Source organism: Daldinia childiae (assembly GCF_008694065.1).
Source record: "Daldinia childiae strain JS-1345 chromosome Unknown Scaffold2, whole genome shotgun sequence".
Lineage (NCBI taxonomy): Eukaryota > Fungi > Ascomycota > Sordariomycetes > Xylariales > Hypoxylaceae > Daldinia > Daldinia childiae.
In genome coordinates, this window is record NW_022984643.1 from 4993626 (window position 1) to 5269775 (window position 276150).

General features: G+C 43.5%; 68 protein-coding genes across 73 annotated transcripts; 31 read left to right on the forward strand and 37 right to left on the reverse strand.

Moving 5' to 3' along the window:
• Window positions 1-4386: 4386 nt before the first annotated feature.
• Window positions 4387-5412, reverse strand: GL218_02252 (uncharacterized protein; the record flags this gene model as incomplete). The annotated part of the gene is made up of 1 exon (XM_033578754.1): window positions 4387-5412. The coding sequence occupies one exon, from the start codon at window positions 5410-5412 to the stop codon at window positions 4387-4389; it is 1026 nt and encodes a 341-aa protein (XP_033439420.1).
• Window positions 5413-6344: 932 nt separating this feature from the next.
• On the forward strand, window positions 6345-7835 carry GL218_02253 (putative zinc transporter zrg17; the record flags this gene model as incomplete). The annotated part of the gene is made up of 1 exon (XM_033578755.1): window positions 6345-7835. One exon carries the CDS (start codon window positions 6345-6347, stop codon window positions 7833-7835), a length of 1491 nt encoding a protein of 496 aa, XP_033439419.1.
• A 1211-nt stretch (window positions 7836-9046) lies between these two features.
• On the reverse strand, window positions 9047-9922 carry GL218_02254 (uncharacterized protein; the record flags this gene model as incomplete). The annotated part of the gene is made up of 1 exon (XM_033578756.1): window positions 9047-9922. One exon carries the CDS (start codon window positions 9920-9922, stop codon window positions 9047-9049), a length of 876 nt encoding a protein of 291 aa, XP_033439418.1.
• A 2178-nt stretch (window positions 9923-12100) lies between these two features.
• On the forward strand, window positions 12101-13622 carry GL218_02255 (Ketohexokinase; the record flags this gene model as incomplete). The annotated part of the gene is made up of 6 exons (XM_033578757.1): window positions 12101-12156; window positions 12238-12640; window positions 12763-12921; window positions 13026-13087; window positions 13173-13286; window positions 13409-13622. 6 exons carry the CDS (start codon window positions 12101-12103, stop codon window positions 13620-13622), a joined length of 1008 nt encoding a protein of 335 aa, XP_033439417.1.
• Window positions 13623-22491: 8869 nt separating this feature from the next.
• On the forward strand, window positions 22492-23568 carry GL218_02256 (uncharacterized protein; the record flags this gene model as incomplete). The annotated part of the gene is made up of 1 exon (XM_033578758.1): window positions 22492-23568. One exon carries the CDS (start codon window positions 22492-22494, stop codon window positions 23566-23568), a length of 1077 nt encoding a protein of 358 aa, XP_033438403.1.
• A 1922-nt stretch (window positions 23569-25490) lies between these two features.
• GL218_02257 (Saccharopine dehydrogenase [NADP(+), L-glutamate-forming]) lies at window positions 25491-27057 on the forward strand (the record flags this gene model as incomplete). Its single annotated transcript, XM_033578759.1, has 5 exons — window positions 25491-25501; window positions 25556-25638; window positions 25695-25976; window positions 26039-26059; window positions 26111-27057. The coding sequence occupies 5 exons, from the start codon at window positions 25491-25493 to the stop codon at window positions 27055-27057; spliced, it is 1344 nt and encodes a 447-aa protein (XP_033438402.1).
• Window positions 27058-27830: 773 nt separating this feature from the next.
• Window positions 27831-31125, forward strand: GL218_02258 (putative hydroxyacylglutathione hydrolase C13B11.03c; the record flags this gene model as incomplete). Of its 2 annotated transcripts, XM_033578760.1 has the most annotated exons (13): window positions 27831-28144; window positions 28387-29049; window positions 29638-29653; window positions 29711-29753; window positions 29826-29913; window positions 29977-30048; window positions 30103-30136; window positions 30237-30450; window positions 30516-30607; window positions 30675-30809; window positions 30868-30894; window positions 30950-31032; window positions 31101-31125. In XM_033578760.1, the coding sequence occupies 13 exons, from the start codon at window positions 27831-27833 to the stop codon at window positions 31123-31125; spliced, it is 1806 nt and encodes a 601-aa protein (XP_033438400.1). The 2 variants fall into 2 exon arrangements, with proteins under 2 accessions (XP_033438400.1, XP_033438401.1); XM_033578761.1 differs by lacking the exon at window positions 29638-29653 and having other exon boundaries at window positions 28387-28993.
• Window positions 31126-32227: 1102 nt separating this feature from the next.
• GL218_02259 (Bypass of stop codon protein 6) lies at window positions 32228-34057 on the reverse strand (the record flags this gene model as incomplete). Its single annotated transcript, XM_033578762.1, has 5 exons — window positions 32228-32397; window positions 32469-32523; window positions 32653-33244; window positions 33429-33692; window positions 33786-34057. 5 exons carry the CDS (start codon window positions 34055-34057, stop codon window positions 32228-32230), a joined length of 1353 nt encoding a protein of 450 aa, XP_033439157.1.
• Window positions 34058-34758: 701 nt separating this feature from the next.
• GL218_02260 (Protein HID1) lies at window positions 34759-37627 on the reverse strand (the record flags this gene model as incomplete). Its single annotated transcript, XM_033578763.1, has 5 exons — window positions 34759-35747; window positions 35799-36042; window positions 36093-36689; window positions 36740-37447; window positions 37532-37627. 5 exons carry the CDS (start codon window positions 37625-37627, stop codon window positions 34759-34761), a joined length of 2634 nt encoding a protein of 877 aa, XP_033438394.1.
• A 749-nt stretch (window positions 37628-38376) lies between these two features.
• On the reverse strand, window positions 38377-40282 carry GL218_02261 (putative epoxide hydrolase; the record flags this gene model as incomplete). Its single annotated transcript, XM_033578764.1, has 3 exons — window positions 38377-39868; window positions 39990-40120; window positions 40211-40282. 3 exons carry the CDS (start codon window positions 40280-40282, stop codon window positions 38377-38379), a joined length of 1695 nt encoding a protein of 564 aa, XP_033438395.1.
• Window positions 40283-42770: 2488 nt separating this feature from the next.
• On the forward strand, window positions 42771-43855 carry GL218_02262 (Golgi to ER traffic protein 4; the record flags this gene model as incomplete). Its single annotated transcript, XM_033578765.1, has 2 exons — window positions 42771-43117; window positions 43189-43855. 2 exons carry the CDS (start codon window positions 42771-42773, stop codon window positions 43853-43855), a joined length of 1014 nt encoding a protein of 337 aa, XP_033438392.1.
• A 63-nt stretch (window positions 43856-43918) lies between these two features.
• Window positions 43919-44550, reverse strand: GL218_02263 (uncharacterized protein; the record flags this gene model as incomplete). Its single annotated transcript, XM_033578766.1, has 3 exons — window positions 43919-44019; window positions 44086-44160; window positions 44244-44550. The coding sequence occupies 3 exons, from the start codon at window positions 44548-44550 to the stop codon at window positions 43919-43921; spliced, it is 483 nt and encodes a 160-aa protein (XP_033438393.1).
• Window positions 44551-45028: 478 nt separating this feature from the next.
• GL218_02264 (Decapping nuclease rai1) lies at window positions 45029-46630 on the forward strand (the record flags this gene model as incomplete). The annotated part of the gene is made up of 9 exons (XM_033578767.1): window positions 45029-45100; window positions 45183-45425; window positions 45485-45516; window positions 45573-45600; window positions 45656-45663; window positions 45719-45828; window positions 45881-46051; window positions 46105-46404; window positions 46458-46630. 9 exons carry the CDS (start codon window positions 45029-45031, stop codon window positions 46628-46630), a joined length of 1137 nt encoding a protein of 378 aa, XP_033438398.1.
• A 152-nt stretch (window positions 46631-46782) lies between these two features.
• Window positions 46783-48324, reverse strand: GL218_02265 (uncharacterized protein; the record flags this gene model as incomplete). The annotated part of the gene is made up of 5 exons (XM_033578768.1): window positions 46783-46932; window positions 46984-47342; window positions 47418-47553; window positions 47618-47701; window positions 47767-48324. 5 exons carry the CDS (start codon window positions 48322-48324, stop codon window positions 46783-46785), a joined length of 1287 nt encoding a protein of 428 aa, XP_033438399.1.
• A 2019-nt stretch (window positions 48325-50343) lies between these two features.
• On the forward strand, window positions 50344-52401 carry GL218_02266 (uncharacterized protein; the record flags this gene model as incomplete). Its single annotated transcript, XM_033578769.1, has 5 exons — window positions 50344-50559; window positions 50619-50737; window positions 50785-51345; window positions 51404-51501; window positions 51554-52401. The coding sequence occupies 5 exons, from the start codon at window positions 50344-50346 to the stop codon at window positions 52399-52401; spliced, it is 1842 nt and encodes a 613-aa protein (XP_033438396.1).
• Window positions 52402-57863: 5462 nt separating this feature from the next.
• On the reverse strand, window positions 57864-59374 carry GL218_02267 (uncharacterized protein; the record flags this gene model as incomplete). Its single annotated transcript, XM_033578770.1, has 2 exons — window positions 57864-58245; window positions 58296-59374. 2 exons carry the CDS (start codon window positions 59372-59374, stop codon window positions 57864-57866), a joined length of 1461 nt encoding a protein of 486 aa, XP_033438397.1.
• An 11914-nt stretch (window positions 59375-71288) lies between these two features.
• Window positions 71289-76139, reverse strand: GL218_02268 (Phosphoribosylformylglycinamidine synthase; the record flags this gene model as incomplete). Its single annotated transcript, XM_033578771.1, has 8 exons — window positions 71289-72948; window positions 73050-73728; window positions 73781-73855; window positions 73996-74131; window positions 74241-74803; window positions 74924-74962; window positions 75034-75284; window positions 75460-76139. 8 exons carry the CDS (start codon window positions 76137-76139, stop codon window positions 71289-71291), a joined length of 4083 nt encoding a protein of 1360 aa, XP_033438390.1.
• Window positions 76140-76831: 692 nt separating this feature from the next.
• GL218_02269 (PQ-loop repeat-containing protein 1) lies at window positions 76832-77798 on the forward strand (the record flags this gene model as incomplete). Its single annotated transcript, XM_033578772.1, has 3 exons — window positions 76832-76995; window positions 77058-77276; window positions 77333-77798. 3 exons carry the CDS (start codon window positions 76832-76834, stop codon window positions 77796-77798), a joined length of 849 nt encoding a protein of 282 aa, XP_033438391.1.
• Window positions 77799-80020: 2222 nt separating this feature from the next.
• Window positions 80021-81338, forward strand: GL218_02270 (uncharacterized protein; the record flags this gene model as incomplete). The annotated part of the gene is made up of 3 exons (XM_033578773.1): window positions 80021-80126; window positions 80383-80511; window positions 80632-81338. 3 exons carry the CDS (start codon window positions 80021-80023, stop codon window positions 81336-81338), a joined length of 942 nt encoding a protein of 313 aa, XP_033439352.1.
• Window positions 81339-82067: 729 nt separating this feature from the next.
• Window positions 82068-84095, reverse strand: GL218_02271 (Methylenetetrahydrofolate reductase 2; the record flags this gene model as incomplete). Its single annotated transcript, XM_033578774.1, has 1 exon — window positions 82068-84095. The coding sequence occupies one exon, from the start codon at window positions 84093-84095 to the stop codon at window positions 82068-82070; it is 2028 nt and encodes a 675-aa protein (XP_033439351.1).
• A 949-nt stretch (window positions 84096-85044) lies between these two features.
• GL218_02272 (Aromatic amino acid aminotransferase C56E4.03) lies at window positions 85045-87096 on the forward strand (the record flags this gene model as incomplete). Its single annotated transcript, XM_033578775.1, has 3 exons — window positions 85045-85201; window positions 85279-85891; window positions 86007-87096. The coding sequence occupies 3 exons, from the start codon at window positions 85045-85047 to the stop codon at window positions 87094-87096; spliced, it is 1860 nt and encodes a 619-aa protein (XP_033439354.1).
• A 626-nt stretch (window positions 87097-87722) lies between these two features.
• On the reverse strand, window positions 87723-89022 carry GL218_02273 (60S ribosomal protein L4-A; the record flags this gene model as incomplete). The annotated part of the gene is made up of 3 exons (XM_033578776.1): window positions 87723-88482; window positions 88537-88687; window positions 88818-89022. The coding sequence occupies 3 exons, from the start codon at window positions 89020-89022 to the stop codon at window positions 87723-87725; spliced, it is 1116 nt and encodes a 371-aa protein (XP_033439353.1).
• A 3575-nt stretch (window positions 89023-92597) lies between these two features.
• Window positions 92598-99906, forward strand: GL218_02274 (Ubiquitin-like-specific protease 2; the record flags this gene model as incomplete). Its single annotated transcript, XM_033578777.1, has 7 exons — window positions 92598-93710; window positions 93768-93956; window positions 94011-94465; window positions 96278-96423; window positions 96487-97374; window positions 97441-97687; window positions 97737-99906. The coding sequence occupies 7 exons, from the start codon at window positions 92598-92600 to the stop codon at window positions 99904-99906; spliced, it is 5208 nt and encodes a 1735-aa protein (XP_033439356.1).
• A 704-nt stretch (window positions 99907-100610) lies between these two features.
• Window positions 100611-101468, reverse strand: GL218_02275 (Signal peptidase complex subunit SPC3; the record flags this gene model as incomplete). Its single annotated transcript, XM_033578778.1, has 3 exons — window positions 100611-100848; window positions 100944-101231; window positions 101326-101468. The coding sequence occupies 3 exons, from the start codon at window positions 101466-101468 to the stop codon at window positions 100611-100613; spliced, it is 669 nt and encodes a 222-aa protein (XP_033439355.1).
• A 5354-nt stretch (window positions 101469-106822) lies between these two features.
• On the reverse strand, window positions 106823-108018 carry GL218_02276 (Mitochondrial import receptor subunit tom40; the record flags this gene model as incomplete). The annotated part of the gene is made up of 3 exons (XM_033578779.1): window positions 106823-106930; window positions 106988-107626; window positions 107692-108018. 3 exons carry the CDS (start codon window positions 108016-108018, stop codon window positions 106823-106825), a joined length of 1074 nt encoding a protein of 357 aa, XP_033439359.1.
• Window positions 108019-110186: 2168 nt separating this feature from the next.
• On the forward strand, window positions 110187-112381 carry GL218_02277 (uncharacterized protein; the record flags this gene model as incomplete). 2 transcript variants are annotated; one of them, XM_033578780.1, is made up of 6 exons in its annotated part: window positions 110187-110200; window positions 110563-110751; window positions 110804-110839; window positions 110892-111159; window positions 111219-111299; window positions 111350-112381. In XM_033578780.1, the coding sequence occupies 6 exons, from the start codon at window positions 110187-110189 to the stop codon at window positions 112379-112381; spliced, it is 1620 nt and encodes a 539-aa protein (XP_033439358.1). The 2 variants fall into 2 exon arrangements, with proteins under 2 accessions (XP_033439358.1, XP_033439357.1); XM_033578781.1 differs by lacking the exon at window positions 110187-110200 and having other exon boundaries at window positions 110516-110751.
• Window positions 112382-114210: 1829 nt separating this feature from the next.
• On the reverse strand, window positions 114211-116959 carry GL218_02278 (uncharacterized protein; the record flags this gene model as incomplete). The annotated part of the gene is made up of 5 exons (XM_033578782.1): window positions 114211-115448; window positions 115500-116199; window positions 116261-116635; window positions 116701-116802; window positions 116873-116959. 5 exons carry the CDS (start codon window positions 116957-116959, stop codon window positions 114211-114213), a joined length of 2502 nt encoding a protein of 833 aa, XP_033439350.1.
• Window positions 116960-119332: 2373 nt separating this feature from the next.
• Window positions 119333-120558, forward strand: GL218_02279 (putative 54S ribosomal protein L7, mitochondrial; the record flags this gene model as incomplete). The annotated part of the gene is made up of 4 exons (XM_033578783.1): window positions 119333-119568; window positions 119638-120233; window positions 120284-120372; window positions 120433-120558. 4 exons carry the CDS (start codon window positions 119333-119335, stop codon window positions 120556-120558), a joined length of 1047 nt encoding a protein of 348 aa, XP_033439349.1.
• A 274-nt stretch (window positions 120559-120832) lies between these two features.
• On the reverse strand, window positions 120833-121564 carry GL218_02280 (Hsp70 nucleotide exchange factor FES1; the record flags this gene model as incomplete). Its single annotated transcript, XM_033578784.1, has 1 exon — window positions 120833-121564. One exon carries the CDS (start codon window positions 121562-121564, stop codon window positions 120833-120835), a length of 732 nt encoding a protein of 243 aa, XP_033438888.1.
• Window positions 121565-123911: 2347 nt separating this feature from the next.
• Window positions 123912-125489, forward strand: GL218_02281 (actin; the record flags this gene model as incomplete). The annotated part of the gene is made up of 6 exons (XM_033578785.1): window positions 123912-123918; window positions 124016-124046; window positions 124187-124242; window positions 124333-124363; window positions 124431-125202; window positions 125259-125489. The coding sequence occupies 6 exons, from the start codon at window positions 123912-123914 to the stop codon at window positions 125487-125489; spliced, it is 1128 nt and encodes a 375-aa protein (XP_033438889.1).
• Window positions 125490-126033: 544 nt separating this feature from the next.
• Window positions 126034-126770, reverse strand: GL218_02282 (uncharacterized protein; the record flags this gene model as incomplete). Its single annotated transcript, XM_033578786.1, has 2 exons — window positions 126034-126414; window positions 126531-126770. 2 exons carry the CDS (start codon window positions 126768-126770, stop codon window positions 126034-126036), a joined length of 621 nt encoding a protein of 206 aa, XP_033438890.1.
• An 885-nt stretch (window positions 126771-127655) lies between these two features.
• GL218_02283 (uncharacterized protein) lies at window positions 127656-128177 on the forward strand (the record flags this gene model as incomplete). The annotated part of the gene is made up of 2 exons (XM_033578787.1): window positions 127656-127791; window positions 127939-128177. The coding sequence occupies 2 exons, from the start codon at window positions 127656-127658 to the stop codon at window positions 128175-128177; spliced, it is 375 nt and encodes a 124-aa protein (XP_033438891.1).
• A 295-nt stretch (window positions 128178-128472) lies between these two features.
• On the reverse strand, window positions 128473-131072 carry GL218_02284 (Elongator complex protein 2; the record flags this gene model as incomplete). The annotated part of the gene is made up of 3 exons (XM_033578788.1): window positions 128473-128596; window positions 128652-130867; window positions 130941-131072. 3 exons carry the CDS (start codon window positions 131070-131072, stop codon window positions 128473-128475), a joined length of 2472 nt encoding a protein of 823 aa, XP_033438884.1.
• Window positions 131073-143246: 12174 nt separating this feature from the next.
• On the forward strand, window positions 143247-144742 carry GL218_02285 (Protein kinase gsk3; the record flags this gene model as incomplete). Its single annotated transcript, XM_033578789.1, has 6 exons — window positions 143247-143295; window positions 143359-143531; window positions 143602-143685; window positions 143745-144093; window positions 144153-144551; window positions 144609-144742. 6 exons carry the CDS (start codon window positions 143247-143249, stop codon window positions 144740-144742), a joined length of 1188 nt encoding a protein of 395 aa, XP_033438885.1.
• Window positions 144743-146244: 1502 nt separating this feature from the next.
• GL218_02286 (Nuclear cap-binding protein subunit 1) lies at window positions 146245-148821 on the forward strand (the record flags this gene model as incomplete). The annotated part of the gene is made up of 4 exons (XM_033578790.1): window positions 146245-146308; window positions 146429-146898; window positions 146958-148038; window positions 148091-148821. The coding sequence occupies 4 exons, from the start codon at window positions 146245-146247 to the stop codon at window positions 148819-148821; spliced, it is 2346 nt and encodes a 781-aa protein (XP_033438886.1).
• Window positions 148822-149100: 279 nt separating this feature from the next.
• On the reverse strand, window positions 149101-150093 carry GL218_02287 (Mitochondrial FAD carrier protein FLX1; the record flags this gene model as incomplete). Its single annotated transcript, XM_033578791.1, has 2 exons — window positions 149101-149915; window positions 149973-150093. The coding sequence occupies 2 exons, from the start codon at window positions 150091-150093 to the stop codon at window positions 149101-149103; spliced, it is 936 nt and encodes a 311-aa protein (XP_033438887.1).
• Window positions 150094-150643: 550 nt separating this feature from the next.
• Window positions 150644-151247, forward strand: GL218_02288 (Ubiquitin-related modifier 1; the record flags this gene model as incomplete). The annotated part of the gene is made up of 3 exons (XM_033578792.1): window positions 150644-150714; window positions 150840-151004; window positions 151130-151247. The coding sequence occupies 3 exons, from the start codon at window positions 150644-150646 to the stop codon at window positions 151245-151247; spliced, it is 354 nt and encodes a 117-aa protein (XP_033438892.1).
• A 2494-nt stretch (window positions 151248-153741) lies between these two features.
• Window positions 153742-155374, reverse strand: GL218_02289 (Asparagine-rich zinc finger protein AZF1; the record flags this gene model as incomplete). Its single annotated transcript, XM_033578793.1, has 4 exons — window positions 153742-154260; window positions 154315-154488; window positions 154542-154595; window positions 154655-155374. The coding sequence occupies 4 exons, from the start codon at window positions 155372-155374 to the stop codon at window positions 153742-153744; spliced, it is 1467 nt and encodes a 488-aa protein (XP_033438893.1).
• Window positions 155375-167840: 12466 nt separating this feature from the next.
• Window positions 167841-168969, reverse strand: GL218_02290 (Splicing factor 3B subunit 4; the record flags this gene model as incomplete). The annotated part of the gene is made up of 2 exons (XM_033578794.1): window positions 167841-168882; window positions 168950-168969. The coding sequence occupies 2 exons, from the start codon at window positions 168967-168969 to the stop codon at window positions 167841-167843; spliced, it is 1062 nt and encodes a 353-aa protein (XP_033437914.1).
• A 1614-nt stretch (window positions 168970-170583) lies between these two features.
• On the reverse strand, window positions 170584-171207 carry GL218_02291 (Vacuolar protein sorting-associated protein 68; the record flags this gene model as incomplete). The annotated part of the gene is made up of 2 exons (XM_033578795.1): window positions 170584-171006; window positions 171115-171207. The coding sequence occupies 2 exons, from the start codon at window positions 171205-171207 to the stop codon at window positions 170584-170586; spliced, it is 516 nt and encodes a 171-aa protein (XP_033437913.1).
• A 1190-nt stretch (window positions 171208-172397) lies between these two features.
• Window positions 172398-174100, reverse strand: GL218_02292 (Glucan synthesis regulatory protein; the record flags this gene model as incomplete). Its single annotated transcript, XM_033578796.1, has 3 exons — window positions 172398-173938; window positions 173992-174044; window positions 174096-174100. 3 exons carry the CDS (start codon window positions 174098-174100, stop codon window positions 172398-172400), a joined length of 1599 nt encoding a protein of 532 aa, XP_033437912.1.
• Window positions 174101-177445: 3345 nt separating this feature from the next.
• On the reverse strand, window positions 177446-180722 carry GL218_02293 (putative exocyst complex component sec8; the record flags this gene model as incomplete). The annotated part of the gene is made up of 2 exons (XM_033578797.1): window positions 177446-178106; window positions 178168-180722. 2 exons carry the CDS (start codon window positions 180720-180722, stop codon window positions 177446-177448), a joined length of 3216 nt encoding a protein of 1071 aa, XP_033437911.1.
• Window positions 180723-181502: 780 nt separating this feature from the next.
• Window positions 181503-183154, reverse strand: GL218_02294 (Repressible acid phosphatase; the record flags this gene model as incomplete). Its single annotated transcript, XM_033578798.1, has 4 exons — window positions 181503-182544; window positions 182599-182747; window positions 182806-182939; window positions 182998-183154. 4 exons carry the CDS (start codon window positions 183152-183154, stop codon window positions 181503-181505), a joined length of 1482 nt encoding a protein of 493 aa, XP_033437917.1.
• Window positions 183155-183937: 783 nt separating this feature from the next.
• GL218_02295 (putative hydrolase C9G1.08c) lies at window positions 183938-184735 on the forward strand (the record flags this gene model as incomplete). The annotated part of the gene is made up of 1 exon (XM_033578799.1): window positions 183938-184735. One exon carries the CDS (start codon window positions 183938-183940, stop codon window positions 184733-184735), a length of 798 nt encoding a protein of 265 aa, XP_033437916.1.
• A 537-nt stretch (window positions 184736-185272) lies between these two features.
• On the reverse strand, window positions 185273-187507 carry GL218_02296 (Ubiquitin carboxyl-terminal hydrolase 1; the record flags this gene model as incomplete). The annotated part of the gene is made up of 1 exon (XM_033578800.1): window positions 185273-187507. One exon carries the CDS (start codon window positions 187505-187507, stop codon window positions 185273-185275), a length of 2235 nt encoding a protein of 744 aa, XP_033438942.1.
• A 723-nt stretch (window positions 187508-188230) lies between these two features.
• GL218_02297 (uncharacterized protein) lies at window positions 188231-188827 on the forward strand (the record flags this gene model as incomplete). Its single annotated transcript, XM_033578801.1, has 2 exons — window positions 188231-188264; window positions 188334-188827. 2 exons carry the CDS (start codon window positions 188231-188233, stop codon window positions 188825-188827), a joined length of 528 nt encoding a protein of 175 aa, XP_033437915.1.
• Window positions 188828-189204: 377 nt separating this feature from the next.
• GL218_02298 (Microfibrillar-associated protein 1) lies at window positions 189205-190683 on the forward strand (the record flags this gene model as incomplete). The annotated part of the gene is made up of 1 exon (XM_033578802.1): window positions 189205-190683. One exon carries the CDS (start codon window positions 189205-189207, stop codon window positions 190681-190683), a length of 1479 nt encoding a protein of 492 aa, XP_033438943.1.
• A 193-nt stretch (window positions 190684-190876) lies between these two features.
• GL218_02299 (CRAL-TRIO domain-containing protein C23B6.04c) lies at window positions 190877-191979 on the reverse strand (the record flags this gene model as incomplete). The annotated part of the gene is made up of 2 exons (XM_033578803.1): window positions 190877-191223; window positions 191289-191979. The coding sequence occupies 2 exons, from the start codon at window positions 191977-191979 to the stop codon at window positions 190877-190879; spliced, it is 1038 nt and encodes a 345-aa protein (XP_033437918.1).
• Window positions 191980-192420: 441 nt separating this feature from the next.
• On the forward strand, window positions 192421-195776 carry GL218_02300 (DNA polymerase alpha subunit B; the record flags this gene model as incomplete). Its single annotated transcript, XM_033578804.1, has 6 exons — window positions 192421-192884; window positions 192938-194264; window positions 194319-194483; window positions 194839-194897; window positions 195019-195234; window positions 195326-195776. 6 exons carry the CDS (start codon window positions 192421-192423, stop codon window positions 195774-195776), a joined length of 2682 nt encoding a protein of 893 aa, XP_033438159.1.
• A 342-nt stretch (window positions 195777-196118) lies between these two features.
• On the reverse strand, window positions 196119-198128 carry GL218_02301 (uncharacterized protein; the record flags this gene model as incomplete). Its single annotated transcript, XM_033578805.1, has 3 exons — window positions 196119-196452; window positions 197598-197830; window positions 197907-198128. The coding sequence occupies 3 exons, from the start codon at window positions 198126-198128 to the stop codon at window positions 196119-196121; spliced, it is 789 nt and encodes a 262-aa protein (XP_033438158.1).
• Window positions 198129-199142: 1014 nt separating this feature from the next.
• Window positions 199143-199658, reverse strand: GL218_02302 (uncharacterized protein; the record flags this gene model as incomplete). Its single annotated transcript, XM_033578806.1, has 2 exons — window positions 199143-199442; window positions 199509-199658. The coding sequence occupies 2 exons, from the start codon at window positions 199656-199658 to the stop codon at window positions 199143-199145; spliced, it is 450 nt and encodes a 149-aa protein (XP_033438161.1).
• Window positions 199659-203324: 3666 nt separating this feature from the next.
• GL218_02303 (uncharacterized protein) lies at window positions 203325-203789 on the forward strand (the record flags this gene model as incomplete). Its single annotated transcript, XM_033578807.1, has 1 exon — window positions 203325-203789. The coding sequence occupies one exon, from the start codon at window positions 203325-203327 to the stop codon at window positions 203787-203789; it is 465 nt and encodes a 154-aa protein (XP_033438160.1).
• An 820-nt stretch (window positions 203790-204609) lies between these two features.
• Window positions 204610-205101, reverse strand: GL218_02304 (uncharacterized protein; the record flags this gene model as incomplete). Its single annotated transcript, XM_033578808.1, has 1 exon — window positions 204610-205101. The coding sequence occupies one exon, from the start codon at window positions 205099-205101 to the stop codon at window positions 204610-204612; it is 492 nt and encodes a 163-aa protein (XP_033438154.1).
• Window positions 205102-206711: 1610 nt separating this feature from the next.
• On the reverse strand, window positions 206712-209111 carry GL218_02305 (uncharacterized protein; the record flags this gene model as incomplete). Its single annotated transcript, XM_033578809.1, has 6 exons — window positions 206712-207226; window positions 207279-207987; window positions 208045-208515; window positions 208627-208878; window positions 208943-209005; window positions 209067-209111. 6 exons carry the CDS (start codon window positions 209109-209111, stop codon window positions 206712-206714), a joined length of 2055 nt encoding a protein of 684 aa, XP_033438153.1.
• Window positions 209112-211666: 2555 nt separating this feature from the next.
• GL218_02306 (Dolichol kinase sec59) lies at window positions 211667-213124 on the reverse strand (the record flags this gene model as incomplete). The annotated part of the gene is made up of 1 exon (XM_033578810.1): window positions 211667-213124. The coding sequence occupies one exon, from the start codon at window positions 213122-213124 to the stop codon at window positions 211667-211669; it is 1458 nt and encodes a 485-aa protein (XP_033438157.1).
• Window positions 213125-219341: 6217 nt separating this feature from the next.
• Window positions 219342-220259, forward strand: GL218_02307 (uncharacterized protein; the record flags this gene model as incomplete). Of its 2 annotated transcripts, XM_033578812.1 has the most annotated exons (2): window positions 219342-220056; window positions 220120-220259. In XM_033578812.1, the coding sequence occupies 2 exons, from the start codon at window positions 219342-219344 to the stop codon at window positions 220257-220259; spliced, it is 855 nt and encodes a 284-aa protein (XP_033438155.1). The 2 variants fall into 2 exon arrangements, with proteins under 2 accessions (XP_033438155.1, XP_033438156.1); XM_033578811.1 differs by lacking the exon at window positions 220120-220259 and having other exon boundaries at window positions 219342-220094.
• An 840-nt stretch (window positions 220260-221099) lies between these two features.
• Window positions 221100-221585, reverse strand: GL218_02308 (uncharacterized protein; the record flags this gene model as incomplete). The annotated part of the gene is made up of 2 exons (XM_033578813.1): window positions 221100-221234; window positions 221304-221585. 2 exons carry the CDS (start codon window positions 221583-221585, stop codon window positions 221100-221102), a joined length of 417 nt encoding a protein of 138 aa, XP_033438163.1.
• Window positions 221586-222625: 1040 nt separating this feature from the next.
• GL218_02309 (uncharacterized protein) lies at window positions 222626-223577 on the forward strand (the record flags this gene model as incomplete). Its single annotated transcript, XM_033578814.1, has 2 exons — window positions 222626-223054; window positions 223155-223577. The coding sequence occupies 2 exons, from the start codon at window positions 222626-222628 to the stop codon at window positions 223575-223577; spliced, it is 852 nt and encodes a 283-aa protein (XP_033438162.1).
• Window positions 223578-225129: 1552 nt separating this feature from the next.
• GL218_02310 (uncharacterized protein) lies at window positions 225130-227697 on the forward strand (the record flags this gene model as incomplete). Its single annotated transcript, XM_033578815.1, has 10 exons — window positions 225130-225303; window positions 225374-225400; window positions 225463-225486; window positions 225543-225657; window positions 225711-226019; window positions 226084-226290; window positions 226341-226403; window positions 226452-226738; window positions 226883-227469; window positions 227544-227697. 10 exons carry the CDS (start codon window positions 225130-225132, stop codon window positions 227695-227697), a joined length of 1947 nt encoding a protein of 648 aa, XP_033439153.1.
• Window positions 227698-228213: 516 nt separating this feature from the next.
• On the forward strand, window positions 228214-229335 carry GL218_02311 (putative GTP-binding protein YjiA; the record flags this gene model as incomplete). The annotated part of the gene is made up of 1 exon (XM_033578816.1): window positions 228214-229335. The coding sequence occupies one exon, from the start codon at window positions 228214-228216 to the stop codon at window positions 229333-229335; it is 1122 nt and encodes a 373-aa protein (XP_033439154.1).
• Window positions 229336-229779: 444 nt separating this feature from the next.
• Window positions 229780-231929, reverse strand: GL218_02312 (uncharacterized protein; the record flags this gene model as incomplete). The annotated part of the gene is made up of 3 exons (XM_033578817.1): window positions 229780-230084; window positions 230226-231481; window positions 231574-231929. 3 exons carry the CDS (start codon window positions 231927-231929, stop codon window positions 229780-229782), a joined length of 1917 nt encoding a protein of 638 aa, XP_033439151.1.
• Window positions 231930-232886: 957 nt separating this feature from the next.
• Window positions 232887-235258, reverse strand: GL218_02313 (Glycogen [starch] synthase; the record flags this gene model as incomplete). Its single annotated transcript, XM_033578818.1, has 5 exons — window positions 232887-232992; window positions 233050-234605; window positions 234672-234947; window positions 235020-235117; window positions 235177-235258. 5 exons carry the CDS (start codon window positions 235256-235258, stop codon window positions 232887-232889), a joined length of 2118 nt encoding a protein of 705 aa, XP_033439152.1.
• A 2181-nt stretch (window positions 235259-237439) lies between these two features.
• On the reverse strand, window positions 237440-241504 carry GL218_02314 (putative phospholipid-transporting ATPase NEO1; the record flags this gene model as incomplete). The annotated part of the gene is made up of 3 exons (XM_033578819.1): window positions 237440-237557; window positions 237617-238026; window positions 238082-241504. The coding sequence occupies 3 exons, from the start codon at window positions 241502-241504 to the stop codon at window positions 237440-237442; spliced, it is 3951 nt and encodes a 1316-aa protein (XP_033439149.1).
• A 1007-nt stretch (window positions 241505-242511) lies between these two features.
• GL218_02315 (Histone acetyltransferase type B subunit 2) lies at window positions 242512-244240 on the reverse strand (the record flags this gene model as incomplete). The annotated part of the gene is made up of 7 exons (XM_033578820.1): window positions 242512-242579; window positions 242636-242802; window positions 242851-243336; window positions 243401-243919; window positions 243972-244023; window positions 244076-244135; window positions 244207-244240. The coding sequence occupies 7 exons, from the start codon at window positions 244238-244240 to the stop codon at window positions 242512-242514; spliced, it is 1386 nt and encodes a 461-aa protein (XP_033439150.1).
• Window positions 244241-245170: 930 nt separating this feature from the next.
• On the forward strand, window positions 245171-249582 carry GL218_02316 (the record flags this gene model as incomplete). 2 transcript variants are annotated; one of them, XM_033578821.1, is made up of 4 exons in its annotated part: window positions 245171-245175; window positions 245235-245328; window positions 245383-246970; window positions 247031-249582. In XM_033578821.1, 4 exons carry the CDS (start codon window positions 245171-245173, stop codon window positions 249580-249582), a joined length of 4239 nt encoding a protein of 1412 aa, XP_033439145.1. The 2 variants fall into 2 exon arrangements, with proteins under 2 accessions (XP_033439145.1, XP_033439146.1); XM_033578822.1 differs by lacking the exons at window positions 245171-245175; window positions 245235-245328; window positions 245383-246970 and having other exon boundaries at window positions 249046-249582.
• A 1452-nt stretch (window positions 249583-251034) lies between these two features.
• On the reverse strand, window positions 251035-253173 carry GL218_02317 (putative RNA-binding protein C17H9.04c; the record flags this gene model as incomplete). 2 transcript variants are annotated; one of them, XM_033578824.1, is made up of 4 exons in its annotated part: window positions 251035-251967; window positions 252037-252743; window positions 252875-252932; window positions 253018-253173. In XM_033578824.1, the coding sequence occupies 4 exons, from the start codon at window positions 253171-253173 to the stop codon at window positions 251035-251037; spliced, it is 1854 nt and encodes a 617-aa protein (XP_033439148.1). The 2 variants fall into 2 exon arrangements, with proteins under 2 accessions (XP_033439148.1, XP_033439147.1); XM_033578823.1 differs by lacking the exons at window positions 252037-252743; window positions 252875-252932; window positions 253018-253173 and having other exon boundaries at window positions 251035-251694.
• Window positions 253174-254933: 1760 nt separating this feature from the next.
• GL218_02318 (Plasma membrane proteolipid 3) lies at window positions 254934-255364 on the forward strand (the record flags this gene model as incomplete). Its single annotated transcript, XM_033578825.1, has 3 exons — window positions 254934-254979; window positions 255046-255121; window positions 255193-255364. The coding sequence occupies 3 exons, from the start codon at window positions 254934-254936 to the stop codon at window positions 255362-255364; spliced, it is 294 nt and encodes a 97-aa protein (XP_033439155.1).
• Window positions 255365-256272: 908 nt separating this feature from the next.
• On the forward strand, window positions 256273-257772 carry GL218_02319 (uncharacterized protein; the record flags this gene model as incomplete). The annotated part of the gene is made up of 1 exon (XM_033578826.1): window positions 256273-257772. The coding sequence occupies one exon, from the start codon at window positions 256273-256275 to the stop codon at window positions 257770-257772; it is 1500 nt and encodes a 499-aa protein (XP_033439156.1).
• Window positions 257773-276150: the final 18378 nt, after the last annotated feature.

The following is a 276150-nucleotide window of genomic DNA, read 5'->3' on the forward strand; positions in this document are numbered from 1 at the left end:
TTAAATATTTTTATATAATATAATATAAACCTTTTTTAAAATAAATTTCTTTAATATAATTAATTAATAAACCTTTATAAATATATTATATTTATATAATTAATATTTTAAAATATTTAAGTAATATTTTTTTAAAATTATTTTATATAATATTTTTAATTATTATATCTTTCCATTTAAATATATATATTTAAAAATTCTTATTTATATAAAAAAAACCTTTTATTTTATTAATTATTATATTAAAATTAAAGTTTTTTTATATAAAATATTTATAAAAAAATTTCAATATTATCTTTTTTAATATAATATTATAAATATTAATATATAAATCTAATTTAATTTTAAATTTATAATAATAAAATAAAAAGATTTAGATTTATTTATTTAATATTTTATATTTTTTGTTTTTAAATTTAAAATTATTATTATTATATAATTTAATTAATATAATAAAAAATTAAAATTTATGTATTATTATTTATTTATTTTATTTATAAATAAATGATTTTTTAATAAATCTTTATATTATTTTTGGGAAAATTTTTATATTTCTTATAAATTAATTTTATTATATAAAGCTATTTATTATTATTAAAAACGTTTAAATTAGTTATAATTAAAAAACTATTTATTTTTATTAAAATATTTAAATTTATTAAAATATTTAAAAAATTAGTTAAAAATTTATAAATTATACTAAATTAAGTTATATTTATTTTATTTACAATTATGTAAATATAAACGTAAAATTTTATATAATTATAGTTTAAATATTTACAATTTAAATTACTAGGAATAATTATAATAATAATATTGTTATTATTAGATTTTATTTAATCGTAACATTTTTTATTATAATTTTTAATAAGTATATATATATTAGGTTAATTATAAACTTAAATTTAAAAAAATAAATTTTTAATAAATTAAACGTTTTTTTTTCAAAATATATTAAAAATGATTTTACATTAGTAATATTTACTAATATTTAATAATTATTAATTATTTCTTTTATATAAACGCCATGAAATATAATATATTCTTTTATTTTAATATAAAATAAATGTTTAATTTTATTAAAATAAATTTTAATTTAATTATTAAAATTAATTTTAAAAATATACCACAAAATTTTATTAATTATATTTTCATTATAACCTTATATATTTTCGGTTATATATATTTTAATTTAAACTATTAAAACTTTTATTACATTACTAGCTATAAACTCGGCGTTAAACTTTTTATTATTAATATACTTTTATTAAAGGTTTTACGTTTATTTAATCATATTAAATATATATTAATTTAAAAAAAATAAATAAGGTAAAGTTAATAATAATATTAATTATTATAATAAAAAAGGTAAATAAAAAAAGTAATAAAAAAAATATTATTATTAAAATATATTATTATAAAAAGAAAATTTACCTAATTTTATTTTTATAAATTATTTTAAAAAAAAAAAGCAATGTTACCATATATTTTTATAATTTTTAAATATTATTATTTCCTTAAATATTAAACTTTTAAATAATATTAATAAATAAAACTTTTTAGGTAAAATCGAAATTTTTTTTTAAATAAAATATAAATTTATTAATAAAATAAAATTATAACGTAATTTATAATATTATTACTTTTTTTTAATATTTTATATATTATAAATAAAAATGTATAATAAACGTATAAATTAATTGGTATAAATTTCTTTAAAATTATTTATTTAATAAAATAAAGTTTTAATATTACTTATTTATATGTAATAAATATAAACTTAAGATTTAAAATTTAACGCATAAACTATTTTTTTTATTTAAAAATCTTAAATTAATATAAAATTTCCTAAAATTATATATAAAATCATAAAATCTTAGGTTTAAAACCATATATAAAAATATAAAATCTTAAGGTTATTTACCTTTTTTTATTAAAATTTAACGTATAAACTATTTTTTTTTTTAAATATTTAATTGGTTTATAATTAACTTATCGTTAATTATTAATTAATATTAAATAAATAAAGATATTACATATAACACAAAAAAATATCATATATATAATAAGTAAAGTTATTATTAATAATATTTAATATATATTTTAATTGTAAATTAAAATACGTAAAAATATATATAAAATGAATAAGTTTGTCCCACCCAAGTCACATAACCAACATTCCCACATATTATTTTTTTAATTTTTCATTTTAAATATAATATATTTTTAATAAATATTTTATTAATATTTTGTAATTTTATAATAATAAATAAATAAAATAAATAAAATAAAACATTACGTAATATAATTAATAAAATTTGTTTATTTTTATTTATTTTTATTTATTTTTATTTATTTTTATTTTTTATTATTTTTTATAAATATAAATAAAATTAATAAACTATTTTAAATTTTATTAATTTATACGTTTATTAATTATTTACGTAATATTTTTAATTATTTTATTAATTATTTTTTAAAAATTTACAATAATTTTTTAATTTATTTAATAACGGTTTTTATTTTAAATAAATATATTAAATTTATATAATTTTATATATTTTATATATTATTTTTTATTATTTTATTTATATTTTATTTCATTTATATTTATATTTTTATAAATATTTTTAAAAAAAAAACAATATTTAAAAATTATAGAAATTTCATTTAGTTACAATGCAAGTGGGGTATATGCATGGGGTTGGGTACAGTTTTAAATGGCCGTGCATGGTGGCTTGTGGTGGCTTGTAGTGGCTTTCATCACGTGCAAAGTGGATGTGCTGTTTCTTTAGTCGATCTGTACTGTGTCTTTAGAGTTACTGTTCTATATTTATGATTTTAGTTGGCGTACAGTATGAGTTACAATATGATGACCTAGGTGATCCATTTAGTACTGGCGGTAAGGCAAGCTGGATTCTAGTATTTATTTAGACTTGGAGAGGATTTCTCGTTTAGATAACTGCATTTGATAAACTTGATATTCAGCCAACTCAGCAGTTTAATTACCTATTTATGAACATCTCAAGTAATTACACCAAGATATCGTAATTTGTGCTCCTTAGCACGGCCTTCAACGGTTCTTCTAACTTCTCGCAAGCCGAGAAAAACTGATATTTTAATAGTTCGTTGACAAGGTTATGTTGGAGGTATGCAATCGCATTTTCAATGTCAGAGGAGCCCGGTGCTCGTCTCATCTCCGATACCTCTCTAATAAAAACCTCACTGAACCCTTCTATACTCAACTCTCTTTGTGACTTCCGTGCCGGTTTACGACTACCCTTGAAACCACGGAGATCAGGCAGATCGTCCAATTCCCCAGCCTCACGTATATATTCACCTGTAGACGTATCATGGAGGAAGGCCTGGCTGTACAAGCCCTCATTACTAAAAGGCCTTGTACGCGATGAGTTTCCCCTGGAATTCTCCCTCAAAGAAGACTCCCATTGCTGATCATACGCAACAGCGAAATCGCTGCTTTTATAATCGTTGATTAGGCCGAGGTATGAGAGATAATGTTCCCGCTCGGTCTTGCATTTCGACTTCATCATATCAAGCGTCCACGGCTTGTTAGGAGACGCCTTATTCATGGCTTTTAACAGAGGTGGCCACGCATATTTCCACGTCTATAGATCGTTGATCTCGAAAATGTCTTTGTTTGTAAGAGCCGCTAAGTGCTCCATATAGCTCGTGGTTTATCGGCCGGCCCAGGGGCTGTACGGCTTTTGTTTGGCCTATTTGAAGTAGTAGGCGATTGGGGGGATGAGCCAACCTCGAGAAATGCTTCATAGTCTTGTCGCTGACGTGTAGACCCCGTATTTCTAGAAATAGAGGCGTTGTCAACTCCAGTAGGTCTACATATGGCGGTTGAATTGGGAGTAGAGCCTCCAATTCTACTGTTAGGGGATTGATGAGAGCCCCATCTAGATAAGTCAAGAGACATGTAGATACTGACCTCTAGCAATTATAAGATAAAAACGTATATGATGTCACGTTAGAACATCTAGTCTTATAAGCTCTAAAGATTATATATGTCACCCCTAAGTAAAGGTTGCAGCCTCCTTTCTCATAACTACTGAAGTTTGCCTCTTTGATGAAATTGCTATATATTAGCTATGAGAGTAAATAGGGATATATTTTCTTACTACTTTAGAAGGTCGAATTCTAACACTTCACCGAGTTAAGTATTAGCTGAATTGCTTCTCGGTCTGTATCACATATATGCCGTTTCTAAGTCAATGTCTCGCCCGTCCCCGGTATCCTTTCTATCCTCTAGCGTCATTCATGTCCCAATTCACTAATATCACTTCACATACACCAACATGACTCAATTAATATTAGTATATTATCAGCAAAGCACTTAAACAAAATATGACGCTCAAAGGGTCAATCGCCACTTATTTTGGCATGTCTAAAGTATTTCATGCCTATCCACGCCACGACGACCCATACCCAAGCCATGATACAAGTCAATATAATCAGCGCCGGGTAATACCCGACTATAGGTAACGTTGGGTCATCCTCGAGCTCCGGTGGCGCATACGGGGTTGTTCCTACATCCCAGGCCCAGCTCCAGACGTTTAAGCAGGAACCCATGCCTATCACAAACACGAACCAGGTCACGATCAGCACGACCCATCCCCACCATTCCGTTTCGCTGTAATCGTGGTTTTCGTGCACCGTGGGAAGTGGGCTGGCTGTTAGGCCTTGGAGCGACAATGGCGATTTGGCATGTTTGATCGAACGGCGCCGTTGAAGAGAGGGCGCGCGGTTTTGGAAGTAGGAGTCAGAGCCGGACGATACTGGAGAGAGTTCCGGACGGAGAGGCGAGGGGACGCGGATAGGGATTGAAAGGATATCCTCTTCGTCTGTGGTAGAAGTATAGGATATGGTAGGGCTCGTAAGGTGCGACTCGTTATCAGGAGATTGTGGTGAAGACATCAAAAGGCTATCTCTTGTAGCATAGCCGTCCATAGATGGTCGCGGTGTTAGATCGGAGATGCCTAAGCCGAGACTCTCGTCTGCCGCCATGATTTGCGGCTTGGGAGTGGTACTTAGGTCGGGGGTTGACTGTGTGGTTTGTGATGTATCGATGGCAAGAGGCTTGAGCTCCCGTTTTTCTCGCGCCGCGCCGCGACCTAACAGGGCAACTTTGCGAAGCGATCCTCTGCGCCTACGAGTCTTTTGTTGTTGGAAAGTAGCAGCGAGGGCGCGGGGTGGTTTACTAGAAGGGTCTTGGGAATTCTCGGCATGGCGCGATTCGTTGAGACCGGCTTTGCTATCCGATGTGCGCAAAAAGGGGAACTTAGAGAGGATGCTCCCCCCAGAACCACTCCTTTTGCGTCCTCCTGTTGCTATATCGGGCGATGACGCATTCTGGCTTTGCATGTGAGCTGGAGGTGTGTTCTCCATTGTATATCGTATTCCGGGCTTTGCTGTCCTTCAAAATAAGGAAACGTCGTGCCGATTCCCATCGTGCCTTGTCAAGAGAAGAAATATATCAGAGCTAAGCGAACGTATATTGATATGGTACTTCGTACATAAGAATCGAAAGCTCCAGGGTCAAGGACAAGTCAATGCGAGGGGACGTTCCCCCTTGCAAAGCATCCAAGTATCCGCTATATCGTGAAGCGCGGCGACGATCAAAGCGACCAGAAGGGTTGTCGTATTTTAAGTGGTGGTTTCTAGATGCTGGCGTAAATAGTGTGAATAGTGTGAACTTTCATTGTTCATAGCGGCTCTTTTGGGGCCGTCGTCCGTTATCCAGCAGCCCCACGGTACGTTCCGTATGGCTCTTGTACCTACAGGTAACAGGTATGCAGCCATAACTTTAAAACGCGCTAGTTGGAAGATGAGTTGGCGCGTGTACTTCTTATTGTAGGTACATACCACCGCGAAGTATCTTCAGTGCATTTACCAGCACAGGGAAGTATAAAATGTTATTAGTACACATATAGCGAAGCAACTAGCCTAAACTTTAGACCGGTTTACATCTAACACTAAGCCAAAAGTCAATTCATGCAACGCAATCGAATCAAATTCCCTCCGCATTCCAATTTGAATTAAGCAACCAGCCAAGGCAACTCACACCTCTTTTGCTGCATGCACCTCTTGAATTGGGCGACCGCGCCTCCGGTCTAAGACAACCTGTCAGAAGAAAAGAAAAGAAGAAAAAAAAATAGGAGAGAGCCGACCCGAATATGGAAACGAGATGAGGTCGGCCATTCGATCGCATCGCATCCACGCACACGGGAAACACACCATTACTACCGTGGGTAACAAAGTAATTCCCCATTATTTACCTATACATTTCTGAATCGGGATAAGCGTCAAATCGATCGGGGATGGCTCCCAGCAGCCTTGCACCACCGCCCATATCTATCACTCCCGTTATCAAGACTCCAGACGACGACGGCGGCAGCGACGACGACGATAGCCCTCAGGTGGATTTGGATTACGCCTTGTACGAGCGTAGGAGCTTACTACTTACACCAGACCGCGATACTTTCTACGATCCCAATCGCTTATCGCCTGTAGCTCCCACTTTCCAGATCAACGACTTCTCCAGTCCTCCCAACATGACGTCCAACTCGGGCGGTCCCAACGAAAATGCTTCGCCAATCGATATCCCCAGCTCCTCCAATGGCGTCCCGAATCCTTTCAACTTCCAGACCCAAGTAATCTCCACCTCCCCCGTCAAGCCAAACGTTGGCCAGCGTCGTGGCCACAAGTACAAGCACTCGAGTATCAGCGCCCAACACCAGATCTTTCAAGAACCGCCGCCACGTCCACCACTTGCTCTGCCGCGAGATCTGCCTATACCCACTGTAAAAGAGGCTTGGAAGTCCATGTCCAAGGACCAGCGCCACCGGCTGTATTGGTGCATATGTCATGGCGTCATCGCCATATCCGTCTTCCTCTCCGCCCACGGCTCCCTCGCCATGACGGCCCTCTCCCACCTAGTCTTATTCGACGTCGGGTCTGCGCTCATCTGCGTAGCCGTCGAAGTCCTAGGCAACTTCGAGGTGTGGAAACGGAGCAGCATCCGGCACCCTTTCGGGTTGGAGCGCGCCGAAGTGCTAGCCGGCTTCGCCCTGAGCATCTTCCTTATCTTCGGCGGGTTTGACCTAGTTAGCCATAATTTGAAGCACGTCCTCGAGGGTAAAGGTGGGCACTCGTCGCACCACCCCGATCCCCACGAGGGACTAGCCCCTAGAGTCCCACTCGGAGACGTTGATATGGCAAGTCTAGCCGCCATCATCGCAACCCTTGTGAGCGCGTATGGTCTGAGAAACCACGCTCGCATTAGCAAGGTCATGCGTGTGAGCTACCTCGCCAGCTTACCCAGCGTCCTCTCGAATCCCTTCCACTTTTTAACGCTCTCTACGTCTGCCCTTATGGTGGTGCTCCCCCTTCTATATATTCCCATAGGCGTCCTTCTCGATAGCACTATCTGCGCTCTAGTCGCGATAGCCATGTTCGCGCTCGGCCTTCGTCTCGCCATAGCCCAGGGCCTGATGCTTCTGATGAGCTACGGCGGACGCTCCGGGTCCGGACGGAACAAAGACGTTGGTGTCGCGGACGTAGTGCGTGAGATCGAGGCCGAGCCGAGTGTTGAACGGGTCGAGGAGGCACAGTTTTGGCAGGTGCATTATGGTCTCTGCATGGCGAACCTCAAACTCTCGGTTAGCAGGGGCGCCGACGACGCGGCCATAAGCCGCCTTCGCGCTCGGATATCGAGCCTGATCCAGAATCGTCTGGGTGAGGGGTACGGCAAGGGCGGCAGCTTGAGATGGGAAGTCAGTCTGCAGATGGGCACAGCGGGGACGTACTAGTCAGGCAGTAAGTTGTAGATGTTGCTTTTCACGCGTACATGGTTTTGAGTTCGGAAAAGAGAAAAGAAATCACCCACTTAGTAATCGGAGTGTATACATACATACAATGCATAATGAGGGCGGTGGTGTTGGCATTGGCGTTGTCGTTGCTAGACCTAGATAGGTACACAAAAACCAGACCAGACTAGAGTGTATGAGGCGAGGGGGGTGGAAGGGTGTAAGAGTGGATAGCGCATACGTCTTGATACTTTTCGCTGTATATATATCTTTTGGCGGCGAAGCTTTGTACATACATACACACCTATTTTTGTAGCCTATAAGCTTAAAAAGGGGCGTAGAAAATCAAACAAAATAATAGTTAAAGAAACAGGCCGGGTTTTACTTGTGCTTTAAGAGTACGAGAGCTTATGATGTGTAGTGATGGTGAGAATAGTTGTTGAGAGATACCATGGTGTGCTATTCGAGGATATGAAATGCTATCCCTCTCGGTCTGGTATAGAGGGAGGCATATAAAGCGCAGAATGTGCTGAGTTAGATAAAAGTATCTATCAGATATACCGAAAACTACGAGGGACAAGTCAAGTATAAGATAGTATAAAGCTGGCCAGCCAGCATACGGGAGTTCTTGTGTAAATAATAACAAAATAAAATGTTAGTTGTGCATATATATAGCACGTAACTACCTGTTATCCCACATGCTGTATACTCCAAGGCCATGCTTACACTATCTCCCCTCCTCCCCCGTATCACATTGTTCGACACATCTACTAAATTACTATACCAAGCAGTAGTTACATCGTGAGCTACTAAGACGGACATGACCATATATACGCAGTACCCTCTCCATTGCCGTCGGAGGGCGTACAGGGGAGGGGGAGGGGGAACGAGGTCGATAGATCCCGTCCTCCAACCTTGATGGTCAAATCACTCGGTAGATAGATTAGGATGAGGGAACTTGGCTTAGCTTCATGCTGTATTCCATTGTGCTTACTACCTGAGATACTAGATAACGAAAGAGGATTCGCTTCACTAAGAGTAGCTATAAATATCCACGCTACAATAAGACAAGAGCGACTCCTCTTGAGTCGTAATAGGGCAATATACTTTCCAACACAATAAACATCGCTGTGTGTGCCTAATTCAAGCATATCCCATAAACGAACGTAAGAAATTAATTCCGAGCCAGTGTTTGCTGCTCCAGCTAGACCAAATCATGTCTCATCCGGGTGGGAACCAACGATCTCTAGTCCCTGAGAAGTTACGCGCGAATATCCCTCACTAACCTCTCTACGAATCCACTGGTATCTCTCCCAGAAGTCATCCAGCCTAACCTGCAACTCGTGCTCGGCTGCGTCCCGGTATCTTAACGCCACAGGGCCCAGTTCGATGAACCCCTCGTGCTGACGCTTGAACACGAGATATTTGATCCTCAGCTTTGCGAATGCCTCCGTGAGCATTTCGAAGGCGGAATAGCTTACAGGCATGATTTCGTTGGGCCAGCGTTGACGGAAAGTTTCGAAATTTCTTTTCACCTCGTCGATCTGCACGTTGACTATCGATGCCCACTCGTGTTCCAGGGCCATGACGACGAGCTCTTTGCAGAAGACAAAAGTTTCCCCCTCGGAGAAATTATCTTCGGGGGATAATTTGAAGTGGAAATCGTGATGCTTAGGGCGCTTAACCCACAAATCGCTTCGCCCTTCGTGGATACTTGGGGTGTTGTTCATGTGAAGTTCTCCTTCGGTCGGGATGACGTTCGGGGGCGCGTATGGATCTTCGTCGTCGTGGCGGTAGAATAACTCGGCCCCTGGATGGGCTTGATTCCAGGGAAGGTATCGACGACGTAGTGCATCCTGGGGTGAGAATTCTTGCAGCTGGTTGTAAATTGTTTCCCAGTTTTCTATTATATACGGGAATAGAGGTCGGCCGACCTCGGGGACGAAGTGCGAGTCTGTAGCTAGCGAATATAAGGGGCAACATGTCCTGAGCTCTTCTGGGAGGATCTTGACGCCGGGTCGGAGGAAGTATTTGGATATGACGTCGCCGCACGCATAGAGGAGCGAGGAGCGGCACATGGGGCATCGCATCTGGCCATCTCGAAACTCGGTTGGATCCTAAACTTGCGTCCACTTAACGAGACATTCAGCGTGGAAGCTGTGGGAGCATGGGAGCGTAATAAACTCTTGCTCGTCAACATTGGCCAGACAGATGATACATTTCGACTCCCCCGATGATATTAATGCCGGCCTCGAGGGTTGCTGAGTCCCGCTCGGCCCTGCTTCCGATTCCTCCATTTGATATACTTTATTTCCGCCTGTATTTAGGACGATATATGTTTATAGTATCATCTAACTAAAGCCTAAAGAAGGATAATTAACGATTGTATGAATGTAGATGCCTAGGAGAGTGACGAGATAAGTAGGATATCAAAATATTAGTATTGCATGAAAAGGTTCAAAGGAATACTACCAAGCATCGAATTGTTGAGGATGAATAGTTTAGTACATATAGTTATACTAGGCTATGTACCTGTTTAGTTGGTAGCACATGACACTCTTTAATACTGGAAGGTGCGGTTGTTCATGTCTAAGAACAAGGAGTAAGATAAAGTTAAACAAATGACAGGCAGCTAGCTACAAGTCCACTTATAAATTTACTTACTAGGTAAGGTGCATTGTCATTTACTTACTTCCTGTCTTAAACTTGAGTCTTGAGAACTTGAAATCAAAGTTACCTCATCTTTCCATCTACATCCATTTACCTATTGGTATTGCCTACTATTGATATATCTTAAGTACCTATATATCAGAAGGCTATCGTGGTTGAGCTATGTTGTTTATTACTTACCCGGGTATGAAACTAGCTGGTGAACGCAACATCTATTAAAATAGATTAGGTGATATTTCTATATGAACGTTCGAACAACCTAGCTAAGTCTTGAGCAGACTGTAGGTATACTCCATCTTTAAATGAACCGACTACAAGAAAAAAGCAAGCATAGCTATTTCCACGAAATATCTCGAATAAACGCATCTACTCTCATAATAATTTTCACTTACAGATTACTAAAGCACTACTACAACCGTCGAGTCTGCTTTGACTTGGCAATCGTATGCACGCAATTATTACCAGAGTGGAAAATTCCCAGAAGTTACCAACCACTCATATGGATATATGAATGAATGCAACAAGACATGGACTTGCACCAAAAAAAGCCACTGGAGCGCTACACGGCATGCAAATCCACGAGCGATTGGGACCTAGGGAAACCGGCGTATTTGACGGCTGCCGCTTTAAATACTGCAATCCCATCAACTCTAACCAAATCCCATCATCTCCAATCTGTATGCAGATCAGATCAGATCGGATCGAAAAGCGAACGGCTGCAATAATCTAGTCAAGGCCTCGGCTATGGAGGCATGTCGGTCATAAACCGCGTTCTGCAGTCGAGCCTTAATTTCCGTCTGAGCCTTCGCTCGCAACAGTCGTCTTGCCTGCGCGTCCCCGTCCTGGGAGCAGAATCCTTTTGGTGTTTCACATGGTGGGTAGGTTGGGGACAAAGCCCCGAAAGCAATATCTCGACCCGTCTCGTTTTCGCGTACGCTCGCTGACGATGATGTGACGGGGCTTTCTCTGTGATATGCGACAGCAGCAGATAGACGGTACTCGGCACCTGGAGCTGAGCTACAGGTCTGGCAGGTCGTAAGTTATGTATGTATGCACGTATATACGACCGCCGGCTTTTGGGTCACAGCTCGCAGGTTCGAGTGCGCCGGGAGACGGGAGACGGGTTGCATTCGATATTTGTCCTGTAAGCGACGAGGAGAATATTGGTGACACTTTGGGGGTGCGATGGAAAGGATCGATCCAAGTTGTACGATAGGTAGGTGAGGTGAGTGGTTAAGTAGCGGCCAAACGATACCCCGAGGGATTAATTACATCCATCTATTGTATGATCTGACTTAGACTTAGCGAATAAAGGGTGGTTTCGTCATTGGTTTCACCGAAGTAGTGTACCTATGAGATGGTGGTGGAGATGAGAAAAAGGAAAAGGAAAAGGGAAAAGGGAAAAGGTGGCGCTGATATTCCCCCTTTGTGGCTCATAAACTATTATCCACCTGCAGAATAGTAAACGGGAAATTCCCCAAGTACTGGTGGCGTTATTAATGTAAACCGATAGAGTCCATTTTAGATTGATACCTCTTAATCGAAACCTGAATGTGTCGACTTGCGTTCCGGATCAACGTGGCACAACATCGACAAATATGAAGAAGCAGAAGCTCGTTTGCGTTGGGGCATGTTATGTCGATACTATCCTCGAGTGAGTTTTACCCCCCTCTTCCCCCCCTGTTGCATAATAATAAGCATGGCCTGACTCAGATCAATCTCACTTACGTCGTAGCGTACCTCAATACCCGGGCGAGGATTCTAAATTACGTGCCACCAATTTACAAGTCCGTCGTGGTGGCAATTGTCCAAATACGCTTGAAGTGCTTCAGCAACTCCTAAGGGAATGGGATGATGGCGGTCGAGACATCAAACCTTACCTGATATCATGCTTGCCTAGTGCCGACACACCTGCGACGGCAACCATAGTGGACTCCTTTGGTCCGAAAAGCCTCGTCGATTTCACAAGGTGCATATTCCGCGAGGATCAACAGCAACCGGCTAGTAGCTACATCATACGTAGCGAAGCCACCGGGAGCCGCACCCTCGTCAATTACAACGACTTACCTGAGATGACGATCGGCGAGTTCGTCGCCGCTGCCGAAGAGCTCGGCGACGATACCTGGTTCCACTTCGAGGTACGCCCAACCACATGGATAGGCAGGTTTGCAGGTTTGCAGGTTTACAAGCTTTGCAAAAACCGGGGGAAATGCTTCTGCTTCTGCTTCTGATCTGGAACTCACTCCAAAGGCATGCATAGGGACGGATACCTGAAACTACGTTGCAGTGCATTCGGCATCTAAGGCGGTCGTTCCCCAATACAAGAGTAAGCGTCGAAGTCGAAAAACCGGGCCGAGAGGGATTAGAAGACCTGGCGGCTGAAGCGGACGTTGTGTTCTATTCGCGGACCTGGGCTGAAGTGAGTCACCCCTTCTCCTCGTGCGAAGACGGTGGGTATAAAATGCTTGTAGGGTTGAATTTAAGTCTAGTTGAGTCGAGTTAACCATCAACCCGATCTCATAGAGTAAGCGGTACGGTAGTGCTCAGCAATGCCTAAGTGCCCAATCGGGCGTGGCCCGTAAAGCGTGAGTTGCATTGGTCCTAGTCGCTAAAACAAAACAAAAAAAGCGACGCAAGCACAACGGTGCGCTGAGATAATAATGATTGCAGGAGTCTCCTCTGCTGTACGTGGGGATCGGACGGTGCATCGTGTCTATCACTTCCCAGTGAGAAGGCCGTGTCTTGCCCGGCTATCTTGCCTGGGCAAACCATTTCCGTAGTGGAGTATGTCAGACCGCCGAAGACAAAGCCCATAGCCGGGGCTTCGAGGCGTCATCCTAAAGAGAACAACCTTTGGAAGAGAGGAATAGAATAAGATTGTAGACTAACGAATATCCCTGCGTTAGCACCGTAGGAGCAGGTGACACCTTCATTGCCGGTATGTTGTTCGGGCTGCTGTGCCACCACGAGGACTGGGACACCGAGAAGAAAGTCCAGTTTGCTGTGCAGCTGGCTACGCGCAAGGTGCAACGAGACGGGTTCGGCGGCCTTGGATCCTTGGGGTTGGGGTTGGGATTGGGGTTGGAGTTGGAGCGCCAGGAAGTGGCGTCGTCACAATGAAACTGGACGATCGATTATGAGATGTGACTAGCGAGTAGCCCCGTGGTCGTGTGACGGAATAAAATAATAATAATAATAATAATTAACTATAGTACTCATCATCATCAATTAAAAACTCGGGGGCGCCTATTCTGGCTGGGAGCTGTGACTGGGACAGGACAGGATAGGACAGGGACCGGGACAGGAACTGGCTGCCAAACACACGATAGTGTTATTTAGAAACATTCAGGTTGTTTAGTTCGCATAAGTTCGGACGTAAAGCAAGAAACCCATTCGTTAAAGGACTTGCATGGATCGGTGACTTCGTAACGAACGTACATATCCCGGGGGAGAGGGGACAGAGGGAATCCCATCCCTTGGATTGGGTAGAGCGGTGGTATTATGGTATTTAGTATGATTGGTATGAGATTGTACAATGGCTGTATGGCTGTATGGCTGGTATGGTATGGATAATTGTACATATGTAGAAACGGCCGATGTGTGTATGTGTCTCTGTTGCCGGGCGTGGAGAAGGGAAGGTGAAAAAAAAGGACCGGCCGAGACTGGATGATCGTTCTGCAAAGGGGTCCTCGAATTAAATGCTAGTAAGTAATAGGGTAAGAAATAGGGTAACTATGCAACTATGGTACATAATAAGGGTACAAGGAGCGGTGAAACTGTGGATCAATAGTTGGTGTGTGAGATGGATTTGCCCGGAATGGGTAATTCGTAGTAGATATTTAGGGTATTCAGGGTATTGAGGGTATTCAGGTATCTTAGTACTATGTATGTATGTTACTGTGTAGGTGGTGTAAGTGGTGTAAGTGGTATGTAAATAAGGGGAGACCTGGCACGGGTAATAGTCCGTAAGTAACACATAGTAACGTTATTGGTCGTACATAAGGGAAGCTTTTTGCTACATACCTACCTACCTATGTATAACCTACCTATGTATGTAGGTAGTTATATATTATGTCTAGTATGTAGTATGTAGTATCTAGTAAATATGTCTAGTACTTTGTACATATGCAACTATTTCCGCATTTTATCGATACGATATCCACATACGTGTTTGTGTCTAGTGTAAGTCCAAGGTTGCTTGTCTGTCTAAGTGCTATATCTGTCGCATCGCATCCCACCTTCGGCTCCCATGCGAGTTCTTGTGGATACCGGAGCCGCTCTCCTGTGCTCCGTAAGTCTGGACCGCCGGAACTTGCCCACTAAATCACCAAAATGGGAGGGGAAATATGATGGCACGACAAGTCGTATCGAGAAACTTCTGAACGTAGGATTGTACGTCTCAGAGTTGGCACCGAACAAAACTAACACCTAGGTATTCGGCCCACGGGCCACTAGTCCACGACAAGCTCCCCTTTTTTAACTTATTGTTTCTTTATTTTATAAACCCCTAAATCGCTTAGAATATCCATGTCCGGCAGTGCGTGGCTTTTATGGAATCCCATATTACGTACCTATCGCCACGGATGTTGAAAAGCCGCATCAATACTGTGCAACATTTTTGTGCTTGGTATCGAAAATCCCCCTTTATCGAAATCTGCCTGACTTAAAACCGACGCCCCCCAAATCGAGCTTCTTGATGGTGGATGGGTTGGGTTACCTACCCCTCCAGCTCGGACCCTCATTATGTGTGTGGTCAAGAAAGCAGCTGTACGGTAGGCTATAAGCAACGTTAAACATTAAGAGGTATGTATTGTTCCGGAGGATATGCGGCCGCTACGAAGATTGGGTTATTGGCTGGCTTTTGCGGGAGACAATAGTCATGACGCAACCATGTCTTTATTTGCTTTGTACGAGCGTTGGGGGTCATAGATCATTCGCCAACTTCCGTGTAATCATGTAACTACAAATTTATATATGAATAGTTATGTAGTATGTCGAATATTGAATAGTAAGTGATGCTACGTGCTGGATGATGTACCGCTGAAATCATGTTCGATCGTCCTGAAGGAACACTTCCGACAACAAGGTGCGCAGAAAGCTCGGGCAATTCGGTTACCATCGACAGATTTCCCCGCGATACATTTTTTTTTTCCTTTCGTTTTTGTTGCGGTCAGGCGATTGGAAAATTCTTAGCGCTTTTGCCATCGCTTTGAGCACAATACCGTGGACGTGCATGATGGACCTTTCCGAAACAGCATTGGCTTTTCTCGAGACCTAGTTTGCCTATCTATTTTGAGAGGTGTGATAGAGGTCATAGTCATGGTCATGTATCCGGATATATACGGTAAGGAGTAATCCATACGATACGATGATACTCCTCTCCCATCCACGTATACTTCGATATTGGTTTGCGCGAAGATTACCTACCTTAGATTACCCCCTACATCGTCCATGCTGACGGCGCCGAGTCTACATATTAGAAACTCAGACTTTGTATGTTATTATTGATTGCTAGTCTTGGAAACAAGTCCGTCCCCCATAGTAAACTACCAACCGGAGTTTGACCCTGATTCTTTCCGGAACGACAGTCTCCTAATAGGTGAGCGTAAGACAATATGAGCTTAACAGATGAAGATGTCCAGTTGTCCCTGTGATTACGGCCAATCGTGTCTTATTCGGGTCTAATACACAGAGTGCTCAACGCCATGCATGAGTATGTCACTGAACGGTGGCTCAGTTATTGTCCAGCGGAATATGCCCTCAAATAGGTTTGCTTGGCGGTACTAATAAGTTCTTATTCCGAGGCTCAGTCGTGGCTCGGAGAAACAGGGAACGTTAGTAGTAGTAGTAGTAGTGTACCATAGTATGTAAGGTAGGTATGGTAGTTGGGTGTAATGCGAAACTGAAGTCTGACGCTACCGATATTACTATGTATTGGTGTTGACGATTACGACTGAGCTATCGACTGACTTCACCTACGAGGGATCATCAGCCTCCTTTTTGGCGAGTATCAGGTCGGTCTGGGTTGGTCAAATGCGAAAATTTGTCTTTAACTAACGGCCTACCAAGTGGCATGGATGGACCCATTTACGGTGGACAGCAAAGGCGATATCCTTGAATCCACTCGCCGGATGCACGCCGAAGCAGTATTTGGTGGAGGTACACTCTCTGCACATCTGGAATCCAAGACTTTCGTTGATACGCCTAATTAACAGATTCCTGAACGCGCGCTGAAATTGGAACAGGAAAGGAAGTTAAACTAGACCGAGCGCCTAGGATCGGGACCTTGGCTGAGCCCTCAAGTTCCTTGCATACGCTGTAATCAGTAAGGATCCTTCTAAATAATATACTTACAGGCGCTCTCGTAAAGGATGTGACCCCTTATGAAGGTCTGTACGTATAGGTATGGGTCGTTAGCAATTATGGTCGATCTCTGCGGCACCTTGACCGTCCAACCCCCACAGCGAGACGGACAAGTTACAACAGGGATCGATTGATAACCTTGTGAGATCTAAATCAAGAAGTGGTCAGCCAAGTTCTAGGTCTATCTAGGCTGGCAGGGTTCGGATACGGCTTTACTGTAAAAAGAAATGGAAATCTTCCAGAGAATTCCCTGGCGCCGTTTCTACAACATCCTTATTACCCAAAATCCCCATCTTATCCCTTCTACAAGATCTAACCTAAGTAGGCACCATATGCATACATATATGTATTCGTGGCTGATTGTTTGTACATATTTACACTTCGCGCATAAGCTTCTCGTACGCAATGGCGTCTCCGACAGGACCCCGCTAGAGCTGTTATGCATTCATTGCTACGCAAAGGAGCCGTGGCTAATAAGATTGAATCATTTGACCTACATGGCGGGCGTGGCACGGGATCTGTGAGTACATACATATCTGGTATGTATGTGTATGTATGTGGTGGGACGGGTAGGATGGGCGCTTTAAGCACTTCGCGCCGGCCGTCTAATTGAATCGTGATGATGACGATGGTGGAGTTAAGACCTTCAGATGGACATGCATACTGCGCAATCTTGAATCGTGAGCGCCTCTTTGGCCCCCTTTGACTGCAGCGCCACACTTTTTTAAACAAATATTTATGAGGACTGGGTTATGTAGTGCTGCCCCCTGGTCAAACCCACAGCTGACGAGTACCTACAGTTAGGTAGGTTAGGTAGATAATTAATGTTGTAGTCACCAAGTCACCAGGCGGCACGAAGAAACGAGTCCGCATTTTGAGCGCACAGATCGCCTCCGGGCTTACTTCAAGGTAGTTGGACCGCTCAGTTGGCAACGTAACCACGCTCAAATAAGAGGCATGTACATATCCCTACCGAAACCCTGACTATTTGATGGGCGCGCCATGATCGTCAAGTGGGAAAGAGTTGGCCGCACCAAGGTGTTGTGGAGACGGATGTCCAACTGGCAACTGGCTTTTACACGATCCTGCTACTCATTGCCCATTTCATAAAGTGACAAAGGTAGGCTAAGATCGGTTCGGAGTTCCCAAGGAATCGTAGCGCATTTGTTTGGCCTGGCCTTCCTCAAGAAGGATCCCATGTTATTAGGCGTTGCAAGGTACTTTGTTCCAGATGAATACGATATATCTACCGCGATCAGCCATTGCGAGGTTTTACAGTAACCCACGGGATGCAGGTATGGATCTTGTTTCACCGAGCCTCTTTTTTTTAAACCTTATGAGCTTACAGTCGAGAGAATGTGACCCGCGACTCGCGATCCAAAGTGCAAAGCCTTTTTCAATCCTGTTTTGCTTGCGGGCTGGCGGGTAAGCTGAAGGTGGTTCGTCGCAATAGACGACGACTAATTAAATAGAGGGAGACTTGTAAAACTTTATTGGTGTGAAACTGCAAGAATAGTAAATTCGAACCAACTCTGACTCGTAGAGTTGCTTGCAAGCCTCGCATCAGTTGTGACCGGTGCTATCCATGTCGGCGACTGGATTGTCGGACGGTGGTCCTACACATTCGACGGGAATAGCGTAGCTGACCGAATAACATGCGAGATAAATTACCATAGTCCCACCCCGTCTTAATATCCATATCCAGGTGTCTAGCAGGGCTAAGGGAAACTGCTTCGACAAAAGCCGCTTGTGCGACGCTTGAATACTACCTGCGTTAGGTGATGCTTCAACGATCCCGGATGAGCGTTGACATTGGTTGACTTGAAATCATAAATCGCAGGTAAGAGCAATCCCGGACTGAATCCTTGAAAGGAATTTGGTTGGTCGAGACATGTGTTGCGTTGTAACTCATAGCAAGCCGGTAGACGGCTCCGTTGATGAAGGAAATTGGGCAACTTGTTTCTTCGAGACCGGGATCTTTCCACCTGTCTGGGGCCTTGGAACTAACGGATCCGGGCATGGAGGGTTTCATTCTGCGCGCTACTCACGCAGATACACTTTTTGGACAAGAGGCTAATAAGAACCACGAAATATGATGATCGGTGGCTGAGTGCACATATGTGTGTAGTGTATGAGGATTAAAGTTGCGTGTATGTGGTATGAATAGGTATGTACCTTGTATCGAAACGACAACTACATACATAGAGTGGATGTCGTACTCTATATACCGTGGTATGTACTATGTATGTGTTGCAACCCTGATCATACATACCGGCGGCAAGAAGGCCAGTCCTCTACCGACGTATGTAGAGAACATCATCATAACGAAACAAATGCAGCTAGCCACGGTTGATTACTCGGTTCTGGCGGTACTAATACGGCTGTCGTATACGTATTTGCGTATTAGATGTAAGTAAGTAAGTAAGTATACATTACTTAGATATTGTCTACCTGGTCAACCGAGTGGAATGCCTAAGAGCTAACCTAATTACTGCGTATGTGAGGAGGATCTGCGTCTGGATTTTGTTTTCTATACCTAAAGTAACCCGAAAGCCCGTAGGCCGAGTGAGCGGATTATGTGCATTGAATTGTCGTTGTTTGAGATTGAAAAAAATGGCATCCATTAGTTTAATATCCACAATGTCAAGTAATGGGTAAACAACTTTAGATCCATGAAGCTTGATGCACCTGATAGTGTACATAGTACATACATGTGCATATTAATGGCTACATATTTCTAAGTACCTAAACTAGTTTGTCTCATTAGGTTCATCGCTGAACCCCTTCCTAACATGGTAGCCACTAAATCATATCGATTATGTATACTAAGGTACGTAGGTACCTATTCTTTCCCCGACAGGTTTAATAATCTTCCTCTCACAGGGGGTTTTTAGGGGGAGCTGGTTAAGGAAGGCAAGGAGCGGGCGCATGGAGAGGTCGCCGGAAAAGTACCCTACTGAGCACGGCAGGCGGGTCTAACATCTGATATTACCTTACCGTACCTACAAAGCTAATACCTTGGTACATAGCCCAAGGCGCAACGCAACTTCTTTGCTGTCATGGGATAAAACCCCAACAATGATAGATGTATGTATATATGTACCATCCATGATCCATGTTCATACGTAAGGCACATGCATTATGTATGTATGCATGTAACTATGTATTATGTATGTTCTAGTTTAGGTATATTATTGGACCCTGTCGGTCTTGTCCACACGAGACAACTTTAACTCAGATCCAATCATGACTCCGAAAATAGTTCCATTTTAAGATGGGATCACAATTCAACCACCACAGGTACGATCTTGACCAAGTCAATATCAGGCTTCGCCTAATAAGAGTAGTACGTAACTTCATACATGTTCCATACATACACTAATTACTTCGACCTACTACTATAGTAACTACCTAAGTATTTTATAGTGTGTATAACTAGAGCACACTACTGAACCGCATGGATCACTTTTCTTTTATTCCCTGTACGCATGCTTCTGTCGAAACCCGAAAAGAGTCCTTGCTCAAGCCTAAGTGAATATACCAAGACTTTGTTAATAAGAAAAAAAAAAAAAAAAAGGCCGGATGGCATTCCTCTTACGTATGTAGTACGCAGTAAAGCAATACACTACTACACTCAGCTACCCTTGGTGTTAAACAAGGTTACCTTTAAATATGTACGGCAATATGTACGGCTGCCATGGCCGTGCACCAACGGGCCGCAAGGTACGTATGTATCGTATCGTATCGTATCGCACATACCTACATCGAGACGATTAGGGTAAAGTGTCGGGTTCGGATTTTATCTTCTGATTGACAAGACGATTATTCTATCAAGTCGATGCCATCAAAGCCTTAAGTTTCTACCTGCGTACCACGCGACATAAGGACAAAAAGAAAAGGCCTTAGCTTGCTTGAAATATAAGGATACATTACATATATAAAGAATACATTATACATTCAATATGCTAAGGAATGGAACATAGCTACCAACGTACAGGCATGAGTTCGCCTCCGCGCACTCCCCACACATTCCGCCAAATCTTACCCCCCTTTCCTTCTTGATTCCGTCCTAAGAAAAGCGTTTTACGTCTTGGCGCGGTGGCCAATTTCGAGGCCTGGAGACAAGCAGACAAGCAGACAAGCCAGGGCTGCTCCCTGGCCCATGCCCATGGTCCGCTTGCAAGGTCCACTGGGACAGGCTAATGGTACTAATGGTAATACGTGCCATAGTAAAGCAGCTATGGAGTTGCGTAGCGGTAATAGTCACCTACCCCCTCGGGTTCGGCTAGTATCATATTCCTAGTATACCTAGCATAAGCTGGACCTCGTCACCCTTCTGTCGGCAGCAACCCTTCTCTGGCAGGGGTATATTTATGTGGTACAGTACAGTACGTGTATTTAATGTTATTATCGAACCAATCACATCTGTGCTGTCCGGGGTTACCTTACCGATGGAACCGCCCTGGATTCGAAGAAGCATCTGCTGGATCTCACCGGAGCAGCTAACTCGCTCTTATGTAAGTTATACAATATACTAGTTATGTATTATATCCAATCCCCTAATACAATTTAATATACAAGTATACATTATACTATGTACATTGCGTATGTACGTGAGGCCTTTGGATCCTTGTAAGGCCATAGTCAAAAACGCCAAAAGCTATCAATTAACTAGCACGCCCCCTTTTTGCCGTCTGACACCCCACACCCCCCCCCTTGAACACGATGTAATGAGCCTATTAACAACGATCATCAAGCAAGGCTCGCTCTCTCGCGCTAGGATAAGCACACATCCTTTCCCCCTTCCAACGCACCCTCCCGCTGAATTTCGGCTCACGTTCTACAAGTTTACACACCCCCTTTCTACGTTGCACGCCCTTTACACCATCCACTTTCGTTTACGCCGCAGGAGTACGGTACGGAAAAGGTAAGGCAAGGCAAATGGGGGCCAAGGGTAGTCCTGCGACAGGCGTCTAGTACCTTTGTCCTTTTTAGACGTCGTTCAAACCGTTCCTTTGACCGCCCACCTATTTAGAAATATACCTTGCAACAACCGACCACAGGAAGAAAAAAAAAATCAAAGACTGTAACCTAGGCTAGCCTACAACGCCAACGCTGCCATCATCACCCGTCCGTCCCCGGTTATCAATACAATGAAGGATCCCTTTTTAGACCGACTAGACCCCTGCCGGAACCATATGACGCAGGAAGGAAAATAATACAGCTAAGTACAGCTAAGCGGGAACCGTCATACAGGTTGAAGCAGACACGCGCAGACACGCACTTACATGCATACATACTACTACATACATACACATGCCAAACCAGACCATGTCTCTAGGTAGGTATTGTTTCTCGGCCCTATCGCCCCAATATAACCATCCGTATGCCATCTCACATAGCAACTGTCCCCACGCTTTTAGTTTGATTTATCCTTTTTAATGAGGCCCTTTGCTTTCTCATGTTACTACATTCTTGAACTTAGTAGCCTAAGTTAGCCTTTGAATAGACCTCATATTTACCTGCCCGTCCTCCCTCTATTCCGAGGTTTCTCTCACTCACCTACGAAATCTTCAACGGAATACTCATAACCTCTTTACACATCTCTATACAACGTCTTATCACCATGATGCCCTCACTCTTAGGGGCTAGTATGCCTCATATGCCACCTCAGAGTTATTCTTCAGATCCAACCTTTGATGAATTATCCCGGCAGTTCACCTTTTCCGATTCTATACGAAGGATATCTCGTGGTTCGACCGGGCAGCGGACGCCGGGAGCTATGCGTATTGTCAAGCCGAGTAGTGCCAGCAATAGTCCACAAGCCATGATGGCACGACGGAGGACTATGATGAACGACGGCAACATTGCTCAGCGACGTCAGCAGGCCCTGAACCAAGCTGTCATGCAGCAGATGCAGCAAGACTGCACATCCTATTCGGCACCAGAGGATCCCATCAAAAGGAATAACCGGCCAGTTAGTTGGCATCCGACTTCACATCTCCAGCAGCCGCAAATGCATATACCTATGCCACAGCCGGATTTCTCCCAATATGTCATCCCAACACCAATGTCATATCAGCAGACAGACATATATTCCGGATACCAAAATTTGCCACCAACTCCGGCAGTATACTCCGGCCAAACCTCACCTATATCTAGCATGTCACCGCTATGTTTACCATACACGGAATCTTCTCATACTCATCCTACACCAACTTACATATCACACGATGTATGGAACCCTACGCCACAGTTCATGCCTAACTATACAGTGAACTCGAGCCCCGGCGAGTTGGAACCATTTCCGTCTTTTGACGGTCAAACTTCATTCAATTGGGATAATGCCCTTAGCGCTCATGATTTCAATTCTTGCACGGCCCCTCCAACGCCGGACGAGTTCCAGCCCGTACAACAACCACAACCAATGGTTGCTCCTGAGGAATCCATACCTTATCAATCGCTTGAGGAGCCGGAGGAGGAAGGAGAAATATTAGTGGGCATGGGACTGTACGATCCACCATGCAAGACGGATGAAGATCCGAGCTTAGACAACTACCGAACAACAACATCACAGTTACTGGACACGACGTACAGAGGACGAGGTCACGGATGGAAGCTAGAAGAGGCCTGGGAACCTCCAGCATCAGAAGATGAAGAGGAAGATGACGAGGATAACGAAGAAGATGAAGAGAAAGAATAGGCTGCAGAGTGAACCTCAACCTAGCAAAACTGGATATAATAAATCCAGCGTTAATTTCCCGACAATTATCTACAACTCTATCCGGAAATGAGTGAGGGAATGATAAAGGGATCTATTGAGACCTTGGAAATTTTGAGCCTAGGAAAAAGACATGCATATCATGCATAGAAGATTCGTAAAAGATATCAATAGCTGGAACAAGACTAGTGTAGTTATGAAGCACTTAGCTTTGACCATTCAAAAAAAAATCAAGAAAATACTTGAGAATCTCGATTTACTGCAAGCATAATAAGAGCCCCGTGACATGTCATTTGTGACGACTCGTTAGCCGCGGCAAGTGGTACTTTTAATGATAATCGCTAAGTGTTGGACCTGAAATAGAATTCATCACGACTCTGAAGCGTTGCGTGTAAGTCGTTGTACCTAGGTATCCTTAAAGATCTAGGTTAGGCATATGAAGACCAGCTCTGATAGGTCCATACTAATTTACGTTTGTCGATATGCAGGGGACTAAGCTCGGGCCCAGCAGGCTAAGCAAGGATCTCCAACGTTCTATTTGGGGCTCTGCGTCCAAACCGACGCTGCTGCGCGCATGCAGGAAGAAGGAGGAGGGAGAGAGGTACGTAGCTACGTACCTCTGTTCTCCACTCTCCCCTCCCACGCCCTGGCCCGAGACGGTCCCATGTGGGTTGTTCCCCACCCTACCCACAAAGATCCTCAAGTTAGGAGATCCATGTGGGGCGCTAACGAAGCTGTGGATATGGCTGCCATGCAGTTATGCTTGCGTCACATGTTGCTCTAGGAGGTTTCCATGCACGGTTGGGTTTTTAGTGGGCTTTTTTTTTCTCTTTTTTTTCTTTTTTTTTTTCCCTTCCCTTTTCCTTTCCCAACTATTAATCTGACTGGCTGGCTAGATCGTAACGGGGTGAAGAAAACTAATGCAGTGGAACTAGCCGTTTAAGGACCATCCGGCCATGGAAGTAATCATTAATGTAAGGTAATGTCCACCATAATAATATTTCCCTGCCCCTCCCCCCTCCAACAAGCAAAGCACAAAACCTCCTCCATCCGTCACGAGAAAAACTATCGTGGACGATCCCGGCTAAGAATTTAGTAGCGGCAGCCCTCTTTTTTTTTTTTTTTTTTTCCTTTCTCTCTCTTATCTGCATTTATTACTCGGTGCTACATACACGAATATTGTTCCCGACTAAGCTTCCCTTAGCGTATGTGTGCTGATTAATTACTTTTCGTGTCGCTACTTGGACGCGGCAGATCTATAATACGATAGGTAATACGCTAAGTGAAGCCTCTTTATTTCAGTGAAGCCGTTTGCTTACTTCAAAAACTTGAGTCGGTAAGATTTGGCGAACATATGATGTCTAGTCCGTGCATGTCTCAAGTCTCTTGCCTATGACACAAGAGTTTATCGGATATTGAAGGCAGGCTAGATATCCCAGCTAATAAAATCCAAACGCTTCCGAGTTGAGGGGCTAAATACGTTAGGAGGTAGTTTTACGGAACGAAGGGAAGAGTGAAACAATGATAAAAAGTGAAGATCTCTCGCCTCTATCACGTATACAGTTAGAAAGCCAATATGATCATACTCTATTATTTTGACGAGCTCAAACTCTAGCTTCACCTTCACTTATATACCTATGTAGGTAGGTATCACTTACCTATCACCTACCTACCTAAGTTTAGGTAATATACTATAATATATACAGTGAGTCATGTCGGCGTAGATGTGTCTTATCAGATAGTTATCGATAAAGTAGTGTGTATTCCGTAATCGGAACCCCGCGTACCCCTCCATCGCAATGATAAATCTTTAAGCTTGAACCAACATTGAAGCTCTCCGTGTTGAATACTGGGTTTAATCATATACCAAAAATTTAAGCCATTGATCAGTAAATACTTACAAGATGTCGGCCCAGTAAGAAAATCAAACACTCCATTGCGTAGTTCTATCTTCTCATGAATTCTATAGGAAGGTATTGATGCTCGGAGCGGGTTTCGTAACCCTCCCTACGCTCCACATTCTGAGCGATGCTGGCATTGCAGTCACCGTTGGTATGGCAAATATATCGCTCCCGAAAGCTCAATACAGCTAATTGACCTATTCGAAGCTTGCAGAACCCTCGCATCGGCCCAATCCCTTTCTAAGGGAGTCAAACATGCCACTCCCATCTCCCTAGACGTGAACGACGATAATGCTCTCGACACCGAAGTTGGCAAGCATGACCTAGTCATCAGCTTGATCCCTTATACCTTCCATGCTACCGTCATCAAATCGGCCATTCGCCAGAAGAAGCATGTTGTCACCACAAGCTACGTCTCGCCAGCGATGTTGGAGTTGGACCAGCAAGCCAAGGACGCCGGTATCACCGTCATGAACGAGATTGGCTTAGGTAAGTCCCTTCTTCAATGCTTGCTTCCCATGTCTACTAAAAACTAACTAACTGTCCTATAGATCCCGGCATTGACCACTTATGTAGGAATATCCGCAAAACGTGAACCGAGTACATAATGCTAACCCTTTCAGACGCCGTCAAGACAATCGAGGAAGTACACAAGGCTGGGGGCAAGATTTTAAGCTTCTTATCCTACTGTGGCGGCTTACCAGCTCCTGAAGACTCAGACAACCCTCTAGGTTATAAATTCAGCTGGTCCTCTCGTGGAGTTCTCTTGGCCTTGAGAAATGCGGCCAAGTACTGGAAAGACGGCAAGGTCGTAGACGTTGCATCAAAGGACCTGATGGGTACTGCGAAGCCGTACTTCATCTACCCCGGTTACGCTTTCGTTGCCTACCCGAACCGAGACTCGACCCCCTACAAGGAGCGGTACAATATTCCAGAGGCACAGACCATCGTCCGTGGTACTCTCAGATACCAGGGCTTCCCTGAATTCATCCGAGTGCTAGTCGACATCGGATTCTTAGATGACACCGAGCAAGACTTCCTAAAGCAATCCGTTACCTGGAAAGAGGCCACACAAAAGATCCTAGGCGCTTCCGCAAGCAGCCAAGGCGACCTCGAGTCTACAATTGCGTCCAAGACCACGTTCGCTTCACCGGAGGAGAAGACACGAATCGTTAGTGGCTTGCGATGGATTGGTATCTTCTCGGACGAGAAGATTACACCCCGGGGTAACCCATTAGACACTCTGTGCGCGACCCTAGAGAAGAAGATGCAATACGAGGAGGGGGAACGAGACTTCGTAATGCTGCAGCACAAGTTCGAAATCGAGAACAAGGACGGCAGCCGAGAAGTTAAGACGTCAACCCTGTGCGAGTATGGCGATCCCAAGGGCTACAGCGCCATGGCTAAGCTAGTGGGTGTGCCATGCGGTGTAGCAGTCAAGCAGGTGCTCGATGGTACTATCTCCGAGAGGGGCATTCTTGCTCCGATGAGCTCGAAGATCAATGACCCCTTAATGAAGGAGCTAAAGGAGAAGTACGGCATCTTCCTGAAAGAGAAGACCATACTATGAGATGTCGGCTATGTCGGCTGATTTAGCTACAGCAATGTAGTGGTAGTGGTAGTGGTAGTGGTAGTGCGGTACAACAAAAAAAAAGGGGGCTTGACTAAACCTTGAAGTGGCCGTGAACTTTAGTGCTTTCAAAAAGGTAGAGAAAAAAAAGGGTGGGCTTGTATGTAGCTTGTATGTATGTCAGGAACTTAGCTAAGATATCCATAAATCGATGGAAAGGATACTAGTTGCCTTTTAAGAATTGTTTTCAGCTATGTACCATCCCCTGCCGAATACTCAAAGTATTAACTACGCTAGTAACAGGAAGAAGGATAACATAATTCGACTAGTTACCCTTGAATAAATGGAAGATTATGTACTAAGATATGCGCGTATTCTTAGTCCGTTAACTGGTCAAATACTTTTAAGTTAGGTACATAAAAGAAACCCAAAAAGCGGTGTTTTCCGGGTAGCGAGGTGGGGCAATTCGCATAGCGAAAAAGCTATAATTTTATTTCTATTCTACATAGTATGTATCTATCCAATGACTCGAGACTTTAAGGTCTAGGTAGGTAACTAGTTAATACTTACTTTCATGTACTTTTATCTCTACAGTCAAACTCTCAAAACTGGTTATTCGAAAAGATCGCCCTGGTTTAAATTACAACACCCCCCTGCTGCTGCTGCTGCTGCCGCCGCAACGGCAAGTCTTGTCGGTTAGAGCCTAAACGATTTGACTGATTCGTCACCTACTTGTGGCTGTTGTTCTGTCGGATCATATATATATATATATCATGGTGCAGTATATCCATACGCCTTGGCGGGACCGCAGCGAGCTACTGCGTGTTCGTCAGCAGTTTTACCCAGCTGGAACTGGCAGCACAGCCGATTCCCGTGACGAGGAGCGTAGTGGTGAGAAGGGAAGAGCCGAAGAGGCGGCGAAGCAGCACGCCGTGTCGCGCGTCTCCATGTGGATGCAGCGCGGCGGCTGTCCCCACTTGGTCGAGTCTACCGCTCTGCTCGTCGCCGCCCTCCTAAGCGACGTCCGCGAGACCAGGGCTACTTCATCGTACGCTATTCGTGCCGCGTACGCCGCAGCTTTTAGTCGGTACGTATAGCGTCCCTCGTTTCCTGCATATATGCTTCCAGGTTGTTAGTGGATTTATTCGGAGTATCCGGAGAGGGAGGGCAATCTAGACTCGTGGCGGTCCACGTGGGTAGGGCCGGTAGCTTAGCTGCCGTGTTCTCGTTCGGCGAAGGATGCGGCTAGTCAGGCTACGCCATCGTACTTGGTAATTGGGTTTGGGGTATCGAATTATATCCGGCTAACGGTGTCCTATCTAATTATAGCTTTGTAACTGGTCTCTTAGACAGCCAGCAGGACAAGCAGCGCAAGATGAGCATGTACTCGATCGCCAAAACGATCGGGCTGCCGGCGACTTTTGTCGAGCTACGGCACCAAGCTACGCATGAACAACTGCCTTCCCTAACAAAACTCAGGACTGCGGCGAAGAAGGCGCTGGTCTGGATATGGGACTACTACTGGAAGAATCTGCCGGGCGAGGACGTCGGTGCTGGTGAAGACAAGCCGAATGCTTGCCGGAGTTTATTATTAAGGTATCTAGGTGAGGACGAGACGGCACAGACGAAGATGCTGCAGAAGCAGTTGAAGCAGTGGGACGAGACGGTCTTGCTGCAGAACCTGGCGGAGATCGAGGATTCGTCCGAGGACCCGAAGATCATCTCCCGGTGTCTACGGTTGTCGCAAGCTATACTTGACGGAGACTTTACGTCTTCGTCGATTGTGAAGAAAGACGCGGAAAATGTGGCTCCTGCGAGGACGTTGGATGATGTCAAGGCCGATATACAGGCATTAGACGAGGAACTTGAGGCGGTAGAGAATGTTGGCAGCATATCTGAAGCTGTTGAAATACCTACGCAGATGCCATCGAGTCAGGTAAGGGGGTGGTCGAGATATGAAGGCCCGTGGAAACCGAAGCCGATCGGGGTTGTGTAGGTAGGGTATATTTACATTATTTGGGATGTTGTCTCTGCGTAGTAATCGAGATGATATTCCTTAAGTAATACACCTATGCTATTGACAATCCATGTGTGTATGTGATATTGTTCCATTTACTAGGCTTTAAACCCGTGTATATCTAATTCGAGTTAAGATTGATGGTTCTAACCTAGCATCTATTAATTTAAAATAAGCCTTATTCATATTCTTATGGAGATAGTCTCAACTATATTATTTATAATAGTTACAATAAAATATATACTACGTGACCTACAAAGTAGTGGTTGAGTTGAACTTCATAAGCCGAATGCTCTATACTTGTGACAAATCCAAGTAATCTGATAGGTTATCAAGAATCTTGACACTACTTGCCAGCTGGTTTACTTTAATTCATAGCTTATTGACGGGCCGTCCAGTAGCGAATCGACGTCATGGATATCGTCGGGTTTATAGCTACGAATCCCCAAATACGTTTGTAAGCATCGGAGTATTAGTCGGATCACGAATCATAGCCACCCATTTGCCCGCCTCATGAATTACCTTGTAAGAACAAGACCTCTACTAGCTACCCGGAGAATAAGCACCTCGACCGCGGCTGTAAGTTATCAGACGCATTTGTTGCCATCAAGGGACTCGCTGTTAACTCCGCTATAGCTTGCCTTCACCCGCAAAATGCAGATCCAATCAATTCCTATGTGTAAGTCAAACCTACTATCTGTACCTAACCTAGTCTGCTCGTACCCGGTGCTCAGGACTAATACATTTATAGGGACGGGGACGAGCGACAATTACGCCTATCTCCTCGTCGATGACAAGTCCAAAGATGCTGTCATTATCGACCCCGCGCATCCCGAAGAGTGAGTTAGAGCTCATGATATGCACACCTCCTATAGTAAGTGTAGTCTAACCCGGATATTCAGGGTTACGCCAGTCTTAAAGAAGGCTATTCAGGATGGCAAGATTAATCTCACAGCTATCGTAAATACACACCAGTAAGTATCTTTCTATACTACTTCTAGTTCTTTTGACGCTAACAACGCTTATAGCCATTGGGACCATGCAGGTGGAAACGACCAACTTGTTAGTTGATACTATATCCTTTCGTATAATTATATGCATTATATACAATATTTTCATACGACATACGACATACGGTATTCTAATCTGAGCGTCTATATAGAAAAGTGATCTAGGCATTCCAAATCTCCCTATCATCGGGGGTAAGGACTGCCAGAGTGTCACACAGACCCCTGAAAACGGCAAGGTATTCAAGCTCGGGAGCATTGATGTGAAGGGCCTTTACACGCCGTGTCATACGCAGGACAGCATCTGCTGGTATGTAAAGGACGGTGACGACAAGGCCGTCTTCACCGGAGATACCCTGTTCCACGCAGGTGAGCATACACATTACTTTGCGGTCTACAGCAGGCCTGGAAGACTCGAGACTAACAAAGCCTAGGCTGCGGAAGATTCTTTGAAGGCAATGCAGAGGAAATGCATACAGCCCTGAATAAGACGCTGGCTTCCCTCCCGGATGATACCAAAGTCTATGTAAGTATTCATCTGTTCGGCGACAGGGGAACCTGTTGAATATTTCACCCATATTAACACTAGATAGCCCGGTCACGAGTACACCAAATCGAACGTCAAGTTTGTCGTCTCGGTCCTGCAAAACGAGGCTATCAAGAAACTACAAGCGTTCGCGGACAGTAACAAGGAAACGCAAGGGAAATTTACAATTGGCGACGAGAAGGTAAAGCATTTTTATCTCAATTGTAATCGAATGGTTGGAGCTAACGGATTTGGCATAGCTGCACAACGTGTTCATGCGAGTAGAGGTAAGTGATGAAGACCCGAGAATGATGGGATGATAAAACGCTAACGATCGTGAAGGATCCCGAGGTCCAGAAGGCTACCGGTAAGACAGATCCCGTGGAGGTTATGGATCAGCTGCGGACTATGAAGAACAACTTCAAGTGAGTAAGTAATAAACGTTGTTAGTTTAGGTAGTAACTCGGATATTTATCGATGCTGACGAACCTAGACCACCACCCGATAGTAAGATTTAAACAAGGAATACGTGCTTGTCATTGAGGGATAGGTTCGTATTTAGAATCTGAATAAGCGATATGGTTACGGAATCATATGCACCTTACATCCATTGGGTAATCAGAGCAGTCATCACTTATATAGTACATCTGATGATTAAACATAACCTCAATGATATATTACTATTATTCCTAGATTGGTATCTACCTAAACCCAGCAAAAATATATAAAGGGAAACGGGAATTTCTCCAGCAAGCACTAAGCCTCAGCCCATCTTCAACGTGCTAAACGCTAATTAAGCAACTTGCGGAACGCCGACCTATAAGAATAGGACGACGCGTATTATTCAATCTTGCTTCACTGTCCACACTTGCTCGCTGTTTGTATATCGAGACGGCAAGCTCTAGCATAATTAGAAGCTGGTATATATAGACCTACCTACCCACCTGCGTAATGGGCAATTTGTATCTTGTCTTGATATCCCGTGTTTCTTTGCACGATCCCTCAACCCAGACTTCCCGGTGTCTTGCGATACACTGCGCTTGCCTACTTACCGCAATTACTCGTCGAAACTTGGTTTATTCTTCCTATATTTAAACAAGCAATTGGTAGCTATAATGTGATATGATATAGCAGTGTAATGCTGTTTCGACGTGATGAATAATACTGGCTGATAAGCGCTGTTCCGCACCGGGGGGGGGGGGGGGGGTCTTTTGCTAGTCGTGACGGGAGGAAAGAGGTTGGAAGGAAGAAGAAAAAAAAAGTATAGAAATTTTCGTTGGTTTAAGTAGGAACAAGTGGGCTGCTTGTCAGCTGCTTGCGGCTGCCAAGTATGTACAGTGTTTCTTTTTTTTTTACTGTGCGTAGCCTTTTGATAACTCTCACATTCAAAGCAATTAACTAACTATACACTTGTTTTAGTATTGAATTCTATACTGATCTTTTATTATAGCCCATTCTATTAATTATCTAGGAGGCAGTCTATATTTATCTTAATATAAAGAGTCGTATATATACGGCTTAAAAGGTATTATCAGCTAAATCCCCCTTATCCTCTTATACTCCTCAACTACATCCTACGTTCTTCAGTATCAACATCCGTAGAAGTCTATCAATTTGATCCTATTCGTTTCGTTGCTGTACCTTCGGCACGAGCCACCAGCTGATTCCGCCGACAACGAACAGCGCTAATACGATGGGCTGCAATACAGCTACGCCTGCGTTCGTCGCTATTAGACCCGTGATGGAAGGGAACAAAGCGCCCCCGGCTTGCGCGAGTACGAAGATAAAACCTGAGAGTGGGTTGTCAATCTCTAAACCGTCAAAAACATAAATTGCTACGTATAAAACGGGTCTGTCTTACCTAGAGCGGCAGGTTGTGATTCCCGAGGGAAGAGTTTCGAAGCGACTGACATGCCCTAGACAGAGAGAAAGTATACATATTAGTAAACCAGGTAATAGTACATAAGGTAAGAATACCTAATATATAATACTTTCACAACCAATCGTTCAAGGGGAAAAAATAAGTCCTCAGAAGCAACACTCACAGTAGCAAAAAAAGGCCCAGTAAAGAACCCGATAAAACTCAGCGCCACAGCGCTTCCAACAATATTCGGCTGCAGCCAGAACACAAGCTGCAGCGCAATGCACAGCACACTATACACCAACAACATGCGCTGCTCGCCGTACCGAAACGTCGGCTCGGCCAACAACAACCTACCCGCCAACATGCCGCCGTAAAACCCAGTCGGTACGTATCCGATAGCCGAGAGGCTACCGCCGCGCACGGTAGTCAAGAACTCGACGACCCAGCCGCCGGCCGTGAAGTTGGCCCCGAGCTCGAAGAAGTAGAACATGCTGATCAGCCAGAGAGTCTTGGACTTGAGCAGGCGGGCCATATCCGTCATAGCGGCGCGGTTGCGTTTCTGTCGCAGGACTGTGTCTGTGGTGGTGGGAGCAGCGTTTAACCGGCTCCAGAGCGAGTCTCGAAAAGCGACGACCACGCCGGCTACGTTTACTACCGAGATCCCGATTAGCACCAAGTACACGCGCTTCCAGCCGTCGATGGCCATGGTGTTGGTGCTCGTGGCGATGGCAGTAGCGATGAGCGGGCCGATGAAGCAGCCTAGGGCGTAGCATCTGGAAGGTAGAAAGTTAGTAGGTTAGACACCCATCTCTTAGAAGTAGTAGGAGTTATTTATAACTAGACTGGATGTTTAAGTAATGATGTAGAAACTCCGCAAATAATGTAATATAATGTAACCAAGTGAAGTGAAGTCAAGGGCCAAGCTAGAGGTAAGAGGTAAGTTTTGACATTACATACGCGTGTATAAAGCTAAGCCAGCGATGCGGCACGTTCTTGAGCCCGCTGACGAACGTGTTCGAGTGCGAGTCCTGGTACGCCATGCCGAGCGCCTGCAGGAAGAACGTGATGCAGAAAAGGGGCAGTGGGCTCCACGGCCGCAGACAATGTGCTAGTAGCTGTAACACGGCACCGACGCCGAGGAGTTGCCCGAGAGTCATGTGTGCCGTCATGATGGGGTTGGTAACAGCGGCGAGGAGCCAGCCCGCGAAGGTCGTTCCGTAGCTGGATGTTGGTTAGTACTTGACCTAGCTTTCTAAACGGTTTACAATATTTTACTTATACGTGGTTATAGAATAACTAGGTTGGGTTACTTACATGATAGCGATCTCGCCCGTACCGATCCCGAAGCTGGAAATAATATACGGGATCAAAGGCCCAAGCGTGCCGTCGTTCACCCCGGCGCAGAAGAACGAGTACCCCGCAACAATCAACTTGAGAAACGGCGTCGCGGGCTCGCTTCTAGCGATATCCACGTCGGTCGGGGCGTCTTCTACGGGCGAAGCTTCCGCGTCTTTGGGCCGAGGACGGCGGAGCTCCGTCATGGGATAGGCCTCGGCTTCGGCGAGCGAGGTCTGTGTAGTTGACATCGTGGCGAAAGGCTGTGAGCTGTGTTTGACAAAGAAAGTTAACTAATAGGTAATAGGTAGTTATAACTATAAAGAAGATAGACGGGATGGTCTGTCTTTATAGGACCTGTCCATCTATCGCCGCATTACATTCACGCCCTTATATAAACCCCTGATCTACAGTTCCTTCCAACCTCTTCTACGTCCCTGAGCTTCTGTCGGTTGAAGGTCGGAAGAGCTTGAAAACGACGAATTGGAGGCGCTTCCGCTTTAAAGCTCCGCGGACCGCCATGCCGGGAGAAGCGGTGCTCGGCTCCCTGATTGGACAATTAGTATATTCCCCACGGGGTACAGCAGCTGTGACTTGTAGTAAGTCAGAAGCTACGTCCTTGTAGGTATACCTATCTTTAAAGTAGAGTTATCAAGAGTATTGATTATGATTACTACGCTACCTAGGTCACAACTAGGACTTACAACCAGGACTTGGGTATAAATAACTTGCGGCTCGTGATAAAATAGTAGGCTCTATCATCAACAGCTAAGCAACTCGGGGTTAAATAAGCCATACATTAAATTCCTTCCCAGAGAACTGATATGAATTAAACACTAAACCAATCCCCCAGGTAACATATGTAGTTGTTGTAGAGTATGGTAAATATTCGCTCTACGGTACGTACATAGTCAAGCTAGACTACTCTCTATCATTATAATCATGGCCAAGTCTACGCATTGCGCTGCGGCTGAAGTCCAGGAGATGATGGGGACACCTGCGCACCTCGCAGATTGATAGACCCGATCCTCGACACGATGTTGTTCCCGACGGCATCTACCGCTCCTCGGGGAGATGTTAAGGTCGGGCCTTGGGCGGCAGTTTCCTGCACCTTAAACAACTTGATCGCCGTTCCGTTCCACACGCCAACGGTGCCCCTCGAGACCTGCATTTCGCTTGCGAAAACGAAGCTCCAAACTAGCGATTCGTACCAACCTAGAGCTAGGGGCGACCACTCGAATGAATGCACTCTAATCGAGGAAGGCTCTATGCCGACTAAGTCTGCCTCTTGGATGGCCTTCAAGGTTGCGGATGATGGTACTTCTGCCGTCAGTCCTTGCCGGTTAATTAACACGGTCAATTGCTGGATGACGGTGAGGATCGTATGGAGAGGAAGCTCGGGAAGCCAACTCTCGATCCATTCCGCCGAAGGCTCGAAAATACCAGGTGCGGATTGACCGGCTGCCGAATAGCTACTGAGACTTGTCACGCTATTCTGCCGAGAGAATGTCGGTACGCCCGCAGGCATTTTCCCCCTAGCTTTCTCCGACATTCCCCTTAGTTGCGTTGGTACTGCATCTTCTACATCGACAACAGAAGAGGCCCGAGAAGGATTCTCGCTCGGACTCGATTGCGCCGGTGTCGGTCGGTCATCGTCCTCCTCATCGCTATCATCCTCAGCATCGCCGATAGCAAACGTCGTATCCTCCTCTGGTACATTGCTTAACGTTGGTGTTCTTGGTTGTGTTGTAACGGGGCTGCGTAGACTCTCGACGGAACTACGCCTAGAGCTTGCATCCAATGGGTCTAGTGACTGTCCAGTTTCCTTCCTTCGACGACTTCTTCGCTCGAGTTCCTCTTGCCCGCTCTCAAGCGTAAAATTTCGTAACGCCTCAAAACGTTTTCTACTCTTCAATATTAGGTAGATAAAGTGAGGATTCTCTGCATATCCTGTTAGAAAGCTCTAATAGTATGTATTGGTAAGCTACCTACTCTTGTATTGATGCTCAATCAGAGCGTTCATCGACTCTAGGAGAGATGCGAGGAGATCGTGGTTACTATCATTAGCAAGAAGAAATGAAGGGGAGGACATCGAATTGAACAACTGTAGTAGTTTTGAACCCGTCGTGCCGTTGATGCCCTCTAGATAAGCAGCTATGTTGTTAATCACGGCGAGTAGCGCAGGGTATATGGCAGAAAGCTTGCCCTGGCTTCTTGTGATGAGGTTGTATATGGACTTCATGAGAGTTAGTTAAAATCACTCTTAGGAGTATATGATTTGTTTACCTGTATCAAGAAATCGGCATATGTGCCTTTGAACCCAGGGATTCGAATAACAACTGGCAATGTTTCCTGTCCTTCGAAGTGCTTATTGAGATTGACGCCAAAGTTCTTCTCGACACTCAACGTCTGTAGCAAGAATGCGCACATTCGTACGACGCCTTGTTTTGAGGCATCTGTCTTATGCTCAGTGGCGTAGAAAAGGAGGAGGATAACAAAGTCGTGTGCTCTCTGCGTATCGATCATAAAAGATCTAAATCGTTTGTTGCATTGGGTGATCTCCCAGAACAGCATTATTATCTCGGGAGAGAATCTAGTCGTAGTTTGGGTCCCGGGAATATACGAGATGTTGGCCTGCATAGGTTGATTGAGTATCCGCGTCATACCATCAACAATGAATTGGAAATCTTGAGGACGATGTAGTCTTCCGAGGAAATGGCGATAATAATTCTTGGGCGCAGAGCCAGTAGCGGGCTCGGGTATTGGGTAAATAAGGGTGACTAGTAGGAACTGTAAGGTATAGGCGATGAGGATCTCTTTTGGGTCCTTGAACATAAGAGTGTTATAAGGCACACGCCAGCTTGCTGGATTATATTTGAGGGTCTAGGAAAATTAGTATTTGGAGAACATGTTTTATCGAGAGCGGATCTTACAGTATTCAATAGGGAACACAAGACGGATAAGACGACTTGCTTATCCGGACATGTGCAAATATATGTTAGAGACCTGGCCCCCCTAGTTGGTAGTATGCTGGGGGACATATACATGCTCTGACCCGCTAGAGTCAAGAGAAGGCGCAGGATCTCGCCTCGGTTACTCTCGTACTCCTTTGTCGTAGGTACAGCTGTGTTGCAGCCCACGCCGCTCTGCCAAATGGCATAGGTGACTTTTGGCTTGCCATGAGGCTGCTTCGGAACTGTTAGGTCAGAGAAGAAAAGGAGGTCGATGAGAGTATCGATAAGCTCTTCTGCTAAGGGTTTTGCCTCCTCGAACTCGTCAGCAGGGAGCGGCTTCGCTTCTTCCTCCGCTTCATCGAAAAGCACCTCGTTCGCGATAGTAGCTCGCCTCGTCCGCTTTCGCCTAGTACCCCAAAAGAACTTATCTTCCCAGCCTTGCAGGTGGTCTACTTCGTACAGGTAGGGCAGAACGCGGGTAAGGATACGGATACAATTTAGGGCATCGCGCTCGGGTGCGAACTCGGGGTCGGGGAATGAGGGATGGTGTCGCAATATGAAAAGGCGAGACGTCACAGCAAGTATAAGAGTTTCTAGATTCTCAATTGCTCTATCACGAGTTCGACGAATATCTGCAGGCGCAAAGAGACTAAATATGTCCTCGGAGGACTCCGGGAGCTCCCAGAACTGCGAAGGATTAGAGAACAAAGAAAGTCAAGTAAGGATATAGGATAGTTATAGGATATGGGATATAGGACCACTACTACTAACAGATGTCCAATATGGGTCATCGGCAGGTATATGTCGCTCTTCTGACAACCTGAAGATCCCCTTTTTGAATACTAGCTTAGAGTCGCTGGCACCCATCGCGATGAAGTCATAGCATGCCTACATCGAGCGACGTTGGTTAAATCGGAAAATGGATTTATGTAACCCAGTTCTGCTCTTGAGGAAAAGCCGAGGCCGAGTATTTGCTGTTATGATATTAGATATGATATTAGTTATGATATTACAACTTTAGCGACTCTGGTTCAAGTCTAGAATCTTGTCATGGATTAGAGTTGCGGCTTGCGATTTGCTGCGTTGCATTCTGTTAACTTCAAACGCGCTACGTACCGTGAGATGTACATCTCATATCCATTATGGGGTAGATATACATAGGTACCTAGGTACCTAATGTACTTATTCACGGACCCAGATATGAAACCTGATTAAGATACCAGTCTTAGGTTAGGTACCAGTTTAGTTGTTATCAATGATAAAGCCCCTTATCGACATTAGCTTATAGGCTGATTACTTACAGTTATCAATGATATGAACCGAGAACATCTAATATATTTGCAGTTAGTTATATTTATTTAGTATGTTATCTTTGGTTTGAGATGCTTTCCTTTAGCCATATACACTTATAGGCCATCAATCCTACAAACATTAGAACGTATAGCTAAAATGCCTTTCTAATATACATCATATTAACAAGGTATCATCGACAATTCAGGAAAAAAACAGACAGGTATATACGGGTCATTAATTACCCTCTCACTTCCCCCCAACCCCTTTAAATGATAGCCGTAACAAAGTAAACATGAAGTCGTGTTTTACAATAGTTATTGTCTTTAGTTATTAGACTGTTCTACAGCCGTGTCATCACTCGCCTCTCGGCGCGGGTGTTCTCGCTCATCGGCCGGTGGTGCAAGATGCGTTGGACTTGGTACCTTTGGAGCCGGGGAAAGAGTTTTCCCAGGGATATCCTCATTGCTTCCTACAGCCGTCTCATCGCTGACTTCTCTATGTGGCTGGTTGCGCTCTTCGCCCCTTGGCGGTACTAGAAGTGTTGGAGTTGTTTGCGCCGGCGGAGATGATGGTTGCTCAACGGTAGTGTCGTCGTGGACTACCACTCGCTCTAAATCGGCCACCGCTGGCGCTGGCGTCGGTGACGCCGCAGGCCGTAATCGAGAATCTGACCGCAAAATCGAAGCGGCTACCCCTCTTACACCTGTAGCAATGATTTCGGGTCGATCCCAAGCTAGGAGTCCCGATCTTCCTATCGCACGGTTGACATGGACTACATTGTATTTCGTCTTGGCCCAACTAGGGCACATATAGCAGTCCTTTGCCTCGTCCTGTATCAGCTCGATAGCCTCTGCTTCCGTGTCCTCATTCGTACTAGGCTCATCGCCTAGAAATACTGTGATTCCGATTTTAGGTCGTGAGCGAACTTTCTTATCCACTTCTGGATACCGTGCGCAATGTGCCCAGAATCTCATGGCTGACTCTGGACCGGGGAGCCAAGAAAGCTGAGTGAAGTTAATCACTTCTGTAGGTGCAAATTCTTTCTTGGGGTCAAGCAAGCGGAGACTCTTCAGCACGAAGACCAACAGACCTGTTGGCGAGTCACACAGCGCATATGCTAAGGTGTTTGGCTCCCGAAGACCCAATTGATTTAATCCGAACCGAGCGGGAGTTGGCGTTTTCTTTGACGAACGAGAGAGGCTGTTTCGTTTGAGAGCAGAGAAATCCTCTTTACGGTACCCAAGAATAGGGGCACGAAATAAACTTGCAACGGACCATTTTGCCCACTCGACCGGTGCTTCTCGGAGCTTCGGTCGTGCCAAAGGGGGTGATATCAAGTGAGCACCCAGGCAGGAATCGGAATGATGAGTTACTAGATAATTGGCAATTTTAAAGTCGATTTCCGCAGGTGAATTGATTCCAGAACTTGCATTCGTTATCAAGTAATGAGGGTATGAAAGTCGGCTCATTAACGAATTCAAGATTTCTCCTGTGGATGAGATCATCGGTGTATTATTCGGAAGCGCGTCGCTAAAACCCAACCCCGGTAGAGCGGGTATAACTAGGTGGAAGGGCTGATTATTCGCGACATCTTCCGGTTCTGTGAAAAGCTTGACGAGATGTCCAAAAGAGAGGTTTGAAAAAGGGAATGGGGGTATCAAAAGAAGGGGTATTGCATTTGAATGAGAAGAACGAGCATGAATGAAGTTAATTCTAACGATTGCTTCAGATGAAGGTATAGAAAATTCGGTGCGAAATTGAGGCAACTCCGTATTCAAGAGATCTTCTTGGACTCTCCACGAATATTGCTCTAACCTATTTATTTATTAGCTTTACTGGAATTGTTAATATACCTAAGGTATAGACATTTGGGGATACACAAGGTCTGTATAAGTGCATTTCATTCCAATTTCAGCTGAAGGGTTTGAAGACTAACCAGAAGTCAATCAGTGGTTCTATTTGAGACTTAGGCTCCCACCAATCTTTCGATTTCGGTTCCGGGAACTCATGAGGCAATCGGGTAACTTCAAGTTTCTGTTTTGTGAGTTCTAGATATTTTGATGATACCTATAAACAGCGTTGTCAGCCACACTTTCCGATTTGATTGAGATAGGTATAAAATTGGATTCGATAAAATTGGATTGTAAAGTGGCTCACATGTATTCTGTAGGGCTTAATTTCATCAGCACCGCCAGCGGGTACAGCCTCTTCAACTTCAGCAGCAGCCATTTTCAAGTATAAAATACTATCCCAATATACACGAGTATCACGTCAAAAGGCAACACAACATCGATTGAGGTAACGAGTGAATTAAAAGACAAATAACGAGAGACGCATGAACAAGTCACTGACGAGAAATCAAAATTAGCACTTCATATTATCTTCATGCCGCCCCATCGCTTCCGAGAGATCTTGTTTAAATTATACTTCGTTTTAAGGGATCTAAGTGGCTTGACTTTATGTGGCTAAAATTTTTCGTAGTACATCCGAAAACAAGGCAAAAACAACAGGGATAATACTAGTTACGGACCAATTGAGATTGAAGTCGACCCCGAATTTAGACGGATTTAGACTGACAAGGGTATAAGAAGGTCTCGACTCTTAAGAGTGAAGTGGCGGTGCATACGTATACCCCCTAGAGAGAAGTTGGAAGTTGGAATGATCGCCCTATTTTAGTTGCATTGATGAACACCCTTCCTGTCACGTTCTCTATGATAACTTGAATGCTCTATCATATTAGACGACATATGAAATACATGACTAGGTAAGATATTTGAACGCGTCGAGGTGGTATAGGTGTAGGTACTTACTTCTCCCCTTATTATCGCGTAGTACCTAACCCTCACCACCACGCATAACGCTAGCATCTAAGGCTTCCCCATAGCTAATTTCGTAGAGCCTATTAAGGCTTAATAGAGCTCTAGATGGCGCAAGCAGTGGTGCAACGGCTGAACGCTACAACACCCGACAAGCCGAGTCAAACTCGAACGAACGTCCGATGGAGATCTCCCGAGGTGTGTAAAAAATTATTGAGCCCTCTAAGTTCGCTTAAAAACCCATCATCATCCCGGATAGTAGTGCAAGAGCTGAGATCGTTTGAATTGAGCGGCGAATAGATCTCCTCCGAGACATTAGTATAATAATAATAATACAAGGTCCTCTGCGTGACAAAAAAAAAAAGTCTCTCGGCTTATTGCAGAGATGAGGCTGCATCATCAACCGCGTAGCCAAACGAGACAGCAAAGTTGGGCTCAAGCCTTGCTTTCAGGTACTGTCTCATCATCTTCGGTACCTGAGTACCAACCCCAAAACCATCTAATATAGAAAATAGTCTCCATCGTAGCGAATATGCTTATGATAATAATGACAGCGATCTTAGTCCTTCGGGTCATACCCAATCCTTCAAAGCTGAAGCCCGTGGGTGGGATTTCATCGGGCTGCTGCTTCGAAGGGTTGTTGGCAGGTTTTTTAGTTGAAAGACCGGAACTCGAAGTCGAGAACTTGGTGGAAGCGACAATTTGAGTTGATTGGTTTGATAGATGCGAGTTAAATGTGGGTCTGTAAGAATACGCAATGCGTCCTCTTACAGCGCTCGCGCTACTGTGGGCTGTTGTAATAAAGCGACCAGTAAACATTATGAGATAAAAAAAGAATTTTGATGATATATGGCAAGTGAATGAATGATAGTTTTCATTCTGATGAACATAAACTACGATTTCGAGACAGGAATGAATGAATACTTATACCTTAGTTGCGAGGAGTCATAGACGGGTTGATACACATGAATCCGTACTTGGCAACCCTGAATACGGCGTATAGGTTAGGTATGTACATATGCAGTCACATTATCACGTAAATATGTATACTCATATGCTCAGATATATATCCTTAGAAGCGCAAGCGAAGTTCACATTATCGAAATTAGGTATAAACAGCAATATATGCTGTTCTTATAGGCTTACTTCCTGTTTTCCTATTACATGACCAAATCCTGACTACCTATACTTGAGAGGAGGGTGAGACAAGGGAGGAAAAAAGAATGTGGATTATGGAGCATGTTACTTAAGATGATAAAGCATATCGTTCGTCATAGGCACTAATGGGGTAGTGGTAACCTCGGAGTTTCCCATCTTTGAAGATACTTACTCTGGCCCCGTGTTCGATTCACGGTTAGTGCAATCTAACGATTGACGCCCATTGGAGACCAACTCTATTTTTTTAGTCTTTTTCCCTCTCTTTTTTTACCCTAGATTTTGGGATTATTTTTGGGATTATTTTTGTTGGTTTCTGGTTTGTGGTTTTTATATATAATGTAACTACCTAATATAAGATCTAATCGTTTCATTTTGATTCTATACATATGAAAATAGAGAAATCATACTCATAGCTTAACTCATACTTAACTCATATAAGTTGGAACAGGATATTTAAAAAGACCTCAATAAGCTCTATGTACTAACAATGGTGGCTCAACTTACACCAGCCACTTAGATCTATCCGCGGGGCAAAGCTACCTAAAGAGCTTAGGCCACAAGTCGGGCGTCCCAGGTCTTTCAAGGGTTAATCTTAGCACTCAAGTTCCACCATGAGGTACCTAACTTAAACGTCACGATGTATTCTACCAGCTTCTCTTTTCCTTAACCTCACTCCCCCACATACTTCTCTACCACGTATTTCGACTTCCTGCATTCTCTACGATACATATCGTACTTAAATCATGAACGCCAAAGGCGACAAGATCGAGAAGATCATTGCTCGCCTGCAGCAGCGGATCAGTGAGGGGCAGTTCTACGAAGCCCAGCAGCAGACTCGCGTCGTAGCAGCTCGATACACCAAAGCCGCAAACTGGGATGCCGCTATAAATATACTCTACAATGTTGCACAGTCGCTTCTGAAGGCGGGCCAGGGCGGCAGCGGTGGCGATCTCTGCGTGCTGCTGGTCGATATATACAAACAAGCGGAACTGAAGCCCGATGCTGTTACCAAGGGCCGATTGCTCACGTGTTTGCGTTTGTTCGACAGCGAAGAACCCACGCGCAAGAAGTATATTGGGGAGATCATAACGTGCGTTGTGCTTGTTTGACTACCTAAGTATTGCGTTAAGCTGTCTACTATACTAACTAATGTCTGTCTAGATGGTCTTCCAAATTCGGCGAGTACCCCGCGGGCGACCCCGAGCTGCATCATGTTGCGGGCTCGCTATATGCGGAAGAGCACGAACCGTACGATGCAGAGAGACATCTACTTCTTGGAACGAAGGACTCGGCCGAAGTGTTGGCTCGCTTAGAATACGAATGGTTTAAGGAGGACGACGCACATACAGCCGCTTTATATGCCGCGCGGGGAGTGCTGCCGTATCTTCTCACGGGAAACGTCCGATCAGCGAATGCATGCTACCGACTATTCACTAGTGCCCTCAGCCAGGACAAGCAAGGCCAACTTAACGTCCAGGATGTCAGTAGCAATAGCGCCGACATTCGGGTGTACCCCAGCATACCCCTCCTTAATTTCCTAGGGCTCCTACTACTCGCGGTCCAGCGAGCGAATCCGGACTTATACAAACAACTGCACAGCAAATATTCTACTCTCTTAGCCGAAGTCGAGTCATGGCACGAATCCTTGGAGATAATCGCCGAGATGTACTTCGGTATCCAGAAGCCGCGACAGAGCAACCCGCTGATGGACATGATGAGCGGCTTCTTTGGCGGCAGTGGTGGGGGTGGTGCTGCGGCGGGTGGAGGCGCGAAGAGGCCGGCTTTGAAGGGTCCTACGTCGATGCCGGCTGCTGAGGGATTAGATTAAATTAGATAACTGCTTGGACCCGATAGCCGTATAATTGTCGTAGCTAGGTATTCACGATGAATGTCATTGCGGCCGATGCTGCTCTTCTGGCTCGTACATCCAGTTGTCTTCGGCTAGGGCTGCTACTTTGGCTCTCATGCTGGCTCGGAGTGTCTCTAGGACCTCTATTTCTTGTTAGCATTACGTAAACTTGGAGGATGTTCGCTTAGAGGCTATTCGCATAGTCTTACCTTCGGGTTGCGCTGGAGCGCGGTTGTGGTTTATTTGGTAGTGCTTGACTGCTTCTGCCAATCTTTGCCTCTCGCCTGTAGATACGATGCGTCAGTAGCCGCACATCACAAGAAACTACCCTACCAACCTGATAGGGCCAATATAGTATTCTACGTACGCTCGCTCTCCTGCGCATCATCCAATGCGCCGCCTTCCTCCGAGTCGTCTAGAGGGGGTGTAGGCGGATCACCAACGTCGAATTCGCCGTTCTTGTCGCGGACAACGATGTCAGAGGTATCGGATAGCACCTCGACGTCCGCAAGACGTAATGTCTCAGCGGAGTTATTAGAAGACTGGGAGGAAGTCGTGGGTGTTGGGCGGCGAGTGAGTTGGCTTTGGAATAGGTTGCGCCGTATGCCCGCTGTATTCGTGCGCGCGGTTCTGTTAGTGCCCGGGCGAGCGTGAGGGGGTGGACGGTCAACCATGTCTAATTGCCTAATTAAGGATGAAGTGTCTTGTTTATTTGATCGTAATTAGAAGAGTAGAAGAGAAAAGCAATATTAATTATGCTGATGGCACTTAAAGTACTTTGTATGGTTTATGGTTATTATATTGCTGAAGAAACAATGGCTAAAATGGTAGTTATCTTATCATATGTTGACATTCGACAAGAAACAATGTTAAAGCAGGGACCAGGTTCCATTATTAGCTACCCCTGTCTAACCTTAGGTACCTAGCTTGGGCATTGTGGGGTAACCTTGTTATAAGTGGCATGGGCGTTTGTTACCTTCTCGATTTAAAGCTCCTACCTTTGATATTCTACCTTTGATATTATATTCTCTAATGAAGGCCTTGGCTTTCCATTCCTATAAACTACCTTCTATTATTATCAATATTAAAATACAGTTCTCCATTAGACCCTCAAGGATTGGCATAGCACATTATACCGTGGTACTCCCTACCATGGCAAACGCTTTCAATATTCATCCCACCGGCCGTTTCAACGGTGAAAGCGAAGCTGTAAAGAGACCTAAGGTATGTATACTTCCACTAGTTATGCGACTATAACACTTATATGCTTGGGAGTCATCACCAACAACTAAACTTCTTATTATAGGAAATAGCATGCTTCTCCTACGATGACAAGCACGAGTTTCATCTAGATGATCGATCAATGCAGTGGTACTATCCTCCCACTCTCGGGGCCGATCTATCTAAAGGCTTCGATCAATTTGATAAGCATGACAACTCCAAGGATGAGCATATCGATAGTCTTCTCAAGACGATCATGGCTCATGAAGAAGAGGAAGGAAAGAAGATTGATGCGCAAGTCGTTACTTGGCGCGGTATGATGACCAAGGTACGCTTTAGGCACGACTGGCTATATACTCACTAGGAAATTTCAGCTAACTCTCATAGATCATGTCGGCACCCTTCGATGATCGGGATGGGTACGTAAACTTATAAGTGATGTTACCCTTCGAATTCTAACGTAGTATCTATCTAGCTTCGAGATGAATGCTACCCTTTACCAAGTGAGCGATCCGAATATCCTCCTGTGATATAATATAAGCTAATTATTTGCTGAAGGATTGCATGTATGCTTGAAAGAATATCACCGGCGGTATTTCCGCTAATCTACTAGCACAACAGCTTCATCGAAGAGAATTTTGCTTATGGTCAAGCTAAGCAACAAGAGCAGCATCAGCAACAACAGTCGCGGCGGGGGCAGCAGTTCTCGCCAGATGTCATGACATACTGGGGTAATGGAAGCAATCTCTATTTAAGGTCTCACGTTAGCTTACTCTGTTATAGGTTACAAATTCGAGACACTGTCTTGTCTTCCGCGTCCCTGGGGGGAGGTCAATAGAGAAACCATTGAGAATAGAGACGAGAAAATCGTCAATAATAAAGCTCAGTATTGCTCTGTAGTTCGCACCGGGATTGGCAAGACGATCTTGTGTCTAGGAGGGGAGGTCGATGCCAGTAAGTCTTTACCTTCGCATCAGGTTTAAAACATACTCACGAGGGGCATTTAGTCTGGGACTCCAAGCCAAAAGAGAAAGGTGCACCAATCAACTGGATCGAGTTGAAGACTAGTGTCGAAATTCGTGATAACAGAAGCATGCAGAACTTCGAGCGAAAGCTCATGAAGTTCTGGATTCAATCCTTCCTACTTGGCGTACCGAAGATAATCGTGGGGTTCCGTTCTCAGCAAGGGATTCTCACGAAGCTTGAAGAGATTCAGACGGCTAAGATCCCTGAGACGGCTGCGAAGCGAGGGGTTAGAAGCTGGAACGCAAATGCGTGTATCAATTTCGCCAGCGCCTTCCTGGAGTGTAAGACCGACTAGACATACACACGGTCATCATATATGCTAATGTGATTATAGGGCTGAGAAACACTATCAACGATGAGGGTGTCTGGAGAATAAGGAGACAACCCCGTTCCGGGGCTATTGAGGTATTCAAAGTCGAGGAAGTTGGGCACGGAATGATTCTTACAGACGAGTTCATAAATTGGCGCATAAAACTAAGTCTCAACAGCGGCAGCGGTAGTTCCTAAACGGATTTCTATCTAACAAGCTCTGCTAGAGCTCGGTGGGATATGGATCTATGTCATCTATAACGCCAGCTCCTCTCTAGATACCCAATCATAAATCTATGCAATCTTAACCCTCTATCATATACCCTATATCACATACATCTAGAACTCGCTTATCGGTTGAGTTTTACGTGCATCTTACGTCGTGTGGGATCATAACTAGTTCCATGTTTAGGATTTCCGTAAGTTCGTTCTCCGTAGGCGTAGTCGTTTATGCTGTTTAAGTCTACCTCAAATGCCATATGATTGAGGAAATTACAAACCTATAGGCGTTAGTAAAACCTGACGCGAGGGTGAGGACTGAAATAACTCACGGGCTTTCCATGCCATCGCCCTCCGCCAATTTCGAACCACCCCAAGTGCCCACCAAGCGAAGTCGTACACAGCACCGTGTACGGATTCGTCGACGCCTCGGCGTACGGAAGTGCTAGTCGCGAGGCAATCGGGTCGTCTTCGGCGTTGAGTGCGAGAAGCGGGATTCGTACGGCTAGCAACGAGTCTGAGCTCGACGCGTCTCTATAGTACGCCTCTTCTGTAGGGTACCCCCACGTAGGGCACTGATAAGCTCTGTCGAATTCATAGAGGTACTTGAGGCTGAGTAGGTGGTCTGTGTCGATATTGGTGTACTTGTCAAGCTCTTCCTTATGCCGCGATGAGAGGGCTCTCATTGAGTCTGGGGTGGGGTTTAGTTTTGGTTTGGTTTTGGTATTTAGGGAAGAGGAAGAGAAAAGGGGGAGTAGGTACTTACCGCCGAGAACGCGTTGGTATATGTGGTGTCCGATAAATGAGCTTTGAAGCATCTTGGATGATATGTGTAGAGCCCAGGGGTTAGCTACTACGACGGCAGCTTTGAGAGGGGTTGCGGAGCCTTCTTCGCCGAGATACTGAAAATGGGTCAATATGACTTTCTTTGAAGTGGTTCTTTCTCGTTTGTGGTCGGTGGCTTACGTTTGTGAGAATGCAGGCCCCGAGTGAGAAGCCTAGGCCGAATAGGGGCCGGTTAGGATATGTTTTTGTGAGCCATTTGATAGTCTATATATACGTCAATATGAGTAGATAGCCAATAGGTATATGTGGTGATTGGGGGAGTGGCTTACTTGTCTAACATCCCAGGTAGCACGCGCGTTGTAGAGCAATCCCGTAGTAATCTTACTGTTAGCACAACCCCTCGAAGTGACGACACAGGCCTCCCACTTCCCACTGTCAATCAACGGTGCAATAGCATATCTGAGGTACACCTCATGCGAGCCACCTGACAAGCCGTGGAGAATGACAAGCATAGGCCTATCATCGTCCGACCCTAGAGTCGAGAGCTCGTCCTCGGTGAAATACGCCGTCCGCGGGGGCAGAGTCTCATCAGCCTCCTCCTTAAGCGAGGGATCCGTCACAGCGAAATCCACGACAAAACTGCCGTTGAACTCAGCGTGGTCTGCCTCGAAGATCTTCCGCTTGTAGTGTAGCGGCGGGCCGTGGGCTTTGGCGGCCGTCCACATCGTCTGGGCGTGCCCGTTGAAGAGTAACGGGTTTAGCTGGCATGACGGGACTGTGGACTTGCATACTTTGAGCAAGTCCGTCTCTTTGCCGTCTTTCTCCTTCAGACCGAGAGATTTTGGCGACGTTGTGAAGTTGATACTGGCCCGTCCGAACCAATCCATTTTGACCGCTAGTACACTCCGTCTTAGTCCGGGAAGGGATTGGTTTTTGTTTAGGGCTCAATGGGGATTATAACTAGATTATATATATATTATGATCTCGTCTTAGCCGAATTGGAAAGATATATCTGTGAGAATTGATCTAAAGATATGGAATGGGTTGGTATATAACGTGAAGATGGCAAAATGGATGAGAAGGCCCCGTTATTAGAATAATATCGTCCAGGGGCAATTCGGTGTTACTGTCGCCCTCCACTTACCTCGGTTCATACCGCATTGGGCAACAGTGGTCCTACTCGAGTATGTCGTCGCCCGAGACCTAGGCACAGTGAAGGGGAAATCAACCAGGTATGCAGTTAAAGCGTTGTATGGACTGGGTAAGTCCATATTGGTATATCAAGAAAACTTATAATACATTTAGTAAGTACCTAAATATCTTTTAGTGTTCTGAAAATAGCATCCAAGTCCCTTTTTTTTTTTTGTTGAATTGACTTTTTGAGCCGCAACTAAATCTTATCGGAGATTCCTGGCAGCGGACGATGATACCTTAAGAGGTACCTATACTAATAGACTGGTGGAACTGTACATATGTGGTCAATAAGTTGTGCATGTGCAAGGCCCGAGGACCACCGATCCCACACAGCATCTAATCTCTTCACGGAAGCTTATGATAATCCCTTACGTCAAGTTTAATGAGAGGGAAACTTATGAACGTTTACAAAGAGTTGACTAGGTACTACATATGTACCTAGTTACAGTAACTACCTAGGTAGGTAGGTACCTAACTAAATTGTATGTATTCAGATAGTTACCTTAACTATAGGCACTTAGATAAGATGACGATAAGATAAAGTACCTAATCTACGTCAGTCAAGTTTAACTCTTTGACAATCACGTGACGTTACTCTAGGACTTACAACGTCGCGGCGCGCGCTTGGAGCTGATCTTCTACTATTAACCATCTCGAACAATATCTACCGGTGTAAGATATCAACCCTACAAACCAACAATTACCGATTTCAACGTAATATAATTGTGTCCCTATATAACATAGGGATGGGTTTGTATAGCGCGTAGTGCAATGAAATTATGACATATCGCGGCTCGATGCCCCATGGTCAAGGCTCGGGGTTCAATGGCCAGCAAACTCAATATCCCCAGGCCATGAACAATGGCTATGACGCCTGGAGTAACCCGCAGTTTCAGCAGCCTTATCAAAATCCCGTTTTCGCTTCGACACCTTATCCGCCTCAACCGCATCCACAACAACCACAGCAACCACAGCAACATCCTCACCAGTACAATGCGCACCCGCACCCGCAACAGCAACAGCAATCGCAAAATGCGAACTACCAGTTCCATTCGTACGACCCCTCCCTCGATCAGCGGCCTATCCAACCTTCACCGCAGAACGGCGTAAATTTGCATAACATGCCACACCCCGCCCAACATACTACTCCCCAACGCCAATATGTCCAACAGCCAGATTGGCAGCACATGCCGCCGCCGATGCCGATGCATTCGCCGTCCTATCAGACCCCACCGCCGCCGCAGATGACGCCGATGACACCGGTACCGCCTCAGGGTATGCCTCATCCTCAACACCAACCCCAGCATCAATCACAACCACAACAACAGTACCAGTTTCAGCACCAACACCCTCATCAACATCAACAGCATCAGCAGCACCAACAGCAGCAGTACCAACGGCAATACCAATCACCCATACCCCGACACGTCGGTTCTCCTGTTACCGCCCAGTCTCCTCAGTTACCGCCACAGTTTGTGCCACATCCTGGTAATAGACATATGAGTACAGGCACCCGAATAGATCAACGTGCCAGTCCTATATCCGCAAGTCCTCGGCTTAGTAGTCACGGCATTGCGAGGAGTCCTAGTGTTGGATCGACAAGGTCGCCTGCTCTGACGCCAGGGCTCTTACCACACCATGCCGATACCAATTCCCTCTTAATATGTATCGCAGAAGAATACTTCAGCAAAGCACGGGCATCTACCGTGTCTATGGTAGATAATATCGATACTCAGAGCCTGAACGAGTATCAGAAGCTTGTCGCGACAGGATTAGGCTGTCTCGAAGCTGTTTTAGAGAGTCCAAAATTGGCACCGCGGTTGGAAGCTAGAATACGATTCCGATATGCCAGTATATTGTCCGAGGAAACAAACAATGTGATGGAGGCTGAGACTGCCCTGACTAAGGGTATCACGCTTTGTGAAAGAGTAAAATGACACTTAGTAACCCTCGATAAGCCTCGGTCATCCGCTGACTACCTATATAGAATCGATTTGTCGACCTAAAGTATGCCATGCACTTTCTTCAGATCAAATTACTCTTCTCGCAGCAGAAAGTAAAGGCAGCTATGATTGCTGTAGACGGCCGGATAAGGGATGCTGAAGTGTACGTGCTCCCTCACCGCTGCAAGCATGTCTTCTAACTCGCAGCAGGGTGAAACATTACCATTGGATTTACGCTTTTCGCTTCCTTAAAACTTCCATGTACCTCCAGTCTGCTAACCCTGCCGAGACGCACGCACTCGATAACCTAAAAGCCATTGCCAATCTAGCTAGCCAGAGGAACGAACATGCTATCTTTGTGGTGGCCTCATTACTTGAGGGCCTCAGTCTTCTCAAGACTATGAAGGACGACGCCATAGTTCGTGTACAAGCCTGTATTGCTCAAGCCCTAAAGTATCAGTTCGAGGATTCGGTTCGCATACCGCAACTCGATGCTTTAGCCCTCATGCTAGATCTCGCCTGTAGTTTACACCAAAAGTCGGTCCAGGTAATCATGCAGAAATTGAAAAATCTACAGGATCACATGGACACTTACATGAACGACAACTCTTGGCATCCCATAGAATCGCAACTCCTTCTGCCCATTCGGAATAGCAATATAATGACAATCAGCCATGATACGGCGGCTATATTGAGGCCTGGACCAGATAATGGTTTCTACGACTATCTAGTCATGTCGTTCTGGAGCAAATTAGAAGCTTACAATGTCACGTAAGAAAAACCCCGCCCTTTTCATCATCATATTATTATCTACTAATAGTAGCTTTAGATATACGTATAGCGGCCTTGCGCTCTTGTACCAATCTCCTCGCAATGACAAGAGAATATTTAGACTTTGGGAAGAGGCCATAACCCAACTGCAAAAGAGTAAGTCGTTCTGGTAGAATGTTTCACTACGGTTTCTAACTTTTTACTGTAGATGGCGTTAGACTACAGGGGCTACCAAATTCGTTAGCGGACGCTGTTACAAAAGCGGATTGGCAAAGAGAATGGATGTGTTATCTCTACATCCTCCAAGGTCTGCACTTTGCAACCCACACTCGATGGCCAGAGGTTAAGAAATGCGTGGCAAAATTAGAGGATATGGTTAAGCCACCTCTTGGGGCTATTGTCGTGCTATACTCGACATATCTTGCAGGAGTGTACCATCAAGGGACTGGCGATTTAAAAACCGCCAACTCAATTTTCGGCAACCCCATCTTTAGCCTGGACAACGACAGCGGAAGAAGCGGAAATCGAAAAGCAGCCGAAGTTGACGTGTCGCTACTGGCGACCTTCAACCGGATCTGGATCATGCAGCACCCCGATTACAGAAACGACCGATTAACAATTGAGCTCCTGGAGCAACTCCGTCCGCTCTGTAGCGATCACCCTAACGTGGAGATCCGCACATCGTACAATCTTGTGCTAGCGGCGGTCCAGACGAACCCGCCCATCCCGATGACAGCAGTCAAGATGCATATATCTACGGCATTGAATAGCGCCCAGTCCTTAGGTAACGTACATACGTTGTCGATAGCGCTCAACGTCATGCGTGCCAAGCTCTTCCAGAACATCGTGGGTGACCAGGCCCTAAAGAGCGCGAAGGCGGCTTCGAATCAGGCGAAGAGGAGCGGTAATACGCTGTGGATGAGTGTGGCAGACGGCATGCTTGCCCAGAGCTTTGATGTTCAGGGACAGGCCCTCGACGCGCAGAAGGCGTGGGGTGATGCGACGCAATATGCACGGCAGGCCTTTAATATGATGGGCCAGGAGGGCTCGGCCTGAAGTTGGGGGTAGCAGCGGGCACAGTAAATCCGGGTCCGTTGGAGGAGGTTAAGGCAAAGGCAAAGGCGTTTATGTATAATACTATAGCATTGCATCGTGGGATCGTACGGGTAGGCGGGCGATATCGATGCTGGGCGTTTCGCTGGTCAGGTTAGGCCAGGCCAGGTCACAAGGGGAGCGATTGTTACTTTTCTCGTTGGCCAGTTCAGACGGCTGATGACAATATACCCTCTCGTGTTTGATAGGTTGTCTGTGATAAGCCACTTTTGTATTTTTTTTTTCTTTATTTCTTTCTCTTTTACAAGTTCCGACGCGAGTGGGATCTCCATACAGTGCAGTGCAGTGCATACGTGCAAGACACCCCCATCATGTATAGTGAAGTTGTGTTATGTTATGTACATAGTGTGGAGGCCGGTAGTGGAGGATAAGGTATATACGTAGGTATGACGGGATCAACGTTACTCAGCATACAAGAGCCGCTCCGTTTCGAGTCTATTCCGACGGATCGATGCCTCGAGGGCTCCGGCGTGGGTAAGAGAGCCAAGATATCTTATGCAGCTCACCTGCGCTCACCAGCGTAATAGTACCGAGATCTCGTATTGGTGGATTGGGGTTGTCATACGAAGCCGGAGATGGGGCTTGAGGCGTTTACGATATGCCGTATTTGATATTACGTTGGTATACTTGGTTTGCAATCTGATTTGATATCTATCTATCCACTACCTCTTTACTTGCTCTTTCTCTCTCTCTCCTTCACGTTGGTGGACACTTTTGAGCAAGTATTGACAAAGCAGAGAAAAAAGAAAGAGATCGGAACCTTCCTCATTGGGCTGACTGGATATATAGAAGATGGGGTCTGGCCTTGTCTGCCGAGCTTTAACTGTATGTATGGGCGTGTTTATGTAGAGGTATGTAAGCACTTAGACAAGCAGCAAGCAGCAAGCGGCGAGAGAGCTAGAGCTGGCTCTTGGCTAGCCAACCAGGCAGGCGGCGTTGTCAATGTCACGCAGGTCAGGTGGGTGAGGTGTGAAAAGTAAGACACGGCGATGGGGTTCGGAACGCCAGCCGAAAAGCAGAAGGGGAAAAGCAAAGAGAATAGATATATGAATTTCTTCTTCCGGGCGGCGCCGGCCACGTGAATACTCTTTTTACGATTTTATTAATACCTGCTTATTTGTGTATTATATTATATTATATTACGAAGAAGCTATTCCCGGTCGGGAGCTATGAGTTTAGCTAAGTATATAGATGGTACATAGTAGTCGAGCCGAGGCGAGAAAAGGTAATAGAACAAGCGAGTTAGCGAGCAAGTTAGCGAGCAAGGTACCTACGGTCCACGGACAGGGCAAAATGCAACAATTTCCTCGTAACGAGCAGATAAAGATATGGGGACGATGATGACGATGATGATAACGACGGGCCGGCGCAGAGTATACCACAAAGAGATGGACATTGTGGGCCTTGGAGGGCTGGTCTACGTTGATTATTGACTTATTTGACTTATACATACACACATGTCTATATCTAACCTACCTATCTGTAGAAATGCAGTCTAAAGTGTAATGTAGTGTAGTATAGATACGAGGCTGTTTTAGCTACGGGGACCCTTTGTGCTTTTTGGCGTGGACCCTTTTCCCTTCCGTAGCGTAGCGTAGCGTATGTAAATAATAGTATGTACATGATAATAGTATGTAAATACATTAGGTACATATGGACATGCACACCACCAAAACCCGCACCGCCGGCTCGAAGTCCCGCTTGGGATTGCCAAGTACCGAGGTACATACATATATACTAGGTAGGTTAGGTACCTAGTTAGTTAGTTAGTTAGTTAGTTAGTATGTTACATACCTAACCTATATACCGATACACACATGTAGTAAGTCAATATCGAACACTACCTCACTAGTATAATACTACTACCTACCTCCATATATACAACCACGCTACATATATGGTATATACATGGTATATACCTAGGTAGATATCCATCTACACTAGTAGTAGTACGTACCCACGGGCGACCAGTCCCCTGGGTCTCCACGGTGCAACCCTACCTCCTAACATAGGCTGGTTGGTTTCGCGATATTTTATTTTTATTTCGATTTGGGCTGGCTGTACGGATCCGTACATAGGTATGTATGTAATATAATATACCTGCTCGGTTGCTTTTATGTATGTATACATACATTAGCTACCTCTCATATACTCATATACCCATATACCCACATACTTATATAGTACTTACTATGCGATGGTTTTTTTTTATTTTTTATTTTATTCATCTTTATTTCTGGGGCGCGCGGTAGTGCATGGTGGGGTTGTGGTGTTGGTGGTGGTGACGTACTATCTATCTACCGTATGTATAAGAGATAATTTATACATAAGATAGGTAGTTAGTCTATTATTATAGTGGTTATTATGTATGTGTTATACTTATATTAGATAGTTATGTAACTATATAAAAGGTAACTAAGTAACTAAGGAAATAGATAGATAGGAGACGTAGGGCAAGGGCATCTGTCTCTACCTAAGATAGGATTATTATTGATAATGTACAAAATAATGTACAAACTACCTAACCTAACTTATGTAGTCTCTCCCCGCCCCCGGCGAGATACGCCCTGTTGTTGTTTTTTGTTTTTTTTTCCCACCAACCAATACTTCTACCTAACATACGTAAGCTCAGGAGGGGGGGTAAGAGGTTGTGTTGTCGTGGGATAGGTATCAATCAACCCACACACACGCAATCTGAATCCCTGCGATTGGGAAGGGGTCAGAAACCAAGATCCAGCAGGGCACGGAGTTAAGGCGCCTCTCCCATGTGTGTGTGTGTGTACAATACAATACAATGTTACCTATCCATAACCTTTCGTTTTGTCGTCATCAATTGCGCGGGAGTTCTTCGGCGCATACCCAACCCAACCTATCTCGTCCCGTCGTCTAGGACTTACACTACACGTACGGGAATATGTTGTGTGTCCGTCTCAACATATGTCAGACAGACAATCAGTCAGTCAGTCAGTCATTCATTCAATCAATTCTATGCCCTCACGGGGCGCGGCGGGGGGGGAGGCGGCGTAGCGTATATAATATAGTCTATATTCAACGTGCGGCAACGAATAGGAGACGGGGGGATGGCGCAACAACAATCTACCTTCTTCTCATCTACCGTGAGATGTGTCGTGTGGCGCACGCATGGCTTCGAGATACAGGTTCCCCCCGTAGCAGCGTAATAGCTGACAGCATCGTGCAACGTGGTTTTGAAGCTGCAGTCAGCCTACATGTCATGTACGTGAGTCCCGTCCTATACATCCATCCATTATATACAGACATACATACATACATACATACCTCATACATATACCTTACCTACTCCCTATGTACTTCTACGCGTGTAAGGCAACTATATCTTCCAAGTTCTAATACGTACATACATACATACATACATACCTATACCCCATGGCCCGACATGACCCCATACAGCATCTCGCAGCGCAGCTTTCCTGATTCCAGCAGCGCTACCGGCCGTAACGAGTTCTGGTAGCCCGGTTTCGTATCTCCGAGTGGGACTATGAGTTTTCCCATTCCGTCTATTTCGTACGGGGAGGGGAGGGAGGGGGGAGGGGGAAGGGGGCTTACAGCAGCGGGCCAGGTCCCCGTTTTGGCTTTCTTCCCGCCCGATAAGTCAAGTCCCAATATTAACCACCAACTCACGGAGGAAAACAAGCACGGGCGTACCCTAAAAAAAAATCCTGCTAGGAATAAATAAGCAAAAGGGTGTGCTCCCTGCAGGAAACGTGACTAGCCCTCTTCGAAGAGGAGGGTGGATGGGTAGAAGGGAGGGAAGGGGGAAAAAGAAAGAACCGCTGTGGCGTCAACTTTTCGCGTGGCATCGAAAAATGAATTATGATCTGATGGCTATCTGATGGCTATCTAACCGCTGCCTGAACAACGACATGCCTCGCTTTCGGCATGCGATTGGATCACGCGGCGATTGCAGGATTCTTAGCCTCGGCCAACAATGCTCTTCTCGTGCTGTCTACCTACGAGTGACACAATCCATCCTTTATTAGTCCCTTTATTAGTCTTAAAACGCTCGAATGATCCTTCAAAATCGAGTAAGGTGCGTTATACACACGTTACACAATGGGCTTCTTATGAGCTATGTATTAAGCTATGTATTGTTTTGTTGGCTCAAGTGTCACAATTCTAAGTGTTGAGTAGAGGGTAACACATGACTGTTATATCAAAGTGAACTTTTATTCATCCCTCCTTATTGACTGACTACCTACTCTTCCGCCTTGAGCCTCCTTGCTTTATTCCATCCTTTTCCGTACGTAGTCCTACGGCGTATATGTGCTTTCAAATGTCATAAATAGGGGTATAGTACAGGGTATTCTTTATAAACAATAGACATGAAACTGGTAACCAACTGTGTAAGGCCTAAACAAAATAAAAATAAAAATAAAAAAGGAGGCGCAACATGCAGTTAATCCAAATAGCCAGATGAATCATTCAATGCAAAAACCAGGATATCCAAATCTCATCCTCGTGCCCACCTTCCAAATGCTTTGAGGCCGTTCAAGACATGCATATCAAAATCAAAACGCCCGCCAGGATGCTGCCTAACCCCAACCAATAATGGGCTATCTAGTAAACTGTGTGTAAATATTCGGTTGAAGGGCCGAAATATTGTAAAAGTCGCCATAGTACCAATAAAGTAGCGGTACGGCTCGCTATTGTAAATGAACTCGGCTATTGTCGAAGGAAGTTGTGGTGTAGAATAGGACCATCCCGAAAGCATGTTATCAAAGCCTTGAAGATGCTCGGATAGGGAACTCCTGGATTAAGAGGCTTTGAGACCGCCTAATCAAGAAGGCTTGAAGGGGGATCGTCGCCTTCCCCACCAACCGATTAACATCTCGGTAACGGTTTTGAGTACCCTTTCCATGTCCTCCACGCCGTTGAGGGGTATCGTAATAGAACCGGAAAATCAATGCAAGCCGATCAGGAATAAGCATAAACCTCTTGATGTCAACTCCCCAAATTAGCATCAAAACTAGACATTTATCGCTTAAATCTCTTGAAGTATCCTGTTATCTCTTTCCAAGGCCGACAAGCCTGGCCGTGAACGCTACCAGCCCCTAGACAACTCCGCTTTTGACGTATCCATTAATATTAGGTACTATTTCCTTTTCATGTTTGCCAAACAGAACGGACGTATCCTCAGATTAGCCAGAATAAGTTCGTAGCCGTGTAGTTACTTCGTCGGTAAAGTTATTCGGCTCGAAAGAATTTAAAAGTTCTATACACGTGTATGGGGTCTCCTATGTATTAGATATATGAGCATTACGGTCATTATATTTTGGGTGTGATTTTAAAGCAGCGCTAATCGAATAGATAGCACAATGCTCTTGATAGTCATGTGAAAGAGAAAAGACAGGTGGTTGAGTGATTATTTAGAGGGCATATACATACGAGTCTGTTTGCCATGGTCGACAAAGGATATCGCGAGGTAAATCGTGATGCTGCCAGGATGGCATACTGCCATTAGGCGCCCGTTTGATCTCGGAGATAGGGATCATTGGGGGAGGACGACTTGTTGGGGGCGGTGGTTGTCGCGGATAGTCGTCATACGAAAACCTCATCCTCTTAGAGGATAAGCCAGGGTATAGTTCGGGAGACGGATGGCTCATTTTCGTGGTACGCGGCGAGACTGACGTACTTGAGGCGCTCCTAGGTCTTCCGAAATCTATTGCGCCTGAGTGCGATCCAAGCGACCTAGATAGTTCGTGCTCAGCCGATGAAGCCACCGGAGACGTATTGTGACCACCACGAGGACTATGTTAAAGGTTAGTATATGGAATTTAGCACCAACTCTCTAGACTTACGCGTTCTTAAACTTGCAAACCCTGCCGAATTTTTCACATTGAACACATCGAGGATAATCAGGGTCACACTTGATCTTCTTCTCCCGACACGTGAGACAAGCTATCGCAAGTCGTTTCCTCGGTTTCCCAGCCTTCGTAACTCCCCAGTGGGCATTAACCGGCTCTCCGTCAATGACCGTCTTGCAGTGAGTTCCATCATCATAGAAATAGCACAGTCCCTCTCCTGGGACCTCAGCCTGCTTCACAAATCGAGGCAAAAAGTGTGTTCCCGTCCATATCTTAGGTCCTAGCCCGTCCTTTACCGGCGCACCTTCAGGTGCAACTACGCTCGCTAGAGTCGGCGAGCGACTTGCCGGATCTAGACGCATTTGACTTTCCCTCTTGAATATTGGACTTGATTCATAGCCAAATCGCTGAGTTAGAGGAGGGAGTGGCATACGCTCGCTTACCGGCCTGTAAGGGGGACTTGGTGGCCGGGACTCGAACACATACTCCCGCCTTGAATCCGCCCACCTTCCAGACGGAACAGGCTCGGCTTGCGTTGCACGATGCAAATGTCCATACTCGTGCGTAGGAGACCTTAGCGGTCCAGGAAACTGAGAAGCAACTGAGGGGAGTGTTGGCCGCTCCGTTTCCGGCCTCGGCTCATAGACGCTGCGAGGCTGGCTCAAGGAAGGAGATACGTTTGGAAAATAAGAGGAACTCCTTGAGTGTGGCCTATCCAAAGGAGAGTGTGCACTGTGAAGCGGGCTTGGTCGATCCGGGAGAGGAGAGAGTGTTGGGCGGACATGGTGGTTAGGAGGGCCGAATAAGCTAATTAAAGGTGGGAGTTGCTGTCGAGGTGCACCATTAAGATCTCTTCGCATCTGGTTTTCCTCAAAATCTCTGGTAGCCGGCATATCTGGTCGGGTGCTCGGATCATAGTTAGACATGGGAGGAGAAATAGGCGCAGGAGGAGTCCAAGATGGTTCTTCAAGAATCTTAGGTGTGAGAGTCGATGAGCTTGGGCTGACCAGGCCAGGAGGTGTATTAGGAATGGCGGATGGACGATGAAGTTCTAATCTGACTGGTATCCCCATTGAGATGGAATGCGATGTTGGATAATTCCTTACAACATATCAAGCTAAAATTTAGCAGCTGTTTGTATGTTCGCAAGTAAAACTATCAAAATCAAGAAAGAACGGCGTAGGTAGAGATCAAAGATACACGCCGAATTAGTTGACTGTTTTGGGTATCTGCCGGGTAAAGGTCGTCCAGCGGCGTAGTTGGTAAGTACACACGCCCACCCTCTGAGCTGTAAGTCGTCGAGCCGAGTCGCTGAGAGTGGCCAGAATTCCGGATAATTGGCCGCTCAGATTCAGCGTGCTGCTATCCAATCCGGAGTGCTTTCTAATCGTCTAATTAGGTCCGTGAGGAATGTTGAAAGCGGTCTACGTGCTTGATAGCTAGATCAGATGGTGAACAGTGTCAGATTCTATATAAGCTGACACAGGCCAAGGGACGATAGGTTTCCGACTCGCGTGATAGTCAAATTTAGCCAATGTACGATATTGTAAGTGAGCCTGTAAGTGAGCCTGTAAGTGAGGTTGAATGTACAGATAAATGTACAGATACAGTAAAAATAAAGTTAATATGGACGTATCGATGAAGAAATATAATTCGAGAGGGCAAGACAATTATTGAAGAGAGGAGGGATTGGGAGGATGAGGTATTGTATGTATGTATGTATCTGGTAACTACATGGACTTTGTTACACAGATGATGGCTTTGAATCTTGTTACCTCTCAGTCTGGGGTCACCTTGCTGAAAGAATACATAGGAAATATTAGGTAGGAATAATAATGATAATAATAATGATAATGATAATAAAGGTAATAATAATAATATGTTACCTAGGTAGGTACATCCTAAGATCCCAAGTCCCAAGCGACTACCAAGCGAACTACATACCTACCTATGTAGTATGTACTATAATATGTACTAAAACCTAGACCTCCATGGCCACTGCCCCATGGCAAGTACAACGAACGACTTGGTAACCGTTACCCCCCCTTGTCACAAAAATCCGTGAGGTGCTCTTTCCACTTATGACGGCTAGGTATCGGCTCCGACGGCATGGTGTTGGTTTTAGTCACTTACATACTTACATGAGACTGGATGTATGTAATTATAATGAGCGAATTGGCCGAGTATGCCTAACCTAGCCGGGCATAATCTAGCCTTTCCAAGTCTTAGCTAGCTAATCGTATAGAAAAAGTGTAGAATATGGGGCAGCGGCTCGGGTAGAGTAGATACGTACCGCTAACTATGTATTAGTAGCATGTAGTTATGTATATAGGTAAGTATGTATGAATACACATTCGGTAAAAGGAATAAGTGAGATCAGGGTCAGGGTCAAGGTCAGGGCTAGGAGGAGGCTAGTCATTACGGGGTTACGCCGATATAAAGCTAAAGGGATGCCTGAAGATCATAGATCATAAGGCGAGAACACCCCCGTGCACTACCGTAAGTAGATTGATTGATTGATTGATTGATTGATTGATTGATTGATTGATTGACTGATTAATTGTGTATGTAAAGTGTACGTATGCAGTCTAGGGGTTGTATTGTGGTTGTTACATACCCAACTTACCTCTTACTTATTATGATTGCAGATTATGGATTATGGATTATGGATTGTGGGAAGAGAGACATGATGTTAACTTTGATGTGGGCCGGTACATTTTAGTCGGACGGAGCTGATCGACAAATACAGCCAAAGTACTTCGTATCTTTTTATGTATCCCCGTAGTTGTTGGCCCGTTGCCCGTTGCCCGTGCCTGCCCCCGTGTAAGCAGCTCGCGAAGTACGGTCGAGGTACGTACTCTTGCTCCCGTGGCTCTCTCTTAGCTCTTCTGGCTCTTCTGGCTCTTCTGGGTAGTTAGCTCGATTTACCGAAGTGCGCGTTTGTCAACCTATCATCAGAGTTACATGCTTGTGAAACGTGCTATATGTATATGGGGTAATTAGGAAGCATAAGCGAGGGGTACCGTCGTAACGAACAGGAATCCCAAGAGAACCGTCATTCATATACCCATGGTTCATTCCTCAAGCTTCCCTACATACTATTTACGCATTCTAGAAACAATTCAAGGAGATGGCAGATCCAACAAGGAAAATAGAGGTCGCCGACCTGCTACCCGCAAACTTACAGGTCATAGCGAATATAATCCTAGAGGAATCTTTTTCTCTCTCTTCTCGTACCGGGCTTTAGCGCTTAGTCGGTTATTAGTAGCGAAGAAAGGGAACAAAAGCCAAGATCTGTATAGTAAGTCCCGGGTTCCAGACCACGTATATGCACATACGGCTGATACATAATCTACATAAAGTAGGCGGTAGGTAATTTCGAGAGTTGCCCAACTTCTTAAGATAGTATACTCCTAATACTCCAATGACGGCTAATTGGTAACGAAAGGAGCTCGTGCGCCGGCACGTAGCACTCTAGTGTGATTCCAGTGGTCTGGGTGCACTAGTTGGTAGTACTTCTCCCTTCCCTTGATTTTAGTCTCATATTAGTGTAGTCTCTTATTAGTGTAGGCTCTCTCCCCGTACTGCTGCTCGCTTGGTACCGGCTTCATCTACCGCGTATGGAATAAGCTATATTTTCTACATAGTACAGATCTAGCACACCTATAACATCTATAGCACGAGCTATGTCACAACTATCTACTACATAGAAAGGGTTAGTTGGGGTTAGTTACCTAGGTAGATTTCGCGACTGCATGGTCCTTTTGCAGACGGGACGCTTGCAGCCGCGCACTAACACACCAAGAAAGAGCCTAATGTATAGGTTATTAATGACTGGAGTTCGAGACTCCTCCTTATTAACGCTAGTCGTCCCAAGAATCCTAACTTCCGGAGACTAACTACTAGCTTGAATCTATCAAGTTTGCAACTTCGCAAGGGCTTATACGATCAGCACCCGAGAAAAATCTTGGATAGCTTGAAGTACTAGGCCGTCTTGGGAAACTCATTGGCGATATACAATGCACAGTTCCCCACCAGTTTCCACATTATCAACCCTCCTCCGGCCCTTTCGTTGTCGGCCGAGTGGGAGGAGCCGCTCGATGTACTGCGGTATAATACACAGTAGTATGCGTTGCATGGGAAGTAGGTAAATTCATCATCACTCGAGCTAGCCAGACGGGATCTTTGGACCTAAGCTACTCACGGGACCAGACCTCTGGGCAAAATTATGTATCCCACTTCGTCCTTTTTGGAGCCCCCCGAAACTTGCATTCGCTAATATTCTCCTTCTAGGGAATGGGCTGATGGGGCTACGTAGGAAAAGAGGAAGCCGGGCTTTTGCTCCATGCCCCCGCCACACATGTAATGATCGCTGCAGAAAGGCGGATGGCGTTTTTATTTTATTTTATAAGCCTTGCTGAACTGTCGCGCGTCACTTTGTGTTACTGCTTCAGATTATAAACAAGCTTGTCGCAGACCTGCCGACTCTATCGAAACGGGAAGAAAGCATCTGTCATCTGGCAGTTACAGTATTAGTTCGGCGGTATTCGTAGATGGTTGGACGTGCCGGCATCGAGTCCGGCCGAAAAGTCCGGAGAACCAAGCAGCCAGGGAAGAAAACAAAAGCCGATGACATGTGGAGATACAATACCCCTCCAATAATAAGACGATGGTATGGGCTTGGCTAGGTATCTTAGAATTTAGAGGCTGCCCAACTGCGACCGGCAATTGTTTTCTATCACCGGCAGCTAAGTCGCAAACTAAAATTATCATGCAAGGGTATCTATCCATCGACTCGTCAATATTTGAATTTATGGTAATTGAGCACATGTTGTGTCGCCTATGGTACGGCACATTTTGTTTGTACTACTTGGTATAACGAGTTGGGAGCCTCATAAATCAGCTCTATTGACAGCTCAGGACCCCTTTCATTGGTTTATCCACAAGTCTGCGATGGGGCCTAGGTGGAAAACTTGGCAGAGGTGTCAACAGAACATGCTCGCCACCAAATCGCGCTCTCGGCGGAAGCACGGATGGGGCACAAGCTGAATTGGTTTACCCCAGCTCGCTACAACTTTTTTTGTTTTTTGAGACTGAAAGCGGTCTCTTACTCCACGGCATACATATGGCATACATGTCATTGCTCCTCGCATGTAATGTATGTAAGTGGTTTATTTTCATGCTCCCTAGATATCAACGAGACCATAGAACTGGTGATCCTATTGACTCGATCCAGCTGATTGGGTTAAAGCAATCAACATTTCGGCGTTTCTTCTAGTGGCCACAATGTCCATGTGATCAACCCGACCGCCGGAGGAAATTTTTCATTATGACCTATCGCAATGCCAGCAAACCTGGTGGCACTCGGTCAGACTAGGGGATGCAACGCGATAGCCCTCAGAAGGTTTTCTCATACGACAAACCCAAGAATGGACACTTGCAGGTCATCATCTCCTAAATGCGCAGTCAAATCAAAGTTAGCGTGGCAATTCAGAAACCGAGCAAGCCACGAGCCTACCTAGCATCAAATTTCAAACCATCGGATTTAATCGATGGCGGCCTAGGCTAGCTTCTTTGCTAAGAGCTAGGAGTTAGCACCTGGGCAGGCTACACTAATTAGGAGGTCATCTTAGTGATCTATCTAGTCTCGAAGATCGAGCCACGTCTCATCATCCCGTCCAGCCCATGCAACTTCCTCCGCCGCGTCATGCCCATGTCGAGCAGAACACGTACAGATTAGCGAAATGACCCTCGTGGCTAAGTAATCCGCAGTGCCGAATTTCAATGAGCTTGGCTAGCCTGATACATACCGTACACTATGATCGACGCCCCCCGGACGTAAGGGCCAACGCTTCCTGCCCGCAAGAGCAAGGTTCTGTCGCGGAATTATCAAGGGTGATTGCCCCCTGAGCAAGCTCGAGCTAGTAACTCCTTTGACCTGTCATTATATATTAAGGATTTCATTTGGACAAAGCTGAAGCCGAGGTTGGGTTGCTTGTGATACACAGAATCAAGAATAATTGCGGCTCAAGTTTTTTTTGACCCTTTTTAGAAAGCAAACATGGATCTTCACCATCGTCATATCACCATCCCATGTCGGACACGAGTTGAGAACACTACCGAACAAAAACTAACTTCTTACTCATCTCTTAATAGATCCTATCATCCAAGGAGGGGTTTCAAGGGTCAATAAGCAGTATTATCCTGGCGAGAAGTGGTAAGGCGCTTGGGCAATCCTTCCGTAGGGTCTCATAGCACGTAAGCGAGAGGCGACACGCACGACTGGGCTGAAAATGATGCGCGATGGCGTTGTATGTTGACTTTTAGACTAATCCAAAAGTGAGGAAAATGGTCTAATGTCTAAATTCTAAATCGTCTGAAGTATCGTCGGCATTTGCACAACTGTCCCTCTTATGATCCGTGCCCCGACGCCCTGGGATCTTAGACGGACGCTAGTTAAGCGATGAAGTACATTAGCTGATTAGATAGTTTAGTTAAGTTGACTACCTAGGTTAGGTTAGGTAGTTTAGTGTAATTCTGTAGTGGTAACTATGTAAAAAAAGAGTTGGTGCCTGGAGAAGGAAGTGCCCGGACCCGGACTCATCTTCCCTTGACGTTCGCAATAAAACCCACTTGTTAAGAACTGAGGATCGGCTGTTAGACAGGGCCATGTGGCTGGGTCGCACTCAGCTCCAGCTTCCTTCGCGGCTGCAGATGCTTGCCGAGCGGCGCCATGTGCCCCGTGCGTAAAAGTATCTTAGAAGTATCTAATATTATTCCTCTAGCTTATCATATGTACTCGTACTTCGTACGTCCCCTAGCTTAATAGTAGCTCGCCATGGGGTTCCATATACTTAATGCCGGAGTGACATGATTTTCGCATTGGAATTGGATCCTTTACTCGGTAGTCGCCAATACTGCTAAATTGCTAATGGGGACTATTGAGTAAGGGACTTACCGTGCATCTGGTTGATTATGGAGCTCAAATGGGCCGAGTAGGTGAGCAGATGGTGACCGAGAATAAATTTTTTTTTTCCTTCTTATTTCCTTTCGAGTACAACGTAGTACGTACTATAGGTAGTATAAATCAGATAAGGAGTGGGTGAGATCGGTAAATCAGCAGAGCTTGGACCAATAGAAGCTTGATTTATCGGCTTCTAGAAGTTTAGAACCGTTCGACGGACCGGAGCAGCCCCGGGAAGCGAACCCGAGGAAGCAGGGGTCTCAATTTTCTCACTTTCCTTTTCAGGGCCAAACCCCGACGTTCTACCAATAGCCTTCCCAATAAACCGGATCAACACGCCCCAGACAAAAATTCCTCCCTCACCTTTTTTACCTTTAGGTTAGTCTATGTACAAACCATGTCGACCACGCCAACCGTCGCAAAACCCTTGCCCACATACCCAGACAGATCCAGCTATTGACCCCGAATTGTCTCTTATTTTTCTGCTTAGCTGCTTATTAGCTACTATGTATGCGCTGACATATTATTACATACATACATCATCATGTTAGGAGCCGCTGCAACGTATCAGTCGGGGTTGTTGGCACACTCCGGTTCCCGTTAGAAGCCGAATCGCTTCTGATCCCGTACGCATATACGTAATCTTATGATTGTCAAATTTCTAGTATTGCGCCGGGTCCGATCTACCTCGGCAGTCACCTGCGAGGAGAGTCTTGCCCAGTTTGCTAGTTTAACTGCTGACAGCCAGATCCAGCACATAACCATTCAATCTTGACTCGGCTTCGTCTGCCCAGACATTTTATGATTCATAGCGCGTATCCATACGGGGAACAGTTGACAGGACAGTCGAGTTAGCTGCGCTGCGCCGTCTTAATACATGCACGAGGGAAATCCTTCATGCCGACCACGTTTTGTGGCGCTCTACGGCGTATCGTATTGGACTCGTCTCATTCATCCAAATAGCGACGGATTTTGCGATATTAGAACGGGATTGTTTCCGCTTCGCATATACTAGCATACTATATACCTACCTAATGTATATATGTCTGGGTATGTATGTGTATACACATAACGCCATCTTATGTATAAGACAGGCTCAGCAACCAGCAATAACCAGCAACCAAGCAACCAAGCATTTAAGCAACAGGAGACGAGAAGGCGGGCGCCCGCGGGGTTAACTCGTCGGTGTCTATTTTTAGCTTCTGCGAAGTATGGAACATAATATATTATAAGACGGGTATTATGGTGAATGGTAACGGTTTTTGGCTCTAATCTACCCACAGCGCAACCGCAACCGGGTAGATACAGCAAATCCTACCGAATGACAAGGTAGGGTTTTTTTAAAATAAAGTGTCCGATAGGAGTCTAGAGTAATCCACAAGTCGACAAGTAATCCAATCTTTGCGGTGGGCTCCGGATCTTTATTTTCTTACGACATCCAGATCCGCAAGGTCAGCAATACATACCGAACGCTACATACATACATACATACCTTATACATACCTACCTACCTACATACCCTATCTAGGTACTCACACGACCAAGCCTCACGAGATCTCGTTGTGTCGCGCAGCCGCATAGGATCATGTGTTGAGATCAGGGCTGATCCAACGAAAAGATGCAACGAAAAGAGTCAACATGCGATGTAGGAGATCCAACACCGCCTTTCTTTTTCTTTTTTTTCTTTACTACCCTGTAGGATTTAGGAGGATTGTGCGATTGTGCGGCACAAGAGCCATTGTCTGCATCTTCGGGCCGGCCCCATTGATCTACAGGCTAGACTAACCTCGGATGTTGTGCATACGCAGCTTATGAAGAACGACTGCTCCGTGTTTTATGCTCCCGTGTTATCATATTAGTATTCCTTATGATGGTTGCATAACCTGTCTGGACCCTTCTTAATTTTAATAACATATCCGAACTCGACAACGCTAAAAACCCATATACCGGATACACTTCTGGGCTTTAATTTAACAAAGTTGCCTTTACCTAGACGAATGCCGGCTGCCCTGAAGCATGCAATCAATATCGAGGTAACTATCCAAAGCCTCCACCGCGCATGAAAGGCCTCACCTATGTGGGTACATACATATCGGTACTTTACGCTCCCATTTTATCACAATTCGGTTCGTTGCCCCTCGACGCCGGTAATATATTGTGGGAAATAGGCTGTTATCCTAAGCTGCTTATGGCATAAACCATAGCGGAGGTAACCTGGTCAATACAGAAGCTGAATGTTCTTTTCTTGCTCTTATTAGCGTCCGTATCAACTTGAACGCCCATTATGTACAATTCAGTATAATTCAACATGGCATGATACTTATCTTCATCATCTACACTAGAAGAATAAGATGGAATAGATTTAGGTATCTCAAGAAGTTGCCGAGATCTTGAGTAAAGGGGTACGCTTCATGAAGCAATCCCCGGAGTAGGGGAGTACCTAGGGGGGAGCTGCAGGAGCAATACCGATGCAATTTCATCTTGCAGCCGAGTCCAGAACAAGCGGCCGAGGCTTGGGGGTTCAAGGGGCGCCCCACGATTTTAAAAAAGTAACTCGCATGACGAGCAGAGACGTCCCTGCAGATATGAGGGTCTAAAGAGGGACAAGTCTCCCGCAACTAATTAGTCAACCAGCTCGGCATTCGTTAAATAATATCGTGTCGATATCGTATTCGTACAGTACAGGCGATTAAGAGCGATTAATGCCGTGTGGCTCTCGGAGAGGGGGAGTAGTGCCGGCCGGGTTTCGGGACTCAACCATGCAAGAGATTATTACCTATTATTATTATTTGAGACAACGAGGACCCCGGCATAATAAACTAGTAATAAGACCCGGGTTGGGGCGATCAGCACGTGCGAAGATCTCGTCAACGGTTCTTACTCCCATAGGGTAAGCCATTAAGCCATAGGGTAAGCCACAAGGAAGATGGATCGAGACACCATTCGTCGGTCGTCGTATGCGTCTTTTCAGCTTCTCTGCAATGAATGAGACTAACCTGCCAATGACGCCCGCCTCACTCCTCGGCGTTGCACCTGTGGCGTCATTAAGCAGTAGTGATCAACACTCTCAATGCACTCGCTAGGAAGGTCGAAATTTCGCGCCCCTGATGGACCGGCACTCGGTCTGGGGCATCATCGTGGACGTTTATTAATCCGTCTTATTTATCTCCCGGTGGTTGTCACGTTCCCCTGATGCCGCAATACTACCACATACATAAGTGTATGTGCGTATGTATGTATGTGTGTATGTGTGTATTCATCATGTACATGACAGAATCGAGACGAGGTTCCAAAAGTGACGTGTCGTGCCCGCACATAATGAAACCCGTTAAGCGATCTAGTTAGTGAGATCTTAGCGACCGAGCGAAAGGACGAAATCGTTTCCTGGTTCGGTAGGTATGATGAGAGAAGGATAAAATGAAATAAAATATAAAATAATAGGGGCCTTTTGCCGGTCTAGACTAGTATGTAGTCGACTGGGCGTTATAGCTCCGCCTATTATATGCATACGAACCCTAGGTTATATGTATACGCGTATGTATTTGTAGTGCAGACACGGTAGTAGACATATATGTAGGTACCTATATAATATGTATAATATGTATACGAATCCCGTAGCCGGCATGGCATGTAGGATATACAAAGCGGAAATATCTTAGAAAGCTTCGCGAAGCCAAAGCCAAAAGCCAAAAGCATGGCATGGCAAGGTAAGGCATGGCATGGCATGGTATGGCAGGTTGCCAAAAGCGTCGCTAGGCCGAAAATAATGAAATCTGAACCGAATCGTGGGTATCTTTGGTCGTGCCATTCGGCGAAACGAGGCGAGATACCCGGCTGCAAGGTCATAGCATTGGGTGGATGGGGTTGTGTGTGGATGGATGGGTGGGAAGGGTAGGTTGACCCTTGGGCCCCATGTTATGTGCCGCAAACCAGGATGACAAAAGTCCCATTCGTACATAGAGTAGCATTGCCGAAGACGAACCTCCGTGCCATTGCGGAAGAAGAACAGACATGTCACATTTCTATATACTGTATCGTATATGTATAGTACATATATACATACATATATTCATACATACATTCATACGCACTACGACAAACTAGACTGACTACCTATCTATATACATAGACGACGCGATTACCTCATGGAGATTGTAATTATATTAGTATAGTCCGTAGATGGTGGAACATACATACATGGTGTATATGTATGTAATGTAGCACTACACTATGTATTATACATTAGGTATGTATGTATGTATGTACGTTACCCTCAGCCTTCTTTTCGCCCTCTTACACAACGACGTACAAACCTGTCAGTCAGTAAGTCAGTCAGCTTATGTATCAATATTATTATGCACAATAAGCTGCCATACAATACAATAGCCATACAATATCTCCGTAAAGTGGATATCTACCTACGTATTATCTACATATCTGATGACCTTCCCCCCAAAAAAATCAACGACAGGTTCACAAGTGAGGTGAGGCTTGAGGTTTTACATAGGTCTACATAAGGAGGGAGTCCCCTTTCAGCTAAGCCAGGCGACGGCGCCCCGTGATAGGAAGGATGAGAAAGGAATGGATTACGCGCTGTACGTTTCCGTCACGTTTCTTCTCCCCTCCCCTCCCCCCTCGTGGCGCGCATGGAGACCGGGAATATCGGCAATTGATCAGCATCCCCCCGTCCCGCCTGTGCTTCGAGTCGCTACATACATAGGTGATAGCCGTAGGCGATACGCCGTATGTCAGGCATATACGTAATGCTATCCCGCCAGGCGAGAATCTTGCCTACATGTGTATACCTAGTGTTCTAGAAACTAGTACGGAATAGTATTTCGCTTCACCGTATACGAATACCTATTAGGTATTATATATTTGAGGCACGCTACGACAATCTCATATTAAGTGTATGTTTCTCAAAACTCCGGGGTCAAGGTGAGCAATAAAGTATGTATGACCATAATTTGACTTACCTTCACACTGCGGCGGCGGCAAGTAAACAAGTTTGTCCACCTATGTATATAACCTAACGCAGTGTTACATGCTAGGTATGCTGTAGTAGTAGTATATATATACCTTGTATGTATGTATGTATGTAGTAGTATACTATTCTTAGAAAAAAAAAACCTACGCCCAAAAGAGATATTCTCAAAAGTACACTACCTAGCCTAGCATAGGGGTATGTAGGTAGTTACCTCATTCTAATAATAAATACCACATTGCACATCTACCGCCGTACGTAAGAACCTAGCGGGATCGTAGATGGATTTTACTCTGGCACGCTGATTTCCCGCATCAGGGAAGAAAGCCATAACAAGCAAGCAATCTGGATGGAAGGATTGAAATTGTTCCGGAACATGGAACATGCAAGCAAAATACCTACCTGCCTACATACTTACATACATACGTGCGTGACGCGAACCAACTTAAACCATGGTCCCGTCACCTTCGGTACTCTACTTACTCTAATTGTGCACGACTCAACTTCCTACCTAAGCCAAGCCAAGACTGCCTACTTACTTGCGGCTGCTGGCAGAGTCGATATTACCCCCTGTCTGCTATGTATAAATCGACGATGGAGTATAGTATGTATGTATATATGTATGTAGAGGATAGGGGCATAGCACCGGCACATAGTTATGATCCACATAGACGACGATCCGTCAGCCACCCGGATTGTTTTGCTATGTAATTGCTTGTTTCGTTTCGCTACCTCGATCCATATTGCGATCCCTAGCGTCCAACATTTCCTCGTGTTCGACGCCGTCGCCTCATGGCCAGTTCTAAGCGAGCCGATGCCAAGTTTCTGATGCGATACCCGCTGAGATGGGACCCATGGCGAAGCCCACAGGAGCAAAGTAGATACCATTGCTCTGCGTCTCGAGTCTAATAGCAAGTTTCATTTTGATGCCATCATGCATTGCTAAATCATCGTGTTGAGCTAACATGTATCCGGGCAGCGAGCGTCCTGAACAAGATTTATGCTAGATAGGTAAACAAACACTTTTTCTGTGACTCGTCTATCCCACCCATCTCCGAGCGCTCCTAAATAACCTTACCCATGGTCCAAATTCTCCCCACTGCTCGAGAAGGTTTAGTGGCGCGTACGATGCGGTATCCGCTACCAGCGTCCGCTCGGGATGAGGCATCATGGCTAAGACTCGACCGTTCTCGCTTGTTACACCGGCAATACCGCCAGGGCTACCGTTAGGATTGAGAGGGTACTTTTCTGTGGCATTCAGGTGATTGTCGACGTATCGAATCGGAATCATTCCTCCCGCATTAAGAGCATGTAATGAGCTAGGTGAAGAAAAGGAAGCCCTTCCTTCACCGTGTGAGACGACGATTGGCAATGCCGAACCATTCATGCCATGGAGGAACACCGAAGGGCTCTTCTGGTTATCTTCGATTTTAACCATACCGAAACGCCCTTCGAACTGTTGGCTCGTGTTCTCTTCGAATATCGGCCAATGTTCCGTGCCGGGAATGAGCTCTTTTATTCGCGACAGCATCTGACAGCCGTTACAGACTCCAAGAGCAAACGTGTCTGGTCTTTTGAAGAACTCTTCAAACTCCCTTCGGGAGTTGTCGTGCATCAGTATGGATTTAGCCCAGCCTTGTCCAGCACCAAGTACATCGCCATAGGAGAAGCCTCCACAGGCAGCCAATCCAACGAAATCAGCCAACGAGCGACCGGAAATGATATCCGTCATCATGACATCGATCGGGTCAAATCCTGCTGCCTTAAATGCGAATGCCATTTCGGCATGTCCGTTGACGCCTTGTTCCCTCAGAATAGCTACTCGAGGATTCTTGCCGAAGAACCCTGTTATAGAGGCTGTGAGTGGTAAGATCGTATCAGTGGGATCAAACGTGAGTTTGTAGGAGATACCCGGGTCGGTCTGGTCTTGAATAATAGAATATTCGGACTCGGCGCAGGCAGGGTTGTCTCGAAGCTTCTGCATCTCGTATGAAGTTTTCGCCCACCACTGCTGTATCTCCTTTCTATCAAGGCTGACGAAAGGTGTTGATCCGTACCGAATTGTCAACGCTTGCTTTGACTTGGGCTGTACGCTACCAAACTTCCTAATCAAGCCCGGAGGTGGTCCACAAGTTGCGAAGCATCTCTTGAAGTTTGTCTCATCCGATGCTCGCACTTGGAACACGGCGCCTAATTCTTCATTGAATAGTGCGTCGACCATGTCCTCGATCGAGCCAGAATTAGAAATTCCGTCCATCATAAGGTCAGCTCCACATCGTCCAGCGAACATCATTTCAGCTACCGTAGTAATTAAACCGCCATCGGATCTGTCGTGATATGCAAGAACAACTCCACTCTGGTGCAATTGAGATATCGCATCGAAGTAATCCGTGATTAAATCCACGTCTCGTACGTCTGGCGCCTCATGTCCCACGTAACCGAATGATTGAGCAAGGGCGGATCCTCCCATAGCTTTCCTTCCATTCGCAAGGTCGACGAACATCAGGACTGTCTCCCCTACTTCTTCAACCCGTCGAAGTTGCGGAGTCCAGGTCCTTCTAATATCTTCGACGATCGTAAATGCCGAGATGACGACTGACACAGGAGCAGTTACGCTCTTAGTCTTTTCGGATTCGCGGTCCTTCCAAGTAGCCTTCATGGAAGTCGAATCTTTGCCTACAGGTATACTGATTCCTAATCTATTAATCGTTAATAAATTTTCCTAATAAGGAAGAACTTCGACATCGCGAAGACTATGGGGAAAAGGGGTGGAATATGTAGAACGCAATTTGACACATACCGAGGACACATATCAAGCCCAATAGCTTCAACTGCTTCGTAAAGAGCTGCTCCTTCTCCCGGGTGGTTTACGGCTGCCATCCAATTGGCAGAGAGCTTGACTCGTCGCAGGTCGCCCATGATATCGGCAGCGGCCAGGTTCATCAAGCTCTCGGCCACCGCCATGCGAGCAGACGCAGCAGGAGATATCAATGCAAGGGTTGGCTTCTCACCCATAGCCATTGCTTCGCCATGCCTTGTCTTCATTCCTAAGTTAAATGATGTGGCCGTGACTGCGACGTCGGCTACAGGCGTCTGCCATGGTCCTACCATTTGATCCCGTGCAGTAAGGCCTCCAACAGTCCGATCTCCAATTGTGATCAGGAAAGACTTCGATCCTACGGCTGGCATCCAAAAGACTCTCTGTAGAGCATTTCTCAGCAGTTCAGCATCGGTCGATCTGGCTCCAAACGCAGCCTTTAAGCTAGCGATTGGTTCGAATTTCGGTAGAGTTGGTTTCTGGGAATTGACTATGCGCTGTAATCGGCGACCTGGGGGGAATAGGGTTGACATCGGAAGATTGATAGGTCGTGACGCTACGTTATCTTTCGCATTTCTGTCCGTTAGGATAAGCTTAGGCACGCCGTCTTCATCTTCAGACACTACGGTGCCGACGTCCGAAAAGCCGCAACGTTCACGCCCTGGGTTACTAGTTAATATCAATTGTATATATTAGGAATTGCCGAGACTTACTGCAGATGCTTACGAATCGACTCATCCCTTCATTGTTGACTAACATAACGTAACGTTCTTGGGCTTCATTGCACCCTATAATCATAATGGTTAGCAATCCATCCAGTTCAGCAACCCTAAATCCAAAATAATCAAGTGGCAACCTCGTTGAGTTCGGCTAGAAAGCATAGTGATAGGCGGGACGGGGGGAAACGAAAAAGTCCGTAAAATCTTACATATTTGAAGGGGACTCAAGCTACGGTCTGCGCTTTCGACTTGACGGAGTTCGAACTTGCCCCCGAAACCGGCGTCTTTAACTAACTCCGGAAGAGCGTTGGATAATCCTCCAGCGCCAACATCGTGTATCATTGCCTAGAAGCCTGTTAGTAGGTGATAAAATAGTATATATCGAGCTATGAACATGACGCCGATCATAATAATCCGTGATCTAATCAGATTAAAAGTTCAGGAAAAAACTTACAATGGGATTCGTATCTCCTAGGCTGACACATGCATCGATAACCATCTGAGCTCGACGTTGCATCTCAGGGTTACCCCTCTGTACGCTATTGAAATCGAGGTCCGCAGTCCCTTCCCCAGAAGCGTTACTAGACGCAGCACCGCCTCCGAGTCCGATTAACATGGCGGGACCACCAAGCACGATAACATGAGCTCCCTCGTGCACATCAGTCGGGTTCTTGAGTGCGTGCCCAGGCCTGACCCGGCCAAGTCCACCAGCAATCATAATAGGCTTATGATAACCTCGCCACTCTGTCGCCTCTGAGGCGTCCGAATCACTCTTATTGGTACCGTCTGTTAAGAGTGTACGGAAGCAACCGGCAAGAGCAGGGCGGCCGAACTCGTTGTTGAAACGAGCTGCGCCAATGGGCGCCTCAAGCATGATATCCAGACTACTAGCATAATGTGCTGGACGGCCAATGTCAGTCTCCCAGGCATGATGACCTGGAATGAAAAGGTCAGAGACCCAGAATCCACTAAGACCAGCTTTGGTGGATGAGCCTCTGCCAACAGCAGCCTCATCGCCTGAAGGGGGATAAGTTAGTAATATATCTTAATATCCTTTTACAGCAAATTGATAGCATATTGCGAAGTTTGGGTTTGAAATTGGGAGATGGCAATTGGGTAAACTATAGATTGACTTACGGATCTCTCCACCCGATCCGGTGGCGGCTCCTGGGAAAGCTGATGGTGACCAGAAGTTAGCACTTACTACGTTTACTTAAATGCAAACCATGATACAGCTAGATACTTACGAGAAATGGCGGTAGGATGATTATGGGTTTCGACTTTGGCTAGCACATGTACGACTTCTCTATTGAGTTTCCATGACCCGGTTGCATAATCAGGTGCCCAATAGCTTCCCATCTCGCCCTGCATGACGGCAGCATTGTCACTGTAGGCTGAGACAGTGTAGTCGGGTGTCTTCTTGTGCGTATTTCGGATCATGTCGAACAGACTCGAATCCTTAGTTATACCATCTATAGTCCAGTTCGCATTAAACTGCCTACGGTTCATTATTAGTTGTATTCGCTAATGCGAATTTCTAGCTAAGGGTAGGCTAATAGCAAAGGAAGACTATCGTGAAGGTAGGCATGGAATGAAAGCAACATTCTTATGTTGAGGAAGAGAAGATAGGTAGGTAATAGTACTATGCATGCTTTAAGCTTATGGTTACTTACTTATGGCGACAATGTTCGGAGTTTACTTGAGCAAACATGAAGAGCTCAATATCATTCGGGGGTCGTCCAAGCTGAGTGAACTCTTGGACTAGGTATTCCATTTCGGATTGATCGAGGGCCAGGCCATGTTCGGCATTGTAAGCCTTCAACATATCAAGAGGACTTTGACTCCCGGAAAATATATCAACAACTTCCAGGGGCAAGGGCTCCCGCTCTATGAACATTGAGTCAAGATCTGGCTCGCTTGTGGATATGGTTTCCGTCATTCGGTCGAACAGTAAATCCTTGAATGGAATTTCATCGCTATTCAAGGGCTGCTCGAATTCTAGAGTGACGGATCGCGCCCGTTCAACTCGATGAACCTGGTCTGCGAGACCGCAGACTTCGCAAACCTTGGTAGCCTTGGAGCTCCATGGAGAAATGTTCCTGGGTGCTATATAATAAGTGTGCGTGTAGCCGATATGTGTTAGAGGCGGCTGACTAGCATCGCTAGGCAATGGGAGTAACTGTTGGAGTTTGGGTCCAACAACGTTCTTATCACCTTTGATATGCGCGTAATAAATCCAGGAGCCTAGGATGTTGGTGATGTTGATAGATGCAGTCTGGTTGATGCGATCTTTTAACTTGTTGGCTTCGGAGGACGTGAAGCAAGACTCTCCAGTAAGGATGATATATTCCATCTTGCTCGATAGCGACCAGAAGGTCCGAGTATATTTGAGATTAGAGGCTCTAATGCAACCAGAAGCACCTCTCAATTACTTTTGAAGACTCATTGAATAGCTTGAAAGAAAATGTTCACAGCTATGTGGGGTTCATAATTAGTTTTCTTTGGAGGGGTAGATGAAGACCCTGCATGTACGGTTAATGCTAAGTGCTAAGCTGGCTAAGCTGTCCAATCATCAATGAAGTACAAACCTAATTCTGTCTCGAATCAAGCTTGCGATAAGATGATAAGCATCAGCGGATGTGACATTCAACCGCCCCGATCTTAAAAATGGTAAAGACTGGAAGTACCCAGATATGTGCTACGTCAATCTTAGGTAAAATTCAGGGGTTATTTAGACTTACCCTTCAGAGTATGTTTATTAGACGTTATTCAAAAATTATGACCAGCTGTTTGAAAAGCTCCACAACATAAGTCGCGATTTACTCTAGGTATTATCGTGTACATTAGCTTCATTCCACCGAAGATAACTAATATTCTTCAGATGAAAAGTCGAATTCTGACCCACGCCGAATATTCCTCGACTCAATCCCTCCTTGCCATGCAATTTTAGTATTCGCCAATGTATTGCACGAAGAGTTCTATATAGGATTAGGACAACCGCGCGATCTCCCGCTCTGTCCGGTGCTACTCGATAAAGCATCAAAAATGTACTTCCTCACGACGTTGGCTGCTTATGCCGCCCCAGCGTTCCTGATATTGTCACCTATTTTGTCATATTCCGATCAGGCGATCTCTATGCATAGGAATAGATCAAGTGCGGGCTTCTCACTGGATATTCCTTTGATCATGCTTGTCGCATCAATATTCAGGTTTGCTTAGCCTCTCCGATCTTATATATAGAATTTTGTCATACTAACAACATTATCATTAGGGTCTTCTACTATCCGGGTGCGAGATTCGATGTAGCGTTGCTGATCCAGTCGTTCTGCAACATCTTCATCCAAGTTATACTGCTAAAGATTGCTCTCGATCACCGTCCGCCGCCATCGTCAAAAGGAGGTGACGCCGCCCTTCCTTTTGCAGGCGCACAGGATGGATTCGGGGGATTTCAGCGACCTTACAATTTTTGGCAATGGCGGTCACCAAAACCGTAGGTTTTACCCCTCGAGATCTGGTCTTGGCGCTTCTGCTAATCCTAGACGCTAGCTATTGGCAATTTCTACTGTCGTTGTTTATCAGCTTGACTGTACTCGAGCTGTTATTAGCACCATTCAATTCGATATATTCTGGATATTCGGATTTAATAGGGTATATTGGCTTGTCAGTTGAGGCGACGCTGCCAATCCCGCAGCTCGTTGCCAACGCACGTTCGCGATCTTGCAAAGGCTTTCGGGTTTCGGTATTAGCAAGTTGGTTGGTTGGAGATGCTATGAAGATGTTTTGGTTCTTTACGTCTACTACTTCAATTCCAGTGGCATTTAAGCTCTGTGGAATCTTCCAGGCTGTCTGCGACTCCCTCATCGGCGTACAGTACTTGATGTATGGTGACCAGCAACCTACGATAAAACCGCAGCAGGGGTGGACATATTCCGGTGTAAAGCCGCATCTACATGTAACTGGGAGAGAAACACCAACAGGGAGGAGGACACCCCTTGGGGAGAAGACTATATGAATAATGACTGTAATACCTACTATTAAAACCGGTGCGGCCTAGCACTGTGACTATATATATGGCATATGACTGTAGTTATAGTAATAAGTGTGGGTAGTACGATCGGGTCTTCAAGTTAAAAACATGGAACTTCACTATAAGGCTGCTAGATTTTCCTTTTTAAAAAAGGTGATGAAGTTTGCATATACGAATTGGGGTATATGAATGTATTTCTATAATTGTAGGTAACTTGTAGTGTACATTTACCCTGTAGGTATGTAATAAAAAGCAAAACGACATCCTGCTACATAGTAAAAACCTGTCGCTATGCTTGCTTATCTAATATCATAATACGCGCTATGATACGCGAGTGGCTGATATGATACATCAACTAATTATTCTTCAGACAAGGGTGAGGAAGTCGTGAATTAGTGCTAAATGAGTACATTCAACACCTGACTTTCCCCGCGAATAATCAGCCACAAAATCATTAATCTATAGCTAAAATAGTACCTGTCAGATCGGGGGGGATTCTAAATTTTATCTGTACTAATCTTGCCAACTCCAAAGTGATATGTTATCTCATTTGGACGTGGGGGATTCTAAGGAAGTAGTTACGGCTTAACTAATACGAACGTTAGGTGCATTCAACTTTCTCGAGTAGAACGCGCTTAACAAATCTTCTCATTTTAATTTAGTACTTAACCACCATCTCATTCATACATTAAGAAACTCCTCTCTATACATATATTAGCGCCTATCTCTCCTACTTTGCGACTTCATATCATATTCCAAATATCTTCTAGCCATAGTCGATTTATCACCATCTTCGGCCCCTTTAACCTAAGGTAACGCCAAGTACTACGACGTGGTAAGTCCATAACCCCCTGACATCTATACCTACTCTAGGTCCATCTTCAAGCCTCAGATTGAATTATTATCATGCTTTAAAGTGAGATCTCAATTATTTGGAAATCTCGAGTCGTTCTGGGTTAGTTATCGGGCTAAAAACCTAACCTAGTGTTGTAAGTTGGATTTATTTATTTCAGTTCCTTATCCAATTATCAATATTAAGAACTATATGGCATTTATGGCATTGCCTTCAAACCCCATTCTTCGAATCATATTGAAACTAGATGTCGCAAGAATAGTCAAAAATCTCCTGTCATAATGCCCTTTTCGATAAATACGTTAAGTCCCTTGCAACATTTTCCCTCAAGTAGCAGCATCTCATTCCCTTCCATAAATTTCCCAAGTAAGAGGCTATAGAACTCAGACCAATCGATCTGCATAAATATCAAGTTTCAAGTTCATATCTCAAAATCTCTATTAGTCACTTACTTACAGTAGAAGCAGTCAGCAAGCCGTGCTAGAATTTGAAAGTTGGCGTTCAATCATCGTTTACCTAAGGTGATTGGTATATTGCCATTGCCTCTAATTGATCCTGTGATTGTACTATACGTACGATCTGATTCCTCAAGACGCTCTTGGGCAACAACATAAATCGAAACAGCATTGAAGGAGCGCTGTCTATTTGACGATTGCCTGCAACTGCATAGCAAACTGGTAGGCAGCCTCCTCCCCTTAGCACACATTCCGGTCTTTACAACACTTGATTCAATATTTGACAAACTATTTCACCTCGTACACCACTCTGGTCTATCATCATAGCCATTCTTACCATCTGCTATATCTAGCCCTAGTATATCAACAGAACCGTACATCCTAGGATCCAACTTCTCAGACCTTGCATTAGGTTACCCCGATAATCTCAACACCTACAGGTAGTATTCACCAAGGTCTTAATCTTGTAAGTCATTTCTATTCTTAGGTCTAAAGCTACATATCCTATTCCCACCGTTTCTTTACCGTACGTACGTACCTACTGGAGTACCTAGGCAATCTACCTCCACTGCTAGGATCACCAATGCCTCTTTCCGTAACATATAACATCCTTCTATCCTCCACATCTTCTTTGACTCAACTTCGTTCACCTAGCAGCTTCCCTTTTACTATCTATCCTGCATCACCCAAACATCGCAACACCCCTTCCCTCTCCTTCTAAACATTTGTCCGTTTCTTCACAGATTCCCTAGGTGTCTTGTTGACTCACCCCGATACAATATCTAAACATTGTTACCTTCCCTTAGTTCGCGCCGATACGCAATTCTTTAACCTCGCGATTGTCTCGTCGTCAGTCATCTCTAATATCACTGTACAGTGACGCCTTTACAACGCCCACGATGGCTCCTCGAAACCGAGTGAATTTTAAGAACTATGAGAGTAGCACTCGTCTGCTAGCTGCTGTGGTCGCATCCCTTGAGGGCAAGGCCAAACTCGACTACGATGGTACGTATATCCTATTTTTATAATCCTCTGCTTGGATTATTCTATATTATTTTCTTTGAATGCTCTCTTGATGTGTATGTCCTATGTCCTATTAGAGGGCCAGCAGGGTCAGTGTAATCAGAATGTATACAAGTCGGATCGCACTGCCTTGGAAGAGAAGCGTTGAGACAGTCATACTTCCATAGTGTCTGCCTGTATTAGATAGACCTACTGTTTCCACCACGAGCTGATGTGACAGCAGTGATTGCGATACTAGTGGGCGGAGGCTCCACGGAATCCGCTGTGGAACACCGCATGCGTCCGATTAAGCAGCTGGGCAAGTTGCAAGTCGACTGGTTTATGAATAAAAGAAAGGACCCGGGCGAGTTGCCTGCCGAGGGTGGAGGTATACTCTATACCCCTCTCGCATCACCGAATCTCTTATTCTTATTTCCCTTATCCCCTTTTCCATGGCTATTTCCTATGACTTATTACAATGGAAGAAGCAGCTAATACTCTCTTACAGAAATCCAGAAGCTCTTCGGCGAGTCTACTGTCGCTGGCATACAGTGGCAGATGCGTGATGTGAAAGCTCTGGGTCGCGCACAGCGACAAGCCGTCGAGGAAGGTCAAAATCCCTGGGATGTCAAGCTCGACGCTCCTACACGCGCCAAGGCTTCCGTCGCGTCAACACCTACGAGCAGGGGCGGCCGCACCCCTTCCACCGCGGCCTCTTCGAAGCGCAAACGCGGCCCTAAGAAAGTGACCATGTCCGAGGATGATGCTAGCCTTGACAGCACTGGGACCGACTACGAGGCAAAGGATGTCCGCTCAGATGACGACGATATCGTTCAGATCACGCCTACACCTAAACGCCGCAACACCCAAGGTCCCAATAGCACTAACGCGAACAACACTGCCACACCTGTGCCCACTAAGAACAACAACAGCGGTGGCAGCGGTGGCAAAGATGTCACACGTTCCCTCTTCGGTAACGGTGCCAAGTCAGCGCGCGCCAACAACAACGATGACCAGGTCCAGTTCGTCGATCTGAGCGAGGACACACCCCCGCCCCCACCCAGAACGGATACGCGTGCAACTCAAGTGAAGGCTGACCCAGATTCACACCTGGTATCAGAGGAGAATAGTCCTATTAGACAGGGCCACGACGACCCTTTTATTGGTAGCAGCGGCATATTTGACGATGACGAGCTTGCGGATGGAGAGGTCTAATATTACCGATCTCGTAATCCAGGCTACGACAAGTGCGAACGTAGATATCGCACGTGTTTCCATCATCCTCTCTTCTTTCGGTATCCTCTATGATGAGCAACAGGCTCTATGGCGTTCGGTTTATTCTCCATTTTCTTCTATTAATTCGACGTCCTTGCGAACGGGTGATTAACGCATGGTTTCACGTCGACAAATAATCTCCTTTCAGTACAGTTCGTACAATATCGTCGTCTCTTCATTTCTACTGCGTTTCGTTATCAGTACTAGGATCGGCAAAAGGGGGGGAAACAAAGAGAAAGAAAAGCAATAGATGGATAGTTTGTGGTTTTACCGACAGGGGTCGAAATATCTATCATACGTTCTCTCATCTGATGGGAGAGATATGAGTTGGTAACAACTTAACCTAGGGGTTTATGGGCATGAGGACATCTGGACAGATCAGGGGGGCAAAACCAAGACAACTATGCCGTCACTCCTTTATCTTTACCGACATTTCGACATATCTACTGGTATGCATTTGCGATAGTTTTCATTTCATCTCGCTCTTTAGCTCTGATTTACAGGCTAGCTCTCATACAACATGAGAAGCTGCTTTTCTCGCTTTGCGATGAATTTTAAGAATTGATCTGCGAATGAATTAGATAGAAATCAGCAACTTCATATACCTATCTAGGTAGGTAGACTAGCTGCTTTTATGAATGACATCTCGCATGCTTTCTTTTATTTAACTTAGTCAAGAAGTAACCTCCATAACGCGTCCTTGTCCACGAAATCATGATGAATGATATTGACCAGCCACGAGTCTGCCTTGGCTTTCTCGAGCAACTTTTCGGTTTCCGACCCTTTTCCGTAGATCTGCGCCCACTCGCCAAATATGCCAAACGCCTCCTCACTCCATGCCCTGAAGCTGACTTCCTCTATAATAGTCGGTGTGATGATCTCCTTACCCGGAAACACGCCCCATGTCACCGCGTTCGTGCTTGATTCTTTAACTTCGCCCGCCAGACCTCCTGTCAAGTCGGACGATACGAAGTCTCCCGCGGCGTTTGCCCCGTAGAAACATATCGTATCCTGCACCTCGGAGCTCTGGAGTTTTTCAAGTAGGACCTTCCAGTCGGAGGACGGGATGAAGAATTCGACGAAGGCTTTCTGGAACACGAAGCCTTGCTGCGGACCCCAGCCGAAGACGGGATCGGACGAGCGTAGGCCGTTGACGGCGGGTTGCGAAGCAACAGTCCACCAGCCTTTCCTGTTAAGTTGGATAAGCTGCTGGGTAATCATCCCAGTCTCTTCGTTGAACTCCTCCTCGCTCCACGGAATAGCCGAAAGCTCCTTTTTCAGATGCCGGACCATTATGTCGTTGATATCCTCCCGCTTGGTCGGGTACCCCCAGAGACTAACGGCTTGTGCGTGGGAGACGTGCAGACTAGGCCCATATCCGTCTATTTCGCCGTATGCGGGAGACCGAGCGTCACCCCATCGGCCGTTAGGGAAGTCATCCCACGTTGCTTCTCGGCCGAGGACACCTTCGCCTTCAGAAATCGCCAAGGTGTTAGCTCGGCTGTTGATGGGATCAGCCGGTATACTAGCTTCTGCTGAGGTAGCTTCGTATTCGGGGTGCGAGACTGGTCGCCCGGAGATGATGACCCGGTTACGAGTTTCCGAACTAACGTTCGATTGCCTTCGACTTCGGGAGTTCTCTCGTGCTTGAGGGATGATTTCGTGGTCTAGAGATCCGTTGACTTGCAGCGCCGGGATCTTAGACGTGATATCTTCGATTGCCTCTTCATCGGTAAGAGTGCTGAAAGGTATAAGATCTGATCTTTCGATGATGAAAGATACGGCCTTTTCGAGATTTAAGGTATAAAAGTGAAACCCTCTAGGCCCGGGTGTTCTTCTTGTGATCTCCTTGACCTTTTCGACGATCTCGCATAAGATATCTACACCAACGCTCTTGACTTTCTCATCGTCCATCTTCACAGCATCTAGTCGAGACATTATTGTGTCCGGTATCTGAGCATGACTGAGCTTCGTTGTTCGCTTGATCATCTGGTAGCTCTGAATGGGCATCAGTCCGGGAATAATGGGAATCGTCTTGAATGCGCCGCTGGGGTGGTTCCTGAGGGTCTGCTCAAAATTGTCATAAGCTTCTGTATCGAAGAATAATTGCGTCATGAGGAAGTCAGCTCCCGCGAGGGTTTTGTCGACTAGATAAGGAAGGTCATGTTCTAAGTTCTGGCCCATGGGATGGCTCTCATCGGCATGGCCTTCGGGGTATGCAGCGACGCCGATACAGAAATAATCTCCATGAGTCTTTCTTATATACCGCACCAAATCAATGGCCCATTCAAAGGTCTCATCTATAGCATCCTCGGGAGACTCGTTCGGATCTTGATATTCCGCGGCTCTTGGAGGGTCGCCCCTCAAGGCAAGGATGTTCCTAATACCCAATACCTTCGCATCTTCTAACGCCCCATCAATAAGTTTCCGACTCATGTTCGTACATGTCAAGTGTAGACATGTCGTCAGGTTCAGCTCCCTCTGACATATCTCGGCCAACTCGAGTGACTTCGTAGCAGTGGATCCCCCGGCACCCCATGTTACATTTACAAAGAGAGGTCGCAGCGCTCGTGCCATTCGATCAAGACGGTCGCGTAAGTTGGAGAATCCCATAGCAGTTTTGGGAGGGAAGAACTCGAGCGAGAAGTAATTGGAATCGGCCGGTAAAGCGGCTATCTTGTCTGTGATTTTCTCCATATCGAATAGCTTTGCTCAGCACGGATTGTTGCAAACAACGAGGAGTTTCTAAATCTAGGATATAACTAGAAGTATATCTAAGTTAGACTATCGCTCAACGCTGAGGGCAAGTCGAGAGAATATGTAGAGTAATTGGCCTAGTAGAGGCCGGATCGGCACGAAGGAAGTCCAGTCGATATGTAGCTACGGACGGTAACACTATAGGTAGTAAGAACTGCGCCAATAAAATATTAGGACATGTAATTAGTATCTTAGTCCAAAGTATTGCAATAGACGTGTAAATGGGTCGTACTACAGTGTCTGACTTCTCATCAACAGTAGATACCTTAGAGGTAGGTATGTTCGCTTTTGCAGCTTGTCTCTCTTGTCTTTTGTCTTTTGTCTTTTGTGGAAATTTTACTATGTAAAAGGTTCCGGTCGGCGAGGTCTGACATCGGTGTGGGGTACCTGCATGGAACCCCGCATTACGGGACATGGAACTCACGTACCCAAGGCATGGGAATGGTCGTACCAAGACTTTCGTTTCTTACATAATAAAATACAGGTACCTAGGTACCTAAGGTATCCAAAGATAGGAAGGTACGAATACTTGAGATGGTAAACGGAGCGTCGGGTTGCACTTCCATGTTCAGATTGTCTGGACCCCTGAATCATTTCTCGGAATTATTCCCAAAACTTACTAGGCTATCTGCATCCTTATTGAATTTCTAATCCAAATTCTAATTCACCAAATCGTAAGGCGCCTGCAATGCTCATGCAATCCCAACGCACAATGACACCTACTTGAGATAAGAACCATATCTCTAATCCTTACATTTACGCCCTACATTATCTACATGTATGTATGTAGGCATCCGTATTAATATTCTTCTTGTCTTACTCCATCTTCGGAATTATACATATTTCATCTTAAATAGCATAACTACACAATCATAATATTAGCTTCACAATGGAGGCGTCCAATCATACCATTGTCGGCACGGAACCGCCGTTACCGAAAGACATGTCTCACCACTATTCGGATGTAACGAAGGCTCGAGCCCCAAGTAGGATGAAGGAATTCTACAAGTACTTCCAAATACCAAACATCGGCCAACTCGCAGGTGGTACGAAACGCCTATCGTCGTCCTACCTTATCAATATTCGTGCCCGTCTTTGAGGCTAACATTAAACTTAAAAATAGGTCTCCCTAATGCCCAACTCTTTCCCTTCGACACTTTAGAAGCCCAGACCGCAAAACCGGATCGATGGACCCCGACGCCTAACTATCCGGATCCCGATGGCACGCTATCTTCCCAACTAGCCGCGACATCTATCTCAAAACGGACCGTAGCCTCACATGTCGTCGTACCTCACGATGCCCCAGCCGCGGACCCGAGGAAAAAGATAGATCTTGCTTCTGCCTTACAATATGGCCAGGCTGATGGATACCCGCCGCTACTTTCCTTCGTTCGTGAATTCACGCGGGATTACCTACATCCAAATGTGCCTTACAGGGGCGGACCGGAGGTTATCTTCACAGTCGGTTCAACAGACGGCATGTCCAAGACATTGGAAGTATTCAGCAACGTTTGGGTAGAAGGAAGGAATGACATTCGGGAGCGACCAGGCTTGCTGTGCGAAATTTTTATGTACGCCAATGTGCTCACTCAGGCGCAACCCCGAGGTATCCAAGCTGTACCTATTGAAATGGATGATGGGGGTATGTTGCCGTACGGCCCTGGAAGCTTGGAAGATGCCCTTGCAAACTGGGATCACAGCAAGGGGAAACGTCCGCACTTGCTATACACCGTAACGTGAGTTTTCCACTGCCTAATTATTTATTTATGAGACCTAGGGTCCATGAATACAAAGTTCCATAACATAGACCTACTCTGGGAAGTGCGCGGCTTACTAAACATAATTCTGCAGAATGGGTCACAACCCAACAAGTGGCGTCTTGTCTCTCGAGAGGAGGAGGGAATTGTACTCGATCTGCAGTAAATACGACGTCATCATCATTGAGGATGATCCTTATTGGTACCTCCAGTACCCTTCGGCAGCGGTTGAGGAGGCAAAAGCGAGAGGTTTACCCATCCCCGAAACAAAAGTAGCGAATACTCTTGAAAGGAAATCTGGGTATGAATACCTGGATTCTCTTGCGCCATCATTCCTGAGTATCGATATAGACGGACGGGTTGTGAGATTAGACACTTTCTCCAAGACCGTAGCTCCTGGCTGCCGGATGGGATGGATTACCTCGAGCCCGACGATTTGTGAGCGTGTTCTCCGTGTCAGCGAGACAGGCACACAGCAGCCCTCCGGTTTCGTCCAAGTCGTAGTCGCCGAGACTATCATGGGGCCGCAACCCGAGGCATCAGCTGCATTTGCAGCCCGATCTGCGAAGGATCGGGCCACTTTTAGCGGCTGGAAAATGGATGGCTGGGTGCGATGGCTCGCCGGCCTGCGGGGCCAGTACGAGAGGCGCATGAATCGAATGTCTAAGATCCTCGAAGAGAACGCATACCAACTAAAACAGTCGACACCTATGCGCGAGTCTGATTCCGACTGGGGCGTCATCACCAAGACTCAGCTCTACGACTTCCAATGGCCTCGTGGCGGCATGTTCCTGTGGCTGCGCATGCGCTTCGAGACGCACCCGCTATGGAAAGCCGCCGGGTCCCGCGGCAATATTATCAACGGAGTCGCACTATCCACCGCGCTCATGATCTTCCTCACGCGCAAGCCGTTCCGAGTCCTAGTCAGCCCAGGGCTAATGTTCAGCGCGACCGACAAAATCCGCAACGAGCGCGGCTGGGCGTATTACAGACTGTGCTTCGCGGCCGAGACAGAGGAGAACATCGACAAGTGCTCCCTACGCTTCGGCCAGGGCGTCCAAAGGTTCTGGCGCATTAAAAATGTAAAAGAGCTCGAGGCCATACTTGACGATGCTAATGCGGCGCAAACGCAAGATGAGGATGAGGCGGGTCTAGTAAATTTGGGGAGTTGGATGGGATGTTAGAGTTTTGCACGGATATATAACGGAGATGTAGACGAGTTGGGAGGGCAGACTTACAAGACATGTCACGTGTACGACATAAGTGAGCAGCATTGCAAAATATAGCTGCTCACAAAGTCAAATTATGGATATATTAGGTAGGTATCATTCGGGTATATATTTACTTTGGAGGTGGAGTATATTTCAACTTAGAACGAATATAACGAATAAATTGCCTCGCCCATTGTCTCATGGGTATTAAGTTCTGACGATATAAATGGGACTAGGTAAATGGGTGGTCTTACGTATACGCTGACACGTTATAAGTGTTTTACGAAGTTGTAAGGTTATATCCGACGGTAATTGAAACGGGACAAAACAGGTACAGCAAGACCGAAGCTTAGCAAAAAAAATAACAGACATAATTACGACACACGAACTCGTAGAGTGTAAAGAACAAGCTTGATAGATTACCCTTGAGGGGCTTGCTATGATGCATAGACGATCACCAACGAGGTGGGAAGTGGCGATCATAATAAGAATGTCATTGATTGATTCATCAGTTCCTATGATCCAGTACGCCGTGACTATTGCAACCGATTTACCGTTTCCCATCCCCTAGACTACGCTGCTCACCAAGCGAGTCTAATCTAATCCTCACGGAGGACTTCCAGGAAAGTCTTGGGGGGCTTAGGGGGCTTGCCAGCCTCCGCCTTCTGCTGACCAACCTTGTCCTTGACGAAAGTAGCGTGGTAAGGGTTGAAACGTAACAGGACTTGCTTGTTGCGTAGGGGGTTCTTCTGCACAGCAGCGCGCTTGGTCAAGGGACCGCCCTTGGGAGCGTTGAGGACGCTCTGGATTTCGGAGCTGTTGATCAGACGGCTTAGATCAGACTGGGAAACCAGGTTGGAAGGTAGAAGGAAGTCCTTCTTTAGCTCTGAAGGCTTGGTGGTGGTGCCGTAGATCTTGTCGAGGGCCTTGAAAGCGGCCGAGGTCCAGACGATGAATCGTCCGAGGTGACCACCAGGGGCGAGCTGGAGGAGGTTCAGGGCGTAGACAGAGCTGGTCTCGACACCGGGAAGGTTGCGGGTACCAGTGACAAGCTCCTTGCCATCAACCTCGGGATCGTAGATGACCAAAGGTCCACGTCGCTGGCGGTGGCGGCGGCCTCTTAGCTTACCCTTACCAGCACGCAGCTTCTTCGTCTTCTTAGCCTTCTCAATGTCGGCAGCGGCACCAACAGCGTTTAAGATGGCGAGGGCACCGGCAGTCTTGGCAGCAGCACCACCCTCGAAAGCGGCCGAGTCGATTACGAGAGGAACTTCCGGGACGGAAGAGATCTGGTGACCGCGGGCGAGCAGTAGAGGGGCGACAGCGGAAGCGGCAAGAGCAGAGGCAGTAGCGAATCGCCTGTTTGAGAAATTAGTTTATATAGTTAGAGGTTAGTCAAATTATATCACTCACTTCTGGCCCTGGTTGACCTTGATGTGCCACTTGCGCCAGATCTTGGTAGGGGCGAACATGCGACCGGAACGACACATGTTACCGAAGGCAGCCTGACCGGCACGGTGGGTACCACCACCAGAGACACGGGGAATACGGGCAACAGCACGACCTGAAGAAGACTGTTAGTAATTGCAAAAATGGCTATATCTAGATATGGTTCCAGTGCGGAGAATCATCCCACGGCAGACATTTTCACCCTCATATTCCTCACACCCAGATAAAATATGAAAATTACTGACCAGTTCCCCAAGATTCGGCAGAGGTTTGGTGACCAGCCTTCTCGCTTACTGAATAAGGCTGTCGCTTGTTCTTGGCCATTCCAGTGTGGACTTGCTGGACGATATCAGGTCGGATCGGGGAGGAAAACACGGTAGGAATGGTATGGGTAGCTCCCGAGGGAGAACCATCCTTGCCGATGATGGTGACAGTCGGTCGAGAGGCCATCGTAAAGGTCGTAATGCTAAAAGGATGTGGATTAGTCAATTGCGAACATGAAAGTCGAATTATGATCGACTAGAATAGATAATTGAAGTGGAATAAAGAGAGTCTGGCTTCGGCGAACTTACCTCGACGCTGGGTGTTGATAGTCTCAAGTTGCGATTTGGTGATGTTGAACTGCGAAAAATCAAAAAGCCCACCACAGAATTATTTTTCTTGTGGGTTTGCGTGAGGGCTAAGCGAATTTTCGGAAGATAGCTCCACTCTTTTACACACTAGATCCTGTAGATGCATTATGCATCTAAATGATTATATAAACCCACAATCCACTCTGCTACCTGCATAACATATCATATAAATCTAAACTCTTATTACGGATTGTTCTATTATTATTTTTATATTCTTATGTCTATATATTAAGATTAATATACATGTAGCATTTAAGTTAATATATTAATAACTACACTTTTAATAACCCTAATATGACCTGTATATCATATCAAGTGCTTAAAATATTTAAATAAGCATTTTATCAATAGCTTCAAAAGTTACCCCTCCAATATACTTTAACTAAGCGGTGATAAACCGCTCATTTACAAATGCCAATCAAATCTTCAAGGATATTATCAAGACAAGATCAATGACGTCCAAAAAGAATTTTAAATAAAAAATCTCGGTCTGGATAAATGCAAAAATGTACTCCGAATCGGGGAATCGAACCCCGGGCTTGACGGTTACTTGATTGTTACATCTTGAGAGCGTCAAATGTTAGCCACTACACCAATTCGGATATATGCTGTATTTTAAAGGTTAATACTTTCATCTATATTTCGCTCCTTCAGCTGGCGGTAAAATCACGGTTCGCGGCTCTTACACAGTCGTTGTTAGATAAAATTTACGTCATTAGTCGGTACCTAAATGTGGAACTGTTCCTGTAGGTATTACAGAATGCATTATTGATTCTCGGGTCTTGTGGCTTTGGAGGCCCTACTCAATTAGCGTACATTATAGCCTCTAATTCACGATGCCTATAATCTATTGAGTCTCATACTCCGTATATCTTGTCTTGCGTCTCCTTCTTGCCTTGCCTTGCTATCGCTCGAAGAAGGGTCCGCTGGCCTAGGATATGTATCTATCCAGCGCCGTTGTACTTAACGCGTACTCATCTTGTACAACCTGAACGTATTTCTAGCCGTCGTCTCTCAACGCGGAACTACGATTCCAATACAGCAACCTCATTTCCTGATCTACACGCGGGAATCGATATCAAATCCGACATCGAAACGGTGGTGAAGCTACCATGTAGACTGGTCTTGTATTACGAAATGCGTTGTTGATCTCAAGGACTATGGTGACTACATCTGTTTATATATATAGGGGTATATATCTCTGGAGCCTTGTTCCTGCCCTTAATGCCTGGTAAATGATTTATGTCCGTTCGCAATTGCCCGCTATTGTAACTTAATATGATGACGTGGATCAAGTTTTAGCTATAATATAGTATATTTACAGGTCGCAATTTAACATATCATCGGTTGATATAGTAGTACTAGTTATTAATTGAGTTAGAAAAAGACCTGTTACGATCCCCATAGTTTAAGTATCGGGAAGTCAATTAGGTAAGATTATGCAACTGTCCCTGGTTGAAACATGAGCGTGGCTTAATTCTACAATAACTATTATATACATCTGCCTTGCCTATGTGTATATTGCAAGTGAAATCAAGCATGATTCTGCGACAGGAATAAAGGCCGATGCAGTAGTAGCAGCAAACTTAAGTCCACGTGGGGCACCGTTACAATCCGATTTCCCTTATCTAACATAGACTGCAAAAGCCTAAGCAAACCGCATCTATCATATCACATATCACAAATATTTCTTATAAGTATTATCCGGCTTTACAATTGCTTCGATAACATTCGCCAGCCTGAGTTGTTTGCTTTGGTGAGATGGCGGACGCTAAGATGGGAGAGGAAGTTACAAATTTAAATAGTGCCGAGTTAAAGACGCTGATTGCATGTATATATGTACCCAAGTACTATTGTAGGAAGTCTAGATCTTTTCTACAGGAAATTCAAGGTCAAGGGACCCATTAACTTAGCCTTCCCGAGCCGCTGCTGATCCTCGTCGCAAGCCATTAATTTTTTAAATAGACCCGCCTTATGCACATCCTTCCATTTGGATACCTACCTACCTAAATATCGGATCGAAAAAGAATCATAGCATTTCTTATTTCCTTCTACATTCAATAGCGCTTAAAGCTGGAAGTATTATTCGCTTATCTGAAGCCTTTAATTTTGTCTGTGTCCGCATATTCCACCGGTGAATTTTCAAGTCCGGTCATTAGCGATTACAACATATGATTTCTTTTTAGAACTATTCAGCCATTGAACCGTCGAAGCACTTACGACTCCACTTATCCTAACCTGGTGTGAGAGCTTCATCACTATGTATTATATACGTGCTATAGCAATATGGATCGCTCAGACCAAATCCTAACTCATAATCTCGAGGACCCGACAACTCGGCCGGCGCCGTAGTAGTCATATATAAGGTATCCACGTCATCGGCTTTCCGTAAATGTTTGCCCGGGTATACCTAGTACCAACGGCCGACGGTTTGAAGTCGTTTAGCATAAGGTTATATCAAGCCTATCTTTATACTAGATTCAATTATACCAAGCCCGAGATGCCGTGCTACCAAAAGTCAGCCTACTTGTCTGTCATTTACAGGTCATTGTTTTATACTAATACGGAAAGTCCCCCGTCTTGGTGGCTTACGAGAACGAATTCAGCTGGTCTGGAGTGGTTAATTAAACGCGGAACTGATCGAATGACTGCTTAGCCACAGATATTTAGGGTAACAAAGTATGGACTATCCACTAATGACTCAATCAGAATGCTTAACATGTATCTATACGACCCTTTCTGTTTCTTGAAGTCCTCCCGCGCCGTACTCTCATCTACAACCTAATATGTAAAACATCCGTTGGTATTTAACAGATACTCGTGAGGCATCTCTAGCCCACTTCTGAGATATAAACGTCGAAGGGTCAATGCATTACACGTTTATATTCATATCATCTAGAAACAAACATACAAGGCTAGGCATTTTAACTAACCTACGGCTTAAAGTTGCCGCCTAAGGCTATCATGGACCAGTCCGCTTTCGACCGGTACCCGAAGTAGCATTGCATCTTGCATTACTGCGAGGTCTCGTATTTTATTGCTGCAGGGGTCTTGCAGCCGTCAGTCTCGGCGGCTCGCCCTCCTATCTCGCAGAAATTGCCCAAATATTACTCGGCATGAGACGATAGTCGAGACGACGGTAAAATACTATATCGTAAGTACTCAGATACCTCTTATAATAATATCATCATGGATCTCGAGTCTAGCTTCCATGTTCTTTTTCCTTATATCGACCCGGATATATATCAGCTGAGAGCGTTGTTGTCTGGAGAGAATCTTGTTAGTGAGGAACCTACCGCCGGCTCCACCATTCGTCAATTTGTATCTTCAGTGTAATATTCTATGTGGACTTCATCTTATTTTATGACGTGTTGGAGAGTTATGATTTGGCGGATGGTGTTGTTATGCATTCTTACAAGAGCTGATCCAATTTGGCCATCTCCCAACGATGAACTCGAGGAGATCATGTACCAAGTCGAGGGCTACAGGGCCAGAGACTTTGGCGGGACTGTTATTCCGTGCTCCAACGAAGCATCCGGACCTGGCCGACAGAATGCTGCTGAATGGTTACGGGCAGCCTTTCATGATATGGCTACGACTACATATTTGAGCGGCATACGAGCTGGCGGCTTAGATGGCTCCTTGCAATACGAGCTGACCAGCTCGGACAATATCGGCCCAGGTTTCAATACAACTCTTAAGTTCATGGCCGACTATTATACGAGTCGGTCTAGCGTTGCGGATCTAATTGCTTTGGGCGTATACTATGCCGTTAGGTCTTGCGGTGGTCCAGTGGTGCCTGTTGCTGGTGGAAGGGTCGATGCTCTTGCGGCTGGTCCCATAGGCGTTCCGCTACCGCAGAACACTGCTTTCACATTTGAGCAACAGTTTACACGAATGGGGTTTAGCAAGACCGAGATGATCCAAGCCACCGCCTGTGGCCATTCTATTGGTGGTGTTCATGAAAAAGAATTTCCTGAGATCGTCCCGGTTGGGTCTACCTTAAACGGCGAAGCTCCTTTGGACTCGACTGTCGCAGCATTCGATAACAAGGTTGTCGCCGAATATATTGCTGGTAACACTACCAATCCCCTAGTGGTTGGACCATCGATCAAGGCCACTAGGAACGCAGACTATAAGGTGTTCAACTATGATAGCAACGTCACAGTCAAAGCAATGGCAGGTGTCGCTGAGTTCAATAGCATATGCACAACTGTTCTTCAGAAGTTGATCGATACTGTGCCTGATGGTGTGGTTTTATCTGACCCTATTCAACCATATTCTGTAAAGCCAGTTGATATGCAGTTGTCACTTAACTCTGACCCGTCAACAATGCAGCTGACTGGACTTATACGTGTTCGGACTACCGACATAGGAGAGGATTCTGTCTCTAGTTTAACGCTGAACTACAAGGACCGAAGCGGGAGTACCAATTGCGGTAGCACGAATTGCGCATACACAGCAACTCTCCTGGGTTCCACTCAGGGGTTCGATGATCAATTTATTGTAAGTCCACGACATAATACAGGGTTATATCTTTAGCCTAGGTCTAATATGCGTCAGTGGTTTCCCATCAATACTAGCATCCTAACATCTACGGGAATATCATCTTTCACTATAACCCTTAATATGGCCGACGGAACCACCAAAACGTATGATAACAATGGAAACACATACCCAATGCAAGACACCATATTCATTCAAAACCCCCAAAGCTGCCTCCTTTCCGGCACTCTCACCATTACCGCATCTGTAAGTTAACATCTATACTCTTAATCGTGCGCAGCTATTGATTTATTTTTATAGGTCCGTAACGACCGCAAATCCCTTCCTGTAAAATTGTTCGTTTCATACAAGACCTCGACGGGGGATCCCAATCGTCCAGTTCCCACTCTGAAAAACGCCACGATTACCATGACAGAAGGTACCTGCGTAGGCTCATATACTTTTTATACGGCGGACTTTACTGGCCTTGGCGATCTTGCGTATGCATCAAAGATCGATGTTATCAGCGGGAGCGATTCATCTTCTGTTGTCGATGACTTCAATGCTGCAAGCGAATTAGAAGCAACATGCAAACCCTTTCAAACTCCGCCAACTTCCGCGTGTACCACCGGACAGCTATCAACGTCTCCCGGATCACCAACTACCTCATCTACTTCTGTTTCACTATCCACTACTTCCTCTACTACCGTGAGCACCACAAGTACCTCTTCTACAGCACCAGCCGAGACCTTGCATCACAGACAGGATATTGGTGAGTATGTACTTATCGGATGCCAGAAAGAATCAACTGTACAGGCAACCCGAGCGCTAAGTGGCGCCGCATTTGCTTACGATAACATGACACTGGAAGATTGTATGAATAACTGTAGTAATTATATTTACTGGGGCACAGAATATAGACGCGAAGTATGTAACATTCATACACCCTCTCCTTTTAACTAATAACAGGTGTTGGACTCCCAGTCGAGCTGATTAGGGAGTTCGCTCCTAAGATATATCTAATCCTTATCGCTTAAAGAAGCATTCGCTAACTCTTATTCTGTAGTGTGAGTTTTTAAATCTGGAAGAATAGCTAATAAGTAATACGACTGACATTAATATAGGCTACTGTGGTAACTCGCTCCACCCGACGAGCGAAGACGCGCCCTTAACTGATTGTAATATGGTATGCGGTGGAGATGCTACGGAGTATTGCGGTGATAGCGATAGGATAGAGCTGTACAGTACCACAGCTAGTCAACCAACCCCGACTGCTACACTTGCTCCTAAACCAACCGTGTCATCATACGTCCGGGTCGGTTGTTACAATGAGATCCCAGGTGGCCGAGCTCTGACTGGAGCAGCCTACGCAGACGATACTATGACCTTGGAATTATGCGCGACCGACTGTACTGGATTTGAGTACTGGGCAACTGAATATGGCCGAGAGTGTTACTGTGGGAATACCATTGATAGCCTTAGCACGCCAGCTCCTGATGCTGATTGTCAAATGGTATGTGCTGGGGATCGTTACGAATATTGCGGAGCTGGAAATAGACTTGAGTTATATCAACTAGCAACAGCTTCTTCAGCGCTCGCGACGAGCACGTCGAGTCTGATATCTTAAACGACTGGGGTATTTTATGAGAAGTTGTGGAACGAATTTAATATGGCGATTATATGGCACTTCATGTTTGTTATTAATTAATACCTAGATACCTAGACAGATTGATGATTATTTAGTATATAAGAGGTAGCATCATATGAACGGAGAGTTATGGTTTGTAGACAGGTTGACATAATAAGGTAATAAAGAATTAAGTTAGGGTAGGTATGTTGTCTAGTACTTATTACATCCATTAATATAGGTAGGTGTCTTTACCTAGCGTAGGTACGTACCCAAAAAGACTCTCCCAAACGTGGATACCCCTGGATGGTTTGGTGGTGGGTTGTGGCACGTCATTGGTGTAAGCCGGTTTAATGCAAGGCTGTAGTCTGTAGGTGACCCAAATACAGTGTGTACCTGATAGTATGCACAGTGGCAGCCAAATTCTCAAATATTGGCAGCCATAGCTCCTGCAGAAATCCAATCTTGACTATTCCATGCGACTGGATCTTTGGTTTGCATATAAGGAAGGCGTGGATCACGAATCATATGCGCGGATACGTACTAAGCAATCACCCCCCACCACCTTGCTTTTCTACTTTTCTGAAGTCTGCAGTCTACAATATTGGATATCGCACTTTCACTAGGCCAACGCTGCTGTAGTTTTGCCATGATTACCTATTATCTCTCCTAGGTTTCTTCTGCAAAGGACCTTATCGTAAACTTACTATCTCGTATCGCAAGCGATCTCTTAAAACTACCGGGTTTCCCTAGTTTCCCTACGGCAAATATCTACAGCTTCCTTTGTCAACGTTTCCCGCTAAAAAAAGCGATGCCTATTTGCATCCGTCGCATCACATTAGCATATCTATATGCTATGAAAACGAGGACCTAGAGTCAAGTATGTCGACTGGTACGTCTCCGATGGCTGCTTTTGTTCACAAACAGTATTTGCCAAAACTTGCTAACTCCCAAATCACAGAGACACATCCTCCACAAATCCAACCTCGCCTGACATTCTTTCCGAGATCGCCGGGGAGGTTCGAAAGTACGAACAACGGCCGACCTACGTTAAACTAAGTTCTACTTCCCCTCGATACGGGTTCTTGCAATATGCCTTGTCATATGGTACGTGCTTGAGGCAGACGCATACACTTTGGGATGGGATCTAATTCTCGCGACAGAAGAAAGATCGTCTTAACTTACTGGGTGGTGTCAAACCTGTAAATAATCTTAATGGAAACAAACAGAACCCCTCACGCTCTGTGCAATCGTCACCCATACGTCGTCCTTCAGACTCGTCACCTGCGCCACCACCAAAACGCCAGAAGGTCGAAGAGTACAATGTACACACCCAGGCCCAGTTCGTCGTTGTATTCGACCACGATGGGACCGCTGACCGGCCCAACCCGCGGAAACGTTCTCTTGACAACCGCAGCGAGTCTCAACATACCTTTATATCACAATCGTCCACCAAAGGAGCGCCGTCGACCGAAGCGAAAATCCCCGAATTTCGATCCACGGAAAGTTACGTGAGACCTTTACATAAGAACAGGCCCCGACATAACACTCCAAAACAACATGTAGGGCAACTAGATAGAGAGGTTGCCACCGAAACTCCTTTACTAAAGTCCGATATTGAGGACAGCGACGGAGATGTGGAGATCATCGGGGCAGAGGTCATGGTAACCCCTCAAACACGCCATACTCAAGGGGTACGGTACTCTATAGAAGACTTTGGGAGGCGCTTCAAGACGACATCTGGCGCCCAGAAGATGGAGGAAATCATTGATAGTACAATGTTAAAGGAGGACGGGTCCAATAACCCGGTTTCCAGCCCAGATGAGCTGGCACCAGAAACGCAAGACATGAGAGAAAAGATGCCAACGAAGCGGCCTACTTTATCCCCTAGTTTGTCTAAAAAGGGTGACATTCCACGAACGAAATTCACCCCGCCGTCTCGTACTAGATTACAGGGCCCGAGGAGAGGGCTTAGTGAATCGGATCGTGTTACGAAAATCGTTAACTCGCCTCTTCGTGTCCTTCGGGCTGTATCGGGCGGTCACAAATATGAAGGGGGTAGGAAGGACGATACAAATAAATGTTTCCTAAATTTGCGTGAGATGAGCTACATACTCCATCCAGAGAATTCAGATGGTCAACTTATGAAAGAATACGCATATCTTACGGTCAATCTTAAAAAGGTTAAACAGATTCGTACTTCATCACAACCCAATTGCCTTGTGGCTTTGATTCAGCGTGCCATCGATGGTTCAATAAGTGGTGGCCAAAGTTTATGGATCGAATTCTCGTCTCCCAAGGACCTTAAAAAATTCGTTACTTGGGCGAGAGACACTGGGTCAGATGGTCTGGTGGATGAGTCTTCACCTTGGTAAATTTTGATATCCTGCTATTTTGGAGGCTGCTAACGTAATTTCTAGGGGTCGCCTTGAGAAAGAACTTGAAAACACGATACGGACCGCTACCAACCGCACTGTTATTAGAGACGACGTGTTAAGGGGAGATGATATGAGGTTGATCGAGCACAATTTGGCAAATACAAATCAGGCAAGAGCTGGCAACCTACCGCGCATCCCAGTTCCCCAGGGGAAGTTGAAGGACACGATGAGGCCGCATTCTGCATCCTCGTTAGACCCCAAGACAACGGTCATATCAGATAATCCTCGGCCCTATAGTCTTCGACGACAACCACACAAAACTCATTCTACATTTGCATTGAAAGGCCCCAGTTCGGAATCCGAGTCCCCTGAACCTGAATGTTGGACAACCCAGCATATAGGCTGGGAGAGAGATTGGCGCAATTCTCTTGTCTTCCCTTTTCATGGCAAAAGTAGAGCTACCGTCGACAAGGAAGATATTCCTCGATTAGATGAGGGTCAGTTTCTAAACGACAATCTAATTATTTTTTATCTGCGCTACCTCCAACACACATTGGAGGCAGAAAGGCCAGACCTGGCTCAACGGATTTATTTCCAGAACACGTATTTTTATGAGAAGCTCAAGTCTACGAGGACGGCTCAAGGTATCAACTATGATAGTGTCAAAGCGTGGACGTCTAAAGTCGACCTCTTTACGAAAGATTATATTATCGTCCCAATCAATGAATTCACTCATTGGTACGTCGCAATTATCTACAACGCACCAAAACTCCTCTCTTCTCCAGGCAAGACGGAAAATACCGCTAAGGACACGATCATTATCGAAGAGGATATCAACGATTCTAGAGAAGCTTCCCGTGAGGTTTCTAGCGCCTCCCCCGATAATGGGAAATCAGCAGATAAGCCTAGAAGCCTTGAAGCAGTGAGATCTGAATTACAGAGCGATGTCACGAATCACTTTAGCCGTATGTCAATCGAAAGCCCGGGTTTTCCAAATGGTATCGCTAAACAGACAATAGCTCCGGAGCCAGAAAATCAGAAGACGGATGCACAGCTAACCAGTTGTAAACAGGAGGCTACAGATGTGCGGCACGATAATATCAAAGGAGATGTGAGGCATATTGTGTCATCGAATGACAACCTCCAGCGGAAGAAGACAACGAAAGGATACGGCACGGGCACTAGGAGACATAGTCCGGACCAGCTAAAAATTATCACGCTCGATTCATTAGGGTTGGCCCATTCGCCAGCTTGCAGCTGTCTAAAGCAGTATTTGATTGCAGAGCTCAAGGATAAGAAAGGCATTGAAATACCAAATCCTGGGGCTTTAGGTATGACTGCTAAGGAGGTTCCCCAGCAAACAAATCACTGCGACTGCGGACTATATCTACTAGGATACATAAGAGAGTTCCTAAAAGATCCTGACGGGTTCGTTCGCAACATTCTCCTACATAACCACATTGCTTGGGATCTAAATCCATCGGAGCTCCGAAACAATATTAGAGACTTGATTTTTGATCTTCAAAAGGAGCAGCAACGTCGAGAAGATATTCATAGAGAAGAGAAACGTAACAAAGCAGGGTTGCTGAAGAGGAAGGTCAGGGGTTCAATAGATGAGCGGCCCCTTAAACAACTAGCAAAGGAGCAGGATATCAGCCGAGGTGCGTCTGAGCCCCAAAAGGATGAGGATATCCCCAAGGAGAATAGTGTGGCCAAACCTAAACCAAAATCACCTACTCCCGAAGTCTCTCTAGAAACCAGACCCGTTTCTAATTCGGAGAACCGACCTATTCCTGGTTCATTTCCTCGGTCTCCGGCTGTGGCCAGCGCTAATATAAGCGCATTAAACGTGAGCAACCCTGAACAAGCTAAAGTTCCCAAGTTCGTCTCGCCACTCCCTGAATCACCCTGTGGCTCTTCACCAGAAAGTCCCGTAGTTGTTGAGGATCCAGAAGTCCCCCAAGGGCAAGGGCGGAGCGCCAATCATATCCATAGCGATCTCAAGCGAGCCAATTTATCAGAAGAAGAGCCAGTTAGAGAAGTCCAAAAGACCTACCAAAATCAGGACAGACCGGCCGGTCAATCCCGAGACCAAGAGGAGATGATAACGGTAAGCCACTATTTCGCCGGTCGGCAACCCGGCGATAAGATGGTCTCGGCCAAATTGCGCGAAGAGCCGCTTCACTCGGATGTTATCGATATTTCGGACTGATTTCTGCAGGCCAACACAGGGGAATGTTAGAGGTCGGGAGAAGACAGAAACGGGTGTGTCTATTTCACTAAGGAGCATCGGGAAGCATCATGGTGACTTCATACGTGTCTGCATAAGAACGGCGTTGGGACGGTTGTGTTTGAAAAGTTTACCCCTGTATACCCCTTGTGGAGAGCGATTCTGGCTTTGCTCCGCGAGTCCGGGGCGTTACGTAGGATGGTCAATGACTAAAATACGTCTAACCTCACCTTTTCTATCTTGGTCCGCATAGATCTGATGTTAAGCGTTTCGATTATTGCCTTTTCGTGTACTGTTGTTGTTAGATATTGCCACGTAGTCTTCTAGGGGCAGCGATGGTCTTGAGTTTAGAGCCACGCAGTTTCAGCGAATGATGTTTGACCGTAAATAAACAATGTTATCTACTAATATTCATCACGAGGTCTCCGTAAGTATTCCCTATAGGTACGATTTATCATTTTTATCGCACTGTTCCCATAATTATCGTCTTTATAAACACTCCGGTTTAGAGCATCTCTTACATCCACACGTCAGAAGCGGATAATTCCACGATTTCACAGGACAGAATAAATCATCAGACCAACGTCAAGATCATAAGGCGTAGATTTTCGTTTTCTAGTAACCGTTATATTTCACCTCTCCCCGCCCCCGTCTTTTTTTTTTTCTTCGTTTCTTTTTCAGACGACCTATCGGGCCTTCTCGCCCTCCTTCTTCTTCAACGCCGGCAATGCGAACGCTTTGCTGAGCCCGTCACCCATCTTCTTCCACAACCCAAAGTCCGAGTCCTGGTTCCAGGTCAAGACGCCGACCCACGGCTGCACGTTGTAGTGGACGCGTAGGGTGACGTCGTCGGTCGAGGCGATTTTCCCGGTGGGGTGGGTGATTTGGTATTTTGGCTTTTGGTTCTTAAGGGTGAGTTTGCCGCTGGGAGGAGAGGAGGGTAGGATGTTAATATTTACGCACGATGGGCTGACTAGTAGGGGGGTAAGGATGTGGATGGGAGGGAAGGAGAGTCGTACCGGCTTGGGTCTATGGTCTTGCCGGCGGCGCTCTTGCGCAGCTTCTTAAGAGACGCGGGGCCTAGGTTGCTTAGGTGGTCGGCGCTCGGGCTCGTGATGATGGAGTCCCAGATGACTGCTTTATTGGTCTGGTTCGTGCTGTCGGCGGAAGGCCATTCGGCTGTTACGTATACGAAGAGCTGCTTGGTGTTCCAGGTGAACAGCGACGAGAGGTCCGCGTCTAGCGAGAACTTGATTATGGCGTATTCTTCCTTCTTAGTGCTGTAGTAGTGCGGTCGACCCTTGACTCTGTTTTCCTTCGTGTTAGTTAACTTGAGTAGGATATGTAGTTGGAGGAGAACGGATGGCTCTCTCTCTCTCTCTCTCTCTCTCTCTCTCTTACACTTGGACGTTGGTCGGCTTTATCGTTGCGCTTGGTGTTCGGGGAGCGGTGAGGTCGGAGGCGGCGATTAGGGCGGCGATGACGAATGCGACGGTGGTGAAGAAGCCAAATACATTTTGTATTCTAGTTAGGGAGTTGTACATGGTGACGGAGAGGATCCCCAAGATTTGGGGGGAGGCAAGGAGGATTGATGACAGTTAGTAGGAATACAGGTCGTTTAGTCTCATGGAAATTAGCTCGAAGTTGTAGTCGCCTGTCCTTGTCGTCGCTCACATGTAAGACATGTCTAAGATAAGATGTGAGGCCACGTATTAGAGGTCTATCAAGATGTATTATCGATAATTGCTTATCGATTTCTTATCAGTCGTATGAGCTTGTGTCACTTCTTGGCATCCCTATTTCATTGTGGGTCAAATTCTCCCCCCTATTCCGATTACTCTTATACGGAACACTGCAATCCCGTGCCTTGTAAATTTTAAACTCTTCATCAACTATAATAGAATATTTATATATTTGATTGTATTCCAACAACACAGCTATTTCTAAGCTTCTTAGATCCCACCCTATGACCTTTTCACATTTTATTGCGAAGCAGTTTCGAGTTTAGACTTAGGTTCTTCGCGACGATATGCACTAGCCAGATCTGGTCCCTAGTATTTATATCTCGTTAGTATCTTATTAAGGAAAGTTAGTATATTCCCATTGCTTACCCATTCCGAAGCATGGGCGTCCAATGGGGCAAGCTGAAGTGTGCCATCTGGAAGTACTAGACTCTGGACGCCTGAACTCAGGAGAATAGTCACTAGCACGTCCTTAAGCTCCATGCTAACAATGCTTTTGCTCAAGACTTTATCTAATATTATATCGTCTGTCGGGGGTTCCGATTAGGTTCAAATAATCATCGAGTCTACTGCAGGTGATGTGTTCAGAAGCTTTTTATATATATAAGTGTAGAGATGCCGAGTTATCCCAATTCCAAGTGCTCGAGACAATAAGAACCATGGAGTACACAAGAAAGCATTAATACACCCAAGACATTTCAATAACAGCTATTCAACATATATATATTTACGTACTCAGCCGTCCCTTGTCGATGATCAGCACGAGGATATCTCTTTTCTCGAAGGCCACGAGGCCGCGCAGCACTATAGGACATAAGATAAATTGCGCAGCGATGATCACTCATGGGTAAATTAACAACAGAATACCGTAACTCTACGTAGTAGGTTGGCACGGCGCTTCATTACGTACGTGGAATACCTTAAGCGGCATCCTTTTGCCAACTTTTGTTAAGCAAAGCAAATCAATTGGGTATCTATATAGTCGTAGCTTAAAGAGCCAGCTACAAAATGACTTGAAAGTAGTGTAACTTCTATAGCTTGGGTAGATGATACTGGATAGTGAATTAGAAGGGATCTATTCCTTCTACCTGTAGCTCTGCTTCAAAAGCCAGAGACCCTTACGTCTAAGTCAATTAGCCCTTCTTGTTTGATTACTTACTAAATAAAACAAATAGTACTTGAAAGTCAGACGATAGAGAAAATATTTGGAGAAATAGCCACGCCGAGGTAATGATCATCAAGGGTTAAATAGCAGCTTACCGGCTATACTAGGGCTATGAGACGATCATTATACGATTCAAGGTGTGCCATGGATGATGCAGGGCTATTACAGGCTCAAGTAGGAATATTGTTTACATTTATTACTGATGGTAAGGTCTTGGAGAACATATTTGACCAAGATAAAGGCCAAGTATAGATGGCCAAATTCCAAATCAGCTTCTAACTTAAGCATATTCAGAGTTAATGAGAATTCTATATAAAATGATGACTCGTTACTTTAGGAATATTTTGATAAGAGTGAAGGGGGGAAATATGCGTATTCTCGTGATTATTAGATTGATTGTTGTTATTGTTTCCATCGTGAAAGGGGATATGAATTAAGTACGCAATCTATAAGAATAAACTCTAAGACAACTACCCATTTCCTTTTACAAACCCTAAATTCCTTTTCACTTATCATATTTTATTACTTTCACTGTGCTTCATCACGGCTCTTCCATGTCTACAAACCTATACGCCCAAAAGGAACACCACTAGTGAGCACCTAATGTCAGCAAGTGAGGAGCGTCGAGTTACGCATTTTAAAATAGCCGTCTTTCCAGAAGCAAGAAAGGAGTAAAGAGTAAACGAAAGAGAAGTATTTACGTACGATGAAGCAGATGCTACCCAATCCAAGAGTAGCTAGGAAAAACATAGCTGTCTATGCGACTGTTAGAAAGCGAAATAGGATATTGGGCCTAATATTGACCCCTATTTTCGGGAGAAGTCTTGATTAGTATAATGTACTTACTTCGGTCTCATCAGGGCTTTCGCCATATATTGGTGCGCAGACATATAATGTTAAGCCCACGAAGAAGGCAACAACGGAATATGCCAAAAGCATCATAGGTGCTTGCCACGTGAATACCATATTCCAACGAATGCGAACCTCAACCTCGTCGTTGACAGTGTCGATAGTATCGAAACTTAATATTCTAGCTCCTAGTTCCTGCTGCCTTTCTCCACTCTCCAAATCATTATCTATCAAATCCCCCAATTCTCTAGTGAAGAAGCTACTTCGGGCTCGAGAAGATGTATTTGTCGATGGTAGCGAATCCTTATTTTTGATAATGCGGCATAGTATCGAAATATCGTGCTCGAAGACGGGTGGCTGTGACTTGCTACTGGCTCGTGACTCCTTCTGGGTAATAGTGGTGAAGATAAATGATTGGGATGTTGAGAGCAAAACTGAGAAAAGAGATAGGACCAACGAGCAATACCATGCTGCTGGCCCTATCCAGTGTTCGCGTTCGGGAGTCTCCCAAGATAAACAACCGATCGCGGCTGCAGAGAGCAGGGTAGCCTTATATCGTTTGATATCGTGTTAGAATAGGGATGAAGATAACGAAAGGAATAACATTATGATGTCTTTTAACCTCGACCTGTCCTGGGGGTGCAATTATGTCATGAAGACCACGAAGAGTAAAGAGTAGGACATACAGCCACTTGAACAAAATAGAGCTCCTGCAGCTTACGGTCGCGCCAGCTAGATAACATAGCTCCAAGCTCGGCCTCGTCCTTCTGGAGCTTTGCGCTATCAACTATGGCGAGAATCGGCAGAAGCGTATTTTGGCGGAAGGTCCGATAATAAGGAAGGGTAAAGATGCTCATAGCAGCGTAGCCCGATGATGAAGCTGCTTTACATAGCGCAGACCGCAACCATACCGCAACTATATAATACGTTCTGCTCGACATGGTATAAATACCTCAGGGTCTAGATAATACTAGTTAACTATACCTTCATAAGTCGTAGTTTCAGAACTAAAGAAAATTGAATCTATATAGTCTCCCATCAAGACACGTCGACATACCTTATAAAGAACCGGGAGTACTAACTAATATACACTAGATATCAAACTTTTTGGAAAGCATGCCATCATCAATGCTGATCACTGTGCCAGATTTCCTATTTATTAACGCTGCTTATATTTCCATTGGTGTTTGCTACGCCCCAATGCAGCCGCCCCGACGTTACCTATCATTATTACAATAAGAATACCTTCCCGAACCGAACCATTCCCGCCTAGCGATATCGCATCGGCCCGAGTGCGCCTTGCTGCAACTAACTCTCTTACACAACTCCACCTATATTATCCTATCTCTAGAGGTGTAAGTAACACTGACGTTAAAGCCGGCTTCCATCTTGTTAAGCCGTGTCTACCATGAGCTTTGGGATATAGTGGTTGATTTGCCAGGTGTAACATCATACTGACTACGTTTTTAGTGAGGACTCGATGCAAATAAAGTCAGGAAAGGGTCTGAAAGTGACATGATATTATTGTTATTCGTAGCAAGGACTTTACTATCATTCAAGCTTTTCTGACTAAATCTCTAGAAATTGAAAAATCGCGGTGGGTACACAAGGTAAAATATTGATGGGGGCGTGCATATAATAAAAGGAGACAGGCAAAACATCCATAATCTAGGGAAATAGATACTACAAGATCCAGTGCTCTTAGGCTTTGCTCGGCCTACTGAGTATCTCCTTAGTTTCTTAGTTGAACCTCCAACACGGCACAGTCCCATATTTCCATTTTGGGCCTTCCTCGCAGGAAGCCGACAGTTATCCTCCGCCGAACTCGCTTGCAGGAACTTACCTAATTTATCGAGTATGAAATACTTAATTTGTTTATGAGGGAAATTTTTTAAGATATATCTTTTCTGCGACCTGTTAAGACAATACGAATAGCTATGCTTCTCTCAAAGGACGTAGGAGATATCACGATAATCCCACTACATAACCCAGCTTCGATGCTACATGTCGAGTGTCTTGTAAAAAAAGACTATATAATATAGACGTAAGAGGCTTTCCAACTTTATGTTACATATACCTTATGGTTAAAACTGGTTAGAAATTTTATGCCGAGTTAAATAAATTATATTATACTTATATACCTAGGTTAATACTATCCTCTCGTAGTTATTACTTCGTTCGCGTTTGCTAATATAACCTGATAAACTACCTTTTCATTAATTACTATACAACTCGGCCAGGACCTAACCTCCTATGTAATTAATAATTATTATTATCATATAATTGAGAGACAGAGTAACTCTAACTCTGCCTAATCTATGAAAGCCCGACTGAAAATACACTTTGTTCTATATGTCTCATGAAATTATAACACACATCTCCTGTTATAAGCACCAGGTTGAGTCATACCAATACATCCTATCTGCTGGGGGTCACTTTCCGTGATATCATCACTTACTAGTGAGAAGATCATGGGATAATAGGCCTAGCAACCTCCCGGGCAAATTGTAACACAGGTAAGTCTAATTACTTGCCATATTTCGCTAACAGATCTCTCTGTAGATAGGTGATACACCAGACACGTTGCAAATGATCATGATTTTATACACAGAATGGGCGACTATATACAGCACCCAATATGATTACAAGTATCTCTTCTGAGACGTCCGGGAATGCCATCAACTATGCTGTGGCCCACCACGACTATTGCGTATAAACGTAACCATGCAGCCCTCATAGCCTCTCTAGCGGTCGTTTCATTCCTAATTGTACATGATTTCGCGGGTCCCTGGTTATCGTCATCCGAACGGGACAGAGCTCAACCTCACGTGAGCCTAATACTGGGAGTTATCAAATAATAACCTGGAACCGGTGCGAAAAAAGAGTCTATAATAATCATTTTTTTCACGCAGAACCCAACCTACCCGGCGACGGCTGTGCCTTATATAGAAGCACATAAATGTTCGGTAAGGCAGTGTAAGAAAAACGGTGGGAGCTGCACGAGATCTCCAGCACACCAGTCCTCTAACATATGGTTTGAGTCCTGGTGCTGGATTAATGAGATCGTGTATTAAGGGCGTGAAGGCGGGAGAGGGGAGCTTCTATGGAGGGAAAGTCGTCCAAATATGGCAGAGATGGAGACTTAAAAGGGGATATTAGGAGACGCCTGAGCACCAAGAGCTTCTTGTTGCTCCTGCAGTTCCTCACCACCAGCTTCGATGCTAATTCCAAGACCGACCTTGGCAGATTGCTAAGAATTAAGTAATTAGAGAAAATTCCACATCCAGAAATCTTAAATCAAACTTACAGTGAAGTGGTCGACATCAGCGCAGAAGGACATCATGACAGGTGGTGCCACGCGCTTCTCTAGTATGCAGCCTAATTTTCCTTTGGAATCGACCTGCGCTCGGAATGTTGACATGCGGAAATCGTATTTGATACCAACAGATGTAAGTCCTTCCTTCTGCAAGCTACCTCCCATCAGACCCCCAGGGCCAGGAGCCACTTGGAGAGTCATGTCGACACCGGCTTGGACCTTATCTGTCAATCTCCGCCAGTACGTTGTGTTAAGGGCGCCTTGCGCATGAATTTGGGCGGTTGCGATCCAATCGTCGGACTTATACTTTGCGCAATATGATAGGGCAGACTCGGGCGGCTGATTCAGCGCAGCGCGTTGCCAAACGGCCTCTATACCGAGGGCAAGTTTGCTGGTGATGGATTGTAGATGGCTCAAGATGTAAATACCAGTCAAACCACCCTCAAGGTAGGAGGGGTTGAGCATCTTGAGGGAAGAGGTAAAGTCACTGCCTGTATATTCGTGTTCAATTGATGCCATATCCTGGGCGCCTATAGAAAATTGCGTCTTGGTGACAAAGGAGGGGTTCCAACGGTAGTTAAATCTTGTTGATAGCATGCCATTGTTATCCATGCTTCCTTGGAGGAATACCTATAGCGAAGTAGATTACATGTTAACTTGACATTTGTTTGCGGGTGATGGAGGGGTCAACTAACCTTGTTGGTTCCAAAGAGACCTGCAAAGGCATAAGGATTCTGATGCTCACCCATCGCAAACTGATGCGATACCTGGAATAACGGTGATAGACTGACTGCCTTAGTAAGGTCTGCCCTTATACCTGTATGCATGTAATTGGTGAGAGAAACTTCACGCTGAACCTCCTTTGCGATAGTCTCGACGGTGCCGGGATTAGACAAGCCGAGCCTGTCCCGTCGCTCGGAGAAGGACTTGTATACATCGGAAACTGCATTGGCTATGGGATTCGTGGTTAGGAAGCCTAAGGGCGACGGCCCAGACGGTTGCGACTCGAAGTTGAAGGCCATGGTGGAAGCAGAACTGTCAGGGCAGACTGACGTCTTTGATAAGAAATGACGACAGAAGATACGGCAAAACACAAAACACAATTTAGATAAAAGACTTGGGAGGTTTGCTTTTATGATAAATATGAGGACCCGATGAATAAGTACTGCTGAAGAATAGTTACTCAGCTTCCCTCGTCTGCGACTGCGAACTACCGACAATTGGGTTGAGTTGTCGTTTTTTTATTAGCTTGCAGTGGTGTCAAAGAAAAAAAAAAAGATTCTTGGTGCAGGCGGCTGTAAGATCAAAGATCCTAGTTGGTGAAGTCTCCATTTTCGTCAACGGAATAATCCTTGTGCCGCTCTAAAAACCTTAACTTTCACAGCTTACCTCCGTACCAAGTTTGGGTGGGTCGAATAAACCGTTATTTCACCGTTATTTTACCATTTGCATATTTAAACATTTAAAAATTCAGACTTAAGTGAACGATGAATAAGATTTTATATCTATTGAAGTTATTTTCAACGTTTGAAAGTGACTGGAATGTTTATGTATATAGCTATTGATATTTCTAAACGTTTCACTTACTTTCAAACGTTATAGCGTTTATAGAAAGAGCTACAAAATCCACGGGAAGGCCACGGGAAGGCCACGGGAAGGCCACGGGAGCGACGGGAAGGTATAAATTAGGTAGGTACGTATATCATATAGATACGGGGGCAGGCAGGTAGGCAGGTAGGCAGGTAGGCAGGCAGGCAGTCAGTCAGTCAGTCAGTCAGTCAATAGATTACGAATACAATTATCAGTTGAAAGATTGATTATATAAGACTATTTAAGGGACTATCTATCTAAAGGACTATATAAGAGACTGGCTAGGAGACTGGCTAGGAGACTGGTTATATATCTAATTAGCTAAGGTATTAGAAGGTCAGGGGACTGACTGACTGACTAGTTGACTGACTGGTTGACTGACTGGTTGACTGACTGGTTGACTGACTGGTTGGTCAAGAAGTTGAAGACTTAGAAGAAAATAAAGATGATGGGAAGGGAGGGAGGGCCTTTTATATAGACCTGTATACCTGTATACCTGTATTGCCTCAGATTTGCCTGTACAACCTTGATTTTAAATTAGACCTTGTCTTGTATGGCCTTGACAAGGGTGTAAGGCCGTGATAAAGGCCTTTAGACCGACGGGAACGACGGGAGTACATATAAATGCTTAAATATTTGAAGCTATATTGAATATTCGAAAGGCTAAATATTTAAAAAGTTGAACGTTTAAAAAAATTTAAACGTTTAGATATTATTTGATATTAAAATAGTGGTAAACGCTAAGAATGGCTAACGTTTTTGATCCTGAATATTTAAATGAAATAAACAGTATAAATATGGGTCAAAAAGGTAAACGGTTATTGAACTGTTTATTCGAACCACCAAGCTCTGGTACGGCTAGCACAAGGTTCAATCCTAAGTCACATGCAGATAAACAGGTACGTACCTTTGTGACGTACATAGTACCTAACCTTAAAAGTTGCGTCACCCGTTTCTCCCCGTCCTTATGTCCTTACGTCCTTACGTAAACTTAGTCTCAGCCGCCTTATTCAGATCCATAGATGCTTCTGAAAGAAAGTTCCAAATCCACATGTGCATGAAGCAGCACCCGCTTTCTTCTATATTTGTGAAGGATCAATCAACTTATTCGATATCTTAAAAGCTTGTTTTCGCGTTTGGTGCAACACCTTCTACCCTCTATTCAAGCTTTGTCGGGCCAATTCTTACTGCAAATCTATATCTTGTTCTTGGGCTTTTCTTGGGACTTCAAACTTGACTTTTCCACCAAAGATCCATATTTCTATCTTTTTTGAAAATCAAAACAAAAAAAAAGTGATAATTTACCCCTGAGTCTGCTTGTGGATACATCCTATGGCGAACAGGTCTTAAACTGCTAGCCCTCAGCTTATCCCCTGAGTTGGTAATTCCTCATCTAACCGAGGTCTTACGCTCTGACTATAATCCGGAGAAGATCAACTTTAAAGTCGCTTTCAGACTTCAATTTTCATAACTAGCAGGCTACTTTCCGAGGCATCCCTTTCGAAGGTAAAGAGAATATAGATTCGAGAGCTAGTGCAATCACTACCTTGGCACTTAATAGCTTAGACAACCAAAAAATCCGAACCAAGCTGTTTTCATTATGGATACATTACTGTAAGTACAATATACACGCTTAATGATTGTCTTGATATTTGGGCGCATCTACATACTACATAGCGAGGTCCTTGAGGTACAAGTTCAGGATAACGAGACGGATAGTTAGTTGCTTTGCTACTTTTATAGGGATGGACATATGTTCTGCATTTACCCCGGTCTCTTGGATATTAGGAGCATCGGGCTGGTAAAGATATCTCTGGTAGGACAGGGGCTGGTTTCTGTTAGTTTTGCAATTTATATACCCTGGCCCTCATCGTCATATTTGCTCTATTTCTTGTCCCGTTCTAAGGAATATAAGGCGCGAGGTTCACTATGGCACAATTTCAATGCCAAGAATGTTCTGATGCTAATTCTAATAGTACTGCGGATATCGCCGCGAATGCCCCGAGGTACCGGCGTAAGAGCAGCACCTTTATCGACGGCATTCACGATGTTCCGGAAGATGGTGATAGGGCCCCGGCCCAGCTGTACAGCACTATGTCAGGGAGGCTTTTCCACTCTGGCCGTATCGCTATTGTCATGGTGGGACTTCCTGCTCGAGGCAAGACGTAGGTCTCAACTCTGTCTGCGTATGTTACGCGAGCGCTGACGCTTTTATAGTCATATTGCTGTCTCATTAGCACGATATCTACAATGGTACCTAGTGTCAATTACCCTAGCACTACGAGCTTGATCTCATATATTCTAGGTTAGGTGTCAAGACACGGATTTTTCACCTCGGCGACTACCGTCGAGCTACCGTCGGTCAAGGTGGCCATGTGCCCGAAGACTATTTCTATCCGAACGCATCGCCGGCTTCAATCGTCTTACGCCAGAAAATTCTCAAGAAGTGTCGTGAAGATATTTACGGCTGGCTTAACCATGAAAACGGCCAGGTAGCAATATATGATGCAGTGAATCCTACTGCAAGTGGTCGTCGTTCACTAGCCAAAGAATTTGCGAAGCATGACGTTCAGGTGAGATGTTATTTGAAAGAGTATCCTTAAGTGAAAGATTAGTGTTAACGATATGGCAGACCCTGTTCTTGGAATCTTATGTTGACGATGACAACCTCCTTCGAGAGAACGCACGTAACGTCAAGATTGGATCCCCTGATGTACGGCACCCAAATGTCCTTCTTATTTCAAGCATGACTAATATTAGCAGTTCGCCAATATGGATCCTGACGAGGCTGCTAAGCTATACCTCACGCGTATGGAGACCAAGATACCGGCATTTGAGACTATGGACGAAAAAGAGCTTAACTATATCAAAATGATTAATGCAGGCCAGAAATTCTTCTACAACAACGTGTCCTTCAATTATCTTTCGCACCGCATTGTATTCTACCTAACCAACACTCACATCAAGTCCCGAGCAACATTCTTCGTTCGACCTGGTACTGCCACGGAAGAAGAAAGTTATAAAGCTGATCCGCCATTATCCGAAGAGGGTGAAAAATATGCTAGAATAATGACAGAGACGGTGATCAAGCACCGTGAGCAAGAACGAGCCGCACGGATTGCAGAAGGAGGGTCTGATATGCCGCTGCGTCCGCTGGCGGTATGGTGTTCAACACGTATGCGCACAATGCAAACAGCAGATGTCTTTCAGGAGCTCGGATACAAAGTTCGTCAGCGAAGTCAGATGGCCCAAATTAACCCAGGAGTCTGTGAAAGGCTAAGTGAACGCGCTATTCGCCGTCTCTACCCCGAGGAAGTAGAGAAGCATGAACTCGATCCTTATCACCACCGTTATCCGCGCGCCGAGTCCTACCACGACCTCGCTGTACGACTCGAACCAATTATTCTAGAGCTTGAACGTGAGCAGAACGACTTACTAATCATCGCTCACGAGAGCGTACTACGAGTCCTCTATGCGTATCTTATGCACTGCAGCACTATGGACATTCCTAATCTCAAATTCCCACGGAACGAAATTATCGAGGTCATCCCAGGCGCGTACCAGAATGATGCTAAACGTATTCATATCCCAGGTCTCGACCCTAAGACTGTCCCTGGCTCCCCCGAGGATATACGGATTCCCGTGCCGGACAGTGATATTAATGCTCCAGCACCGCTTCCAGGTGGAGGCCTCTCCGCGCCTGCGATACCGCCTATTACTATCGAAAAGCCGCCCGAGAAAGTAGTCAATACGGCGGCCGAAGCGGTGATGGACAAGATCACAGATGAAGATTAAGCCGCGTTAAAAGTTAGCATATGTGCTCATAGAAATACCAAGCACGTCATACCAATGTATTAGGCTGCTTCTACATAACCCTAAATAGAGAGCCACGGTGGGAGACATTCATGAAGGGGATAACTATACAATTCCTTGAATACAGGATGCGGCTCTAGCACTGCCGTAGTTAGGGTCGCATGGGGAAACCCCTATTGGTAATCCCTAGAGGGAAAAAAGGCCACCGGCTCGCGTCGGTATCAAAGACTCACACAACACTATTACAAATATTGATTATTTAGTGTTGTACTAAATTCCAGTCAACTAACCCTGAGAAACATCATGATAAAGAGGACTTCTATGTTAATGTAAATTCTTCGAAACTAAGAGATGAAAGGGACCAGCTATAAGTATTTGTCTATTCTATCTATGTTAACTACATGATAATCCTAAGTCAGAGCGTAAGTAATGCCAAAATTGGTATTTATTATAGGATAATCTTGACTGTATGACTTAACGTAATGGTTACTTATATGTAGTTATATATTTATTCGGGGAAATTAAGCGAATATATGGGAAGCACCGTCCGTCCATTAGTCTTTTCGAATACTATATACTCCCGTTCCCTTCTTGTTAATATATTATTCTCCGCAGTGCCTCTTTTCATGCTGAATTATTGAAAGGTAGTTAGGTACTCAATTATAAAAAACAGAAACCCAATTCCATATACACTTCTCAAACAATCTCTAGTATGACTCAATAAAAGAATATCTTCGTACCGGTCCCATCTATCGTGCTATTCTACTACGTCAGCGCCCCTAATATACAAAACCACCAATAGGTCTATCTGATATATAATCTATCAGAACCATTTGTCAAGGGGTACCTTAGGTAGGTATATACTTAGGTAAGTATCCACTTGCCTATACCAATCTACCAAAGCCCTCCGATGGCCATCCCCGGGGGTATATCCATCTAGCGTAGTCCGCTCCGCCCCGACGGTGGCCCCTCCTCGTCTAGCGGACCGGATCTCCTGTTATGGGGCCGCGCCCCCGGGCTTCCCGCCAGCAGCCCCGGAGGGGAGGTGCTAATAGGCTCTTCCGCAACCTTCCGCTCCTAAACCCCGCAATGCTGGTATAGGTCGGCCGGACTTGTATCTTATCTATAACTCGATGTGAAAAAAAAAAAAACAGTATATGCTTGTAGTGGTCTGACGCCCGTTCTTAAGGCTTTCCTAGCCCAGTCTCTTCATAAACTTATCAATCTATCAGGCCTGTGCACTATCTACCTAATACATCCCTCTAATTAGAGCGCACATTTTATACTTCTTATATTAGTACAGGTATGGGCTTTAATAGTCATGTTAATAAACCATAGAACCATAGAACGAGATATTATAGAAAGTATATGAAATTTGAGGTATAATTAATTAAGATGATGCAAAAGTATGCACCACGAACTTCAGGCTCTATTACGAGACCACTTTTGCGACCAAGACGCAGCAGAAGATGTATTTTAGTACACTCGCTATCTAAAAAGACGCCGTTTGAATGCTGTCCAATTACCCATTTTTCACGTCCCGTATTAATGCGATATATTTTAACCGAAAGTTCGCTCATTACCTGAGTACGCCTACAGATCAACCTGTCTCGTTTTTGAAGCTCCTTGCGGCAAATCTCGTGTATCACCAACGCCTGCCGGGTATCTTGTATCTGAAATCAATAGTCCAATCCATCCACATGAAGTCATAGCACTACTGGACTAGAACACCCAAAGTTAGCAGAGGCACCTGCAGAGAATTGTACGAAAGGAGCACAGGAGGTCAAGTAAATCGCACTTGTATCGCTAGATCACAACTCCAGCTGTGATCTTGAGTAGACCGCGCCATGTAACAGGTAAAAGGGAACAATGCTGATATACTTACCAATGCATTCCCTATCTGGCATATTTATTCTCTTACTATCCTTCCCCTTGCCTTTATCGTGATGCAACTTCGACTTCCCTTTTTTCGGTGTAGGAGTGATATCTGCATCATTCTCTTTTATACGTTCCTTTTCGATGTTTTCTACGAATTCGTAATCATCTTCAGTTTCCATCGATGTCGAGTCCCGTAGCGGTTCCTTGCTTGATTTCATGAAGACCCCGAATCTAGTAACCGACAAGCTCTTGCGGCCTTCACCAGCTTGACTATGGGGTCTACTTTTATTGCCGCCTCTGAATCTCGCAGCGGCCCGGCTGAGCCTTTGAGCCGTAGTCTCCTCCCCAGGTGTGACAGCTGGTGAGAGTCCCTCTGATACTGCTGCGGGGCTCGGGATACCGGAATCATTGTAGACACTGCCTCGTCGGGATACGCTAAGAAATCCATCATCATCCGCAAAACTGCGACGTGGCGGCGGCTCCAAGTCCGCCGAAAAGCGTATTCCACCGTTAGTCGCCGGCTGGGGGGCCAAGTTATCAAAGTAGCTACTTGGTCGACGGGAGACCGAGAGTCTTTCCTGACTTTGTGTCGCTGAAGTTTCTGAATTAGTTAAATTGAGGGCTGCGTCGTCGTATGATGGCGGCTCCATGTCTGTGCTTTCGGTCGAGCTGGCTGCCACCTCTACTATCGGGACAATCTGATAGAAGAGTAAGTAAGGCATCTCTTCCTTGAGCGATTCCTTTATGTCATCAACAAGGGTTACCCGATTTTCAATCGCAAGGTCATCAAATTTAACCCACTGTGCCTCTTCATAATCTGGAGGCGGATCACTATCATGTCTGCGGTTATCAGTGAGGAGCTTGGGGGCTACGCGGCAAAAAGAGACGTAGTGGCCGGAGTGTAGCGAATCCCCCCGGTGGCAGACCACAGATTGAAGCACAAGCTTGTACTCAGCAGCAAGTCCACTTTCTTCTACATGTCTTTCGTCGACAATGAAATGTGGCAACCTCAAGCTATCGGGAATATCGATATACGTGTTCTGCCGCTTCATGTTACCGTTCGTATCCATCATATACCGTTTCAGGCAGATCCCGACAACGGGTCGTTGACTAAAGTGTCGTGCAACCTCCAGGTCGCTCTCTGGTTCCTTATTCGCAGGGGAATGCCACGCTATGATCTCTATTAGTCTCATAACCCTTATAAGAGAGTAGAAAATCGTACGTATAAGTCTGAAGAATTGCCAAGCAGGTATTGTCACGGCTCTAACAATCGATGCTGTATGCTTGGCTCTCTGAAACAAACTAGCGGTATCGGGTTCAGACGGTTTGCCTTGCTCATCGACTACAACCCGTTGTATTATACTTTCAGTTCGACTTCTATGTGGCCGTAAATTTGTCTGAGGCCCTGAAGCTCCCGCTTCGGAATTCGTTTGGAGGTCCGAGAGATGAGATTCTTGGGCTATTGTCCACCTTCGTTCTAAATGTGGGCCATGCTCGGATTCAGGTGCGATACCTTCTTGCTGATCTTCCTCGGTAACGACCCGAATCGTACTTTTAGGTTCATTGGAAGTATCGAGGGGTTGTAAGTTTGGCATCGTTTCAAATCGTTCTGCCTTTTTCTCCTCCAGACTGTCTCTTAGTACATCGACCTGAGAGTTGAAGTATTCCTCTAAACAATCTTCTAATTTAATTCCCTTTCCGTTATTATCCGGTGGTACGGCAAGGTTCAAGAGTCTTTCGTATACGACTTTGTGATCAGCGTCGTCGTTTTTTCCTTGATGAAACAAGTCGACTTGTAAAGTAAGGAGAGGAAGTTGAAGAGTCTCCGTGATGAATGCGAAGGCTTCGGATGTATCCTGCTGTTCTAATAATTGTGCATCTCTCCAACCACATGCAGCCAAGGCGTCCTGAATGTGCTGGGTCTGCCTAGTATTAGGTCCGTTGTAAATAGTCTTGCGTTCGAGGGAAAAAAAAGATACTTACCATATCTGTTTCGATCAACTTTCCGCTTCTTAGCATGTTCACCCAAAGTCGGAGCAGCGCAGCTAACTTCCTCTGTGGTTCATCCATAGAGTCGCTCTTGAGCATGCACTCGAACGATTCAAGTTTAGCAAACATGGCAAAGAGTAGTGCGTCGAGATAGCAGGTCACATTCCCTCGATTTTCAGCTCCAAGCATGTGGACCGCTGGGTTGTAACTGATAATCTTGCCGGAGAGGGAGACATGCTGTAATAGCAGCAGTTCCATAGCCTTATCGACATCGCCGGAGGAATATTTAGAATTAAGTACATATCGAATCTGATCGTCGCTTAGGATGGGAAAGTCTAGGTCGGCAACTCGCCGTCGTATATCGTCGATCTGTTCGAATTAACGATTAGGGTTACTTGAAGCGCAGGTGAATGTCGAAGTTTGCGTTGACACACCTTAGCTCCCTCCTTTTCTCGCTCTGTACCGGCGCTAGTAGACTGTCGAGATTCTGGTTTGAATATAGAAAAAAAGGCTTCGGCTGATAGAGGTCGGTGTTGCTGAAGAGATGTAGTTAGAATGCAAGTTACTTATTAAGATGGAGACGTGACATATTCAATGTCACCTTACCTTATGGGCCGGATCGGACGATCTATTACGACGGTGACCATTCTTCTCGCGGCGACTCAGGAACTTCCTAGGAATGCTAGTCTTCATGGTGGGGTCTCGCAACATTTGAAGATTGGCCTAGGGGGCTAGGCTCGAGGGGATTAAAAGTAGTAGGTGTTGATAATTTATGATTTACAACAACGGCACCAGCCTTCGCTCATGTTCGTATTTGGTAATGCGCTGTGCGACGGTGACGGGCGACTCCTCTTTGGCCTTTCTCTTTTAAAATAAAATTCGACGCTTTGAACTATCGCTGCCGATAGACGGTGTGCCAAGCCTGGGTCGAGCGTCGATGCGACTGGGACTTGGTGTTAAGGCTGGAGATGATGATGGTACGACAAGGGAACTCGCATGGCTCAAAATGATAGTAAAAGTCGAATTGTTTATTCAGAGAGAAAGAGAAAAGTAGAAGGATAAGAGAGACAAGAAGAATTGTTTGCAATGTAACGGAAGCTTGCAGCAGCCAAGGAAGTTCAGAGGCTGAAGAACTAAGTTGTTGCAGCGGTGGCAGTACGGGGCTCTGCGCTGCGTGTAAAGTTCCTAACGAAGACTGAGCGTTTCGCGTCGTCAAGGGTCCAAAAAAAAAGGTAGTGAGATATGGTCGATCTAATATGGGGAAACCAAGGTTGTTTGTATCTTGTCTTGACAATTGATTACATTATATAATCGTATTCGCGTGATGTAAACTAACTAAGGAAGAGACTTATTTTTTTTCAACCACGGGTTCTAATTAATCAGTTGTTGAGAGATGTTTCTCGAATTTAGGCAAGGTGAGGCGCTAAGAGTAAAGAGACATGGGCTGTATAATAAATCTGTTATGTAAGTTGATGGAAGGGGAGAATGAAACGAACGAGACCAGACCTGAGGCAAGTTTCTTTCAAGGTAAAAAAAGGGCAAGAGGCAGATAAAACTAAATTTATTTCATTCCATCTACGCTGGTATGGTACTTAAAGTTCATTGAAATGTATAAAGATGTAGCAAGCGCAACTTTAATCAAGTACACTAGACCTCACCTAACTCAAAAATACGCCAAAGTGCACCTTTGCAACTTCTTAAGCAGGCATGGTGCAGGTATTAGGGGAGGCACCTGGCAGGTTTCTCGGGACGAGGAAAACAAAGTAAACTAACCTTTAATAATATGTCTCCGACATCATGGAACCTTTTTTCCTTAAGGAGAAATCCAGAAGGGCCGTTTCTCCCACTCCATTGGCGGACCTCGGCGCTGCAGGCGATCGAATGAGATCTCACTGGTCTCGTTAGCCGCCTAGGTACCTAGTATACTCTGTATTACCTATATATGTAGACTTAAGCATGTGTATGTAAGTTTGAATCCTTCGGTCGGCGATCTATTTGGCTAATTGCCCGTGGTCCTAGGAATGATGTAGGTTGGATTACCCAAACCAACGAAGTTAAAGTCTTTGTCGAATCAAAGCACGAATGCGAAAGCGGCTGTAATGAAATGCGTAATAGGCAATCTAAGAATTATTGATGCCTACGAGTGATGATGTACGATGTACGATGTACATGTATTGTATGTACAATACCTTGCTTTTTTCAGCCTTACCGTTGTCAGCTTCCATGTCTCATGATATGTCCATATGTTATGTAGGTATATTAGGTACGTAATGAGTAATATTGTATATGCATATATAGTCGTGCCGTTACGAGCACCATCGTGATACAATACCAAAAAAAGACAAGCTAGTATCCGTAGCCATAGCACTTAAGAACGCTACTGTACAATGGAGGGTTTGTCAGCTGATCGACATACCACCGCATTGTCGGGTGCTATTAGTATTCCGAGCCTCCTCGGTATCTAAGGTGAATAGAACTTATGTTACCTAAAGTGACGATATATATTATGTATTATCGGTTGATCTATCTATATTTATAACGTACAACTTGTTGGTAATGTGAGGTGTCTTCATCTTAACCCTTCACCAAAATCTTACAATCTAGTGTGTAATAATATTGAATGCTTAAAATCCATGCTTGCCTTCGGAATTGATAGGAATAGCCTCAACTACCCAAGTGAAATAGTTACGACGTTAGATTGTCGTGCAACCATTACACCTATAGGAGCGTCCCTGCATAGTGCATTAGGTACCTGTACTTTGTATATTGATAAGAATCTAGGTCGATTTAGGATGATGAGAAACATGTATGTACCTATCTCTACCTTAGGTTACACAACGTGGGGTTAGGATTACGACCTACGTAATAAAAGTCACCAATCATAAAGCTAGAATTATCTTAAATAAAGCTCGGATTAGTGGTTTCGCCGAAAAACTTTCCCATGCTGTGGGACCGTGGGAATAGATATGCGCCTAGGAAATTTCCGACTATTTGAGCTTTTGAGGCTGTAGATCGATTGCGTGGAGTAGGCTGCGAGAAATTCGTTGTTAGAGTGCGCGAGACATTATGGCAGCTCTCAGAGAAGCCCCTCGAGCTGGCCGTCAGCTTCTTGGTACGGCCTCGCGTTGGATGCCTTGTTCGGCCACTATTCAAAGATGTGCATCCACCAGCGCTACACCCGTGATACCTGATATTGAGGAGGATTCCGGCTTAACGGCACCAATTGTCACAAGGGAAGATGCGAAAGTTACGGATCCAAGAAAGAGGGCAAGTCGCAGAAACTACGAATTGCCGCACGAGAGGTAGGCTCGACATACAATGCGATAAACTTTTTGAGCGGAGGAATGGATTGCTAAATCTCGATCGCGTAGATACCGATATCATCCTCCCAAATTTGACCGAGGACCTTTGCACCCAGTTCAACCACCCCCATCCTCAGATCCTGTTGCTCGAGATTTCGCGCCTGGACCGTTCAACCTCCCCCGACTAAAGCAAACCTTCCACTCGACAACTGCCTCCGACATCATGACTTTAATGTACCAGCATGTTCCCCCTGGAACACCTGATAAGCCTGAAAGGATACGCTTGAGGGAATGGGACGACACATCGCCCTATATGAAAAATCGACCTAAGAGAGGGCCCCGAGGTGCCGATGTTCTCTTCCCGCTCGAGAAGAATATCACCTGGCAGAATATTCCCGAGATCAGGGCGGTACATCTAGCTATGTACATGCCCAAGGCGAAGAAGAACCCGGACCATATTACTGTGGGAAGGGCAGTGTTGCGGACTATTACAGGTGTCCGCCCTGAGGTTACGACAACCAAGACGAGTGTTTCCCAGTGGGGTATTGTCAAGGGTGACAGGACAGGCGTAAAATGCTCGCTATACGGAGACCATGCTTACGAGTTCATGGACAAGGTCATCCACTTAGTCTTCCCAAAGATCAAGGATTGGAAGGGCATTGAAGGTTTGTATCCAGTGACCATTCTGAGAAAACTCGGCATTAACAAAATCTAGGCACCAGCGGCGACAGCACCGGCAACATCAGCTGGGGTTTCGAACCCCAGGACATGCTCTACTTCCCGGAAATCGAAGCTAACTATTCTGTAAGTTTTCAAAAATAAGTTAGGCAACGGGATTAGCCGTTTACTTACATGCGCATCTAGCTATACCCATCTAAGATGATATCTGGGTGTCGCATGACCCTCGAAACAACAGCAAAGTCCGATAGACACGCCAGAATACTCTGCATGAGTTTGGGTATCCCATTCTACGGCAAACTTGTAGACTAAGGCATAGCACTCATGTTCCCTTAAGATGTACATATTCACCGTCTTACCACGTCGGGATGATGCTGTAGACTAATACAGTTGTACAATATATGCGGAATCACAAATCAAAAGAATTCAAAGATATGTGTAATGCTATTTCGTGTTTTACGATTATAGAAACCAGTGACTATCTCCAAGTGTATCATGACCACGTAGATCCCCCTTTTTTGACTGACCCAGATGTGCCCACCAACGCCGATGATGCCATTGTCCCATACCCCATAACCATCGAACCTTATGCATTCAAAGCCCTCTGCTTCAATCCGTTAATCAGTCCGTCCACCGCATCCATATCCGCTGCGTCAATACCCTCCTGGACTTCCTCGCCCCTCTTCCGCAGCTCCTTGGCGGCAACGTCTAAAGCGGGTTGGTAATTTCTTACGGCGGAGCTGAGCGCATAGACTGCCTTGCGGCGCACATCCTTTGTCTCTCCCTGATTAGTAGCAGTAACACTCTCCTCCGCCTTCGTCGTCTCCTTCTCCTCCCCAGCACCCGCGCGCTTCTCCACCGGCAACCGGTCCCCCAGCGCCATCGTCACAAGCCTCTCCACCCCGCCCAGCGCCACCAGGCGTTCCTGGCTCGGCGCATTATTCTGGACGGCAGTGCCGACGCACCACGCCGCCATAAGCCGCAGCTGGTCCTCCTCGTGGGCCAGCAGCTCGAGCAGCGGCGTCCACAATCCTAGCTTAGATAAAAGGTTGGCATTGTCGAGCGACTCGACTAGTTGCTCTAGGTTGTCGAAGGCCGTCATCTTGGACTCGAGCGTGATTTCCGGGTCGCTGGATGTGATGTGCTCGACGGACGCCTGCATCAGCTCCGCGTCGGACGGCGCGCCCATGATTGCGGCGAGTGCCTCCGCGCTCAGCGTTGACCGGGGCGCGGTGGATTCTGGGGCCGAGGGGTCGGTCTCTGCGGAGTTTTCGATGCTCCATTTTAGCAGCTCGTTTAGGCCTTTTTCATTTGCCATTTTTGCGATATCTTTTCTACTCTTGATCGGGTATTTCTTGTGAAGAAAATAATGGCTGTAATTCGAATAGTTAAGTCAAGATTTCCTTTTTCTCTTCGGCCGCGGGGGGAGCTGAGAACAAGCAAGGGAGGTTGCTGAAGTTTGGTAGATTACGTCGTTTTACGTTGTCTGAGACAAGGTTCTGAGTACCGAGCGATTGGTTCACCTTGAAGATTTTGATGCCGATTTCAGATGTTAGTTTTAGATGTTGAAATTACTGAATACGTTGAAAAATTTAGACAGAGCCTTCATAGAGGTATTGTATTCTTAGGCTGTTCGTCAACTTGCCAAATTTTTGGCTGAGTAACTAGGTATACAATATTCTCCATAGATCCCCAAGATTCGCGAAGCTTCACAAGGACAGGGCTGATAAGCTGAGAAAGTGGAGATAATATATAGATATTAGCCAATCAGAAGAGAAATTTTATTTGAATGAGCAGCTAAGGCACTTGAGGTATCTACTATCAATTTAGGTAGAATTAGGCACAACTATCTTATTTTTATTTTTTTATACCTTTAATACATGTTAGCTACAGGCGGCTTGAATGCCTGATATATTTATCAGACATCCTATTATACCTTAAGTAGGTACCTTAGGTAAGTAAACATCTTAATAGCCGTTATCTTTTTCAGTCATTGCCATAACATAACAAAGATACAAAGATGATGATGATTGAGCTGCCCCACCATGAATGCCCCTCACCCCGCCTTCTTTTTCTTCCAGTCTTGACCGCCCTTACCCCTAACAATTCAAGATATGGTTATAAAATTTGTTCAAGTTGCCATGTCACGATGTCAATTAAATAATACAATTAATATCGGGAAGCCTATTTGTTAGCGGATTTTTAGCTCCTTTTTTTTCTTCTTCTTTTCGCGTCGTGAATACTTGACAATTGTTTCTAAAGTTGAAACCAACATGTTATACGCGGCACATTGTGTTATACCTCACTCTTTAAGTATCTGCCTAGAGTACCATGTAAGTTGCGTATCAGCAAAAAGAACGGGCGTGTCCTTACGAATCATCATATATACGTAGTTGAAGTAGTCGTCGAGAAGGTATGCGAGGCTGGGATAAAAAAGGTAGGACAGCACAAGTTCCTTTGCCCCTGCATACGCAACCCACTCGCCCCCATGAGATTGACAATTCTGACCAGTATCGGCGATGCCTGCTTGGCGTCAAGTTTCCCATAATAAACCTATCAAGTCAGAGGTCAGATGTCAGATGTCAGATGGGAGTACAGTTTCTAATAGTATACGTAATTGAGCCCTTATGCTAAGCCACAGGCAACATGATAAACTGCAAACACATGTGTGGAAGTTATTGACTGGGCTGTCGGTCCTCGGCGCATCTTCAAGTACGAGATAAGTTGCAGACTTCCTGAAGTGTAACCCCTGACTACCAGGTAAATACTAAGATAGGTACCGTACACTGACCGCGACAACGAGGTGGGTTAGGTACCTTAGTCTATCGGTAAGTCTTGGCGAGGAGGTAGAACTTATAATAATTCTAGGCACCTCTAAATAAAATCAGTGATGGATACACAGTCATATGCTAATCCGTAAAGATTAGGTACCTACCTGTAATAATTAGTGACGCCTTGTCAAGATACCAATTAAATACTAAACAACCAAAGTGAGGCTTTTCGAAGATACCTGATTAACGTTTATCAACCAACGTAACTTAACGTTAGGTAGAAGGTATTGTACCTAGGTAGGTAAATATTGTACCTAACTAGAAGGAGCTTATTTATTTTTATTTGGGCAGATTACCAGATTACTAGGCATATTTCCGCTTTGTGTCAGCGGTGAAGGTGCACTACCCAGTTGTATCCAGTTGTATCACTGGTTCTATCCAGTTGTAATTGTCTAAGTGAATTGGGTTGTGTGCGTAGGCCATTCTTACCCCTGTAAAATTAGAAAGTATTAGAAAGTACCTTGGGTACTTTGAAGCGGTATGGAGTCTCTGATAGGCCTACGTATTTGTACTTGGTTGTGCCCCGCCTCTTTTTTTGTTTCGGCCCACAAGTTCCTCCCATCGACTGTGGGATCGGTGCATCAAGCCAACTTCGTTCCTCCCTTTTTTCCCACACTCTCGCCCCAGAAGTAATTGACTTGTCCGACTTCTCTACCTTAAAATCAACTTCCACGCCAAACACCTCCTTTTTCTCGTCATCCTTCTGCCCAGCAGACGTCGAGAAAAACAACACCATCTTTGCTCTCACGATCCGGGAATCGCAAGGGCTATCAGAAACTTCCTCATTCTCTTCTAATTTAATCTTTTACTACCTAACCTACATAATCCATCACAATGGAGGGTATGTTATTGCTCAACCTAAGATCTTGTCTCGAATCCAACTCGTGGCTTCGAGCTTCTAATGAGTTCACAATGGCTAACATCACTTTTCATCGCAGAGGAAGTTGCTGCCCTCGTTATCGACAATGGGTAAGATTTAACCTCACCTCACCGCATCCCGAAGCGCACTTCTTTTTAGGGGGTGATGTAGATAATAATCATCATCCAAACCCTTCGATACTGGCTTCGAAATAAACAATGTTAGAACACTCGAGCTGACTTGATATTAGTTCGGGTATGTGCAAGGCCGGTTTCGCCGGTGATGATGCTCCCCGAGCTGTTTTCCGTAAGTTCCATCCTCGCCCAACCATTGCCCCCGCTTCAGCCTCATCAGAATGGGCCTAAATTTGGATTCTTTCCTAACATGTTAACATAGCGTCCATCGTTGGTCGTCCCCGCCATCATGGGTAAGTAGCTGATCCGATATACTACGTGTATAACTACCGCGCACGACAATATCTAACAATATGCTAGTATCATGATCGGTATGGGTCAGAAGGACTCGTACGTCGGTGATGAGGCACAGTCGAAGCGTGGTATCCTAACCCTGCGATACCCCATCGAGCACGGTGTCGTTACCAACTGGGATGACATGGAGAAGATCTGGCATCACACTTTCTACAACGAGCTGCGTGTGGCTCCTGAGGAGCACCCCGTTCTGCTCACGGAGGCTCCCATCAACCCCAAGTCTAACCGTGAGAAGATGACCCAGATTGTTTTCGAGACTTTCAACGCCCCCGCCTTCTACGTCTCCATCCAGGCTGTCCTGTCTCTGTACGCTTCCGGTCGTACTACCGGTATCGTGCTCGACTCCGGTGATGGTGTTACCCACGTTGTCCCCATCTACGAAGGTTTCGCCCTTCCCCACGCCATTGCTCGTGTCGATATGGCTGGTCGTGACTTGACCGACTACCTCATGAAGATCCTCGCTGAGCGCGGCTACAGCTTCTCCACCACCGCCGAACGAGAAATCGTCCGAGATATCAAGGAGAAGCTCTGCTACGTCGCTCTTGACTTCGAGCAGGAGATCCAGACTGCTGCCCAGAGCTCCAGCTTGGAGAAGTCCTACGAGCTTCCCGATGGTCAGGTCATTACTATTGGTAACGAACGATTCCGTGCCCCCGAGGCTCTGTTCCAGCCTTCCGTACTGGGTCTTGAGAGCGGTGGTATCCACGTCACTACTTTCAACTCCATCATGAAGTGCGATGTCGATGTCCGAAAGGACCTCTACGGCAACATTGTCATGGTACGTATTTATTCTCTGAATATATCTAATTTTAAGTACTAATTTGCTATCTACAGTCTGGTGGTACTACTATGTACCCTGGTCTCTCCGACCGTATGCAGAAGGAGATCACCGCCTTGGCCCCGTCATCCATGAAGGTCAGGATTATCGCTCCCCCTGAGCGAAAGTACTCCGTCTGGATCGGTGGTTCCATCTTGGCTTCTCTGTCCACCTTCCAGCAAATGTGGATCTCCAAGCAGGAGTACGACGAGAGCGGTCCTTCGATCGTTCACCGCAAGTGCTTCTAAGGTATTTGCTCCCATGAGAAATTCCGCTCCTGATCTACGGGTCTAACAATAAAATAGCGCCTGAAACACCACAAACCCAATAATTTCTCACGAGCCCGTAATATTCCCAACCGGGGCGCGACATGTTTGGAGCTCCCACCGTTGCGAATGTATCCCAGTCGAGACTCGTATCTACGAAAAATTCTGATAATGATCGAAAGATTGGGGCTGTATTACTCCCAGGGAAAAAGAGAATATGAGGTGCTTTACTTTTAGGAGGCCCATTCAAGCACGGGGTGGACTAGACAATTCCAGCCGAGGTTGATCATATACTACTTTATTTCTTCGTTACACTAATAAGTCTGGCGTGCCACCTTGTGAACCACAAGCATGTAAAAACCTACTACGTAATGATTCAGTAGAAACTATATTTCTCCAACGATTCGTAAATTCGCTCGTGTAGTGTAATGACAACTGGTATAGATTATATTACTTCAAAAAGTGATTACGAAGCAAATTCTCACGTTTTTACATATACTCATAGATGGACCAACTGCCTACCTTTTTAAGCTTGCTTATTTTCTATTCTTTCGCTACTCTTCGGGTTATCTTGAACCTCTTCCTTCTCCCCGCCTTCCTCGAACTCGTCTTCTTCAAAAGCCTCTTCTTCCTCCTGCAGCGCGGTCCCAGGCTGAGCCTGTTGTTTCTCCTCGTCGAGCTTGCGATACTTCCGGCGGCTCTTCTTGGCGGAGCTGGCCTTCTTCTTGCGCTTGAATTCGCCGACGACGGCGGAGCGGCTCTCGTCGCCGCGGGCTAGCTGGTCCAGCTTGTCGGCTAGCAGTTGCCGGGCTATGACGCGGTTCTGAGAGCGGGAGCGGGTCGCTTGGGACTTGACGACGAGACCGGTGGGGAGGTGCTTGAGTTGGACTGCTGAGTTGGTTTTGTTCTGGGGGGGCTGTTAATCAAGTGCATTCTTTCTGTGAGCTACTACATATGTAGGTGTGTAGGAATGTGGCATAGTAGGTAAGAAGGGTATGGATATATATATGGGTAGGCACGCACAATCTTCTGCCCGCCGGGCCCGCTGCCCTTTAGGAAGGACTCCTCGATATCTTCCTCAGGAGGCGGCTTAGGGCGCGGCGGTAGGTTGGTGTTTTTGAGGAGAGGCGGGGAGGTGGAGAAGTTGGACGGTCGAGAGGCGATGGTGGTGGTGGTGGTGGTGGTAGAATATATATGGGATGGTCGAGTTATGGAGGGAAGGTAGTTGCGGAGCGGTTGCAGCCGCAGTAGTAGCGAGGGCATTATTGGTATTACTGTTGTGCTGGAGGTAGAAGCTGTCGATTTGGAGACCCTTTTACATGTAATTAGGTAGTTTTTAAATTATATGACATTGGATTAAGTTTATACTTCAATCCTGCATCTTCATAGTAAATATCATTAGCAGCTGTCAGACCCGTGCTGCGACGTCACTGGCACTTACTTTTTTCTCCCTACGGAATAGGTACATGTACCTAAGGTATATAGTCAGCTCAGATTACATACATGAGGTACATAGTGAATACTTAGGTAAGTTAGGTACCTAAGTACCTTACCCTTACCCTGCCTTACTTCATAAATTAGCGCGGCAGGCAATTCCGACAATTCAGCAAAGATTACCCCGTAAAAGGGGGAATTCCCACTTTCCCATTTCCATTGGTCCAATTAAGTTGTCCATATTATGAGTGCAGCCGTTAACAAACAGCAAGGATCCGTGCTGTCAGGGCTGTTGTACCCGTACCCTTGAGGGCAATTCGCCAATTAGGTACCTAGCTACGCGTTCCCGTTTTCCTTCGGCCGGCGGTGGATTTTGCGAGACCCTTTTTCGAGAGCGTGCGTGGTTCGAGAACCGCTTCGACTTATATCCTTGTCTTCTGTGAATTACTTCTTCCGAGACGACACGAGACAAGACGAGGCCTCCGAATATCAATCAACATACATATCTACTAGTTATATGGCAAGATCTGTTTCGCCGTTGACATCGTTTTCTTCAAACACTTTAAACATCCCTAAAGACAAACGGGGGAACATAGGTCTTTGACTTGCTTGATATATCGCGCGAATCCGACCGGTAGAGACTCGAGTTGGAACTAGCAAGAGAGATAAGAGGTATCGAAAAGAAGAAGAAAAAAAGAAGCAAATATAATCAAGATGGAGTACTTAGCAAAAGAGCCCGAGAACCTCAATGCCGTTCAGCGGTTCGGCCGCTGGCTTCGGTTGAAGCAGTACCAGATTGAAGTTACGTTCGGTGTCTACATGTTTACGTCGGCCGAGAGATTTATATTTTGTGAGTTATCTGTTTATAGACGTTATCATTGCCGCAGCACTGTCCCTCGATATACTCCTACATCAGGGAAAATGAATAGGATAAATGTGCTGCAATACTAGCGTCAGGTTGAAATGGCCTACATGCTAATTGCTCTCTTATATATAGGGTCCGTCGTATTCCTCTTATGCAGTCTATTGACCATCGCCGTCGTGCTCTACCTCCCCCAGCATCTTCTCTTCATCATCAGTCGCGCCTGGTTCTACGTCAATGGCGGTGACAGCGGGGTTGCTTCCAATGTGGTCGCAGGCAATAAGGACGCACTATCACTAGCAACTTCATCTATGGCGAAGACTATGGCGGCAGCGGCTACTGAGACGGCCGAATATATGAACCGGGAGCTATGATGCTTGAAGAACCCCCCGACTGTGGAGGATCTAAAGATACACGGATGAAGCCTCGGGCATATTTCTCTTGTGTGAACCAGCAAACGACGAATGATATAATAATGGTAATCAGTGGTGCTTGTATATGGTGCAGCCCAGTCTACGAGTGATGGGATGAGGCGTTAATGTGTTTGTGTAAGATAGTTTGGCGTTTGGATCGATAGACTTGTATCAATAGGCTCGCGGATGCCTTCCAAGAAGCCCATTAGAAAGGCGTGCGTATCTAGACATTTGCATAGCTGAAAGCAAGCCAATTTCATGGGGTTCTCTCTGGAAACGAATATACCCTAAGTGAGCCATCCTCACCAGCTATCGCCAGCTCATTCATAGATCGCATTGGCCTCCATGAGAGTTGAAGAACAGCCTTAGCCAGGCATAATCTATGGTAAAACCGTTAGTAGTTGATATTCTAGAAATTAGATGACAGAAACTTACTCTGGCTTTAAACTCAACTTTGATGATACACCGAGTGATATCGCATCGACCGAATATATCGAAACATTTCCAATCTCTGTGCCCACGGCTAGGAGAAAGGTGTTATTCTCGGTGCTACGATGTAAAAAGTCGACAGCCGTGACCGGATGAGTTTCTGGTATAGTAGTTACGCAGGTGATGCCCGACTCCGCGGAGTCGGGCGATGCGTGTCGCCATATCTTCACTTGCTTGTCTCGACCCGCTGTGGCGAATACAAATGAATTGAACCAAGGAGCCCAAGCTGCATCCAAGATCATCCTCGAATGACCCTTAGGGTTGGACTGCAGGAGCTTATAGCTCTGCTTATTATCATTGTCCCTCTCGAAAACTGCCCATTGCCTGTCTCGCCCAACGCTGAGTAAGTACCTATCATCGGGAGAGAATCGTAGGCGTGTTGTAGTTAGAGAATGAGCTGTTAATGGTGGTTTCACTTCAGTCCACTTCTCTGTCTCGAATAAACGGATGACGGCATGGTTGATTGAGCTCGCTTTGCATGCGCTAGCAATCAAAGTTCCATCGTGACTTACAGCCAGGCATGAAATCTCGTAACCGTGTCCGTAGAGCTTTTCAATTTCAGGCCAGAGGGTGTGCCGAGAGAGGCTGTCCTCGAATGGCGGGTGGTCGATGTCCAATACGGATTTGCGGACCGTGGACCCTGGATCTAAGGCGCCTCGGTCCGTCTCGGGATTGGCTACTTGGACTTCGAGATCGTCGTCGACAGCTTCGATTGCCTTGTTTGAGAGGCCGAGGACCGGCATGTTAGCAGCGTCGGGCATAGCCTCGACGTCTTCATTGCCGATGTCACACAACCTACTTAGTAGCTTTGCCACCGCCTTCGGCTCATCAAATACACGCATCAGCTTCTCGTCGGCGCCGGAGACGAACTTGGAATTCCCAAGCGAGTCGATACAGTTAAGGTCATAGCCGTGGATTTGCGGCCGAGCCATCTCATGCCACGTCTTTTTACCAGGTCCGTTGTTCCAGCTCGCGTGTAACCGTGTCGTCTGGTCTGCACTCGTAGAAAGTAAATAATCACCATTCTTTGACCATGCTATACCGGTGACGGCTCTTGTGTGGCCAGTAATACCGATGTGTGGGATCCATTGATCTCGCTCCTTATTATAGTCCCACAACCTCCAACTACCGGTCCTCCCGAGGCATACCACCGAAGTTCCATCCGGTGACCAAAGTCCCGTCCAGAAACCACCTGTGCTGCCTGTTGCTGTAGTGGCACCTTGTTCCCTGCTGATCTCACCGAGCCGTACAGTCGTAACCCAGATCCCCGATGAAGGGTCTGCCTCCCATATAGCCAGTGTATTATCTGCAGAAGTAGAAAGGAGTTGGAGTTTTCCGGTAGATAGATCCGAGTACCATCTGGCACTATAAATCCAATCATCGTGTCCTAGCAATAGAGCTTCGAATGTGATAGAATAGTCCTTTTCTACAGTTTTCAGTCTATGGGCCTTGTTTGAGGGAGACCTTCCCGGCATGAATGCGCCCATAGACGGATCAGCTCCATTTGCAGTTGCAGCGGGTAACTCTTTACCCTGGTGAAACCGCCAGAGGCGAATATACTTATCCTGGCTCGCAGATGCCAATATCAAATCGCTATCGGGACTAGTTCTCTCCCATCTAAAGTCTAATGACCGAATCCAACCCTCATGGCCTGATAAGGTCGCCTGAAGCTGGAACTCGGGGTTATTTCTAGAACTTGCCACGAATATTTGGACGATGTCTCTAGTCCCCGCTACGGCTAGGACTAAGGCTTCACCATCCTGTCTAAGCGTACTTAGAGCCATTGAAAGAGGGAAGAATTTCGGGGCAGTCTTAATCGTTTGTAGCAAGCGAACATTGTCTTCTTCCAGAACCCACACTTTTATCGAGGCATCTGCTGCTCCCGTAGCAAATATCCTCGACGTCGAAGTTGCCGACGCTCCTTCATGGCAGGCTGCTATAAAGTTAATTGCAGCCGTATGGCCCTGTGCAGTCTGGATGCAGGATGCAGTAGTGATATCCGAGCCATCGGATGAAAGTTCCCAGACTTTCAAGCTTTGGTCATCAGCACCACTGAGCAAATAAGTTTTAGACTCTCCCTCAAGTTTGGGCAGAAACCTAACGGCCTTAACGGCACCACTATGTCCGGATATGAGGTTTGTCACACCTCTTGGTTGTAAATCCTAATGAAATAAAAATTATTAGAAATTAACAAGATATACATCAGACCCTTGAATTATAATTAGTTGGACCTACATGGGGTCGCCATAGAGCGATATAAGAGTCAGCTCCGTAAGCTACAATCCCATCTTCATTCCAATCTGCTACAGCAGTGTGCCTATTGGCACCAGCGGAGAGATAATCTACGCCGACCTGGTAATTCTCCATGTGCGGTGTTATAGTTGTGTTTTGTATGGGAAATAATTTGGTACATGGCAAGTTGCTTTTACAAAGTATAAAAGACAAGGCTTATGATTGGTTGGTGCTCCAAAAATTCAGTTGAGAAGTCTGCGTCAGTTGCAAAATCTCCACTTGCCGGGTGAATACAGTCGGCACTGTGCGCTTAGTATAGGTACTTAGTTAGGTACCTAGGGTATACTAGTCGACAGTTTATCTACGCTGACTTACATAAACCTTTCCTCTCTTATAGCGTATTTAAGTAACTCATTACTGTTTACTACTTACATGTACCTAATATTTACCGTATTTATAAGGTAATATAACTAGAAGTAAAATTATCATCTATTCCGTTTTCTAATATATACTCTCATATCAAATACCTATGTAGGTAAGTAATCTTTAATTGCTTACTTAGGTAGGTAGTTTCCATGACGTAAATATGAAGAATAAATGACAGCTTATATACATTAGGTAGATAATCAAGCTCCTTGTACTACATAATGTAAATGAACCCTTTACTCCTATTGAAGCATGCAGCGTACAAGAGGCTAATGCTAAATATACCGTAATTTAAGACAAAAATACTATAAATGGAAACCTGGTACCTTAAAGAACCAGAGTATGGGTTTTTTAATGTCGGATTGCCCTATTTGCACCTTAAGCCACAAATACCCTACTGGACGATATCTCGGGGCTAATAAGAACGTCTCTTTTTCACATCGTCGAGCGTCGAGCGTCGAGCGTCGAGCGTCGTATACAAGTAATTGGTTCATACAAAGGAGTTTCATTCCGATTCCCCGTTTTGTAATTCTATACTCCCGGACTAGAACCGTACCATGAAGAAATTATATTCGTAAAGTAGGTAAGATTAATATCTAAGATAGGTAGGTAATCAAATAACTACCTAGACAAATTCCTCGCGAACGCTACAATAGCCAGGATGGAAATAGAACACCCCTAACCCCTTTACCAATTACAATATCCAAAACAGCCGCCCTTAACCCTGAGCTCCCTCCTTGCCGCCGTGCAGCAAGTATACCTACATACATATGCTATGTATGCCCGAATAAGACACACGTGCCATACCCGCAGGCACCTGATCAACTTGGGCGCTGATGGAGCATCCACCAAAGCTTCCGCATGAGCGTCGGCTCTATTCTGAGCGGCGTACCAGCCCCTTACCTACCGACCACGGGCTGAGATCGATCTACCTCTGAATCCCGTGGCGTCAGGGTTGACCCCCTCGGCGCCACGAGGGACGCTGAAGGCATCTGCCAGGGACGACAAGCTGCAGCCTGCTGCTGCGAGCTGCGCGTTATAACCTCTCCCGCGCACCACGCATTGCCGTCCGGACCGTGTCGACAACTAGAATGTGCTGCGGGTTAGGAATTAGAAACAGCAGTACGATGTAGGCCTTCCGGTTTGATGACGGCTAGGGAAATGAGGGGAAGGGTTTTACTCCCGACAAACCTTCTGTTAATATCGATTCATCCAAGTTTGTGTCTTTTAAAATACCTCCCAACCAACTGCTTCTCGCCTATCATATCATGACCTCTACTACGTATGGGTATTCTATCCCATACGCGACCGCGCACTATGTAACAGATGCAGGCTCGTAATTAATACGTAAGACGGTCAGCACTTTGATATAATGTCGCCGTTGAAGCTTGGTACTGTGCAACTCGCCTGACCCAGGAGATTTGAGATGATCTGATTCCCAAACCACTCGCTTAGTGAGACGTGCATGTGATTAATCAATTGGTCGTAACAGAACATCTCGGTGGAAGCCTAAGGGTTCTATGATACGTACGTATGTTATGTTGCGTTTCCCGGCTAAGGGTCCCTCACAATTTCCATATCATCATCCCTATTCGATGGTTTAGAACCGGATTCTACGCAGTATCTCCTTGAATCTACGCCGAACGGGAATCCTTCAAGGGGTAACTGGTATCTTGTAGCACCACTCGTAGAAACCTCTAGACTTGTGATTGGTGGCTCAAAAATTATGTTGGGCTTAGCTTTGTGTAAATTTGTATTACCGCCTACGTGGTGCCAACGGAACAACTGAAGTGTCCCATTCAGATGGGTCTTAGGTCAGTTCAAGAGCCTCACGCTCTTCAGTAAATAATCTAGGAACAGTGTGCATCTGTTGTCGCACAGGGTTTCATGGTCGAGCTTTCTTGTTGTCTACTTTTGGAGGTAGTATCTTTGCCTTATGCTGTGATATGGGGGAGAGTCTTGACGATATTGGGTCATATTGGGCAATATCGCTAATCTAACGATGTTTTTTATACCCGGGGAGTTTCAGCGGTACCAATAGTGAAAATGACAGCAATTTTTACAGTATTTTTTTTTTAATACCGACCATGACAAATATAAGTAATCTTGTAGTAAGATATCGGAAGATGATCCGAAGTCACATCGCAACGACCTGCCGCAGTAATCGTTGTGGAGTTCGACTTTAAAAATAACACCACGCTGATGTAGCATATAGTTAGCATATAGTTAGCATATAGCTGGCTCTCAGTTTCTAAGAGACGCCTAGTTTATCTTCGTATGTTAGTGTAGATAGTTGGAACAGTCGTCCTGAATCTCCCGAGGACAGAACTCGACCTGAATCTGCCAATCTGAACATCTGACCAACATAATTACAAAGCCGTATTCGTGGTTCATATCGGACCGGTATGATACAACCGCAATGCAAGGCAGCCGGGCGAGGCGCCCGTGGGGCTGTCTGCCCGTGTAGAGTAACTCATGTGCGGTAGCTATGATGAGACCTAAAGTCTCTTGGAATAGCCCAATCAAAATAATCATGAACAATACGGCCTTCGAGCGAGGCATCTCACGAGACAAAATATTGGCTCTTTCGTATCCGTCTTTCAGTACTCGGTGTCAATGATAGGAAGATTAGACACCACCGGCGTCCCATCCTATCTGCATACTATGATGGGATACTTTGGTAGATGTTGTGGAACTGGGACGGTCCACTCATTGCGCCCTTAGATTGCATGTATGATACCAGAATAAGCAGGATCAACCGCCAGAAAAACTATACGTGCAGTAACGGCACTGGAGAAGAGGTTTGTGGATAGCAGCAACCTCTCATATTGGGCGGTGACGTTGCTAAAGAAGCGTATCAGAGCTCACTAAGTCTGCAGCTAGGTCTAGTTAGTCAGTTAATCCGTGCAGTTCATGAGCAATATGTATGTGTGCTAGGTCTCTGCCGGCTGTGGTTGCAGCAACGAGAAACGTTCCGCAGTTCCTAGCGCTGACGGTTCCGTTTGCCAGCTCTCTTGTCAGGAACCAAAATACTTGGCCGAATACTTGGTCGAATACTTGGGTCAAATACTTGCTGGGAAGAAGGTCTATACCCCGGTAAATTTGACCAACAAGCCTACTTCCTAGTTATTATTAAGAAGTCGGCTTGTCGGGTTTGCCCACCTACTTGCAGCCATAAGACTGTGATAGAAGATGCATGTCGCTCGATCCGGAAGTAAGGCCCTGGTTCTCTAATATCTATAGCTCCCCCCTTTGCACTCTTTGCACTACAAGAGCTAGGAAGAATTTCAATCGACTCTATACAAGCTCACTACGTAGTTATATGATCGGCGTTTCCGTTGCACTAAGGTGACGACAGATCTTGTCTAATAACTGAAACTCGTAAATCTGGAGCTAGGCCACATGACAGAAGCTACGCTGCTTGCCACGTCTGTAAGCCAGCCGCTCACCCTCCTTGAAAACTTTTATTCGGCAGGGGGATTTATAAAATTGCGCTTTAAAGCATGGATTACCGGCATATCCATGATGGGGTGCGGGAGAGAATAATCAGATAAAGTATAGAAGCAGGAAGATCGTTTTACTATCTTGCCGCATCTAAAGGTGAGCAGGTTGACTTCACCAGAGCCTGCATGCAAGGGTGGTGGTGAGTCCGGTTTCCTCCTCAATTGTTATTATTATTATTATTTCCTTTTCCTTTTCCTTCCGTCAGATGACGAAGATTCCTGCATTCTCCGAAGTGGTGGTGGTATTATCGTCATTTGTGACAGAAGCTGTCAATGCTGCACCCTTTCATTCTATCCTCTCTTCCTAGCCTGTCTTTTTGTGTCGACGTCAAGCTACCCCGCCTCGGGCATTATTATGATTATTACCTTAGTGTTCTAGTCTTATATGTAGTTAAGGCGGGATAAAATGAAATATTCCCAAAGCGGGAATGCGGAACCTGGGGGCATGAAAGTCACGGTGTGTAGGATGGGTATGATATCCTCGACAAGCCGTATTGCGGCTGATCCAGGCTTCTCAGCTAGTCGGTGTGTTATCGAAGGCATTTCATTTAGCAAGAGACCTCTCGGGTTGGCCATCTCCAACTCCCCAGCGCTTATGATTGGTACTCTTGGAGTCGAGTCGCTTTTTATGGGTTGCGCGGCATTAAGCCGGATATCATCGACCTCCTAAGAATAGCTCTACTGGGTTGCTGGGATAGATGAAGGCTTGGCCTTCTGCAATGCCTTATGACTCTGTCTACGCCGACACCACAGGTTTCCATTAGCTTAAAGCTGAGATGATTTGAGAAAGACCTAGAGCCACTCCAACCCGGCTTGTATGAATAGTCAGGTTCGACTAAGCTATAATACTAATGTCGGAGAGTTCGTCATTCAGTCTTCGAGCTCCTTTAGTATTAAAATTCTAATAGTTCAGAATTTATATTCGCCATAGCACAATCTATTCGTGATAATAGCCGAATTAGCTCTGGTATCTTTAACTGTGAAGATAAAAGACAAGCCCTGTGATTATTGATCAAGTAAAATTTGGCTATGCCAAGTGTTCCACAGGGGTAAGAAATCTTGGCATGAAAAGAGTGTAATTGACGGGTAAGGGGCCTGTCTCTTCGGTGCCGGAATTTGTCCCTCGCTATGCGCACCATCGGCTCCGTCCTATTCGGAGCGCAGGTCATCGGGTTAGCCAAGAACCCGAGGCCGTACTGAATCGTCGTTGGTCTCTGCAAAACTCGTTTCCGACACAGCGCGCATCCCTCACGTTGTCAATAGAGCTCTAACAAATATTCCCACGTGTTATATTTCGCCTACTGCATGAAACAAGACCGCTCTAGCCCTCAGTGAGTATTAAGAAGAGTAATAAGTAGTCGTCGCCTCAGTTTTCTTGGAGTGTAACGGTTGTGAGTGATAGGAAATACATTCTGATAACTATAGCACTTTCTGATCGAGTTGTGCTGCGCGTCGTAAGGGGATTGTAGTTACTCTAGCCTTTGCTGTGACCTAGAGGGGGAGATCGATCTCGGAGCGACGGATTGCATACGCGGCAATAATTAACCAAGACCTCGTAAATGCAAAATGCAGGCATCCACTGCCATGTCGGCGCTCATTGTATAAGATAAGATCCTCTTCAGATTCAGATGGGAAAGACATGCATTGTCTGTTGAATTGTCCGAGATAATCGAGTCGCACAAGGCCGGCAGGACAAATTGAAATTCGGAGCGCATAAAACAATCGACTATTCTTGGACGTAGTTGCAGGGGAAATATGTCCGTTCACTTTCCTAGGCGTTCATCTGTGACAATACCGGTCGCGTACCCTAGGAAGTTATAAGGTAGAATTCCTTCAGGCTCAACATGCCTCGAAGATAAGAAATCGACTTCGAATAAAGTTATACGCTGCTTATTGCCTACAAAAAAAAGCACGACATAAATATGAGGGCCAAGTACGAACAGTACCGCATACGACGTAGCTATTTCGTAGCCCTAATGAGAGATCCTATTTGGCAATATCAGTGGTGCCATGTTGGTGGGATGTTTTTGGGAATATGCAGGATACAAATTGCTTACCCGGACAGTGGAATACACCCACCATGTTCGCAGTCTAAGTAATTAGGTTACCTAGGTGTAGCCGCCTGATCTAGGTCTACCGGGGCTACCCGTGCTCGTCCGAGATAAAGTTCCAAGGGGATGGTCACATTGTGTGCTTCTCAAGAGCCCAGAAGCCTGGACAATACGGTTCGTCTCGAAGTGCGATGATCCCGAAAATATGGATGTCATACCATAATATGCAGACAGCCGCCTCGACAACCCGTCTCACCAGCCTGGACTGCGGGTACGTCATACCCGAATTTCGATGAGATAGCTTTTCTTCCGATTCGGCGCCTTCAAACGTCGAGCTTCCCGCTTAAGCCATCCGGAAGCTAAGGATGATCGCCGCGTCTTCGAGTGAAACAAAGGCGTTTGTTGTGATGAAGGGCTTGTTCTTAACTCTACTTACACAGCCGTATCATCTACTTTTCTGATAGAAGAAAGTGGCACTGATAAAAATAATTACGGATCTCGTACCAGCAATCTCCTCAGTTCCTTGTATTGGGTTCGATAGAGGCGTCGCTATTCGCAGATGCTCTCGGCCATACCCCTAAGGGATATCAACAAACCAGTGCTTAAAGTAGTTCTTTATGACCAAGGCACATATCTAAGAGTTACTGAGCGAGCTGAGTAGTAGAGAACTTCGAATCGGCTATAGTATAACCCCGGAGGTTAGTTAGAATAATCTATCTGGTCTCGACGGCTAGCAGTCGTTCGCTGTACGGAATAGCATATATGGATCACCGGCCTTTGGGATTAAACGGGGCGTCATCGCGTCTAGTTAAAGACCAGTAGATTTCCGATGGTGAGGTGAAGAGGATCACATTGCATGACAGGGTCGAAATGGCGGAAAACCTCGATTGCTCTTTTCCTTCTTTCCTAGGTTGTCATATGTTCTAAATTATGTCGGTGGGATTACTATGTTTTTCGTGTCTCGTGACACGACGCATGCCCCGGTACCGTTCTTCGGAGTGCTCTAGGTACCCGTAGTTGGGGCCGTGTTTTCTGCAGAGTCGGTCACATGCTACTTCGATCGCCTTGAATGGTAGATCCAAGGTCTAAGTATTGCATGATCTTCTTAATAAGGCTTAACGCGGCGGCATAGGGGAGCGACCCAGACACAAAGACCATGTGTTCGCTTGGGCTGAACGTTTTCTATGGACGCCGCCAATCTGCGAATTCCTATCGGGTAGATCATCCCAAAATAGAGGTCAAGGAGCTGCATTCGGTCTTGGCGCTAAGGCTTTACGACCGTGAGTTTGTTCACGTGGTATATTAATTTTGTAACAAGCCAACTTTTCAATGAAGGAGGCTCTTGACTCTCCATGCTTATTGGATTTCTGCAACCCGCCCGTGATCAGTCACAAAAAGGTTGGAGCGGTGGCGTGGAAGCCGCTGCATGTGGATACTATTCTAGTCCCATTTCTCTGCGGATGAGGGCATGGATAACTGAAGCTCAAGTCTAATATCTTCTCTTGTTACCTGTTTATCTGTATACATAATACAGATTGCGGGATGTGCTTACTGGGGTCACTAGAACCTTAGGATAGGGCTCATAATAATAACAATAATAATTATGACGATGGGATCAGTAGATGGATCTAGGCCTCGGGTAATAGATGGATCGTGCAGGTGTTACAGCCAAAATTCGCCTCAACTTGACACCAGCATCGGGCTTGTATCTGAACCTGTCAACCCATCTGAGGCTCCCCGGTAATAAACCTGGTTTATGATTCACAGCCACGCTTAAGGCTTGTCGACGAACGCGGAATATCGTGGTAAGGAATATCGAAGCTGATGTTTCCTACGTAGTGTATTCCTATCCCAATCCGCGGACGATGGTCTTGGTGACTTGCAGCTGGGTAAGGGGTGTGTGACGAACGTTGATTGGTAGAAGGAGTTGTGCCAGGACAAAGGACGACAGGGGACGACAAGGGAAGACAAGGGACTAGACGGGTCTAAGGTTAGAATAGGGCACCTATGACGCTGATTGTTGATTGACTCGCCCGTCGGCTATCTCCAGGAGACGGAGGAGTCTTCCGCACAACTTAAATTTCAAAGTTTGTGGTTAGCTCCGAATTGAAGGTCTCATGACCTTTCATTGTAAGGGTATCCAGAGTAGGAGCCCACCCTGGCCCTGGAATCCACGGACCACGCCTTGTCGTGTGTCTTCTTGCATGTCCACACAGATGCCCACTTCCCCACTGGGGACGTAGATATGGAGATGTAATATATGTATGTATGTACGTACTGATGCTAAGTGCGACATGTGCGTTGCAGGCCAGTTCGACCAGTCCATGCGGTTGGTTGGTCTTGTTCCTGGCGGCGCCCATCACCAGCTGGTGGGCTGTGGATTGTGGGCTTTGAATGCATCCGACTTTTTTTTATTTTTTAAACCCTATCGCTGCTATGACCAATTGTTCACCAGCCACTGGCGGGAAGTTTGGATCATGAAGCTAGGGGGAAGCTTAATAGTAAACGATAGACCGTGTATGCCAACAGCACGATGCAGGTGGAGCGAACGGATCAATTGGCCGGCACTAGTATGTAAAAGCAGAATAGAGCTCCTGGGTTCTGACGTTGTCTCGCAGCAAAAGTCTCATGATGTATTGGGCTGTGTGAGCAGGGATCTTTTTTATTCGTCCAACGAGCTTGTTAATATGTGAGTCGACACTGCTTGCAGCAGACGACTTTGCTATGTTCAGGCGATATCAATTCGTTATAGGATTTGGCCGGGAGGCATCATAAATCCAATTTGGTATTCCAATGCCATGACGAGAATTGAATTAGATTCACATTCTGCTCATACAAGGAAAGTAAAAAAATACACAAAAAAAAAGGTCAGGCTAGGTACCTAAGATGTGGGTATGGGGTTCTGCGTGGATTCGTGGATTCGTGGAAGCATCCCAAGATAGTCCAAGTGCGGGGCAGTAGGAATTCAAAAGCTGGGAAACCAAGGAATCTGTGGGAGATCCAGGAGAATTAAAAAGGAGGACGAGGGGTCGTGAGCCGGGGGATATCTTTACAAAGTAACATAAGACCACCACCTTATAGCATTATACATAGGTAGTAATTATGTATTATTAGTAGACAGTTAAGATGATTTCGTGCGTTAGGAAAGAAGTGCAGTGGCTCTCTCATATATTTCCGAATATTGTTGAAGATGTCAATTTTGCAGTACCCTTCGTCATGGTGCGACTTGAGTGAGTCCGTAACTTCAACGCCCAGTTACACGAATGAACGAATGAAAGGTAGGATATGTGCTACATCAGCGGTTGTTCAATGGTCTTAAGGATAGGATAACTGCGCTTGATGACACATCGCATAGCGCCCTGAAAATTGATAATCAAGTACCTCTTTCCTATTGAAGGCTATAGATATTAGACATTAGGAAAGAGCATAAATTCAGCATGTCCAATGTTCTGTACATAAGTTAACCTATATTTACTTCAATACATTGAAGTATCTATGTTTTACAAAACGTGATCCGTAAGTATCGACATGCTTAACCGGTACCAGCCTACTTCATATTTCGGTTGTTATGGTTCATATGTAAGGAGAGAGAAAGAGGGCAAAAGAAAAAAAAAGGAAACTAATAACATCATGTGACAAAATACTAGCCAGTTATCCAGATCGCTGGTCCCTCTTAGTGGACATGTAGGCTGTAGAAGCATGTATGTACATACTATTAAGACGATGCTGGCTGGTTGAACGTTCAGGGACCCCGTCTTTGACCCTGCAGAATCGATATTCTGTCTCCTTTTTTTTTCTTTTCTTTTTTTTTCTTCTTCTTCCTCGACTCTACTTCGGTTGCCGAGTCTTGTTTAGCGCCCTAACTGTCCGCCTTAAGTCTGAGCAGACCACATGAGCAAGCCCCAATTTTCTAACCCCTGACTTCTTGCATACGTACACGCCGCAGGCGTGAGTCTGCCAAGGATTAAATGATGGTTAGTTCTGGAAAGTAGCAACTAGGCAGTCTAGATTGTAGGTAGTTAGTTAGTTAAGTGAAAAGAGACTGGCCTCCTGGGCTTTGACGTGTAGAGAAGTTCGTAAAGAAATCTTGCTTCTTTCTTCGCCGCCGTTAGGTCATTTGGCCATTTACGATGTATTAATCGAGCGGCGACGACAAAGCAGGCTCTTAGGAAGTGGAATGGGAAACTTCGAGAGCTCCATACCCGTCTCACAGCACAGCAGAATTGGGCTGGTACAAATGCATTGAACCTCACACAAGGGTAACAAGTCGATGAAATCCGGTCAGCATTTGAAATGTAGTGATTCGAGACCTGCGGCTATCTTTTTGTGCTCGAGGCTATTACAGGAGAGCCCGTGTTGTGCATACGGCAGCAGCACATACATACGCTACCCTGGCAAAAGTCGATAAGGGCAGATGTGTGTGTATGCTGTATATGTGTATGTACATGTGTAAATTTTCAAGTAAAAATGGGTGATTCAAGACTTTTCAATTTATATGAGATTTTCCTATAGAGGTCTCATAAATGTTGTAATATTACACATAGCCAAGTATGTTGATTTTAGCATCTTAAGTTTACTTGGGTAGATAATTTATTAGGTTAGGTTAGGTACCTATCTCCGTCTTAATCCTGATGCCCTATTAGTTGCAGGCGGTAATTGGTAATAATCAACATTAGGTACTGTATGGAAGCGAAAATATAGATGGATGTTTAGGTAGGTGAAGCATGTACCTGTATCTTACTGCGTACATGCGTACATGCGTACACACTACATGTATGTAGAGGTAGTTTGCTATTAAGACGTATTAAGACGTAGCTGGACCCCGCCTAATCATAGGGTACCTACATAGACTAATAACGTTTATTACTCTAGGTGAATTCGTTGATTCGTCAGGCTATGTACCTCTACCCTACTGTCATCCTGCTCTAAAAGCCGTAATCTAGAATGACCCCAAATCTGCGCGGCGACTTTTTCTTTTATTTCGCGCCCACCAGCAACTGAAGTTGCACCCAAGCTAACGGAAGGTACCTACCTGCCTGCATGTATATCTGTATGTACATGAGGTATCCACAACCGACTGCGGCGGTCCAAAGTCCAAAGTCCAAAGTCCTTCTTATGTACGATACGACGTACCGAAGTACTTTTGTACCTTCCCTCTAGTTGCGACGACCCCTCCTCCTCCCGCACTGGTTTAAGCCATTCAAACACAACCATTTCCCACACATTCAATGTTCACCACCTCCCACCTAACCTACCTGTCTACCTTACCTACCACCACCTTACATACATCCTCTACGTATTTCTTCCCCTTCCCAACGTCCTCCCGCGCCCCCCATCGCCACTTGCGAAGCTTTGTAAGTTCTTTTTTACTGCTTCTCAATCATCCATAGCATCCATAGCATTCCCCTCTTCATCAATCTGATGGCCTGCTTCATATTCCTACGGCCAACTAATTGCGGTGCTTGCAGTAATCGACCAAGTCGTACCTGAGGTGGTCGAGTCTTGAGAGAGTATTTCTCAGACCATCATCCCACATAAGGTGAGTCCACTTTCTTACTGGTATACACAGTCTCCCGGCCACGTTCGACTGTGGACTGTGGACTGCGGACTGCGAGAGAAACCGATACCATTACCATTACACTGGCAGAGAAATACTTCCTTTACTTATCTATCCGTCTACCCATTTACTTACCTGCCTGTCTACCTGTCTACCCGTTTACGTGCCCGTCTAAATCTCACCTGCCCCGGTCTCCGTTCCCCGTTCCCCTACTACAAGTCTGCCTAGTCCTATTCTTATTTAGAAGTAAGATATACCTAAGGTAGCTCGACCTTAGCTATTGTACTTCGCTGCAGTGGACACTTTAAAAAGTTTCTTTCAAGTCACGTTCCGTCATTCGACCATTGCAACCCCGCCAGAATCCCTACCTACATAACCTCCGCCCTCTCGCGATACTAGACCCTTCCATTTTCGTGAATTCACATAGGTCCTAAATAGTTGCATCTTAGGGAAATTTTCTTTGCACGGACAGTTGGGCACTTGTCATCCTCTGCCAGCACACCATACACCTGCCCTGGATCTAGCCACACTTGTTGTTGGACTGGACCGACATTTCAACTCAGCGTTGCCTCTTCCATTAGAGCGAGCCATTGACCCACTACTTCATCTATCAATTGCGATCGAGAAGCACTCCGACCCAATTGTCTATTGATTTGTCGCCCAACACGGCGTCCCGAACCGCGCGTCAACCGCCTCCCGTCTCTTCCTGCTGACGCTTGAGAGACGCCCCGGATTGTGCCATTTTGCGACCGAATTCGATCCGCCCTTAACCATGGCGCAAAACCGCCCGACAGCGGCTTTCAATACTCTCCGGATGGGAGGTAAGCTATACCAATATTTTCCTATCTGTCATACGCTTTGAGTAGTGCTAAGACAGAAGACAGAGGTCATCCGCGAAAAGGTACAGGATGGAGTGACTGGTGAGACAAGAGATCTGCAATACACGCAGTGCAAAATCGTCGGAAATGGTTCATTTGGTGTCGTCTTCCAGACGAAACTTTCGCCGTCGGGTGAAGATGCTGCCATCAAACGTGTTCTTCAAGACAAGAGGTTCAAGGTTAGTCTTACTGTTAAGTTGCGGGATATGTACCCCGCTCGTCTGCTAATCTACTAATGCCCGGCTATAGAATCGTGAACTCCAAATTATGCGTATCGTTCGACATCCCAATATCGTGCAGTTAAAGGCATTTTATTATTCCAATGGAGAGCGTGTAAGTAGACAAACTGCGACGTAATAACAGGTAAGATAGCTAACCGGATACGTGAGCAGAAAGACGAAGTGTACCTGAATTTGGTACAGGAATTTGTACCTGAGACTGTTTACCGAGCCTCGCGCTTCTTCAACAAAATGAAGTCGACCATGCCGAATCTTGAAGTCAAACTCTATATATACCAGCTTTTTAGAGCCTTAGCCTACATTCATTCTCAAGGAATCTGCCACCGTGACATCAAGCCGCAGAACCTCCTATTGGACCCGAACACCGGCATACTAAAGCTGTGCGATTTCGGAAGCGCAAAAATCCTGGTTGAGAATGAGCCTAATGTTTCATACATTTGCTCTAGATATTACCGAGCGCCCGAGCTCATCTTCGGCGCCACCAATTACACAACCAAGATTGGTAAGCATCTATCCCTCTGTATCTAAAATCCTGACGATAGTAGCTTACGTTGCATGTAGATGTTTGGTCGACTGGTTGCGTTATGGCGGAGTTAATGCTGGGCCAGCCCCTTTTCCCCGGTGAATCCGGTATCGATCAATTGGTGGAGATTATTAAAGTGTTGGGAACTCCTACTCGCGAGCAGATTCGTACTATGAACCCGAACTACATGGAGCATAAATTCCCGCAGATCAAGCCTCACCCGTTCAGTAAGGTGTTCCGTAAGGCAGACGCAAATGCTCTGGACTTGATAGCGAGGTTGCTAGAATACACACCGACGGAACGTCTGGGTGCTATCGACGCCATGGTGCATCCTTTCTTTGATGAGCTTCGGGATCCCAGCACGAAACTCCCGGATTCCCGGCACTCGAGCGGTCAATTAAGGGATTTGCCAAATCTATTCGACTTTTCCAGACATGGTGAGTTTAGTCCGGCTCTTCGCTCATTTCTATTACAAGACTAATTACATTTGGTAGAATTATCCATCGCACCACAGCTAAACCAGAAACTCGTCCCTCCCCATATGAAATCTGTCTTAGCGTCCCGTGGCCTCGATATAGATAATTTCACGCCCATGGCAAAGGCAGAAATGATGGCCAAGTTAGACTGAATTACGGTCGCCGCTTACGCTCTCATTTCACGTATGTATGCATCGTCGCCCGGGATTTCGCTACAGCATTCACTCACTAGCTGGGCCTGTAATGGCTTGAACTCGTCGGACTGACGTTTAATTGAACCCGCCGGATTGACAATAGCAATTCCTCGACCTTAGTGTGCATTTAAGGGAGGACAATCCAACGTATGAGTTAGGAGGAATGGGTTCTCCAGAAGTTTGGTGTGCTGTGGAAGTTTCCGAGGTGTCAATAAGCCTTTTAAGAACCTCTACTTACTCGGTTCTAGTATCTCGGTTGTAGCAACAAGGGACGACTGCTTCAGTATCAGGCGCACTGACTGGAAGATGGCACACACCGGACGTTCTTAGACTTCTCCTATGCATGACCGAGACGGCATTTGCTTTTATTTGTCTTGTTCAATAACTCGCTTTATCCTTGTGGTAGACGACCACAAGGAGACTGGATTCCCCTCGCGCGGTCTTCCGAGATATTCTCTACACAAGTTAAAGAAGGGGGATGAGATGGCGTATGTGTTATTCTATGAGTAGCGGGTGTGTGCAGCGGTAGTGAAATGGTGGTAGGGCGACAAGTGGAACATGATGTTGAAACCGGCAAGCTTCCGGCCCAGGGCAGCAATGGCATATTGGGGCTGGGCAATTTATGGAGACTCGGCATGACTTCAAAAAAGATTTCTTTTTCATTTCTTCCCTCGCAAGACGGACTCTGACGTGCGTCGAGAAGTGGGAAGATGGTTTACTAAAAAGGAGGACCGGGTCTTCTACTCAGACGTCAAGGAAACAAGCCAACTGCGGTTGCGGCACACAGCGATGAAGACACAGCTCTTGGTCCAAGAGAAAGATCAGATGGCACCACTTCGTACGATACTTGATGCGTAAAAAGCTACCCAATGACCGTGACCCCCTTTGAATTCCGCCACTATTGTAACAAGGTCCCTATGCGTAATACCTATTAATCGCGTTTTATTGATAGTAAGTTATAGAGGTATGAGGGCAACGACGTGTGTCTAGATAAATTCATTAGTAATTGATCACAATAGGCCGATTAGCCAGCATCCTGATTGTAACTGACAGGTAGTTCTACATGTTTATATGTCGACTACCTAGATTAGGCTTATAAGGACGATGTGCCGAATAGAGAGTTAATAGGTACCAGATAGCTTCTATCTGGACATTCCACAGCCCTTACGCCAGGCTTATAGCGGGATTTAATAGGTATTAACTAATGTAGTTACTTATTGTCTAGTTAACGATTACATAATCAGATAAAGCTAACAGGCAGGTGCATCGCGATAAGATATGCCAAAGTTGAAATAACCAAAGCTAAAGGTCCGTGCTTCTCTTTTCGCGCGTTGCGTGTTTCCATAGATTCCATAGAACATCAAGTTTCAACTCGTATCACCTTACCTACCTTACCCATTGAGGATAACTTCTTATGAATTTGACCCTTCAATCAAGTCTGTTTCTTTTATCAACATAAGATGGCAGATCATGATCGCAGACAGCCTGCTGGCGGTCATAACAATCGCAAAAGGCGTTACAGAGGTACGGAATTAGACTGGTAGCTCGAACTAGTAGCTCGATCCAATATCATTGCTCCTAGCCTCTCTCACCACGGTTCTAGAGACGTCGCTAAAGAGCCTATATACTGACTTAGCTACCTAGATGATGATGATTACGACCGCCGACCGCAACGACGTCGCTACGACGCGCCGCTTCCCGTTCGCATACGTAAGCAGCTTCTAGGCCTAGCAGAATCCCCTTTGCGACGCTGGCACGAAGAAGTTCAATCCATTGCCCATGTCCTCGCCGACAATTACGAAGATCAGGAGCTGCGCACAAGCTTCTTAGATCTAGTGTTGCAGATGCTTATTGAACAGCCGCTCAAAACCCCATTCGTGGCAGCTGTGGTACTCGTCGCCAATTCGCTGAAACCCGATATACTAGGCGATCTTTTGACTCGGGTCACTACTGCTACAGAGGAGAAGGTCATCATAGGCGAGTGGCGCGATGTGAAGTTGTATCTAAAGTTCCTAGCTTGTCTACAAAGCTCCTTGGAGGGTGATGGCGTGTTCCCTTTGCTTGAAGAACTCTTTAGTCGAGCTGTCGACCTCCAGACTGCCAGTTCTGATGATGTGAGTATACAACCGTTACTGCCTCAATATGGTTTACCTATGCTAACAACCCCCCCAAGACAATTGGCACAGAACTTGTCAAGATAATCCTTCTGACGATACCGTATATTATGGCAGCTGCGCCTGGCCAGTGGCAACAAAAGGCGGCTGAGCTAATGGATAAGACAGACGTCATTGCTTCCGAACCGCATGCGTTACAAGTACTAATCGACCCATACCATGTCGAGGAGGGAACAGAGAGCCCAACCGCAAATATGAGTCTAATCGGGCTCCTACAAAAGCAGCTCCAAACCGAGGCTCTGAATGGTTGGGAGCTTTCGTGTCTTCCAAGGCCATGGCAAATGCCACCCGAAGAGATCGAGCAGCAGGAGAAGCTAGATAATGCACAGAAGCATACCTTACCGAGCATATCCATTCCAGAGAAAGTCGTCGCTGGCCCTCGCCCTCTTTTCCCCGAGATCTACTTCTCGGTCTACGTTAACCAGGAGATCGAGTCTGTTCCTCCAGTTAGTAGTATCGCGTCGTCATTAATTAGGGACGGGCTTCTCGATACAATCAACATTATGGACTTCAACCGCAGCGTTACGGCTCGCTTTCTCATAGACGTGGATTGCTATTTTGCTCCGGGCACATTCGTTAAGCGCGCAACTCCCTTTGATCGACTCCGAGATGTAGAAGGAGATCGCTCAACGTGGAAGCCAGAGGATGTCGCTGTGGACGCTGTCTTTTCCCAAATCTTCGCACTGCCCGCGCCAGAACATAAGCTGGTGTACTACCATGCCGTTCTTACCGAGGCTTGCAAGATTGCCCCCGCAGCAGTCGCTCCGAGTTTAGGTCGAGCAATTCGGTATTCATACCAAAATACCTACCGTCTCGACCTGGAGTTGTGTTATAGGTTCTTAGATTGGTTCACTCATCATCTCAGTAACTTCGGCTTCATGTGGAAGTGGATAGAATGGGTGGACGATGTTAATCTCCCTGATATGGATCCCCGTAAAGCTTTCATACTCGGCGCCTTAGACAAGGAAATCCGCCTCAGTTTCGCACAGCGGATCAAGGGCACGCTCCCTGAACCTTACCAGGCCCTTATTGGGCCTGAAAAAGAGCAGGACACGCCGGAATTTAAATTCAACGATGACCGTAAGTTAAATACCTTCGTTTACTGCCAACAAGCGACTAATCTTAAATCCAGACACTCCATTCGCTGCAGAAGGCAGAGAGATCGCGGCTCTACTCAAGCGCAAGGCTCCAGACGAGGAGATCCAGCCCATCATCGACCGTATCCACTCTGCTGCCCTTGATCAAGCTATCGATCCTCTCGTTTCCAGCACAGATGTTTTTATGACAGCCGTTTGCTGGGTGGGTTCCAAGTCACTGTCTCACGTACTTGCCTGCATTGAGCGTACAAAGGATAGGCTTCTTGATTCCGGGGCCGCTTCGGAGGCGGCCAGGGCGCAAATCATTACCGCAGTCGTCTCCTACTGGTCTTCTCACCCGGGTGTCGCGATTACCATCGTTGAAAAGCTACTGAATTACTCGATTATTACACCGAGAGCCGTTATCGACTGGGCATTGGCTGGCGATCGCGCAGGCCCATACGGGCAAGCGCTCAGCAAGTCTTGGGTATTCGAGCTTGTATTTAACACCGTAGTCAAAGTGACTGGTCGCCTAAGACAAGTTGTTAGCAGCGGTACAGGCGAGAATACCGAAGAAGAAGTGGCTAATATGCGCGAACTTTTCAAGAACATGGAAGATGCCCTGGTCAGCTGGGCACAAGGGACCAAAGACCAGATTATGGACCCTGTAGTGTCGGACGGCGGAGAAGATATCATCAAGCGCTGGGGTGAGAGATGGCTCAGAGTCTTTAGGCGGAGATCTGCCATTGAAGAGACGTTCCTACTAGAGCACAAAGCGGACTCGTAAAATGAGATGTAAGATCCGTAAGGGGGTTTAGGAGTTGTGGGAATTTGGCATTAACAAAAACATGGGGGGCTTGATAGCTTTTTCTCGTGCACTCGCGCTTGGTCCTGTATAAAATTAGAATAATTGATTTAAGCCTTGACCTTATAGTGAATACGTGCTCTAAGTTAATGGTTAAAAGATATACAGGCTATGGAATTAAAGGTATCTCATGTTAAGCTTTTGCTTCTCTAAACATTAAAGGAAGTCGATTCTTTAATACAACCCCATAATCGATTATCGCTAGGTTGTCCACTGGGGCAAGTAGAACTTGACGTTTTCGTATACGAGAAACGTAACCCAGGTCGCAGGGAGGACTCTTACCACCCCGGGTACGATCCCACGGTAAAAGCCTCGCCATCCTTCTTCCATCCACGTTCTCGTTACGACTCCTTTAATACCCCTTCCAAACCTTGTATCAGCATCGTAGTTCTGGAGACGGCTGCGAATGACTTGGTAGGGATATGTAACTGCTCCGGCGACTAACTTGGCGACGCTGGAGATCACAAGGGTCGCCTCGGTACTCATCCTCTGCCTTCCCAGGCTATCTGGTTCCCGGTGACTTGGAAAGGGACTGCGACGCGCAAAGTACAGTCTTTTGACTGGGTCGTAAACGGCAAATTGCACCGCTCCGTGAGCTACGCCTAATAAGCTGATCCCTAAGCCTCGATAAAATCCCCTCCAGCCCTCGTGACGTAAGAGGTGAGCGGCGCCGGCCCGCATACTCGGATATGCGCCAGCGGCAGTCCGGTCAGATGATAGCATGCGTGTCTTCATTACCCAGATGGGGTTCGTCAAGACTTGGGTGATGAGACCGGCCAGCCCCGAGGACACGAAATAGTCTCGCGGTGCGAGCGAGACATCTGGAGAAGCCTTCAAGGCTAGGAGGGCACGCTCGGCCCGGGCCTTGAAAAAGAAAAAGGAAGCCCAACTAGAGGCATTTCCAAGAAGGTTAGGCGCGAGACCTCGGTAGAGAGACGCTACGGGATGTGGCGTCTGTGTCAGGGAGCGGATCAACGATACAGTGGTGAGAGGCTGATGAGAGGTGCGCTGGTAGACTATGCGGCAGGGTTCAGCATGTGGTCATAGTACAACGGGGGCGGGAGGTACCGTACTCTGCATCCGGGTCTTGACGATGTCGAGCGGATGGACGACAAGCGTAGCTATGGATCCCGCGGAAAGACCGGCGACGGTCTCAACGGAGGCGGGAGATAGACCCGCATGATTCTGTGGCATAGAGGTGAATCTGGATAAACCCAATTACATTATTGTAAGACTATACCAGTATTCCCGTAGAAATATCTCGGTATATTGAAAGATATGATTTTTTTTTTCTTCCTTTTCCTTTTCCTTTTCCTTTTAGAGTAGTAAGTGGTAAAGTAGTAGAGTAAGTAGTAGGATTATGTAAGCATAAAAACTTACCAACCTACTACCTAAATTAATACAATTGCTTCAATTGGGTTTAACACTACCTGGATGACTTCATTAGGGCTTAGGTAACCAAGTCATTAGTTCCGTACTATGTACTTTGCCCAAGCAGCCAAGGTTACCTAGGATTAGTTGCTTTAAATGCATATATTATTAGTAGTGTACCTAGGTAATTCATTATTCGCATTGTATATAAAATTGTGAATCACGAATTGTACTTTTAAACCGTTGTGCAATGAGCATACTCATAATTCAAAGTCGACACGATATTTAGTTATTTACATCCGGCTTCACCCACTAATACCCACGGTAGTTATAGTCCGAATAACCTCAGTCACCTTTCGGGCAAGTCGCAATAATGTCTACTACAACGGAAACGGCCCCGGTCCAAGTCGAGGTCCCCAAGCTATCTATTGATGTTGAGTTCACGTAAATATCCCCCACGTACTTTAATATATATATATATATACGCATACACATCCATCCATCCATCCATCTATCTATCTATCTATCTATCTATCTATCTAATAGGAGTCATGCTGACGATAGGTTAGAGGCGGCTTGGAGATGCTATTTTCAGATCAGCGTCGTCATCCCATCTCTATACCAGCTACAAACAAAGATGACAAACCGGCAACTATTGCTGATTTGATCCATCATTTATGTGAACATACGATGAAGGATGCTCGCAAGGACCTCTTCGTTCTCCAAGATCACCTGTACGTTACTACCCTGACCTTGCTACAATTCCTATTTTACCCGACCATCTACAACAGCCGCATACTTATGCACTATCTCTTTATCAAAACGCATACTTGGCGAGCTAGCTAATGCGTCAACGTAGCCGGCCTGGTATCCTCGTCCTGATCAACGACGCAGACTGGGAACTGGAAGGCGAAGAGGCTTATGAGATACAAACAGGGGATAATATCCTATTTGTCTCTACGCTGCATGGCGGGTAACGCCGCTTCTCTCTGTCCGAATGCCGAATTACACCGCTATTCGGAAGCTGAAAGCGGCCGTTACATTCGTCATATCTGCATCACATCTTAAGGTAGACAGCGATAGACAGCCTTGGGTGTCTTGGGTGCCTTGGGTGCCTTGGGTAGAACCCAACTTCGTCCAGAGTGGTGATTCGACATCTACGACTAGCTTCTTAACAACTTGCCTCAATTTCTTTTACCCCGCCTTCATGCATGTGAAGTACTGCCAGTCACTTCAGTCACTTCCAACCGGGTCAGGTGCCGTTGTTGTGAATTACATAAATTACATAGTAGAAGAATGTTGCGGCTAACTACCTTAGGTTGTCATGTCAAGCTTCATGCAATGTCTCCCACGATCGATGTTCTGGCTGCCCAGTAACAACATAAAGCAAAGACCCGGTACCGTGGCATATCGCCATAATAAACCAGATCTATCACATTTTTTCTTGAACCTAACCGTTCATCCAAAACTGGCGTATGTTGATCAACCACTTATTCGGGACTTATAACACATAAACCCCGTCTATATCTGAAGCTCCGCGATAATAAAAACATGATGTGTCGAGAAATGAATAATGGCGAATCTCGCCTCGAAAAAGGATACGATTAGCTAAGAGAATCGTAGGATTCTCTACGCAGTTGAAACCGGTGTGTGGTTGAGATCGATTAATCGACAATACATATCATCTCATTCGCTCATCTGCAAGCAGGGATCCCAAAGGAGCTATTTGCAGGAACGGACAGATACACTACAGATATGGCAGGTGACCCAGAATTATTCATAAGATAAATACAGATTGCATGATGAGATTTCATGTTTATTTCAGCGACTTGTTGCGATCAGCCTCCCGAGTTGGGAAAGCCGAACCATAACTTTACCACGGATAAGAGCCTCAGCTCTGGCTCGACCCCCGAGGGTAGCCCGCATCCTTTAACAAATGAGGCATTTGTCGTCCCTCGGTACGGAGTGTCATTCATTCGTCAATGGCTTTACTACTTACTCCTGCAGACCGCCCTCATGAGAAAATCATCGTGAGTACCTACATAACACATTTACGCATGCATACATACATTGCAGCTAGCATTGTGGCAAAAGAGACAATGCACTAGGGTTCTTACACGCTCGGAATTTGCAGATCAGGTACTTTGAGGTCGCCGCCGGGGTCTAGTCCCCGTCCCTTGATGAGGTAGCAATCGCTGCAAATGCCTGTCGTGTCGCTATCACATCCACTCCATATAAGATCACCGAGGCATTGTAAGCACCGCACCACATTGTCGGGAGGGTAGTTACAACGAGTAATAACAATACTAGTAATGATAACTTTGAGACTATACTACTAAGTAAGATGTCCTGCATACCCAACTTTCTCTCCTCCGGAGCTTGGAATCACTTCATGTGTCTGACCAGGAATAATACTAATACTAATAATAAAACACCATGATTTCAAAACTACCAATAAACTCCACCGGGTTTGCACTCCTGGAAGGTCTAGTAACCTTTGATGCAAATAATCTGGTATCTCCACCGCGTTTCCCATGGCTTTATGCAAAACGTGAATAACTCTTCCCAAAACCCGGATCCTTGGGTTTGTTTTCTTTTATCGTTCCATTCTTTTTTTCGATGCGCCGCCGCGGGTATTTCCGCCTGATTGGTAAAGCAAGGTAAGGCCGCCCACCACCAATGCGTGTGTTGTTTCGTCTGTTTCCGTGTCCACCAGATTATGCATCTATTCTCTCTGTTGCTCTCCTGCCCTCCTCCATCCCGACTGCTACCCAAGCCCAGGTAGCGTGTCTTCTTTTTCCACTTTGTCGTGTGTCCCCTTTCGGCCCTGCCGTCCGCGTTTAGATGTGGATGTGGATATGGATGTAAGTGTAGATAGCCGAGCCGAGATCGAGTGTAACACGTCGATGAAACCCGAGATATTATATGGTGTGCCCCTCTCAGGCAGGTAAAAAATAATAATAATAAATAAATAAAAGTTCGTTGCATGAAAATCGAAAGAAACCGATGTTCAAGGAAATGCCACTTCTGCTAAATCCATGCGGCCCTGGCTGCATAGAACAGCATCGACAAGATAAGCGTGAAGTCGAGGCGGTTGATCAAAGAAGTCCTTTGTCGTTTCTTCTCGATCAACTGCCAGCGCCCTGATTATTACCTAGGTGTCAATAACATATCCACCTAACATTTTTTTCTCTTCTTTATTGTTTTTTTCTTCTTTCTTCCTGTATATTTGTGTTGGGCTGTCGGGAAAGGAGAGGCAATGAATAAGATAGATGGCTAGCCGCCCCTGAATTAACAATATGTGGTATCTTGGATTTAAAGAGAACACCACCCATAATTCGATATATATGCGCGCAGAAGAAAGGTACATGGGTTAGACCTTCGTATCTCTTATATTGATACTCGAGAAGTGCCCGCGTTGTTGTGTTGGTTGTTAAAGGCGTGATTGTGTATCCGTAGAAGCTACATGAGCTAATAACTACTCCTATGGTGAGCAGCGAACGTACTACTGTACTGGTCTTCGTGCATAACGCCAGGACTGCTAGAAGCGGTAGTAGTTTCGCTGGTAGCAATACTTCCTTGATCCATATCGTACTGGCCATAAGCAGTGTGTTGATTGCGATGGACTACTATATTACTTGGAAGGCCGTTTCTAGACATGCCACAGTCGTCATAGTTCTCGGCGTATGGGAGGCCATCTGGCGCATTGTAACGCAGTTGATACATGTGGTTCTGATGGGCAAGTGGCGGAGTCTGGGAAGCATAGGATTGTGAGAGGCTCGGCGTCACGGAGCTCTGGCTTCTTCGGACGTCTTTATTCTTGCTTCTGAGTCCTCGGCCTTTGATGCCCTTGTTCAGATTCTTATACAACTCAGCGAAGTGTTTGAAGATCCTCGTTTCCTCTTCCGAGAGCTCTTCGCTATGGCTTATGTTTTTGAACCTTTGCGTGAGTCTTTTAATAGTTTCTGTGTGATAAGCGTTGTGGTGAGTCTATACTAAGGGATTAGTACTCCTGTATTATTGCTATAAATATATTTCACATACCTTCAAGTTCCCCCGCTGGCTGAAAGTCTTATGGCATCCGTCAAGCAGACACATGAAAGGTTTCGTTCGGAAGTGCGTGCTTCTATGTGGTTTCACGTTCCCTAGTTGAGCAAAAGCCTTCTGGCAAATATCACACCGGTATGGCTTCTCTCCAGTGTGTTGTCGAATGTGTGACTAGTTCGCTTGTTAAAAAAGCCCAAGATCATGTTGCTTGAGGGGGTGCGTACCTTGAGGTTGCCTCTCTGGCTAAATCCTAGTCCACACCCAGGCTCTGTGCATATCTAGAAGGGAAAACAACGTTAACGAAAGTGCTAATAGAACTCGGGGCGAGACATCGTACAAAGGGTTTCTCTCCGGTATGGGCCCGTTTGTGGGTTTCCAGCTGAGTCTTCTGGGCACATCGTTTCCCACATCCCTTGAAATCGCAAATATAGCGCTTCTGACGGTCCTTTCCACCACGACCGATTGTAGAGCTCCTCTTTTCCGGGCTACAAGACTTCCTACGCAAGTTGAACTTCTCTTCATCTTGGTGCGGAGGAGAAGGGTAAGAAGCCACTCCAGAGTCGAATTCCTTGTCAGGCTCGGTCTTCAACTGTATGGCCTTCATCATAGTATCTATTTCGCTGTGGAAAACCACCTCGTGAGTCCTATCTTCGGGGACATTCCGGGCAACGGTCTTGGATGTAAGAGGAGGAGGGGATGGAGAGGGGGATCGCTGAATATCCACCTGTGACTCGTACTTGATCTGAATCCTTCCTTCTGACTCTACCGGGTGCGCTTGGTATGGATCCCGTTGATACCCAACATGTATTCCTCCAGTATCCGTTGGCATCGTACACGGAGGTTGACATTCCTCTTGGTAGTGTTTATAAGGTGGGATGACGGGAGGGGACGGAGGTGTATATGAACCGAATGTGAAGTGATTGCCGGGTGGATATTGCGGTGCCTGTGGGCTGGTAACAGGAGTTAGGGCGGTATACGTATTTCCTACCATGAACTGGGTAGGCATGGCCGATCGGGGCATGGACGCGGTGCTCGTTTGGCCCTGGGTATACTCCATGAAGCCTGACGGGTCGACCATCGGGTAATCTGCATTCTGCTGTTGGGGAACCCACCGTGCCCAAGTATTGGGGTCCGGTGTTTGAGCGGTAAGAGCCAGTTTGACGGTTGGAGGGACTAGTTTTGCAACAAGCAAAACCAGTCAGCCAAATTCACGATAGTACTAAGTCAGAAATTGTTTGCTAGATCGCAGTGTTAAGATAGGGCTTTGTCTATTGAACACGTCCGATGTTTAGGCTTCGAATCTATGATGATAGACGTATTGTCGTTGATTTCTGAGCGGTAAAATATGATGCTTTAAAACAGAGTGCCAACCAGTAAAGGAACGAAAATGTGAATAGACGGTTTACTAAATAAATGAAGTGGCTTAAGGTTCGACCGAGTAGGTCTACGATGGTACCACTAAAGTCCAGAAGGGAGAAACCAGATCTTGGGTCTTCGTGAAGTATATATCTCTTCGAAGAGCGGGTTTAGTGATGTGCAACTAGGGGCCGATCTTGGAGAGCCAACGGGTTGGGGACGCCAACTCGGAGATCAGATCTTGGGACCGCCAAGATACGCGGAGAAGCTTAGACTCCTCGCAATAGAAGCTGAATACGATGTAAGTGGTTAAGTATCAGAGACGGGCTGGTGGAGTACACCATCTCTTGCCTCATATCGAAAACAACCCCACCCTAGTAAACCATTTTCCCTGGGCTTAGAAACATAAACTAGGGTACCTGGGATTAAGCCAGCCTGGTTCTTTTCTACACAGTAGTACTATGTATACTAATGTGCTAATGGGGAGAGGAGCGGGTTACCAAAGGGGGGGGGGGTAAAGACCTGTCCGTCAGATAGCCACCAAGGCAAGTGGTAGATCGCCGAATCTGCATACTAGGAGCAAGTAGCTCGACGAGAGACACATTCACCATTCACCATTCACAATGCATGCGCACGATTAGAGATAAGCGGTGGAAATCCTAATGCCGGCCGAATCAAGTAGTACGGGGGGACTACCCGCAGGATTTCTTGCCCATCTGCCCATTCAACGCAGGGGATATACGTATATGTGTGTATACCTACCCTACCTGACCTACCTGACCTAGGCTTCTATAAGTTATGTATACACCTGTATACAATACATACAAACCAAGCCGGATGAATACCAACTTCGATACCCGCCAGTGATAGACACGCCTTTTAACAGCGGGGACGCCCTGCGGCAGCATCCACCTCGATAGCCTAGACGATAGGTGTACCTAATGTTAATGTTCAGAGCGACACGTCGCCCATGCAATTAGCCATATATGATTCTCGAAACTCAGCTAGCCCGCAGAGCCAGAGACGATTTTGTTTGGCTCCCCACGTAGTGTGGCATCCAACCCATAACCAGGAAAGACAGGGGGGGTTGGCGTAGGGGGAGGGGGGTTCTGGTTCTGGATGGTACTGTGATGACCGGAGATGTACCTCAGGTAGAGGGCACGAGAGGGCACAAGAGGGCGGAATCGAAAAGAGCTATGGAAATCCTAATAGAGAAGATGGGAAACCCTATGTTCAAGGAGCGGAGACCGGGCCTGCCCCCTTGTAGCTGGAATTTCCTGCCCGTCGGGGCAATTCCGCTAGGAATACCTATACACACACCCCCAGCCCCTTGACCTTAGCTTAATTGATCGAGTCATACTTGTTCGTACGCAATAAATTGCTAGGTATCCTGTCTTTGTAGGTATAGCAGCCAGTGTAATATGGCTTGTTCCAACGTGATGGATAGCCCTGGTCTCTCAAGTGCCACCATCTGCTAAGTAAATATGACAGAATATTATGTAGATCTGCTCGAGCTGTCTCCTTTACTGTGTAACCGTGTAGACATCTCTTCACCTACCAACCTAGCAAGTGGAGGTCTCGGAGTCGCACATAACGACTAAACAAACGGGCTTCCTACTGGACAATCCACCATGTATAAGGGTCATAGTAGCGGAGGAAGTTGTCAAGGACACACTATATTCTCCATTTTTCAATACGTGGTACTCTCTCATCTGGTAGATCTGTTAGCTTGCCCTTCGCCTGGGCATCGAAATGTCATGCGATTGGTCTTCTGTCGGAGGCGGGAGTAGCCGTTTAAAGTCGCATCGCTTTTACACTGGGCTTGACCAGTCGTAAGGCCGAATTCATATTTCGTACGCACAATAATACAAGCTAATGACGTACGGGGGCGTACGCCTTCAGGAACCAAATTAACTAAGAGGTATTCCAATATAGGCAAGGAGAAGAGAGGCGGCAACATCCATCCAGCTGATGTGTGTGTGGGAAGGGAGCGAGCAGGGGACGAGGATGTTAACACATACATACATACCTAACTACATACTACCTAACTATGTAGAATTTCGAGAAGTTAGGAACAGCCACTTGTTGTACTGTGTAGGATCTACCCCCTTGTCCTAGAGATCGATTGTACTCCAACGAGCAAGGATTACAGATCTTAGGTACTAGGTTAGAAACTAATCAAACCGAAAGTATGGGTATGCTCTTATTAGTTCGGTCCATTTAGTTTACTTAAGGCACAAGGATTATCATATTAAAATTGAAAAAGTATTATTTCTACCCTAGGTTGAACAGTTACACAATTCACGGCCCTACCGCCTCGAAATATTATCAACCCTTCTAACCTAGGTACTTTAGTAGGCAACACAAAAACCGTTATGTTTAGGTATCAAAGCGTATGGTCCTAATCCTTCGTGCTAGTTAATGAATACCTCCTAGTTATACTACCTCCTAAGGTCGTAATATTATATTTAATTCCAAGTTGAATTATCTATCACGATATACTCTCCCAAGAGATTTACCGTCATCGTCACTATCTAAAGCGGTACATATGAGCGAATGCATGCTAAGCTTCTTAGATGCTTTCCGCAAGGTGAAATGTTTTGGTTAGATTGTATAACATTGTCCTAGGACACAATGACGAGAAAGGCAACACTATCGAAATAGAACAATTCTATCCGTGATAATCGTCCGTATGTACGACGTAATTAAATTACCGGGTTCCTCATAACGTCTGTTCCAGAGTCGGGAGTTGGTTTAGTTTATGTCTCACAGCGTGCGCCAAGAATCAATCAATTTCATGGTCGCTCCTCTACCGCCTCGTATTGTATGTGATCATCTCTCCGTTTCGTCAGCTTCACTGTTCGCATGTTATTAACTAACTCTCCTACATGCTAAACCTGTTAAACACTCAGCCTGGCAACGTGACCTCTGCTCGGGCTCGGAGAACCGGCATCGTGTGATTCCCCTGATATGATATTTTAACTTACATGCCATTTATTCCGTAGTAGTGGTTCGATGCAAGCCACGTGGGTCTCTGCCTGGCGATCACTGGGAATCTCCGGAAACTCCTGATACTGATACCTACCCCAGATTCGGTCCCGTTGGGCGAGGCAAAGCTACAACACGTTCGCACTCGGACGAGCAAGCCACGATCCAGGCCTCGAAGGATGGAGCGCCGAATCTCTCGGGTTGGTGCAGAAATCTCAGCTTGCTACACTTTTACAGGGGGCGAACGTAATTGATTGGGATTTGTCGGTCGACGAGTGATCTCTCGAACGTTTCAAGTTGTGGACGTAAATTGACAAGGGGACAACATACATATTTTCTATCAAGGGATAAATGATATATCAATTTCTTGGCAGCTCTCAGAGAGCCTGACGGGTAAGGTTACAAGTAGGGTTACAACTTGGACTAATTTATCCGCAAATCGGTGACTAAGAGATGAAAATATTTGGGACTATAAACAGTTTGAAGAAGCGAAGCTAAGACTTCGTAAACAAGCAATTTACGAGACGACAAGCATCTTGGTTGAATAGAAGTGAGAATAACCAGGTACGCAAGTGTTCCCGCTTTAATCTCAACGGGAACGATCCAGAGTTAGGTGAGCGGCTGTACACTAAACGTATCCATCCTGGTTAAGCATGGGTCCTTGTCGACCTAGTTCCCAGCTGGCTGGTTGCGGTAGATCCACCCCGGTCCATGAAGATTGATTGGTTTTCTTCAATCTCACCATGGAACCAGGGTCAGAAGACTTTTTGTCCGGCTACAAATTCACATATAAGTCTATAACATTATGCATATTAACCAGAGGGGAATACTACCCAAATTTAAAGATTAGGGGGGTAGTTAGCGAGAAACGGCTTAATAAGATATCTCCGAGAAGCTATCTAACTATAAAAAAGGAAAGAATTAGGGTTAAATTATATTATAGGAGGCTGTCGGATTTAACAAGGGACAAGGGACAAGGGACAAGGCTACATACAAGGAATGGGTATTATTGCCCACTTACACAATTTTCAATCAGACCGCCATCTAGGTGGAATTTACTACGGAGCATTCATCAATCGTCTCTCCGTGTGGCTCACCGCTAGCTGAGTTAAGGGTCTTTCCGCGAACTCACCGTTAGATCTATATGACAAGATCCAACTAACGTATATTTTCTATGATTAATGTGTTCCGTCATTAGTACGTTTCGTCAATGTTTATGACCCTGTACCTATGATGTGATGAGTAAATTAGAGAGTTAGTTAACATGCTTAATTACCTAGTAGTTTGATGTGATACCTATGTGAAAAGGGTCTAAGTGGACGTGGGGGGCTTTTTGCCGGCGCCGATATCACCTTCAACGATTCTAGCTAGCAAGACGGAAAATATTGAACGGGTTCCCAGATATCCGGATCTCTACATATCCGAGCGTCCAATTACGCCTCTTACCTCAACTACGAAAGGCAATATTTAAAAAGCCACCATTCTTAAAGAGGCATAAACCCCAACGTCACACGAACACACGAACCGTAAAAGATTATTTGATTACTGATACGATACTTAATACATGGATACATATATTACCTAGGTTAGGTACGTAGTTTGCAGCGGATAGAAGCGGAGGCGGGGAGTGGTCTTGTCGAGCTGAAATGTATATAGGTACTAATGTGCATACTAATGCACGGGGTAGCTTAAAGAGACTTAAGGCTACTAAGACGAGAAGATCCTCTTTTACTGTCATATGTGGTTTGATATTACAAGGTATAATCCTTCTTGTTGTACGTACATTATTTCGTACCTAATAGGTATTAAGTAACTAATATTAAGTACCCTCGACACTTTTCTTAAAGCCTCTATTTTAAGCCATAATTACTACGGAATACAATGTATATATATGGATGTATGTATTAAACAAACTATTGTAGAGTATATGGTCCGTGCATGAAACATAAGGCCGACTATATTTGGTAGTAATGACACTATGGGCACTATGAGCTCTACTTTAGGTATGTAGTAACACTAGTGACTAGTATTAGCGGCTAATACACTATGGGAACTAACTTGGTATTTTTATTTTTATTTATTTCTAATCCGTTTCGGTGTTGGATCCAACTTTAAGCTGACGACGATTTTGCGTTAGCGTTAGTTTATTAACTTTCTAAAACCATCTTAACTAGGTAATTAGGTAGTTAACTATACTTTTCTTACTTGTTACCCTACATTAGGTACCTACATGTAATATACCTACAACAACCCTCTCTTTAGTAAAAAAAGAGATATCTTCGCAACCATCATGTTGCATCATCACATGATTCAAATACTCTGCCGATAATATCTGAGTCGGGCTGCGTTGCGGCGCCAATAGCGAATTAAAAAAAAAAGCCTCGCATGCTTAATGCTCAAGAACACAGACCGTGTTCTAGAAATAGTCTAAGCCTCACATCTAATATAAGTCGATATCGATAAACTGACCTATATTAGGTACATAAGTAGGTATGCTTGATGATACGTCACATACATAAACCACATATACCACATACGCTACATACATACCTAGAGCAAATGCCAAATCTGTCAACCAAGTTGTTGGATCATCGGGTATTGTCAGGGATCTGCGCCTCCGAACTGGCACCCTTTTTTTTTTTTTTTTTTTTTTTATCTCAAGATACCCTCTTCGCGGGAGAGAAAATAACTATTGACGCCCGCCATCGTTACCGTTTCCGCCCTTTCGGACGAGACGTGCGGAAATAAACGGTACGCAACACCTCTGGCCGGACCTATCTTTAAAATTTTAAAATACAATACGGTGAATGTGGGTCTGTGAGACTTTCAACTGCCTCTTGAGACCCTTGAAATATTCTAGAAATTAAAGTTGAAACGCTCCTTACTTTAGGTAGTCTCGTCCGACTCGTCCGAGTCAAAGACCGATTTCCCGCGGTGAGATCTATCTAGTTCCTCCGCAGTCACGTCGTTTCCGCTCCACCAGTCCACCAGTCCACCAGTCCACCAGTCCACCAGCATCAATCCACGGGAATTTCCTAATTGCCCATCATTTTTTCCTTGGGTGCAACGAACCCCCCTGCCAAGAACCACAAACTACTAGAGACTAGATATATATGTGTGTGCGTATTTTTCAGAACCAGGTCGGAACTTACGGCTATCCGAAGATCTATCATATATCATTCTTGGGCGTCTTGGGCGTCTTAGGCGCCAACAAACCGTTGAACCCCTGGTCGCGCGGTTTTTTTTTTTTTTTTTTTTTTTTTTCTTCACAGGTATTACCCAATCCTACCGCCCCCATGAGCCCTCCAGGTTTAGCCACCGCAATTCAAGGGAGAGAAACAAGACCCTGACTAGCTTACCAAGCTCTGTTTTATTATACGGCGTTCGCTACCTCTTCCGAACAAGCGTTTATTATTTGTCATTTTCTAACGTGGGTGCTGTACGTAATATTAAGGTATATTCGTAACTAAACCGTAGCCAGGTGACTGTCCCACGGACGTCGCCGCAAATCCGAATTGTATTATGTAGTATGCAGTAGAAGAGAGAAGAAAAAAGGACGGTCGAGGAGGATCTGGCCAGAGGATCTCCCATCAAGTGTTGTAGCCCCTGGTATGAAACGATTTGTGGGTTGAGCCGCTTTGAGATCATGTAACGAACCCTTTGATAACTCTTCTAAATGCCGAGGTAATATACACTTCGTAGACCCTTCGTCTTGGCCTCCGTTAGGCATCAAGTAGTAGAAGGCGAACATCGAGAAAGGCCCGAAACCTACGAGGGGTCTTTTTGGGTGAGTCGAGCCGAATGGCAGCGACCGCTGTCTACATAATGACTTGTTACCTATTCAATCAAGCCGAGATAGCTCCTATGTGAGATACCAGTTACCATAGGTGAACATGTGTTCTACCGGTCAAGATAGTCTAGAACGTCGTCTCTGCAACGTGTTGCTATAGCTACCTTGGATAAGTATATTCTCTCGACAGCTCGTACGAGGTAGACTAGAGGTTCTCGAACAAGAGACATACATAGGTCCGTTTGGTCGGCGATGTAGGCGGGGTTGCATTCTGGACTCTGAAACATCTACACTGGTGATTTGAGCGGGTATACACTACACTACACTACACTACAGAGCTCAACATACCTACATAGTGTCTAAGACGAACAACCACAACAGCTAATCTAAAAACCATGGCGCAAAAGAACCGAGACATCTCCATAAGATTCCAGATGCCTTACACAACGACCGAGGTTACACCCGTAGGTTGGTGGATTATACATAGTGGTAAAAGGGTCCAGTTTTCAGCCCCTTACCATACTCATTCTCCAAGTAAATCAGTCTTGTCGCTATGCGTTGTGTTGCGTTGTGTTGTGTTGTGTTGTGTTATGTTGCGTTGCCACAGGGTCCAATGTCTTTCGCTAGTCGGTGTTGTTTCGAGGTTTTGTCTTCAGCCCTGCGATGAAAAGAAGGGTACGGTACTTCTAGATCCTTTTGACCTCCTGGGAAAAAAGACTTGGCTTAGCCCCTTGTCCGAGTTATAATGGCAGACACGCGCACACCCACCTACTTACTACATACGGCAGCACACATATCTACGGCCACTACAGTCCACACCAACGGAAGCACCTTGAAAGTTCCCCGGCATCACCTGCAGGAGATATTTTTCTCCCGTAGCGCCACAAGAGCCACCGTGGGGAAGGGTGTGGGTTAGTCGCGTCCTCGCCGCCAGTGGTGGTTTGTCTTCATCCGGTGCGGACACCACACCGCATTTACAACAGAGGTAGGTATGTATGTATGTATATGCATGGGGTTTTTTGGTCCAAGATCTGCTCTGCTGCATACGGTATACCATGTCCAGAACAGGCGAGCACAAGGAACCGCTGCTGCAACACAGTGCCTCTCTTCTCTCTTCGATTTTCCCCAGACGAGAAGCAGTTCGTTGTTAAACCCATATCCATCTACGTCAAGAGGCCCCTGTGGAGTAACATGATCTTGCAGCGCAGGATCTTTGACAGATTGTGACGTTACAAGTTAGGTTTTCAGATCGCTCATCTATCACTTTGGCCCCATTATATACATACATATGTGTTATGCTTTGCTCTAACTAGCGATTCACGGATCCATCCATCGTTACCATTTGCCATCTTCGTCCGGGCTGGGAATAAATGGTTGGGTGAAAAGGTCTCCCCTCTCCTTATGCGGCTGGCATGCCTAAAATGTTGTATCACCCGACCTGTGGCCGGACAAGTGCTTAGGGAGGGAGATTTCTGTCCGTAAGGTGATGCCCATAATACGCCCATTGGACGAAAATCACTTTCGCAAATCTGCATGAAGCACCGTGTTAAGAACCGCTTCGAATAATACATACATACATACATACATACATGAAGTAAGGACAGTCTTCGTAGAAATTGACCGGTCTGTGTAAGCTGAATGGAAGGCCCGTAACGGGGGGCGGTGGCAAACTTCTCCTTCCCCGTCCGCTTCATATCCGAGTATCAACTGCAGTACAGTCCTAATATATTACATTACGCTTTTCTTACTTTAATTATCGTGATCTATAGATCCACAGTCTAATCTTACCGGCGTCAGCAGCGCTTAGCTCCAGCTGCCCGGTCGCTTATCCAAACCATTTGTCGCTACCTAGTCTAGTTCACGATGGCTGTCAGGTATTTTGGGGGCTATAGAGGACAGCTAAGGACTAGGTATGCCCAGTAAAACAAGGATTAGCCCGCCGCTGTCAAGAGAGTAGGCCTGCTCGAGACTTGGCTGCTTCGGTGGGTTCTCCTAACCCCCGGCGTGTGTAACTCGTAAGCACGCTGTTGAGGGTCGGGGCCATAGATAGAGCAATGGTGAGGATAACTACTCGACAAAGTTCTCACGGTTGAATTACAAGTCACACGAGAGTCACAGTCGATCAAGAGCCACAGAGTTATTAAATAGATCACTGTTGAACTAAAGACTTTTCGCCCAAAATGAAATAATTCATAACAGCATATTCTTGTTAACTATAATTTTTAACTGAACCTTACCAGCTGGGCCGCCTTCTTGGCTAAACATCGTTTTTTAGTTTCATGAAGATCAAAAATGAAGCTCCTTAAATTTTATCAAATTCGGAAAGAAAAGGGGGAATACGAAGGAGATGGTGTCAGGATTCTAGATGATATAACTATCTAGAATAAAAAACATGTTTAATATGTATAGACGTAGGACCTCTTAGATAGTTTGGAGTTTCTTGTGGAACAATAAAGTTGTTTTCATGCTATTTAGTTCCATCTCGTGACAGATAGGTAGCTGAGCATTACATGACATCCTACACTAGTAGGGTACAAGGACTCAGTATGATTTCAGCTTGGTTGCCATCTAGTTAAGGATTCTAGTGAAGCTAAAGTCTTACAAAATTGCAAAAAGGAAGCTTGGTCGAAGCTTATAGCGTCACCCGAAGATCATGGATTAAGAGTATGTCCATAGAGATCTAATATCTACGCTAAGAGCATACGCGTATGCGTCCCCTTGACGCCTCTACGCCTCGAGACGGAGAGTAGCATGACACTTGCATAGTTTATACCGCCACTGATACGGACACGGTTCTTGCATGTAGGTAAAGCCTCTTAGGCCCCTCCCCCCAGCCGTCCTTCTCGATTGGCCTAAGAACATCTGTTGTGCGAATGAAGATAGATAAGGGCTTGCATAAGTTTCTTTCTCTTTCTCTCTTCAAAATAGCGGTGAAATCGTCCATTGCTATTGGAGTAAATTCCAATACTAACCGCCCGCATACTTTTCTATACAGATAAGTTAGATACTTAAGTATGATATATTAATACTGACATCGTAGAAGATCTATTGGATGATATATTGCCCTCTGGAGATCTATGAGACAAACCCCACCGCCTCCCGTATGCCAGGTCGCCGGGTGCAAGTGCCACACACCTGCATTCTGACTACTTAGGGTAACCTGCAGGCTATACGCTCGAGCAAATCTAGCACGTGGGCTATCTACCCAATGCCCGTTGATATTCCTTAAAGCTTATACTAGACGGACGGAATACTTTGTATACCTATCCTTGAAGCTACTTGCTTAAGATTGGGGTTTATCAAGTGATAACGCTTACAGTTCTTTTTGCCCCCCCTTTCCCTGCCCCCCCAAATTTCTGGATATCGCCAAATAGCATAAGACTACGTTTATGTTGATCCTGCTTAGACATACTAAAGGGCTTAAAGTGTATCAACTTGTAGGCAGTATATCTGAGAGATCCATCGTCTATGCTAAATCGACCAAGAATACCGAGTTCCGTCTATATAATGTAGAATTTTAACAGGTCGTCTGCCAAACGCACGTTGATAACAATCTTTCCTTAGATTTAACTAAATGATATTAGAACCATCGTATATAAATACTAAATCGGGTATCGGAGTAATAGGAAAACATAATGGGCGTGGGCTTTGATGGACGACGTGGTCCCCGTGCCATACGGCCCTTATAGCAGCCCCAATTAGGCCTTTTGGTTTTGTACGGGGCATATTTGAACGAATCTAGTTGAAGAAAATACATCATTATAGTCTATATTTGATCTTCCCCGAACCCCATATTGGTTGATCTTTCTGCGTACCAAACACTTTGTCCCTCTATACGATAGCATCAGTAGGTACTGAGAGTTCGTCAATAACTCTTTTCACCCATTCTAGGAGCTTCTTCCTACTGTATCTCTGTATGAAATGTGGATGTAGATAGGATCGCGCATATAATTTATGACCAACTTTATGGACAAGCAGCCGGTGAAAGTGAAGGCTCAGACGCTTGGTTCGCCGTATTGGGATCTTAGTCCGAGCCCGAGTCGTAAGGTATATCCGATAATCCTAAACTCGGCGGTTATAACTTCAAATCAAATGGTTCCGGATCTATTATATCTAATAGATCTAAATCCGGTAAATTCGGAACTAACGGGTTCGAATCGATACATTGAAGCCAACCAACTAAAGACCTTTCGGATGGCCGTGACGTCGCTCGCATTACTCACACGGAGGAATAAGATTGCCGTATTTATGTAAGTAGCAGGTTGGTGTTGAATACTTCGTTACAGTACCACGTTTGAGATTTAATATATGCGTTATTTTGCGAAGGGTAGGAGTCTAAGAGATGATCGTTCTTAAGATAACGAAGCTTGTGGATATTGCGAAGCGCTTGACTTGGAAGCTCTTGGAACTCATAGTAAAGAGAAGGGTATATTTTTATTGTTTTTAAGGGAATAAAGACATATCATGCAGGAGTATACGGGTTATGACGATGATATATAATAACATTTATATATCCATGGGCAGGCGTGCTTATTACATATGTTGTTGGAAATACCGATATAAATGTTAGTTAATAAAGGGTTATTTATCTTTGCACTATTTATTTAAACAGATCAATTCATATTGGTGAACCCGAGTATTGTAACATACGAAAAAAGGCGCAAACACGTTCCTGTTTTATGTAGGTAAATGAGTGGTATATCACGATGTTTTTGAAAGGCAATGGTGCTTTTCTAAAGACTTTCTATTACATCTCAACATGATAGTAAATTGATATAATACCTAATGTGACCTTGTGATGCTGGTATTGCTGAGATTGGAGGGGATATGTTAAGTTAAATATATAACGACTAATATAACAACGTACGCGCAATTACATATTTTTCATAGTTTGTATAAATCGTCTATTGATTACTGTCTCCTGCTATTACTGCTAGTTAGCGATGACCTCAAATTGCAAGAAGCAGTTGTAAACTTGCCCCTGCTTGGCTTTCCCCATACTTGTCCAAGTAACTATTAAGCCAATTTTTTTGGTAGACGAGGGCTCTCATGCCGACGACCAACCCGGCTCTTGTGTGAATACTGTCGCTTTAACCATCGTTTAAATAGTATTAGGCCTTCCCCCACCGTGTTTCTATTATCACTGTCTACTCGTGCGCATTAACCAACGGAGAATGCAATTATGCCTCTTCAGTACAGAGGAAGATGAAAAGCTCGCCGAGATGATGCCCGAAGGGGGCTTCCTCAATGTCCTTACTTATTGGACAAGCTCTCTACAATCCAATAGAGAGCCCCGATTATGATTATGCGCAACGTATCGATAAACGGTGATAGAATAAGACCCATGTTCCATTTTTAAACCTATTTAAGAGGGCCATAATCTCGTACTTCATCGGCCGTAGCCCGGATTTTGACCTTCAGTAGGAATAAACCCAGGGGCAGAGGCAAATCCGGGAGGTGGTGGTGGTACGCCGCCAGGGGGGGGGCCAAAGCCCGGAGGAGGCATCCGGAATGCGCCGGGATGGAAGTCTGCAGGACTGCCATATCCAGCTTGCGAGGGCGGGGGACGAGCGGGTAGTCCTGACGGAGCGGGTGGTAGAACATTAGGTCTTCCAGCCCCTGGTGGCGGGGGCGCACCATTAACACCAAATGGCGGAGGAGGGCCACGATGAGAGGGAGGAGCAAATCCAACTGGTGGTCTGGGAGGGGGGATGCCGGCGGCCATGGAAGGGTCGAATCCACCAGTAGCCATAGCTGGCGGAGGAACGACTGCTGCGGGTGGAGGAGCTGAAGTATGGTTCTGAAGGAGTGCCGGAGGCATGGGTTGGCTTTCGATGGTAACGTTGTGCTTCTTTGCTTGAGCGGCAAGCATTCGTTCGGCCTCATCTCCATGACGCTCGCCTTTACCATCTTTCTTGTACGCGTACTGTACACTGATATCCTTGTTCATGAGGAATTGACCGTTCATGTTGTTGATAGCATCGTCACTAGCCTCGAAACTGCTATAACTAACAAAACCGTAACCCTTGCTCAAACCGTTATCGTCGCGAGCAATCTTTGGAGGGGCGATTAGAGTACCGAATCTGCCGAAAGTGTCGTAGAGAACCTTCTCGTCGACCATGGAGTCGAGGTTGCCGATGAAGAGCTCAGCGCCGATCTCGAGGGGCTTCTGTTTGTCTGCAGAGGCTTTATTAACACGTAGTAGTTTTCCGTATAAGCGAATGCCATTCATGATTTTGGCGGCGTAGTCGGCGTCGACTTCGCCATTGAATTCGACGAAACCAAAGCCTTGATGGGATTGTGTTACGCGATCTTTGGGGAGGTGTACGTTAACTACTGGACCGGCTTGGACCATCAGCTCCCATATTAGAGCATCGGTAGCGCGTTCGTCGATATTACCCACATAGACGGTGGCTTCTTTATCTTGCTCCCTGATGTTACAATAGTTAGTTAATATCATTGAATGTTGCATCGGTGTGTAAAACGCGAGAGACGTACCAATGCTTCGCCCCCGACATCTTGATGCGACGCTTTTCGGTGAACTTCTATGTTAGATTCTATGTTGCGTCGCCACGAAGTTAAGTCTAGGAAATCTTGTAAAAAGAATGTCGCGAATCGTATATTGTACCTGTACTATGTATAAGGTACCTATGCATGTAAGTAGCGGGTGTTGTTGTGGAGTCCTTTACTTATCGAAGCTTCTAACTAGTGTAAGTTATATAAAATTTCATTGAAACTTTCCAGATAGCAGGGATAGCAGGGATAGCTCTAGCCATCTGTGGCTTCTAATTGCATTTACCTCTTATTGGTCCCAACTTTACTTGATACCCACTCACCAACTTAAACCAATTACGTCGAGCGTTTGTTCTTTATTCCCCACCCGGTTTATCAACGGGCCCAAATATCGTCCAGCAAATAGCAAATACGACATCACCATAAAGCTCAAAAAGTTTATTCCTTACGTTTGCATCAACTAAAACGACGAACAAGGCCAAATTCGCTGCCGCCCACTCTTATACAACTTTACCATATCTCTCGGTTCGCTTCTCATCGAATATAACTGCCTATCATGTTCGCTCTTTCGGAAGAATCAAAGGAGCGCATTGGAAAAATAATTGAGATCGGAAGAGTCGCAATGCACTAGTATGTGCTGCCCCTCCAATGACCACGGTTTAAATATGTTCACGATGCTAACATATTATAGCGGCTACCTGCCTCTAATACTCTACTTGGGTATGTCTTGCTCGACCTTTATAAGACTATTGACGAACGCTTTGCGAAGACGATATCTGACCGCATAACTATTATAGGCTACACACGCAGCGATCCACGTCCTTCGATCATCAAGTACGTTTCTACCTGCCCTCGATATGGGTCTTTAGCATAAGGTTACTAATATTCTTTTATAGACTTTTATCTCCCCTCTCTTAGTATGCCATTACGAGGCGCATGCTAAGAGCACCTCTGTATTACTACTACTACAACTACTTCTTCTACTAAGTTTTCATCCATTGTTATGGCCCTGGGGACGTCGGCAAACATTGCGAAGCCTTATGGTGCAAGGGGATGGCGTTCATGAAAAGTCCATGATATATCCGTCTATGCGATGCCGCTTGGTGGCAGCTATGTAAAGTATAATAAATAAAGAAACTCTCATACCACCCACGCCGATATACTAGGTTCTGATGCTTTACGTGTGATTGGGCGAGTGGTCTATTTTCAAAGAAAATGGCGTCTAGTCTCACTTCCCTTGGAATGAAATAAAAACCACTAGTATCTGGCTATGATTATGGATCGAGGCAAATGGCTTCAGTGAATAACTTATGTTAGGTAGTAATTAAGTACGAAGTCATTGGTAGTGCCACTTGAGTATATGTAATATTGAAACTCCCGTGAATAATGTTAAACAAGCCCTGAATTACTACACGCCTAGTTTCGCCTCGCCTGGACCAGTCCCATGCCGCGATGCCGCGATGCCGCGTCTGCAGTGTTGTACAATAAGTAGTAGATCAATCTTCTCGGCGACCAGGCATCTATCCATCCTAGTGCCGCAACCCCCCTATCGTCTCGAGCTTCGGTGTCTCCCCACGCAAGTCTCCCTCATAACAGGGTCCCTTCAACTCTCGCCCTCCTCATAGAGATAAGCTATAGCTATACTCGTCCTCCATATTCTGACTAACCCATAGTATAACCGAGCTCAGCATCACAAGCCCATTAGCAACAACATTCTCCACACCCATCCCCATCATCGGCCAGCTCACATCCGGCACGACAAACTTAAGCACGAACACGGCCACACCCCCTGCCATACCGCCCGCCAGAGCCGCAAAACCAAGGAACAAGACGACGCGCGCCTTCCATGCGACGCCCGAGCCGCTGTACGAGAACGAGTCGGCCGACAAGCGCGCCTTCTCTACCGAGTTGATGATCAGCATGCCCAGCGAGCTGAAGATCAGCGGCAACCAGTCCACAAACGTCACGTGCACGTCGGAGCCATTGAGTGGTGATTTCGACCATACCGCTGCGTCGATTAGGATGTAGAATGCGAGCGAGAACTGCGAAGGTTGACGGGTTAGTCTGGGAACTAGCGGGATGAACTATGGGCAGACAGGATATGATAGGATAGGATGGACGGGGGGAAAAGGGTATCATAACCAACGTACCAGCGCACCCGCCGAATACACGCCCGCGCCTCGCGCCCAGGCGCTGTTAAGCCAAGCAGGCCGGCGGAACTTGAAGAGACGGTCATCCTCCATGGTCGCGAGCGTTTAGGAAAAGGGGTTGTCAAATTAACAAGACCTATCGAAGGCCGAGAGATAGTTAGAATGGTGTTTAATGGAAAAGAATAAGTCAGTCGTTAGCTCTGGCTGAAATTCCGAGCTTAGGGGATAGATTGATTGATTGATTAATTGATGAGGCTGATGACGACCCGGCAGAGTCTTGGCATTAACAAGCTGCGTGATATTGACACGTGATATATCCCTTTTACAACGGTAGACCATACGTGTACATATATACTGTTTATATACATGTGCATACTATGTATAATGCAGGTTCGTAGAATAAGGTTCCAGCAGCACCACAGTCTTCCATGTCTACGATTAATTACTTAAACTTTACTCTGATACATGTGCAATAGGTAATGAGGTGGGTATTACGAACATTTACGACAGATATTTCAACTATCATTCTCAATCAGTTTTATATTAAAAGCTCAAAAAAAAGCTCTACGGTACCTGTTCCTATGCCTTCATCGAGTGTCTCTGATTAGGCGCCCATTCCCTATACATAGGGTGCTAAAGTCATATATTGAGTCCTGAAACGTTGACCGAGTACGATGTGCTACCACCAACGCCTGAGAGACTCGACGCTAGAGTCCTCCTGAACGCCTTTCTTATTCATTGTCGGTAGCTCGAATTCCTGTCGTAGCTCTACAGACTAAAACCCCTTTGATAATGCTACTACATCGACAAATGCGGTCCTAACCGCTACAGGCTCGCTAACCAACTGTACAAACATCTCTGGCCGCTTCGCCATCTCCATCTCCATCTCCATCTCCATCAACGGAAGAACTCAGATCCGGCCATCTGGCCATGCCCCTGATAATATCAAGGGGGGCGGATGACCGGGAACTGAATAAAAGTAGACGAATGATATTAGTACAAGAATAGTGGCATTTCACCTATTGAATTAAAATCTTTATGTGCCGTCAAGGATCTTTGTCAAGTCCTGCGAAGGGATGTCCAAATCCCGCTCTATTAACGGGCCCAACTTAGGTGGAATATTAATCAGGAAGATTTGTGCGCAGCTGCAAGAAACGAGACCTCTGCCGAAAATAGTGGCGATGCCGATCTGCACCGGCTCTGACCTTTGAACGCCTCCCTTTTGCTGTCTATTAAGTAGTCGTGTTACAATGCATTTCGTTGTCGGTCGTCGAACTTTCGTATCAGATCTCAATGGTCTTCATCCCTTCTTCTAGCTCCTCGCTTTCCGTGATGCCATTTGTCTTCGTGGATTCCGGTGTCACGTCTTTTCCTTTGGCCTCAGCAATCGACGGAAACTTAGGTGTCTCATCGCTGGGTCGAGGAGTTTCGACTTCCACAAGCTTGGGCTGGGCAGTACCATTCGCGCTTGATTTGGATGCTGAGCTAGGTGTTTCCTCAGTAACTCTGGCAAGAGGACTTGACTTTCCGAAACCGGGACGGTTGGGGCTTGCTAGAGGCGATGGGCTACTAAGACGTTGCAAGGTACGACCTCGGGGCTCTCCGCTGGCATCTGCTGGAGAGACATAGGGTGAACCTCCGGGAGAAGCTCCAGGAGAAGTAGGGACGCCCAGCATCTGCGATCTGCGCTTGGCGGCTACTTTGGCGCTGCGCCCGTGCTTCTGGTCCATCCTCCACCTTAGGATATCGAAGTAAGATGGCTCAACACGAGTCGACTTAAACTCGCGAAGCTTGAGCTCTTGAGTATCCTCATCGACAAACCATTTACCGCTGTTTAAATCGTCCGCAACTACCGACAGGAAAGCTCCCCAGGACCTGGCGACAACATACTTCGTGTCATAATCCCGACCGAAGAGAATAATCTGGCCCCAAATACCATTTGGACCGGGAGCAAGATCAACAGCAAGGTTGTTTCCACCCCAATCTCGCACAAGGGGGATCCAAGCAGGGTGTGCATAGGCTCGTTGAACCGCTCCCGGAGGAACACAGTCCTGACGGGACTGAAGATCTTGTCTCCAGGATTCTTTCTGTGACCCATGCGAACTAGGTGAACCGGGAGCGGATTTAGACGACGAGGCTTGGCTGCTGCCGCCGAATGCCTTGGAAGGAACTGCAGGTCTCGCGACCGACGTCTCAAGAAGATACTGTTGATTAACTCTCCGCCACTGGTCCCATTCTTGAACAATCTCTTCACAATCAAGAAGCATAGAACTGAAAATAATTCCAGTTGGATTACCTCCGCGTTCCTGCCCATCATGAACCGCTAAGGAGTCTCTAACATCCTGAGGTAGCGAGCAATCTAGCTGGTGTTCTAGCTCATTCATGTCGTTGGTCGTGCACCCGTCGCATAGTTGATCATATAATTCTGGATAATTCTCCTCGGCCCACTTATCTATCCGCCTCCACGAATGAGCCGCCGGGGGTGCCGGGGGCGCACCGTTTGCAAACGACTGCATCGGAATCTCTCCAGGGCTACTAACAGTTTCAAATCCATCGTCTTTGCTGTTTTGGCGCTGAGCGTTGAGAGACCGTAAACCAGGAGAGTATGGACCGTTAGAGTTAGGAGAGAGAGGAGATGCCACCGGAATACCGACGCCTGTGTATGATGTGCCATCCATGCCGCTAGATAACCGGCCGAGTTCGTCAATGTACGGGGATGTAATATCAGCTCGAGATTCCGAAGCAGTGGCAACCGATGTGAGGGTGTCTTGTCTATTAAGAGGTACATGGCGACCGGTTCGATAGGGAGAATCGTACGACGAGTCTAAAAGAAAAGTAAGTAGATGCGATAACTAATAGTTGCATCGAATTACTCACGTCGATCATAACTGGTCATAGTGTGCCAGAACGAGCGAAAAGCTCCTCCGAGCCTAGACGTTCATAATTAGCAAGCGCGAGGTAGAAGTTGGAATATAACTTACGACATATTGGGCGGTTCTAGATTGGCAAGTCCCTAGAGAATAAGAACTAGACTTTGTAGGAGATTTACTATAGCAGCGATGCTCAAGGGAGCAAGGCGATCCGGCACAGAAAGTATTTCGAGGTATGCGACGGAACAGCTGTATTGGCGATTTTTTATGACTAAAGAAGAAAGATCGACAACGGCTAATGGGAATTGCAACTGGAAATGTAGTCGTGTAGGGCTGAATAAAGATAGAATAAGTGCCCCGAATGGAACGGACGTTGGTGCAATAGAGGTGCGCGCGTAAATGTTGGAGTATATCATATAGCGGAGGGAATGATAGTTATCTCTTTTTTTCCCCTTTACCACAAAAAGGAGGTAGACGAGACTGGTCGGGATCCTATGTGGAGAATGGGCGGGTACTGGGCTTTTTTTTTTATCGAAACGTCAATATCTTTGTCATTTCAGATCCAGCTTTCCCTTGTTCCTTAAATTATCGATTCGCTAAAATGGGAACGAAGCGATGGCTGACTCGAGATTGATAACGACGCGGATGTTTTTATTTTATTTTTATGCAGCTTGGCTCGATATTATTGCTGAGTTTGACCTGCAATATCCTCGAATCCTGAATCACTAGTAACTCTTTGGGACTTAGGAGGTGGATCTCTAGAAAGAGTGTGGGTTTCTGGCGCGTCCTGCCTTTTAGTGACTTTGATAGGTTTTCGCAGAGTTACCGCGGAGACCGGATGTGAAATTCAGAATGTAAAAAAAAAAAAAACGAACGAAATTATTCTGTAGATGAATGGAGGGCAAAGGAGATGATTTTGTTGTTTCCCCCCCTCGATGTTTGCGACGCTATGTGAATGTAGAACCGGGGATGGAGGTTGGAACTTGGAAGGGGGCTCGTCCAATGTTGAATTTCAAGGGGATTGATGGTCAGTGGGTGACGCGCCTATTCAAGGGGGGGATTAGCGACGGTTATGCTGCAGTGCTTGGGTTAGTTTATTTATCATTGTACTCACTGTTCTCACTGTACTTACTGTACCGTAGGCAAAACGGACGAAAACTGCGGTGTAAAAGTACAGTGCGAAATTATGCAGGAATGGTATTTCTCTAACCATATACGGATTAGTTCTACAATCCTGAATTTTACGTACCTAATGTGCTACCTAACGCAGTGTGTACAGATCGGTATAAATGGTACAAATTAGGTAGTATTAAATTAACTTCCCCCATTAAGCCTACTTGTGCCTATTATCTAGGACTAAGAGAGGCAGGTCAATTCAAGTTTGTCTCGATCCTGCTTATCCTGCCTGCTCCTTGCTCCCATCCCATATTCTTTTTATGTGCTTAAATAATAAAACAATGTTATGATTATTGTATGATGCCTGCATGCTAAGATATCGGTAGATATAAATAACATTATGGAATACATACATATGGTAGCTATTAATATATAGTAATAGGGAGTGAGGCTCTTGCCGCTGAAACTTCTAGATGTTACCTCAGGAGGTTTAAAGGTAGGTGCATAGATATGGTGCATATCATTTGATTTTTGATTAGCTACTTAGGTATGTGGAATATATGTAGGTAGGTAGGTAGGTATGTATGTATGTATATACATAGGTAACTTGGGCCCTTCCATGTAGAGGTTCTAGACTACGGGGTCTCATTTCGACCTGTACTGCCTTAAGTTTCACCACCGGGATGGAATCACTTAACGGTTGGAAGTATGAAGGTAAACCTGGTGAGGCATAAGGTAACTAATAATTAACCGGCCTGTCAAGTTTCGGGGCTAATTCATGTCAAGGTATTAAGTTCCCCATGTCATTAACTAGTATAACTATACATCCACTAATACATGTATGCATCTATCATTCATCAATACTGACAATTTGTTATTATCATCGCCTCTTTTCTCATTAGTTATGTCTAGTTACATCAGTAAATTCTTTCGCTTATTTGACGTTTGATCTGACGACACCACTATCATACATATTGTCATCGTACATATACATTTGGGGGGGCAACGTTGCGCCTACTTGTGTTTATTGGAGATCGAGGATTCTTGTTCCCCTTCTCGTTTCCCCCTTTTCAGCCAATCGAATGCGATTGTTTCGCGTCAGGGTCCCCGTCAAACGCCACATTGAGGAAACGCTAAATGGAGGGTCCCGTCGTCTGTTTGACCTTAGCCGACGCCTCATGATCTAAACGATCTATGCTGAACCGTCTCCTATTGGTGATTGTGCATCTGATATGATACGGTAACTCTCACCGTCACCGCCGTGCAGCAAAACAAAAAAAAATCAGGTACGTAAATAGTAGTCCACAGTCCACATGTGCCCCTTGAATGCATTGCGAATATGTGTAGCGTTTACCCCCTAACTAATGTAGTCAAGAGCCTATCAAACTACACATTCCTTTTATTTCTTTAGTCTAGTTAACTACTGCTAGCTCAGGGTTAAATATACCTAAACTATCACTGCTTCTACCGTTAAAAGAGAGAGAGATATATATATATATATGTATAACTACATAAGTCGAGTCGATCAGCTTCAGATGACATCTATTCATCTAATAACATGGCACACGAAGCTTTTTCTATTTTTTATTTTTACCAACAGAAACCAAATACAATACTAGACAAGCTTTGCAGATACGCGCCGCCACATCGGGGGAAGTGCCAAGGTTTGATCTCGCAACAAGCGTCGATCCTCAGCCAGTCAACTTATCAGGGGTTCTTTACAGCTGCACCTCTCGGCGAGTCGGTGTTGGCGATAGCCGCAGGAGGAATATCTACTTGGCGGAAGCTACGAGTATTACATTTCACCCATTCTGTCATTGCAAAATCTTCGTGTTTTCTCGTATCATGGAATTTTCCAATTAACGTGACACCAGTTACTTGATTAAATATCCCACCGCCACCTAACCCAGTTGAAATGAGTCTCCAAGCCACCATATTTCTCAAATGTTGAGCCCTCCTATCCCACCCGGGAAAAAAAAAAACCAAACACTGCATTCGTAATATGTCAGACGTGAGAAAGTTGTTCAATAATCGCTGATGGTAAACGAGAATAAAGCCAGGCACATTACGTGGCCAGATAATAGCCGTGCTACTCTCTATTGCATACAGTTTTCGTGTAATATCGCTATCTCCAAGATTGTCTACATCCTTCATTAGGGATAAGGTACCGGCCTAATCCGCCAAGCCTTTGAACATACAGACCAGGTAATTTTATACACACGATAGATATTTTCCGCTCCAAAAAAATCGATCGATATCATAGTATACTATAAATCACAATTCCAAAAACACCGGCTTGCAACACGCCGCCCTTAATTGTAATGTAAATATGATATGCCAACGTCTTAACTTTGCCACATAAACTCGCTCAGCGCTAACACTTTCTCGCCCATCTTTCTCTTAGCAGCAGCCGCGACACCCCTCTCCGGATCAGCAAGCTGCTCACTGTAGCATAATTCAACGAGAGCTTTAAGCTCATCGTAAGTAAACCTTTCCGCTCCCGGCACAGGGGATCCCTTCGCCTCGCGCTCCTTATCGTGCTTAGCCTTTTCGACAATCTGATCTGGGCCATCCTGGAATAAGCTATAGTAGTTTGCCGCACGCGTGAGATCTACGCCAGCCTCGATATTCTTGAGGTTCTGCTGGAGCACGAGGATGTTTAGTTGCATGCGTTCGCACCCGCGCAAGTTCATAGGCTGCGTAGCGAGCGCGTTGGATACTAAATATGTGTTGATAAGCAGGCCCAAGCCTGTCCGCACAAACGCGATCTCCTTGTCCCGGAGGAAGCGCACAACCGTCTCATCGTACGCAACGAGTTCGGAATTCAAGGACAGAACCGGTTGGTCGGGTTCTTTAATCTCCTGCTCACCTAAAACGTATGGTGCTGTTTCGGGAGAGAGTGCTACCCTGAGAGAATGGATAATACGGCATCGGATTTCCATATGCAACGTAAGGAGTACCATACCAGCGAATTCCTCATAAGAGGATACTATATTATCAAACGACCTACAAGATGATGAGCCAAGTGGCCACGATAGAGAACGGCGGGGATGCTTGAAGAACTTACTGGACAGTTTCCTGTGTCATCGGTAGGTATATGGGTCCTTGATCCTCACTATTAGTTTTGCTGGGGTCGTTCAGGAGGGTCCACCGGCGATTCTGGTTCTTCGGTAGAGTAGGCTGAGAAGAATCCGTGTCGAATCTGGTAATATGTCGCAGGCCGATAATTCTTACCGAGAGCCATTTCATGCTAGTGTATAGGAGACACAGAGATGAGATGACATCGCGGTCTTGTATGATATCGCTTGGCTCAAGAGATCGCTCATTGGCGTGCATAATAAGTAGGCCAACTTCTTTTTCAATCAACGCATAGTCGAGATTTTCTGAAGTCCACAGCTTTTTGACCGTAGCTTGTATGTCCCCATCCCTAGTAGCCAATTCTGCAGAGTATCGCAACGCTTGTGGGATCGTAGTAGCTTCTTGCGCTTTGGCGACGAGTGATTTAAACCACGCAAGGCATCTATCATAGTATCTAGCCATTTGGGAGATAATTAAAGAGCTCAGCGCCTGATCATGGGGAATCGTCCCAAGCATGCGACAGAAAGCAGTAATAACAGCAAAAAATGCTGTTGTTCCCTTGAAGACCGGACGACGCGCAACCAAGCCCCAGGCCGAGTCCTGCTGGAACGAATCTACTTCTCCAAATACTGTATCACTCAACTTGCTAAGCGTTTCATCCAACTGTGGCTGGAAAACATTAACCAGGAAATTATCAAGGAAGGATGTTAGAGTGCTTGCAGCCAGGTCCGACCCTGGGGGGACGATGACTTTCAAGCGTTGCAAAAATACCAGAGTCGGCGGTAACAAAAGACTCATGTTAAATACACTTGGCTCCACAAGCGATTTATAGGAGCCAGGTGCATTTCTATTATCAAAAGCTCCAGTATATGCACTCTTCCTCGACTCTCTTCCAGCTGATGATTTCTTGTCTGAAGCCTGTTTCTTTTGAGACGCAGATGTGAGACCAGGAACTGCAGCTCGTATGATCCCATCCAGGGCCTCATATTCGGTAGTCATCTCGACGGATTTAGGATCCGCCTCGGAGAACTTGAATAGATGTTCCCTAGATGTGTCCTTGTTACCATTAAGCATCATACCCTGCCTAAGGGAGGTGTTAAATTGGTAGACATCCGCATCCGTTGTGACATAGTTGTGCAAAAGGGAGCGTATCTCGTTCTGATATAGATTCCATAGCTCCTTAAAGCTCCCAAGAAGAGAGCTGTTGTTACCAGCACCCTCTCGTCGAATTAGCGCCTTAATAGCCTCGTGGAAAACTCTATGCCCCTCAGCAATAGCCTCAAATTTACCATACAATGTCCATAATAGGTCATATATGACATCGGCGCGCATATGCGTCTCCCTGCTGCCATATATGTGCAGGCCCTGTGCGTTACCTGAGCCGCCTCTTAAAGAGCTAGGATGCCTCTGATCAACTTCATTTATTGTCTCGTTTACGATGGAAAACAACTCAACCGGGAGCCGTTGTTTCAAGGTATCAACCACGCTCTCCAACCGGCCAAGCTTATTTAATGACTCAACGACAAGACTAATATAGTAAAAGGTATCCGCTTCAGGATTCTTTGCTGGGTCTTCGGTTACCGGGCGGTCAAGATCCATCGTATCTAGGATTAAATGAAATGGGGTTAGAATGCCTGGGTCGGTATAGTTTTCATTATAGGCACCCTGATTCTTGGCCAAGTTCTGCCATCGCTCTTGGCAATAGGGCGACTTCAGATAAAGATGCTCATGTAGCTCCTCGATTAAAATGTCCATCAAAGCGGTTTCCTGGTTAGCAAGGTAGCTTCTCAGGTCACTTAAAGCTCCAATGTCGTCGAGCTCTGGCTTCCGCAGTTTTCGCAGTGCGTTTTGCAAGACTTCGACAGCAGTTAGAAACCTCTTTTCCGATATTCTAGCCTCCAACTGGTCCGGCACCGTTCTCAAGTCCTCCAGTTCATTTAATGTCTGTAGAACATCATCGTACATCTGCGATGTCTTATAGAATTTCTTGAGTTCAGGATCTGTTGCACAGAGACTCGTTCTCGACGCTGCCAGAGATTCTTTCAGAGCACGTACGCGTTTCTGGGACGTTTGTATGCTCCCTTGTATCTTATGGAAAGTACCAATAGAACTGTTGAAGCCTTGATGATGTTCGTGTACGATGTTTTTAAGGGAGTCCTGTAAATATTGGTGTGTCTTCTTGAAATCCCTATATTCGTGTGCTCGGCCAACAGAACTGTTATCTAGCAACTGAAGCGCTAACGAGACAGGTATGCAATCATCCTGGACCATAGCAGGCCATTCGGACTTGATGAGCTCAAGTACCTGGCCTATCTGCTTCTCAGCGTTTGTTTCATTGGTGCGCTGAGCTCTAGAGGTCGAGGAGCTGTAACCAGCACTCCGAATGGATTCAAGGGGCGGTCTTCGGGGATTTAGCTGCTGAGGAGGGGTGCCAAAGCGATCGCTTGTATAGCCATCGCCAAAGGGATCATATTCTTCGTCTTGCCTCGCAGCGGAACCGTAGCCGTTACCGTTGCGGTATGACCCGCCGTATCGATTGGACATGATCGCGACTATACATTCGATTGGGGGAAGGAACTGAAGCGGACTACTAGTAGAAGCTACTGCGCTAGGCGCTATAGCATGCTAGCAGACTTCGTAGGTTTCGTAAGGTCTAATACCTTTTCTCGTAACTTCTGTAGGGTTAGACCTATCGTGAATATGAGGTCTACTCGTCGGCTATGTGATAGGTCATTGTTGTTGTAACTAGTAACGAAGAAGGCTAAAAAGTGTCGTCGATATGCGACACGAAAGTTGCTAAGGTAATCGTTTGTTTTAAGGTTTAAAGTTAGGTAGTCTTGACCCTGACCGGCGGGGCTAACGTACCTACGTAGAATTGGTCTATGCACCTACATGTACATACATGTAGAGATACCTGTAAATGCGGTACCTGTTAGACCCACTGCATGTACCTGTATGTAACTATCTCATATCAAGTACAAGCTTCACATTCAACTTATACTATTACTAGGTTAATTAGGTAGTTAAATCTATATTCAAATAATAACCATTTGTTTAAGTGTTGCATTAATGAAGAGGTGTCCCGCTAACTCATCTATTATATATATATATATCTCTCTCTCCCTCCCTCTCTCTCTCTTATAAAGTATACACATAAGATAGATACCTAAAATAGACAAAACACCATCAAAGCCATCCTGAGTACTACCTACTAAGCCTCCTTGAAGACGTCAACTCATTCTTGGTCCCTTAGTAATTCAGGCGAAAGGCCTAGGGGCGATAAATATACTCTAACTACAGTACCATATCCAGAAATCCTAGCCTTCAAACAGCTAACCGCCTAACCCACGGTTTGCTGATATCCGTGAAGAAGCTTGCCCCTTTCACCGTTGTCGGCGTATCCTCAGTAACTGTAACATTGCAGTTCGTTATCCAATCCCCCTCGGCAGCATACTTTTCCGCGACATATCTAGCATAGTCGCTCAGCTTGCAGGATGATCCAGGGCCGTTATCGCAGGAAGGAATTGGATACACTGCATCGTTCAAGCGAATGCGGAGATATGTCTCGTTAAACCCGCCCGAGGGGTAAGCCTTGGGTCCATTATCACTCTTTACAACGCAGTTCAAACGTTCGAAAGCGATCGTACCTCTCATTGACACATACCGTGACCCTACCCACAGTCTATTATTGTCCTTCCTGATAGCAGACAACGCGGGTTGTCTATCGAAAACGCCGCTTGCAGTTACCAGTTCGGTTAACTGCCCGTCATTCAAGAATGACACCAGAAGTTTCGGGATGTTGAAAGTTGAGCCGTCTACCCCTATGCCTATAGTAGATCCGTTTTGCAGGATGCTAACGAGTGCACTCAAGAAAGGCGTCATCATCTTCTTGGGAAGATCTGTACCTGGACCAATACCGTAGTAGTAACGGAGATCGTTAGAGTACTCGTATTGCTTCAACTCTTTATCAGTGAACACATCGCACCAGGGCGAAAGTCGACCTGTGATATGACTCTCAAAACCACACAGATAGGGTATCTGGGCGATATCAGCAGCTGTCAAAGATAAGTTACCCTTTATCAACTTCTGTAGACGATACTGAACAGGCGGGATCCAAATTTCATCCCAGGTTGACTTGTGTTCTCCCCCCTCCGAATCTTTGAAATTTGGACACATATCCGAGGGAGCGAGTGAGTCCCCAACACCAGCCGGGAAGCCTCTAGACGTCACCGAGATTATGCTCCCCTTCTGAGAAGCGGCGACCCCCAAGTAGCCGCGAATAAACATAGATGCTGTCTGGAGGACCCGAGTATAATTGTTGGCCCACACCATGAACTCGTTTCCCTCTTGGTAAAGAGCCGGATACCTGCTGTCATCAGCCTAAATGCTATACGAGCAATGTCACAATACTAGAATAAACCTTGTACGTAGTGTATAACCCAGATCGAGGGCCTCCTTTACACCAGTAGGGTTTTCCATGCCAATCTGCGATGCAGGGTCTTCGGGGACCGGCCGCCAATTTGAGAGGAATGATAAGCTTCCACTCGCGGTATAGTCGCTGGTTTGAAACTGGATACGAGATTTTAGCTAATAGTAGGACAATATATTGAACAGCTTGGGGTCTAACCCGTTCGTACATGGATACCCATCCATTATAAGCTCCTTGGTCTGGGTACCTCGAACCGTGTCTTGAGACGTAGGCAGCACGATCGACATGACAGTTTCGAGGAGGCTCAGGTGAAATTCCGAATACATTTGGGCCTAGTCATAATGATATGATGAGTAGAATCGAGGCTATATTGGTATTTTAGAATCTTACCGGCATACCATGGCCCATTGGCGCCTAGCCATTGAAGAGGGTTCGTCGCGCTTTCGCTACTGGGGAAATTTATGTCCTGGACCGGTGCTAGATATCGTGTTGTCGCATTACAGACTCTGGATACCAGAGATATAAGAATGGCTTGTGATATATGCATAATGTTGTCTTGTTAAACGTCAACTTCTTGTAACACATAAAAAAATAACCCTTCGTTCAGCTTGACAGCCATGGTCGACAATGATATATAATTACATCTACTAATAGCCCTGTATAAATGACAATTCTCAATCAGTACTATTTTAGACTATAAGGCAAGCATATCCATAACATTACGGGTAACAATCGTAAAACCAAGATGGTATTACCAGCGTGATACGCACGTGTCTAACAGTTGTCCTCTGGTTTGTGCAGATGATTAGTTCCAAGAAGATGGTACCAAGCCAGTCGGAGATTGAACTACCAATTTGGGTTATCACCCATTCCATGTAGTAACCCGCTTCCTAGGATTAGAGCTATATACAAATTACCTACCTACTACGATTTTCATGCTTTTGATAGTCAAGAATAGGTAAAGAGATTTATGAAGTTCAGAAGTTAAGGAAATAGAAGCCTTCTATTGGACAAGTCAAGGACACTTATTAATTTAGGTACATGAGGTGTGTAGGTCATCTGCACGTCATAGGTACACAAGTATCTCGCACTAGTAGGTAGGTACTCTACATATATAGGTACATACCTATTCCTGTACATAATGTATCAAGTATTTGTATGTATTCCGCGTACCGGTGGGCCCCGGCTCCGGTTTAGAACGTCGCTGCGCGTCTCCTGCATCACCGGCTTCCGGACAATCTACCAATAAATTACCCTACCAGTCTACCAGCTTCCATGGCCTCCAAACTAACATGATCTCCATGAGTGTCCAATTAATCACCTAAATACAATGCCAACCAGAATACCCAAATCAGAAGACTTCGAGCACCTACTCCCCTCCCTACACACATCCCTAATCTTCCCCGAAGTCCCGGAAACCACCACCGCCATCCTAATCCTCTTCCACGGCCTCGGCGACTCCGAAGCTTCTTTCGTCACATTCGCCAAAAACATAAACCTCCCCGGCGTCCTTGCTATCTCCGTGCGCGGCGTGTCTCCCCTTCCCCCGTCTCTCCTAGGTCTCTCACCCGCTGAAGCCGCGCAGCCAACCCGGCATTTCCACTGGGGAGATGACTTGGCCCTGTCGCCGGCGACCGGGGACTTGGATCCCGACCCGGGATTTATGAAGGCCGAAAGCTTGGTGCTAGGCAAACTAATTCGTGAAACGCTTGTTGAAAAGTGTGGTTGGGAGACAAACGACATCCTGCTCTTCGGCTTCGGGCAAGGCGGCTCGCTGGCCCTCGGCCTAGCGTCAAAACTCCGCGAGGGCGAAAAAGTCGTAGACGTGACCGAAGAGAGCAAGACTATCCTAGGCACGGCGTTTAAAGGCGCCGTGTCGATTGGCGGGCCTTTGCCGCCGAGCACGATACCGACACTAAGCGCACGAGAGAAGGCTCGGACGCCAGTGTTAGCGTGTTATGGCAGGTCAAGCGAGACTTTCGATGATGATGCGATAGACTTATTGAAGAGGGAATTTGTAGATGTACGGGAAGTCAAGTGGAGGAAAAATGACGATGGCATGCCTCAGAACAGAGACGAGATGTTACCAATTATGCAATTTTTCGCAGAGAGATTACGCGGGTGGTAGAACCTATCATCATACTAAATACTACGGGCGAATAGTCACTATCAATACCGGGAGATGTTGGGGATTTATGGAAATAAACTGTATGTGTAATTTATTTGGCAATATTTAAGTACGGTCAATTACGTTTCATCTAATCTAATACACAAATCTACATGTAGCTACCTAAAATATACATGTATATGTGTGTCCAGTGCCCTAATGATCACTCTACCATTTAGTAGCATAAGAAGGGACATTATGTCCTATTAGTGCTAATAAACATAAACAAACAATGGAGTTCGAGTTGTTTACTATGTGTTATAGAAAACTCGGCACCAACCCTCTAGAGGTTGTTACCAAAAGCCGCATACGCCTGAATAAGTACACATCCGCTGCATGATAGTTAAATACAAAACTTGGAATACTTTCCATCATCCACTCCACCAAAACGCCGTGGCTATGCAAAGAAGTAGGCTATTATGATACATTCATTGCCGATTATAATTCAGCTATTACAGCAGACTCGCTTAAGATAAGCCTGGTTATTTGCGCTCGTCATCAACTATTAGGCCGATAAAGGGGAATTGTAGGATCCACCCTTTCGCCGTCCTTGAGAAGCGGCGTAAGAATCGATCCTAGTGGTTGTGTACTATCGGTTTCGACCTTGAGACTATTATCACTTAGCGGGCTAGTAATACCGTCCGTACGGGCTATCCCCGAAAGCTTTTCGGTCGAGGGTATATCGTAAAGTTGCTCGCCACTATCCAAAGGTTCATCCTCTAATCCTTCAGTATTGCTTGGCTCTGCAGCATTACCGACATCCTGGCCTCCGGGAGATGCGAAGGTATCGCCGCCCGACTCCGCCTGTTCTTTTTCATGTTGAATTGCAGAGACAAGAACAGAGTTTGGATCGATACAATCATAGAAAAGCATGAATACTCCACTTTGTGCCAAGACGGTCTCTTCGGATACCTCCCACACACTCTCGTCGCTTAGGCGCCACCATTTCGCATCTGTATCTGAGTCGGTACACCCGCCATCGTCTCCATCGCCTCCATCGACTAGGGTACTTTCATCTCCTGCGGTATTATCACTTCCAATACCCGAGTCGGATTCTTCGTCGTTAAGTTTCGATGGCTTACAGGGATGTCTTCGATAACAAACATAATGGCCATTTTCATGTCGTCCTTGATGAGTTATGACCGCGCGTAGCTCATAAAGTGGACCACTAATCCTAGATGGCCTCATATCACCTGAAACCATCGATAGCTTTGGATCCGTAACCCATTGCTCTTCGTCATCAGAAGTACTGGCTGCAAAATCCACATTTCCCTGAATAAGGCTAACTGGTCCGCTGGCACTCCCTAAGCACCATGGACCAAGGTCGAGCATTTTAGGGAATCGCACCGCTGCGGGGTTCTTGAACATACGACCCGTATTTTCGTCAAATACCGAACGATTCATATGAATGGCAAGGCTCTGGGGTGGGCGTGCTATAGCTACCTGTATGGTCTTAGCCGAGCTGACTCGTTTCCGTATTTCGCATTTATCTTTTAAGGTAGTTTCCTGGAAATCGTCCTCCTCAAGAGAAAGTTCCACAACTTCTAATCGGGAATTAAGCTTTCGTAATTCAGTTTCGGTCCCGTCGTCTCCTCTACGAGACTGTAGGATTTTTAGCAGCTTCCGATAGCTTAGTAGTGTACACTTGGCACACTCAACTCCTTCGATTGTCTCTAAATCTGTGTAAGAATCCAGTCGCTCATAGAGATCGTGTTCTGTTTGCTCAAGTCCGAGGTTGAGAGTGAGACAGTTGAATGGGGTCATGGAAAGCCCGTTGGAATAGCCACACTGAACGCATGCTACTCGTTGTGCTACTAAGCCCTCTAGTGGATTTCTTAAAAGTCTAGCATCCGATCCGGCTTTAGAAAGAACTGGTAGTGACTGATATCCGCTGTCATCACTGTGCTGGCTGTCTTCGGTATCATCTCTTATACCAACCGCTTCAAACCCGGGTGAATTGGAAATAGGTTTTACTGTTTTCATGATCTCCTTTTCAACTTCTTCTAGTATTTTAGAGAAATATTCCTGAGCGTCTTGCTGTTGCCAAGTGTCTAGAGATTTTAGCTTCTTCGGCGTCCATAAGGTCTTTCCATTATAATTATTGCCCGTTAACTTCGAAATGAGGTCTCGTAACGAACTCGCTGAACCCAACTCCCCATCACTATCAGAACCATCTTGTTCGAGGCCTCTCGCAAGATATAACGGGAATGGCCTTAGCGACGATAGTCCTTGAAGGATGCTGTTCTGGAAGCAGGAATTATCGTAGTTTCCCAGGCCGGGGGGTTGGTCGGTCTTATATTTGACAAGTGTGCTGCTTGATAAACTAGAAAGACTTCTTCTGCCGGCGTCGGCAACGGATGTTATTATGCCACCTGGCCCATCCATCCCAAGTATTCGTCTAAGAAGTTCACTCTTTGTGACGTGCGATCGATGTTGAGTGGATGACATAGACCCCGTAGTCGGGAATATCGGTGGGTGTAGCCAGCCGTCGAGAGCATAGAGTACGGTCGCGGGAGTTATAGTTATTATAAAATCCCAGATAAGCTCTCTGGGATGCCGCGGTTGCGAGAAGGGAGAAGTATGGAGGTACTGGTAGAAGATAGTGAATAGAAGGAGGAGTAACGGCACGAGCACGCTGGGTTGTTGCAATCTTTCTAGTAAGATATCGGGGATGTAATAAGTATAATCGTTGTTAAGGCGGTCGGGTTGTGCCTTAGAAGGGTGGGAGCGCATCCTGGAGTTTGTGGACTGTTGTTGAAAGATAGAGCATGTGATGATAATTTCCGTGAGGTATTAAGGCAGTAATTTATCGTTGACGACAGTCGCCATTGCAGTGAGAAAACGTTTTCATATCTCTCTAGTTGCCCATCTCTAGATTTATATCCACGTACAGCGATGCGAAAGGTAGGTATCTCTCAAAGCATTTGTTCGATGCTTGTTACGGGATGATTGATGAGTGTGTTTTTTATTGGAGGAGATAAAATTGGGGACTACTTAGGTACATACTGTGTAGGTATTGAAGGCAGGGCTGATGTGACAGTCTATTTTAGTGGGTCTATGAATAAAGAAACTTCCAGGGTTCCCACTAATCACCTAAGAGCCCTACAGCCGGTTGGGTGATATAGGTACTTGCACATATAATAAATTGAGGAAAGTACTTTGCGATGTCTATAGTTAGTTAAAGAAACTGTGAACGATAGTCGCTGCAAGAAATATTATCTCTGATTGGCTATAGCTGCCGCATAGGTCCCTCCCCCAGACTTCCACTTATCAGATTTTAGAACGGGTCGTTATCGGACAACCTTGCGGGGCACTTTTTACTTTTTTTTTTTTTTTTTTTTTTTTTTTTTTGCAACTATTTGGTAACTTGCAGATAAGTCTAAGACTTGGTTAAAAAAAGTTATCTTCATTAAGAAAAAAGAAAACTTTAACAGAATCCTGCGAGTCGCAGAAGTCATGGCTAAAGGCGTGATATCAAAGAAGAGGAAGGGTATGTAATTCTATTATTGTTCTGTCTTTGACCACAATTCATATAATTAACAATATGTGCTCTACGTAGCTCCCTCAGTTCACTCGCGGGCCGCAAGACGTGCTACTTCTCCAAGTATCGATACGGATAAGTCCCTGAAGAACGTCCAACCTCCAGCCGAATCAGTCGATCATCGCCCTTCTGTGCTTGCCATACATCAGGGAGCCGGAGTATCGAAAAAGACGACCAAGAGTAAGAATATGAGCTCTAAAGCAAGAAGGAGGTATGAGAAAGGGCAGGATCGTGCTGCAAACATTATGGAGAGGACGGAACGGAAGATTGCCAAAAGCAAGGGGAAAGCTCGAACGATTCAGACACGAAGCAAAGCCTGGGACGAGATCAACAACCAAATACCCGCTCCAAGCAAGAATGAGTCTCAAGAAGAGGTAGAGAATGGAGAAGGCGAAGTATCCGAATTGGACGAAGAGATGGATGATGCACAGATTGACAAAGCCTATGATGGTGCTACGTTGGTAGACAAGGTTCCTTTACAAAAAGTTGAAGAAGAAGATGAAATCCTTTGATCTTCGCGAATTCGGATAGACCATCCATCCTTCTGGGCGTTATTGGTGTAGGAAGGGAAATTCATCAGGGAAATTCATCATTTGTGGCTTTAAATACATAGTGAGATACTTCGTCTATCCCACGATAGGACGCGAGAGATTAACAATGCGATTCGGATTCGGATTCTATCGTCAATGGTTAATCGGAGGGTTTGAATATGAAGGTACCACTTAAAAGATTACAGCTTATCGATAAATTCGACTATCGCGGGCCCACTTATACTTACATGAACATTCCATCTTTGCAGATTGAATAACGTTTCTAGCTTTCTCATACCTTACAGAAATCAAAGCTAAACACTCGCATCTTCAATTCTATTTCCTAACTCTCTTCCAAAATGCCACCCCCAATGCAACAGAAACGCATGACCGCAAATCCTACGCGACCATCCCGCTATCGCGCTGGTAAACCGACGGGCGCATCATCATCCTCTGAATCTGGTTCAGAAGCTAGTGATGCCGAGGTTGACCAGCAGCAACAAAAGACCCAGCAGCAACAAAAGACCCAGCGTAAAATCGCGCCACCACCCAAAGTCCCAAGTGCAGGCAAAATCATCAGTAATCTCAGTAAGGTAGATCTCAACGAGCGCCAAAAACAAGAGCAGGAGTCGAATGCCAGACGCGTCGAGGCTGCGAAAGCAGCCCGCCTGGCTGCCGAGGAAGGTTTCGTCACAGAAGAAAGCGAAGAGGATAGCGAAGAACGAAGTGACGAGGATGACGATGAAGATGAGGATGAAAGTAGTGAAGAAGATGCCCCACGGCGGCTAATGTTAAAACCCAAGTTTGTACCTAAAAGCCAGCGGAACGGTAATGGCAGCAAAGAATCCGTCCAGGAGCAAGACGAGGTGGCTAAGCTAGCCGAGGAGGAGGCAAAGAAAAAGAAAGCTATGGACGAAATGGTTGAGGAGCAAATGCGCAAAGCTGCGGCGGCACGCGCGGCCAAGAAAAAGCACTGGGACGATGCTGTAGACGAGGAAGAAGACGTCGATACCGAAGATGACGTAGACCCGGAAGCCGAGTATGCCGCATGGAAGCTACGCGAACTCAAACGTATCAAACGAGAACGTGAGGCCATCGAAGCTCGCGAGAAGGAAAGAGCCGAGGTCGAGCGCAGAAGAAACCTGACGGAAGAAGAACGGAAAGCGGAAGACGAAGCTTTCTTAAGCAAGCAGAAAGAAGAGAAAGACGCGAAGGGAAAGATGACTTACATGCAGAAGTACTTCCACAAGGGCGCATTCTACCAAGATGAGGCCGAATCCGAAGGCCTGGCCAACCGAGACATCATGGGCTCACGATTCGCAGACGACGTCAAGAACCGCGAGTTGCTTCCGAAGGCGCTGCAAATGCGCGATATGACGAAATTGGGAAAGAAAGGCGCTTCCAAGTACAGGGACCTTAAATCCGAGGATACAGGCCGATGGGGTGATATTCGTGATACGAGACCGGGGAAAGAATTCGACCGATACAATGTCGACGACAGATTTAAATCCGATCATGCTAGAGAGTCATCTGGTCCCGGCGGAGCTAACGCGGTGCCGATTGGCGAGAGAAAATCCGTTCGCGGCGCACCGGAAGGTCCTAAGAACTCGGACCGGGGACGGGATAACGATAGATACCGCGAACAGGAACGAGACCGCGATCGAGATAGCTATCGCCCGAGAGAAGATGATAGACACCACAGAAATAGGTCCGGGCCTAGGTCCAGATCCCCTAGGAGACATGATAGGGATGATTATAGTAGTCGAAGAAAGAGAGATTCATCACGGGGCGCAGGTCGCTACGAAAATGATAAGAGGCGAAGAATAGAGTCTAGGTAGACTTACTTTCGCTTTGCAACTTGTGTGCACATACTAGTTTTATAATAAATTACGTGAGTTAGACGTACTCTAAGGAGTATATCGCCCACTCGATACCTATAATACCCAATCTATCCATATATAATACACCCTCTCTATGTTCTACTTCCCATGTCCTCAATGTTCCTTACGGGATTGTGATGTCCTAGATTTTTTAAACTGCAGTACTACCCTGGGTGGTGTCGGTAGAATAACCAGGGGGTGGCGACACTCCTTGGACGTCATGGCCTTTAAGGTAGTCTTCCTTCTCTCCGATCTGCTTGCCTCCAGCTTCCCACCTCTGCACTTGCTCCGCACGCTTCTCGGCACAAAGCCTCTGCAGCGCAGGCCAGTAGACATCGTGATCATACTCGAACTGCAGCTCACCGCCTGGGAATTCCGCCCACAGCTGCTCCTTCGGTACAAACTGCGTCATATCCTCGTTGAACTTTAACTTCTCCCTCGTCAATGGGTCGATGAACGGCGTAATGAGCTTGAAGAAGCCGTTTACAACCCAAGGGACTATAATTTCTCACATTAGCTCATGTATAATAGTATAATTAGTCTATTATCGTAAGGTTACTTACTGTTGATAATCATGGCCCGTCCGAGCCGCTCGGGATAATGCGTCTGGAGGATGCTTAGGACCTCGCGGCCTTGGCCGATGCCAGGAGCAGTGTTTGTGCGGCTCTTGCCTGACTTGAAGTTGATGAGGAGACTAAGGGTTTCCTGCTGAGCCGGCATGAGGTCTATGACCCGCTCGAGCATAAAAACAAGATGTTGGACTTGTCGGGGCGAGACCTCGGTATTCTGACGTCCTGGATTTAGGTAATGGCAAGGACGGCAATGCTTGTCGTAACCAAGCAAGATTTGCTTTCCAGTAGCATTCTCAGGTCCAATGTGTTCTGCAGTTAATTCCTCGACTCCATATTCTCTCCTCCAGGCCAGAGTTTCTTGCAGACGCTTCTCTGCGTCCTTTTCATGCCACTTGGTAGCTCTTAGGTATCTTAGCAGACACTCCCTCGTGAGCCACATCTTCTCGCCGTCAGTCAAGGGACCGCTCTTCTCTTTAGATTGAACTTCCGTCCATTCCTTCACGCGGCTTAGAAGCCAGTCATACTTGGTTGTCTGGTCGGCAGTAAGAGCCTGCTTCTCAGGTGCGGTGCTACTTGCGGTGGGAGCCGAAAGTGGCGTCTTAAGTATGCCAACCTCAGTCTTCTCTTCGAGGACCGAAGGTTCGACACTTTCAGGAGCTGTTGCTATATTAGACGTAGACATTTTAATCCGTAATATAGATGATGCTAATCTCTACTCAATCGAAGACTTAATGACGCGGTTTTTTTTTAAACTTATCCGCGTAAAAGTTATTCGCGTTAAGTGAGTTGTTGAATTACTGGTGGTTTGTGCTTTAAGCCAAGCTAATAGTTCCTAAATTAGAGCATGTAGGTACCTATGTAAGGACTTAAGCTCAAGTCCCTAAAGCTAGGTTCCTTAGGTACCTACGTATCATACTTGTACCTAAGTACTGGGACCCACAAGCCACCAATAAACCAATAAACCAATAAACCACTTAACGCGAATAACTTAAGACGCGTCTAAGTTAGAAAAAGCGCGTCGTCAAGTCTTAAATCAGTAAATTACCCAAAGAGACTGTGGCAATAATTCTTGTTGTTTGGCATCCAACAGCACAGCGCAAATCGAGATCATACCCAATTGAACATGGCGGAGGCAGATCTAGCAGAGTTGAACGAGCAATTCGGTGCGCCGAATAAGGAACTACAACCCGATGTCGTCTCTGAGCTGCGATCCATCATGCGGATACATTCCCTATCTGCTCAGGATTTATTTTTCAAGTGGGAGTCCTACTGCATAAAAATGGACATGGACGGGAACAATATGTCCATCGAAAGCTTACGAGCCCTCAAACAAGACATTCAAGATGCCTTGGAGCGAAGCAATCGAACGCATCAGGTCCATATTAAGACAGAAAAGCGCTCAGCTGGAACGCCGCGCAGCAATGTTAAGAGTGGCGGGGATGTCTACGGGATGTTAGAGGGAATGATCCCCAGTACACCAGCTACGGCGAAGTTGAACAAGAGCGCCTCCAAAAATGCCGCCAAGAGACGAAATCAGCCCGATACTCCCTCGATGGCTCGGGAATTGGAGTCTCTAAATGTTAGCTCGTAAGTCACTATCGGGATATAATACCTATATAACGAAGACTAAGAATTTACAGAGCAACTTCCTTTAATGATCGCCAAAACCCAGGGGAGGTAATAGAGGTTCTTAATAACCATCTTAAACCCCCTGAGCCCCCAATTGCACCTCATTCAGAATCGCGGATCAAATTGACCGCAGCTTCAGACATGAAAAAACTAGGTTACAAAACGCTCGCTATGAAATCTTCTGAAGCATCTGAGATTCTAGACGACCGGATAGACGAATTTCTAGGATTAATAAGAGATCACAAAAACATAGACGAGAGCGAATTCGGCAGTGCGGCCAGTCAAAGTACCACGGAAATTGTTGCTGTAGGCCGAATTGCGTCTGATTCTTCGGAAGGCAAGCTCAATGCAGCATCTCTTGTTTTAGAGACTTCGAGACGGACCGGGGGCGGTAGAAGAATCCCCCTGAACTTACAAAAGCTTAATGGTCGCTATCAGTTTTTCCCGGGACAGATTGTCGCATTCAGGGGTATTAACTCATCCGGGAATGAATTCGTTGTTCAAGAAGTACTGGAAATGCCCCTATTACCCAGCGCTGCATCTACACCTGCCGGTATCGAGGCTCACCGGGAGAAACTTCGGGGTGGCCCAGACGCAATGGACTCGGGCGATGAGCCGACACCGTTAAATATAATATTCGGTTCAGGTCCCTATTCAGCTGATGACAACCTCGACTTCGAGCCGCTTCACGCCCTCTGCAGCCAAGCGGCAGACACGTATGCCGACGCCCTCGTCTTAACAGGACCGTTCATCGACGTCGACCACCCTCTGGTTGCTACGGGTGACTTCGATCTCCCGGAAGACGCGGCTGTAGACCCAGATGCCGCAACAATGTCTACAGTTTTCAAGTACATGATTTCTCCAGCCCTGAACCGACTTGTTGCATCAAATCCGACTATCACCATTTTGTTAGTACCGTCCGTGCGCGACGTTATCGAGAAACACGTATCCTGGCCCCAAGATCCTTTCCCTAAAAAAGAATTAGGGCTACCTAAGGCCGCACGTATAATCGGCAATCCTATGACTCTATCCATCAATGAGATGGTACTCGGAATTTCGTCGCAGGATATCCTATGGGGCCTACAGCATGAGGAGCTTGTCGGTAGTCGGCCTCCAGACAACCACTTGTTCTCGAGAGCTCCTAAATATTTGATCGAACAAAGGCATTATTTCCCTATATTCCCTCCAGTAGATCGACAGAAGCTGCCCAAGGTCGGAACGGCAGATGGACTTCCACCTGGTGCTATGCTTGACACGAGCTATTTAAAGTTGGGAGAGATGGTAACGGTAAGGCCTGATATTATGATCATTCCGAGTGCTTTACCTCCGTTTGCAAGGGTATGCATTACTATAACCCCTTATTTGTCAGACACACTTATTAACATATGCTAGGTCGTAGAGAGCGTTGTAATTATCAACCCAGGATACCTCTCGAAAAGGAGAGGCGCAGGGACATACGCTCGGATGACTCTGTTTCCACCGACGGTGACGGAAGAAGAGCTAAGTAATGGAGGCATGGTTAGTCACAAGTTATTCGAAAGGGCTAAGATTGAAATTGTGAGAATATAGTGTATACAATTACCCATATCAAGACGGACTCTTAAGAACCTAGTGATAAAATATTAACACCAGCTAATCCTCTTACAACCTACTTCTAATGCATCTATCTATCAGACTAACTACCTAGGTCGTTAGAATTATACCCGAAGGTTAAACTAGTTTGGAGATTATTTATTGCATTTTTCTAGGCGCCTATGAGTCTCATACATGTAACAATACGAGGTTAGAATGTAGGTATTGTAATTGGTAGGTACCTCCTTAAGTAGGTAAGCTTTAAAGTTTGTACCTTTCATATAGTTATAGAGTACATAGAAAAGGTACCTGGACATTTACTGCGGACTTGAATTGAGAGCTCCACATCTACAACATTAAATCTACCCCAAGAACTTCCAACTTCCACCAGACCAATAGGTATCCAGATCAAGCAATAGATATTCGCAGAGAAACGACAAATACATAATAAACTCTTCGAAACGGTGCACCCAAATACAGTAACCCGGATCGCATGCCCTAACGTACACGAACGTATCAGCCGGACAAGAGCAATGTCAAACCTCCAGCCCGTAAAGGGCAGCAGTAAAGACCAGCCGGGCCTACGGTACCCGACGAGTGGCAAGACAATCTACCACCGACCGCTAAACCGTACCAAGGCCGCCGAACTCAGTGGCTCTAGCTTCGCCTACCTTTTCTCCGAAATGGTAGGTTACGCCTCGAAGAAGATAGAGAGTATACAGGACCTAGAAAAGCGGTAAGTTAGCTAGGTAGTTAGCTAGGTAGTTAGCTACCCGAGACCAAGCAGACAAGCAAGCAGGCAAGCTCGAATAACTAATACAACCTAGACTCAACGCCCAAGGTCACCCCATCGGCCTCAAGCTGCTCGACCTCCTCCTATACCGCGAACCGCCGCGCTCACAGACGCGCCCGCTGAATATCATCACGCTCCTGCATTTCATTAAGATCAACGTGTGGCAGCACCTATTCGGGCGAGCAGCCGACGGCCTGGAGAAGTCGTCGGACCCGTCCAAGCCCGACGAGTACATGATCATCGACAATGAGCCGCTGGTCAATCGCTACATCAGCGTACCCAAGGACATGAGCCAGCTCAACTGCGCGGCGTACGTGGCGGGCATCGTCGAGGGCGTGTGCGATGGCTCGGCATTCCCGGCGCGCGTCACGGCGCACAGCGTCGGTAAGCAGGAGGAGGGCGAGATGTGGCCTGGGCGGACAGTCTTTTTGGTTAAGTTCGCACCGGAGGTTATGGAAAGGGAGGGGTATTTGGGGAAAGGCTAAAATTGGGATGGTATATTTTGAGTGAAAGGGATGAATCTAGGCGTGACGGTTCTAGCATTGCACGGCGTTCGGGGCGATTTGCCAGTCGGGGAATCGAGGATAGGATTCATTTTATATCAAGAGCACGATATCACCGGGTCAGAAGGCAGGGCGTGAGTTACGATATTAGGGCAATCCAAAGTCAATAGGTGACTATCTTGAAGATAGAAAGAAAAAAGGATTATGTTACTACGCCGATTCGCCGTGAGACGCCAGTTCCCCATCAAGACTCACGCCTCTATAGGCCTCTCCAGCCCATTATCAAGGAAGCCGCATCCTCCAACAATAATACAAACCAGCTCGTCATCGCGGTAGTCCCTTATACGAAGCTCGACCTACGCCGCCCGACTTCCCCACCGCAGGCCCCTTGCCCATGAGCTCAGCAAGCCCCAGGTCCTTCCAAGCAGCCTCCCTGCTGCGCTGGGTAGCTTTCTGTATACCGAAGGCGGCATGCTGGTCGGGCACGACGTCGTCCTCGTCCTCGGGGTTTATGGGCTGGTGATGTGGCGGCACGTAGATGTCGTCGTCGGGTAGCTTGTCCTTGCAGAAGTCCTCGAACATGTCGGCGTCGCGCGGGCGCTGCATGTGTACGTACGTGTAGCAGCTGTCTTTATTCTGGGGGAATGGGTGGGTTAGCCTGAGAGTAGATAGGGTAATTGGTTGCTTTAGAAGGGAAGGTAGAAATACCATCGTGCCCGTATGAGCAGGTTTATTCGATTAGGCAGTATGGCGTGTTTCTGAAGTATTGTTGACTGGTATTTACATGTGAATTGTAGATGCTGTTTATAGTGTATTTAGGTGTACCTATGTACAGTGGGATTAGGTGGGATTAGGTGGGATATGTTTGATGCAAGTTCCCATCGTGCTTAGGTAATGTTGTAGGTGTGGGGCGTTATTATTCTACAGCTACCTACGCAGCTCAAGATTCACGGACGCTTTCCCTTTCCCAGAATGTACCTATACTTCAGGGTACCCATTGGTAGACCTCATATCTACAGAGTATACAGGAACCGTATCTAATTTCCTCTCAACTATGAACAGAACTATCTATCTAACCGAAAAGTGTACAATATGGTATCTCTTTAGTAACAGACGGCCCGACCAGATATTCCCAGACTCCATAACGGACCATGGCCCTACTTATAAAGGGATCGCAGCTCGTACAGCGTTACTCATCATATCAGTGTGAGGTATCAAATTCTGCATGTGTAGCTAACTGTCCTCCCACGGCACTATTTCTGTAACACTCGTGAGCGATCTCACAAACGGTGTGTGCTACGATATTGTACCTAATCGGAAATTAGGGGGTATCATCACTCTCTATTAAGATATACTAGACAAGTTTCAGGGGGACATATCCCGTTCAAAGTCCCGCCGATGTGTTTAGAGAAACATAGTTCAAGACATTATCCTGAACTGGCCAAGTTTATTACGTTGAGTCCTACGTACATTTAATGTCAGAGTAACTTATGATTTCCAATTAACCGTATCTAGGTACACTTAACTTAGTAGGTAATTTGCAAAAGGAGGCAGTCGAGTTGGGGAGCATTAAGGCGTAAACAAAACGAGCATAATAATAATTCATCGTTGGTTGCTATTTGTGATAGCTAAAATATCACCTTCAGTATACCCCCTTTAGCATAACTTCAATCTGCAAGTTGCTATGAATCCATATGAACCTCATCTCAACGATACCCTAGGACGAAATCCACCATTCCAGCCATCGTATGTCACAACGTTTAAGTAAGATAGACTCCAATTCCATAATCCCTATCAACATACCAGCCGCGGTGACCCTTCGAAATGCACTCACTCATCACGGAGTCCGATAGATACTGAGCCGCGAGCGCAGGGGAGATAGTCGAGGTGCCGATGCGCTGGGGGCAGACGGAGGCGGTGCAGTTGCCGGATACTGCGTGGTAGCATCCCTCAACTAGTTTGACCGTGATGTCACCCTGCACGGTTCGAAGTTGCTTGATCGCGTCAAGACAGTCATCAGCAGAGGGGACTAGGCCCTATATGTTGTATTAGCAAGTGTACCTATTTATACGTATACTTCGTAAAATCATTTTTAATAAACAGCTTGCTTACAACTTCCGAGGCAGGCTCGTAGCAACGATGAACTGCGTCGCGGCGCTGCATAGCATGTCCAACAGCAGAGTCGGTAATCATGTCGCGGAGGACGGTCTCTTGCATGAACTCAGATGAAGAAAGAGATCCTGTACCCTTGATGGCAGCGGCGGCTACAGAGGGTGCTAGATTAAGGGCGCCGGTCGTGATGATGGCCAAGGCGGCCATGCGCGTGAGAAACATGGTGAATATTGCGAACAGATGTGATATCCTAGATGGAGGTTGAAAATGGGATAGTTGCTAAGATCAAGAAGTCGGTCTCGAATAAACTGTTGTCGTTTAAAAAAGTGTTTGGTGGCTAGATGGTGTCAATGTTTGCTTGGTTTATCTAGGTAACTCTAAGAAGATTGTCAGATGGAAACAGCGATTGATAGGTGCCTACCTACATAATAGGTCGGCTGATTTTGTTGCAGAAGTGGGTTACTTACTTCAAGTTACTTGGAAGGTTCGACGAGTCTATTAAATTAACACTCGTGATCACCAAACGTGCTTAGGAAAGGGGGAAAGTAACACCCCCTCAGCTCAACCAAAATGAATGCTTGTGCTTCAAAGCCCGCATCGCAGTGTATCTATGATTAAAATTTAATATGGCCAGTGTACCCGAGATAAGTGAATGCAGACTCGTAGAATTGTCTAACCTTCCCGTCTTAGCATCCAGCAATGACCTTAATGCTTAGAACAATGCGGCCTAGAAAGTGGCCGTGAGAAAATATCCGTGTAAGTTACATGTCTAGTAACCAACTCAGCATACAACTCAACAAGGCAGGCCACTAATTACTACTAATAAGATACCCTCGGTGTAATAAATATTTTAGTTATTTGTTCCTATGAGCAAGTGTTCAGGGTTGAATTGTTAAATCTTTGTAACCACAAGGTTAATAGTAGTGCTAAATGATTGGGGGGAAATCTCAGCTTAATAAAAATATATTCAGTTTGAGTGGTTTGTAGCTCCTGAAGCCATACATGGTCAAATAATTAATTCGCAAGGCTATTTACCTCATAATAATGGGTACGTTCGAGTATCGAAGCAAATGCTATAAGTACATGGTTACTCGTCCATGCGTACTTCGACTGAGTTCAGTCTCTGCTAGGGTTTCGTCTGAGCTACATAATAGAAAGTCATTACCATGGTGTCCCTAAAATCTCATCATAGACCCTATGGGAACAATACAGGCTGCTCCAACATGTATTCGATAATTAATCCACCCATAGTCGGTACGTGCCATAGTGGCTGTTAATGTTAGTATGGTCCGCCATGACTCCTAGGTTTCCTTTGCCGATGCAGCCGTCTAGCAGCGGGCTGGCTATGTAGGTCGTCAGCCAGGTTGCAGATCTATTGACGGGTCTGTTGACGTAGGGCTGGGCGCAGAAGCGGACTCTGCATGATCCTTGGTTCCAGACAGCGCAAACACCCGAGTAGAGTGCGAACTCCTGCTGCTCATCGATTCGAATAGTGTCAATGATCTTCTGGCAGTCCGAGACCGAGGTGTTGGTAGACTATGATATACTGTGTTAGCTTGGCCGTATGAGATGCAGTGAATAGGAGAGGATCCTATGACTTACGCCGTAACAAGTAAAGGCATCTCGTTTCTCGAGACCCGAATGCACCATGGTAGATTCAATTCCAAGTGCAATCTTAGATGAGTTGAGTACTGCCGTCATGCCTAAGCAGCTGCCAAAGGCGAGAAAGGCAAAGATAGCAGTGAATCTCATGGTGACTAGAATGGATATCAGAGCCCCTTTGAAATTGGAATTGTATGGAGGAGAGGAGAGTGCTAGGGTTTAGTCTTGAAATTCTAGTAGAAACAAGAGGTATGCGCTGACCAGTGTGTTTTTAGACAGTTAAGAAAGTTGCAAGTTGCTTGTAATCAGACCAAGACAAATTTCTTTTTTTACAAACACCTGACGGCATGTGTAAAAAGGCAACTGCATTCTAGGCAGGCAGATTATGTACTTTGGACATGACATCAATTAGGTAAATGAAGCATATGCTACACAAAAGCAACCAGTTGAGGCAGGAACGCTCCGTCAGGACGTACATTTGTACATTCGTACCCTTTGCAAAACTCCCTCATGTTGCCGTAAATGCTGTTTTTGTCCAGATACTGCAGCAAACTACACGCATGCAGATAATCTTACATCTCAAGGCACATGTGTCTACACCATAAAAATATACATAGATCTAAGTACGTAGTAACATGCCTAGAAGGGACAGCAACATGCAGCCATTACGATCTTGCCCTCCCCTTCCACCCCCTTTTTTTTTGCTAGCAAGATTCGGCTCGTTCTTTGTGTACGCTGACAATTCAGTAGTGAGATTATGCATGCGAGATTCTAACAACCTACGTACATAAATCAAAATATCTTATACGGGTGCCAGCAGAGCCTCATTAGATGCGCTATAATCACAACCCACACAAAGGTCAGTCATCATACAATTATGTAGGTATTTATCATTCGATATAGTCCGTAACCTATGTTGAACTGAGACGATCAAGTGTAAGTAATAACTACCCGTCAGAAACTCAGGTCGGACATGCTGTACATTGAACATGACAAGAGCTTGTGAACCGTCGAAAGCGAATGTCCGGAAAGACTCACGGACGCGTAAGATATAAGCTAAATCGAGACACGCGACGACAAGCCAAGGTCAGCTGATCATAAGTAAGCTGATCGTAAGTAGATCTGTCAACATTCGCAGATCGATCCGATGTCGTTCTATGTATGTATGTAGTATGTAGCACCACGTCAAGCCACGAGAAGTGACCGCTGCAAAGCCTTGTCGAGCATGACGATATAACCACATCGCACGTACCATCCATCATGTCATGATTTTGTAAAATATTAGACATGGTCAACTATATACAAATAAATGTATATACACGTCTAGTCAATAATTAGGTAAGCTTCTAATAAATCGTAAATGGACATGATTAACAGGGGCAATGATGCAGTTATTTATTAGCCAGTGGGGAAACATATATGTTATTTATGCTTAACAACTTTTACATAACAGCATAATACTTTAAGGTTATAGATATAATTAGTAGCTAGGAACAGCACGTTTTCGGCCTGTATGCAAGGTATTTTGACAAGTTTGACATCGGTAATAATTAATGTAAGCTTTTAGCTGATAATAAAACGTGGTAACAAACGGGTATTGGATCTGAATATGGAAGTGATCATTATTTCATTTTGACATACTTACCCAACTATGTATAAACCCCGTCTCCACAATTCGTTCATCTCGTTCATTTCGTAATAATTTCTAGGCTATCTGCTACTGTGCCTCGTCAACAGGATGCATTGCAGGCTGTACGAAAGGTAAAAAGATCCCGTACGCGTACCCGTTCCTGTTCGGCTTCTATATCCAATTTGAGGATTTTCTGCGTTGCCTGCCGTTTGTCCTGGCCGAAAAGTCGGAAATACCCGTAATTTATTATGCAACGTGCCATGTGCTTGTCGGGTTTATACTGAGATCTGAGGCTAGGAAAAGAATCCTCTAGGAGAGATCATTGGGTTCATTAGGACCATTGGGACCATTAGGTTTCATCCTGAAGATGGTCTATTTACGCTATAGCAAACGCACGCGCATGCAAGGAATAATATGTATGTATTGACTATGTACATACATACGCACGAAGTGCTATCTCTATGTAGGTGAACCGTGGTAGACGTTCTGTAATCAGCACTTAACCCAGAAAATTACCACCAATGCTCCGATCAAAAGGTCCGTGGAGGCCTCGATCTACCTCTTATCATTTACAAGCTAACCTAGGATGGAACGCGTGTTGGGACTATGGTGAACTTTGCATATGAGCTCAGACCAGTTATCCAACAAGAAGGATAACGCTAGTGTTCATTACAATACGATAAACGAGCACAGCTCGCAATTGTTACCAATATTGTGTCTTTACGTACGATGTAATGATTAGCTAATAAACCCTCAAAACTCAAACTCGCGTAAACTTCGCGAAGAATTAGGTGCCGTTTCATGCAAGACGCCAATTGTAGTTACCTATGCGAAGTATAAAGAAAACCTACAAGTAGGAATGATAAAATTGATACGAGATAACTATTATATATATATATGAAGTAAATAAACTTGTCGAGGGGTAATTCTTCGCAGATAAACGTAATTATGTATATCGTTTTAGCCAATGTCTTGCATTTGAAGATGCAAGAATGTATGTGTGTTACACAGTAGAACCCACGTGTAGAAAAAGAAAAGCTTCTGAACTTGACGAATTAGGTTATTACCTAGGGGAAGCTGTTGCGGCGGGTGCAAGCGTTATGGGGCCACCGACTCCAGATTTTAGCATTCTTAAGTGGTCGAGCCCCTAATGGGCCTGTGCGACATACCCTGTCTATCCAGCTACCCCTGTCTCCCCCTTTTCAAATGATCCAATGGGCTCCCCTGGCTCCTGCATCTATCAGGCGCATGGATGCGCGCTATGGGCTGCTGCAAATGGCTGACAAGGTTAACAAGGCCCTGCAAAAGCCTGCAAGGTTAAGAACAAGGTTATCAAAGTTAGAAACTGCAGAAGTCTGGAACAATAACTCCATTACTCGTCTACTTCTTACTCTAACTGTCTGTCACTACTTTCGTACATCTTTTCGCTCCCTTTTGCCATTTATTCTTTTTGCCCCTCGAAGGCTTAGGGTCACTCGTTCCTTGCATGATCACGTACGACTTGTCGGCAACAAGACATTCATTCGTTTCATTTTTACACAGTTGCTAGTCATTACGTTAGTATTAGTGGATATATACACACATACAATTACATTCGTACATCCAGCACACGGCATTATATGCGTATAACATAGATCATACATAGATCGCAGTCATTCTCTTCCTATCACTCGCACCCTCCTTTCAACCTCCATTTTTGTGTCGATCCTTTATTCCAATTTATCTCGACACCTAAATCATCGACCCAAGGAAGTATCAATGAACTGAAAGACCGAACGCCCTTAGTCTTAATTCAACCGATTGATCCCATCTCCAATGCCAACTTAGAGATCACTATCGCAAGAGCAGAGTAAGTTATAGCCTGCTCCTTCCAATTGCGTTCGTCTAGACCCAATTCTCGGCCTAGCCAAGCGCGTCCTTGCCCTTTAGTCCTTTAGCGGCTTCTGGTGAGCTTTAGGACTTGTTATCCACGAAGTCATTCGCTTGACTGACGGTTCCTCCTAGCACTCATTCCCCAACCCGACCTTATACTCTCACCGTCGCGCTCCTCATTTTGGAACACCGTGGTTTGCCATTCAGTGAGCTCGGTTCTGAAGACGGCGGCACCTACATATTAATATCTCTTCGATTTGACATTACCGGTGTACCTCGGTTCTCGGTTCTCGTTTTTCGTATCATTAAGGGAAATGGCTTCAATTACCATAGAGAAGGCCACTAAGCCTGGTCAATTGATCGTTACTACCCAACAACTCCGCCCACCTAGCAACGAGAGGAGCCTAGAAGGTAGGGAGTTGCGCCGAGGTTCTAACGTATCGACGCCAAATTCTACTACCGCTTCGAACGGATTCGACACTGACATAGAAGCAATGATGCCTGTCAAATCCTCTGAACACCTGAACAAGACATCAACCATCGGAACTAGGCGAAAATCAGATTGTCCTGTCTGGCCTGGACAAGAACACTGGCAGCAAAAGGCACAGGCGGCCAAAATCAACAACAGATCTTGCCAGTGCATAGCTCGTCTTAGCAAGAGGAACAGAATCATTGCTAAAATCCTCATTGGTCTATTGATAGTGGGCATTGCCGTTGGTATTGGCTTCGGTATCAGCAAACCTCTCGGCGCGGGCATCTGGCAGCCTTCGAACCACTGATTGCCTGAGAACAATATAGAAGCTGAAGACTTCATATGTTATCAGAAGTACGAGCGCCGTAGTTATGCGACCTTGTTGTACGATGATGATGATGTTAGTTGCCCAGGAGGTCGAAGTTTTTATTCGACCTAGCATTATTGTTATTTGAAGCTTATCGGGGCTGAATTACCAGCAACACCAATCCGCTGATTTAAATCAGGGTTTGCTTGCTTTTCAATTGTCTATACTCTTCAATACTTTTGTTGATACCCAATTGGACTTCGGTTCACATGCACACTGGTTTTTCGCGATTCAGGCCAGGGGAGAAACGGTACCTCATTAGACTGCGGAATATGGAGGCGTTAGGAGTAACACGTGGAATGTGGACGAGGCATCTCACGAAAAGGCGTCTTGTTTTTGGCGAGGTTGATACTTGAACTTAGCATAGTGTTTCGGCCACATCAGGCGTAAGACCGATACCAGACGCTTCGCGGCGTATGAAAATCAACGAATGGCTCACTCACTCAAAGGGTCGTTATTGCGAATCATGCGGTTTAGAGCATTGTCTTTGATCTCGTTGAGTGATATGTAAGGAGGGATAACCTAATCTTTGTTAACTGGATCCATCTCCTGGTTCTGATTTGCAGCTAGTACGAAGTAATACTTACCGACGATACCTTTTAAGAGCTCTCATGTTGCCTTAGCATTTTGATTTTCTAAGCTACATCCAGAGCTAGGAAATGATATTCATATGCTACACGGAACTTATATGGACAATAAGCGAATATATTTACTTATAACTACCTAAACCTAGGACAGGGCATCGCTATTAATATCTGTGTTAGAAAGACATCTCCTCGAGTTCTTCGGAAATTCTATCCATACCTCCCAATACACCTTTCCCATGCGGCTTCTTGGTCGACGTCGCCCTAGCCGCATTCGTCTTTACATTCTTCCCCCGATGGCTATTAGGCTTTTGCCACATGCTCATGCCCGGCGGTCCACCGAACCGCACTATATTCGGCGTAACGGGCACGATAGACAAAGGTCTCGTGACCGTTATCCGGGCTCGGTTGCTTTCCGGACGCGAGGAGAATTCCCTGGTTCCAGCCCCATGTCCCTCGGAAGCCGCGATTGCCTCCCGCCAAGGCAACACGCGTTGCGAGGGCAGGGCTGCCATCTCAATATCTCGAGGAGGCATACGTGTGTCCCGCCACACGGCGTATAGGGCTATTATGGTGAATATTACCGGAACTAGGCCTAGGAGGACGTACATGAGCGTCCAATTGCTGTTATTGTTGTTGGGGAGGGGGGGCGTGCCTTTCAGAGCCATTGGGGGTTCTGGCTGGACTTCTGCATGGACCAGCTGTTGGAATAGGATGTGGTGTTAGAAAAAAGAGGGTTAGGGGGTGCGAGGGCGTTATAGGGGAGTGCAAGGGAGATGTAGAGAGGAGTCATTAATAATGGCGACCGTGATGCTGATGCTGATGCTGATGCTGATGCTTGTACACAGGCCTGCTGCGATGAGATCAACTCGAAGTTAACTTGCAGTAAGAGGAAAAGAAAAGATCAAGTTGTCCGGTCATAACTAGCTAACCTGGAGGATATGACGAACTAAGATTCAGCAAATTAAATTATATTTTAAAAAAATTTACGCGCGGGATTATTTATACTTAATTGTCTCAAGTCGGAAGAAAGAAAGCTTTGTTTCTAATGTCAAATAATGTTGGAAAAGACGCTTGTTCGAAAACAATAGACCTTGAGGATTATATATGCTATTGTTTGTTACCTGTATAATGTATCAAGTCTAGATTGATATCTTTTTAGAGGCTTTAGATTTAGGATTTAGTAGCTGAGGTGACGTGTCTTTAGGCCTACAACTTAGTTGCCGATAATAATATATCTCGTAGGTCTTCTAGAAGGGACTTGAACAAATAACTTGGGAATCTTGTTGGTGCTAGGTACGGTACCATATTTCACTAGAACCAACTAGTGAATTGGGCAGATCCCTACGTATTGGGTCCAATTATCTATCTAATACATTGCGGCTTTGTGGAATCGATAGTTATTCTAGTAACATCGAAGATGAAAGCCACGGCTCCGATATAGTCTCAACTACTATTAACGATAAAAACCGGCAACAGCCCCTTAATAGGCTCTGATGTGGATATCAACTCCTGTGGTCAATCATGTAAAGTGTTTATTAACACGATATAGGCATATATATATATATCTAAGCTATCATCATAAGCTGTAAACAAGAATATTCAAAACATAATATATATAAACTTACTAAACAGCAAGAACAGAGAGAAATATAGTGAAACATCCGCCCGTATAAGAAACTATTGCATAGAGTATGCAATATGAATAGCGCCTGGAAATCATTCTCGTGTAATTTTGTTCGTTCAATAAAGTAAAGAGTTGAATTATTGGGACTAGAGCTGTTCTAGGACTATAGAAAACTATTTCCAAACTCATGGGTAATCGTTAAGCTCTAAATGTTCCTATACCATAGGTAATTTGTACCACTCGGCTCTTCCCATAATATAGATATGCAACTCACCAGTAGTTACTCTTGATTGGATTTATATATTACAATAGTGAGTAGCATTACACGGCATTATGACGCCACATCTTATCAAGCCAGCTGGACAGATATCAAGAACAACCCCTGAGCAGGTGCTCGTTTAGGCTTTGTCAGTGCCCCTCGATTATCCTACCGATCCATCCGCCAATGCTCAACAGAGTAATCATGCTCAGCGCATATCACCCAATCCCTCAAGTGTTCAATTACAGCGCGTCTGTCCATTTGTTTATTGCCATACCATTTCTATGGCTAAAGCAAGTGCCCCATCATGATCAGAACAAACACGAAAGCAGGATGAAACACCAGTACGTGGGTGACAGCGTCCATATCCTCTAACTCTTTCCATGGGATGTCTACATCCAGTTAATCGAGTTTCCCCCAAACACCGTTGCATAACCTCCGAAATTCGGCTGCGGTTGCCCCCCGGTCGGTACCGAAAACATATCGCCCCAATCGATGGAATTGGCATCAACAAAGCCAAGCATCTGATCCCAAGAAACCTCTGTGCTGGGTTGTTGTGTAGGCGCAGCGGGACTCACGTTTAGGCTCGTCACGGTAGACGCTTCATCAGTGCGCGTATGCCTAGTCTCGTCGGGTGGAAGAAGACTTAGCAGCTTGACTATATAGCCTGGCGTTTCCGGAGCAGATCCAGTTGTATCCCGCAGTATCCTTTCTCGTACATTCCAGGCTCGTATCGTAAAGATAGCGGACGCCATGTGCGCCTTCATCGTGAGATCGTATAATTCCGTATGGTACTGGTAGAACATTTCGACCACCTGCCATGCCCTTTCTACCAGCTGTCCAGATGTGCGTGTGCTCAGCTGCCCGACCATATATATGAAAACTTCTATCTGAAAATGTGACATCACTGCAGGTATTAGCAAAGTATGAAATTGACGGCCATAGTCCATGGCACTTACTAAACCAGAGAAAAAAGCCCTCGGTCTGAGGTATCTGGTACATTCGCAAATTCTGCTCCCCTGCTGTGAGAGACAGCTTAAATAGGTTGTCTTTGGGCGTTAAGATTTCGGTGCCCCATTCCGGCTGACTTCTGAGTGGGCAAACAAGCTCTCGTAGCTTGTCGACCATTATTGACTTCGTCTCGGTCGCCAAGACGTGCACAGGTCCCATTAAGGGATCGCTATACTTGGTGAGGATCTCCGTCAAAGTTCTATCCAGCTCATCGATGCGCCTAGCGGCCCTTTCGACTTTTTCAGCTTCGGGGTTGTCTACCCCCATCTCATTCTGCATGATGACTGTGTGAAGCTCAGGGGTGTCAACCATAGTCGCGGCAAGCTCGCAGCATACGAGGCGGAATATCATATCCGTGGGACTGTCCTTGGGTTGGAGGGTGGTCATAGTAGGGTAAAGATCAGAGTCATTGAGGTTCAAGGGTGGCTTTGTATCCCAGGAGCGTGGGAGAAGGGAATGCCCTAGGCCAGACATAAGCGCGTACATGGCATCAAGCAAAATAATTTGCCACCATATGCGTCGCCGCATCTCAGTCTCGAATGGTGATAGTCCGAGGAATTCTCCATCCCTATGAAGTCCCATTTTTTGCGCGATCCTCACCGTGACGCCATTTAAAATCCATGCCGCATGGCGGTCATAATGGCCTGGCAGAGAGAACTGGTAGAAGTACTGTTAGCTGAGGTCTGGTCGAGAGATAGCGGTACATGTGTATACCAAGTACAGCACTAAGGCTTGTAAGACAACTAGGTCGTAGTTTTTTAGGATGCCGATGCGCATTAGAGCTGAACGGCAACCCTTAGAAAAGCGAGTATAAGCTACATCTTTAGTGTACCCAAACCGCTCCAAACACTCATCTTCGGTTAGAGCCACGGTCGCCATTAGATAAATGGAAAATAGCAGGGCCTCGGCATTCTTAGGTATATTTGCTCTACTTGCCGCTGCTTCGACGAGTAGAGGCTGGACTGTAGGAACATGGATCACCTTAGTTATTGGGTTGACTCTTTCGATAAAAATCTGCCATAAGCGGAATACGTGAGCTGGTTGGGGATGTAGCTCTTCTAAATCGGTATTAGAAGTATCTGATAATATGAGTCCTGCATCGAGATCGGAAATTTGAGACTCGGCTGGAGTACATGGATCGTCTACTGTTTCTTCATCCTCGAGTATCTCGCGCATTGCCGAGAGCTAGTGGAAGCGAGAGAAGGAGTTAAGCCCGAAATTATCCAAAAAGAGAAATGTTGAAGCGAAAACGAGTAGCATATTAGGGAGAAGTGGCGCGGGAGAGGACGAACTCACTTCGCTATGGATGGTGGCCCATAAGAAACTATCTATAAATTTAACGCCGCCCTCGTCAACTATCAGTTTCCCGAGGGGTCTCCAAGACTCATCTCGGCTTGGTGATTCGGCGGACGAGGGAGCTGGTGGTTTGGCGGTAGCATACTCGGACAGCAACTCCTCGCACCGGGCGAGCCTCTGCTGTAAGTCTTGGTTGGGCCTCCGTCTCTTGCGCGCAGGCGCCGGGGTACTTGGAGTACAGGAAACGTTGGCCTGAGCATGATCTGTCAGGACCGAAAAGCTTTGAGGGAGATAGACTTCTCCGTCTAAAACTCACCTTGATGCAGTTGGAACAAGGAGTCCTGCGGTCACATTTGATCTTTCTATTTTGGCACAGAACCTACGTAAATATGAAGTGAGGATGGCGACCTTTAAGCGGTTCGGTGGTACAAACAACTCACACAAGCAAGGACCCTGGGTGGCTTTCCCGACGAGTTAGATGCCATGGTTACCTTAGGTAGGTACCGTCCTCTCTTAGTCCCGCACTTTAGTCCTGCACCCCAAGTCTACAACTGAGACTTGGTTGGCGCTTATCATTTGAGTCTTCACGATAAGTATAGTGGGGTTAAGTATGAAGCTGACAGTGGTGTATTCCAAATATGTATTCCGAATATGTGCGAAGGCTTCGTATGAAGAATGAGGAATATCTTTATCGATTGCGGCCAGGTGGAGGGAATGCGACACGAATTGAGGTTGCCTAACGCCTTTTACCAGGGGCGGGTCAGGTCAGACACCCCAGTGGAATGCTATGACTGTAAGACTACGTCTCTAAAAGGGGGTAGACAATGAGAGGCCTTCGGTTTTCTTGAAAAGCCGAATGTATTGTAAATTTATGACTTCGAAGGGGGGGAATTCTATTGATATTAATAAGATAGATATATGTTAATGTTAATACGTAGATGTGCACCTAAGTAATAAGATGTATGTCTGATGTCTGATGTTTGATGTTTGATGTGTAAGTAAGATGTATCTTGATTGAGCAGGATAGATTTGTAAGTATGGACTAGTTATATGTAAATTATGTAATTAACTTTTAGTATGTTCGTAGCATGCAGTAGGCTGTAGGCCAAGAACTAAGAAAGCAAACGGGACTGACTGTTTCCAAACCCGAATTCGAAGGACCAAGGCTGAAGATTCTTATTGATTCCGTGATTCTGTACCTAGTACCTACCTAGGTTAGGTACTTATTGATGTACTTTCCGAAGCAAGTACCGTAACTAAACTTTTAGGTTCAATCATTAGCATTATTCTTTCTGCATTATTCCATCAGTTATTCCATTATTAAGGTTATTTTACCCCGTCTTGCACGTGGATCAAGTTCTAAACCGTACAGTATTCTTTCTACACTGTGTATTTGTTTGGAGATAACAATATTCTATGGCCGTCCTAAGGTCGTCCTAAGGTCGTATAAGTGCCACACTGCCACACTTGAAGCTACTCTTGGTATCTTATCAGGGGTCAATTGGCCTAGGATTAACCATGACCATCTAACATCCGGACGTCATAACAGCACATTCTCAGCATGCCTCATATGTACATAGGATAAAGCCAATTTGGACTCCGAATTAAATGATCGTCCATAAGAATGACCCTAAGCAGACGAGAATACAGATACCACCTCGAGCTCTACGCTACATACGCCGGAAGATAAGGCACACCCTCGTAATTATGCTACCTTGCCTTCTCGTCACCGCATGACTCATAACAACCTCTAGCTTGTTGCTCTGAATGAATGAATCTGGGGAATAACTGCTTGGTTGAGGTTGGGTTGAGTGGCACGGAGTGATTTTCACCCCGCCGAACCGGCATCGGTCATCTAAAAGGGGTATGCCTGGGCCGGCACCGTCACCGATGCTTCAGATAGCCATAGCAGCATGTATAGAAGTGTAAATTGTCTATAGCAGTGTCATTCAATGCTGCTAGAATAGGAGTTATTGGTAAAATGTAAGAACATAATAACATTCCCTATTGCCGAAAACACGCCCAGCTGTAACAAACGTATTCAAAGGAACTACCCTCAATTAAATGTAACCAGAGGTAAGTTGAGGCGTAAATTCCTATTTCGCTGTTGGATATTTTACGAAGTGACAAGTGGTAGATAAAAACGGTAATTAGCAAGTCCTAGAGTTGACACACCTGGCTCTTAGCAGGGCAATAATGCCTGTTTTTTGGGCGGTGTTAGTCCTTAGATACAAATAACCTCATCGTCATAACCCAGCCTCTATGTACCTATCCATACCCTCCTACCCACGATGCTATCCTAGCTGGTTGGCGTCATCATTGGCCAGTCGACCTTTCACCAGAGGGAAACCCTCAGGCACCGCTATGACTCAACGCCCTTTATTATACGGCACGGCACGGGTAGAACTTGAGTCGGGCTGGGGGATTACCCGTAAAGGGGTTTGAACCTCCTTGCATTACCCCCCCCCCCCCCCCCCCCCCCCCCCCCCTAAGATAAATACGCTACTAGGTAGGATATTAGAAACCGGAGGGTGTCGAGACGCTCACGGATATTCTTCCCGGCTCCCCCAAAATTTGTGGCCTGATGTATAGGAGACCAGATCATCGCCCGCGGCAAGCTTGAGAAATGAGTAAAGCATTAAACCTTTGTGATGTGAGTTTAATGTTTTACCCTTCTATTATCCGTGCTATATGATGGTCTCGTCAAGAGAGAGCATCATTTGAATATACATATCTCATTATCTACACTTCATAGCCAGCCACATCACAATATGGCTTAATTTACCACCAATCAATATCAAATCAATTGGTATCGATTCACCCCCCCCTTTCTTCACTCATTTTGCAACGATATATATACGTTACAGTATTACTAAACGCCAGCTGAACTCGGCGGGTATATCTTAGTCTATAAGTCGGGCCGCCCATTTATGCCTTCTGATCCCCCTTTAGAAGGCCTCGTAAATGCTGATGAATTTGCTGACCGGACGCCGAACTCTTAATCATTCATTCATCCCACCCCTATCCCCCCGGTGGTAGCCTAAATACCAAACCCTTTTACACATGTCCATAGGACCACAGGTACCACGACGTTATCGTTGCCGCCAGTCAAGACTGCCTCCGTGAGACTGGCGGTAGCGGCACATATCCCCATCTTCTGGGCCGCAGTGCTCCATGTGTCGGAGTTGCCGGTTGTCTGAGGCCACCCGCCGATGCGTAGCCATAGACGGGCGGCGGCAAGTCCCGCAAAGACAGCAAACGCGAAGGCTACGCTCCCCTCGAGACTCTTACCGCCACCCCACAGCCATTTCCGCTGTCCATAACGTCTTCCAATCAAAGAAGCGGCTGCGTCGCCTAGCCCCACACATACGACACCCGACACCATGCTAACTTCTCTCGTAAGCACCTCCCAGCCGTCGAGACATCCAGACCCGGCACGAGGGAGAGAACCCAGCGATAGCCACAGAGGAATCGCACAACCTATAAGAAGGAATATATGCGAGATAACAACCGGGCCTCTAAGATCTCGTCCGTCGACGTACGGGGCAAGGAAAAAAGCCAGCGGCCTCGACAGCGGAGGAAGTTGGCTTGCGCGGAGAAGGTCGAGCAGAAGGAAGAGAGCAAGGACGACGGATAATGCTAAGGCCGTAAACGTAGGATCTACGTAAGTAGCCGGCAGGAACATGGCGACCATCATGAAATGGAAAACCTTTCGCCGCGTATCTACCTCGTAGATAGGCGATAGCCGAAACACTACTATCAATCCGATTGCGATGACACCCACGAAATACGCGCTCAGTAAAAGGCGTGTATTAGCCTGGCCAACATACAACTGGCGGAGGTCGTTGACCCAACCCATCGAAAGATGTTCAAGTTCGTCAGATGGTCTTAAAGGAAGGCATATCCATCGCTCTAAATTCCGACTAACAACTTCCCATCTAAATTGTGGCAGATCTCCGAATAAATAGCCCAAAGCCCATCCTATAGGATCATGGCCACGAAGTGCGTCATCTGCAATAACGGTCTTGACGCCAACAAAGGGAAGGGGAAGGAATACAGCGCCAATAACGCAGATATAAACATATACAGCATAAATCCATTTCCTAGTTGTAGCCTGCTTCTGCGTAAGCAAGAAGAAAGCGCGGACGGAACGAGAAGCGGTTCGCTTCCTCCGGCCGGACGGGGTATGTGTGTGAGATTTTCGCGGTACATTGTCTGCGTTAGGTAGAGTGTGTCGGCGGAGCGGTATTGCTCCAGGTTTTGTATCTATAGTATTGGCCAGGAGCTTTTGACCCGTATTCATAGCAGAAAGTGGGCCTTCTTCGATCCCAGTAGAACCAACGCCATCAAACATGGTTTTCACGCGGACAGGTCCTCCGGCTGCCATAGATGCTGGGCCGTCGCTGTCTTCGGGGCCATCAAACGCTTCGCAGGAACTGCAGGATGAGCTATCTACTGGTGCATGGAACAGATCGTGTCTTACTCTCCTCCATGGCATGATGCTTGAAAAGAAAGAAGATGTCGGCTTGGAAGAGCTAGGGGTTCTCTTAAAGCGCCATTTAGGTACACGGGCTAAAGAGATACCCCATTTGATAGGTTGACCACACAAAACAAGGATATCAAGACCTCCTATCCAGAGCAGTGACTTTAAAATTACCGCCTGTGGTGAAGATGCGAGAAATAGGAGATCGATGAGCGAGATCGACAATAATTGCAGTTCAGCCGTAAGAAGACTGGTTGTAGTTAAAGTACGCAGAATGGAGCAGAGACTCTGATGTAACGGGTATAATAGTGTTGCAGTTTCGAGAGAAACATACGCTGGGAACTCAGCTCCTCTAGCATTCGTCTGGATGGCATTGAGCCAGCTAGCTTCTTTTAGGAGTAGGGGCGCGCATGAAAGCGCCCAATGTAAGGAATCGCACCCTGGACCAACACTGGACAAGGTGGGGAGCAACGTTGGCGGTAAGGAACATATAGCAAGTATTATGCTAGGTAGAATTATAGCCTCATTATCAACGGCGAGAATTAACGAGACAAATATGGTGATGGTCGACGGATATAATAATGGTGCTGGATCGAAAGATGATGGTATAGATATCGGGATTTTCTTCGAAGGTGCCCGGTGCCAGTAAGCCCATACCACAAGTCTCAAGGGATAAAGTAACGCCAGAGCAACTGATATCCCTATCCAAGCATAGAGCTCTAGATTTACATTAGTATTTTCCTAAAACCAATTCAGCTATACAAGAAAAAAAAAGGGGGGAAGCGCACCTCGATTCCATCTGCTAAGTACGGGTCGGACATAGGCATTCGCGCAAACGACAACACCAAGGAATCCGATGAGCAGCAATTCGGTAGAGCGACGGACAATTTCCTTCCTCCTCCGTGCCCTGTCAGCCGGACTTTGGGGTCTTTTGCCTATGGACTCATCCTTCTTCATATTGTAGGATATTCGTCTCCCTTCCTCCTCAAGAACAGCGGGAGAGGGTATTGGGGTTGAAGTACCAGACAGAACTTCATTGCGCCCCCGTAAGCCCTTTCGCGACCTTCTCGGAGCTGGTAAACCTTTGAGGAAGTGTTCATCATCGGCCTCGGTGCCGCTGTCGCTACTTGGTGTAATTTCTCTCGAGATGCCGGATGAGGTAGATTGTGCATTAAGTCGGTCTCCTCCTAAGGTTGTATATGTTAAGCGGTCGGATGGTTCCAACAACTCGGAGTGCTGGCGATGGTAAGGATGTGGAGATCGTGAGAGGAGTCTCAAAGCATCTTGTGGAGGCGGGTCAAGGTGCTCAGGCATTATCGAGACCCTGTTAGTTGACAGGCACACCTTAGGCGCGCAACGTGGAGGCAATTCATTCAGTCCCAGCCAGAACTTCTTTGCGTCATGTTCTAGGAATAAGTTATGCGAGGGTATGAGGGCGCAAGTTAACAACAATCGGTATCGTGGGGATAAAGTTGTAAAGATCTACGATACGGAAGGGGGTTACTAAACAACTTTCAAAGATCTTTTTTTTTAGTTATTAAAAAAAAAAGAGTTCTGACATTGATTGAACCTTGGAAGTACTTACCTAGGTAAGCTACGATGTACCGTTAATTGTTAATCGATTGGCGCAATTGGTGGGTCTTGTCATGTTTTCTAACACTTAGTCTAGGTACCATATTCACATGTCTTTTCTAGTGAATTTGCGTCGTAATCAACATGGTGCTTACATACATGTACATATACAATATACTATTCTCAGGTGAGTATTTATGTACATGTAGTGTAACAAGGCACATGTATTTTAGAATCCTTTTCTCTTAAGGTTAATTTAAAGAGCTATTACATAATCATGTGGCTGGTGAAGCTCCCTACATATCAGTACACCTAGGTACTTCATCTAACTACTACCTCTATCTATTATATCTATCATCTTTATCTTGGTAGAGAAATCAAGCAATACTACCGCGAATTTCCTATCAAGATGCTTATAAGTACAAGTGATTTATCCTAGATATTATAGTCGGAGCGGCTTCCCGCAGCCTGTTTTATTTCCATTATGTTCGTATAAGAAGTTATTCCTATGTCCTCAAGCGCCGGCGAGCTGCGCAGTATGCTATACTTACCTATTTTCAAGAAATATGATTAGTTAAAAAACTATTATAGCCTCCCCATAATAGCCTAACTTCGCGATGTAATTGGATATATCACTATATTAAATCAACTGTGTAACATGTTGGCACTTGAGGACATATAATTTTACATATAATTTTACATGCAGTGCCCTATAAACTGCCCGTCCCTGACATTTAGCTGCTCGTAACCCATAACCACTAAATCTTATAGTTCAAGGTCGTTACCCCGTCGATATGCTCCTCTGATTAGGAAAACGTTAGTAAGATATCAAGATGGCCATTTCGGAAGCAGTAGCTTCTACTATCCCGCCTCTCGGTGCCGGTGAATATATTGTATTTGCGCTAAGCGTTTCTCCTCTAGTAAGTCATATATAGTTCACACAAAGATACTAGCTAGTTGCCGGTACTTGGATAGCCTATCCTATATTATGTCTACCTCACCGTATACAATATCGACTTCCATCCCCTGTCTAGATACCCAGGCCCCTGATAGCCTCAGCGACTCCGTGGCAGCTCACCTCCGTTATGCAAGAAGAATCACACATACTACCCTCCTATAACTTCATAGCAAATACGGTCCAGCAATTAGGACGTCCCCTAACGAACTCTCTTATATAGATCATCCCTAATGGAAGGATATATGACCACAACCCTCCAGGCCATCTAAAGCTTACAGAGAATAAGAAATATCACTCGGCTCTATAGGGCGAGTCTGTATTCATCGATGCGGATCGTTGTTACCATAGATATTTCCGCAAGTTACTCGCACATGGCTTCTCTGACAAAGCGTCGAGGGAGCAGGAACCAGTTGTCCAACAATATGTTGTTTTCCTATTCCAGAAGTTACAAGAGGTCGGTCAAGGAGGCTCGGTTGTTATCGATATTCAATCGTGATATAACGCAAGTTACAAGCTGCTCTAACACCATAGTCATATTCGAAGCTCAACTACCCAAGTTCATGATGTTCGGCTTGACCAGGTTTCTTAGTAAGTTCTATGAGCATTTTATTAGTATCATGCGCTCATTAGACCTCGCCCATAGCCTTTAAGGCATCCTTTGATTACCTAGCCAACTCACGGATTCACAAATGGATCGAGATCTTCAGCTTTGCCAAGTTCATGGCTTTCTGCCAAGCGATTTCCCGGTTTCCTCGGGTTATTCAACTCCCCCTCAAGCTATACACCATTCCAACATCCATATAATTAGACATACGGACACCCAAACAACTTAATACTGTAAGTGTACAACTTTTATTATATGTACTCTACCCCGTTAACCTCCCTGTAGGAAAAAACGAGTCGTCGTCTTGAATACGAATCGTCCGCACCTGATTTTATGGGCAGGCCGATCGACGCTTATAAGTCGGGAAGGATGACTCTCGTAGAGAACCCCCAGGTGTACGAGAAACTGAAGAATGAGATTCAGAGTGTTTCCAAAGCTTTAGCGAAATCACGGTGACACGTGTCAAACAATGCAAGTATCTCCTTGCGTGCATAGAAGAAGCCCTACGGGTCTACCCTTCATCCCCCGACCCTATCGGCAAATTGTGCCACCTGGAGGCGTTATCATCAATGATGAGCACCTCCCCGAGGGCGTGGCCGTTGGTACCCCCATATACGCCGTTTCCAGATGTTCTCGGAGCTGTATGGGGACGTAATCTTGCATATGTCGAAATGAAGATCACTATTGCGATACTCGTCTGGCATTTTAACATAGAGAATGCTACCGAGGGAGATTAGATCGACCAGAAGGTTTATATGATCTAGGAGAAAACTCCTTTGTGGATTAATCACGACCCGAAGACTAGTAAACTGGCTCGCGGAGATCCAGGCACGATTATATTTGGTTTCGGGTATTACTTTTTCTCTTTCCTGTTCTTTACACCTGAGCGGCTATACAAACCGGGCAAAAACACTATATATCTATTGATTCCAGGCATGATGAACTATGTCTTTAGGTGCGAGCATATTGCCCATCTGAATTTGGTTGACCACTTTGAATCCTTTTAAGGTCTGTAGCATGCTCGCATAAGCATTGATTATTGCGAATATAAAATATCACCCTACTACCGTATAAATATCTCTAATCCATGGCATTAACCTTGGTTAGATCGACATTTCCCCACGCATGAACAATGCTATTTTCCCACTTGCTCGTTATGTGCCGATCTTATTAAGTATCTATCTGGAGTACCTAATTACTATATTAGGTATTCTTAGCTATTCGGATTATGCTCTCTCGGACTTGCCATACATAGGCACGGCTCCGAAACTCTTTTCAACCGTAAGAGCGTGGTTATCCGGACCTTCGGGTAATCCCGAGACGCGGATCTATATCGCGGGAGTCGTACTATATATTCTTTGGTCGGAACAGGTTAGCCTTTTAAAATTTTCGTAGCTGGCGAACAGTTGGTAGCAGACTACGTGTTTATAATTGTAGTATGATCGCATAGCCGTAGTTTACATGATATATTAATGAGGTATCGTCAAGTTATATAACTATAAGCCATTATCTACTACGTGCGGCAATACTGTGCCAAGCGTTCAGCCCTGTACATAGCTGCTGATCTCTAACCGCATAAGGTCTAACTTGGCGAAGTGGCGGCTATCCTATACATATATATCAAAGGTAAGACAAGATAAGATTTAGTTTGAGACATTTTAGCCAAATGTCATGTTTAGGACAGACCGGACGAATAAAATCTTGGTAGAGGAGAGGTAAACTGATAAGTTAAAACCAATCGTTAAAGTTAGCGAATCAGTGAATAGATTATGACTGATTTTAAGACAAGTTAAAGTCTGCCTAAGGTACGTATATTATTGCTGGCTACATGTAAGGTACTGTGCCGGACCCGACGTGTACATTGTACATATTTATTCCGTGATTGGCTAGGTTCAGGGGTTATAGTGTATGTATCTTACCAGGGTACTATATATAGCGGCGGCATAACTAACTGGTAATTTGTAAAATTCCATTCGCCTTCTTTATTCTGAAACAACAGTCTCCTTCTCGCCGCCTGGATCTTCCCGGATTTAGAACAGACGGCGCCACGCGGATTAGCTCACCAGTTAGCACCAAAGACGACCAGGAGAGAAAGGAGCTTGAAGTGGGGGGTTGGACGAAACAGCGGAAACCTCGTATTCTCAACAGAAAGCGACGTCACCATGACCACAGTATGGGTTTCGGCTCAGCCTACACAGCGCCAAGACAATCTCGATCGTACGAATGGATAGTTAGTGCATACAACGAACAATTCTAACAACTTATCTACGGAGAACTCTCTTATTCAAAACCTATAAGCCTTTATTAAGACTATAAGTCTAAAATAATTTATACTCAGAGGCTAGCATAGAATGTAATACATAGGTACTGAGGAGTTTTTGTATGTAAAAATGAGATCCTTTGCCTCAAGTCAAGCTCGATATGAATCTACCTAATTCAGTCGCCTCCTTATACATCGTACATCATACATCGTACAGTGTGTCAGATAGATTTTCGCTACAGTATATGTCTCCACCAGTTTTCGAGGATTAAGCCCATCAGCCACGATATCTTACATTAACCAGGGTACATTCATACATACATACCTTAGGTACACTACACTACATAACAAACGTACATAATGTTATCGGCGCTCGCAGCGCTGGGTCAAACTATCTCCATTGAATAAAGAACAAATCATAACGATCCTGTTTTTTTTTGTTTTTTTTTCCTTCCTTGTTTCCACAGCATCCGGTAAATCGGTACACGTCAAAGCCACGCTATCCAAGGATTATATACGAACTTGTGTACTTTTGGATAGGCTACTTGCTTTCGGTCTTTGGGTTTTGAGTCTTCACCTCTCGGAAATATCGTCGACCCCTTCTGCCAGCTTTGCTTCCTTTTTTTGTGCAACTCTAGAACCCCGTGGAGCTGCATACCGAGTACCGTATTTTTTTTTTTGCAGTAGTCGTCGCCCCAAAATCTTGCCGCCCATTGCCCACTGCCCAAGCGTTTTTCTGCAATAGTCTGCATTAGCTCTCTCGCTTCTCGGAAACTAATCCAGTCGGCTTACCATAAAAACGGTCGTACCAATCAACAACATCATTCTTTTTTCCAATATGACTTCTCTCTCCGAAAAGGGTCTCCTAGGTGAACAGCAGGCAACTTATACACCAACCCAACCTAAACGCTGTATTCGACATCGTGTGGTAGAAAAGATGCCTTCGCCCCGCCACTTCTTCCTTACTCTATTCCTAGGCCTGCTTGTCACGGCCGGCTTAGCCAGTGCCGTCTTGCACCAAAAGCCTTCCGGCGAGGATAAGGTCGAAAGCGAGACTGAGCATGTTGTTCTCCGTGACGATTCGACTTTCTCGCGATTGCTGAGCTCAACTTCTCCCCGTGCTATCCACGAGTTTCTCCATGCTTACTTTCCTGGTACCTACAAGCATGGCGTCTATGACTCTGACCACTCGGCCATGGAGGCAATTCACGCGAGTGACCCGGAATTAGCAACATCTATCGTTCAGCTCGCGAAGAGACAGTCTGGAAATGAGACGATTACCACGACTGCTACATCTGTGGAGTCTAGCTCTGCAGCCCCTACGAGTGAAAGTGAAAGCACCACAGCGGAAGAACAAACCTCTACTTCCACCTCTGTAGATACGCCTACGGCGACGACTTCGGATTCGACTACGGAGTCAAGCTCGGATGTGCCAACGAGTACTACGTCTGACGTGCCTATCACAACAACAACAACAACATCAACTACCGACGAGCCAACAACGGCATCATCAGCTACCTCGGAGTCTTCTTCTGAGACGACGAGCACTCCTGGTATGTGTACTAATTCACAGTGTCTGCTTCAATCATAAGGATATCAGGTTAATCAGTATATAGATACGACCTTGACAACAACAACAAGCGCATCTACTCCTAGCACTACAAGGCCACCTAGAACATCTACGTTCACATCGACGCTTCCTGGAGGCGCTAAGGCATGTCTTACTCACCTATCCTACTTCTACCTTCACCTTTGATATGCCTCCAGCGGTGTACCAACATACGCCTAGGTTATATCTTAACCACCAAGTAGTCTTGTAGTCGTTTCAAAAGAGCAAATTACTAACTCATTAACTCTATAGACAACAATCACATCCGTTGAGGTGGTCACTCCAGGTGCACCCGAAGAAGCGAGCCAGACCTCAGAAGCTGAGGGAAGCCTGCAATCCGGCCCTGCCATGCTGCCTGCCAGGCGGCCAGTGGTGGAAGTCATCATCGGCGCCGTTGTCGGCGGAGCACTCCTCGCATAAGCTCCATCGTGATCCGATCCATTACATTCCTTTCTTTCATCTCATCTTGAAATCTGGCGTTAGCAACAGCATCATCATTATTATTATTATCTGAGCGAAGCATATTCAGCACCGGCGCCGGCATTCTGCATACATGGAAATTTGACGGCATCTACATTCATTTAGAACCTGGAGGCAAAGGGAAAAAGAGAAACATTTGGCATAGAAAAAGGGTCGGCTCAGAGCTCGCAAAGTCTGGCAGCTGTTGACGAATATCACGAGATTGTCTGCAGATTAATTCTTTAATTTTAGGATCTTTGAATCATTTGGGATACACAAATATGTACGTATGTATGTATGTATGTAGGTATGTATGTATGTACATAGAAGGTCAAGGGAGGATACCTAATAATTCGACTCGTAACAGAGATATATTCTATACAATAATAGTAACAAGCATTTCGTGAAGTCATTCCGTGAATAACTAGGTAATTAAATCAAGTACTGGGCAAACTAGTAGTGAGGCTCGAGTGAGGTTATTAAGCTAGATAGGGTAAACCTCAGGGTAGACGATCCGAAAGGTATAGTTTATCCTGGGCCGATCTTAGGCATGTCGTGGTGCTCGCTAAGCTTGGAAAGATAGGTATTCAGGCCTTCTACTCTCTCTTTGTGCGTCTTTCGAAACTCGGAAGCTACCTTTGGATCTTCGAGCATCTTTAACATCTAGTGACGAAAATAATATCAGTATTAAGTCGTCGCTTATCGTTTGTCATAGATGTAAACAAAACATACCTTTTTTCTATTGGCTTCTTCGTACCGGCGCTCGGCCTCGGTCTTCTGTACGACTACGTCACCTTCGCCGCCGTCGTCTACATCTTTGCTATTGCGTTGTCGGGGATCCTCGACATCTTTGGGCTTGGAAGTGGAAGTGGAGGTGGAGTTATCTCCCGGAGTGAGGGATCGCTCAAGGTTTGAAACCTTGGTCTTCTTCTTTTTCTTATTCTTCTGTATCTTCCCACCTTTTAGCTTGAGGGCACCAGCTCCGGCTGCCGATATGTAATCGTCTGCTGGCATTTTTAGTATGTATAAATGTAAGTTTATGTTGGAGATTGGATTAATTGGGTTTGGTTTGGTTGATGAAGAATGAGGCGCGAGATAAGCCCCATATATTCCTTTAATTCATATATCATTACAATTGTATACATTATGCTACTAACCCCTGATATTAATATATAGAGGAAACGGTACTGCAACCAACTGGCCCCATCTGCCCCACCTAAAAACACCAATAAATAAAAACTTTGCAGTTCGAAAATTTGCTTCCTCTTTTCTCTTTTTCTTCTTTAGATCAAAAAGTATTCACAGAGTAGCCACGACCGTCATTTCGATATTCACAGTGACGAGTTGCCATTCTCAACCTTGAGAAGTCACTCTGGAGATTAAAACTCCTTATTAGGAAGTCTCCCGAACGTCTTCGGACTGTGTGCGGGAGATGTCGAAAAAACGAGGGAACATGCGCTTGATTGCATTCCAGGCTTTGCGTGCCAATCGTGACACAGATGAGCATATTAAGCATTGAGTTGATCATCATTATGTATTGAACGCCTTGATTCTTGCTGTTGACTTGATATGTGTAGGTAATGTAAAATGAGTGACTCAAGCAAGCATGGCAAGTCTCAACTGAATGTCTCAAGCTTCGCCTATCCATACACCAAGTTCCTATTAGCCAGAGCTATGATGGATTAGAGAGGAATGCCTTACAATTCTGAGCCATTCTTCCACCTGTAGATCAGTCTTAATAGGAATTACAATCTTGTTATGGGTTCTAAAGACAAAATATGCCTACTACTTCAACGCGCGTCTAAGTTCGCGATGAAGTTCGCGATGCTAGCTACGACTATTGCTTATAAAAATGATCAATCATCCTGTCTATCAAGAAAGCTTTTTAGAAACATCATCAGCAATCATCAGTCATTCATTCACTACAGTCACTCTTTACTACTCACTCACAGTCATTCATTACCTGCCATCTCGGCTACCACATTCATTTCACACCAACTATAACACACTCGTTCATCCAGACAACAGTCAAATAATCACACCTAACCGCCAAGATGCATTACTTTAATGTTACCAACACTGCCAAGTTCCTGTCTTGCACTTCGACTGCATTGACCCCAATCCTGACTCCTGTCACCAAGACTACCCTGTCGCCTGTGACCCAAACCCGCTACACGACCGTCTATGAGACTGTCATGCCGGCAGCTTGCGAGACAGGTCAGTGGATGGCCACTTACACTGTCACCGAGACTTGCACTGGCAAGCCTAGCGACTATGTTCCCTCAGTTATCCCTCCTGGATTTGTCGTAACAACTGTGTCTTGCCCCGTCTGCCAGCCTGCTACGGCCATCGAGATCACTTGCCCGGGTGTTCAGCCCACCGGGTATCCCACCGTCGGCATTACTGGCAACGGTGTTACTGCTACCATCACCGCTACGCCGGCTGGTTACCCTATGGGCAACCCGGGTGCTTACCCTACCAAAGTTCCCTCTCATCCTATACCTGCTCATCCCATGCCTGCTGGCCCCGGGCCATGCTCTGGTCCTGGGCCTTGCCCTGGCACCGGTCCCAAGCCAAAGCCAGTTCCAGTCCCATGTGCTGGCCCCGGCTGCCCAGACTCAAAGCCAATGCCATGCTCTGGACCCGAGTGTCCTCACCCAGGCTCAGAATATACTCCTGGCGGCAACCCCGGCTCTACTCCATGCCACGGTCCCGAATGCCCAAGCACTGGTTCCGGCCCCGTTCCTTGCTCTGGCCCTGGATGCCCCGCTCCAGCCGGCCCAGGCTCCATGCCATGCTCTGGCCCCGGCCCGTGCCCCATCCCTGGTCCCAAGCCAGTCCCCGTTCCTTGCACCGGCCCCGGGTGCCCTAGCTCCAACCCTAAGCCTATCATCCCATGCGCCGGACCCAGTTGCCCCGGCTCAGGTAACAATGGCACCACTAGCACTCCTCCTTATATCGTCTCCGGCGCATCGTCACCCAAGAACGCTTTCGCCGTCGTCATAGGGCTTATTGTCGTGGCCGGACATTTCGTCCTTCTGTAATTCATTCATGTTCTATGGCCTGTGGATGTCGGGGTAAGATTTGGGCTTATATTTCTTGGATATCGTTTACGGGTTATAGTGTACGGCTCGGGTGTTTCTATTTCTTCATCTGCTGTTACTTGTTGGGTTCGTCATATAACAACGGGGATTTTTCAGGGTAAATCTAGGGCTTTGTGACCATTACTGGTCTGGTTTATTCGATGTTTCTAACCGTTCTTGACAATTCTTTGTTTGTGATTGCTATTCAAGTGAATCGGATGTGTTTATAGTATATATACTCGGCAATCCCTTTATTTTATTGGACCTCGCTTTCCTGCTATCTCTTCGTGTTAACCACCTTAGCCTAAGTGTACTTAGTGTCAAGAGCATTGACTTGGTAGGTTCTTTAGATTCAAACAAAGCGTCTGATTGCTCACCTATTATAACCATCTTAATTATACTAGTTACGTAGAGGTAACACGCAACGTGAGTTTCAAGTTCTCAACATTCGTTTTCTATATAATCATGCCGCTGGCTTGTATTGGAATTATCAAAATTCATAAAAAATACAAATGTGCCCAAACATGTCAATTCTAGGCCATTTACTTCTAACAATGGATAACTTAAACGATCTTTTGGAAGAGTATATCTGCCGAAGAAACCGAGTGTTCTATGCCTTCGGTATTAGCGTGGGCGACTACGAAAATAGCACTTCACGAGCGTGGACGGTCGTATCACTCTACATACACGGTACAGTAGATAAATCTCGTGCTGCTCAAGCGCTCAGAAATCTCGAGTATGATATCAATAGCAAACTCCGGCTAGACCAGCGACCAGAAAGACTGGAGTTCTACCTCGAGGATGACTCTCCTAGCAACGCTTACCGGGCGAGATCTCGCAGGGTAGAGGGCACGCTCTGCGCGAGAGATGCTGCCCGGCAGATGGGAGTGGTGGAGCCTACGGACGGCGAAAGAACGCATCCGGGAACACCTCGACAAGATATAGTAGAAGCGACGAGACACGTTGTCGAAGTTGAGCTATAGAAGTTGGAGGGGCTCGAACTGAACTGAGAGGTTGGAGCTTAGTGATTGATGATTGGCGGTTGGCAATTAGTGATATATACGTAGGCGTATTCAATTATCTGTTAACCACCTACTCTATTAGGAAGGCTATTTACTACTACGTGCGATATTCAGTTGTTTTTTTTTTTCTTCTTCTTTTTTCAATTTCTCAGGCTGTGCGGTGGTGATAAGAGGCGTTCGTATGTAGTGTCATCGTAGTGTAATCTCGGTGAATTCCGTAACGTAGTAGTGCATCTACAGATGACCTTGCATCCTCCCCTGCATTTACGCTATCTGCATGTGCATGCATGAACATAGTAGGTAAGCCGGCAAGCCTAATCCGAATTGTAGTATTTAAATCCCCATGTCTTACCCGACTCTTCGGGATATAAGATCTTGCTTGGCTGTTCTATTCTTGATCGCCAAGAAAGAACTCGACACACTCTTTAATAATTACACTATCGACTTTCCAAGATGTGTCCCGTCAAGTCGGCCGTTGTACTAGGGGTCTTGGGTTTCATCCGCAATGTTGTGGCATGCTCCGGTTGTTCGGTCTCGGTGGGCCACGTCGTCGAGCACGTCCGACATGTGAAGCGTATGCAACCCGATGCGATAAATACTACCTACGGACCCACGAGAGCTTTGGAGGTGAGTATTTTGCTTATAGTAGAAGCAATTAAAAAACAAAAACGCGAAATGCTAATTTGAGATGCTCTAGTGGGGCCAACTAAACTTCCTACATACCGTGAGTACATCTTAGATGTTTAATGAGTTAGAAAACAGCATTGCTAATGGTCAATGTGTAAGACCGATACCCACGGATGGTTAGAGGTACATAGCATTATCAACTCCATGAACCCCCTTGACAGCGACTGATGTTTTAACAGGGTCACCTTAAGGAAGCCAACTATGGCGCTGATTGGGGCGACTTCGTCTCCTTCTCGACTCGCTTTAAACAGCAAGCTGGCGACATGGGTGTTGATCTACTTTTAGTAGACACCGGTTAGTTAAACTCAACGTCCTGCTAATTTGTAGTATGCTTATGTGGCGTCCAGGTGATCTACATGATGGCGCTGGGTTGAGCGACGCTACCACGCCCGACGGCGAGGTTTCGATGAAGATATTTGACAAGGCCCGGTATGACTTGCTAACTATTGGTAACCACGAGTTATATCTTGCCGACGTTGCCTACCAGGCTCTGGATGAGATATCGACGTATTGGGGCGAGAAGTATCTCACGTCCAACGTTCAGATACTCAACCGGCAGACGAAGGAGTGGCAGTATATCGGCAACACACACCGATACTTCACTACCCAGCATGGGCTTCGGATCATGGCCTTTGGCGTGTTATTCGACTTTACCAGTGAGAAGACGCTACGATGATATGTACCCCAGCTGTCGCGAAACATGATCCTAACATCTGGCAGGCAACGCGAATGTCTCTAAAGTCATCCCTGCGAAGGCCATGGTTACACAGAAATGGTTTCTAGATACCCTTCATTGCCAGGAGCCTGTGGATATCTTCGTCGTTCTAGGTCACAACCCTGCCCGACCGACTGATAAAGCGAGCACTTTCCCTATCATCTTTGACGCGATTCGTGCAGTACACCCGGATACTCCTATTCAGTTTATCGGTTTGTATTGTCTCTAAGAGGAGATAGATTCGTGGCTAACAGCGATATAGGAGGCCATAGTCATATTCGGGATTTTGCTGTCTTTGATAGTAGTAGCACAGCGCTTGAGTCAGGTAGGTGAAGCATGCCTATTCTTGACCAGACTCTCATGCCTCTCCCAGGCCGATATTGTGAAACACTCGGTTGGCTCTCGATGTCAGGATTCAATAGTAAAAACAGTAGCCCTGCCGGTGTCCCTAATCCAACTCGCAAAGCAACGCAGAATTCTACTTCTCCGTTCGTATATTCCCGTCGTTACCTTGATTGGAATCGTCGAACCTTTGAGTACCATGCTGCGACGCTGTACAATAAGAGCTTCGACTATCATAGCGGTTTGGACGTTACAGAGGATATTACGAATGACAGGAAGCAACTTAACCTCACCGTTGTGTATGGATGTGTTCCTCAGGTCAGTCGTCACCGATTATCGTCCCCCTGACTTACAATGCTAGAGGCCCCTTGTCCTCGTGGGGCGCGAATTCAAAATAGTTGATCCCTATTTATACATAGGATTACATGAAACGCATATCGACTGACTTTCTCGCATGATTAGGACTATTGCATGACATGCGTACCATTCAATGCCTCGGGAAATATCTTTCCTCTGCTGTCTGACGCATTAGCCGGGGGTGTCGTAAACGAATCGCGTAAAGATATACCGCGATATATCATTGCCAACACGGGAAGCGTTCGGTTCGACATGTACAAGGGGCCTTTCACTTATGACGATCAGTTCATCGTCTCGCCGTTCCGTGACATTTTTTTGTACATCCCAGAGGTGCCCTACGCCCTGGCCAGAAACTTAACCGAGTCACTCAACAATGCTGGTGCCAGTCGGAAGCGTAATGTTGGCATTGTGCCCGTTGAACGCGACATCTGCGTCGACCCTATCCCTGTTTACTTCACCGAACTTATGAGTGAAGAGCGTCGTGCGTTCAATCACGAATCTCCCACGGTTACGAGACGTCAAGTCGTCGACCTGACCACCGGCTATACGACCAAGGATGACTTCGGCACCGATGGCGACGACACCGTGCATTCCGAGATTCCGCACTACGAAATCCCCGATTTTTTTCAAGGCGTAGCTGGATTTAGTGACAACCAAACGGCAGATGTTGTTGATGTCGTGTTTGTTGATTTGTAAGTTTCCATACAATTATATGAATCACGATCTGGGTTGAAAGGTTTAGTTTAGGCTGACTCCTATTGCGCAGCATCGAGAGTGATCTTCTTGCGATTCTCGGCTCCAACTATAGCTCTAGCGATGTCTCGTACTACATTGATGCGAACTTCACGACGCAAGACTACTTGCCATTATATATCCAGCAGACGAAGGCTTTCCAAACCGGGCTGCCTAATTGTAGGTAGTTGATAAGGATTGCTTTAGTAGTTAACGACGTCTATCTTAATGCGATGCTGTTTGATTAATACTTCTGAAGGTAGAAATGATGTTGGTTGTGTAAAGTTTTCCAATACTGGGCAAAGCCCGGCAATTTCCTAATATCCCATTATCTAGTTCCGTAACACCTTCTCGCAGTATCAAAGATAGGTAGTTGCACTTACCCAACAAGCTACATGTACTTAGATTAGGGGTAGACTAGGGGTAGACTAGGGGTAGACTAGGGGTAGACTAGGGGTAGATGTAGTTTACCAAAAATGCAACATACCTAGGTAGTATACATGCCATGTACGTCAATTCCCTTAGTTTGAGCTTAAATACGCGCTATTAATAACCAATGAACCCCTCCTACCCCACGGTTAGGTACTCTAAGAGGTATTTATATTTACATTTACATTATATACCTAGGTAGTATCTAGGTATATTTTATCTCCCCATCGCCTTTTTAACCCACCATTCTATACAATCCCGTCGTACCCGCGGGAATGGCCCCAATTCCTATAACCATCATAACAGGCTTCCTGGGGTCGGGAAAGACAACCCTCCTATTGAATCTAATCCCTCAGCTCCGCGCCGCCAACCCCGCCTACCGCCTCGCCCTACTAAAAAACGAATTCGGCGACGTAGCTATCGACTCGCAGCTAGCATCCTCGAGCGCTGTCTCCGGAGTCCAGGAGTTGTTAAACGGATGCATCTGTTGCAACCTTGTTGGACAATTAAGCACCGCTCTCGCCGAGCTGCGCGACACAGTCCACCCCGACCGCATCGTCATCGAGACTTCTGGGTCCGCATTCCCGGCTACGCTTGCTATCGAGGTGAATCGGCTGGCGCGCGAGACGGGGGGTCAGTATGTGCTTGATGGCGTGGTTAGTGTGATTGATGTTGAGAATTGGGGCGGATATGAGGATACCAGTTATACGGCGCGCATACAGGCGCGGTATACAGATCTGATTGTCTTTAATAAGTGGGAGACGTGCGATGAGCGCAGGTTTGATGAGTGTCGCGATCGGGTGGGCGATCTTGAGGTCGATGTTGCGTGGGTGAAGAGCGATAAGGGTCGGGTTCCTGTTGATGTCATATTTGGTATTGATGGTGGATTGGCGAGGACATTGACGGAAGAACCGGTGAGGAAGGATAGCGATCATTCACATAATCACGACGAAGACCACGACGATGGCCATAGTCACCAGAGCGAGGTGGAGGTTTTATCAGTCGCCCTCTCCGGGAAGACAGGCAGCGCCGTCAATGCGACAAAGCTAATGGCTCTACTAAACTCGGCGCCCAAGGACGAAGTATATCGGATCAAATCTGTATTAACAGCATCTTCGAAAGTCCGGGGCTCCGGTGAAGACGAGCCCGCAGCATCGACAACGCCGTCGGATCATCCAGGCAGGTATATTTTGAACTGGGCCTTTGGGAGGTGGACATTTACATCACTCGAGCCGGAGACGGTTGAGCACAGCTCCAGCCATCAGACTATACTACGTATGACAGTAATTTTGGCAAGGTACGAGAGCGCGAAGTGGAAGAAGAAATTAGAGACAGGTGGGTTTTTGGAGCTCGGGGGTGACAAACAGGGCAATTTAGAAGTTAGTAGGATTTCTTGAGACTTAGCAGTCCTGCTCTTCTGATAATTAGACATAAAGATAAAGTAGACTATAGTGAGATAATTAATACACGACCAATGCATCATAGGAAGTACCACTCACACTACTACAAGGTAGGAAAAGTATAAAATCTAAGAATAGGCCTGTAATATAGCACTTATATAACTGCGGCCAGCCTTCTATATAGAATGAACACTACATATGTAGCTAACAATTCTCGGTATCATAACAGCATTATCCTTATTTCATGACTACCACAAAGGCGACGTCGCCTCCCCGCCGTGCCGACTTAACTACCAGCTCCAGAATCTTGATATCTGCTACTGAAAAGCTCAATTGTGTACACACTTTGCCGACACCGAAATCGACAAATAGCTATTATCATCCTGGTGACCTCGGAAAAATATTTCTTTTTTCCATTTTGTTTGCCAATTAGTTTTCAACTTAACGCCATAAGTCCCGGTCTCCCTTCTTCTTTCCGTGGCTACTGCCGGGCCGAGGCCATGCATCGTCTCTGAGGCTGCTCGAACTTGCAGTACTTCCACTACGTCCATGACCGCCCGGCACAGCCAGATAACTTACAGGGCTGGTTGCCTGAGAAAGCGAGCCCTTTCGAGATCCACCGGCTTGCCACCCAGAACCTATATCCGCAAGGCCATAGCTACTCAAGGGCCGGCCACTCAGGGAGCCATTACTGCGGTGGCCCTTGCGCCCGCTACCCCCACCGCTATAGGCATCGAAGGGGTCCACTGAAAGCAGATAGTTAGCGTTTGCAAATTACGGAAGCATTCTTGTGGCAATGAGGTTTAAATAGTATCAATTTGTAGGAAGGGTTAGGATTGTTAATTCGCGATCTGAGGGTATTCATAAAATCAGTCATAGATACTTACTTCTAATACTTCCCCAATCAAGATCATCTTCTCCTTTCGTAAAAACTTCCAGCGGCTGATTGAGCTGCTGCGCTCCAAACTGTGATGGGTTGAGTGCTGCAGCAAAGGGGTTATTAGAGCTGAAGCGTGGGGGTACGTTTCCGAAACCTCCTGTCAGTCCCGGCGAAGGGAGGCCATTTCCCATGTTGAACATCTTGGCGCTGCTTGAACTACTGGGACGTTGCTGTCCTCCCGCAAAGCCGGGCATGGGCGGCGGAAGGCCAAGGAGGAGGTCCGCGAAGTTTTGATCGCGAACGTACACAGCGGAGAGACGTGGTAAACCTCCGGCGAAAAGGGAGGAGGCTAGGTAGTTATAATAACCGCTCGTGACACCTACGTAGGCAGGGGTAGTTGATGACGCCGTGATCTCGTAGCGTAAGGTCTGCAAGGACCAATTGACTAAGGGAGGGATGGGCCCAGAGTGAGATGGAAACGCTGAATCGACCTGATCAATAACAGAGAGCGCCGTCAGGTTTGGAGCATGCGCTAATACGGCGTGAAGGCCAGGGGCTTGGACACCGGTGTTGGATAGAGACAGCACCTTTAGTTGCCTTTGTGCGTCCTCCCTAGACAAATACGCTACAAGGCCGTCGGAAGTGACCCTTGGTGTATCTATCAAGATCACTTCTTCTAAAGCTGGAAAGGCCGGTAGCACGTCGTTATACTTGAATATGTCGTCATCTATGATCCTGCAATCAGACACCTTTAGAGCTCGCAGGCGCTGAAGCACCGCCAGCACGTGGCGCAACGCTGCCGGATCCATATTGATCCTAGTCAACTCCAACACTTCGAGGTTCTGCCAGAAGGTACCAGTGCTCAACGCCTCCAAACTTCGCTCGCTACCGCTAGTATAGGCCATCTTCCTGAGGTCGGGACAGCGGGCTTGCACCTCGAGCTTGAGAGTATGGTAAGCCGGATCGTCGCAGTACAGCCCCTCAGGCAAGTCGACGTAACGGAGGTTGGGCAAGACGGCTATGGTCCTCGCCAACGTGGAGCTACTCGATTCTCGCAGCATATAGGGAGTCTTGAAGTATTGAACGAGCTTGCCAAGGCGGGTTGGGTCTTCGCGCAAGGAGCGGCACAGCAATTGAAGCCGAGCGCTGGCGGTATCCTCGGGGAGGCCATTGCGATCGAAACGACTCCTACGTTTCCGCTTCTCGGAGAGGTCGATCTCACGTTCGCAGTAATGCACGGAATCGATACGGATACTATGGTACCTACCGCAGCGAAAGCCCGCGAGTCTCAGCAACGAACTTATCCACATTTATCTTCTCAATTGCCAAAGGCATTTTACCTAGGGGGAACTTACATGGACTTGACGGCCGCTACCCTCCAGCGCTTGCATACTTGGCCGGCGTGGGAGAGATCACGCAGGTCGCAAAGCATGCAGGCATCTTCCAAGGCGCTTTGTTCACATGTCTCATACGACTCGTCGCAACAATGCGGGCAGACGAAAGAGAATACCCTCTCCAATATGGGAGGGGGCAGCTCTAGCCATGGCGCGAATACGCGACCCCTCTGAGGGTCCAGGCTGGCATAATTGTTCTGGCGGGGGTTATATGAGTTGTACTCATCCCTCCTATAGTCGTCACGAGTAGGGATATTAGGTGGCTGAAGCTGTTGCGACGGCTTCTTGCTACGTCGAAAGAACTTCTTGAACTTCATCGCGAAGCCAGGCTAGGGTTAAATAATATGTAGGTATGTTCGCAAGGGAAAGCCTCGCTGCTTGATTTCGTTAGAGCTCAATTAATAAGACACCTAAAGACATACATACGTCTGTTTCACATACTCGGACCACATGTGTTCCTCCTGCGGGAAGGCTACCTGCGTGCATTGGACGGTTGTAGGAGAAAAGGACGTACACGGCAACGGCAATGGTTGGCTTACAATGAATGCATCTCGAGGCTCGCGACGCTTTGTTTAAAAGCGAGAGAGTGGGGAATTAAAGGGCGGCAGTACATAGTTACTGGGGTATGGGTACCTCAGATACTTCAGGTACCTGCATCCGAAGATACATCATATTCAACTATCCGTTATTCCTTATCTCAAATAATCTGCCTGAGATACATGCTCGAGATACATGTACTTTGACATATATCTGCATATAAGTTGCATATAAGTACCTGGATGTCGGACCCACCAGCGTAGTGATTATGTACTTCTTCATAATCCTTCATGAATTTATGAATACCCGCCTATACCTACCCACCTAAGGTACCTAACATAACACACCTAACCTAACATAACACACCTAACCTAACATAACATACCTAACTCCTATCTCATACCTCATATTGATGGGATGGAAGACAAAAAAAAGTAATCTCAAGAGAAATTTTAAACGTTAAAAGTAGTGTTACATTATATAAACAGGGGTAATATATAATTTTTACTAACTGCCAGCTAATGCGGTGCTATGCAATCACTATAAAACAACATCCAATGGTTACCTTCTGTTGTCGGGTCCTCCAACCAAAGGATATATACATATGCACCCGCCAATCATCTTCCCTCCCGCCACACCGACCGCAGCCCAACCACAACCTAATACCTCATACTAGCTTGTCAAAATCTCTCGGAAACGCGCAGTTCTTATCCCGAGCATCCAATGCTTACCAGTCCCTAGTGGTTCCCGTTGAGCTGGAGAGGCGATGCTGATCCAGAGACGTTCGACTTCTTCGTTCGGAGCGTCAATGGGAACGGGTACTCATCTGGGTCTTCCTCCTCCCTGCATCATCATCGGTTAGCTACAATATCCCAACTCGCATGTTCTTGGTTTACTTACGGTAATTTCCATGCCACATAGTCTTCCGTACTTAAGCCTTCCCTTCCTTCTTGCAGGCTCGCGAAATCACCAGGTGTCATCATGCCCGTACGGTCCCGAGGAGAGCCGGGGACCGAGAAGGGTCGTGATATCTTCTGTTCAACTCCGGGGATGAAGTCATCCTCATCGTCGCCGGAAAATGATCCTGGGTACGCTCGTCGCAGGGCTAACTGCCGGGCTTTGACATACTCCATTCCCATCCTCTTCCAATCTAGGAGGTCGCTAAGTCTCTCAGTTCGATTGCGTTGGTTGATCCGTTGCCGCCGACTTTTTTGGCAGAAATCGAACATGTGTGAGGCAAGCTGATTAACCGAGTCGTCAACACCTTTGTTGCGTCGGTCCACAATGTAGATACCATAGTCGGCCGAGTTCTCGATCAACTCCTCCATATAGCAGCCAAAGCCAGATAGGTTAGTGGTGATACTGGGAACACCCATAACAGTACACTCGGCAGGAGTATAGCCCCACGGTTCGTAGTAAGAAGCGAAAACACCCATATTTGTGCCGCGAACGAAGTCATCGTAATCTAGAGGTAGGATTGGATTAGACGAATTGAGGAACTCGGGATGGAAAATGATCTTAACGCGATCTGTTGGATGGTTAAAAAGATGGACCCGTCGAATCTGGTTTAGAATAGGGTCTTCCGAATCATTGACCATATTGTGTGTGACGATGGGTGGTAGGCCGTGCCGTTTCATAGCAAAGAGACGGCGCCGGAGAACAACTCTATCGGCGCTTGTGATAAGCTCTTTCTCATCAGGCATCGGATCTCCGTCATGCCACCTTAAAGACCGTTCGAAGACACGACGACCAATCCCGCGCTCGATCACGTCGACAGTGTCGCGAAGGGACTTGATGACTGCCTGACCCTTCAGTGCTTCTACTGTCAGCGAGGTAGTTTGCGCAGGCATGATTATAAATGCTACGACAGTTGTTTTGCTTCCGGAGGACTTTAGTCGGTGGTTAAGACGCGCAAGCGACTCGATGAACATGTCGACACCCTTATTTCGGAACTCATAACGTCCAGCAGTGAAGAAATAGAGGGTATCTTCCGGCACGAAGTCATAATGGCCATAGAAGTGACCCCGGACAAAGTCGTGGATCTTCTCCTTAGACTGTTGGTGCAAATTCTGGAACTCATGTATGGCCGAGAATTTGGTGACGTTAAGTCCGTTGGGCAGCACACCATCCGGCTTACGTTTGAGCAAATGTTCACTTTCGAAAGCCGTGATATGTGAGACAGTGGTAAAGACGTCGCAAGAGTGTGCAGCAGCGCGTTCTATGCAGTAACGGTGATAGATACCACGCTTCCCAGCTTCCGCATCGACATCAAACCACTGTAGATTATTATAAAAGTCGACAGAACCAGCACAAAGATAGCGGCCTAGAAGAGTTGCGTGTGTAGTGAAGACGGTGGTGACATCTATGCGCCGCTTCTTAGTTAGCGGCAATGCGACACCAGCAAGCCATTCGTGAAAGTGAGCAATAACGGCTTTAGTCTTCTCATGACAAACAAACTATATGGGAGGGAAAACAGTCAGCTAGTCAGGTCCTAAGCCGAACGGGCGAGAGAAAAAACCTACCTCTCCTAGAAACCAGGCAACTAAATATCCAAAGACAATTGCCTCATTAGTCTCATCGTCGCCTGGTGGGGCCGGAATACTGGCAACATTCCACAAGTCTGCTTTCCACTCATCCAAATATCTATATGCTGTCTTGGTGTCGATTAATAGTACTCTAGGAGCTCCTTCGATGAGCCATCGTCCATAGAGTATACCAATACCCCGGTTTTTCATGGCCTCGATACTGGCAGCGAGTTCTGGCGTGTTTGGCTCTAGCTCTTCAACCTCGACAGCGGCCTAGTTTTGGTTAGAGGAGTGTGTTGGGAGCTACGCTGAAAGAAAAAAAAAAGAAAAAAGAAAGTGACGTACTGATTGATGGTTGAGAGGGCCGATAAGTGTATATCGGTCGCCATACTCGGCGGTGGTAACGGGCGCCTTAGATTTAATGACAGAGTATATACCGCCAACTGAGTTTCATGTTAGTTTAGAGAATATGGAAGCTTACGGCGGTGTTTCTACGACATACCGCGATGAGCTACTTCGGTCGCGATCTCGAAGAGTATGTGATTCTTCACTTCGCGGGTAGCTTTCTCCCCGCTTTCAGCCATTGTGGTGGTTGGAGGTGGTTGGCGTAGTAGATTCGAAGGTACAAGGAGCAACGAGGTGTTACTAAAGGGAATATAAGGGAAACCTGTAAACTATATTTAACAAATTTGACGTAGTTAGCTTTAGGTATGAAATAAATATATAAATAAATAACAAGCCTCCCTCGACTTCTGGCGCAAATAGATCGGATTGAGATAGCTCTCACCTGAAGTATCCAAACAAATCTCGAGACAAACCTCGAGACAAACCTCGAGCTAGTAGCTAATAGCTTAGAGACCTCGCGGTGTTACGAGATTCGATAGGATAAACTGATATGGATGAGGAGAAGGAGATGAACAAAACTTAAGAGGGGGAGCAAAGGGAAAAAAGATGTTATTCGAATTCTGATGTGGAGATTGGGAACATGGAACGGGGACCAGAACAGAACTTCTATGCATGGTCTCAATGAAGAATTCATAGAGGCGCTTTTTGTAGTTTGGCATCATTGCGTACACTGGGCAACAAGGAATTTACCTACTGGCTTAGGGTACCTTCCTACCTTAACAAGGTTAGACTTAATTTTTTCTCGATCGCATGACATCCTTACCTATAAGCAGCTTTTAGTGAAATTTTAGTCTAAATAAGTACCTTTAGTCCTTAGTACCTATGTACGTATTACATATGTACCTCTCTCCATCGCTACTCCATTAGGTAGACCCGCAATCCCGCAAGCCTGCAAGCTTTGCCATCATAACTCCGCGCAACTCCAAGTTTCCCCCAGAGAGAAAATAACGAAATACCTAGTAATAGATCTAAAGAAAACTTTGCCGCTAAATATGCGGGAACCGAACCTATGACGCCAGAAGCCGTTATTGCATCTTGACAGCTTAAGCAGCTTTTTTTTACAATATGCTTCAGGTAGTGTGGTATTAGGTATTAGGTATTAAATATTAAGTATGTACATATGTAGTTGGGAGCTTAGGTATTGCCTACATATTAGGCATACATTTGCAAGTTGTTGGGTTCGTTGTTGTTTATGTATGTAATATCTTGAGTTGCTAGAGCGGCAGCTAGGTATTTAAGTCGTGCTCAAAATGTTCCATTAGCAGTATATATGTATATACACACACACTGCGCAGTCTCATGTACAGGGATGCGAAGAAAAAAAAAAGGCGAGATCCCTACATAGACAAATTAGGCCTAACTGCTAGTTATTCTAAGTATGCAGACCTATCCCGCAACGAGAAAATAGCGCCGTGATCCCCCCTTATTCTATACGTAAATATGGGCCGATGATCCGCTACGAATCTCCCTTCTTCTAGCAAGACTGAGAATTTAGGATCTGGATGTCTCTATTATCCGTTGTTTGGGGTATAATACGGATCTATATAATTTGGAAACTTTAAAAATTGGCGGACGCATGATGTGGGGCTGCGAGCTCCAGCTCGCCACAGGATTGATAAGAAAAGGTATGATATGTACTCAGTGGATGCGTGCGTCGATGGGTGGATATCAAGTTCTTGCTAAAGGCTTCCCCTCTATTGCTTCTCTCCACGCCGCATGTAGACAAATTAACCTAATATTATATCTCTCCTATTTAAAATATTTAAAAATATAAAAAATAATTTGTACAAACTAGTTATGCTATTAGCATCTTTGCTTTAACCAGTACTTTGTAGATAGAGAGAAACTAATTGCTTAGTCAGTATGACGAAATGTATGTACCTAGTCCATCATAACCCGTCTTAGTATATATGTGGATGGGCCTGTAATGCGGGGAGCTGGGCTGCAAGTCAATTACTTAGGTGCCCGCGAACCTAATTGCGGGATAAAAAGGATAGCTCCACTCAAATCTTGACTTCCATTCAGCACCTGTGTTAGGTACAGCTTCGATACAACTAATCATATGCGCCGCCAAATTTACCCGCTGCGGGGGTTTTCCATCTTGACCAACCTAATTTTCTCATAGAAATATATATATATATATATATTAACCCCCCCCAAGATAGCAAGCAGTAAGGGGAATAGATGAGGAAACGACGGGTTAGTCCATCTCTAATCGCATCCTTGGAACCCCTTTGTAAGACAATTCTATGCACGTGAAACTTAACTATAGTCACATGTAGGGGCAAAAATAAAATAAAATAACGAGCCCTAACCCATAGACGCCTAGCCAATGCTCTTTTCTTTCTATAGACATATTATCATATGCCCTGGACCTTCCTATACGAGGGCGGCTTCATGGTTCTCCTAATCAACTTCCCGGCGTACGGCGGTATTAGAGAGATCGAACCGATGGCCAATACACGCCAGAGAAAGCCCCTGTCACAACATAGATCAGTTAGCCGTTCTAGCGGCACTGACGGGAAAAGAGTACTCACCAGCTAAGAAGAAAGTCAAGATCAAAGTATCCGCCTAGGAACGGCATCGATCCGACGTAGAAAAGGAAAGTTCCAACAATACACATGATCATGACCGGGTGCCAGGTCGTGATCTCAATTGTCACCATTAGGAGCTCGTTTAGGATGAGGACCGTGTAACTAACAGCTACCATTCTCGGACCATCGACTTCGGTAAGTATTTGGGATAGGCCCTGGATCATGCCGCCTTGATATATTGACACGAAGACCCAGACGAAAAATGTACGGTAAGATAAGGAACGGCCAGATGTCAGTTCTTTGTAGAGCTCGGGGTAGAGGTTCGCCAGATTCTCATCTACGTCCTTATCTAGAACGAGAGAGAGTACCGGTGCTGCTGTATAAACGGTGGCATATCCCACGAGAAGCCAATCCTGTAGACTGTAAGACGAGGTCATTGTATAAAAAGGGGGTATGGAAGAAACGTACCGTGTACAAGCCCTCTGGTTCAAATTTAATGGCAATACTATACATGGTCTGACAGACAGCAATGATAAGTCCACGATGAATGACGAATTGGGCGAGCTTGGCGCTTCGCTTGTAGCTGTTTCGACCGTGCCACACTAACAATTTGGTGAGGTGGCAGAATTGCTCTATGGAGAAGTCTGCTGCGAGACTGGCCTGTCGTCCCTCCTTGCCGACGATACCAACTCCCACATCTGCGGCTTGGATCATGGAGACATCATTCCCGCCATCACCAATGCAACAAACTCGCTTCTTAGTGAACTCCTTGATCAGTTTCGCAATGTCGGCCTTCTGCGTGGGCGAGCACCTGCAAGCAACGACTGTTGGTAGTCGCACAGCCACTGAAATAAAATCGACTCTGAAATGCGTCAGATAAAGCATCAAGCTTTCACCGTCAATTAGTAAGCAGGCGTCAGTCTTGCTTCTAAGGAAGTCGAGATGGTCTTGTGCATTATCCTTATGCTTGAGTTTGGCAACCGTATATATATATTGTCCGCGCGCAACAAGTTTAGAACTGACAGCAACGCATCTTGCCGTTTCAACTTTGTCGCCTGTTAACATCCATATTTTGATACCGGCATTTCGAAGTAGCTCCAGAGACGGTTTTACGTCCCTCTGAAGCTTGTCCTCAACACCGGTGACGCCCAAGAGTTCAAGATCACGCTCAAGGAATTCCGAGATCACACGTTGCATTCCAGCATTACGGCCGCTGATCGCCAAAGAAGCTTCCTGGTAGCTAGTCGAGAAGTCTTGGTACTGTTCGTAGGATATCCTTTTTCGTCCAACCACCAAAGTCCTTAGGCCTTCCCGGGCCATATTCGCAGTCTCCTCATCTAGCCAGTCATTCGCAGCCACAATAGACCCCATCACCGTGTCAGCACCTTTCTGGTAGAACCATATCTCTCCATTATCTGAGCTCGAGGGAAAAGGCTTCGACTGCTCGTGAAATCGAACAATTATACCCATACGCTTACCGTCGGAAGTAAAGGGAAATATGTCCAGAATCTGAACCTGCACGACAATCTTTCCCGTCTCTGTTGATTCAAGGACCATCTTCTTGCGGTCTCTGTGTGCAAGGCGGAGACCGACAGATTCGGTCCATCGTACAATAGCTATTTCATCTGGGGAAGAAGCTTGGTATGAAGTGACTGTTTGCCCATTTTCCTCCTCAGCGGTAGGAGTCACATTGTGACAAAGAGCTAAAGCTAGAACAACATCCCGGACCCTGGATCCGATCTCCCGCCGTGTTCTGGTGGCAGTGACCCCTGCCGTCGTATTGTAAGAAGACGAAGGTGTGACGAGCGCGGTATCATTCGGCATTCCGATGAAGCCGTGTCTTACATACGCCGCCACTTCGTCCATTGCCTCGTTGGCATAGGACACAGTACCCACATGTATTTTTTTCATTTCCATCTCATTTTGAGTCAAAGTTCCCGTCTTATCACTGAGTAAGTATTCGATGCGCCCTAGATCCTCCGGGATCGTACTGGTCCGGACTACCGCGCCCGGGATACCAGGATCTCGTTGAATGAACCACGAATAAACACTCTTTCCCATGTCAAGGTTGACCCTAAGACTGATCGGGACAATAGTCGAGAATAATACGAGAAATCGCATGATCTTCACGTACCAGATATTGCCTTCGGTATTACTGAATCCTTCTAAGGCTACGAGAATAACGGATAGTGCCAGCGTGAGCGCGCATAGTATTTTAGTCAAAGAGTTGATCTCGTATTCTAGTAGTCCCGTCTTGGACCGTGATAACGAGGTGGAAAGCGCCGATCGTGTCTGCGGTCCGGTATAGACGATGACAGCTATAGTAGTTGCTTGTGAGGCGATTATAGTGTTTGCCCAGGCAGTATTATCAATTGATAGGGGAGCAGAATTGCCCCTATCACTTATACTACTTTCATCGGATTGGTTATTCAGGACGTCGTGTTTTGTCGCCATTAGCTCGACCTTACCAACAAATTCGTTGACCCTTTTATCCGGCTTCCCACCGATTACCTTGATGCGGACAAACTCTTCGACAGGTAAGGTTTGAGTTAAGACGGACGCAAGACGAAGTTTCCAGTCCGTTTCACCGTCAAGCTGGTCTGTCCTGATGAATGTCTCTCCAGAGGATGTACCTTCAGAGGCATCCGAACTGACAACCTCGGGATTCTTCCCTTTTCCAGGAGAAGAATTATTTTGGTCGGCATCTGTGTCAAAAGGGTTAACCAGTAACGACTCTGACTCTACGTCTTCACTATCCCGGATTTGGGCTTGTGGACTCTCCGGTGTCGAGCATTTCAAGATAACAACATCAGCAGGAACGCGCTGGCCTTTGCTAAGCTTGAGAACATCGCCAACCTTAAGATCTCGGGATTTCCTATTAACTTCTTGTACAGAGGACGATGGGTAACCTAGACCTTGGCCTTCCGCTTGTTCTTCTTCTTCCTGGATATCTGACAACCGGTCCCTTTGGGTTAGTGGCTGGCGATCTGCTTTCTGTGAGGATGTTGGTTTAAATTTTCTGGGATGGCGGGAGGCTGAGTTTTGATGGTCTGGCTCTCTAAACTGTAGGATAACATACTCCTCGGAGTTTGCTTCATTGTCTCTCCGACGCCGCTCTATATCATCATATGCTTCCTTTCCCATTGTGATAACAAGAACGAACGCAAGCGGCGCAACATACGTGGATAAATAGCCTATCCTCAGGGCTGGAATGGCTTGCGATAAGGCCACTAGTAGAAAATACATGTTGAAGAAGAAAGAAAATTCATTATAGAGAGTAATAGGAAGAAATGTGAGCGCTGTGTATTTCGCATTCGAGACGAGGTTTGGCGGGTAACGTATAGATTGAAGAGAACCAACGGCAACGATCCTCGACGTCGAAGGGTCGTCTTCCCTATTATCATTGGCCGTGTCGTCATCTTGCCGATTTGAGCCTGTGCTTGACATAAAACTAGGTAGCCTTAAAGAAGAGCCGATATGAGCCAGACCATGGAGTCTATCACTGGCGAACGACCGTCTCTGGGGGCGAGGCGCATATTCGTCTAAAAGGGGAGCTTCATCGCCGGCATGGTGACTTCCATCCGAGTAACGCTGCCCATGCATATCATCCTCTAGCAAGTCTGCAGCGTCACCATTCCCATCCCTACTGCGGCCAAGCTCGCCATAGCCGCGACTTCGATTCCCCACCCGTCTTAGACCGCCCATACGAATATTTCTCAACGCAATCCGTGGCGCTCGCTGTTCGGGACTATCGTTGCGTCTAAGGAGTCGGGAGGCATGCGACGAGGTGGTAGGATCCAATTCTTGCAGATCCAGGTCGACATCTGAATCCGAGTCGTTTACAGGGGAATCGGGCGGCTCGGTCGGACGGTACGAGTTTAATGGCGGCATTCCCGCATTGGGATCATGCTCCTAAGAGGAGCTACTTAGAAAATACGGAACCCGGCTGGCGTTCGCAGTAATGGCCAATACAAAGTCAACATGCAAATACCTAAAGCTTACTAGAACAGATGTGGACAGAATAGCCTCGAATTGCCCGAATGTGCACGTAATGGTATCTGATGAGGCCTCGTAGATATTATAAAATCCTTAGCGAATTCGAGACATAATAATCTTAATAACGAAGCTTTGTAGTGGGAGTGCGAGAGGAAAAAGATTATAATTTAGTTGTAAGGTATGGAGTGTTAAAGTTGGCCAAATATTAAAAATATTAAATGTTCGACTTCTGTAAAGGTGGCTCATTGCAGGCAGGCGGATAACATGTATGTACATATGTAGTTACCTACTAACCTACCTAACATTGATAGCCTATGTACACTACCTCATAAGACAGGTAGAATAGTGTACCCACTTACGCACATCCCATGTAAATATCTAACGTACCTACCTACCTTGTAGTATACTTACACAAGTACTTTGCAGCACTTAAAGGAAGCTTTATTGGATAAGGTTTGTTTCAGCGTACCGATATGCGAAGTGCATATGCACCACAAGTACATACATGCAGGTAGTTCCGAAATGGCGGGTATATTTTACTTAAACTACAGCTATAAGGATACAGCTATAAGGATAGGAAAAAGCAACTGTCTGGAAAAGCATGCGTAAACAACTTAGATCTCCCGCACGTTTATTTATTATCTTACTGGTTCAGCATGTAGAGTGGTTTGATCGTAATCCATATACGCCCAAGGGAAAACAATTGTAGTCGTTCGGATCGTACAGATCGAAAGAAGCCCCCTATTAAATGCTTTATTGTGATAGGAAAGGGCTCAATAGCCTTCACCTCCCGATATCCACTGTCATCCTAACCCCAGCCATGTAGTAAAGCTACTGGAAAGTTAGTTGGCGGTTAAGTAATAGTAGTATTTACTACTAACGTGCTCCAGTTCGCCAACGCTCTAATAGGCCGTATGGGTATGCTCGCCTCCTCTTCTTTCATCTGTTGATCCCGAAAACCCGCCATGTCCTAAGCGGTAGGGCTCAAGTCATAGCTTTTTATCACATCCCGCCTCGCTCACCTACCAAGTTCATCCAACGGAAGATCGGCTTCGTCTTTTCCAACGATAGAATCAGCAACCTTCCAGATCTGGAGCATATTATCCTCAGCAGCGCTTGCTACGAGCCAAGGGTCATTCAAATTCCAGCTGAAATCGGCAAGATGATTAGTGTGACCGCCGTGCATAAACAAACTACCAAGTATTAGCCAACGTCTCTCCGTATGATATCAAAAGACTTACAGTTCAGGAGGTCCATCTTCTTGATCATCCGGTTGTTGCTCCTCACCAACTCTACTTAGATCCCAGAAGATGATTCGTCGGTCGTAACTAGCACTGCCCAGAATGCCTGCTTCGTGAGGATGCCAGGAAAGAGAGGTGACCGCGTCTTGGTGGCCCTCCAACGTATGGACCTTTTCCTTTACGTTACGAAGGTCCCAGATGCCGATAGTCTTGTCAGCAGATGCGGTCGCCACGAGAACCTCGGTCGACGGGTTGAATGCTAGTGAGTTAATGGCATCGCTATGCCCATCTTTGGCAACCAAAGATGATTGAGTATTAGACGGCTGTCTCACATCCATGATTTGTAGAGTTAAATCGTCAGATACACTACCAATGAAGTTTTTGGAGATAGGATGATATTGAACATCATTAACAATGTTAGTGTGATGAGTGAACCGGCGAGAAGGACCGAGGGTTGTGCTGCCATTCTGTAGCGACTTAAGGTCCCTGTTTCATATTATTAGTATGATTTAATAGTTGTCTGCGTTAGGTTATCAAGGAAGCAGCATACCAAAGACAGACGGTCTGATCCTCGCTTCCTGACGCTAAAGCGCCTTCAGAATGAGGATTCCAGTTGAGACCAAACCCCTCTTGCTTATGGCCTTCAAGGCTAATTTGAGGATTAACCTTACCGTTGGGCTCGAAGCTATGCTTAGTTCTATCGAAGATAAGGATTCTACCGTCGACAGCTAATGTCGCGATCAGGTCGGGATTCTGAGGGCAGTAACGGGCCTTATTGACCTCGCCAGGGTGGTCGATCTTCTGTACGATGCTCCATTTCATGGCTGTGGTAACATCTGTAGACGGAGATTTGCCGTAGCCACCGATTTCGCCCCGCTCGTCATCATAGTCGTTTGCATTAGGGCGAACCGACTTAGGTATCTCGACTTGGGCAATCTGGAGATGATTCGGCTTGCCCTCAGAGGTATGCGTTCCGATTAGGACTCGGTGGATACGGCAGTTCTTTCCCTCAGGTTCCTTTACGTCGGGAAACCACTGAACCGTGAGAGTAGGCCATGTTAGAGCGGTGCTGTAACTTGTTAACAGGAAGAACTAACTAGTGCTGTCATGTAAAAGCTCACCTCAAGATCATATCATAGAGAAAGGGTGAATTCTTTTTCCACGTCTTGTACTCTAATAATCGTAAGAATTGCACTAGTCGCTGCGGAATACAATTATGGCCTACCTTCATTGATGAGTCTCTGCTCTTCGTCTTCATCATAGTCCTGGGCTATGTCCACTTCTACTACGTCAATAGGTATTCATAAGAAAAGTAAACAAGAGAACATGACGGAAAAGGGAAATGAAAATACTAACCTTCGACATCCTCGACAACAGGGCCTGGAGCCATATTGAATTGAAATTTTCTTGTAGAATCGATTACGGGATATTGCAATTTCGGGAGTTAAGCTTAGAATATTTGCTAAGTGTTCAGAAGGAATTTCGCGACTGGACGCGATGCGCGTAAAGTATAGACTTAGAAGTACCTACATGAAGCGGGCAGCAACCTAGCCTTAGGTACCTAAGGTAGTAAGGTTGTACCTACCGCCTCTTGCCTGCCACCGGATCTGATAGAATGGGATTATGTAATACATCTCTATAAATGCATAGGTACATAGGTACATAGGTATGTACATACATATGTACTAATAAGAATGTCCCAGCCAAATGAATGCGGGGGAGCTAATAGGTAAAGTTAGGTACCTGAAGTTGTACATTAGACCTGTACAGTACGTGGACTTGAATTTTGGGGTAAGGCTATCGGGTACCTACGTTCTCGTACCTATCCCCACTACAAGGTTGTGTGCCACCACAGCATCCACGCAGCCCACGACACCACTAACCTACAAAACCCATAATCGCGGTCAATGACTCCTCGTCGCCGAGATCACAGCTACACACTACACACATAAAACGCATACACAGATCCGCGTCGCATTCAAGTTACCGAGGTCACCAGTAACCTGTCTATCGCCGCCAAACGAAAACGAAAAGTATTGCATTGCCCCAGATGCATTGCCTCGACGATATTCGACAAAAATTTAACTATATCGTCTATTCCATATAACGCCTTACTTCTTTAAGCCCCCTCCTTCGTTAAAATTTCTAGCAGAACCGAGTAGAACATCAGATCGCATAGCAGTATATTGTAGTTCCTCGCGGACGAGATCTGAGTTAGACAAAAATTTGTCATATCATACGTCGGTCTTGTGGCGTTGTACACATTCTATAACTTTCTTTCCTTTTAACTACCAACTCCCATTGATCAACTAAGGTCAGAATGGGGTACGTTATAAGTCATTCTCGAGATCAAGTTCTAAAGCATAGTATTAACCCCAGTCTAGTGTTCCCAAGTTCTTCAGATGGCTCTCAGAGCGATATCCTGCGATATCCCAACTCATTGCTGAGAATCGCATCCCCGAATTCGACAACCTTTATGTGCGGCTACCCACCAATATATCCTCTCTCGTGGTCGTTCGCTAACCTACGTAGTTGGATATGAATGGTATCATACATAATTGTACCCACAAAGACACCCACGATACCTCGTTCCGCCTGAGCGAAGATGAAATGTTCATTCGCATATTTAACTATATTGAGCACTTGTTTGGCAAGATCAAGCCCAAGAAGCTGTTCTTCATGGCTATTGACGGGGTAGCCCCCAGAGCGAAGATGAACCAGCAGAGAGCTCGCCGTTTCCGAACTGCGTTGGATGCTGAACAGGCTCGCGAGAAGGCAATACGAGAGGGCCAAGAACTTCCAAAGGATGATCCCTTTGACAGTAATTGCATCACGCCAGGTACCGAGTTCATGGCCAAGTTAACCCAACAGCTCAAGTACTTTATCAGCAAAAAGATCTCCGAGGATTCCGATTGGCAAGTTTGCGACGTAGTTCTGTCAGGTCACGAAGTACCCGGCGAAGGAGAGCACAAGATAATGGAGTACATCAGAAATGCGAAGGCCCAGCCCGATTATCACCCTAACGTTCGTCATTGTTTATATGGCCTGGATGCCGATCTTATCATGCTAGGGTTGTTGAGCCACGATCCTCATTTCTGCTTGCTTCGAGAAGAGGTAACCTTCGGTCGCGCCTCTAAGACGAAATCGAAGGAGCTAGAGCATCAAAATTTCTACCTGATGCACCTATGTATAGTTCGGGAATATCTTGAATTGGAGTTCCAGGAGTTGAAAAAGGAAGGAGCCATAAAAGTACCTTTCGACATGGAGAGGATCATTGACGATTTCATACTTATGGCGTTCTTCGTTGGTAACGACTTTCTTCCAAGTCTGCCTAATCTTCATATTAACGAAGGGGCTTTGGCGACCATGTTTCGTATTTATAAACAAGTCCTCCCGCAGTGCGACGGTTACATCAACGAGGGAGGGGTCATCAACCTCAGCCGCTTGGGACTCTTACTCGAGGAACTTTCCAAGGAGGAAGACCGATTTTTTGAGCATGAGAATGCCGACTCCAGGTGGCTCAAGGGTAAACAGTCAGTGGAAGCTAATGGCGAAGCGCCGGCCAGGGCGAAGGGACAGCTCGTCATGACCAGTTCTCAGAAGGAATTGTGGAAGAAGATAAGGACGTTCATAAATACGCAGCCGCCTATTCCTCTCAACCTTGGCTACGAGCTTATTGCTGCCGACCGAAAATTTGTACAGGACACTGCCGATAGCCTTCATGTTGAATGGCGCACCATCGAAGACGATGATGGACGGCGCAACCTAGTCCTAACAGTTCCTACAAATTCAGACGGCGATGAAAATGATGAAGAAGAGGAAGAAGGCCATATGGCCTTGTTTCGCGTTATGAAACGTTACGACAAAGCTCAGGTAGTCGACTCTTCTGCCGAAGAAGCCCAGGCGGCCGCACAAGTAAAGTATAAGGAAAAGTTCTTGGAGTGGAAAGACAAATATTATACAAATAAATTCGAATGGTCGCCGGAGGTCAAGGAGACAGAGCTGACGAAGCTTTGCGAGAATTACGTCCAAGGCCTACAATGGGTGCTATATTACTACTATAAAGGAGTAGCTTCTTGGCCATGGTTTTATGGTTATCATTACTCTCCCATGACATCCGGCAAGTCCTAGCAACCTCGATGCTAAAGCGAATGACTCTGCTAACAGTCGGCCCATCTAGATATTATGAAAGGCATGAATGCAGATCTAACATTCAAACTCGGTCAACCCTTCCGACCGTTCGAACAGCTCATGGGTGTTCTCCCAGACCGAAGCAAGAAGATTGTTCCTTCGGTATATCACGAGCTTATGACAGATCCTAAATCACCAATCATCGATTTCTACCCACGAGACTTCGAACTAGACATGAATGGCAAGAAAATGGAATGGGAAGCAGTTGTCAAAATTCCCTTCATCGACGAGAAGCGACTGTTGTCTGCAATGGCGCCCAAGAATGAGCTTCTTACACCAGATGAAAAGGCTCGCAACGGCTTTGGCGTTTCAATGAAGTTTACATACGACCCTGACATTGACTTTATATACCCCTCGTCCATGGTCGGGATCTTTCCCGATATTCCCCACTGCCATTGTGTCGAAAATATTTTTGACCTACCCACAACAGAAGGGCTGGAGTTATATGTTGGCTTACTCGATGGCACAAAGGTCGGCGTGGATGCATTAGCAGGATTCCCTAGTCTTGCTACACTACCTTACAATGCTACCCTTGGATTCCACGGAGTAAACGTTTTCCAGCAGGAAAGTCGTAACGAGAGCATGGTTGTAACTCTAGCCGACGTAGAGCTCCGAAGTAGAGTTGAGTCGGCAAAAGTCAAGCTAGGGCAAAGATGCCACGTTGGTTATCCCTTTTTGCAAGAGGCTAAAATCGCATGTGTGTCAGACGAACTATTCGACTACTCATTAGCTACGGATGGTTCCGGTCAAGTGATACAGACTCATCATTCTGGTAGGGAGATCGACGACTGGAATAGAAAGGCCTCTCGTATTGAGAATTTCTATAGTAGCCGACTCGGCATTATTATTGGCCCCGTCGAATCTATGGTTCATGTTGAAATGCTGAAGGGGCTCATTAAGACGGACGAGGGTGCCACCATTAAAGAATATGGCCCAATCCCAGGCATGGAAACAGATTACGCAGCACAGGTCATCGTCGACGAAGTTGTAAGCGAGGACGAACGGTTCATTGAAAAGGCCGCAATACCATTCGAGGAAGAGTTCCCCGTCGGATCACGCTCTTTCTTTCTCGGGGACTATGCCTACGGGCGCCCTCTTCAGATCTCAAGTCACAACGACAATCAAGCTGAGATCATAGTATCTTTCCCGTCCGTGAAAGAGCCAAACTTCACACAGCAGATCATCCGTCGCGCCGAACAGCAAAGCGGCTATCGGCCATCTTACGCCGTTGCGAAAGACTTGGGGCTTCACCCACTTGTTTTAAGCAAGATCACCTCATCTTTCTTCGTTCATACGATTGGCGGTAGCATGAAGGTCAATCTCGGACTAAATCTCAAGTTTGAGGGAAGGAAGCAGAAGGTCTTAGGGTACTCGAGGAAATCAAATTCGGGGTGGGAATTCAGTCCTGCTGCGATTCAATTGCTAGTAGAATATATGACTCATTTCCCCGATTTCTTCGCTGCTGTGATGCAGAACCCGTCAGGGAGCGAACTCAACGAAACTCAACTCTGGCCGGACGCCAATGTCGCCACCGCTAGGATTAAGGAGATTGGCGCATGGCTCAAAACTGTGGAGACCAGTAAGTTCGAACGAGTTCCTCTCGATGCCGAACAACTAGACTCTGAAGTGGTCATGCAACTCCAGAATGCGGTAGATTCGCTAAGAGAAACCAATGAAAAACACGAGGCTAAAAAGCTCAAGCGTGTTCCCCGATCCGCGTTACTTAACCCGAAAGATGCTACGCAACGACTCGGCAATCAGAAGTTCAGCTTAGGTGATCGGGTTGTCTATGTACAGGCATCTGGAAAGGTACCTATTGCTTCTAGAGGTACAGTTGTTGGTATAACCACTGTCGGGAATCACCACATGCTCGATATACTCTGCGACAACGCGTTCATGAATGGGACAACTTTAGGCGGTCGCTGCGATCCTTTCCGGGGACAGACCGTCCCAGCCAATTCGGTACTAAATGTCACCAACAGGCAAGTAATTGCAAATTCAAAGATGAGCCTGGAAAAGCGACCAACTCAAACTACGCTACCCCTTCATACGCGAGGGTATGGTGCACCCGGGGGCTCAGGTAATCAATTTAAAGACGCGCCAGCACCAGGTCCCCTGCGTGGAACCTGGAGGGGCGCCGTAAATGGCTTCAATCGGCAACCAGGACAAGGGCGTGGTGGTGGCCAGACGTACCAGAAACCTAACGGAGCTCCTCGACTACAACATAGCAGCTCGGTTTACCAGTCGACACCCAACAACGACCCATCGCAGGGGTCAGCGCAACAAACTGGTAGTTATCCTACCCGCGGTCGCGGTGGTCCGAATCGAGGTGGACGTGGCAACCGCGGTGGCAGGGGCGCCTCGAATAGTCCGAACAACGTGAATGGGTTTGCTACCCAGCAGTCATATAACGCTGTTCCTCCACCGGCCGGTCTGGACACCCGCGGTGGTAGAGGGCGTTCACGCGGTCGTGGGGGTGGTCGTGGACGCGGAGCTCGTGGCGGATCCAACGTGGATCAACAGGCTGGAAATTCTAGCTAAGCCATGTCATACAGGCGCTTATAGCATAAGGAATAGGAGCTGTTCGACACGGGCATGACAAACAATAATGCGAGGTGGAGGAAAAGTGGAAGATAGTATATAGGATGGCCTTATATGAGTCTTTATTGGCCCCTCATAGAGGCCAACTATAATAGTTGCCCATATCAGTGGTCACGCATCAGTAAGCTACCTACTTATGTTATCTACAGCATAGAAGCCTATCCCATAGAGAAAGCACAGCTAGAGCGCTTGTGTGAAGCAGGCTAAGCACATAATCTTAGCATATTGCTATATAAGATCGGGTTAATTAGCCATTACCACATGCATAGGTATCTACACTTCCTATAAGGCCGGAAATACTATTAAACCCATCTCAGATCATTAGGTGGGTCCCAATTGACAAAGACCAAAATGAGCATTTACGAGCTGCATGAAAATATTATCTTCAACCGTAACCAGAAGAGCTAAACGCACTACGATTTTTCTTACTTTCTTTAATATCCTTCCATCCCACCCAATAGCTCAGCCACAAGAGCCAACCAACCAACCAATTATCTGTCTACACAGCTCGGCTCCTCGCTTAGACAACTACCACAGGAGTCCACCCCTTACTTGTCCGGGGAGCTAGCTAACTACATAAACAGGTACCTTTTAGAGACAAAGAGCTCATCTCCTTGGTAAATAAATAGACACGAACAAACAGAAAAACTTTAGCAAAAAACAAGAAGACGAGACAATGAGCAAAGAGAAAATAAGTAATTTGAGTTGAAATAGAGCGTAACAAGTGTTGTAGTAGTTGTAGTAGTAGTAGTAGTGGTAGTAGTAGTAGTAGTGGTAGTAGTAGTAGTAGTAGTAAAAGGAAGATACAATAAAACTCTAGGAATAAGTCCGGGGTTCGACGAATGAAGCCAGGTATACCATTTACACTCCCTGCGCTATGCACCACCATTCAGATCCCGCCTTTACTGCACATATCCGTCCATTTGTACAAAAGTTGGTCCTTCCACCTAGGTCAGAACTTTCAATGTATATCGGGTAACAAGGTCGTCGACATGGTTAACAGTAAAAGAACCTTACCCACCACTCCCAGCAACCAAGGCCCCTTCCCCTAGATGTCCCTTCTAGAAAATCGGCCTTTTTTTGTCTTTTCCATCTCCACTCAAACATTTCCGGTGTAACTTTTTCTTGTCTCTTAAAACAAAAACGTTTCCCCCACAAACACCCTGCTAATCCTTTGGTATCCTCGACTCCCCCATGCCGCGTCTTCAAAAACTGAGCCCACACCCTTAGGAAGTGCCGTTTTTACGTCCTGAGAAGTACCGCCAAGGATGACACCGCCCATGATTTACCGTGCACTACAACATTCCAAACACGGCCGAAATCGGTCATGGTGAAATCGAATACCGAACACTCCGCACGAGGGCCATACGAGCCGAAATACTTTTTTTGCGTTTAAGCAGGTGATTTGTTCGAAGGCGCACCCGCGCCATTCTGACGAGCATCGCCACCACTAACGGACAAACCACCAATACCGGAAGAGAGGAATGCAAACGGATCGTTCTCCGACTGAGACGAGTAGAAGTTATTAGATGGTCCAGCCGAGGCAGGGCCGTTGCTTGCAGACTGGAAAGCAGCCTCGGCTGCTCGGCTATCGAATGGTCCTGCCGAATGCGAGCCCGGAGCAGGTCCGAAATGGGTATTCAGAGACGGGTACGGGGCAGCACCGCCACCAATGCCCGATGGCAAGGCATACGTGCTAGGCGGGCCTCCAAAGTGGTGACCGTAACCACCAGACGCCCCAAATGGGCCGGCAGCCGAGGCAAAAGGACCTGGGCCTGGCGTTCCGGCCATGGAGCCAGAGCCCATACCGTAGCTAGAACCACTATCCATTGGCGAGGGATAGCCAGAATCGGCAACTACTGCAGCGCCAGCACGGCTAGCGCCGCATCGAAGACAACAGACGTTCTTAGCAAAGTTGTGGTAACCACAAACTTCATTACCACACTTCCAATCTCCAGCTCGAAAGGGGACAACACCACTACCACCCATACGACCTCCCCCATGGCCCATATTTCCGTGATGACCACCGTGATGCGGAGGGGGACCCATCATAGCCGGCGGGCCGTAACCATAGCCGTAGCCCATATCGCCTTGCGGACCGGCGCTTACTGCTGGGAATGAGCAACGGAAACAGGCCGTCCGTCTCTGAAAGTTGGAGAAACCACATGAGGGGCATGTCCAGTCGCCAGGGCGGGGTCGGTTCTTACTCGGGGGGAAAGGCGTCAGGATTTCTGCGGCTCGGTCAAGCACACGACTAGAAGACGGTGAGACCTCAATAGCCTTCTCATTCAAAGCGCGACCATTCATGCAGAGGCTCTCGGCGGCCTAAAACGTTTTAGTTAGCGTACAAAAACATGGATACAAGTATATATATATATATATGTAAGAACACACCTCTTCGTGGGACGAAAATACGGCAAAGCCAGTACCTGTGGGCTTGTGTTGTTCCGGGGTACGTAGAGTCCAGAAAGCAATGGGGCGGCCACCAAATTGGGTGAACCAACTCTCAAGCTCCGACTGGGTAGTATCGTGAGGCAAACCAGACATGTGCAGAACCTTACTTCGCTCAGATAGGAATGCACGAACATCAGCACGGGCATCCATAGGACGGGTCAAGACGTCAGGATGCTCCTGGGGTGGTTGAGACTTGCGAATCAGGCCGCGCAGAACCCTGGCAAGAGTCACCGCCTCTTCCATGGCACGTCGAGGAGATGCTGGGGCAAGGGCCTGCAGGTGAAAGGGAAGGTTATGTTTAATCGGGGCACTAGATTGGACGGGTTCGACCTCGAGGGCAGCGCAGATGTTGGAGAGCATCGAAGGCCCGAAGGGGAGGGATTCAGGATGGTGCTGTTGCCATCGTTGGTATTCGGTGCGTAGATCGAATGTCCTCGAGTGTTGCAGGTAGGGTGGGAGCACAACAGCTTTGTCGCGAGCTTCGCGAGGAAGCTGGACACGAAGGTCCCAGGCATCGAGAGTGACAAAGACGAAGTCAAGATTTTGAGACGTCAGGTGCTCAGAAGCGAAAGCATCGAAGCGGTTAACTGCGTCCCGGAAAGTTCCCGCATTTCGTACATGCTCCCATGTCAGTGTCGTAAGGCTAGCTATAAGCGCAAAAACATGTAAGTGTTAGTCTGATGAAGCTAGAGATGCATGTAGCAAGAATGACGATGCACGGAGAGGGGAGGAGGAGGAATAGGTAAAGGGGGTAGTTAATCCCGTAGCTACGACTTACTGCATAAGGGTGTAATAGGTGTATTGATAGGTTTCACGAGTACGCTCTCACGATGAATCTAGCATTGAAAGAAATAAGTCAGCACGCAAAAGTTCCCCTTTATAACAAGAAACTTGTTGATTTCCACTATCCATATCCCATACCTCTTCAAGCGACTTAGAATCTAGGAGGATCCAGCCAAGCTCAATCACCTCTGCGGAATCCTTCGTCACGTAGACGCCGTGTTCATCACAGGTAGTTGCTACATGGATAACGACGTAGCGGTCGATATGAGGAGGTGGAGTCTGCTGGCTCGACATGTTGGGCAGACTCGATGCCTATGATATAGGACGACGGTAGCGGTGATGTTGGTATGTAGTATGTAATATGTAGTATAATGGTTTATAGTACAGTAATTAAAGTCGGACTTGACGCGGCTCGATGTAGTATTGAATGTTACGACAGAAACCTTTCAAGTTGAACTGAGCAGGTTTTAAGAATTTGGAAACCCGAAAAGTTCGAGAGGATCGAGGGTCATAAATGTGGGATCGCAGAAAGGAGGTCAAAGGCGGTGGCCGAGGTGTCGTAGCAACGAGCGACTGGAGCTCCAGTTTGTTTTTTTTTAAAAATGTGGATGATTAATAAAACACAACTAGAAAAGCCTTCAATGCAATGCGCGATAAGGGAGAACCCAACGTCGAAAAAGAAGTTGTGGTTATTCCTTTTTTTTCCCTTTTATCTCGATAGGATTTTGACGTCTACCCAGTTATAAACCAGGCAGCTCCTCGCAATCTCACAATCTCGCAATATTGCAATGCCCCAATATCGAGAAGAAGAATCGAGGAGAGCGCCGGGGGAAGAAAAAAGGAAGAGGAAAAAAGAGAAGAGAGAATAAGGGGGAAAGGATGATGTTCTGGAGAGGGATAAGAGAGAGTGAGTCTGTTGTGCGTAGAAGGAAGAGAGGAAAAAAGAGCACAGAGAATGAGACGAGTCACGACGAACACCTCCCGGGATTGCACAGTTGCGTGGTGGGTTCGGTTGTAGCGAGAGCTGTTGGTTTTGGGCAGTGTGCATAGTTGGTCAATCTCCTTATGATTGATTGATTAATTATTTTTTTTCTTCCCCTTCCTTTCCTTTTGGGTACCCCCTCTTCCCCTAAACTTCCTATTACCTAACTAAGCCAAGTCTCTCCTGCCTCTAATCATTTTAGCCCGGACCCCGAAAGGCCTCTAAAAAAAAATTTAGACCGGGTTGAAGAGCATTGAATTGTGGAGTTGCCAACATACATAGGTACAAACGCATGTAGGCTTTATAAGAGGTACCTACCTCCTTACATAACGTCGTCATCTGCTTACTTAGGTACATTACATGTAATATATCTAGCACCACCTAGGCAAGTCACAAGTTCCGCCTTATAAATATACCTAGGTATATACTTAACGTACTATTTAATTAAATATTATGTCTTTTCTTCTTGATAACTTAAGAAGTAAATTATGTAAAGTTATTTTTATAGGTTAGTTAAGCATTTTTCTTAAGTGTTATTAAGTCTTAATTTAAATATGATATAAAGTACGTTACTACATGCTTTCTTTATTGAAGTATGCCATTACGCCATATACCTATAAAAGAAATATATACCTCCAATACGATCATATGAATGACTATTAACCATTAACATACTGTAGGTATTCACACTTACAAATACTTAGATTTGCGGGGGTCCAAGTGGTGGCTTGGTAGAACAAATTAACGTACGAGAATGCCATACCACCCCAGACTACATGCTTTACGTAAGGTACGCTACTACAGAGCTACGTCATCGGCGTCGTCCCGCATACTGAGACTTAAGACATACAAAACCAAAACAAACCAGTAATTGAAGCACGAGTACGCTAACAGTCGTAATCCCAATAGAATTCCATATAACATACAGCTAAGTAAAATAAGAACAAATTCCGAATCTTTATATTTCATCAACTTGTGACATTCAGCCCCGATCATCAGCAGTGAACGACCATTACTTTAACTACTTATTATAATCGGCTTCTAATTCGCAACCATTTCCTATTTGATCAAAATGGGAGCTGTCTCGGCTATTCTCATCGTCCTCATAACCATCCTTTGTGAGTACCAAGGAGGTCTCGGTGCAGGCACTGGCTACAGGATGGTCTGACCTAACTGCCATCTAGTCCCTCCGATTGGCGTCTGGGCCGTCGCTGGATGTGGCGCCGATCTTCTTATCAACATCTGCCTCACCATCCTTGGGTATGTTGTAATGGAGCGAAAATCTTATTACATAAATTGATGCTGGAAAACTAGCTGATATGCTCGAACAGATACGTCCCAGGTCATATACACGCCTTCTATCTCGAGTACGTCTACTATGACCGTCGAGAACAGGCCAGAGAGGGCCGCTATGCCGCCAGACGAGCTACCGGTGTGTACAGCGACCGCGTGCAAACCGGTGGCTACGGGTACGGCACGATGGTTCCGCCGGGTACTCATTAAATAGCCAGTGTATGAAGAGGGAACGTCGGTTTAATTACAGGAGGGCGTTTTAATTGTGAGCACTAGGGAGTTAGTTGTATGCTTTTGAAAGACACCGGTAGTTAGTACGTCATAGCAGTACATTCATTGATCGAAATAGCCTTGCAGGTTTGATGAAGAGAAGTACTTACATCGAAGTTAACTATTCATTACTATTCGATAGAGTAAAAATTAAATAAAAAGCCAATTTCGCAATTTCGCAATTACATAGAAAATTCACAGAGCGATATGGCATTATATAGTTTAAGCCATCCAAAGACTTGCCATTGATTGATACGTGCGCGTATTAGTACATGATAGTCGCTAGCAAGGTCACCACCAGCCAAGGTAGGAGGGGCTATGTAACGCTGAAACCTACATGACATTTCTGTACATGTACATGTAGGTAAATGGGTAATATGAGTGGATCGATAAATACCATACGGATCCGTACTTTAGCTAAGCAAAAGCCCCTCCTCAAAACATGTAACTTTTACATGCATCTTACCTACCCACCTCTCTACCACTCAAATAGCACCACGACTTTATGCAGCTCACCCTGGTTCTTCGTCCATCTCCTCTCAGGAAATCAAACCAAGAGCAAAACGACAACATTGAACAAGCTCGTCTCCGGTTCGAACCACATGTCCCGCCTACGCGCCGACGAATCATCCTATTTCTTTAGCTCCGACGCAGGGAATCACATCCATTATCTACGAGAACGTCAAGCACTTCCTGTTGGCTGCCACAGCATATCGCCTAATAGTACTTGCAATCGGCTCAGTCACTGGCTTGTCTAGTTTGTTTGGCTCGTCTGGCTCGTCTAAGCATTTCAAACCTCCTCCAGCCTACATATCTCGTATATACACCAAACCTGCACATTATAGAACATGGCAGATACATCGTATCCTTCAACCCATCAACCTCCTCAGCTTCGTAGTAACTCCCCTCCTAATCCCCAGACCAATATCACCAACAGTAGCTCTGCGAACGATAACAATTTACCAAGGCGTTCACTACCCTTCGTCTTCCCTCCTCTCTTTCCCAAAATTACTTCATCCACCTTTCTCGTACCAAATACTGCCGAAGGAAGACCAATCCCTCTCGACGACTCTACTGCCGCCCATCGTACCACTGCCCTACGCCAGCTGAGCCGCTCCCAACCATCCTCCCGCCAACGCTATTCCAAAGCCAAACCTCCGCCTAGTGCCAAGAGCTCAACGGCCGGAACTTATTCACAACCCGTCGTAGTGCGTACATATCCAGGAGCATCTTCGTCGTCCTCTTCGACGGTTAAGGGCCCGGTATCCGTCTCCAGTACCTCGTCTTCACATAATTCATCATATCAGCGTATTAAACGGAATAGCACAATGAAGGACAAGATGCGTCGTAAAGGAACTGAAAAAAGACGTGCAACAGTCGAAGCCAAACTACCGCCTCTTGAATCCTTCACCTTTAAGAGTATCATAGCAGAAATACAGCAGGATGTTAATGCAGACCTCGACCGGATAGCAGAGATATGTGCACGCACGAAATACTCTCTCAGCAACCAGTATGAAGTCCATATCGCCCCTCAAGGATCAGGGCCGGGTTTCCTGGGACCCCCATCTACATCTTTAAGGCATCATACTCCAATAGGGTCTACGCTACAGTCGGTATCGAGCGATGACGAACATACCGTTTCCGTGCAGAGGAAAAGAAGAAGTGCTAATCGGCGGAGAAATACTGCTTATGGTACTCTAGAAACAATTATGAGTTCGAGCAGGTCCTCGGATGAAGACAAGAGCAATAAAAAGCCGGCTGCTGAGATTATAGAGGAAGCAAGTCGTACTACTACAGGTACCAACGACGAGAGCACCAGTGCGGCCAGTACGGAGGCCCAAGCCAGTAGTGAACAACAGGATGACCAACAAAGATCTCTCTCGTCGAAACCAGTTCTACTTGCAACGGCCATTATCGATCGGTCTCGGGGTCAAATACAAAACACTGCTGCTTCCCCAGGGGCACCGGGGGTGATCTTGCTAAGCAGTCCTGCGGAGCCACGGACATCAAAGAATCACCTTGAAACCAAGACATCGCCTATAGGACATACTGGAAGATATTATACACGCGAACCTCTGACGAGGATTCCTCAGGCAGTCGCATCGAAATCCGTAGCTGCGGCAGACATTACCACACCAGAAGAGCCAAAAGGTTCATCAGGTCTCTTGTCCGGGTTCAGCACATGGATGTCCTGGAAGGGAGCAAAGCCTTTTTCTGAGGTAGCCGGAGAAGATCCCGAGGTGCCTAGGGGCTACTCTTCTTACGCTGAAGGTACACTGAGGGAACTGCTCAGGTCAACAGAACAAATTGAGGGTACAACCAAGAAGGATATCAATACAACCACATGAAGTTTCTGCACGGTTTTGTGGCCCTTGGCACTTCGTAGGTACTGCTTTTATTATATTATTATAGCGGCAGGGCGAATGGAAGAAGAAACAAAAGGCGTGCGATGTCATAGCGGTAAGAGTCGCCTCACCGTACGCCTTCAGTACTTTCTCGTGCTACACTTCAGAATAGGAGCTCTCAGCATACTTTTATGATTAGGGAATAACAAATCAACCAGTTAAGAGGAAGAAATAAAGATACCCAAATATGTCACTAAACATATATGTACAAAAGCAATTGGTGTTGTTAAGCCTGATGTCCAACTCAGTTACTTTTAGGCTACTTCGTGCCATACGGTAGCGAAGCTTATATTTCAATTCGCCAATATTTATTGTAGAATGCAAGTCGGTCTAGTTCCTTGGGTGTTGGCTTGGGGTTAAAGTTACGTTAAGGGGCGAATGTTTGATACACTTTAACAGGTTGATCCCAACACCATGATATTCGCAACAAATATAAGAATATATCATTGCAATCATTTTCTTCTCCGTCTAACCATTATCTCGTTGCCGGTCAACACTATTCATATCATCAAGATGTAGATCTCAACATTTGCTTCCATTCTTCTTGGTACTGCGGTGCTCGCTGCACCTGTCGTATAGGCATCTTAATAAATTCCGCCTCGGACGTTAGATCAGATATCTGATTCTTCGCCAGAATCTTACTTCAAGTAACGATGACAATACTGATGCAGCTACCAGATCGGCCCAACTTCAGGCTTGACGCTGACCCTATTGCTGAGCTTACAAAGCAATCCCCCAAAGGAGCCCCAGTGCGTAGGATAAGGCCTTGTAAAACCCGTCGTTTGGTCGGCAGCGCCAGTGTGTCGATGTTGGCTGCTAAACGACCTTTGCTTTTAATTTATAACTTTTATTTAAAAGTATAATGTTATTAGCGGTTTGTTTAAATAGTTAATAATTATAATAAAAAAGACCAAAAAGGGTTTATAAATATTTTTACGATTTAAATTATAATAATATTAAAACATTAAATAAATTTATTAAAATAATAATTTATTTATTTTTTATTTAAAATAAAGTTTATTATTTATATTAAATAAATTAAAAAATTAATAAAAAAATTAATAAAAAATAAAAAGTAATTAATAAATATTACGTAAATAATTAATAAACGTATAAATTAAAAAAGTTTATATTATTATATTTTAAAAAAATTATTATTATTAATATATTTTTGTTTTATTATTAAAAGTTTATTAATATATTTTATATAATAAATATATTTTTATTAATTATTTTATTAATTAAATTAAATTAATTATATTATATTTTAATTTTTAATTTTTATAATTTATTTAATTTAATAATTTATAATAAACGTAATTTACCATAATTAATTATTAAGTTATATAATTAACTTTAAACTTAATTATAAATTATTAATAAATTAAAAGTTTACTAATATATTTATTTTAAAAAAATTAACTTATTACAATTACATTAAAAAATGGCTTATTAATTTAAATTATATAAAATATATTATTAATTTTATTTTAATTAAAGTTATTTAATAATATAAATTTTAATTAAATATATATTTATTATAAAGTTTTAAATAAAATTTTACAAAAGTTTTTTTATAATTACATTTATATTTAATTAAATATTTAATTAAATATATATATAATTATATATTTAAATAATATTTAAAATAACGTATATATTTATTTAAAACTTATATTATTAAAAAACTTTAATTAAAATATAAAATAATAATATAAATTTTATATATTAAAATATAAAATTAAATAAATTATAAAAATTAATATAATAAATATTAAAAATAAATAAAATATATTATATCATTACCAAACCATTGCTTTAACAATGTGACGCACGGACCACATGTTATTAAAGTTTATAACTTTATAATTTTTTAATTAATATATATAAATTAATAAACCATTTTTTTAATAAAGTTAAAATGAGTTAATTTTTTTAAAATAAATATATTAACGGACTTTTAATTTGCCAATAATTTATAACTAAGTTTAAAGCTAATTACATAAGCTAATAATTGGTTATAGTAAGTTGCGTTTACCATAAATTTAAAAGTATAAAAATGTAAATGCGCGTTATATATTATATATTATAAATTTTTTTTTTTAAACTTATTATATTTATTAATAAAATTTAATTTATTAAATTTTTATATTTTTATTAATTTTAATTTATAATAATAATAAATTTGATTATATTAAAATTTAAAAAAATAATAATTTTTTTAAAATTAAATTATTATAAAGTTTAATATAATATAATAAATATAATATAATAAATATAATATTTAATAATATAATTAAAAAAATTGTAAAAACGATTAAAGATTTTTAACTTTTTTAATAGTTTATAATAAAAAAAAATTATTAATATTAAAAATAAACTTATTTTATTTATAAATAATATTAACGTTAATTTTATAATTACAAAAATTTAAATTAAATTTATTAATATTAACGTAATATTTTTAAAAAACTTAAAATAAATTAAAACATAATTTTTTAAAAAAATTAATTACTATTTTATTAACGTTATATTTTTATTTATTATAAAAAATAAAAAAGTAATGTTTTATATATTAAATATTATAATTTATATTAATAATTTAATTTTTAATAATTTATAATTTATTATTAAAAATAAAGATTTTAAATAATATATATTTTTTATAAAAAATTTTAATTTTTAAATAAATATTTATAATTATATTAATTATTACGTTTGATTAATAATAAAAAAAAATTTTTATTTTCTTTTATATTTTTCAGTTTTAAAAACAAAATAATATTTAAAATAGTTATAGTTTTAAATTTTACAAAATTTCAAATTATAATTTTTAAAAATTTAAAAATAATTTTTTAAAAAATAAAATGTTATTTAATTTATAAAATGATTATACATTACGTAACGGTAAATTTAATTATAATAATTTAATAATAAATAATAAATTTAAAAATTTTATATTTATAAATTTAATTTTTAAAAACTTATTTTAATAAAATTAATAATTAAATTAATTATAAAGCTTAAATTTAAAAATAGTTAATTTAAATTTAAAATTAAAATGAAATTATTATAATTTTAAAAAATAAAATTATTTAATTAATAAATAATATATTTTTATTAAAAAATTTAATTATAAAATTTGAAAAAATTAAATATTTTATTAAATAATTGTTAAAGTTGTAAATATTACATAAATATATAGTAATTTGTGTTATATATTTTGGTTTATTTTTTTTAATAATATTTTACGTTTTACGTAAGTTATATATATAGTTATAAAGTTACGTAATAATTATAATTAAAAGCGTATAATTATTATAACGGTTATATTACTTTTACAATTATATTTTAACATTTCATGTAATATATTTTTTAGGTAAAAATGATATATTATATTTTAAATTTATTATAATTAAAATGGTTTATATATTAAATGAAGTAATATTTATACTTTTAAAAATAGTTATTATTTAAGTTATTTAAATAAAATAATATAAAAGAAATATTTGTTAAAAAAGTAAATTTAAACGTAAAATTTATATATATTATTTTAAATTTACGTTTATTTTTTGGTAATATATTTAAATAATTTTTTTTTATAAATTTTATTTATAAAATTAGAATAATAATTTTAAATTTTTTTAATTTAAAAGGTTTATATAATTTTTGGTTTTTTTTTAATTTATTTTTTAAATTTTTTTTTAATAATATAATTTTATATATATAATTTTAATTTTTATTATATTATTTTATTATATTATAATATCTTATTAAAATTAAATTTAATAAAATTAGGTAATTAATATTATTAATGTTTAATTTATTAAAAACATTTTTTATGTTTAAACTTTTAAAATTATTATGGGAAATTAATAAAAAAATGATAAATAATTAATAAAAAATTAATAAATAATTCTTTAATAAATAATAAAAAATTGATAAATTAATAAAAATAATTGGTTAAAATTTATTAAGATATTTAAATGTTTTTAATAAATTTTACCGTGTAAGTTTACAAATACGTAAAAACGTTTACGCGAGCTTGCAAATATATGCATTTTCTTAAATTTTATATTTATTTTATAAGTTTTTGGTTTTTATTGGTTTTATTATTTTTAATTTTATAATTTGTATTTAATAACTTTTTTTTATAAATAACTAATATATTAATTTTTTTTAATATTAATTTTAATTTAAATATACTTTTAATTTTAAGTTTAATTTAATAAATCGAGAAATATTATACCAAAAGTAAATTTTAAAAAATATATATTAAAAAATGTTATATTATTAAATTTTTATTTATTTTTATTATATTATTAAATAAAGTTATATTTTTATTTTTTATATTAACTATTTTTATTAACCATTTTTTAAAATAACGTTTATTTATTCCAATTAATAATATAACTAATTTAAATATATTTACTTAATATTATTTTATTAAATTAATTAAATTAATGTTAAAAAATATATTGTTTTTATTATATTTGTAATTTTATTTAAAAATAATAAATTAATTTAAAATATTTCAATTATATTAATTAATTTATTAAATATTTTATTTATATATATAATAATTATATTTATAAATTAATATATATAAATTTTAAATATTTTTTATTTTTTAAATTAATTAATTTTTTTTAATTTTTTTATTATAATATTTTAAATTAAATTACTTTTTAAAATTTATGTTTAAGGTTATTTTTAAATAAAAATTTTATAATTATTAATTTTTTATATTATTAATTAATATTTTAATTAAAATAAAACTGTTAAATTAAAGTAAAAAATAAAATAAACTTTAATGGTAAATTATTTTTATAATATTTTTTAAAAAATTATAAAAGATTTGGTGGTTTAAAAAAATTTTTATATTAATAATAAAAATAACTATTTAAAATTAATAAAAAAAGGTAACAATAAAAAAAAATTTAAAAAAATATATATTTAAGTTTTTAAAAATAATAGCCATATTAATAATAATATAAAAAATATTTTTTATAATATATTAATTATTATATAAAAAAATTATATAAATTATAAAATTTAAATAAACTTTAAATTAAATAATATTATAAAAGAAATTAATAAAAAAATTAATAAAATTAATGATTTAATAAATAATATAATAAATAATAATAAAAAATTTAATGGTTAATATAATAATACTTTTAAAAAATTTAAGGAAGAGTTGTGTAATGAATTTAATAAACATAATCTTTTTAATTAATTTAATATTATTTTGAATTTCTTTTAATTTTTATAACTTTAATTAATATTTATTTATTTTTTATTTAATAAAATAATATAATTAATTAATAAATTTATATTTTAATAATTTTAATATTTAATTTAACAATTTTATAAAAAGATTTTATTAATATTTAAATAATTATTTTAAATATAAATCTTATATTTTAAAATTATTAAAATAGTTATTTATTATTTTTTATTTTTATATTAATTATAATATTATTTTTATTTTTAATATTTATATATTATAAATTTAATAATGTTTTAAAATATTTAAATTATTATTTTATAAAATTTTTAATCAATTTATTAATTAATATTTAATTAATAAATAAATAAATAATATTAAATATTTTTTTTATATATTTTTAATGTAATTATATATTTTAAATATTTATATAATATAATTTTATATTAATATATTTTTTTCTTTTATAATTAATTATATTATTTATTAATTATTTTTAAAGATTTTTTATTATTTATTTATATTTAATTTAATATTTTTAAATAAATATTAAAATATTATTATTTTTTTAATAATTTTTTTATAACTATTAATTTAATTTTTATTATTAATATTAATATAATTATTTATTTTATTATTTTTTATATAAATAATTTATTAAATAAAAAAATTATATAATTATAAAATAAACATTTTATCTTAATATTATTAATGATTATTACTATTAATACACCTTCATTTTACTATCAAAAGCTTATTAATACACCTTGTATAATAAATACATCTTTACCAATTTTTTTAATTAAATCAATTATGTTACAATTTAACCTTTTAACCCTCATAATTTATTTAATATAATCATTTAATATATAATATTTATATCGTTATTTTCGTTTTAATTAAAGCTTTTTAATAATATAAGTTTTATTAAATGCATGCGTTATTTTAAAAACTAGTCAAATATATATTAAATATAAATACAACCGCAAAAAAAGGTATTACATGGTCTTTTTAAAAGCCACCACCATTACTACCACCACATATACTCAAATAACTTCATATTTAAAACTTGCATTAAGTTAATATTTATATCATTAAAAAGCTTTAATTAAGGTAAAAATAGCAATATTAATATTATATATTAAATTACAGTATTAAATAAATTATAAAGGTTAATATATTTAATAAAACTTTGCAAAAAAGCTTTTTTACGGTTACATTTACAATCAATTAAATATATACATATATTTAAATAATTTTTAAAATAAAACATACATTAAACTAAGAATTATATCATTGGAAAGTTTTAATTAAAGCGAAAATTTTGATATAAATTATATATTTTAAATAATTAAATTATATAGGTTATAAAAATTGATATAATAGGAGTTAAAAATGGGTGGGATATATTTAAATATATTGGGTGTACCAATAAACTCCGATAGTAAAACAAGGATATATTAATAACAATAATTTTATTAATAAATAATATATCTTTAACTATAAATAATATTTTAAACCTTAAATTTTTACCTTTATGTTTAATATTAAATCTTTATTTAATATATAAATATATTATAATTTAATTTATTATTTTTATGTATTAAAATTTTAAATTAATTAAATAATATAATAATTATAATATTATATAAATTACTTTTAAATATATTATAATAATTATATAAAAAATTAATTTAATTTTTTCTTAATATTTTTTAATAACCTTTTTATTAATTATTTTATTATATATAAATAATTTTATGATAATTATTAATATTATTAAATTATATAATAAATTAATTAAAAATATTTTTAACCATTTTTTCAATATAAATTTTATAATTAAAAATATTTTTTTTTTTTTATAATCTTATATTATTTTAATCCTTAAATATTAATTTATTAATCTTTATTTTTTTATTTTTTAAATACTTTTAATAAAATTAATTACTTTATTAATTATCTTTTAATATATTTTATAATATAACATTAATATATTATTTATATATATAAATATATATATTAATTTGTTTAAGAAATAAAATAAATATAATTCCTTAAATAAAAACATTATTTTTATAATAATTAATATTTTTACTACTTTTTTATATTATAAAAAAAATATATTTTTTAACTTATATAATATTTATTTTAATTATATATATTTATATAATTATTTAAATTTTTTTAATAATTATATATATATTAATTAACCATTTTTTTTAATACATATATAAAAATATTTTTTACATTATATTATATAATTTTTAAATTAAATTATATTATAATAACCATTATCCGTTAAAAACATTTTTTACGTTTAAACTTTTAAAAATCATTATAGGAAATTAATAAATAATTGATAAATAATTGATAAGAAATTGATAAATAATTTTTCAATAAATGATAAAAAATTAATAAATTAATAAAGAAAATAATTGGCTGAAATTCATTAAAACATTTAAATATCTCCGACGGATTTTACCATGTTACAAGCACGTGAAAACGCTTGCGTAAGCTTGTAAATGCATGCGTTTTCTTAAATTTTAATCTTAAACGATTTAATTATAAAAATAACAGTATATATAATATTAAAAAAATTAACTTTTTATAAAAAATTTTTATAATTATTTTAATTTTATATATAATTAAATAATTATTAATATTAAATTTATAATTAAATATTTATTTAATTAAAAATAAAATTAATTTTATTTAATTAATATTAATAATCTTTTAAATATTTTTTAATTATAATTTATATTTTATTATTTATATTTTTTTTAAAAATTTTTTATTTTTTAAATTTATGTTTAATTAATTTTCATTTATAAATTAATTTTTAAGTTATTATTACTTATAATTTAAATATATTTTTTTATTATAATATAATTATTATTATAATATATATTATTTTATATTTATAATTTTTTTTATAAATAATCTTTTATTAATTAAATAAGAAAATTTTTAAAAAATTATTAAATATAATTATTATAAATATAATTATTACGTTTTTTTTATATTTTATAATAATTAAGGTTATAAATAATAATTTTATATTTTTAACGTTATTATTTTTTAGTAAATTTTTATTTTTAATTTGTTAACTATATTTTAAAATTTTTAATTATATTATTTTATTATATTTTTAATAAATTATTTCTGCTAAAATCTTCCCTATTTTAAAAAAAAATAAATTTAAAATTACCCTTTTAAATAATTAATCTATAATAAATCTTGATTATTTATTTATCTTTTTTACAAAAAATTTAAAATTAATACCTTATAATATATTTTTTACACTTATAAATTATTATTTTAATTTAAATATCTCTTTAAAAGTCATAATCTTATATTACTAATTTATTATATTTAAATTTAATAATTTTAATAAAGTCTTTATTTTTATTTAAATATAATATAAGTTACTATTTTTATTTTTTTTAATTAATTTTTTATTAGGTTTAATTTAAGTATTAATTTATTTTCCTTATTTTAAATTATATTAAACATAAGATTATAAATAATAAATTTATTATTTTATTAATTTAAGTAATTTAATATAATTTATAAAATAACGTTTAATTTTTTTTATTTTTTTAATATATATTAATTTATTTTTCAATATATATATTAATTATAACTTTTATTTTTTATTAAAATAATTTTTTTTAATAAAGGATTTATATACATTATATATTAATAACTTTATAACCAACCAAATATTTTATATATACTTTTAATTAAACTTTTTTTCTTTACTTATCTTTTATATTAATTATATTTTTATTTAAAAAATATGTTTTACATTTATATATATATATATATAATTTTAATATAATGTTAAATTATTAATAAATAACTTTACTACTTTTAAACTATATTACTTAAAATATTAATACAATTAATTTTTTAACATTTTAAATAAAAATTTAAAACCATTTTTTAATTAAGGTTTTAATTTATTAAATAAATTATTATTTTAATATATCTTAACTATAATTCTTGTAATAAATTAATATTTAATTATATTTTAATAAATTTAACTTAAAATTTTTATCTTAATTTTTTAATTATATTAATAAATTTTTTAATAATTAACAATAATAATTTTAAATTTAATTCTTTTTTATATACCCATTAATTATATTAAATTATATCTTATATATTAAATATTAAAATATTGTTATTATATTTTAATTTATTTATTTTTAACCTAAATTATTTATTAATTTAATTATTGATTTAATTAACTTTTAATATTATTATTTTTTATAATTTATTAAAAAAAATTTAATAAATTTTAAATATTTATTTATTATAGTTAATAATTATAATATCTTATTATATTTTTTAAAAAAATTAAATAAATTCTAAAATATTCTTTAAAATAATTATAAAAAATAACGTTTAGATTTTTTTTTAAAAATTATATATTTAATTTAAATTTTTATATAAATTTTATATTTAATTTCAAGTTTATTTTTTATTTTTATTTCTTTAACATTATGTATTAAAAATTTTAAAATATTTAAACTTAAATAATTTAATTTAAAATATTATAAATCTTTTATATTTTATTTAATAAAAGTTTAAACAACCTTTTTAAAATAATGAATATAAAATAAATTATTACATTAATTATATTATTATATAGTTTAAATATTATAAAAATATAAAAAAGTAGTAAATAAAATTAAAATAATTTATATTTAAAAAATAAAAGGTTTAATTATTTAACTAATTATTTTACAATTATATTATTTATGTATTTTTTATATTTTAAGATATAATTTTCTTTATAATATTATACTTTAACTTTTTTTTATAAAATAACTTTTAAAATAATATTAACGTAAAAACCTTTTATAATAATAATATTTATTAGTATTAAATCTTTTATATGAGGCTTTTTAAATTTATTAAAAATCTTTTTTAATATTTTAATATTTTATTCAATAATAAAAAAAATTAATAAATTAATCTTTACTATTTTTTTACCTTTAATTTCTACTTATATATTAAATTTTAATAAAATTTTATTATTAATTAAATAAATATTTTTACATATATTTAAAATTATACTAATTATTAAAAAATAATGTTTAAAATATGTTATAATTATATAGATCTTATAAATAAATTAATATTACATAACTATATCGTCAATTATTATTATAATTATAAAATTGCCAAAATAACTACTTTATTTATTTAACTAATAATTTTTTAATTATCATTTAAATTTTAAATTAATTTATTAATTTTATAATATAATAATAATTTAAATTAATTTTTATTTAATAAATTAATAATATTTTTTAATTATTTTATATTAACTTTAATTAAATAAATACTTTATTTAATAATTAAACATATTAATAACAATATATTAAAAAATTTTATATTAATTAAATTATTATAAATAAATATTTATATTATTATTTAAATATAAATAATTATAGCCTTTTTTAATATTAACCAAAAAATTAATTTTTTTATTATTTATTAATATATTAATTAAATATATCTTTAATTTTATAAATAACTTTTAAAATAAAAAATTATTTTCTAATATAATTAAAAATTATAAAAAAAATGTCTTTAACAATTTAAAAGTTTTTATTTTATAACTATAAATTTTTCAATTTAATATATAACTTAACCAATAATTTAATAAACCTTAATTACCTTTCAAAAATTAAAAATAATTATATTTCCCTTAATTTTAAAAATCTTATAAATATATTCATTTTTATATAACGTTTATTATTTAAAAAACTATTTTAATAACTTTATTTTATTTATATATATTTATTATAAATACCTTTAATAATTTTCTTTTAACCTAATAATAATTAATAAATTAATTAATTAAAAATATAATTTAATTTTATATAAAATATTAATTATTAAAATAAAATTATTATTAATATATTTTAAAATAATAAATAAAAATTTTTTATTTTTAATAATTTTTTAAATATATTTAAATATTTAATTTATAATTAAAATAATAATAAACTTTTTTAATTAAACTAATATATAATTTTTTTAAATTTTATTAAATAATTTATTAAACTTATTATTTATAAATAAAATTATTTATTTATTTATAATTTTAATATTTTTACTAAACTTTTAATAAACCTTAAATTTAATTTTATATTTAAGAATTTCTTTTTATTTTACATCTTTTAACGCAAAAACTTCTATTTTAATTATAAAACATACGCTTATATTATACTTTTTAAAATTAATTTAATTTTAAATATTAAATTATAAAATATTTCATTTTATATATTAAATTAAATAGTTAAAATTAATAAAATAATTTTAAAAAAGTTTTTACTATAAATATTTATTATTTTAAATATATAATAATTTTTATAATAATTATATAAATTTTTTTTTAAATATTTATATTTATTATTATATATTTTTATTATAAATTTAAATATAAACCAAATTTATAATTATTGAAATTTTAAAGATTATATAAATATATAATAATTTATATTATATATTTTAATTTTTTTTAAATAATATCTTATATTTTACATAAATTATATATATAGTTATAAAGTTACGTAATAGTTATAATTAAAGGCATATAGTTATTATGGCGGTTACGTTACCCCCACAGCTATGGTTTAACACCTTGTGTAACAGTAGTAAAATTTGCTAATTTTGATTAATAATAAATTAATATTAAATAAAAAGATAATAAAATTTAATTATTAGTATATATTTTTGAAAAATAAATTACGCATTAATATAAATTATTTTAATAATAATTAAAGAAAAATTTCTTATATACTTATATAAATAAATAATTTTATAGTTAAAAATTTAATACTTTTTATTACGAATAAATATGGTTTATTTATATTTAAAATTAATTAAAAAAACTTAAATTATTTATATAATTAATATAAAAATTTAAATATATATAATAAAGTTTATAATAGATTTTGAGATTTTATTATATTATTTTTAAACTTTTTTATTAAATTTTAAATTAATTTTATTAAATTGGCAAAATTGGCGTAAATTAATATTAATAATTATAAATGCAACATATTTAATAAATTGTTAATTTAATTAAACAAATAGTATATAAATTAATTTTATAATAATAATATTATTTTTTTATAATTTTATAATTATGTTTAATATTATAATTAATAATAAAATAAAATTTTTTTTATATAATAAAAATATAAAAAAAAAAGATTTGAAAACATTGGAAATTAATATTATTAAAGGTAATATAAAAAATTTTAATTGCAATAAATAAATTTTTATTTAATTTTTTATAAATATAAAGGTTTTTAAATATTATAATATTAAGATTTTAAATATAACATTTAATAATAAAAAAATATATATATAATTATTTTTTAAAAAGGATAAATTATTTATTTAACGTAGCTAATATTATACCTGTTATAAATTAAAATATTAAAATTGTAATTATTTATTAAATAAAGAATTTTAAAAAATTTTAGAAAAATAATTTAATATGATTATTAGGTAAATAATAAAAAGAATTTTAATATAATTAAATAATTAATTAAATAAAATAAAAAATTAACTTTAAAAAAATTAGGTTTTTATATTAAAAAAAGAATAATAGTAATATTAAATATAAATATTTATTAGGAATTATTTTTTAATTTTATAGATTAATTTTTTAAAAAAAAATTATTATTTATTAATTATATAGTAGTTCATAATAAAAGGATTTTAATTATTAAAGCATTTATTAATATAAAAATAAATACATATTTATTTATAAATATAATTTATATAAAATAAATAATAAAATATTTTGGTACAATGTATATTAATAATTTTAAATTAGTTATAATTATAAGATATAACAGAAAACAAATATAAATAATAAATATAGTTATAAAAATATATTTATATATTTAAGGAAAAAAAATAAGAAATATTTTTTTCAATATTAAATATAAAATATAATATTATTATAAAAAAGAAATTTTTTATTTATTATAACGTTTTCGTAAATAATAAATAAAAAAAATTAATATTTTTTAATAATTAGGTATTAATAATACTTATAAAAAATTTATTAATAAATAAAGTAGATAATTTTTTATAAAATAAAAATTATTAAAAAGATATTAATAAAAAGAATAATAAATAAAGAAATAAAATAAATAGTAGAAAAATAATTAATGTATTTAAACAGTATTAATTTTTTATTAATTTTTTATTTATAAAGATATGTTAAAATCATTTAATTTTATAAATTATAAAAATGGAAATATATTATTAAAAGAGGTTAATAAAATTTTGGTTATTTAAAAAATAGAAAAGTTTTAGTAAAAAATTTAAAAGATATATTAATAATTATTTAAAATTATTACGAAAAAAGAAGAAGTTTTAATAAAATATTTTATTATAATCTTATAATTTTTATAATATAATATAAAATTAGATATAAATTTATAAAAAATGTATTAGATTTTTTATAAAAATAAAAACTTAAAAGATAAATTAATGTAATATAAAAAACGTATAAAATTGGTAAATAAATTTAAAAAAGGATAATTTTATTATAATATTTAAAGGAAATATATTTTATAAAAAGATATTATAAAATAATATAAATATAATAATTTTTTATGTTACGGTTAAAAATTATATAATTATTTGGTTTTACCAGATATTTTATATGACTTAATTTTAAATTAAGTATCTTAAATCTTTATATATATATAATTTTATAATTTATTATAAAGTTTTTAATATTTTGGATTTTTTAAAATATTATTGTTTTTTTTTAAAAAAATTTTAATTTTATAATAATATAATATTTTTTTTAAATATATAAGATTATTTATAAAGAATTTTTAAAAAAGTAAATAATAATATTTAAAATATATATTTAACTATATATATTTTAAAAAAATTATTTAAGATTTTAATTAAATTAAAACTTTTTTATTATATATTTACAATTTAAATTTAAATATTTCTTTTATTTATTTTAATATATAAATATTTTATCTTTTTATTAAAAATAATTTAAAATTATATTATTTTAAAATTTAAAATTTTTTTATAATTTTTTTAAAATATTTATTATAATTAAAAATTATTTTTTTAATAATTTTTTATTTTTATATTTTATATAAATAATAATATTAAAATATTTTAATTTTTAAATTAATTTTTTACGTTTTATATTATATTCTAATAATGGTAGGCTATTTTTTGATGAAGCTGTAATTAGTTGATTTTTTTAAAATAAATATACTAGTAAACCAAAGGTCTGCTAATTTATTTATAGCTAAATTTAAAGTTAATTATATAAGTTAATAATTGGTTATGGCAGGTTGCGCCTGTTATAACCCCTTTTTTTAAAAAAATTAAAAACGTTTTTGTTTTTTTGGTTCTTAATTTTTTTTTTTTTTTTTGTTTTTGTTTTTTTTTTTTTTTTTAATATTTTTTATTAACTAATATTTTTATAATATTATTAGGTATAATGATTTGGGTGAAAATTAATTTTATTAATAATGGTTTTATAGGTATAAGTTTAATTAAAAAAAGTTTTTAGTTTTTTTTTAAATTTTTAATAAAAGATTTTTATGTTTAATATAATTTATTTAAAATTTTAATAAGTTTAATAAAGGTATTTATTAATATTATAATTTATTATTTTATTTTTTTATTATTTTTTTCTATTAATTTTTTATTTTTTAATAATTTTATTATTTATTTTTTTAATTTTTTTATTTTAGTTTTTATTTTATTTTTTTTTATTTTTTTTTATTAAATATTATTATTAAATTATATTATTTTATTAAATTTATTAAATTTTATTATTTTATTAAATTTTAAAATAGGTTTAATTCTTTTATTAAATTTTAAGGTTGGCGTTTTAATTTTTTATATAATTTCTTTATTTTTCTTTATAAATTTATTTTATTTAAAATTATTAATTTAAATAGGTTAATTTTAAGCTAAATCTTTAAATTTTTTCCTAATTTTTTCGGATTTTTTAGCGGTTTTTATTTCTTTAATCTTTTTGGTATTAATTTATTTAATTTTTTTTAACGTATTTTATATGTTAATAAAAATTTTATAATATTTTAATTAAAATTTAAAGATATTTTTAAGTTTTATTAAATTAAGCCATATAAAATTGGTTTTTATTAAGAAATTTTTTATTTAATTTAATAAAATTTTAAATTTTATTTTATTATTTTTATATATTTTTAAAGTTTTAATAATTTTTTATTTTAAAAATTTAAAATTTACTATTTTAATATATTTATAATTATTAATTTTTTTATATGTTTATATTTTTATTAAGGTTTTTTTAATATTATTATATAAATTAGTTTTTAATAATTGTTAATTTTTTTTAATAATTATTAAATATTTTAATATTTTATATAAATTATAGTTTTTTTAAGGTTTATAATTTAAAATAATTTTTATTTAATAATTTTTAATAGTTTTTATTTTTTAAATAATAATTTTATTATATATTTTAAATTTATTTTAAATATATTTACGGCTATAATTGTTTTAATTTATAATTTTAGGTTTTTATTAAAATATAAAAATAATTTTATAAATTTTATTTTTTATATATATTTTATACGTTAATTCCTATTGTTATTTAATTATTCTAAATAACTATCCATAATTTTAATTTTTTTCCGGAATTTTTTTTATTAAATTATCCAACTTAATAACGTTAACTATTTCAATTTATAATAATTATAAAAAAAATTAAAATAATAAATAAAAAAAAAAAAAAATTATTATATAAAAATATTTTTATAAAAAAAAATTTAAAAAAGAATAAATATAACGTAAAAAGTTAAAAAAAAAAATAATAATTATTTAATAAAAATAATTTTGTAAAAAAATTTAAAATAATAAATAAAATTATAATAATAAATTTAAAAAAAAATAGAAATTATTAAATAAAAATAATTTATTAAATTTATAATAGTAAATTTAAAAAAAAATAATAATTATTTAATAAAAATAATTTTATAAAAAAGTTTAAAATAATAAATAAAATTATAATAATAAATTTAAAAAAAAATAAAAATTATTAAATAAAAATAATTTTATAAAAAGGTTAAAATAATTTTAATAAAATAAAATTATTAAATATTTATTAATTTAATACGTTATATTTAACTAATATTTATATTTATAAATTTATTTTAAATATTATTTATATTAATTTTTAATTTTACAATATTATTATATTATTTAATTTAATTTTTTTATTTTTTTTTATAAACGTTTTTACTTTTATTTAAAAGTTTTTTTATTAAATTTTTTTATTAATTTAATTATATTTTACATAAATAATTTTTATAAATATTATTAATTATTTTTAAAATTATAATTTTTTTATTTTATTAAATATTTTAAAATTGATTTTAATTTTATCTTATTTATTTTTTATTTTATAAAAATTTATATTTTAAATAATAATAAATTATTTATATTGCTATTAATAAAAATTCGGTTAAATTTCAGTTTTTTTTTTTTAAAAAGATTTATTTTTTTAAGAATTAATATTAGGTAGGTTATTAATATTATCCAATATATTTTTTAATATTATAAAAAATTTAATTTATAAATTAAATTACTTATTTTTTTTATTATTATAAAAGGTTTAACTTTTTATTAAAACCATTTTTTTTTTAATTTTTTAAGTAAATAATACCTTTTATATAAACATAAAAATATTTCTTTACTTATTTCAAATATTTTTAAATTTCTTTTTTAATTATATTATATTTTTATATTTACTATTATATAATTTATAACTATTTTTATTTTTTATTAATATAATATTTATTAAATTTTAAAATTTAGTAATTTTTTAAATATTTTTAATATAAATAATAAAAAGTAAATTTTAAATTTAAAAATTACTTTATTTAAAAATTATTTTAATATTAATAATTTTAAATTATTTAAATTATATTAAAAAACCAAAATTATTTTTATTTATGATATATTTGGTTTTATTATGAGCAACACTAGTCGGGCAGTAGGGGGCGTACTAAGTGGGCAGTATATTAGGTCTAATTGCATAATAGCGGGGTTGGCAGGTATCGCACAAGTACTACATGTATCCCCATACAAACTTACCTTATCGCGCATGTATCTTTTATAACAATCCCGCCAAATTTGATAAAATCTCGAGGTAATCTACCTAATCTACCTAAGATGCACGCTTTTAATTGGCCAGCCTCATCAGCCATAGCCTTTTCATTGGCCTCTCAGTCAGCCTCCCAGCCAATCTCCCAGCCAGCCTTATATGCATAGATCAAAGATCATTTATCATTCAAAAACCTCGTTTTCAGCCTTTTTCTATCGAAACAAACGCATGCGACCGGATGATAATACCTGGCAAATGCATGCGACCGAGTAGAATTATTATATAAGGCCTTACATCGTTGTTAAATTAATTGAATTAAATGAATTAAATTGAATAAAATATTGGATAAAGTATGGTATTAAGATAAAGATAAGGATATTGCCAGGCGGTGTAGGATTTTAAGCCAATAAGTATAGGTGGTTGAGACTATTCTGACAGTACAAGTTTACAGTAGTAACTTTGTATGGTGGGGTAGGTACTTGACGATACATGCCAGCCCGGCATACTGCCCATTTAGTACGACCCTTACTGCCCGACTAGTGTTGCTTTGCCTTAAGTTTACTTAAGGTTTTGTGTCAAGAGATTTTTAATATGCTAAAGGTAGAGCTTTGTTAGCCTTACATTTCAGCCTTACGCTAGTTATTTCAACCTTACGTTAATAAGTTCTAAATTAATTAAAAATTAATTAAAAAATTTTATAAATATGATATTTATTTTTTAATATATTTTAATTATTTTATTATTATTTTATAATATTTTTAAAATATTTAATTAAATTTTTAAATTTATTTAAAAATTACAAATTATTATTATAAATTTCTTCTCATCTATTCTCTTTTCCATCTCTATCTCTCTTCTTTTCCCTTTTATTCTCCCTTCTTCTTTCTTTTCTTTCTTCTCTTCTTCTCTTTCT